At 45.6% G+C, this 275,948-nt stretch overlaps 2 protein-coding genes across 6 annotated transcripts; one reads left to right on the top strand and one right to left on the bottom strand.

The window, feature by feature from the left end:
- The first annotated feature begins 37,717 nt into the window (after positions 1-37,717).
- Positions 37,718-47,462, top strand: FSCN1 (fascin actin-bundling protein 1). Its single transcript, XM_059897739.1, has 5 exons — positions 37,718-38,651; positions 44,789-44,945; positions 45,041-45,162; positions 45,411-45,578; positions 46,040-47,462. Exons 1-5 carry the CDS (start codon positions 37,820-37,822, stop codon positions 46,240-46,242), a joined length of 1,482 nt encoding a protein of 493 aa, XP_059753722.1. The 5' UTR covers positions 37,718-37,819; the 3' UTR covers positions 46,243-47,462.
- A 13,565-nt stretch (positions 47,463-61,027) lies between these two features.
- RNF216 (ring finger protein 216) lies at positions 61,028-255,904 on the bottom strand. 5 transcript variants are annotated; one of them, XR_009497600.1, is made up of 22 exons: positions 255,778-255,904; positions 234,979-235,114; positions 222,923-223,056; positions 200,518-201,375; positions 199,480-199,556; positions 190,848-190,950; positions 189,053-189,217; positions 181,609-181,723; positions 177,847-177,986; positions 172,326-172,376; positions 170,585-170,722; positions 168,433-168,581; positions 167,843-167,921; positions 94,932-95,029; positions 82,343-82,565; positions 67,913-67,982; positions 65,393-67,163; positions 63,874-64,098; positions 63,637-63,788; positions 62,216-62,250; positions 61,600-61,690; positions 61,028-61,379 (listed from the first exon to the last, which is right to left on the bottom strand). XR_009497600.1 is itself a non-coding variant. In XM_059897049.1 (17 exons), the coding sequence occupies exons 2-17, from the start codon at positions 235,043-235,045 to the stop codon at positions 66,844-66,846; spliced, it is 2,616 nt and encodes an 871-aa protein (XP_059753032.1). In that variant the 5' UTR covers positions 235,046-235,114; positions 255,778-255,904; the 3' UTR covers positions 64,119-66,843. The 5 variants fall into 5 exon arrangements, 3 of the variants coding, with proteins under 3 accessions (XP_059753032.1, XP_059753031.1, XP_059753033.1); XR_009497599.1 differs by lacking the exon at positions 62,216-62,250 and having other exon boundaries at positions 61,029-61,379; XM_059897049.1 differs by lacking the exons at positions 61,028-61,379; positions 61,600-61,690; positions 62,216-62,250; positions 63,637-63,788; positions 63,874-64,098 and having other exon boundaries at positions 64,119-67,163; positions 200,518-201,204.
- Positions 255,905-275,948: the final 20,044 nt, after the last annotated feature.

Below are 275,948 nucleotides of genomic sequence, written 5' to 3'. Positions count from 1 at the left end.
AGCCAGACGTGCTTCCAGAGAAGAACAGCACCAGACAACACACTGAATAAAGCAGGTGTGATCCCTGAGACAGACCTCAAACAAGAGAGCAAAAGAGAACAAGTGCTGATGCCCAAGAAGGAAAGCAGCGGATTTTCTCGGGAAGGAGGGAGTCAGGGAAGGCCCTCTGAGGAGGTGCCCAGCCAGCTGAAGGGGGCCCCGGAGGCGGGAAGGATGGGCTGGGCCCTGTGTGCTCTCCTGGGCATCAGCCAGGGCCTTGGTCCCCATCCTGGCCCGGCCTCTAGCCAGAGTCTCTCCCAGGGCTGTCACTGGGCAGTCTCCAGCCCCTCAGCCTGCCCTGGGCCTCCCCTCCTCCCTGATAGAGTTATCCGCCCAAGGGGGATCCCTGCCCCGGAGAAACTGGGAACTTCCAACACTTCTTGGGAGTGTTTTTAAAAATCCTTAAAAACTACCCTCTCTCTTCCTGTCCCCCAGGGCACCCAGAGAAACGCCACCCTCCTGGGGAGTTCCCAGCCTCGCTTATTTGATTGAATTTTTGAGAAATAGACGTAAGTTTCCCTGGGCTTCCCCCGCTACACACACCCAGCTGAGCCCCTTCTGCCGATCCTGGACCCTTCTGCTGGGAGGGCTGGTTGTCCCCGTTCTCCAGATGGGAAACCGAGGTGACCCAGGCAGACACTGAGTGCTGAGAGGGAGAGGCCCCTTGGGGCCTGACAGCCGTTCAGGCAGACTGGGGGCATCTGGCCTCATGCCCCCCGCCCCAGTTGTGGTCCCAGGCGGCCTTTGAGGTCCACGCCTCACCTGGGCCCACCTCAGCCCACCGGGAGTGGGTGGTGACCTGGTGACTCGGAGCCCTCAGAGGCCAGGTTCCTCTGGTTCTCCAGACAGAGGCCCGAGAAGCTGGGGGACAGGTTGGGCCAAGTGGGGTGGGGTCAGCAGCGATTTCAAGTTCAGGCCAAGCAGGGTTCCGGAGCTCCTGGGCCTGACGCCCCAGAGTGTTGGCAAACACGCCCACGGGAATGGCACAGACAGGAGGCCACGGGGACCCTGCGCCTCAGGCCTCTGTCCCCAGGCTGTGGAAAGGGGCAGGGGGGCATCTGGCCCCAGGGGGACCAGGAGCAGTCAGTGACATGGGGTCTCCCATCCCAGGCACTCAGGGTCACTGGTGTGGGCTCAGCCCCTTCCTGGCAGGGTGGCCTTGTTCCTGCTCCCTTCCTGGCTGAGCCAGGGGCTCCGAAATGCCCTAGGAGCTGCGGGAGCTGAGGGAGCGGAGGTACTACAGCTCCCCAGCTGGAGGGGCCAGAGGAAGTGAAAGGGGAACAGGAAGGGGGAAGGGAGGTGTTGGGAAAGTGCAGGCGGGTGGGCGGGGCGGAGGTGACTCAGGAGCCTCAGGCTCAGCTACCTCAGGGCGAAGCCCGCATCTGCATCCACGAGAGGACAGGGAAGGCAGAGTCCCCAAGGGCCCGCGGGAAGCAGAGCCGAGACCCACCTGCGCACACGGAAAGCTCACCGCACCCCTGCCGGCCAAGCAGGAATCTCCCCATTTCTCAGAAGAGCCAACTGAGATCAGTGAGAGCGGAGAATCGATTACTGATTACCAGAACCCAGGAGTCTGGGCTGGAGCAGGGCGAAGGCCCACAGCCAGTCTCGAGGGGGCCCCCTGAGTCCCTGAGCCTCCAGGGGGCTGCTGTTCTCAGGTGGGCAACCCGAGGCTCAGGGTGGCCAGTGGGCAGCGCAGAGCGGGCTCCCTGCTTGGCCGTGGGGCGCACCTGGGGCCCCCCGTGGGGCCCTCCTGAGCTGGCGCTGGCTTCTCCAGCCTGGGGCCTGGGGCCCATCCAAGTGGAAACCCAATCAGCTGGGCCGCGCAGCCGCGTAACCAGGCTCCTCGGCCAGAAATCTCAGCCGCCGGCTGGGCTGGCCAGGAACCTGAGCCGGCCCGGTGGCCTGAGCTTCCTGATGTCTCCCCTACGCCCAGCCCTGTGCCAGCTGCCGGGGAGACAGGGGACCAGCTCCCCCCCTTGGCCTGCACTGTCTACTGGGACACAGGCCTGACCCCATGAGACTGGTTCTGTACGAGCCCAGAGAAGCCCCATCTCAGGCTTGGGTGTGATGGGTCAGGCGGGGAAGGGGTTTTCCCTGGCACAGCAGCCCCTATTGGGGACCGGGGGCAGTAACCAGGGTTCCCCCTCCCCAGAGGGGCCCTGCTCCCTCCATTTCCCAGGTCCCCAGTGAGTAATTTGGGCTGTCTGAGTCACCCGGGCTGCTGAGACCCCTAGCACTGGGGGCACACAGGTGCTCCTGAGAACACGTGTGCCCACACCTATGACCCAGAACACACGTAGTGGCCAGGCTGGCGCGTTGGTCCAGACCCAGGTAGGACTCAGCAATAAACCCACTGTGCACAGGGCCAGGGGGCTGCATGCTGTGCCCTCTTAGCTAAGCCAGAGTGAAGGGAGCCCCAGAGCAGCTGGGGACCCCAGGAAAGAACATGGCACCCTCTTCCCGCCGCGAGGCCCCACAGAATGGTCAGCTCGGCGTCCCGTCTTTTGGGGACCCTGGTCTTTCCTTTTCTGATCCACTTTCAGGCTCTGTGTTAAGTAGGACTCAGTTCTATCACTCAACCCTGGATGTCCTCGGAAAGGGACTCAGCATCTCTGAGCCCACCAGGGGCAGCAGGACCGAGTGTGGATCGTGCCATCTGGGTGGGCCTTCTGGACCTTTCAGGGGCTTGTCACAGACAGCCTGGAAGGTGGCCATCACCTGCCTACTTACCAAAGGGAAAACCAAGGCCCAGAGATGGGCAGAGTCTCACCCAGCATCACACAGCACATGGGGCAAGCCAGAGCCCAGGCCTGGAGGGCTGGGGCTTCGCATTTTGTGTGCTGCCAGGACGGCACGGAGGATGCTAAGATTTCTGCCGGGAGAACCAGGCTGGTCTGTCCAGGATGGGTGCAGGACCCCGCTCCCCTCGGCCGAGATGGCTCTGAACACAGCCTGAGCAGGCCGACCTGCTGGGACAGCCCAGAAGCCGTGCAGGACCTGCTCCTTCTGGCAGGAAGCACACACCGGCCTGGTGGTCCAGGTCTGGCCAAACGCAGCCCTGCTGACTTGCATCTGACCAGGATGAGGGCCTGGTCCCTCATCCCTCCCTGAGTCAGAAGGACTCCAGGTCCCTCAAAGGGCCTGGCTCAGGGGGCCTCCTGTCTGCCCCTACTTGCTCCCTCTCTGTGGGTGGGGGGACCCTGGAGGGCAGGGCCCAGGCTGGGTCATCCTGGTTCCCAGACACATAGGCAGGGGACTGCAGAAGTGGGTGGAAAGTTATGTGTCCAGCTCTGAAATCTCCGCTCTGGGGACACAGCTGAGCAGGTTGTGCGTTGGTGGCCTCGGCAAACTCACTCACCTACATCGCAGAGCTGTAGGGAGGGGACAGGTGAGCGAACAGACACATTGGAGCCGGGCCTGCTCGGAGCCAGTACAGGGTGGCCATTGCTGGCGACTTGGGCCAGGCGTGCCGTGTCTCTGTGACAGGAAGGCCGTGTACCACATCTGGTCCGTCCCAGGCTTACTGGGGGGCTACAGGAAGGGCGGGGGCTCCAGCAGGGGACGTGTGTGCACAGGTACAGCACTGTGCGTCTCCCTGGTCTCCGGGCCTGTCACACGCAGCGCAGGGCCCAAGAGGGGTGGGTTGCGGGGTGGAGGGAGCCTTCATCTCCTCCTGGATTATTCTTCCACCAGAGAATACCGGCGTAGCCTCTGGGCAAGAAAGAGAGGGGAAAGGCAGGGAGAGGAATGAGAAAAAGACCTGAAGGGGCATTTTATTTATTTTTATTTTTTTAGCCATGCCACAAGGCTTGTGGGATCTCAGTTCCCCAACTAGGGATTGAACCCAGGCCACGGCAGTGAAAGTGCAGGGTCCTAACCACTAGACCACCAGGGAATTCCCATGAAGGGGTATTTTAAACAAGAGGCCACCCAAATCTCCACATCGCCAGGAAAGATAAAAAGAGGCTCGACATCACGGGTCATCCGGGAAATGCAAATGCAAACCACAGTGAGATCCCACTTCACACGCAAGAACAGATTCTCTATGATCCTGTGTTCACAGAGTTCAAGGACAGGGGAGCGAATCTGTGTGCAGAAGTCAGGACAACGGTGCCCTTTGGGGAGGACCGACTGGAAAGGATGTGATGGAGGCTTCTGGGACCTGGACATGTCTCTTGATCTGGGTGCTGGGTACGTGTGAGTGTTCAGTTTGTGGCAATTCAAGTAGCTGCACAATGATAATGTGCGTACTTGCCTAGACGGCGGCTAGTTTGGGAGTGTGGCTGCCCGTCCCACCGCCCCCCACTCCCGCCAGCCTCACTCTACACTCCAGACAAGCTGGTCTCTAGCCCTTAGAGCACCAAATTCCCGCCTGCCTCAGGGCCTTTGCACTTGCTGTTATGTCTGTCTATAATGGACCCTTCTCCCCACACACATCCTTTCTGCTTCTTTAAGTTCTGCTTATCCTTCAGGGCTCGGTGTAAACATCACCTGGTCCAGGAAGCCCTCCGTGATCCCTAGACAAGGGCAGGGTTCTTGTGACTCTTGCACTTCTTTGTCATGCTCGTCACAGCCGATTATTGGATGTATCTGTGTTATCATAGGTTTATTCTCTCCCTCCATGCTGCACAGGCAGGGACCACATCTGTTTTGATCACTGTGGGATCCCCACCTCAGGGTGTATAGTCAGTACAGTTTTGGGCTTCTTTTTTTTTTCTTTCTTTGGGTCTTTGCTGCTGCGCGCGGGCATTCTCTAGTTGTGGCGAGCGGGGGCTACTCTTTGTTGCAGTGCACAGGCTTCTCACTGCGGGGGCTTCTCTTGTTGTGGCGTATGGGCTCTAGGTGCGTAGGCTTCAGTAGTTGCAGCACGCAGGCTCAGTAGTTGTGGCTCGCGGGCTCTAGAGCGCAGGCTCAGTAGTTGTGGCGCATGGGCCTAGTTGCTCCGCGGCTTGTGGGATCTTCCCGGACCAGGGCTCAAGCCCATGTCCCCTGCATTGGCAGCTGGATTCTTAACCACTGCGCCACCAGGGAAACCCCAGCTTTGGGCTTCTATCATCTGATGGAAGGGAGGGAGGGAGGGAGGGAGGGAGGGAGTGAGGGAGGAAGGGAGGAGGGGAAGATGGATGGATGGACCCAGTTCTCTACAGAAGGGACAGAGGTCACAGGAATGGATGTGCTGGCTCTCAAGGGTGTGAGCACCCTGTGCCAGGAGGGTGTGGGCACAGCCCTAGCAGGAATGATGTTCCAGGACTGCCAAAGCTGATGAGGAACAGGCCTGGGGAGGAAGGGGTTCGGCCAACTCAGGGCTCACACCTTCCAGCGGATGTTGACGGGAGGGGTGTATGGGAGGGTGGGTGTCACAGGAAGTCCTCAGGTCTCTGGGCTGCAGCTGACTCACCCAGTGTCTGATATCACTCACAGGTCAGACTCATCCTTGTTCTCCAGAAGTCCCCAGGGAAAACAACTGTTTGATATCCTGAACATGTGAGGAGCTGAACTGGAGGAAGAGCAACCCAGCCTGAGGATCAAGCAAGGCTTTCCACAGGAGGGGTCTTTTTGGCTGGGCTTTGAAGTATGAATAGGAGTTCACAAAGGAGACAATTTAGAGAGGGCTTGACAGAAGGTATGTTGGGAGAACTGCAAACATCTGATGTGGCTGGGAACTTTGGAAATTGAGTCCATAGAAACCTTAATGGGGAGATCTGGGCTCAACACCATTTTTGTTCTGGCCAACACTCAGTAGAGTACATGGAGGCCCCAGCTGAGAAAGACCCCAACTGGGTGAGCAGGATTGGGGTGGGCATGGGGTTGGTGGAGCCCTCTTAGCACAGCTCAGCGGGGGCTGTGAGTCCTTACCCCTTGGAAGGAATGTACTGGGCCTTGAATTCAGGTCCCATTGTACAGGTGGGGAGACTGAGGTAGGCAGGGTCAGAGCTAGGCTCGAATAGCTGGGTTAAGCTTGGGTTCTGGAGCCCAAAAGGGCAAGAAACAGGCCCTCCTGGAAGTTGGACACCCTGCAGACGCAAGTTTACGGGGCCAGCCTCTGGGGTCCAGCACTGGGGGTACCATGACACTCACCAAAGAACTGGTTGGAAACAAGGAACTAGAACTCTGCAACAGGTGACAGCTGCAGGGCCTCTGTGCTGCCCTCCCCCAAAGCTGTCAGGTGCCCCTTCCTCTCCTAGTCAGCCTCAACCTTGGCCCCGAGAAGGAAAGCGAGATGCAGGGCCACACAGCAAGAATGTAGCCTTGGAACTCAGCCAGGAGGTGGGAAAGTGCTTCCCAAGTCTGGAGATTTGCTGGCGCCCAGGATGCCTGGGGTGGGTGTGTTCTCAGAGGACTAGCGTGAACTCAGGAGCTGGGACTTTGTCCGCAGTGGTAATGGGGAGCTATAGAGGGTGGGGGAGTGGGAGAGGGGAGGGCCATGTCTGATGTTTCCGCAGATGGCTCTACATTATGAAAGGGCCCAGGAGGCTCCAAAACAAACTGTAGCCTCAGATTTCAGATTTCTGTCTGTCTCTGGCCAAGTAGAAGTTTGTATTAGAAATACTAGAGCTATACGAATAATTATAATAATAGTAATGAGAATAATAACCTATGTGTCTGTGATACTCTTTCATTTTTCTGATGTTCTATAATTTGATTTTGTCCCCATGGCGACCCCAAGAGGTAGGAAGGGCAGCTTTCATCGTGATGTTTTAAGTTGTGGGTAGCAAAGCTGACAGTCGAGGTTGGGGACCTGCCCGGGGTATGGGGAGCACGCAGCTCACTCACGTTCATGCAGGGCCACGCTTACCTGGATGAGGTGAGGTGGTGAGCCCCCGGCTGGGACCGACTGTCCCTACATGCCCAGATGCCCTTCATGAGCCTCTAGGAGGCAGGCCCTGTCCTGCTCACTCCCCATTAACTGCCCCATGAGGCAGGGGCCTTGATGTTTCCCCAAATCCAGGTGAAGCCCAGAGGGGTGAGGGGACATGCCCAAGGTCACACACAGCCAGGGAAAGATGGCAAGAGGGGGCATATCTGCCATCTCTGGGACTCTGGGCAAGTCACTTTACTTGCAAAGGGCCTCAGTTTTCTCACCTGTAAAATGGGGGTGAGGACTTCCCTGGTGGCACAGTGGTTAAGAATCCGCCTGCCAATGCAGGGGACACGGGTTCGAGCCCTGGTCCGGGAAGATCCCACATGCCGTGGAGCAGCTAAGCCAATGCACCACAACTCCAGAGCCTGTGCTCTAGAGCCTGCGAGCCACATCTACTGAGCCCTCATGCCACAACTACTGAAGCCCACGCGCCTAAAGTCTGTGCTCTGCAACAAGAGAAGCCACCACAGTGAGAAGCCCACGCACCGCAAAGAAGAGTAGCCCCTGCTTGCTGCAACTAGACAAAGCCCACGAGCAGCAACGAAGACCCAACACAGCCAAAAAATTAATTAATTAATTAATTATTTTTAAAAAGGGGTAAAAACCGTGTGGGGCTGCTGGAAGGATGAAACCAGAGTGTACGTCAAGGGGTCAAAAACATGCAGCTGGGGCTGCCCTGGAGGCTCAGTGGTTAAGAATCCGCCTGCCAATGCAGGGGACACAGGTTCGAGCCCTGGTCTGGGAAGATCCCACATGACTCAGAGCAACTAAGCTCGTGCGCCACAACTACTGAGCCTGCGCTCTAGAGCCCGTGAGCCACAACTACTGAGCCTGTGCGCCACAACTACTGAAGCCCGCGCACCTAGAGCCCGTGCTGCGCAACAAGAGAAGCCACTGCAATGAGAAGCCCACGCACCGCAATGAAGAGTAGCCCCCACTGGCCACAACTAGAGAAAGCCCGCACGCAGCAACGAAGACCCAACCCAGTCAAAAATAAATAAAGAAAATAAATTTTTTAAAAAAATTATTAAAAAAAAAAAAGTATCCACCTGCCAATGCAGGTGACACGGGTTCCAGCCCTGGTCCGGGAAGATCCCACATGCTGCAGAGCAACTAGGCCCATGCGCCGCAACTACTGAGCCTGCGCTCTAGAGCCCACGAGCCACAACTATTGAGCCCACGTGCCACAGCTACTGAAGCCTGTGCGCCTAGAGCCCGTGCTCTGCAACAAGAGAAGCCACCGCAATGAGAAACCTGTGCACCCCAACGAAGAGCAGCCCCTGCTCGCCACAGCTAGAGAAAGCCCACGCGCAGCAACGAAGACCCTATGCAGCCAAAAATTAATTAATTAATTTAAATAAACAAAAAATAAAAACCACCACGGAGCTGGACTTCCCTGGTAGTCTAGTGGTTAAGACTCCGCTCTCCCAAGGCAGGGGGCACGGGTTCGATCACTGGTCCGGGAAGATCCTGCATGCCATGTAAGCGCAGCAAAAAAACCCAAAAACAACACGGAGTTGCTGGGCTGTGGTTACTACCGCTCTTGTTCCCAGGGAAGAACCGGGGGCCCATGGCCTCTCTGTGGTACCTGCTCATGGTTGGTTTTGGGGGAGGGGGTGGGGGGGTGTAGGGAGGAGGAGAAAGGTGTTCATGTATCAGCTGATAAGCTAAGCTTCCTGGTTCTGCCCTAGCCCACTCCCAGGGTCCCTGTGAGCGGAGAGCAAAGGACAAAGTGCAGGGGCTGGAATCTGGCCTCTCCCTGTCATCCAGGGGCACTTGTAGGCATATCTAGACTTAATCATGACAGTCACCTTTCCCCAAGGGTGTATGGGGTGTGGTGCCAGCCTTCCAGCTCAGGAATCTGAAAATATACATGTACACCTCCGCCCACCTGTCCCTACCCTCCACTGAAATGTCACCCCAGGCCTGGGGGCAGGGGCAGGTATCCACTATGGGCCTAGAGACCTTAGGGGCCCCCACCCTTAGGAAGGGCGGTGCCAGGACTCCTGGCCAGGTCTTGCTGACCCTGGAGGAGGGAGGGGGTTGTAGAGCGTTTGCAGCGGGGCTGGACCAGGGTCTTCAGGCCCTGCGGCAGCCCCATCTTCTGCCGCTTAGCTCCTCGGGCCTGTGAACTCCCTCCAAGGCCTGGCGATTTCTGGGGGGGACTCAGGAGAATCTCTTCGGGCATAGCTGGTACAGCACTCCCCGTGTCCAGACCCTCTGGTCGGGGTTCATGAGGCCCCACAACAGAAGAGCAGAACCCTTGCAGCACCCTGAACCACGCCCTGCTGTCTCTGGGCCTCAGTGTGCCCACCTGCAAAATGGAGTCCACTGGCCTCAAACCAGCCTTGCAGGGTCCCAGCGGGACTCTGGACCACACGGATGGGGTGGAATACTGGGTTCCCAGAATCCCACAGCCCATCCCGGCCCTCGTCCCATAAAGTGGCCAGGGCTGGAGCTGGTGGCTGTTGAAGGTGGAGGAGAACTTTGTTGGGAGTCTGGACCGAGAGACACTGAGCTGCAGGACAGAGGCCCTGACTCTCCCAGGTCAGGGGAGCGGGGAGGGGGGTGTCTAAGTCAAATCACAGGGTGGGAGCCCATCTGGACACCTCAGGTAGGAACTGTCTGGGGTCCCAAGGTGAGCGTGCTCAGACCCATCCCCAGGCAGGTCGTAGGAGCCCAAGGCCAGGGCCAGGCTTGGCCGGCAGGGGTGCAGGCTCCGCCTCCCCTGGGCTCGGCCGCTGGGGGCCGGGGTGGGGTGTTTATTATCTGGCGTTCCCAGGCCCGCGCGGCTCACGTGGCCGTGGCTCGGGGCCTCCCGCGTCCCAGGGCCGCTCGGCGGGCTCGGAGATAAGCCTGGTGCTCCCAGAGCGTGTCCAGCGCGGGCCGGGCCGGAGCTCCAGGTCCCCACCCCGCCCCTCGGGCCGGCCCGGCCCACTTGGCCCAACTTCCTCTCCATAAAAGGCGAGGTTTGGGAGCGCCCGGGGAGGGGGCGCTGGCCTCACAGGCCCGACCGCCGCGGAGGTTTGCCTGGGCCGCCCCCCATGCCCCTCCCCGCAGGGAGCTGTCGCGGGCCTGAGCGCCCCGGGTTGGGAGGGGGGCACAGCCCAGCGCCCGGGTGTTCTAAATCCCTGCCTCTCTCCTCCTAGACCATCACCCCGAGCGCGCTCCCCCCTCCAAGCCGGACCCCCTGTACTCTCCGCATTTTGCGTTTGAACAAACTGAGGCCCACAGCGTGGCAGGGCCGGGGGCGGGGACTGGAGACCAGCAGGAAACCGCACACGTGCCCCGAGGGTCGCGGTGCAACTCAGCTCCGCACGGAAGCACGGGAATTCTATTCCGTGTGGGGCGTATGTGCATTCTGACGCCCCTAGGATTGGGGTACCCGCTCCCAGACATACTTATGTTAGGCCCCTCGCATTGCCACTTAGCTCCCTGACCTGGAGATCACAGCCTCAGTTTACCATCTGTTAAACCGGGAGATGATTTTCATCTCCCCGCAAACGTAAAGTACAACAGCCAGCCAGGGGCAGGTGAGGGGGAGGGACAAGGGGGAGCTGCTTCTCCCCTCCGGGGAGAGCCCTTGTCGGGCTGTGGTTCGCGGACCCAAACCCGCCCTCAAAGGACTGCTGTGAAGCCGAGAAATCTGGAGGCCGGGAGACAAACAGTGGGTGCTCAATAAATGCAGCTGCGCGCCCTCGGGAGTGTGTCATCTCTGTCCTGGCCCTGGGCTGGGAAGCAGGGCCTTTGGGTGTCATCGGGTGCCACCCTGCCGTGGTGCGATGTGACTTTGGCAGGGCTCCGCCCCTCACCGGACCTCAGTTTCCCTCTCGGTAAATCTGGGAGGCTGGGCCTGGCCAGCTGGGGGTAGGGGTGGGGTGGGGTGGGGGAGGTGGGAGGAGAGGATGGGCGGCCCTCGGGGAAGCGCCCGCAGCCCCCCGCCGCCGCCCGCCCCCTCGCAGTCGTGCCCTCAGCCCCTCGGCCGGGGGTGGGGGTGGCGGGGGGCGGGGGGGGCCCGGGCGGCCACGTCCGCTGCCGGCGAGTCCGCCATAAAAGGCAACCGGCGGTGGGGCGTGCTGCCAAACTTAGTCATCCGGCCCGCGGGCCGCCCGGCGCGGGCCGCCCGGCGCGCGCCGCGCTCAGCTTCCTCCCTGAACTTCCCGTGTGCCGAGGGGCCCGGGAGGGGTCCGAGGTGCGGCTGCGCCTTTCGAAACGTACGCGCTTCTCAAAAGGGCCGGCAGCGGCTGGGCTCTGGGGTGGGGCGCCCTCGGGGAGGCTGGGAGGCTTGGCCTGGGGGGGTCCCGGGCTGGGGACCCGCCGCGGACGCCACCGCCCCGCCCCCCGCCCGCGCCCCTACCCGCGCCCCCACCCAGGTCGGTCTGCGGCGCTTTAACCCCGGAGCTGCTGGACAGTCTGGCGCCGGGGCGGGCGGGCGCCTGGGCCCCGCAGGGTGACCTCCAGAAGATGCCTGCGAGGAAGGCCGAGGTCGCTGCCCAGATCAATCTAAGCGAAGCCCCGGGGAGCAAAGTGCAACTAGGCAGTCAGGTCGAGTTTGTAAAATGTAAAAACACTTTGTGAAACCACCAAATACCGGCCCTCAGGAGCAGGGATAGATAAGAGGGGTATGGGATGAAATACGTGCAAAGTCAGGAGTAAGTCGTCAGAAGCACCCACATGGAGCAGCCTCAGGCTGTCTGGTTCAGGTTCCCCTTACGGTCAAAGCTAACTAAGGGTCACAGCAGTCAGGATGGTGGTCATCCAAGGTGGGAGGTAGGCTATGGGGGGCGGCGCATGGGCAGCCATCCTGGGATGGAAAAGTTCTGTGTGCTAATTGGGTGGTGACCCCACTGCTGTACACTCAGGACCCAGCTGTACACCCAAGGCTGGTGACCTCTACTGTAGGTAAATTACACCCCAATACAGACTGTAAAAAGGAATGCGCACACAGGACACTCCCATTTATCGTTTAGGGACATGTAGGTAGGGACAAAGGCCATGGAAACAGCTGGGAAGGGGCCACCACAGCTTCAGGGTGGAGGTGGGAGGGGGCAGGAAGGGTGGGCATCCACTGATTCTGATATCCTCTATTTCTTTGAGAAAACAGAACTGAAGAAAATATGGTGAAATAATTACCGGATCTGGGGGTGCATCATATTCCTCTCTATACTTTTCTGTATATTCGAAATATTTCACGCTTTTCAAAAAGGAGGAGGAAAAAAAAAAAAGGAGGAGGAAAAGCGCAGAGCCGGTAGTTGGACATGGTGGTCAACCTCTTTGACACTGAGTTTCTTCTTCTGTACAGTGGGCCAATCAGTAATCCCTCTGGGGCAAGTATATTAGAACTATAAGAGGTGGGGCATGCAAAGTGCTGAACGTGAGCCCCAGGCACACAGTAGGTGCTCGACAAAGGGGGCAGGTGTGGGGCTCCCCCTTTCCTCAGCACCCTTGGGAGAAGGAAGGACTTGCTGGGGTGTGGGCCCAGGGTGGGAAGGTCTTTAGGCCATAGCTCCCTTAGGTTAACGGCCTGGCCTGGCCTGGCCTGGCTGGAAAGGCTTGTGTTTCTGACAAATGGGGCCAGCCAACCCCATGCCCTGCTGTCCTGTCCTGTCCTGACTGTCCTGTCCCTGGGGCGAGGGTCACTCCAGGTGAGGCTCAGGGCCAGCATACTCAGCAGGACACGGGCCTGCAGGTCCCCTGGCCTCAGATTCCAGGTGGCCGGGGCCACAGGCAGCCTCCGTGGCGGTGAGGACACACTGGATGGTGGGTGCCAGACGGTGAGTCCTGGAGCCCTGCCCTGGGAGCATGGCGCTAAGGGCCCCAGAGCGCTGTGGGCAAGCCTAGCCAGCAGGGAGGAAGGGGGTTGGGCGTGGGGGTCTAGAAAGGGCATTCGGGAAGGAACAGGGAAGAGAAAGCAAAAGGAGAGTCTGCCTTTCCTCCCATGACTTAGGGGCACCCACCGGTGGGCACTGCACCCGGGTGCTCCGATGGAAGCCACCATGACCCTGACGGGGAAGGAAGACCCCCAATGCAGTGAGGTTAAGTGACTAGGTCAAGGTGACCCAGCTGAGAAGGGCAAGTATGAGCAAGAGAGAATTGACAGAAGCGTGGCCAGGGGACGACAGAGTAGGTAGCGGGCATGAAGCAGCCCAAGTGAAGGGGAGGCCCTGGGAGTAGGAAGGAGGGGTGGGGGCCCAAGGAAGGGTGGTGGTGGGGCTGGTGGTGGGGGTGGGGGAGCAGAGAGAAGTAAGTAAATGACAACCAGCTGGGGCCGGCCGGAGGGCAGGAACCGCAGGAAGACACTGCTCTCGGGTGCCCTCTAGTGGGGACAGTTTCTTCCCTGGCCAGGTGGACCTGTGATGTCCCCACACGATGAATTAGGGGCTGGCTGGATTCTCCCTGTACGGCCCAGACCTCCATAGGCACCCCCTTCATGGCACCCCTTTCCCAACCCTCCCTCACCTCCGCAGGCCCTGCCTCCCCCAGGCCTTGCTGGACAAGAAGTGGCCATGGCAAAGTACCAGGCAAGAGGAGTGTCCTTAGCTGCCCCATGGCCCAGCCGTCATCCACCCACCAAACGCTCCAGCTGCAGCCTCCCAGCCACACTGTTGGGGCGGACATTTCTCTCCCCCTTTTCCGGATGAGGAAACTGAGGTCTAGAGGGTACCAGGCATGCCCACCTCTCATGCACACGAGTGCACGATGGAACTGGGCACCCTGAGTCTGCACACCTGGGTGGGTGCAGATGAAGCCGAGAATCTGGGTTTCTCAGCCTCCCTGGCTGGCAAAAGCAGCCCCTCCTGCAGCATCTGAGGAACCCAACCTTCCCTGGCTGGAAGGTGCTTTCACACCCTTACCTGAAGGGACCCTCTTACAGGCTTTAGCTCCACCATCGCTGTGGCCTTCAGCCCCAGAACTAGGGTCAGATTTCAGCATGCCTCAGGGGCTCAGGGGTCAAAGTTGACCCCGGAGGAAACAGCTTATACTCCAAGAGAGACAAATGTTGCTAATTTCCATCAACAGAAACCTGGGGCTCTATGGAGATGGACTCTACAGGTATTAGGCCTGTGGGGGTGACACTGGGGCACTGTGACACTGGATTGGGCTGGATTTACGGGCATGAATGTGCATCCCAGAGAGTCAGAATGTAATGTGTCAGCTGGTGCAGCTGAAAGGGCCTCCAACAATTTGCTTGGTCTGTTGTCTGAAAGTTGCATCCCATCAGTGGTCTACATTCAGTGAGGCAGATGTGCCAGAACTTCCCAGGCATAACTGAAGGAAGAATCAGAAGAGAGTGATTTGTCACGTGTGACCTGCATGTCTCTGAGAAATATAGCGGCGAGGCAGCGCCAGCATCCCCAGGCACCAGCGGCCATCCTCTGTGGGCTGGCGTGAGGGGGTGGTGCTGCACTGCCATGGGCTCCTGATCTCAGCGGGCTGATGGCACCCTGAACGGCAGAGGCTGAGCAGTGACCCTTAAGCGCTAGAGACAAGGTGAGCAAATTACACAGAGATGGAGCTATTTCCAGAAAGTTCTGGCCTGCAGGAATTTCTGATGGAGGCTAATGGATCGTGGTGTTCTTAGGAATGAAGTAGATGGGCCACATACTAACGTATCACTTGAGCTATAAAATTGGAAAACTCCAGGTCTGGTGGACAGAAATCCCACTGGAGTCCCCACAGTCTCGAGTTTCTAGGCTTGAGATATGTTATTTAATGCATTAATAAAGAAGTACTTTTATCAGTTACTGTATCACACATTTGTGCTTTCAACTTGTTGACAACTGCGATTGATAGTTTCCTTTCGTAATTCCTTTGTAATTCTATGCATTTTATTTTATGCACTTAAAGGCATGATTCTCATTGTCTGTGGACGGATGAATGCATAAACAAAACGGGTACATATATACAATGGAATATGATTTTGCCTTTTAGAGGGAAGGAAATTCTGACACATGGTACAAGGTGGATGAACCTTGAGGACATTATGCTAAGTGTGAATAGAACAGCCACAAAAAGACAAATACTGTATGATTCCACTGACATGAAACAGCTAACATAGTCAAACAGAAAGCGAAAGTAGAAGGGTGTTTACCAGGGTCTGGGGGCAGGGTGAAAAGGGGAATTTATTGGGTATAGAGTTTCAGGTTTGCAAAATGAAGAAGTTCTCAAGAGCTGTTTCACAATAGTGTTAATGTCTTAACTAAACTGTACAGTTAAAATGGGCTAAGAAGGCAAATTTTATGTATATTTTACCACAGCTTAAAAAATACAGGATGTAGGGACTTCCCTGGTGGCACAGTGGTTGGGAGTCCGCCTGCCAATGCAGGGGACATGGGTTTGATCCCTGGTCCGGGAAAATCCCACGTGCCGTGGAGCGACTGAGCCTGTGTGCCACAAATACCGAGCCCGTGAGCCACAATTACGTGTTGCAACTACTGAAGCCTGCGCACCTGGAGCCTGTGCTCCGCAACAGGAGAGGCCACAGCAGTGAGGAGCCCCCGCACCGCAATGAGGAGTGGCCCCCGCTCGCCTCAACTGGAGAAAGCCCACGCACAGCAACGAAGACCCAATGCAGCCAAAAATCAATCAATAAATAAATAAGAATTAAAAAAAAAATACAGGATGCAATACACACAACTGAAAGTCTTAAATTTTCTTTTCTTAAAAGCATGACTCTGGGACTTCCCTGGTGGTCCAGTGGTTAAGACTCCGCGCTACCAATGCAGGGGGCCCAGGTTCCATCCCGCATGCCGCAAAGAAGACCCCATGCAGGCAAATAAATAAATATTTTTTTAAATTAAAAAAAAAAAGCATGATTCTGAGAACGGTCGCCCTAAGTATCTTCAGATGCTAAACGCATCCACATGGGTCCACCCACAGCGCCCGAACTGTTAAGAGCCCCGGCGCCTCCTATTGGCCGAGACCAGCAGGAATTCCGGGTCGGCCAGGGATTCTGGGAATCGTAGTTTACAGCCCTCAGCCGGAGCCTCGCTGAGAAGGGTGGGCTTGGAGCTGGGAGACAATAGCTCCGAGACCGACATGCGGGATGGCGGGGGGTTCGCGGAATGCAAGCTCGGCGCACCCGTCCCCACGTTGCCCAGGGCAGCCTCTCACACGGTCAGACGAACACACACACCTGTCCACTTGCACCACGCAGCCACGCGCTCCCGGTTTACAGTTTGCACCTGCACATTTTTTCCAATACAAATGCCCACCCGAACATCTGCGGGTCAGGCTCGTAGATGCTCCCTCACTCTTCCCTGACACATCCCCACGGGAGCAGAGGCCTTGGCGGTGACCATGGGGAGGATGCACAGGCTACAGATGCCCTGGGGAAGTGTGTGCCAGGCTGAGGGCACAGACAGTGCAAAGGCCCTGAGGCGGGAGGCTGCGTGGCCACTTGGACTGGGGGGAGAACGGCAGGAGATGAGGTGGGGTTGGCCTCGTTGGCCACGTAGAGGCGTTTAAACAGGCTAGTGGCCGAGTCTCCCAGGTGAGCGCTGGGCCGCTGCCTAGAGAATTGAATGACGCTTATTGTTTTCACCGTGATTGCAGCTGCAGCCTCGGAAGTGACTCAGCGGAATTCCTGGGAGCTGGGTGTGGGCGGGAGGGATGCTCCAAATAGTCTGGGGAGGGGGCGTTGCCCGCGTAGAGGCCCCACCCCCAAGCTCTGGCTGACGGCGGGGCACACCCACCCTGGAATTCTGCCCCCTACCCTTGTTGGCTCCGGCAAGCACCAGCGGGAGCGGAGGAAAGCGGGGCGGCGGTGGGCGTACGGCCGGAGGATTCAGGGAGAGAGGGAGGGAGCGGGAAAGCTGGCGGGGGGCGGGGACTTCTCCCATCCTCCTGGAACCTCCATCCTTGAGCCCGGACTTGGGTGGGGGTGGGGCAGACTGGAAGGAACTGGGGTGCGGTGGAGGCTGGCTCTCTTTTCAGCCCCCGGGGGTGGCCCAGGCCTTCGGCCGGGTTCTGGGGAGCAAAGTTGGCCCAGTCCGGACTCCTGAGTGAGTCAGCCGGATCAGGGCCTCTCTGGGACTAACTTCTTCCTCTAAATAAAGGGAATCGTTCAATCAGCAGGCATTCAAGCTTAAAGTCGCTCGTGGCAGACTGGGCATTTCCGAGGGGGAGCCAGGGCAGGCTTGAGTTAAGAAGGTCTGAGCACTGGACTGGGGCTGTGGCGCAAATATTCTAAGAATGAGCCTCAGTTTTCCAATGCATAAAACGGGTGCAACAACCCCAAGAATGAGGCTTGCTGGAGTAAGCTGCGCGCGGTCCACCTAATTCAGGGCAAGAGCTTGCTCTGGCCTTGTACCCCGGGGTGGCTGGACTGAGAAGGCGAATTAATAAGTGTACTGCATGGCCCAGCTCCAACTTGCCCTCCTTAAGGAAGACGTCCCCCACTACCAAGACAAAATACACGGCCTGTTCCCTCCTCGGGGCCGGAGAAGGGAGGACCCCGCCCAGGATCCGGCAGCCCACAGGGACACCACTGCCCTTTCTACCGCCCGATCGGGCTGCGGGGCGCCTGGCGGCCTCCAGGTGGCGCTGGAGACGCGCCTGCCAAGCCAAGCTGGGAGGGGCTGGACTTGTCCTTGAGAAGGGCCTGCTCAGTAAGCCACCCCAGATCCACTGAGAAGCCCTTTGGACACCCCCGCCCCCAGCCAAAAGTACTGCATTCAAAAAATGCAAAATTAAGAGTCAATACATATATGTATTTATGTGGTCAAGTTATGACTGAACTCGCCTCATCTTTCTGAGTTGGGGGTCCAGAGCAGGGCCAGAGGTCTCTGTCCTGGCGCGGTGACAGGTGAGAAGTGGCTGGGGTGCTTATCAGAGCAGGGAGATTTAAATAGGGCCTTGAAAAGTGAGTAGAATGTGGAGCGGAGGGGAGAGGGAATTCTAGGCTGGAAGGTGGGACTGGTTCCAACATGTACAGAACAAAACAAGTTCATTTCTCGGGTAAGAGGGTGGAATTTGGCAAGTGGAGTAGATGGGGTGGGTGATGTCCTAGCCTCGTCCAGCTTGGGACTGGCCACAGTTTGTCTCAGGGTGGCTTCAGGGACATTGAAGGAGGTGATCCATCAGCATGGTGTCCTTGCTCCACTGGCATTTCACTCTGGCATGGACAGATACTGAGAGGTCACTGTGGGCTGTGCCTAGCCTGGGGACACAGTAGGCCTGCCTGTCTGCTTCCAACCTAACATCATCCAAAGCTCCCCAGGGCCCTTGAGACAAAATCTGGGGCCTCAGCTTGAACCTGCATGCCAGTGGCAGCTGGACATTCCCTGGCAGATGGAGATCAGGAACGGCATATGTGGGGCACTGGACTAGTGGCACCCTCCAAGCTTCTTAGGTCAGAAAGGCATAAATAAGGAGGTCTCGGCACAGGTGCTAAGGTGGGCCGGGCAGTGACGCTGGCCTGGGAGCAGTGGTGGGGGGTGAGCACTCGGGGAGAACCAGGCCTTGACCTCCCACCCCGCCCAGACTTGATCAAGGTTGGGAGATAGAAAGGCCCTGTGCTGGGAGGCAGGTGTCAAAGCATGATTTTTGAAAAGCTAAGATCATGACTCTCACATAATTAGAACATGAACATTTGTGAGAGATTTAGTTCAACTCATTAATTAATGAGGGAACAGTAAGGTGGTAAAATTCACACAAAGAGCATTTGTGGAACTGGGGTTTATATAGTCCATTAAAAAATGCTAGGATAAGATTCCTAAATTCGATTTCAAAAACTGCCAAAACCTGACTCATGTCCTTTGGGGCAACCAAGAGTTAACCTTTGGTGTTATCTTTCATCTCAGACACAAATCCACAAGTTAACCTGTAACTTCAAGTTTGAGCCCTTATTTATTTATTTTTTATTTTTATTTATTTATTTATTTATATTTTTGGCTGCATTGGGTCTTTGTTGCTGCGCGTGGGCTTTCTCTAGTTGCGGCGAGTGGGGGCTACTTTTCGTTGTGGTGCGCGGGCTTCTCATTGCAGTGGCTTCTCTTGTTGCAGAGCGTGGGCTCTAGATGCGGAGGCTTCAGTAGTTGTGGCACATGGGCTCAGTAGTTGTGGCTCGTGGGCACTAGAGCGCAGGCTCAGTAGTTGTGGCACATGGGCTTAGTTGCTCTGCGGCATGTGGGATCTTCCCGGACCAGGGCTCGAACCTGTGCCCCCTGCATTGGCAGGCAGATTCTTAACCACTGCGCCACCAAGGAAGCCCTTGCTGTTTACTTTTAAATAAAGGCTCAGGGCTTTCCGCGCACCTAGAGCTCATGCTCCGCAACAAGAGAAGCCACCGCGATGAGAGGCCCGCAAACCGCAACGAAGAGTAGCTCCTGCTCGCCGCAACTAGAGAAAGCCCGTGCGCAATGAAGACCCAACACAGCCAAAAATAAATAAATAAATAAATAAAATTTATATGTAAATAAAAAAGTACAGACTTCCCTGGTGGCGCAGTGGTTAAGAATCCGCCTGCCAATGCAAGGGACACCGATTCGATCCCTGGTCCTGGAAGATCCCACGAGCTGCGGAGCAGCTAAGCCCGTGCGCCACAACTACTGAGCCTGTGTTCTAGAGCCCACAAGCCACAACTACTGAGTCTGCACGCCACAACTACTGAAGCCCTCCTGCCACAACTACTGAACCTGCGCTCTAGAGCCTGCGAGCCACAACTCCTGAGCCTGCGTGCCGCAACTACTGAAGCCCATGTACCTAGAGCCCGTGCTCTGCAACAAGAGAAGCCACCGCAGTGAGAAGCCCGCGTGCCGCAATGAAGAGTAGCCCCCGCTCGCCACAACTAGAGAAAGCCCGCGCGCAGCAACAGACTCAATGCAGCCAAAAATAAATAAATAAAATAAATAAATTTATATATTAAAAAAAAAAAAGAAAGTAAATAGCAAGGGGGACTTCCCTGGCGGTCCAGTGGTAAAGAACCCGCCTTACAATGCAGGGGATGCCAGTTTCGATCCCTGGTCAGGGAACTAACTAAGCCCGTGCACCACAACTACTGAGCTCACACATCTCAACTAGAGCCTGCCTGCCGCAAACTACAGAGCCCAAGCGCTCTGGAACCCGCGCACCACAACTACAGAGCCCACACACCTTGGAGCTTGTCCACCACAACTAGAGAAAACCCACAGGCCACAACTAGAGAGAAGCCCGCGTGCCACAACTAAGACCTGATGCAGCCAAAAATAAATAAATGAATAATAAATAAATCTTAAGAAAAAGAAAAGTAAATAGCAAGGCAAACAGAAGTTTCCTAGAGAATTAGATAATCCTTAGGTGGGCTCCTTACACATAATGCAGTCCTTCTCTGGGCTTCATTTCTAGGTCTTCAGGTTGCAAGAAATGGAAAATACCAATGTATCTTGTCTAGAACAACAAATATTGGCTTCTGTAGCTGTCTAGAGGTAGTGGGATGTCAGGTATGGTATGATCAGGGCTCTGGCTCAATTTCTCTCTCTCTAAGCATTGTCTTCTCCATGGGTCAGCTCTGTGTACAGGGTGGCCAAATGCTTGCTGCAGGTCCAGGTGGCACATCCATAGGCCATAGTGACTTGGAGTAGAACAGCAGTGCTCTGGGCCAGGGTGCCAAGCATGCCCTGGGGTCTCTCCAGATTGGGCAGTTTAAGTCACAGGCCCATCCCTGGAGCAATGATGACCTGGATGGGGAGGTGACCCGGATGGGGAGGAGTAGGGGTTGGCCCAAGGCTCAGGAGTTGTGAGGAAGAGAAGAGAGTGGAATGAAAACCTGGACTGTCCCTAAAAAGAAGGGGAGGGATGGATGTGGGGAGGGAGCCCAGGGAAGAACAATGGAGGGGAAAGAGGAGATTGACAAGGAAATCCCTTAGGCGGGTTGCGGCTGGTGTAATCATCCAGGCTTGGGGCCTGTCTGGCTGGCAGCGGGTGCAGTAGCTCACGTGTGGAGGGTGGAAGGGGCTCTGGGTGAGGGTGCAGCTGGAGGACCTTGGTGAGGGGGCTTCAACCCCGGGACTCCGGAAACCACACCCAGAACGAAGCCACTCAGGCCCTACCAGAAGCCTCCAAGCTCCCCAAACCTCCTACTGCTCTAACTGCCGCCTCCGCCAGCAGGAAACCAGGGGGGGAGGGGAGGCTGCTCGCGGAAGGGGACGGGAAGGGCCGTCCCGGGACTCGGCCGGTGCGGGAAGTAATCGGGTAGCAGGAGTTGCAAAGGGAGGAGGGACCCGGAGGGCGCGGGATCCGCTGGGGCGGTCCGGGCGTGGCTCTGCAGGGCCTCGCGGACCCGGGGGCGCCCCCTTCCTAGCCGCGCCCAGAGTTAGGGGCTTCCCCATCGCAGGCGGGGCCACTGCTCGCCCTGATCCCACTGCTGGATCCCAGGCCCCTTCCCCCCGTGGCACCCCTCTCCCCTAGACCCTCCTTCTCCCCTGGGGCACCCGACGGCCTCTGCAGGACCCCAAAGGAACCTCAACTACAGCAGGTAGCAGAAGCCCCGCCCACTCTCCTACAGGCCCCGCCCACGTCCCGGCCACAGCCCCGCCACTGGCTTCTCAGAGCTGGGGCCTCCCCGGATTGGCCCATCTCCGCTAGACCGCGCCCTCCCGCCCGCACAAAGAAAGGGGCCCGCTCAGCCCACCTCCACCGCAGACCGCAAGGAATTTGGCGGGGCGGGGGCCGGGTCCCAACGCTGCAAGCCCCGTTCTCGCCCCGACCGAGGCGGCCCAGCTGAGTCACAGCCTGGGGGTTGTAATAGTAACTGCGGTCGAGGTTGTTGTGAGCCCCAGATGCGCTGACTCAGGCCTTGGGGGGTTCCGCTTTGGGAAAACCCGGGTCCCCCTACCCAGACCTCGCGCCCCGCCCCCCGGCTCCATTCCCACCTAGGAACTTACCCTCTAGGCCCCGTCTCTCTGTCACTCCGCTGTTTCCCCTCCCTGCCCTTCGTGCTGGGGTGGGGGTGGGTGGACTCACCGATTTCGAGTTACTTGATTATGAAGCTGTTACAGATGAGAAAACTGAGGCTCACAGAGGGTAGCTAGCCTGGGCCAAGTCACACCGCACTCAGGAGTAGCCGGAAAAAAACAATGAGGTGCGGGAGGAGGGGGGAGAGGGCTGTGGAAGGTGTGATCATCCGTGCCTCCTCCCCACCTTCCTACCTGCACACCTGAGACTCAGCAGCTAAGTCAGGGAAGGGTCTTCAGGGTGACAGAAGGGTGTGCCAGACAGCTGAGGCTGAGGGAGGGGATTTTATTTTATTTTATTTATTTACTTTTTATGGTCAGAACGTGAGCCATTTTAATGTAGTCAAGATTCTTTGTTCAGAATTGTCTTTATCAGTGATGTGCTTGATCCCAAACAACAGCACTATCCAACAGATACATAATGTAAGCCATAAATGCAGATCACATATTTAATTTTAAGGTTTCTTGTCTGGAGGAGGGGATTTTAGCAAGAAAACTTGGCAGTGGTGTCTAGAGAGCGTGTATAGGCTTTGTTCCCACCTCCACCTTCCAGGCAAGTTTTGCCTCCTTGAAACTTTCCTTATCTGTAAAATGGGTTGATAACAGCTGTGAGGATTAGATGAGACCCTGCCAGTGCCAGGCACACAGTAGGGGTAGACATGCAGCACTGTGAAGAGTGAGGGGCCAAAGTCCACAGAAACTCAGTGGGGGGGTCCTGGAAGGTGGCTGCCTCAGGCTCAAGGTTTCTGGTGGGGAGGAGCTGACGGGCCTGTGCATCTCCGGTTATGGGATGGCCGGAGCCACGAGGGCAAGCTGGGGTGAGTGTCCAGGCTGCCCCGGGAAGGGTGGGTGTGGGGGGGACATTCGGGCCATGCCTGGGCAGGGGCGGTGTGAAGCGGGGGACGGGGATGGAGCCTCCCAGTGCCCAGCAAGGACCAGCAAGGGGTGTGGGTGGGCTTGAGGACCTCACACTTCCCAGAAACACCTTAAACTGTTTCAAAGCTGATGGCACTTCTGAAGTTTTGGGAGAGGGTGGGCGGGTGGTGGGAACACTGGCCAGGACCCCTGGATTCAAGCTTGAGGTGTGTGGTATATCTCCAGGTGAGGGGTCAGGGCTGTCCCCTTGTCCTCAGCCAGTGAGTGGCCCTGCCCTCCTGGAGGAAGCCCCCTCCTGCTCTCTCCACTTCCCTGGCTCGTCGCTGGGGCCTCTCCATTCTTTCTCCTGAACATAAGAATCCAAACCCTCCTGCCACCTCCAGGGTCAATGCAGGGTACAGACACCACCCTCTGCCACCTGGCTTCATGTCCCCAAGCCGGCCACCCCACTCCTGCACACCCCCCATGGGAGCCCTCTCCACCCTGTGCCTGGAAGCCCACCTTGCTCTGCCCCAGCCAGTGGCTTTAGGACTCAGCTGTTCCAGAAGGGAAATGAAAGAAGGGGCAAAGGGGAGAGGAAGGAAGAGATCTTCTCTGTTTCTCCCTTTATCTTGAAAACATGCCAAGCATGCAGTTTTTAAGGAACGTAATTCCTTTCAGTTTAACGTGATGCAGGGTCCTCCCCACTCATCCTCGTGCTGTCCTGGGAGGGGGTCTGGGGCTTCCAGGGGCCGGTCCGGGTCAGAGACAGGTGGGGAAGCTGGAACGGGGTGGAGTGAGGGGGGTGGAGTGGGCGAGCCTGGGGGAGGGTGGGGCAGGGCAGGGGCCTCTGGGCCTTTCCTCTGCCCTTCCCTTCCTTCCAAGACAATGGGCTGCCAGCTGAGGGAGATAAGGGGCTGGGTGGGGGCCCAGTGGAATCACAGCCTCCGGCCGCTGCCTGGAGGAAGGGGGCTTCCCCAAGGATGGCCCCCCACAGCCTCCAGGGCCTCTGGTCCCCATTACTCTGCACCTTCGTGGAAGGGAGGACCGAAGGCTGTGCCCGGTCGGTTCACCAGGGCCCCCGTCCTGACTCCGGGACTCAGTCACTCAAGGACAACTTCTTCCTTCCTCCCTCCCTCCAACCCCCCCCCCCACCCCGCCTCTATTTCTCTCTCTCTCTTTCTTCAAATGCAAAGTGCACCTACCTTGAGTACAAGTCTGCGTCTGTTGAGACGTGTCCAGCCAGGATGTCAGCCTGTGGAGCCCAGGATGGGCCTGTGGTGGGAGTGGGCCAGGTGGGGCTTGGCGCAGTGGAGGTGGGCCAGTTGGCTTAGTTTGGAGGGAAAGGAGAACCTAAAAATTTCTCAGTAACTTTTATATTGATTACATATTGAAATGATCATATTTGGGGCATACTCATGGGTTAAATAAGATATATTATTAAAATTGGTTTCACTGGTTTATTTTTACCATGTTAATGAGGCTGCTGGAACATTTAAAGTTACATCTGTGGCTGATACCGAACATTTCCAGCTCCTAGAAGCCCCCTGGAGCCCCACCTGGCCAGCACCTCCCCGACTAGCTTTGACTGTTCTTGAACTTCCTAAAAGGAGTCACCCAGCAAGTGCTCCTTCCCGTCTGTGGGTCATCGTGGTGGTGGAGCTGCTGCACCCTCATGGGGAATTTAACAAGCCAGACTCTGGACGGAGCACAAAGATGCTGTGGCCACCACGACAGCCGGGTCCTTGCCTTGGAGCAGCCCACAAGTGGCGGGGCTCCCGGGGGCTGCAGAGGGAAAGGGGCACCTGAGCGAGGCCCACAGCTGAACTGGACTGGGTGGAACTGTGACCCCACCCCCCCAAATTCATTTCGCCTTGGAACCTCAGAATGTGACCTTAGCATAGGAAATAGGATCTTGGCAGGTGTCATTATTTAGGGATCTCGGATGAGAGCCTGGGTTGGGGGCGGCCCCTCCATCCATTGGCTGGTGTCTTTATAAGAGAAAGGAGAGGGAGATTGGGACCCAGAGAGACGCCAGGAAGGAGGTCTTGTGAAGGCAGAGGAGGAGATGGGGTGATTCGGCCACAAGCCAAGGAACACCCGGGGCCACCAGAGCCCGGAAGAGGCAGGAAGGAGCCTCCCCTGGAGCCTCTGGAGGGAGCACGGCCCTGCCGACACCTTGACTTCTGCCTTGTGGACTCCAGAGCTGTGAGAAAATAAATTCCTGTTGTTTTAAGCCAACTAGTGTATGGTAACTTGTTATGGCAGCCCCAGGAAACCCATCCACGGAGACTGTGGGGGGCCCTTGGAGCAGCACTCATCCGGGAACAGAGGGGAAACTGAGGCACTGGGGGCAAGCGAGTGAGGTCTCCTCACAGAGCACAGGTTTGGGACCCCTCCCGGACTAGCTGGGCATCCCTGAGCAAGTCACTGCACCTCTCTGAGCCCCACTGTCCTTCTCCTTGAAGAGACGCTGCTGAGAGTGGACGGAGACCCTCCTACCCAGGGCTGGGGGGCACGGCGGGTGGTAGGGAGGGGCCTCCGTCCCTCTGCCCCCAGAGGTGCTCTGAGCCTGGCTCCTCAGTGACACTCACCATCAGCTCCACCACCACTGTGCGCAGACCCTGGGGTGCCCGGAGACACTGGCTTCTAAGGCATTCCTGTTAGGGTTTTGCCTTGCACAGGTTTTATGAAAAAATCCGTAACTAGGCCAGAGACAAGGCAAGGGACACTGCAGCCCTCTGGCCACTGCATGATGCCTGCCAGGGCCCGGCCAGAGCTGCTGGGAGGGACGTGCACCCTGAGGGCACTTCCCAGCCTCCGCACCCCTGTCTTCCCCTCCGCTGCCTTCCTGCTGGTCACCGGCCTCATGGGGTGGCGGCTAGAGGGCAGTGGGAGTCTGGGGACGGCAGGGGGGAGGCAGAAGGAACCGTGGGGTCCCGGCCAGTGTGGAGAGGCTGGGGCTGGAGGAGGCCTTGATCTGAGCAGGCTGTGACCGTCCCCCAGGGGCCTGTCTGGTCCTGCTCATGCTGCCCCCTTCCAGCCCCTCAGACGGTGTCCAAGTTCTTCCCCCCAGAACAGAAACTGCTTTCTGAGCACATCCTCCGGGCCCTGCTTGGTCCTCGTGACCCTCTGGATGTGGGGCTCCGAGGCCCCCCGCTCCCCATCATGCTCACACCCTCCTGCACGCGGCACCTCCTCCCAGCTGTCTTCCCCAGGTGTCACCAGGAGCACGCCACACTCCCACTCCAACCTTCCATGGGTCCCCAGGACTCTCAGAATAAACCCTGAGCAAGACCTGCAGGCCTCGGCCTCTCTACCACCCTGTCTCCCCCCCGTGCACACCAGACCAAACCCCAGGTGGTCCCTGAACTCCTCCTCCCCTGCAGGCTCCCGGGGACACATATCTTTTTCAGGACATTTCCCCACAGCCCTCTGAGGTGGGCAGTATGGTACCCATTTCACAGAGGACAACACTGAGGCTCAAGAGAGAAAGGAAGCTAGAGGATGAGCAAGGGCCTGCACCCCGGTAGCTGCAGCTGCCCACAGCCCTGCTCGGAGACCGTTGCCCCGTCCGTGTGCCGACCTCTATTTCTTTGGCACCTTTGGTGAAAATCAAATGACTGGATAAGTCAATTGGGCTCAATCTTCTATTCCATTCATCTGCGTGTCGGTCCTGTTCCAGAACTTTGCCATCTTCCTTACTGTGGCGTCAGAGAAAGTCACAAGGTTAGGCAGCAGTAAGCTCTCTTTATTTTTTCCCCTCCCTCAACCCCCCGGCCACCACCATTCCACCTTCTGCCTCTCTGAGCGTGGCTCCTCCAGGGACCTCATATAAGCAGAATCCTACAGTATTTGTCCTTTTGTGTCTGGCTCATTTCACTGAGCATACTGTCCTCAAGGTCCATCCCCGTTGTAGCAGGTGTCAGAACTTCATTCCTTTTTAAGGCTAAATGACATTTCATTGTATGGATGGACCACATTTCGTTTATCTACTCAGCTGTCAATGGGACTTCCCTGGTGGTCCACTGGTTAAGACTCCACGCTTCCACTGCTGGGGGCACGGGTTCGATCCCTGGTCAGGGAACTAAGATCCCACAAGCCACTCAGCATGGCCAAAAAAAAAAAAAAAAAAAAAAAAAAAATGCTGTCAATGGTCACTTGGGTTCCTTCCACTTTTTGGCTACTGTGAATAAACAGTGTTGTGAACATGGGTGTGCAAATACCTGTTCAGGTCCCTACTTTCAGTTCTTCGGGGGCTTACACCCAGAAGTCAAATTGCTGGACCATATAGTCATTCTATGGGGCGTGGATTTGGGGAGAAGCACGTTGTCAGCTTGGCTAAGAGAAGTGAGGGAAGGTCTGCAGGAGGGCTCTGGGAAAGGTTTCTTCTATTTATAAAAACAGCCTTCCACAGAGAGCTGCTGGAGTTAGGGAGTCTGGAGTCTCTGAACTCGGATAAGAAAACAATCACATCCTGATCGTCACTGAGTTCAGCATTTCCCTCCTTTAGGATTGTGAACAGCAAACCCCAGACGGGCTTGTAGCTTTGCCACCAACACTGTCACCGAGGGTTTCAGAACATAGTACCTCTATTGCAGAAATTTCAGAATGTCGTTTGGACTCAAGTAATGGTAGTTCTTAAATCCACCACTAGGTATTATTTAATGTATTAAAAGAAAGCCCATATTAGCACATCACAAGTAAACAATAGGTTGACAATTTCAATGTAATTGGCTTCCTTTGTAATGCTACGTATTCTGTCTTATGCATTTAAAAACATGATACTGAGAAGGGGTTTGTCAAAAGCCTAGTTTAGATGATGCTGGGGAGATGTGATGTCTGGAACCCTGGTAGCCATTTTGTGACTCTGAGGGGCTCAGCCTGAGAGTAAAGCTGACTCATTAAGGATGGTAGAGAGAGGAGTAGGGGAAGTTCCAGGGTCCTTTCCCAGCTATTATCAGAATTACCCAACCCAGGAAACTCCCCTCTTCAGGGCTTCTTATTTCTTGCCATAACTACTGGACTTGTTATTGATATTTATCCAGTTGAGTCAAGTTTCTTTTTTTTTTTTTTTTTTTTTGGCCACCCTGCAAGGCTTGCAGGATCTCAGTTCCTCAACCAGGGACTGAACCTGGGCCATGGTAGTGAAAGCCCGGAACCTAACCACTAGGCCACCAGGGAACTCCCAGTTTTTTTGGTTGGTTGTTTGTGGTTTTTTTGCCGTGAAGATTTCATGACTGAAAGACAGTGTTTCCAAAGGGATCCACGAATGGCCTAGGGAAAGATGGGTGAGGACAGAATCCTGCTGGCCTGCATAGAGCCTTTGTGTGAATTAGAAAGAGGTGCTCGTCTGGGTGGCTAAAAAGTGCCCTGGCTGGAGGCTATGGCTTTTGGCAAGAATAAAAGCCTCTTTTCCTCCAGGCTGACACAGCCCCCAAGCTGGGGCACAGGGCTTGTCTAAGGGGGCTTGAGCTGGCTCTCCCCCTACCCCAGCTGTACACGGAGGCCCTGGGAGAAGACCCCAGGTTGAGGAGAGCAGGTGGGCTTCATGGAGGGGCTGGATATGCATCGGGTGGGGTAGAGAGGGGCTGGCAGGACCCCTGAGCCAGGCATGTAGTGAAAGGTTCCCCTTCCCCGTATGAGCATTTGGAATTCCCCAGACAGCGGGCGCTCCCGAAATGCCATGCAGACTCCACCCCAGGCTCTTTCGGGGAAGCAGCCAGAGTGCTGGTTGGAGGCCACGCGCCCACTTGTGGAACTGTTGGGGTCTGGAGTCTGGGAGGCTCCCCGCGCCGCGGAGGATTGAGCCAAGAAAGGCCTGGGCAGCAGGGAAGGTGAGGGAGGGTCTGGTGTCCAGGCCGCACCACCCCTCCTGCCTCTGGGTCCCTCTGTCTTGCTTGGGGCTGCCTGGCTGCTGGGTGGGCCTCAGGGGTGCATGTGTCAGGGGTTTGTGCAGGGCCTGACATGGGTGCTGCAGCTGTGGCACTGGAGTCGGGGGTGGGGAGACACAGCCCTGGCCGCCGGTGCGGGGGAGGGCAAAAGATGCAAGTCACCAACAACTGGCCGAGGCACTGGACGCTTGTTGTCACATCTGTCAACTCATGGGATAGCCCTCCGAGCGCCAAACTCTGCTCTAGCCTCCCAGGGCGGGGCGGGGTGGCGCGGGCTGCGGAAGCGCCCAGACCTGCGCTTCTTACACGTAAACGAAGCACAGTGAAGCAAAATGAAAAGTTCCTCAGTCACACAAGACACATTCCAAATGCTCCGCAGCCACAGGCGTGACCTGAGGCTCCCGTATCGGACAGAGCAGGTTCCAGAACGCTTCCATCACTGCACAAAGATGCCTGCCTTGACCCCTGGGACGCCCGGACCTGCGGGAACAGGGCCAGAGTTTCCCCCCCACACGCTGGGGGCCTCCCCAGAGGAGATGGGGGATGTTTGAGGCGGGTCTTTTGCATGAGCAGGGGTTTGCAGGTGGAGAACAGGGAGGGGAGGAGAGCGAGGCAGGAGAGATGGACGGAGGCTGGACCACCAAGGGCTCTGGGCACTGGGGAGCCGTGAGAGAGCTTTAAGCTGCGGGGCAGGCAGCGCCAGCTTTGCCGCGGAGGAGGCCGCCTGGCAGCCCCAGTGGATGAGTTGGGGCTAATGCAGGAGGCGGGCGAGGCTGCCGTCCCTGTGGAGGCGCTCGGCACTCTTTCCCCCCCCCGCCCAGGCATCAAAGTCAATCAGAGGGCTTCCCTGGTGGCGCAGTGGTTAAGAATCCGCCTGCCAATGCAGGGGAGACGAGTTCGAGCCCTGGTCCGGGAAGATCCCACATGCCGCGGAGCAACTAAGCCCGTGCGCCACAACTACTGAGCCTGCGCTCTAGAGCCCGCGTGCCACAACTACTGAGCCCGCGTGCCACAACTACTGAAGCCCGTGCTCCTAGAGCCCGTGCTCTGCAGCAAGAGAAGCCACTGCAATGAGAAGCCCGCGCACCGCAACAAAGAGTAGCCCCCGCTCGCCACAACTAGAGAAAGCCCGCGCACAGCAGCAAAGACCCAACGCAGCCAAAAATAAAAACAAATAAATAAATTAATTAAAAAAAGAAGTCAATCAGAATAGCGCTCAGAGCCCGCTGGGTGGGGGAAGAGCGGGCACCGTGTTCCTCGCAGGTGACCGTGACGCCCCTGGACTTGCGGGCGTTACGTAGCAAGGGTTCCGTGCAGGCTCCGGGAGGATGGATGAACACACCATTGGACAGACGGGGCCTGAGGCCTGAGGCCAGAGGCTGGCCTGTCCTGTGGAGGTTTCACGGGCACTGGTGGAGGGGCGGGGGGGGGAGCCCCGAAGGTCGGGCGCAGGCTCTCAGGAGTAGGAGCGGGGAGGCGGCCAGGTGGGGATTAGCTGAGGCCTGGCATGGCCAGAGGCCTCTCCATGGCCAGGAATCGGCCCTGCTCCTGGCAAGGACGTCTTGGCAGGAGAGGGCTTCTGCCCAGGGTGCTAATGCCCTCTTAATTAGCCAGGCACTTGCCAAGCAACTGCCGCCACAGCCTCACTTTACAAAACACACTCGGGCCTCAGAGCTGGTCCAGCACCGGCCATACTGTCAGGTGGATGGCCAGGTGCGGCCTCTGAGCTGCCCGCTGAGGCCAATCCAGGCCTTCCCCTCGGGGCTTCATGGTCCAGGATGACAGAAATAGAAATGCTTTGTAGGGACACGTTTTCGGTAACAGACATGGGGCAGGTCAGCCTCTGTACCTTTGCTCCAGCCAGCCTGGCTCTGCCCTGCTGAATTTCTATTCACCCAGCGTGGCCATCACTTCCTCCTGGGGGCCCTCCTGGACCTCACGGTTAACTCTGGGGTCTCCCCCACTGCCCAGGACAGCTCACTACGTGGGCCACGCTGTGGGCACCCACAGGTTTGCTTCCTGACTTAGAAGGGTTACACTTTAGGGGCAGGAGGGGGTGTCACAGATCTCTTGGCAAATCTGAGAAGAGCCACAGAGTGGGTCCCTGAGAACTGCATGTCCCCCCTAAAAGCTGGACCAGAGCCTCGCTGTTCTGTCCAGGCCACAGTTTCCCTACTTGTAACCTGGAGGCCCTGAACCCAGATTGGCAGAGATGTCTCTGGAGACGGGGTGATGGGGTGACAGCTGGTCCTGCCCTCCTTGGCTCTGACCCGACAGTGCTGGGGTGTGGCCCGTGGCCCTGGAAGGCACAGCTGTCCATCGGTACCTCCCACTTAGGGCACTAGTGAGGGGTGCGAGGGACGCAGGGATGCAGGGATGCAGGCCGTACCAGGCTGCCTCGAGGGGCCACAGGGGCAGAACAACAAAGACACCATTCACAGGCTCTGGGCCCTGAGGCCGGTCATCTATGGGGGCTGGGCCGTCGACATCTGTGCATCTGCAACGTGGATGGCCCTTCTGGCTCCTTACACACGCCTGGGACACACTTACCTCCTTTTGAGAGAAGGAAAAGTGAGGCTCAGAGAAGACAGGGAGCCCCCTGTTTATGGCTCTAAGTGATGCTGGCGGGAAACTCCCAGGATGTCACATCCTGTCCTTTTGCAAACGAGGAACTGAAGCTTCGAGGGGCCTCAAACCCTGGTCCCTGGACAACAGTCAAGACCAAGTGCAGGGCCCATGCCCTGAAAGCCGGCAGCCCTGGTCAGGTGTGACAGGAGGTTTCTAGCATCGAGATCCTGGCGGGCAAAGAGAGGGTGTGAGACTGCAAAGCTGGGGTGAAGGGGGAGCCCCAGGAAGGAGTGGGAGGTGCTGGGGGTGGGGCGGGGGACAACGGGAGACAGTCTAAGGCTTGATTTTGTCACTCCTAGCTGCGTGATTTGCTTATGTTCTTTTTTTCCCCAAGATTGATTGATTTTTTTAAAGTTGAGATAAAGTTCACATAACATACAATTTTAAAGCACACAGTTCTGTGGCATTTAGTATATACATTCACAATGTTGTGCAATCACCACCTCTACTTAGTTCTTTTTTTTTTAATTTTTAAAATTTTTTGGCTGTGCTGCGCAGCATGTCGGATCTTAGTTCCCCGACCAGGGATCGAACCCTCGCTCCGTGCACTGGAAGCGTGGAGTCTTAACCGCCGGACCGCCGGGGAAGTCCCTCTACTTAGTTCCGAAACACTGTCGTCCCCCCACCCCGCAAAGGAACTCCGTCCCCATTAGGCAGTCACTCCCCGTTCCCCGGGCCCCAGTCCCCGGCAGGCACCAATCTCCTTTCTGTTCGGTTTTCTTCGCTGCTCAGGCTGCTTCTCCTCATTCTCATTCGTGAGGTGGGGATGACACCCGGTTGCCGGAAAGTTAAAGCAGATAAAGCCCTCGGCACAGTGCCTGCAGCGCCTGGGATTGTGAGTGGTTTAATGCCCGCCTCCCGACCGGAGCCCAGCACCAGCGACCCCAGGAGTGGTGGGAGCTGGGGCCCGGGTCTCGGCGGCTGGGAGAAGTGGGGCTTGGGAAGATTTCCTCGAGGAGAAGCCATGGGGAGCCCAGAGGTGCCGGAGACCCTGGGCAGCGCAGCTTTGCCCCAGCCCAGGTGAGAGGGCTCAGCTCCGGGACAGGCACAGGTCAGGGCCTAGCTAGTCCAGGCAGGCATCTGCCCCTGGGATCAAGCCTGAAGCGTCAGGTCAACGTGACAGCCTGGTAGGAATCTGATGACCTTCCACATGCCAGAGAGAATGGGGTGGAAACAGCCCTGGGGATGGAGGGGGTGGGGGGCGTTCACTGGAACAAGTCATCAAGGGATGTAAGTTAAGATGCAGAGCAAAAAAAAAAAAAAAAAAAAAAAAAAAAAGCGGGGGCTTCCCTGGTGGCGCAGTGGTTGAGAGTCTGCCTGCCAATGCAGGGGACATGGGTTCGAGTCCTGGTCTGGGAAGATCCCACATGCCGCGGAGCAACTGGGCCCGTGAGCCACAACTACTGAGCCTGCGCGTCTGGAGCCTGTGCTCTGCATCAAGAGAGGCCGCAACAGTGAGAGGCCCGCGCACCGCGATGAAGAGTGGCCCCCGCTCGCAGCAACTAGAGAAAGCCCTAGCACAGAAACGAAGACCCAACATAGCAATCAATCAATCAATCAATAAATCTTAAAAAAAAAAAAGTACGTATTTAAAAAAAAAAAAAAAAAAAGCGAAATTAATAAAACCCTCAGAAATAAAGCTATGCACTTCTCTATCTAAATATCTATCAATATCTCCTACCTATCTATCATCTACCTATCACCTCTCCATCTCTACCTACATAATACATTTCTGAATAAAGGTACAGAGAGGGCTGGCAGGATGAGGTCCAAACACAACGCAACAGCACACACAGGACAGGACTAAGGCACAGGCGAAGATACAGGGTCAGAACGTCAGGGTTCATTATTGTTATGAACACGTTCAGGCAGACATAAAAAACACAGTATGTTGTGTCTTCTCGTGCCGTCACTGCTGGCACAATCATTACATCCTATCTATTCCCCACCACCACTCTTTTTTTGGGGGGGAAGGGAGGACTGGGATATTTTATTTTTTATTTTTATTCTTAGTGTGCTCGTCCAAAACTTTTTATTATGGAAATGTCCAAACATTTATTAAAGTAGAGAGACTTGGGAATCCCCTGGCGGTTCCGTGGTTAGGACTTTGCACTTTCACTGCCAAGGGCCCGGGTTTGATCCCTGGTCAGGGCCACGAGGTGTGACCAAAAAATAAAAATAGAGAGACTCACGGAAGGCAACCCCACCTACCCACCACCCTGTCTGGAATAGTTTAAGGCAAAACCCAGGCATCATGTCATTTCATAGGGAGCGTTTTTTCATGGCCTGAAGGATCTTAGTTCCCTGACCAGGGATCAAACCCGGGCCCTCAGCAGTGAAAGTGCCGAGTCCTGACCATTGGACCGCCAGGGAGGTTCCTTTAGGGAGTGTTTCTGACAGGTAAAGACATTCGTTTGTTGCTTTTACAAACACTGTACCATTATTATACCTACCTCTGTGCTGTCCACGAGGAACTCTGCATGTATTATTACTTCCATTTGACAGGTGAGGAAACTGAGGGTGAAGTAACCTATCGAAGGTCCCGTGGCAAGTATGTGTCAGAGCCGGGGGCCAAGTCAAGGCCTCCTGATTCCAGCTTCTGCTCCTTGGCTTTTGTGCTGGGATGCACCCCAGGATGTCATTTCAGGAAGCCCCTGCCCATCAGTGGTGGGTGGGCACAGGGAGTTCTCCAAGCCTGCTGGACAGGGGAGGAGTCTGAGTCTTTGTGGCTCAGAATCCTCACTCGGGGAACTGGGTTCAGGGCTAGCTGAGCAGCCCTTCCTGGTGGCCTCATTTTCCTTCCCAGACCAGGCAGGAGGGCGCCCGGCGGCCAGCCTGGGAGCGGCTCAGGCCTGGCCCCAGCCAAGCACCTCCGTTCTCCCCGTGCCATGCCCTTGTTCCGGGCAGCTCAGGTGGCGCCTGGGTTCCCGTGGGGCCCAGGGACACAACGTCCGTGTTCCTGTCCTTCCCCAGAGGGACCCAAGGTGGAGCCTGCAGACAGGACCGTGTGACTGCACTGGACACAGAAGTGCCCAGTGTAACTGAGACTCGGGGAAGGGAAGAGGCGGGAACATGGGTGCAGAGCGGGGAAGGAGTTTTGAAAATGCTCTTTTGCTAAACTGACCTAAGATTTTGTTCCTATATTGGCTTTTCAGCAATAATTAATCATAATAATAATTTTTAAAAAAGCTGAGATGCTTCCCTCTGCCCTTATCCAAAGATCTATGGTCATGAGACTCGGCCATCTCGTAGTTTTCCCTGTACACAGGAGACCCCTCTTTCCCAGCAGCTGCTGTGGGCCAGGACTCCCTCACCCCCCAATCTCCTCCCAAGCTAGAACAAGGCAAATACGTATCACCCATATTGGCTCTGGACAGAGGACAGAGTGAGCTCCCCATCACCAGAGACATTCAAGCCAAGACTGGACAGCCTTAATTTTTTACATGGTGCCTGCTGGGTAAAGAGAAACATGAAAACATGTTGGTTTGTGGTTGAGGGCATCACTCTTGGGTGGAGGTTCTGGCCAAAGCAGGGCGTCAATAGCAACAACCCAAATGTCCATCCATATGGCAGCAGTTAAATAAATGGCACATTCATCCAGTGGAATATTACACAGCTGTGAAAGAGAACAAGGAAGGCACTCACGTACTGAAGCAGAAACTGGGTTCAGATGCAAGTACGAAAGCAGGATTGAAAATACTGTTTAAAGATGTAGAGATTTACAAGAATACAGATGCAGGTTTGCTTGTCTTTGACGTTCAAGGAAAGGAAAACAGACTAACAGCAGTTATGGAGGTAGTGGGTGGGAATGGGGGGAGGGGGAGGACAAAAGCCTTTTTAGGGTTTGGGAGATTTGAACTGTGTGAATATATTGTTTGCTCAGAAAAAAAGTAAATATACTAATTTAGCTCCACACCTATTGAAACGAACCTCAGTTCTTCATATACTCACCCCTACACCGCCCCTTGCCCCCACTCCCAGGACTAACCTGATTTTCCCCAACATTTCAGGCTCTATGTTGTTCACTCGACCTGGACTGCCCTCGCCTGTAGGGAAATCCAAGATCCCCTTTCTATGTGCCCTCCCCCACACTGCTCCATTTGATTTTAATTTATTCAGCAAATCGGCCCAAGGCTCATGGTCCTGGCCGACTGATCCTAAAGCTTTGTACTTCACCATCGCTCTGACTACGGGACTAGGGTCCTGGGGATTCCTGGTGACCCTGGGGGCTGGAGGGAGTCTGGCCCGTCCCCAGGACAGTTCCCAGGACCAGCTGGCATTTATGAGCACTGACCACATGCCAGGCACTATTTTCTAGGTGCCTGATGTGTGGAGTCACCAACTTGTCTCCGTCTGCCCAAGACCTTCCTGGTTTGAAAACCGAGTGCCATGTCCCGGGAGCCCCCTCAGTCCCGTTCACAGCTCCTTCTGTCCTCTCAGCTTCTCTCCTGGGGCAGGTGCTATCATTATGCCCTTTTTAGAGATGGGAAAATCACGAACCAGGGATGTGCATTTGAGCCCAGGAAGCCCGATGCAGGAACCCAGGCTGCCACCATACCCAGCTGGGCTCGCCAGTCTTTCTATCTGTCAAAAGCATCACCCGGGAAGGCCTGGACCTGCTCCCACTCCTGGCTTGACTGAGAGGCAGGAGCCCCCAACCCCAGCCCCCTTCCTGGCCTCCAGGCTGCAAAGTTGTAGGAGCGGGAGTCGGGTCAGAATGGGGAGCTGCAGAGCCAGGAGGGAGGTGCCACCCAGCTGCCATCCCAGCAGGCACGTCTCAGCAGACTCCAGTCCTGCTGTCAGCATGGACCCCACCCCTAACCTTCAGTTATTCAGCTCCCTCTCCTCTGAGCCTTATTAGTTGGCCAGAGGGTTGGGGTCTCCCTTACTAGGGCTTCCTGGGGACTGGAACAGGTTCTGAGGGTGGCCAGGGACCACCCTCAGTGTCTGCTGAGCTCCATGCCCTCGGGGACTCTCAGACAACCCTGAGATGGGGGATTTGTATTTCTTCTACAAAAGGTGAAACAGGCTCAGCGAGGTTAAGTGACTTGCCTACAGTCACACAGCCAGCAAGACCCTGGGTTTCAAGCCTATTAGATGACCTCAAAAAGAGACACTTGATTTCTCATCTCTCCAGAGGTGAGCTTTGTGGGAGGGGATGCTGTGGGCAGTGCCTGCCTGGGGCTCAAGGACCTGCCAGTAAACCCATTTGACCCAAATGATGGGAAAGTAACACGAAATTATCCTGAAAGATAAAAATCCCTGGAGGAGGTTGCCTTGGGGGAGCCACAGGCACAGACCAACCAGCCCAGGAGCTAGTTCAGTGCCCTCTGCCTTTGGCCTCGAGACCTTGTGGGCAGCCTGTGGTCATGCTGGCATTCCAGGGGCCTGCTTGGCATGTGGGGAATGTCCCAGCAAAAGTCTTGGCCTTTGGAGATGCTCAGAAAAGGGAAGTGTTCCTCTACAGGGGTGGGGGTGGGCATCTGTAGGGAATATCCACGTTGACGGAGGAGGATGGAGAGCTGAGGTCCTAAAGGAGGAGGGCTGTAGCCAGTGTCGCCCCTTCCTGTGTGCCAGGCTCTGCGTCCAATGCAGTGGGGACCTGGAGGTGGGTATCAAGTGGGAGGCACGCTGGCCCCTGGGGCTGGAGACCTGGGTTCCGCCCCTCGGGCCTGTACTGCCTGAGCCGTAGCACGTCTCTGACCTGCTCGGTAAAAGGGCACACTGCTCACTCTATGCCTGGTGAACCTCACCAGAACCCTGTCGCTTCTGCATCCTCAGAGTGGACACACTGCCACTTGTCTCGGCCACTACCACGGAGACCTATTTGGGCCAGCCCGGCTGGGTGCCTGGGCCACAGGGAAGGGTCCGGGTGGCTTTCAGGGCAGTGTCCTGGGAGGGAAGCCTCGGGGAACCGCAGCCCCCGCTCTGGAGGCTGCAAGGCCTGGGTTGGGTGAGTTGGGGTCCGCAGGCCCCTCCCCAGCTCCTGGCCTGCCCCCCACTCTTCCGCCCACAGGCCCTTGGAGGGTCCCCTCTCAGTTCCTTCAAGGCCCTGCTCTAAAGCCACCTCCTCTGAGGAGCCCCCGGGCCGCTCCGCCTAGTACTGATGTGCTCTGTGGTCTTGCGGTCTCTACCACAACCTCAAACCTGGCTCGGCCTTCCTCCCGGCTGGGCTTGGGGTGCGGGGCCTCCGAGGGGTCCCGTGCTCTGGGTGAGTCCTCAGGCTGCGGCGCTGCGAGGGCGAGGCCTTGGCATTGGCGGGGAGGGGGCGGCGGCCCGAAGAGGGGGCACTGCAGAGGCCGGCCGAGCAGGGAAGGCGGCGAGCCCAGGCCCCACCCACGCCCCTCCGGGCCCCTGCGCGACTCAGTTCGCTCCCTGGGCCCCGGTGCCCCCTCCTCGGCGAGCCCCGGGGCGGGGCGGGGGCGGGACCTCGCGGCGCTGACGTCACCCCGCCTATAAAAGGGCTCGGGCTCGACGCGCCGGCTTTGTAAAGCGTTGCTGAGGGTGAGCGCACGGCCGCGGCAGCTGAACAAAGGAGCAGGGCGCCGCCGCGGGGACCCGCCACCAACCTCCCGGGCCGCGCCGGCCTCCCGCCCGCCGCCACCATGACCGCCAACGGCACGGCCGAGGCCCTGCAGATCCAGTTCGGTCTCATTAACTGCAGCAACAAGTACCTGACGGCCGAGACGTTCGGGTTCAAGGTGAATGCGTCGGCCAGCAGCCTGAAGAAGAAGCAGATCTGGACGCTGGAACAGCCGCCCGACGAGGCGGGCAGCGCAGCCGTGTGCCTGCGCAGCCACCTGGGCCGCTACCTGGCGGCGGACAAGGATGGCAACGTGACCTGCGAACACGAGGTGCCCAGTGCCGACTGCCGCTTTCTCATCGTGGCGCACGACGACGGCCGCTGGTCGCTGCAGTCCGAGGCGCACCGGCGCTACTTTGGCGGCACCGAGGACCGCCTGTCGTGCTTCGCTCAGACCGTGTCGCCGGCCGAGAAGTGGAGCGTGCACATCGCCATGCACCCCCAGGTCACCATCTACAGCCTGGCCCGCAAGCGCTACGCGCACCTGAGCGCGCGGCCGGCCGACGAGATCGCAGTGGACCGCGACGTGCCCTGGGGCGTCGACTCGCTCATCACGCTGGCCTTCCAGGACCAGCGCTACAGCTTGCAGACGGCCGACCACCGCTTCCTGCGCCACGACGGGCGCCTAGTGGCGCACCCCGAGCCCGCCACCGGCTACACGCTCGAGTTCCGCTCCGGCAAGGTGGCCTTCCGCGACTGCGAAGGCCGCTACCTGGCGCCGTCGGGGCCCAGCGGCACGCTCAAGGCGGGCAAGGCCACCAAGGTGGGCAAGGACGAGCTCTTCGCCCTGGAGCAGAGCTGCGCCCAGGTCGTGCTGCAGGCAGCCAACGAGAGGAACGTGTCCACGCGCCAGGGTGAGTGGGGACGCCGTCCCCCGCCTCTCTGGGCCATGCACAAAGCGAACCCCACCCCAGTCCCCGCAGCCTCCCGCCCTTTCTCGCCCGCGGCGCCGCTGCAATCCCGAGCGACGCCCGGTGCGCCCCCGCTGGGCGCGCGGGCCACCCCACCCCGCCGCGGGACCTGCGCTGCGATCCCCGGGAAGGGGCGAGGGGTGGGGCTTTGCCCATCCTTGGGTGCCGCTGCATAACCCCCACTCCGCCTTGAGATTGGGGCTCCTAGGCCGCGCTTAGACGCCGCCCCTTGTGCCACCCGCCGAACCCTCGGCCTGATCTGGGTCCTCCCTACGCGCGCAGATCCCTCCCTCGCATCCGCGGGCCTAGCCCTTGGGGAGGGGACGCCCCTCGCCTGTTTCCTCGTGCCCCTCCCCCCGTCAGTGGGCCTTTGGCTCCATGGCGGAGGCGAGGGGTCGCAACAGGCACGGGGCGCGCCCCCGCTCCCTGAAGGCCGCCTTTCGCGGGCGGGATGGAAGTAGCCTTTGATCTTCGCAGGCTGCGCTTCCACCTCCCCTCCCTCCGGGCCTTTCTCCACCTCCGCTGGCTGCTGGGAGGGGTTGGCCTCTGCTGGAAAGGGGGCGCCCAGAGTGTCTGCCCTTCCCCCCCCAGCCCCTCCTCCCGCGTCCGCCCTGCGCTCGAGGCCGCGGCCTTTGTGAGCAGGGGGGCGGGCTCGTCGACAGGGCCCTCCCTCGCCCCCTTTGTCCTGCTCCGTCTCTGCAGATGGGAAAACCAGATGCGGCCGGGCGGGGGAGGGAATCGACTTTCTGCGGGTCCCCCCCTGCTGAGGATCCCCCGCGCCGCCCCCAGGCCCAGTGCCCCGTCCGAAGCCGCCCCAGAAGGCGGCCTCCCTGCTCGCGCCCCGGCCCCGGGACGGCGTGGCGCGGATGGCAGCCCGCCAGGCACCCCGCCCTGCGCCCGCCGCGCGTCTCCTGGCCGGTACCCTCTGCTCTGCGGGAGACAGAGAGCGGTCTCAGCCTGAGCCCGGAGACCCCAGCCCGGCACCCTCGGGAAGCCCCCCTACCCTCGGTTGAACCCACCCCCAAGACTCCCGCCCGGAACAACTGGCTGCAACTCGATGCGTCCTCTCCCGGGGCCTCCCGCTGGCCTGGCCATTTCCTACCGGCCTGCGCGCCAGAAGTGAACCCTCCTCTTTCCCTTCTTAGATTCTCCCCCTAGGCGGCTTCTCTTCCTTCTGGCGCCCTCGCCCCTCCTTTGGGGGAACCTGTGGGTGTCTGGCTCCCCCAGCCGGGAAGTTGGACCCCAGCCTCTGGAGATAGCTGGATGGGAGCCGAGTCATTGCCCCGCCCCCCCCCCCCCCCTTCCTCCTGACGGCCACCCTCCTGACTCGGCTCTGCCAAGGAGGTTGCAGCCCCGTGGCAGTTTCGTACCCGAGTGTGCTGATTGAAGCGGGCGGTATTTCTTCCATCCTACAGATGGGCAGGTTTAGGCCCAGAGAGGAGAAGCCATGTGCCCAAGATCACACAGCAAGTAAGCAGCATGAAGAACTGGGTTTGACTCCAGAATGAGCTCTTATCTGGAGCCCCTGATGCCTCCCGGCCTCTGGGGCAGAGGCCCTCCCCTTTCCAGTCTCACACAGTACGAGGTGGGGCAGGACTCTCCACCTATTCAGCGAACACTGAGCCCCTACCAAGTGAGACATGCTGAGGCCTGAGTGGTGAGCACACGCGCATCTCCTGGATCCTTCCCTGCTGGGCCCAATGTTCTCGTTGGGACATGAGCAACATCCCAGAGGTGTCAAGCAAAGGTCTGGGGGTCCAGGAAGTACATGAGGGTCCCAGATTAGATGGGGGAGGTCCCTTTCTGAGGAGGACACTTGACCTGACCTGAGGATGAATAGAAGGTAGCATGTATCAGGTGTGTGGAACAGTGTTGCAGGTACAGGGCACAGCTTGTGCAAAGGCCCCGAGGCAGGAAGGAGCAGAAAGCCCAGTGTGGTTGTGAGGTTGGCGGGTGGGACTGGAACAGCCAGCAGGGCCACAGGACTTCGGTTGGGTGCTCATCAACGCAGGCATGCTCCGTGCTTGCTGGGCTGCATCCGGCACCTGCCCTGGGGAAGGTGTGGCAGGAACGGGTGGCCCTGGCCCTAGCCCTTGGTGCCAGAAAGGAGCAGAGAGATCCTGGGGGTGTTTTTGGCAGGCACTGGTGAGCCTGGGCAGGTGTCCTCACCTTTCTAGTAAAGCTCGCTGGTGGTGTCATGGTGTGATTCAAGCTGATGGGGCAGGAGGAGCCAGAAATTGCACCAGGAGAGCTGCTGGCTCATCTGTGCGTTTAAAGGGAAGGGAGCTTTGGGAGCAAAGACTAGAGCTACATGGGCCTCAGATTTTGGGGTCCTCATCTCGTTCTGATGTTGGCTGACCTCGGGTCTTCTTTGTGGGGCGGAGGATGACCAGAGGACCTGGAGCCGGCATGGGCTTGGGGGCTGTGTCTGCAGAGGCCATTTTGGACAGGCCTGCGTGGCAAGGAGGCTTCAGCTGTGCTTCCGACACATGTTGGGAAACGCCAGCCAGGAAGGAGGAGCATCCTGGGTTTAGCGGGCTGGGGGAAGTGAATCATCCCCGTAGGCCTGCACAGGCCGGGCCTGGTGGGGGTGGGGTGCTCCCTGCTGAAGCTGCGGCCTGCTCTCTGGCCTCAGTTTCCCCATTTGTAAAGGGCTCGCCCAGGGCTGCCCTGGGCACATTCTTTTCGGCCAGGCTGTATTTCTGGGAGGAGGCCGTCACAGCCTACATTAGAGGCAGGGTCGGCCACAGGGAGTGGGGGTCCCAAGAGCTGATGTGACAAGGCAGATGGCACATGTCTATCCCAGGTCCTGGGAAGTGCTGTGGCTGTGACCACACGGTGAGGACATGGCTTGGGCAGGGATGGAGGATGGCAGGGCCACTGAGTGAGCAGTACTCATGCTACTTCGGAGCCTCACCTGCCCTGGGCTCCAGCCAGACCCTGGGCAGAGCCTCACCCCATTTCCCACCTGGTCTCACAGCCTCTTTGCATCTGGCCAGCTGTGCCCTGGGGACTCCATGCTCAGGAAGTGCCCAATCCCAGCCGCTCGAAGGTGAGGCTGGCTGGCTGAGAAAGGGCTGGTCAGGCTGGGCTTTGCAGGATGTGTAAGAGTTCTCCTGATGAGGCAGAGCATTTCAGGCCCAGGGAACAGCTTGTGTAAGGACGAAGTAGGGATTTAAAGTGGTCAGGTAGTGGCAAGAGCTGACTGGGAAGAGGGGAGGTGAGGTGAGGCCACAGATGCTTCTGGGCCCCCTCCCTTAAACTGAATGGGGGTGGTGGCGAGTGCCTGATTTGAACAAGCCAGGGGAATATGCGGACTGCTAAGGCTGAGGGGGATGGGGACCATGGGGTGTGTTGGCAGGGAGGGGGTGCCCCCTCCAAGCCACTGTACAGGATGGCTCAGAGGCTGGAGGTGGGGAGAGCCACGATGGAGGGGGGACATGCGGGGGCCCGGTGTCTCAGTTGTGCTCTCTGGAGCGGGTCGGGGGGACATTGAGCCCCCGCATCTCCTGCCTCCTCAGGGCTCCTGTGGGCCTGTGACTCAGGTTTTCTGTGCTGCTGTTGATGAAAAGAAAAATCCCGAAGAAAACCCTGTTCCCATAGTAACCCAGCTCTAATTAGAGACTCCAAGGCCAAGTGGGGCCTTTCCCATCTGGGCAGGGCCTTGGAGCCAGGAGGGACCCCACTGGAATGGGGAGGGGATACTCTCCCCACCCCTTCCTATTGCGGGCGGAAGACCTGGTGTCTACTTGGCAATGGGCTGCTAAATCCTTTCCATCTCAGACCGGGCCCTTTTGACAGGCAGAGAGGGAAACTGAGGCTGGGCGGGGGAGGCACTCAAGGGCGCCTGGCCCTGGCTTTGCGTACCTTGCGGGCTGGCCTACGCCTGTTTATCAAACCAGTTCCAGGACTGGACCCACCCAGGCGGGAGGGGGTCTGAGTGGCTGAGCAGGTGGTGGTGGTCGTGTGGCCCTGGGGAGGTACCCGCCTCCCTTTGCATAGCCTCCCTTTGTTCCTCGAAATAACTCTGTGGAATTGCCGGGAGGAGTCAAGCCGAGTCAAGCCGGATGGTCCGCAGGAGCGCAGGGCTGGCTAAGCTCTCAGGAACCAAAGTCTCATTGAAAAGGAGCCCCTGCACTTGCTGTGTTTGTCCTCGGGCAGGCTGGCCAGCGCCTTGTTCACTGGCAAGGCTCTGTTATGTCAGGTAGGCTGGTCAGTGCTAGAGATCTGACTGCCATTTGGGGCCCTTCCCTGCCCGCTTTGCCCCTCTTTCTGGGAGCCCCTCTCTGTCTTTTCTGCTGCTGAGGTGTGCCCGGTGGGGCTTCTCCTCGTCAGTTCTTTCCTTCCCATCAGCCGGCCTGCCACGTGTTGGGTAGGTAGTGCCATGTGGCTGGGCAGGCTGGGGCTGGCAGCTCTGCAGCAGTGGGGTGGGGCAGGTCGGCTGGGCGAGGTCTGAGCAAGGATGGACCCCAGCCCCCCATTGTGCTCCTGGGTGTGGCCTTAGGATGGTCGTCCTCGGGGTGGCTCGGGCACCCAGAAGGCCCAGCCCCTGCTGATCCTCGCCCCGTGCTTCACTGGGGCGTGATGGTGGATCGAGCTCACCTCTACCCCCGGCTCCTCAGTAGTCAGCAGATCCCTGACACTGTGGCTGAGGGGACCCAGGGGGCCTGGAGGGTCAAGCCCAGGCGTTGTGAGGGTCTGCTTCAGAGTGACCCGTGGAGGTCCCATCCACCAGTCCACAGAGGGGAGGGAGGGTTGGGGGAGAGGGCATGGCAGGAGGCCTGAGTTTGCCCATCTCTCCTCCTGAGAGCCCTGGACCCCTAGCTTTCTCTCTGGGTGACCTTGGGCAAGGGCACCACCTCTCTGCCTCATTCTCCTTTGTGATGGGGTGGCGCTGACATGGGACACGAGACCTGGTTAGCATGGGGCTGACACCTTTCAGGCCCTCTGGGTGGTGGCTGGAGAACTAAGAATGGGTCCTGGGGGAGGGCCTGGGGGTGCTCAGACCCCAGGCTCTGCCACACGCCAGCCTCTGCCACCCGCCAGCCTCATCTCATCTAAAAGGACACCTGCCGCCCGCCACTGATCCCGGCTTCATAAAGGCCTCAAGGCCCAACTCACCCTGCTGCGGAGGCTCTTAGGATCCATGGTGCTTGGGGATGTGAACTTGTTGGGACCAAAGATCCCACTTCAGGTTTTACCTGGAGGAGTCCATACGGACGTGCAAAACGACATGGCTGCAGCTTGTGGGAGCAAAACGCCGAAGCCGCCCCCTTCACAGACGATTTAGGGACATGGAAATGTGTAAAGGTGTTAGGCAGATCATTTGCAAATCGAGGTCTGTAGCATGCGTGCACTTGAAGGTCAAGAAAATGCATATGTGAGTGCACGGGGAAAAGGCTAGGAGTGTGTGGTCACCTGCCGTTCACAGGGGCATTCTGGGGGTGTGGTGGGCATGGGGGGGTGTGTGAATTCGCTTTTATGAGTTTTCTAAATTCCCTGAAGGGAACGTGTGCTATGACTCTCTTGACTTTTACACGTATACAGAAGCAGGAAGGATATCATGAACTACCATATACTGATTCCCCCAGCTGCGATATTCTGCCACACTAGCTCCTTGTCCCTTTATTCATTGCTTCTGGTTGTACTTAATGCAAATCCCTGACATCAGGGCACTTCATCTCAAAATGTTTGCGTGTATCCCTAAAAAACAAGGCCATTTTCTTACCTAATGACAACATGATTAACAGTAATTAATCCATGCTCTCTAATCCTGGACCATGTTGAGAGTCTCCCAGTTGGTTCTACAATATCTTTTTGCATTTGGTTTGTTGGAAGGTATTACTTCTGTAATCAGAGAACGTGATGTGTAAATGGACCTAGCTGGCCTTGGCCCTTGACTTGTCCTGCCTGGGATCCTGGGTTCCGCCCTCTGATGTGAAGACCGAGGGGTCTGAGCCGCACTGTGGGGTCTCAGCAGCCCCCCGCTGTGCTGGTGTGTGCGGGCAGGGCTGAGGGTCAGCCAGCACTGGGGGGGGGGGCGTGGGGGTCCCTGTACTAGCTGGAGGCTCTCCCCGCAGGTATGGACCTGTCGGCCAATCAGGACGAAGAGACCGACCAAGAGACTTTCCAGCTGGAGATCGACCGCGAAACCAAAAAGTGCGCCTTCCGCACCCACTCGGGCAAGTACTGGACGCTGACGGCCACCGGGGGTGTGCAGTCCACTGCCTCCACCAAGTGAGTGCCCCACTGCCCGCCTGTCACTGCCCGCGCTCGCCCAGGCTGGCCTTCCTGTGGGGCGGCCTTGCCTGACCCTGTCCCGCCACCCCCAGGGATGCCAGCTGCTACTTTGACATTGAGTGGCGTGATCGGAGGATCATACTGCGCGCGTCCAATGGCAAGTTTGTGACGGCCAAGAAGAACGGCCAGCTGGCTGCCTCGGTGGAGACAGCAGGTAGCCACCTGGGGGCTTACCTCAAGCCCTTGTTCCCTGGAGGGTCTAACTGTATGCCGTGGTCACTTACGAGCCCCACCCGAAGCCTGCCCTGTGCTGGGCATCCTCCCAAACTGGCACCACCCTGCCTCACCCTAGGGCTGGAGTGCTGTGTGACCCCAGACTCCCGCTCTCCCTCTCTGAGCCACACCCTGGGTGTCGCACCCCCAACCCCATGAGGCTCACTTCTTTTCCACCTCCTGGGACAGGGGACTCGGAGCTCTTCCTCATGAAGCTGATCAACCGCCCCATCATCGTGTTCCGTGGGGAGCATGGCTTCATTGGCTGCCGCAAGGTCACGGGCACCCTGGACGCCAACCGCTCCAACTACGATGTCTTCCAGCTGGAGTTCAGAGACGGCGCCTACAACATCAAAGGCAGGTTCTCCTGTGGGCAGTGCCGGGTGGGGCCCGCTGGGCTCAGGGGGCCAGTGTTGGACACAGAGAGCAAACCCCTGCCCCACTTGAGCCTGGCTTTGGGGTTCGGCTTGGCCACCCTGTGATGTGGCTTGGGCCAGGCCCCATCTGGCCACCAGAGGCTCTAGGTTGGGGGGTAGCCCCTTCCCCTCTTGTCTGTACAGGAGGGAGATGTCCGGCCCACCCCAGATAGAGCTAGAGAGGGAGATGGGATTCTGGAAAGGCTGGGCAGGGGAGGGGTCACACACGAGTTATGGGACCAAAATTCTGGTGGGAGGCAGGGGAAGGGACTCCAGTCCAGCATGGGCCGGAGGCTTGGGTGGATGTAACAGACCCCACCCCCATTCTGGAAGCCGTGATTGGAGGGTGGGGAGCAGAGCCCAGGCAGGGCCTGACGGGGCCTCCCCTTGCCCCTGCTCCAGACTCCACAGGCAAGTACTGGATGGTGGGCAACGACTCCTCCGTCACCAGCAGCAGCGACAGCCCTGTGGACTTCTTCTTCGAGTTCTGTGACTACAACAAGGTGGCCATCAAGGTGGGCGGGCACTACCTGAAGGGGGACCACGCGGGGGTCCTGAAGGCCTGCGCTGACACCATCGACCCCACCACGCTGTGGGAGTACTAGGGCCCCGCCGCCGGCATCCCCCTCCCCACCCTGCCCAACCCGCCCTGCTAACTCTCTTCTCCAGGTGGGCTCTGCTGTGGGTGGCGAGCCCCTTGCCTTTCAAACTGGAAACCCAGAGCAAACGGTGCCCTCACCTGTTGTCCCATGTGGCCTCCCCTGGGCAGGTCAGAGGCTGTGACCTGGTCCTTGGAGGGATTTCACATCCCTCTGCCCTCTCTTCTCTGCCCTGGGCGAGGCTGGAACTTCTTTCTTCTGACCTCAGACAACTCTGAGCCTTATTTCCCCGAAGAGGCCGAGGAGGAGTGGGGGGCTGGGAGGCCTTCCCGAGCTCCTGGGAGCGGCGGGGTGTGTAACTGGAATCTCCTGTCCCCTCCTGAACCTCCCCCTCCCCCATTTCCCAGGAGCCAAGCTCTTGCCCCAGGCCTGTTAGTGGCCCCCCTGGGGCGCCGTCCCTGCGTGGTCGGGAGGACAGCTGGTGGACAGGACGGGGCTGGCTCCAGGCCCCTGTGAGTGGAGCAGGCCTGGTTTGATGGCCGCCCGGGCCTGGCCACTGCACACACATCCTGCTGTGGTCCGGGGGTCCTGCTCCTATCTCTTTTCTTTGACTCTGGCCTGACTGGAAGCAGAAAATGACCAAATCAGTAACTTTCTTTTTTCAGTGAAATGTTATTGCTGGAGGAGCCCCAGGCAAGCCTGGTTGTAGCCATGAGTGGTCTTCAGGGGGTCTTGGTGGGGGGGGGGGTGGTCTTGATACGGCATCTCCAGGCCTCAGTGCCCTCTGCCCACTAGTGGTGGGGTAGGCGGGGCGCCTCCCCGAATCCAGAACCTGCCTCCACCTTCCCAGGGGGCTCTCACCAGCCCCCTCCCTCCCATGTGCCTGGGCCCCAGGCCTGTGTCCCCACCTGGTGGTGCTGGGCTCACCGCCTCAGCCAGGGCCCCTGGTATGATCGGTGCTCCTCTTCTGACTGGACTCCCGGGTCTTGGCGGGATGAAGCTGGGCGTTGCCCTCAGCCGGGAGCCCCGTGGAAGCCCCTGGTCCCTGGCTCGTAGCCCCGCCCCTGCCACTCCCCTTCCCCTCTGGTCAGCATCCACCATGCATCTCACTCTGGGTGTCTTGGTCTTTTATTTTTTGTAAGTGTCATTTGTATAACTCTAAATGCCCATGATAGTAGCTTCAGACTGGAAAGAGCAAAATAAAGTTAACGCAAGTCTGCACCCCTGAGGTTGTGTGTGTGTGTGTGTGTGTTGGGGATGAAGGCAGGTGGGAGTGGTGGGCCTGGGAACCCTCCTGCTGCAGGTTTCGGAGTTAGAGGTCAGGCCCACACAAACCGGCAGAGCGAACTTCCTCCTGCCTTGGCAGGTATGCCTTGACTAGAGCTTGGAGGTACGGGGCCTGGGTGCCCCTTTTCCATACTGCAACGGGCCTTGTGTGCATCCATCCATACCCCAACACAGCAGGCTTGGGCCCCTTGGGACCTGGATGTGCTGTCTGGGAGCCCTCGGAGGACAGGCCCGGGTAGAGGTGGGCACAGGCCCTGGGAAAAGTCAGCTGGATGAGCTAAGCTTGGAGTCCAGGGTGGGTGCCTTCATCAGAACAGGACCCCTAGGCCCAGCTTGGGGAGGAAGGGAGGCACTTCTCTATTTGGCAGATAAGAAGCTGAGGAAGTTTCCAACCTCGAGGGGGGACCTGGGTCCTGAGCCCACCCTGCGGTCGTGGCCCCTGGCAGACCTCCAGGTGGCCAGCCCTGCAGGGACTCCGGAGAGGCAGGCGCTGGGTTGGGCCCTTCTGTGCAGTATCACGTTACCCAGAGCATAGCTGTTCCCATCTTACAGGGGAGGAGACTGAGGTTGAGTAGCAAGGCACAGCTTTGAGGGTGGAACGGGGCCCCCCATGGGCGTCCAATAAGTAGGCGGTGATTGAAGATGGACTTGGGCGTGTGGCCGTCTTGCGGGGGCAGCGGGACCAGCGGGACCAGCGGGACCAGAGGGGCCTGAGCTGTCAGCAGAAGCGCTGATTGGCTGCTGATGACGAAACTGGGATGCCTGCGCTCTGATTGGTGGTCCCTGGGGGCGGGAGCCTCGAGATTGACAAGCACAGATGGCGGCTACAAAGGGACTTTGGGCTCTCAGCGGGGTCCTGGCGGCCAACCCTCCACCACTGTTAAAGCCAGGCTGGAAGCCAGAAAAGTCTCAGTGACGTGGAAGGGAACAGATGAGTTCTCCGGAGCCAAGGTCCTCCAGACTGTAGGGATGGGGATGCACTGGAAGGGGCTCAGGGAGGGGTCCCCAGTTGGGCAGTTGAGCGAGGTTGAGCGACGTGGTTCCCTGCGGTGCCCGGGGTGGGGGCCTGCCCAGGAGCAGGAATGACCTGTCCTGGAATGATGCCAGGCACCCCTCCCCGCATCCTCCCAGCCAGGCCCAGGCACTGATTCTGAATTCCACGCGTTCTGCAAAAATGGGCGCAGAGCAAGTGGCTGCGCGTTACAGAGGCTGTTTGTTACCACCCCCCCCCCCCCCGCCAAAAAACCCCGCGAATGAGGCGCAAAGGCTGGTGGGGGAAGTGATCACACCTAGGGAGGAGGGGAACCTAACCCAATACTAGGGACAGGAAGGGCAACCAGGGCAAGGGAACCGCACAAGCAAAAGTCATGTGGGAGGAACCTTGGGGCGGCGCCTGGTTGGGTCCCGGATGAAGAGTGGATTTGAGTGAGGCCATTGTCTCCAGGCCCACGTGGAGGCGACAGGCATTACCGGAAGGCGGCAGACACTCCCGTGGGCGCAAATGGAGCACCGTGGGGACCCCCAGATTCACTCCTGCGCACGCACCGGGACTCCCCATGTCCTGGTCGAAAGGTGCCCCCCGTCAGAATTGGCTCTGGGGCCCCCAGGGCTCAGATTCCAGAGCAAAGGATGCAGTTCTTCCTCAGCGATTCCCAGTTCACAAGGGTCATTGCGTGACCCTGCACACACGCACACGGGCTTGTGTACATGCATGGGTGAGTGCACACAGGAACACATGCAGGCATGTACAGGAGCCCAGTGCACACACAACACACGTGCACATAGAGACATACGTGGACGCAGGCACAGGCACACGGACCAGCCCACAGGAACAAAGAGCTTACGGTTTGCTCACCAGCCTGCATTGACTCAGCCCCCAGGCTTCCAACCACTGTGCCTGGGGACTCCGTTCCCCTCAGTTTTCCCAGACCCTGACTGGCAGCTCCTCTCACCTCCAGCTGGGTCAGGGGCCAGTGGGCCCCACAGTTCTGAGGCTGGGTTCCCCCTAAGCCTGCCATGGAGGGCCAGCAAGAGTCCAGCCTCCCATTGCTCAGATGCGGACAGCAAGGCCTAGAGAAATGCCCAGTGAATCTGGGCAGCTGCAGCCAGTGCTCCGAGTTACTCGCTGGGGTTAATTGTGAGCCTAAAAGATCATGTCAGAAGGAAAAACATTCGATTAAACTTGTAAGGAAGAAAAAAGGAAGGAGAGGCAACCCTTCTTCCCTTCCGTGGGTCTTTCCCTGCTAGGGGCAGGACTGCCGGAGGCCGGGCAGCTGGGGGCAGCTGCGGTCCCCAGGATGTAGCCTGGCCAGACTAAACTGGGATCTCCACAGGTTGGTCCTTTAGGTCTGTCTTGGGGTGGGACCCCAAGCCCTGCTGGGGGCTCCAGCCCCAGGAGGACACAGGCGGGCCCCCCTGGTGGGGGGAAGCCTCTGAACTTGCCAGGTGCGTCTCCACAGGACACTTCAAGCCCCCTGCCCTCCCCAGCTCAGGCTCCTCCCCTGTTCATTTCTGGGGAGACCTCAGTGGAGGATACCCCAGACCTGGCTGGGCCCTGCTTCCTCCAGGGCCTCTGCCAGAATTGGGAAGGATGAGAGGTGACCTCCAGTGAACTTGGGGCTCATATCTCACACTGAAGTGTAAGGTAGGTGAGGCTACAAAGGGACCCCCGCCACTCTGGACTTCCTGGGGACCCTCTGGCCTCAGTTTCCCTCATTTGAGTGATGGACAGCTGGTCCCCTGGGCCGCAAGACTGTCTGATGGGGGAGGGGCTCTGAGACCTCTGGGGCAGCGAAAGGAGAAGGGAACAGATGGGGTCTCCCCAGGCAGAAGGAGGCCTGGAGAAGGGGCTCAGGCCTAGGAAGGGTGGGGCGGAGCTGAGCATTTGGCCTGAAGCCCCAGCCCTTTAGTGGGGCCCCTGAGCTTAACCAGGAGGAGGCTGGTTCTCCGTGAGGAGATGGGGGGAAGAGAAATTGCTCTCCTCTCCCCGCCCCCTCCCCCCAATCCAGGCCTGACCCCCAGAAGGGGAGGGGAAACCCACCTTCCACGAACCTGGAACTAACTGGGCAAGCTGCTCTGAAAGGTTTACTATTACCATCATTATTGTTACTTTAAGAATTAAGAGAGGGACTTCCCTGGTGGTACAGTGGTTAAGAATCCGCCTGCCAATGCAGGGGACACGGGTTCAAGCCCTGGTCCAGGAAGATCCCACATGCCGCAGAGCAACTAAGCCCGTGTGCCACAACTACTGAGCCTGCACTCTAGAGCCTGCGAGCCACAACTACTGAGCCCACGTGCCACAACTACTGAAGCCCTCGCGCCTAGAGCCTGTGCTCCGCAACAGAAGAAGCCACCACAATGGGAAGCCCGCGCACCGCAACGAAGAGTAGTCCAGGCTCACTGCAACTAGAGAAAGCCGGCGCACAGCAAAGAAGACCAAATGCAGCCAAAAATAAATAAATAAAATAAATAAATTTATTAAAGAAAAGAAAGAAGAGAATAGGGACTTCCCTGGTGGTCCAGCAGTTAAGACTCCTTACTCCCAATGCAGGGGCCGGGTTGGATCCCTGGTCAGGGAACTAGATCCTGCATGCCACAACTAAAGATCCCGTGTGCAGCAACTAAGACCCGGCGCAGCCAAATAAATAAATAAATAATTTTTAAAAAAGACGAGAATAAATACCTAGAGTATAAAGTCAAAGGGTGCCCCAGCCCCAGTCCTTCCCCCCAGAGGTAACACTGAAGTTACTTATACTCTTCCAGAAAATCTTATTTTTTATTTAAGGAATATAGCCCTTACTATGTGCCAGGTACAAAGCCCTTTATTACCTCATTTAGTCCTTATGATGGGCTGAATTGTGTCCCCACCAAATTCATATTCATATGATGAGGTCCTAACTCCCAGTACCTCAGAATGTGATTGTTTGTGGAGATCGGGTATTTAAAGAGGTGATTAAAATTAAATGAGGTCATTGGGGTGGGCCCTACTCCAATATGACTGGTATCCTTATAAGAGGAGGGGATTAGGGACTTCCCTGGTGGCGCAGGGGTTAAGAATCCGCCTGCCAATGCAGGGGACACGGGTTCGAGCCCTGGTCTGGGAAGATCGTACATGCCGCGGAGCATCTAAGCCTGTGCGCCGCAACTACAGAGCCTGCACTCTAGAGCCAGTGTGCCGCAACTACTGAGCCTGTGCCTGTGCTCCACAACAAGAGAAGCCACCGCAATGAGAAGACTGCGCACCGCAAGGAAAAGTAGCACCCACTGGCCGCAACGAGAGAAAAGTCTGCGCGTAGCAACGAAGACCCAACGCAGTCAAAAAAAAAAAAAAAAAAAGAGGAGAGGGGATTAGAACACAGACAGGCACAGAGGGATGACCATGTGAGGACAGAGGGAGAAAACAGCTGTCTGCAAGCCAAGGAGAGAGGCCCAGGAGACATCAACTCTGCTGATACCTTGATCTCAGACTTCTGGCTTCCAGAACTGTGAGCTAATATATGTTTTTGTTTAAGCCGCCCAGCCTGTGATACTTTGTAACGGTGGCCCCAGGAAATTAATACAGACCTTATAACGGCCCCGCGTGGTAGGGAGTGTTGTTATTCCACTTATTGGTGCAGAAATTGAGGCACAGAGAGGTTAAGTAACTTGCTCAAGGTCACACACCCAGTTCATGGTGCAACTGGAATTTTTATATAAAAACTTAACAGGTGGAAATGCAAATCAAAGTCAAAATGAGATACCACCTCACACCTGTCAGAATGGCTGTTCTCCAAATGACAACAAATAGCAAGTGTTGGAGAGAAATTTTAGAGAAAAGGGAAGCCTTGTGCACGGTTGGTGAGAATGTAAATTGGTGCAGCCACTATGGAAAACAGTATGGAGGGGCCTCAAAAAACTAAAAATAGAACTACCATATGATCCAGCAATCCCACTCCTGGGTATTTACCCAAAAAAACACTAATTCGAGGGGCTTCCCTGATGGTGCAGTGGTTGGGAATCAGCCTGCCAGTGCAGGGGTCACGGGTTCGAGCCCTGGTCCGGGAAGATTCCCACATGCCGCGGAACAACTGGGCCCGTGAGCCACAGCTACTGAGCCCACGTGCCACAACTACTGAAGCTCGCACGCCTAGAGCCCGTGCTCCGCACCAAGAGAGGCCACCGCAATGAGAGGCCAGCACACCACACCGAAGAGTAGCCCCCGCTCGCCACAACTAGAGAAAGCCCGCGTGCAGCAACGAAGACCCAACGCAACCAAAAATAAATAAATAAATTTATTTTTAAAAAACCCACTAATTTGAAAAGATACATGTACCTCAATGTTCATAGCGGCATTATTTATAATAGTCAAGATATAAAGACAACGTAAGTGCCCATCAATAGATGAATGGATAAAAATGGATAAAGAAGATGTGATACACACACACAATGGAATACTGCTCGGCCATAAGAAAGAATGAAATCTTGCCATTTGCGACAATGTGGCTGGGCCTAGAGGGTATTATGCTAAGTGAAATAAGTCAAAGACAAATACCATATGATTTCACTTATATATGGAATCTAAAAAAAAAAAACAAATGAGCAAACATAACAAAACAAACAGACTCAGACACAGGGAACAAACAGGTGGTTGCCAGAAGGGAAGGATTGGGGGGACGAGTGAAATAGGTGCAGGGGACTTAGAGGTACAAACTTCCAGTTACAAAATAAGTATCACCAGAATGAAATGTACCGCATAGGGAATATAGTCAATAATATTGTAATAACTTTGTATGGTGACAGATGGTAACTAGACTTGCGGTGATCATTTTGTAACGTATGTAGTACATTAGTGTAATGCATACTATGTATACGTATAATCTAGTGTACACTATGTTGTACACCTGAAACCAACATAACATTGTAAGTCAATTATGCTTCAATAAAAAAATCAACAAACATAACAGGACTTCCCTGGAGGTCCAGTGGTTAAGACTCCACGCTTCCACTGCAGGGGACGCGGGTTTAATCCCTGGTCGGGGAAGATCCCACATGCCGCAGAGCACGGCCAAAAAAAAAAAAAAAAAAAAAAAAAAATCAACAAACATGACAAGTATGTACAGGCACACAGGCACTCCAAGTCATCAGTTCTCCCAGAAACAGATGGATACAAGCGTTCAGGCCAAGTGGCTACTTCGGAGGTGACCCGAGGACAGGGAGAGGAGGGGAGAAGGAAGGCAGCGGCAGGGCAGCACCGTGGGCACCGGGCCCTGAACCCCTCTGGGTGGGTCAGGAGATCAGGACAACGCACTGCAGAGCCTTCCCTGACGAGCAGGGACGCAGGCCTGTCACCACCAAACCTCTCCATCATGGTGGGCTGCTTTCCAGAACGCCGAGCTGTCCTCTGGACTTCCCCTGTGTGGACAGGACGGATGCGTGCCTGCAGCTGGGGGGCTGCTGGGCGGGGGGCAGAGGGTGGCGCCGGGGCTCGAAGGCAGCACCTCTGCTGCAGAGGGGGAGCCGAGGGGATGTGTGAGGGGCACCGACATGGCTGCTACGGCCTATGTTGTCATACACTTATTATCATGACCCCTGTTGTATTTATTTTATTCCAATTAATTAATTAAATAACTTTTAATTGTGGTAAAATACACTAGCACAAAAGCTACCATCTTAACCATTTCTAATGGTTCAGTGGTGTTAGGAATATCCACATTGTTGTGCCATCATCAAATTGCCACCGTCATCTCCAGAACTCGTCATCTTGTAAAACTGATACTCTGTCCCCTTCCCCAGACCCTGGCACCCACCCTTATACTGTCTGTCTCTATGAATGTGATACTGTAGGGACCTCATCCAAGTGGAATCATACAGTCTTTTTCCTTTTGTGACTGGCTTATTTCACTCAGCATAATGGCCTCAAAGTTCATCCATGCTGTAGCATGTGCCAGAATTTCCTTCCTTTTTAAGGCTGAATACTATTCCATTGTATTGATATGCCACATCTGTCAGTGGACATTTTGGTTGCTTCCATCTATTGACTATTGTGAATAATGCTGCTATGAACATAGGTGTACAAGACCCTGCTTTCAATTCTTTTTTTTTCTTTTTGGCTGCACGGCATGGCATATGGGATCTTAGTTCCCCGACCAGGGATCGAACCTATGCCCCCTGCAGAGGAAGTGTGGATTCTTAACCACTGGACTACCAGGGAAGTCCCCCTGCTTTCATTTCTTTTGGGCATAGACCCAGAAGTGGAATTGCTGGTTCATGTGGCCATTCTAATTTTAAGGTTTTGAGGAACTGCCATAATGTTTTCCATAGTGGCTGCACCATTTTACATTCCCACCAATGGTGCACGAGGGTTTTATTTTATTTTGTTTATTTATTTATTTTTAAACACTATCATGTCCTTTATTTATTTATATTTATTTATTTATTTATTTATGGCTGTGTTGGGTCCTCGTTTCTGTGAGGGCTTTCTCTAGTTGCAGCAAGTGGGGGCCACTCCTCATCGCGGTGCGCGGGCCTCTCACTATCGTGGCCTCTCTTGTTGTGGAGTACAGGCTCCAGACGCGCAGGCTCAGCAGTTGTGGCTCACGGGCCTAGTTGCTCCGCGGCATGTGGGATCCTCCCAGACCAGGGCCCAAACCCGTGTCCCCTGCATTAGCAGGCAGACTCTCAACCACTGCGCCACCAGGGAAGCCCCTTATTTTATTTTTTGACACATGCAGCATCATATGTGTCCACTGCTCCGTCCCTTCACTTGTCACCTAACACATGCCAGTTTTCCTTATCTGCCCAGACAGATCTCATTCTGTCTTCTCACGCTCAGCCCTGTGACATCCTGTCTTATCTACCTCGTCCCCTGCTCATGGACATTCATATCCTTTCTCATCTGTCATGACTGGCACAAACACGGCTGAATGGAACAACGGTGGGTAGGAGCCTTTTTACAAATCTCTGGGGTAAATTCCTGGAAGGATTAAAATTCTTGGGTCACTTGACATTTTGATAGATGTAGTCTGATGGCCTCCCCAAAAGACCTTCCCCCCGGCCCCTGCCCAGCTGTGGGTGTTTCTTTACACTTTTCCCAGCGTGGATGGAATCGCTCTTGAAGCTTCTTGCCAAGCTGAGAGGTGAGAACCCGGGTCCTACTGTGTGCCATCAGCACTGCGCTCGGGTTAGTCTGCTAACCGGGAACACAGGGCATCTGGCCCAGGGGGCTCCTGCCTGCTGGGCTTCCTCCTTTCCCAAAGCACCACTGGCAGATTTCAGGGGTGTAAATAAAAGCCTCGTACATCTCTCAGGGTTCCAGATAAAGTCTCATCAAAGAGCTGGTAACCGGGACTTCCCTGGTGGTGCAGTGGTTAAGAATCCGCCTGCCAATGCAGGGGACACGGGTTCGAGCCTTGGTCCGGGAAGATCCCACATGCCACAGAGCAACTAAGCCCGTGCGCCACAACTACTGAGCCTGCTATCTACAGCCCGTGAGCCACAACTACCAAGCCCGTGTGCCACAACTACTGAAGCCTGCACGCCTAGAGCCAGTGCCCTGCAACAAGAGAAGTCACTAAATAAGAAGGCAGTGCACCACAACTAAGAGTAACTCCCGCTTGCTGCAACTAGAGAAAGCCCATGTGCAGCAACAAAGACCCAACACAGTCAAAAATAAAAATAAAATAAATAAATTTATAAAAAAAAAGAAAAGAAAAAGAGCTGGTAACCAAGGAGGCCCTGGGTCCCTGCAGCTCCAGCTCCAGACGTGCTCAAGGGGCCTCCAAGGTGTCTGATGGTCAGCCAGTCCCCTCACTCACCTGGGCCAAGGTCCTCCCCACAAAGGCTGTCCTCTTTGAGGGTGTAGGCTGTGCCCTGTCTGGCTCCCTTCCCCTTCTGTTTATTTTTTTCACTCTTTTTTTTTTTGTGTTTCTTTGTTTTGGATAGTTTCTATTGCTGTCTTCAAGTTCAGTAACCTATTTTTTTTTCTTTTTTCCCCTGTAGCATCTAATCTGTTATTAATTCCACCCACGGTATTTTTTTTTTAAATATAAAACATTGTATAGTTTCATCTTTAGAAGTTTAATTTGGGTGGGTTTCCCCCTACCCTTTTTTTTTTTTTTTTATCATGCTCATGTTTTCTTTTGCCTTCTTGAGGGAATCAATTTACATCTATTTATAATAGCTGTTTTTTTTTTTTTTTAATTAATTAATTTATTTTTTGGCTGTGTTGGGTCTTCGTTTCTGTGCGAGGGCTTTCTCTAGTTGCGGCGAGCGGGGGCCACTCTTCATTGCAGTGCACAGGCCTCTCACTGTCGTGGCCTCTCTTGTTGCGGAGCACAGGCCCCAGGCTCCAGACGCACAGGCTCAGTAGTTGTGGCTCACGGGCCTAGTTGCTCCGTGGCATGTGGGATCTTCCCAGACCAGGGCTCGAACCCGTGTCCCCTGCATTGGCAGGCGGACTCCCAACCACTGCGCCACCAGAGAAGCCCCTATAATAGCTGTTTTAATGTCCTTGTCTACTAACTGTATCTTCTTGTTTCTAGTGATTGATTTTCTTCCATCCTTAATATGGATTGTATTTTCCTGCTTCATTGCATGCCTTGTAATTTTTGATCAGATGACAGATATTTAGATTTTCATGTTGTTGTATGCTGGATTTCTTTTCTCTCTTTTAAAAAATATTTTAATTAATTAATTAATTAATTTTTGGCTGTGTCGGGTCTTAGTTGTGGCAGTTAGGCTTCTCTCTAGTTGTGGCATGTGGGCTACCTAGTTGTGGCATGCAGGCTCTCTAGTTGTGACGTGGGCTTAGTGGCCCTGTGGCATGTGGGATCTTAGTTCCCTGACCAGGGGTCGAACCTGCATCCCCTGCGTTGGAAGGCGGATTCTTAACCGCTGGACCACCAGGGAAGTCCGGATTTCTTTTCTTTTTTTGTGTTTCTTTTAATGTCTGTTAGCTTCATATGTTTTTGCTCTGGGATGAAGTTAAAGTACTTGGAACAGCTTGATCATTTGGAGGCTTGCTTTTAAGTTTGGGGCCAAAGCAGTCCTTCAGCCTTTCATGCCCACTATGGCGGCGACATCTTTCTGAGAATTCTAGCCCTGATCCATGCACTGAGATTCTTTGCTCTGCTGTGGGGAACATGAACTATTCCCAGTGCTGTGTGGCCTTTGTGGGTCGTTTAGTCTGCTTCTTTCTGCTGGTTATTTCCTGGCCTGGCACCGGGTCCTCACATGCATTAACTCGTCAGTTGTCAGCTGAAGACAGAGGAGGCCCCTCTGCAGATCCCTAGAGCAGCTCTCCCCTCTTTTCTGCTCTTTTGCTCTGTGGATTCTCGGTCTCACCAAATTCTCAACTCTCCTCAACTCTGGGAGTCCGCTGGTCTCCGCCAGGGTTTCCTGTTCCTGTGCTGCAGCCTGGACAAGTCTCCAGAAAGGAGGCTGGGAAATTGTAGAGTTCACTTCACTTGTTTCTCTTGTCTCAGGGGTCACTGACTTTGCTCCTGTTGTCCACTGTCTGAAGACTATTGTTTCATATATTTTGTCTGATTTTTTAGTTATTTAAGGGGGAAGGGTAAATCCAGTCATCCTTGTTACTCCACACGGCCAGAAGTGGTATTTCTCCCCTCCCTCCCTCCCCCTCCTTCCTTTTTCTTCTCCTTCTCCTTCTTTTTTTTAAATAACAGCTTTATTGTGTGATAATTCACATACCATAAATTCATCACCTCAAAATGAAAGACTGTAGGGACTTTCCTGGCGGTCCAGTGGTTAAGACTCCTCGCTCCAAATGCAGGGGGCACGCAGTCTTTTTTTCTTGGCACGCACTCTTTAGCTGTCATCCCCTATCCCTCCATGGCCCCCTCCAACCCTAAGCAACCACTAATCTTCTTTTTGTCTATATAGGTTTGCTGATTCATATAAATGGAATCACACAATCTGCAGCCTTTTGTGTTTGGCTTCCTTCACTTAGCGTAACGTTGTCTAGATTCATCCACATTGTTGGAGGTCTCAGGACTTCTTTCCTTTATGGCCAAATAATATCCCATTGTATGGATAGACCCCATTTTGTTTATCCATTCATCAGATGACGGACATTTGGATTGTTTCCACTTTTTGGCTATTTATGAATAACGCTAAATTATCATTGTATTAAACACATTCTAGGGAAACGTCTCTGTAGATTTACAACACCAGCTCTTGATATCTGCACCATCAGGACACCTGTAAAATCCCAGCCCATTAGAGTGGGGAGGGCTTTTCAGACTACCCAGCCAACCCCTCCACTTTACAGATGGGGGAATTGATGCTCCGGCTGGCAGGTGACTTGCCCACCACACCAGTAGTGGAAGGAACACTCACCCACATTTTCTGATTCTAAAAACAATGAAGGTAACATTTGTGTGGCTTCTGTGGGTCAGACTGCATCTTCACATACACTATCTCATTTGATGCCCTACATCTCCCTTCTGAGGTGGGTCTTTTTATCCTCATTTCACAGATTTCTTCTTCCAACAGTTATTGCCTGAGCATCCCAGACCCTGAACTGGTGCTGGAGATGTTGAGCTGGGCAGAATGGTGCTCCTGGGATTTCAGGGAGGCAGGCACCGTGGAAAACATTCCAAAGGTAGGGAATGAATCAAAGATGGTCAGTGCCTCATGAGGATAGAGGTCAGGGGACTGGGCTGTGTCTCAGAGGCAGGAAATGGCAGAGCTGGGTAGGAACGCCCAGCTTCAAGGTTGCTCTAGGCTTCCTTTTTGGCCTTACTCCCCATCAGAAGGGAGAGAAAGGCTATGTCTGTGGGGGAGGTGTCAGCTTCCCCGAGGTCTGAGGCTGTGAGCAGGCTTGGCCCCCAGGGTGCCTGGGACAGGGGCAGCCGGGCCTCCAGCAGGTCGCAGAGATGTGCCTCTGCCTGCAGAGTGCCCTTCCCTTGAGCTATGGGCATGTCTCCAACTTATAGAGACATTGACCCTTATAAGTCACGCGTTTCAGCATGTGAGGTGCAGCTGCCTTTGAAGACTGGGCAAGGACGCCTGGTGGAGGTGCATTCAGAGCCCTAACTCTGGGCTGTGTTCATTTTATTATCATAGCTTCGCTTTTGTTCCAATTTGGTTTTTCTTTGTTTTTATATCGTGTATTTTTGGTAAGTGGCCTTTAACACGATAGAAATGAGTAAAGAGGGGGGGGGGGAGAGAGAGAGACAAAGAGAGAGACAGAGAGGACCAGACTTGGGGCCAACAGAGAAAGGCGGGACAGAGCCACTTAAGAAGGCTGTGGCCACAGTCCCCCCCAGACGCCTCTTCCAGCTGTGAGAGGCGAGCCGCGCACAGGGGGCCGCAGGGCTTGGTTTGGGGCACGCTGGGCGCTGCGCGAGGTGGTTTGTGTGCGCTGGCCCCGGGGAGCCCTTGACAGCCCGCGCCCGTCGTGCTGGGGGGAAGCTCGGGCCGCGCGGGGCGAGGGGCCCTGGGAGGCCATCTCGGGGCTGCAGTCTCAGCCAAACCGCAGCAGGGCTCAAAGCTGCCCGCGGCGGTTTCTAGCCATTGCGCTCTCTTGCTCGGGGCGGGTTGGAACTGGTGGAGCAGCGGCGGGGGAGGGGGCCGCTGGCCCCGGGGCGGGAGGAGCTCGCTTGGGCCCTGGTGGGGGCTTGAAGGGGAGGGGAGGAGGGACAGCACCGGGTCTGCTACCCGACGCTCAGTAACCAGAGAGCCGGAGAGAGGGCTCGGCGGGGCAGGAGGCTCCTCCCCCTGTCGCCGCACCCCGTGGGTTTCCTCCCGCTTCCAGGCCGCCCCTCCGCCCGCCCGCTCTCTAAGCGAGCCCCTGAGGGCCCCGGCCTGGCCTGCTCGGCAGCCCCAGGCCTTCCGGACGCGTCTGCAGGAGCGCCTCCGCAGGCCTCCACGTGCCCCGGCCCGCGGCTCCGCCAGCGCAGAACAGGCTCTGAGCGCCGCCGGGGGTCCTGCTGTCTCTCAGCCCGTCCCCAGGCGCCAGGTCCCTTTGGACTCTCTCCTCCTTCCTCCCAGATGTGCTGCCGCCGGAACTGCTCCGGAGGCTCTCTGCAGGCCCAACACTGATGAGATGATTGAAAATGCAGATTCCCAGGAACCCCCGGAATCACGGGCCCAGGAACCTATTGACAAGCCCCAGGCGATGCAGAGGAGGAGCCAGGTTGGGCTCTTTCCGCACCCTCTTGGCTGGAGGCGCCTCCTCTCCGCCGCCTCCCCAGCCCACCTCCCCAGCCGACGGGAGGCTCCTGCTGCCGCTTCGGTTCCCGCGGTCTGCTGTTTTAGTGGCATGTTTTTCGTCACCACTGCTGGGAAGCCTGACAGCCCAAGACCACCCAGTTGAGTGGCGCCTTCCTGAGGCCCAGCCCAAGCCTGTACCATTTAGTGGCGCGTGCACAGGTGGCCACTGTGTTCAGGGCGTGGGGCATGGTCTCAGTGCCGCGAGGGTTTTATTTTTTATACAGCAGGTTCTTATTAGTCATCAATTTTATACACATCAGTGTACACATGTCAATCCCAATCGCCCAATTCATCACACCACCACCTCCACGCCCCCACCCCGCCGCTTTACCCCCTTGGCGTCCATACGTTTGTTCTCTACATCTGTGTCTTAATTTCTGCCCTGCAAACCAGTTCATCTGTACCATTTTTCTAGGTTCCACATATATGCGTTAATATACGATATTTGTTTTTCTCTTTCTGACTTACTTCACTCTGTATGACAGTCTCTAGATCCATCCACGTCTCAACAAATGCCGCGAGGGTTTTAACTGGCACCTTCTAAGGCAAAGCCAACCCAAGCCAGTGATCAGTTCTGCCAAAAGGATCAGTCCTTGCCAAAAATGTGCTGATGAAGGGAGAGGAACTGGTTCTCCAACATAATCCTAAGAGGGATGACACAGATGGGGATTTAGATGAGACCATTTCCCACCAGGGGTCATGGGAACAAAGGGCCAGCAGGCTGGGGAGGGTTGGCTGTGCACCAGCCTTCAGGAAAGAGATTTTAATAAGCCCAAAGAGAATGCTAACAGAGCCTGCAGCAAGAGGTTATAAAACAAGGAGCTAATTAAAAATCATGTTTCAGAAGCACTTGCTCATACATACCTTGTTACTGCTCAAGATAGACTGAAAATCCGCACATCTGGCTTACTGGTTTTGTGAAATACACCGTATATATCACAGAAAAAAAAATACACTGGAAGGAAACACATCAAAATATTATTAGTAGTTACCTCCGGGTAACAAAGCACTTCTTTTTCTTTATACTTTTCTGTGTTTTCAATTTTTTTTTCCATTTAAAAACATTTACAATTGGCAAATATATTTATTAAAAAAAGGCACTTTTTTAAGGATGGAAAAAATAAAAGTTTGGACATTACAATGACAAATGCTAAAAGCATAAAACCTAAAAGCAGTTTTACCTAAAGAAAGAGGTGAAAATACAAGTGATGCCTCCATGAGGTCCAATTACAGAGGGCATGTCTTAGGACAGCGGGGTGGACCATGGTCACAAAGATGTGCCAATGAGGGGCGAGAGCACAGCCAAAGGCTCTCACCTGTGGTGGGTTGACACAGCTTCACAGGAGAAGAATCTGGCAAAGCTACTGAAATATACCTGGAGCAAAGGGAACCCTCCTACACTGTTGGCAGGAATGTAAATTGGTGCAGCTACTATGGAAAACAGTATGGAGGTTCCTTAAAAAACTTAAAATAGAGTTACCATATGATCCAGCAATCCCAGTCCTGGTGTTAGATCTAGAAAAGGCAAAAACTCTAATTCGAAAAGATACATGCACCCCAACATTCTTAGCAGCATAATTTACAATAGCCAAGACATGGAAGCAACCTGAGCGTCCATTGACAGATGAATGGATAAGGAAGATGTGGCACATATATACAATGGATACTACTCAGCCATAAAAAAGAATGAAATAATGCCACTTGCAATAACATGGATGGACCTAGAGATTATCATACTAAGTGAAGTAAGTCAGACAAAGACAATCATATGATATCACTTATATGTGGAATCTAAAAAATAGTACAAATGAACTTATTTACGAAACAGAAACAGACTCACAGACACAGAAAACAAACTTATGGTTACCAAAGGGGAAGGCGGTGGGGGATAAATTGGGAGTATGGGATTAACAGATGCATGCAACCATATATAAAATAGATAAACAAGAAGGATTTACTGTATAGCACAGGGAACTATGTTCAATAGCTTGTAAAAAAAGTATAATGGAAAAAATTTAAAAAAATCTAGATATATATATGTATAACCAGATCATTTTGCTGTACACCTGAAACTAACACAATATTGTAAATCAACTATACTTCAAAAAAAAAAAAAAAAATACACACACACCCCATCCTTTGATTCACAACTCCACTGCTGGAAATTTCTGTTGCAACATCAAAGGGAATGTTCACTGAGGTGTTGTGTGTGGTGGCAAGACATCGCAAGTATCCAAATTTTCTTTAATGGGGCAATGGTTGGATCACTTGTGGCAAATATATACAAAGAAATATCATGGAAGGCATAAAAGGCACAAATTAGAGGTATATTGACCCACAGACCTGGAGGGCACTCCATGATTGCAAAGAGAAAAAAGTGAGTTTCAGCCAAAAGTACGAAACCACTTTTGTAACAACAAAGGCCCAGAGCCCTGATAAGCAGGTGCATGTGGAAATGTGCTGGACGGCGAGTGGGGTAAAGAGGGAGGAATGTGACTGTGGTTACTTGAATGGAGGATGGGAAAAAAAGATGGTAGCAGATTGCGGGAAAAAAACATTACTTATCTACTGATGGAAACTGTAGAATAGTCTATGATATTGCTGCAAATACGTAAATATGGAACATGTACAGGAACAAGAACTAGATGGCATGGGTATATTTAAAAATACACCGATTTAGAAGCTGGGAATGCAGGTAACTTTTGTCTTGGGTTTACTTCAGTACACCTTTTTCAGACGTGCAATTAAAAAAAAAAAAGATGTCACTCAGTACAAAGTTGCAAGTGGAGAAGAGGATAGCGTGTTTTCTCAACATCTGACCCCGAGTGCGCTGTGGTCCGCCGTGCTCAGGGTACCCTCCAGGCCTGGCAGGTGGCAGGAAGTGTGTGGAAGGGGGTGTACCTGCAGCTTCTCTGCCTAGGGGCTCCGTGTTCTCAGGACTGGCCTCCTGTCTGAATGAGGCTTCTCCCTTTTGCATCCATCTCCAGGGCCGAGTCAGTGGCTTGCTGCAGGGGCCTGGAAGAGGGGCTGACCATACTTTCCTGAAGGGGATTCTGTACTGAAAAACAAATAAAAAAACCCCTTTGTGCCCAACCCGACCTGGGCAGCCACCCAGGCAGGGTTAGCGTAATGGATCACCTGATCTTCCTCCTGAGCAGGCCCAGCCCCTCGGGGCTCCTTGGGGATCAGATCCTGCAGCTCTCCAGCAGCCTCCCGACCTCCGCTCTGGGTGAGCAGTGTTAAGTGAGGTGTTACCACTCCCCTGGAATCCGCTGGCTTTCAGTCTGAGCAGCCCCTGTACCTTTGTGGGGTTGTGGGGCCTGCCTGATCAGGCCGTGTGGAGAAACGAAACCAGAGAGCAGTCTGCACAAACATTTATTTACAAAAAACCAAGTTACATATGGTACAGGCTTTTTACACACAGTAGTTTAAACGATTTATTATTATTTTTTAACATCTTTATTGGTAAACAATAATTTTGTGTATCTTTACTACCAGAAGGTAAAGAACAGAATTTAATAAACTAATCGTTTTTGCTATTTTTATACAAAGTGACAGGTCATGCACATTTTTTTAAGTTTTAAAATCTTTTGCCAAGTGCAAATACTAGACTCCTCTCTCCAGTTTTAAGGCAAGAAGGGGACTCCTGCTGGGCGGTCTCTCGCTCCAGGGAGCAAGCAAGGCAGCCCAGAGGGGAAGGCGCCAGGCTGCCTCCAGGACTGCTCTGTCCCCCAGACGCGGGCTGATCTCGGGGGGTGTCCTGTCATTTGCATCTTGCAGCCACTGACTGGTTTGTCTGATGGTTACGGCGCCCTCTCTCCCCAACCCCATCACTAGTACAGACTGCTTCTCCAAGACACGAGGCACCTACAGGGTCATTTTGCAGACATGAGGGGCTCACGCTTGGGTCAGAACTTGAGGCAAAAGTGGCTGCGCTACACCTGCAGAGCTGCGAGCCACTCCACAGCCCGGCTCGAGGAGGAACGATAGAAATCAGGCGCCCTCGGCTCAGAAAGGCAGGAGTGGCTCCTAGCTGCCCCGTGTGGCTGAGAACAGCCAGAACTCATCTCAAAAGACAAGTCTTCAGTGTGGCCTTGGGGGAGTTACTCTGGTCTCCCTCCTGTGCGGCAACCTTTGGACCTTCGCATGCCAGGTCCTAGGGCAGCTGCTGGACCACAGTGTCAAGGGCATGCGACACCAGCCCAAAGTCTGTCCTTGCCGCTGCCCCAGGACCTCCGTGGAGCCACATACCCTGGGCTGCAGGGAAGAGGTGGAAGCTGGTTCCTTCGTTGGATGATGAATCGGGTCAGAGACCCAGAAGGTTCTGGGGGGCTGGGGTGAGCGCTGTCACCGGTGGGGCAGGTTGACAGCACCTGGGGTCACCCTCCCCATCCAGTGGGACATCTGCTGGCAGTTCACAGCCCTCAGAGACCCTCCCTTGGGGAAGCACGGGGAACATGCTTTAAAGGTACTTGAAGAAATGCTGTTGCTGTGCCCCAAGGGCAGGGGCCGGAAGCCCGGTGGGGAAGGGCTCCTGGCAGCAGAGACTCAGCGTAGCCTCTCTTCAGGCGCCCCCCACCCCAAGCCCTGGGGCCACCTATCCGCAAACCCCAAACCCAGAGGAAAGACAGCAATAACAGGCAACCTGGCACATCACCTCTCCATTTTAATCTCTGAAAAACATCTGAGAGGCTGATGGCAACGGGTGACCAGACGGTGATGCCTGGTCCCAGGTGTGTCCCCTCCTCTCTGAGGTCTGTGTGTGTGAACTTCTGGGAACCCCACAGCCATCAGAGCTTCAGCAAGAGGAACGGAGGCCAACACAGGACGCCAGGCACGTTCACTCCCCACTGAGGCCTCTGCGCTGCACACGGGCTGGAGCACGAAGAACTGCAGAGCAGGTGGCTGGGGCGAGGCTCAAACACCTGGCTGGGGCTGGACAGCAAAAGGCAACTGGGAACATGGCGGGGACTCCCAAGCAAACCCACAGCCGGACTCACCTGACCTCAGGAAAGGGTAGCTGCCGAGCGCAACCTGGGTCGTCTACCTGCTGGGGAAAGCCAGCGCCACCATACCTTAGGGGAGAATCTGTTCATTACCTGGGTGGTGGCAAACACGGCTCCCTGGGAAAGCCACCAGGCCTCTGTCACAGCCACTTCAAAAGGATCTTGTGGTTGGCAAAAATTTCAGGACCATCCCACCCTCATCAACTGCCAGGCACGGGGCAACAGATTTCTTTGACTTTCCAGAGACTGAGGGAGAGAAACTCTAGTAGGCCACAGAAAACTGGAAAAGTTCAAAGTGAGTAAACAGCAAATGTTTCTTTAGATAAACTACAAACATCCCACTGCATGAGATGGCTCTCTGTGGTCTCATCCGAGAGGACCAAGAGGGAGGGCGAGACCCTGGAACAATCACTGCGGTGGAGGCCTGGGGTTCTGCACTTGGACACGGTCCACAGCCTCCCCAACCTGAGAGGCGCTCCCAGGTCTGTGGACATCGCTCTGCCACTTAGACCAACCGGCTCAGGGCAGTGGGGTGCACCTCACTCTAGGTGGGCTTCAGAACGAGGTGGGTAGAAGAACCAGGCCTCCACGACATGGTCCCGAGCTCTCAGCTCTCTCGAAGCTGCACTACTTGTTACTTCACTTTGTTATGGATCACACTGCTATGGTAAGGAAGGCTTACGTGGTTTTTAACTGAGAGACTTCTGTTGTCTGCCAGGGGGAGGGGATGGAGGCAAACATTTCCCTTCATCTATTTCTGCAGGGACGTGAGTGACAGAGACGGGCTACCTTGTGGCCCAGGGCCACCACGTTGGCTGCTAGGACGGCAGAACTCTTCAGGAAGAGGGTTTTGCTGTCCCTTATCTCTGGCCCAATCCTGTTACGGGCACCCGGAGGGTACCAGCCTGCTGATCACCTTTCAAGGAGCAGTGGCCCTTCCCAGGAAGAAATCCAGCCTATCTATTCAACAGGCAAGTCCGCCGTCCCTACTTAGCAGGCACGCGCACAGCCATCAGCCTTGGGGGCGAAGGAGCATCTATCCAGCCTCCAGCCCGCACGGGATGCTTGGCCGGGCTCCCGGGAGGGGGGGGGGGCCTGGGTGTCAGAAGCGATGCCGCGGCTGGGGGCCAAAGTGCATAGGCAGGTTGTGCTCCAGCGGCACGTGGACGGGGGCGAAGTCGTAGTTGACTCGTACATTGGGCAGAGGGGGCACATAGGGCGCTGGGATGGGGCCCATGTTGAGGGGGAAGTTGTTGAACATGGGCCGGACGGGAGGCAGGGGGAAGGCTGGGTGCACAAAGGCGTAGGGGGGGATCTGTGGCTGGTGCAGGTTCTGTGGGACGGGCCTCGGCAGGGCTTCGATCCTCTGGACTTTCTCTGGAGGCTTCTCCAAGGGGGGCCCAATGCGTTTGAAGGTATTCTCTGAAAAGAAGACGGGATTTAGTAGAGAAAACAGTTAAATCCCACTGTGCTCGGATCTGGCCTGGAACCAGAACCGCATATCCTGATCCTGGTCCCAGGGGCCCTGAGCTGTAGGCTGACAGCCTGGAGCATGAGGCCAGACCAGGAGCCTCCAACTTTCAGCGTCATTCTTCCCTGTGGACACAGGAGGGGTGGCCAGGCCAGAATAAGGCCGATTAAAGCCCCAAACGTAGCATGCACGCATGGGTGCAACAGCCCCCTCACCAGCCATCACCGAGGACAAAACCATACTTCCCACCGAGTGTCACACTCCACAAGGATCACCTTGGAAGGGGGAAGACGGATCCAGCTCAGAACAGGTGGAGCTTCTGTGAGAGAATTTCCTTTAGAGGCAGGCCGTGGATGGCCACTTACAGAAACTCCATTTCATTCCTCTGTAACCTCACAGAGGCCTACTGTCTTTTTAAGTCTGCTTTGGCTTCTATTTGCTTCCTAAGCTCAAACTCACCCCTTGGGACCTCCTGGCCATCAAGGAGCTGCTGAAACTGTCTCTATGCTTTCAGGGCCTTTCCCAGAGGGAGCTGGATATATGGGTGGGGTCTATCAGCGGCCACCTGAGGGACAGCACTCCCTGGTGGTCCCTGGCTGGGTGGAATGCCAGGATCCCGATGCAAGCCAGCAGCGGGGTCCCCTCCTCCCCTGTGCACATGGAGTGAGTGAGCACAGGGCCTGTCTAGGGGAGCACTTGCCTCCATTCTTTCTTTTCTGTTCCTCTTCGGCCTCCTTCTGGATTTCCTCAATTAGCTTCTCATCATCTTCCTAGGAGAAAGGAAAGAAGATCAAGCTGGCTGGCTTGCTCTCAGCCAGCTCCATGCAGCGCTGAGGCCCTCCCGGGACGCCGGCTTGCTGCCAATCAGCAATGGGGCTAAGCCAGAAACCTGCTGCTGACCAGCGAGGTCGTGGGCTTGCATACCACCCATTCCCAGTTCCCCGGGAATCTTCTTCCTTTATCATTAGACGGTGTTCCCGTGAGGAAGCCCATCTGAAAGGCTGGGACCAAGGAGCGGGTCTGTGCACTGCACGTGGCTGTCTGGGGGCTGGGCTAAGAGAGCCTGCTCTGTTCACTCAGCTGTAAGGTAAGAACTTCCCACAGCTCGGAGCGGGCAGACTGATAACCCAAGGGTTTGGGATGGGGGTGAGTCTGGAGTGGGCAGGGCCTGAGGAGTTTCAGATCTTGAGTCTACAAACTCTGAGCACAGAAGCCGTCTCTGTAGAGCCCGCAAGTCTTGCCGGCTCCCCGAACTGAGCTGGACAAAAGACTATGCAGGCCTGCTGAGCCCTGAAGCTGGCCTTTAGCTCCTAGACAGTGGTGGGCTGTAGAAGGAGCAGCATGCCGCCAGCAGAACAGTGGCCTGGGCCACAAGGAAGGGCACAGCAGTTTAAGAACAACTCCCCTGCAGACCTCACCATCTCCCCTTCCCAAACTCAGGCTTGGTAGGCCTGCTTCGCTAATGGGCAATTCAGACTTGGATTATCCCAGCCTGGGGACAGGAGCCAAAGAGGCGCTCTGGGTACAGGCAGATGTGTGGGCTTCACCAGGGAAACTCTGGGGTGTGTGCCACATACAGTTCCCCCATCTCCACCTGCCCCAGGCACCGTGAACTGGGCTGCTGGCCCGGGACAGACAACCTGAACCATGCCTGTTCTGTGTAATGTGCTGGGGGTTCAACCCACTCCTCAGAGGCCCTGCAAAATGGCTGGGGACTGAAAGGACACTCGCTGGATTGAAACCACCACCAATACGGTGCATGTCTTTGCTGCCAGCGGCAGGGCTGCTGCTGGACCAGCACGGCCACGGAGGGCATGGGACTTAAGTCTACCCGTCACGAGCTGGGGCTCGACAAAGAGCAGAGTAGACACTGCAGCCACAACCTGAGCGTGGCAAGTGCACTGATCAAACCGAGAGACAGGCAGGCACGTTCTGTTTCCTGGGGTCTTGCAGTAGTTTCTCCAGGAGTTAAGGGCAGTCAGGCTGGGAAGAAGTAAGGAGAAGGGCAGTGGTGCCCAATGTGGGGCAGGGAAGCACGAGCCAAGTTTCAGGACTTCCAGAAGCCTGCTAGACACGTGTGTTGCCCCAGATGACGCATCAGGCAAGACCTCTCCACACGGCCAGTGTGGTCTGGGTTGGAATACTGTCAGTGATTAACTCTGGATTTTTCATGCTGATTGGATGCTCTTGACTGGCTGACGTCACCCATGGAACTTCTGGGACGTGAATGGAGGGCCACAGAAGGGAGCGCATGAGCTGGAAAGAACACCTGGAAAACCTTGGACCAGGGGAGAGCACAGAAGCCTCAGCGTGGAGCTGGGCAATGGGCAGTCTGCATGCAATGGGCAGTTACTAATGTCATAACCAAGATGGTAACTTGTGATTTCACAGACAGTTATGGCCCCTCCATGATTCTGGAGTCATGAGTGTCGCTCACTCAGTGTGTACTGGACACCTACTCTATAAAAACCCTAAGACAGGGCTTCCCTGGTGGTGCAGTGGTTGAGAATCTGCCTGCTAATGCAGGGGACACGGGTTCGCGCCCTGGTCTGGGAAGATCCCACATGCCGCGGAGCAACTAGGCCCGTGAGCCACAACTACTGAGCCTGTGCGTCTGGAGCCTGTGTTCCGCAACGAGAGAGGCCGCGACAGGGAGAGGCCCGCGCACCGCGATGAAGAGGGGCCCCGCTTGCCGCAACTACGGAAAGCCCTAGCACAGAAACGAAGACCCAACATAGCAATCAATCAATCAATCAATCAATAAATCTTTAAAAAAAAAAAAAAAAGACAAAACAAAACAAAAAAACCCTAAGACATGGTCATCCAGCCTCTTTGTGAACACTCCAAATGAGGAAACTTACTACTCTACACAGTAATCACTAAGCCAATCAACACTAAGGGCTCCAGTAATGCAGCAGGCTTTGGTGGAGGCAGTCTGAAGTTCTCCATGTGAATGTCAAGATAAATTCTACCACTATCTAGATTAGGAGCTGGCAAACATCTTCATTTTGGTGCCAGTGGCAAGTCTAGGAAAAAAGATTAAAAAAAAAAAAAAAAAAAAGAGTAATCTAGAAAAATGGAAAGTAGGAGAGTTGCTGCTCTGCACTGCTCACTGAGTGACGTGGGCAAATTCCTGAACATCTGAGTCTGGGTATCTCACCTGTAAAATGGGCTGTTGTAAGGATCGCATGAGCTCAACTGTGTAAAGGACCCAGCACAAAGCAAGTACTCCTTATTAAAGACAGGAAAGTTGTGAAAAATGGCAGGAATAAAGATTTCAGAAAGATGAAAAGTTTCAAGAAAAAGTGGTAAAGATTGGGAGATGCCCTAACATTTCTCTCAGTGGCTTCTTTACGGTATGAGTGAGGTTTCCTGCCTCTGGTCATTTATTAATTATAACTATTAGTACTACATCACCATCACCCTCACCCCACCCCCACTATCTCATCCCTCTTCTATCACATCACCTAAATGTGGTCACGCCCATCAGTACCCAGAGGGACACCTAAGGCCTCTGATGGCACAGGAAGGCACCTTAGAAACCAGCCATTCTAACTTCCTTCTACCACAGAAAGTAAGGTCCCAGATCAGGTAAGTTGTTCAAAGTTATGGTTAGTTGGCGGTGGACTAGGCAGTGTCACTCAAATACCTTTCCTGGAGAAAATCCACAGAAAACTACTTTGCAGGTTCCCTGTCCCCGTCGTTTGATTTGAAAACGTGGAGGGTATATGTATGCTTTCATTCAAGAATATGTATTGCGTGTCCAGTATGCATCAGGCACTGAACTGGATGTACAGCTAAGAATAAGGCAGACCTGGTCCCTTCCCTCATGGAGCTTCTATTTTTGTGCTGTGATCACAATTCCAGCTGGCATTCCACTTTGGAATTCTACATGGGCTTAAAGAGCAATTTCACAGCATTAAAGACTAACCCCTGACCCCCACCCCCTCTTTCCCCTCAAGACTGTCTTGTGACATTTCTGTCAGGATAAATGAAGAATGAGGGATACTTTCTGAGCAGAAGATTCCAGGTCTCTTATAGCACTGTTAAGGGTATGGATGAACAGGGCATCTGACCGATTTTTATCAATACTAAGTTTCCTGTGATAAATCCGAATGCTCCTGGTAAAAGTTCGCCCCTGAATAAATGCAATGTTAAGAATTCCCTTAGGTGGGTCTGAGGCACTTGCACAGGCAAGTGTGAGTTGAGCGTCCTGATACAGATCTGCCGGCTCTCTGGAGGACAGAGCAGCCAGGTCCACCAGCTGGCAGAAACTCCCAGGCCGTCACTGAGAGCTCTTCCGGGGTTGGGGGGCGGGAGAAGCCTTAGAGCCTTGAGTTCTTCACCTTTTGAAGAGAGCCACCTGGAGGCTCTTCCCTTCCTTCCTTTGCTCTGATCACTCTCCTGATTTGTTAAGTGGACTCAGGACTATTTGTCCTTAAGCTCTAGCTTTCCCTGTTTAGGCAGTGCTCTTACAGTCTAAATACAGTCTGTATTTCACAAGAAAATGTCAGCTCTCAACTATTTTGAGCAGTGATTGTTACCATAAAGAATGAGCGAATTGTTAGTTACACCTAGAATATGGGTTAAGCGTTTCAGATTTCAACTTTCTCCAACTGGTTGGAATCACAGGACACTATATTTCGAAACTAAGAACTAAAACACATTTTAATATATTTTTTTAAAGATAAAAATTACATTTTCAGCCAAATATGTTAGACTCTAAGGGGGAAGATTTTTTTCTTCATCTGGGGTAGAATTTCCTTCCATAAGCAGTTTCCCTTGAGTATTTAAAATTCCTCAAGTCAAGAGTGAAGGCATGGGCTTCCCTGGTGGTGCAGTGGTTGAGAATTCGCCTGCCAGTGCAGGGGACACGGGCTCGAGCCCTGGTCCGGGAAGATCCCACATGCCACGGAGCAACTAAGCCCCTGCGCCACAACTACTGAGCCTGCGTGCTACAACTACTGAAGCTTGAGCACCTAGAGCCCGTGCTCTGCAACAAGAGAAGCCACCACAATGAGAAGCCTGCACACCATAACGAAGAGTAGCCCCTGCTCACCGCAACTAGAGAAAGCCTGCGCACAGCAATGAAGACCCAATGCAGCCAAAAATAAATAAATAAAAAATAAAAATAAATAAAATTTTAAAAAAACTAAAAAAAAGTGAAGGCAGACTGAATTGTACACTTTAAAACTGGCAAATTTTACTTTACCACAATTTAAAAAGTTAATAATGTTAAAAAAAAAGAGTGAAGGTAGGTTTAGGGTTGATCTTGAGATGAAACATGAGGACTGGTCCCTCATCAGAACACTTCTTGGGTTGGGTAAGTGATACATGGGGATATTAAGGCTTTTCTAGAGGTGAGTTCCCTTGGGAAACATTCTAGGCATCCCAAGTGTCATCATTCATGGTGAATAAGGACACTTGGGAAAAAGTCTTGCCATTCTGCAAATCTAGGACACACCTAACCTGCTGGAAACAGGGAACAACAGGAGGAAAAAAGATGATGAGAGGGCCAGGGGTGTGTGGGCTGGATCACAGAATTAACTGTCCTCCAGCCCCCCTGCAGGGCCTGAGTCACTTACAGGAAATCCAGGCATGCTGGAGCGGCCCCCACCGCAGTGAATTTTATCTTAAAGCAGCACTGGCTTCCTAACAGGCAGGCAGCTGGTGTGATGGGAAGAACTCCAGCTTTGGGGTTCCACAGACCTTGGCTTGGGGACCCCTCTACCCAACACGACTTAACCTGGAGCCTAATCATTTCCAAAGCAGGTTTACTGTGAGAAGCAAATGATCTCACTTTTTATAAAGTGCCAAGCACAGTGGTAGTAATAATGGCTTACTGTGTGCCAGCTCCTATTCTAAGCACCTCACATAGATTTCATAACAACTCCAGGAGTTAGGTACTATTAATTAATACCCATATTACAAATGAGGAAACTGAGGTTTTTTAAAAATATTTTTTCTGATCAGGGATCGAACCCACGCCCCCTGCATTGGAAGCACGGAGTCTTAACCACTGGACTGCCAGGGAAGTCCCACACATAGTAAGGTTTGAATCCAGGCCTTCTCAAAGCCTGAGCTCTCAAGCACTTAAACCACTAGTTTCTGAATAGAAGCTTCTGGAACAGTATGACTGGAGGGGCCCAGAGTACTCTGCCTGCCCTGAGAATTGTCAGAGGTGACTATTTTTAGGCCCTGCTTTGTTCTAGAGTGTATCTTGCTCTCTTTGAAATATTAAGAGTTCCTTCTCTTTGGGATGTGCAGAACTCTGAAATCTCCTTTCTCCACTGAATAAAAGAAGGGAACAGGGCAAAATAAAACACCTCTACTCAAGGAGATGAACAGCCAGTACAGCAGAGAAGGGGACACTTCCCTGAAAAATTCCCATTTTCCTGGGGTCAGCTCACCCAGAAGTACATGTGCCACCACTTGAAACATCAGGTCTCTGACTGGCCTCCCCAGCACTTGGCCTTTGAGACAAAGCCAGCAGAACCTTCTCACCCAGAGTGGGAGCTGGGAGCTCGGGGAGAAACCAGAAACCTAAGGTGCAGGCCAGGCTCCATCACTGAGGCCACAGGACTTAACTGGCTCATGGTAACTGAGTCGCCTATCGCTCCTGACCTGGGCACTGTTCCAGGCCATCTCCAGATGTCCTTGCCTCGTTGACATGTTTTCTCATGAGGGTCACCAAGTTACTTGTATACCTTGGAGTCCTATGGAATTTTCTCCTTCTTCCACAAAAAGCCAGGGTTTTGATTCTCACACACATTAAAGCAATCTTGGGGAAAAGAGTTTAACAAAACACAAATAAAAAGGTAATTCCTGGGACTTCCCTAGTGGCGCAGTGGTTAAGAATCTGCCTGCCAATGCAGGGGACACGGGTTTGAGCCCTGGTCTGGGAAGATCCCACATGCTGCGAAGCAACTAAGCCCGTGCACCACAACTACTGAGCCTGTGCTCTAGAGCCCGCGAGCCACAACTACTGAAGCCCGCACGCCTAGAACCCGTGCTCCGCAACAAGAGAAGCCACCGCAATGAGAAGCCCGTGCATTGCAACGAAGAGTAGCCCCCGTTCGCCACAACTAGAGAAAGCCCCATGGGCAGCAACGAAGACCCAACGCAGCCAAAAATAAATAAATTCACAGGCCCTAGTGAATGTCCACCAAGGGCAACATGCCCACCCCAGCATTCCTCTCCTTGGCCTTTGGCTTGGGGTTTAAGATGGACCCAGTAGGCCTTTTCTGCCCTCTTTCTGGCCCCTCCTCATCTTGGTGAAAACCTTTAAACAGATCCACAGAATATGCATATAAGCAAGTCTCAGACTGAGCATAAGGAAACGCCAGGCTAGAGTAGAAGTGAACCCCACAGCACTTTCCATCACTACGCACGGCCACTCTGGGAGGGGAACCCACAGACCACCACTGAATGTAATGAGAACTGGGATGGGAACACGTGCAGCCCCCACAGTGGGCCAGTGCGCCCCAAATGCAGTGCTGAGGACAAAGGACCACAGCAGAGAGTGACACGGAGTCTCGCCGCCCAGCAGATCTGCAAGAATGCTTTATATAAAGAAACGAGGGGTTGCATCCTAACAGTGAGAGGATTTTATTTCCTTTCCCTGAATTCCTCTGAGCTCAGCAAGATACAGAAATGCTGGCCTAACACAGAAGACTCTGACACGCTTGCTTCACATGGAGGTGGGTAGGGAGTGAGGCACGGCAAGAGCATGAGGGGGATGGCAGGGGCCCGGCCTCTCCAAAACACCGACTCAGCACGCCAGCTGCCGGCAGGAAGTGAGGGAGAATAACCAGAGAGGTTTTAATGAAGAAAAACAACCCCAAACCCCAACTCCTTAAAACATGTCCCTCAACAATGAAGCCCCACAGCTCTGCCCATGGAGCAGGGTCTGGACGGAAGAAAAAGAAGGATGAGAAACTGCAAGTGGTTAAAGGGAAACAGAGAAGGTTTCCACCAATCAGATATTGACAACAATCGCCAGCCACAGGCTGAAGGTTCCTAAAATAAATGTTTGAGTACTTAGCACACGGCTTGTTCTTGAGAGGCTTTTAAACATCCTTTTGAGCCCGTTTTCTTCAACATTTCTGGACACCAGAGCTGGCCGCCTGCTTGCCTGCTGCCAGCCTCTGGTGATCATGAAGGGAGGGTGGTGACTTTTCTTCTTCATTTAACTTTTCCTCCCTGTAAAAAGGTGACTGAGAATTGCAAGTCAACTGCTGCTTCCCTCCTGCAATTTTGGGGGTGGGGCTGGGGCTGGGATCCAGGTCATGTATGGCCACAGCTGTTGTTAATAAACTTGCAATGATTTCATAAAAGGCTTCCAAAGAGCTGAGGATTTAGTTTCAAATTATTCCCAGATTGGCTGCAGATCGCCGAGCAACACCAGACCCTAACCCCCCAGCGCCAGCTGTCCCCCTGCAACAGGAAATTGGGGGGAGGAGGGTGCAGCACGGCCCGGAGTGGCACATGCTGTGCAGCTGGGGTCTGGAATGGCCGGGGAGGGGGTGCGGAGGAGGTCCGGATAATGTGCTGGGGAGGAGCAAAGACTGGACGGCTCTCTGCTGGCTTCTGCAACTATCTCCTCGGGTCACAGAGGCCTGGAACGCAAACACCTTTCTGTCTAGAGCTCCCCCCAGGGACCTGGAGGCAGCATGGGGTGTGGCCATGTTGTGACTCCTGTCAGGGTCAAGCACTCAGCCTGGGGGCCTGCTGGCATCTGCTGAACATGACACATGCCAACATGCCATGTTTACCGGACTGAGCCACACTGTGGCCCTCCTTGGTACAATCCTCTAGTGACATCTAAACCTGACTGGGGACACTGTCAAGGCCCCTTTCTACCATCTGCAGCTTGCTCAATGGGGAAGGGTCCAGCGAGGGCCAATCCCTTTACGGAGGTCTGCTTGATTCACTGGGTGCAGGGACCCTGCAGGCAGCTATCAGCAAGCTCCCGTACTTGCGACCTCTTGCTCCAGAGAGTGGAGACTTGGGGAGTGGAAGGAGCTAACAGCTGGCTGAAGACCTGGATTTGCAGCCTGGTTTTACCAAGTGACCTGAATCTTGTTTTCTTCATCTGCAGAATGTGAAAGTGGTCCCGCCTCCATGTTGTAACAGAAACAATGGTGTTTAAAACAGTGACTTGAAATAAAATGCTAAGGCCAACTGTGGAAGTTAAGTGATGGGGCAACATGGGTGTTCACTTTACCATCTTCTTCACAGAAGGTAAATTTTAAAAGTTAAGGAAAAAAAACTGAAACTGAAAATTAGTTACTGAGCTAAACTCTGGAGTATCTTTCTGAAGATACTCCCTAAAATGATCTCCACCTTTTCCTCCTCAACCCTGTCTGAAATACTTTTATTTCCTCTGCCTTTCCCAGGCCACTCAAACAAGGGTCTCAAAGGTGCCCAGCGCCCTCCGTGCCCCTGACCCATCAGGAAGACAGACACTGGTCCAGGCTGGGTGGTGCTGGAGCCAACTAAGGGGAGAAAGCAGAAAGCAGCTTTGTTTAAGATGCTGAGAGAACAGAAGACCTGAGATCAACACATGCCACGTTTTTTTTTTTTTTAATTTGGCATGCAGGATCTTAGTTCCCAGACCAGGGATTGAACCTGCGCCCTCAGCAGTGAAAGCGTGGAGCTCTAACCACTGGACCACCAGGGAATTCCTCATGCCACCTTTTACTGACCACAATCTTCTGCAAGTTTCTTCATTTGTAAAACTGGGATGATACACTGGCCTTAGAGGACTGTCAAAGAATTAAATATATTAACACATATTAATGTCAGGTTCAATCCACTGCAGCCTTGAGAAAAATAAATAATTCTCTTAACCAAATGGCTAGACTTATAATGGTGCCAAATTGTAAACTGGCTGTTAAAGCCCTAGGGTTTTATTTGCACTGAACATGCTTCAAATTCTTGTATTTAAAAAACAAAGAAGTTGTAGAAAACAATTCTGTGCAGTTTCTGGTAGCCAAAACCCAAGATAAATACCGACTTTGTTTTGTATTAAAGTGAAAATGCTCTTATGAATTTTGCCCCACTTCTAGAATCCGGACTGCCAGATGATTGCTCTGAACATGGCTTCTAACAGTAAGATGTAACTTGTTAACCCCCTTAAGTTACCACTCACGGACAAGAAAAAAGTCAGCACATATGGGTCCAGTAAAGTCCCGGGGTAACCATTTCCCCACTGCAAAATAATGTTTGTTCATTTATGTGTTGTGATTTGGCTGTGCATTCTGACCCCTAAGCTAGAAAACTGTGGTTTGTTGTGACTGGTTTGCTTCTGTTTTTCTTTTTTCCTTCTTAAAAAGACATCTTGTTTTTACAAGACTCTTGGTTGAATGTTTTGAGCTTATTTCTGACAACTAACAGATAACTGACAGTTTTCTAATATGCAGTTAGTTCAGCTCCCAAGCAATCTCTAGTCATTAAGGATGAAAACTCAACTTCTCTCCAAACCACGAAGGGATAACTCCCTCATGGACAAATGAGAGATTCTTCCTGGCCTTGCCGGTTAATTAAGCCAGAGAAAAGGCTGGATGACAGGGCATGCTTTGTTTCCCTGAACTTCTGAATGGCTTTGTGTTCCCAGAAGCCCCAACAGATGCTGGGTTGGAATTCAATCGGTCTCCTGGTGAGAATCAAGGAAACGGGGCTGATCCCGGTTTTGATGGGAACGGGACAAATGGAACAAAATCTCTGGCTGTGGCTACCAGAGGAAATCGGAGGGATTTGTATTTGCCTGACCTTCCTTTCGAACTTTATTTTGAGCAAACACAGAACCTTTCTCAGGGTAGAAGATGACAATTCAACATGAAAACGAGGGGCAGTCGTATGCTATGGCACCCAAACAAGGTAACAGAACACGAGAAACGTTTATAATCAATTCCATGTGTGGGAAGAAAAGGGAGGTGGCAGGAGAAGAACGAGAGAGAGCAGAAAGGAAAACGGGGCTGCGAAGAAGCCAGACTGCCTGCCGCACACCCTGCCGCACGTGGTAACTCCCACGCTGCTCTCTGCTTCTAGAGAGGAAAGCAGCCTGAGGAATGCTTCTTAGGAGCGCCGCTGAAGAAACAGACCCTATTTCTTCACCAAGTTCCTAGAGATGCGCAGGCCCCCAGTTTGCTGGCTGGATGGGACTGAGGAACCGAGTCAGTGGAACTGCCAGGGCCTGGGAAGTTTTGTCACAAAATGCAGCGTGGGTTACCTTGGAGAGCACTTCCCACTGTGGGCCACACCTCCCTCCACTCAACCAGCAACAGGATGACTGTTTATTCCAAAGTCGCCCCTTTCTTTCAATTATTTCCTCAGTGATAGGAGGGCAGGCTTGTTAAGGGTCTTACTGGGTCACGGAGCTGTGGAATAAGAGCAATTCCTGGGTCCCTCAGCCCAGTCTTCCACCCAGGAGGAGACTGCTCCTGACATGCAGATACCGGGTTTTCACAGAGGACTCAGTGCTTTACAAAACTGGGGGGAGTTCTGAGGATTAGGATTAGGCCACCAGCCTGGCCTGCTGTGGCTTTCAACAGGGGCCAGCCTGTTACCCTGACACCTTTTCTTACCAGGCATATTGGAGGTGTTCTATATGAGGGATAAAGACTTTTATCTTTGACTTATAAAGTTCTAGCTAGAACAGTGTTTTAGATTTGGATTAATGGTCAATCTTTAAAAATTGGAAGATTTCACATTAAAATACAGATTTCCAACCTCTCTGGAAAATCTGAAGCCATGGTAACTCTGAGCACAGTCCCATCTGGCAACAAACTATGGGGGCTTAGGCCAAGTCACTCGTGTACTCCGGGCCTGCAACAGCTCCCAGCACACTCAGTGAGACCCACGGCCCGCTTCTGTGCCCACCTCCCTCACCTTCCTCCCCTCGTTCACCACCTGCAGGCCACACCAGCCTTCTTTCTGTTCCACGAAGAGGCCAGATCTGTTTTATTTCTTTGGCTGCCTTGCTCCTCCTCTGCATGCAGGTTTCGCTGTAAACGCTGCCTCTCAGAGAGGCCTGCCGAGATGACTCCCCCCTCCGGCTCCCGTCATTCTCCACTGCATCGTTCCTACTGTTCCTACACAGTACCAACCTCATGAAGGATCTCTGTTTTAAACTTAATAGACTGTAAACTCCAAGAAAACTAGTCCTGGCAACACTGAATAGTTACAAACGAAAGAATGGATGAATCTATCATTTCTCCAGGGATTTGAATGAAATTTTTGTCACACATTAAATTCTTATGGGACTGTTCCTGGTCTCTATCTTGTCCCCTTGATCTATCTGTCTATTCTTGCATTAGACTACGTGATTTTGATTTGTGCAGCTTCACAGTAAAAATTAGTCTCACTTTCAAAATTACAGGTAATTTTTCAAGGAAAAAAAATAAATCCGACTGAATTTAAACGGGAATTGCAGTAAACTTGTAGATTACTTTGGACATAAGTAATCTCTCTGTAATACCAAGTCTCCCCTTTGAGGGACAAGGTGCTTCTCCACTATCCAGGTCATCCTCACTTGCCCCAGTGAAAGCTGACTTGTCAATGGCTATCCCCAGGCCTCTGCGGGCTATGGTGCAGCTTCCTTGCTAGCTCCAAGTTGGCAGGGTATCTATCCACTGTTATGTTCAATCGTTTTTTGGTAGAACAAGTCTTCTCACATACTACATTGCCATCCTTACAGAGCAACTTACAACTGACTAATAGTAATACTATCAAACTTAAAAATTATTGGGACTTCCCTGGTGGCGCAGTGGTTAAGAATCTGTCTGCCAACGCAAGGGACACGGGTTTGGGCCCTGGTCCGGAAGATCCCACATGCCGCGAAGCAACTAAGCCCGTGCACCAAAACTACTGAGCCTGTGCTCTAGAGCCTGCAACCCACAACTACTGAGCCCGCGTGCCAAGAGCCCGTGCTCCGCAACAAGAGAAGCCACCGCAATGAGAAGCCTGTGTACCGCAACGAAGAGTAGCCCCTGCTCGCTGCATCTAGAGATAGCTTGCGCGCAGCAATGAAGACGCAACAGAGCCAATAAATAAATAAATAAACAAATAAATGAAATTTATCGTTATTATATACATAAAAAAAAAGAACAAAGCATATTTCTCCACATGTTCAAGTCTCTTCATGTCCTTCAATACGGTTTTATAGTTTTCTTCATACTTCTTGTTAAAATTAATTTCCTGGGTATTTCACGATTTATATAGCTACTGTGAATGGCATTCTGTATATTTATTTTGTATCTAGCCATCTTTCACTGCTTCTGATGCCTTTTCAGTTGATTATTTTGTCTTTTCTCAGGTTTAAAACAGTAGGTTTGCCTTTTTTTTTTTTCTTTTTTTTTGGGGGCTGTGCTAGGTCTTCGTTGCTGCGCGCAGGCTTTCTCTAGCTGTGGTGAGCGGGGGCTACTCTTCGTTGCAGTGTGCGGGCTTCTCATTGCGGTGGCTTTTCTTGTTGCGGAGCATGGGCTCTAGGTGCGTGGGCTTCAGCAGTTGCAGCGTGTGGGCTCAGCAGCTGCGGCTCACGGGCTCTAGAGTGCAGGCTCAGTAGTTGTGGCACATGGGCTTAGTTGCTCCATGGCATGTGGGATCTTCCCAGACCAGGGATAGAACCTGTGTCTCCTGCACTGGCAGGCGGATTCTTAACCACTGCACCACCAGGGAAGTCCTGCTTTTCTTCTTTACATATAAAAGTGCTTAGAACTTTTTATTGGACACACAGTGGGTGTCCAATAAGCATTAGTGATTATCTTCTCCAATATCTATATTTTTCATCTTATTCTCTCAGCTAACTGCATTGACTAGCACAAATAATGGTGATAGTCTTATATATGACTTTTGGGGAATGCTTCTATGTATTTCACTATTAAACACATGCTGATGACTGTTTTGAAATATGGGGCTTATAAAACATATTAAGTATCCTTCTAATACTACTGTTAAAGCTTAAATCAAGAATGGATACAGTCATCCCTAGATATCCACAGGGCACTGGTTCCAGGACCCCCACGGACACCAAAACCAGTGTTGCTCAAGTCCCTTATATAAAATGGTGTAGTATTTGCATATAACCTATGCACATCCTCCCGTATACTTTAAATAATCTCTAGTTTACTTATAATACCTAATACAATGGAAATGCTATATAAATAGTTGCTGGTGTGTGGCAAATTCAAGTTTTGCTTTTTGGAACTTTCTGGAAATTTTTTTCCCTGAATATTTTCAATACATGGTTGGTTGAATCCACAGATGTAGAACCTGCAGATACAGAGGGCTGACTGTATTTGTCTTTTTTTTTTTTTCCCCCCCACAAACACTGTATTTTATTTTTACAAGAGATAAATAAACTGATACCAAGCATTGTACACGGATGACCACAACAAAAGCAACAATGACTGCAATTACCAAACATGAAACACCCTCATATTATGGCATAATATTGACATTCAGTCCAGTAATCCTCCACTGTAACAGCTCCTTTCCTTTGCAGTGAAAATTGATTTGTATATTTTTTGCCTCTGAGTCCTTGTGGGATTTTTTTTTTTTATTCCAACAGAAAGTCACAAAAATTATAAGCATCCTCATCAGTGTATTTGTCTTTACCATCTAAAGATATCATATGGTAAATTGTATTAATAGAGTTCTTAACACTGAACCATCCTTGCACATCTGGAACAATCTCACTTGGTCATGGTTTCTATTTGCTGTTATTTTATTTAGAGAATTTTAAACCGATATTCATAAGTGAGATAAATCTGTAGATTTCTTTTTCAGGGTTACCTCTGAGAGGTTTTGGTATCAGCATTATGCTGGCTTTATACAAATATATGTAAAACATTCCGTACTTTTCTATCCTCGGAAGTATTTCAAATGGCATAGAAAAATTTTATTCCCTAAAGGATTAAAAGAATTTGCTCATAAACTGTTGCGGAATGCTGCTTTCTGAGGAGTAGCTTTTTAGCTACTTTCTCAATTTTTGTGTGTGGTTATCTACGCAGTTCCCTATCTTTTTAGGATTCAGAATGTGTTATGTGTGTATAAAATCTCTTTTCGTCATATTACGTTATAGATACTTTTTCCCTACAAAGCAACATGTAGCCATGCATTCACTTACAGTGGGGTCGGTCCAGAGGGAGCATCTTGAACACTCCTGGCAAGGGGCTCCTGGGGAGCGAGGATGCTGGCAGAAGTGGTCATATCCATTAATAGGTACTCGACAGAGGTAGCACATTTGGGCACCGCAGCGGCAAGACATGCGGTTGCAGCCTTCTGATTTGATGAGGCCGGTCCCACACTTATGGCATTTCCTAATGCGGGCTGCAGTCATCTTTTCTTCACTAAAAAAAAGAAAACAGGATTGGAGATAGCACGGAAAATGAAAAAGAAAGAAAAATATTATGGCCCTTAAAGTCTTTCTTTCTTTCCACAGATAATGGTTGCTTGGCTCTTTTGGTGACATTCGAAGGGTGAAAAGAGCCTATGTTCTGGGCTTCTCTGGCGGTGCAGTGGCTGGGAATCCGCCTGCCAATACAGGGGACACGAGTTTGAGCCCTGGTCTGGGAAGATCCCACATGCTGCGGAGCAGCTAGGCCCGTGCGCAACAACAACTGAGCCTGTACTCTACAGCCCGTGAGCCACACCTACTGAGCCTGCACGCTGCAACTACTGAAGCTCGCGTGCCTGCAGCCCATGCTCCGTAACGAGAAAGGCCACTGCGATGAGAGGCCCACGCACTGCAACGAAGGGTGGCCCCCAATCGCCACAACTAGAGAGAGCCCTCGCACAGCAACGAAGACCCAACTCAGTCCAAAAAAAAAAGAAAAAAAAAAAGAAAAAGGAGCCTATGTTTTGGAATCTCAGAACTGGCTTCAGTTTTTCAGTTGTATGACCTTGGGTAAATTAAACTGCCTCGAGACACAGTTTCCTCATTTTTAAATTGGGAGAACCCAACTTTCTCATAGTGTTTTATTTATTTATTTATTTATTTATTTATTTTAACATCTCATAGTGTTTTGAGGATTACAGATAAGATACAGAGTACCCTGGGGCAAGTGCCTGGCACCCAGCATTTAGAAAATGATTATTCTATTTGTTATAGGAGTCCCTATAGGCTTAAAATGGAGAGAAAAAACTCAGTGTCTTCCTAATCAATGTTTTTTATATACACAAAGCTGGATAATGGAGAGCCGGTAAACCTTAGTTACATACACACCTTAGACTTTTAAATACATACTTGACATAGGGCTGGGGTAGACACAGTTGGGGGCGATCCAACAGCCACCCTATGACTTCTTCCTGTTGGCAGAGCTCACTCCTATGACAAACTGGCATGTTGGAATACTACCTTCCCAGACTCCCTTGCAGCTAGGGGATGGGCACACATATGACTCAATCCTGGCCAATGGGAAGCTTGTAGGGAGCCAACTTGTTTCCAGAAGCACTTTTACTGATATCTAGAGTCAAGATGACAGGTCTTGGCTTGTTTTCAACAGCTGGCACTGCTGAATTAGTTACTTCTAATGGTGCTGTTAATAACTCTGAAATAACACTTGCCACCTTTGCCTATAATTGCTTATGTGTCTGTCTTCCTCTGCTGTGTTGAGTTCCTTAAAGTATAAGGCAGAGGCTATGATCCTTGTACCCAGCTGGCGTGAAGAAGCATCATCTTGATGGGAAGGAGTCAAAAGGTATTCCTGCTGAGACCAAGAAGAGCATGAATGACCCTAAGCATGGATAGCCTTGAAGGACTCATCCTATTGCTCAAGAACTTCTCTCCTCTCTGAGTACAAACACAGTGTGCAACCAGGTAATTGCTTCAACGTGAAGAACGTAATAGTGTGGGGATGAGTTCTGATCTGCACTCTCCCTCCTAAAGCTGCGAGAATGCAGCCTTCTTCCTTCCACTGCTCCCAGTTTTTCTGCTAATAAGTAAGAGTAGCCAGATGAGCCTGTGGTCAGGCAAGTGTTTTTTGTTTTTTTTTTTTTTAAATATACATTTAGGACTTCCTTGGTGGCACAGTGGTTAAGAATCCGCCTGCCAACGCAGGGGACAAGGGTTCGAGCCCTGGTCTGGGAAGATCCCACATGCCGCAGAGCAACTAAGCCCGTGCACCACAACTAATGAGCCTGTGCTCTAGAGCCTGCGAGCCACAACTACTGAAGCCCTCACGCCTAGAGCCCGTGCTCTGCAACGAGGGAAGCCACTGCAATGAGAAGCCTGCACACCGCAATGAAGAGCAACCCCCGCTCGCCGTAACTAGAGAAAGCCTGCCCACAGCAACGAAAAACCAACACAGAAAAAAAAAAAACAAAGAAAAAAAAAAAACAAAGAAAAACCAACACAGCCAAAATAAATAAATAATAAAAGATATTAAAAAAATACACTTATTTATTTATTTTTGGCTGCATCAGGTCTTTGTTGCTGCGCACGGTCTTTCTCCAGTTGCAGTGTGTGGGCTTCTCGTGGTGGTGGCTTCTCTTGTCGTGGAGCATGGGCTCTAGGCACACGGGCTTCAGTAGTTGTGGCATGTGGGCTCAGTAGTTGTGGCTCACGGGCTCTAGAGTGCAGGCTTAGTAGTTGTGGCGCACAGGCTTAGCTGCTCCATGGCACGTGGGATCTTCCCGAACCAGGGCTCGAACCTGTGTCCCCTGCATTGGCAGGCGGATTCTTAACCACTGCGACACCAGGGAAGTCCAGGCAAGTGGTTTTAATTACTGATATTTAGAAGACTGTTGTAGAATGCTCCTCAGAAGCCAGATCATGTGTTTAAAAATAGAAAAATACATTAGGAAATTGGCTGCTATTAATTTCATTTAGGTCTAAGTTTTGAATGGCCCAAAATGAAGGGAGGCAGAACTTTGGCTTGAAAAGAATTTAAACCCAGTTCAAGTTACAGAAGAACAAATGAGTTCTAAGTTTTGCTGAACAGGAAACAAGGTCAAGGAGACAAAGTTTTAAAAAAGCAAATTTATTATTGTCAACACTGTACACATGTTCATGATTTCAGCAACTGTGAAGACAGTTCTCAATGTTCCATGTTAAGACTCACAGGTTCTGGGACTTCCCTGGTGGTCCAGTGGGTAAGACTCCATGTTCCCAATGCAGGGGGCCCAGGTTCAATCCCTGGTTGGGTAACTAGATCCCCTATGCATGCCACAACTAAGAGTTTGCATGCCGCAACTAAGAGTCTGCATGCCACAACTAAGAGTCTTCATGCTGCAACTAAGAAGCCCACATGCCACAACTAAAGATCCTGCATGCCGCAACTAAACGTGCCACAACGAAGATCCCATGTGCCACAACTGAGACCTGGTGCAGCCAAAATAAATAAATAAATAAATATTCAAAATTATTATTATTTAAAAATAAAGTTCTTGTCTTTTATTTTTTATTATTTTATTTATTTACCCCCCCCCCCTTTTTTCGGCTGCATTGGGTCTTAGTTGAGGCATATGGGATCTTTGTTGAGGCGTGCAGGATCTTTCATTACGGTGCGTGGTCTCTTCGTTGCAGTGCTCAGGGTCCTCTCTAGTTGTGGCGTGCAGGTTTTCTCTCTAGTTGTGGCGTGTGGGTTCCAGGGTGTGTGGGCTCCAGAGCGCGTGGGCTCTGCGGTTTATGGCACGCGGGCTCTCTCATTGAGGCGTGTGAGCTCAATAGTTGTGGCGTGCGGGCTTAGCTGCCCTGCAGCATGTGGGATCTTAGTTCCCCGACCAGGGATTGAACTCGCGTCCCCTGCATTGGAAGGCTGATTCTTTACCCCTGGACCACCAGGGAAGTCCCCAAAATTACTATTAAAAGAACAAACAAACAAGACTCACAAGGTTCTGATGAAAAGTTTCCAATCTGAAAAGCTGTAACCAAAACACAATTGCCATTTTCTATGGCACAAACTTTCAGTGCACACGCACCCTGGAGACTGAGGTGTGGCTTTAAGCCATTGCACTCTGCCTGGGGCTGGCTCACCGCTTCCCTGGGCAGCTGCTTAGGCTGTAGTGTGGGAGAGGAGTGGCTAAAGAGAACCAAGGTTACACAGTCCTTTCCAGGAAGAGGGTGCATTTGCTTGCTCTGTTCCACCAAGCTGTCAGTCGCCAATGTGAAATAATACTGGGTGTGGTGGGGGAGAAAAGGCACTTCTAAATGGATGGAGGAATATGAAGAACACATACAACTCAGCATGGTTATAATGTTCAAATAGCTACTCAACACTGCAGGATATCTATTCAAGTCCTTTGTTTTCGCAAAAGAACAGAACTAAATAGGGCCAGAATGGCCCTGTACCATAAAAGGACTGCTATTATGGGATGTGGTGACCACCTATCCAGTAACGTGAAAGTGCAAAATGGGACTGGGGAGAAATCATAGTTGATTTTTTTGGGAGGAGGGTGATTTGGCAAGTAGATTCTAAACTAGGCAGGAAGCAAACAGCTCTACGGGATGTGATCGTTTGCAGGAAAGGAAGAGAAGCCTGGGCTGCAGCTGTGTGGACTGACCTTGTGTTCAAACAGGAAGGCTCACTGCCCTCCTCTACATAACCAATCAAGATCCTACGATTCCATGATTATTTGTTCTCACCACTATTTAATTATGTTGGAAACTCCTTTTGGGAGCTGTCCTTATTTCTTGTAGCATACACTATTCAAAATCTTAAATGGCTTTTCTCTGTGAGCATGTGTATGCATTTTTTTGGTGATAATGTGCACATAAAATTTACCATTTTATCTATTTTAAAGTGTACAATTCAGGGACATTTAGTATATTCCCAATGTTGTGCATCCATCATCATTACCTAGTTCCAGAACATCTTCATCATCCCCAAAGGAAACTCTGTACCTATTAAGCACTCACTCTCCCCAATCCCATTTCCCCTGCAACTGCTCATCTGCTTTCTGTCTTTAACGGTTTTGTCTATTCTGTACATAGGCAAAGATCCATATGCCTATGAATACTTTATATAAATGGAATCATACAAGATGTGGCCTTTTGAAACTGGTTTCTTTCACTTAGCATGTTTTGATGGCTCATCCACAGTGTAGCCAAATATCTTCATTCCTTTTCCATGGCTGAATAATATTCCACTCTATGGGTATACTACACTCTGTTTACCATTCATCAGTTGGTGGACATTTGGGTTGTTTCCTCCGTTTGGCTATTGCAAACAGTGCTTCTAACGAACATTCTTGTACAAGTTTTGCTGGAATACCTGCCCCATCTTATACCACTTATTATGCTGTATCTTATGATTTAGCAGTAAACTGCTTATGATTTCCCTGTGTGTACCCTGTTGTTTCTTACTACTGACAGCTGGCAACTGGGGATTCCTTGGCTCTCTGGTCCATGGCTTTAGAGCTATATGGTGGGGAAAAGAAGTGGAAGCCCCTGGAGCACCCTCTGCCTACAAAAAGTGATACCAGATTCCTGTGAGCATCTTTGAGAGTGGCACCACCATCAAAGACTTCAAAGATGCAGGGGTGCTGATTCTCAATAAATCTCCTTTTACTTCTCTGTCTGGACTGTACAGAGGAATGGGTCTTGGAGAACACTGCATTACTATAAGCCTAATCAGGTCCTGACTCTAATTGCAGCTGCTGTTCCAGATGTCATTTCTTACCAGAGCAAATAAACATAACCTCTGGCAACTGGTATGCAGCCAATGATCTGGAAAATGCTTTTATTTTCTGACCAATAAGCCGAGAACACCAGAAGCAGTTGGCAAGGACCTTGATCATCTGTCAACCAACAGACAATCCACTGGACCACTATTCTAATGACATGCAAATAGAACCTAGTGAACAGGAAGTAGCAGGTACTTTACGATACATTAATATGGTGTATGTATGCCAGAAGGTGGGAGATAGATCTCTTGAAAACACAGAGATCTCTAATCTCTATGAATCTCTGGTGGTCTGGAGGTCACGTGTGTACATATCAGGCTATTCCTTCCAAAGCTACGCACACATTGCTGTCATCTTGTATCCCCTACCACAAAGAAAGAAGTCAGACATTTGGGAGGCCTTTCTGGATTTTGGAATTAACATATATCACATCTGGATACATGGTTCTGATCCATTTACTGCTGATACAAAAGGCCAGGTTTAAGTAGGGCCTAAACCAAGAGAAGCCTTACAGCTGCTATCGGACCCAGTGTTGTTCCCAGTGCCTATGGCAGACCAACATGCTGAACAGAGCTGGTAGCAGGAACTGACAGGAGAGTCAGAAAGGGGGCTGTGCTTCAAAAAGTAACCAACTCTGGGAATTCCCTGGTGGTCCAAAGGTTAGGATGTGGCACTTTCACTGTGGGGGCCCGGGTTCGATCCTTGGTTGGGGAACTAAGATCCTGAAATCTGTACAGCATGGCCAAAAAAAAAAAAAAAAGTAACCAAGTCTTCTCCTTCTGAGAAACATCTCTGGGTCTGTGACCGAGTCTTGGAGTAGTCTAAATGCCTGATCAAGAACCAGTTTATAGAGCTGGGCAATACTCCATCACCAACTGCAAGTAGAGTACATATGACCAGGCCTGAGCAGGCCCTGAATGCAAGAAGTTGTCTGTTTATGTGCTTTGTCACATTTATAAATCAGGGCTTCCTGCTTAAAAAAGAAAACAACAACAACAAAGAGCTAATACTTATTATAGACTTATCACGTGGCAAGAACCATTCTGGGTATTTTAATCTTCATAACAACCCTACAAGTAGGTATGATTATACTCTATACTTTACAGATAAGGAAATTTAGGCACAGAAAGATTAAAAAATTTGCCTAAGGTTCTTAAGTACAGCTATCCAGGGTGAGCACTCAATAAATCTGTACTGTCTTCATGAATAAGACATCCTTCTTCGAGGCAAAACAAAGGCTCAAACAGCAACAACAGAAATCATCTGTTCCTCCCAACTCAAACTAGATATGACATGTCCACAATAACAAGAACAGATTTTGGGGGAGCTGGCTCGTAAACTGGCTGAAAGACAATTCCAAATGAGAAGTTTAAAGTATTTTAGGCAATAGCACAACTGCTAGAATACTGCCAGACAAGATGATGACTTTGAAAAAAGAACATTTTTTGACATGTTCATCACTCAAGGCCATGCCACTGGTCAGGGTGGTGCTTACTCTAAAATATAAAGGCTGGCTGACAGGGGTAAGTCTGGAAGTGAGGAAGCAATACCACATTTTTCTAGTTGGCGTGGTATTTGTGATTACTATGTATGTGGCTGTATTAGTTTTCTTTTGTTTACTGTAACCTTAATCACACCTGCAAAGCCCTTTGCCATGTGAGATTAAAAACAAAACAAAACAAAACAAACCACAGGTTCTGGGGATTAGGACATGGATTATCTTTGGAGGCCATTTTCTCTTCTCTAACATAGTCTGCCCTCTGGCTTCCAAAGATTGATATCCATCCCACATGCAAACTACAGTCACCTCATCCCAAGGACCCCAAAGATCTCATCCAGTATAACATCAACTCAAATTTCAACATCTAAATTAGGTATAGATGAGACTCTGGGTATGATCCACTATGGGACACACTTCCTCTCCATTTGTGGGCCTGGGAAACTAAAGAAACAAATTATCTGCTCCTCAAATACAATGATGCGACAGGCCTAGGACAGCATTTACAGATATTCTGGTTCAAAGGGGGAGAAAATGGAAGGAAAAGAGGAGTCACCATTCCTAATAAATTTAGAAATCCAGCTGGGCAAACTCCCTTATATTTCAGCTCTGAGAACAATCCTCTGTGGCTCACAGCTCTGCTCATGGCTTGAAGAGGAATAATCTTTCCTTTTTCAAGAAAGGTAGCATAGGGGCTTCCCTGGTGGCGCAGTGGTTGAGAATCTGCCTGCCAATGCAGGGGACACGGGTTCGGGCCCTGGTCCGGGAAGATCCCACATGCCGCGGAGCAACTGGGCCCGTGAGCCACAACTACTGAGCCTGTGCGTCTGGAGCCTGTGCTCCGCAACGGGAAAGGCCGCAATAGTGAGAGGCCCGCACACCGCGATGAAGAGTGGCCCCACTTGCCGCAATTAGAGGAAGCCTTCGCACAGAAACGAAGACCCAACACAGCCAAAAATAAATAAATAAATAAATAATTAAAAAAAAAAAAAAAAAAAAAAAAAAAAAAGAAAGGTAGCATATGTTTGCAGCTGAGTAGTTTTTAATCAGCCTGTTTGCTGCTTATAGAATTTTGGGGGTCTGACAGACTTCTTTCATTTTGTACTGTCTCTTTCAGTCCAACCTGGCAGTGTTTCTACTGATATAAAATTCTCAAGAACCTTGTGGGTCTCCCATGTATGTCACAGGGATTCATTCCATTAAGACATGAAGCTCAGGGGTTTCCGTGGTGGCACAGTGGTTAAGAATCCGCCTGTCAATGCAAGGGACACAGGTTCGATCCCTGGTCCGGGAAGATCCCACATGCTGTGGTGCAACTAAGCCCATGCGCCACAACTACTGAGCCTGCACTCTAGAGCCCACGAGCCACAACTACCGAGGCCCTTGTGTCTAGAGCCCGTGCTCCACAACAAGAGAAGCCAATGCAGTAAGAAGCCCGCGCACTGAAACGAAGAGTTGCCCCTGCTCTCTGCAACTAGAGAAAGCCCGTGCACAGCAACGAAGACCCAAAGCAGCCAATAATAAATAAATAAATAAATAAATAAATTTATTAAAAAAAAAAAAAGACATGAAGCTCATTCACAGATATTTCCTTGATAATCCCATCTCTACTTCTGGCTTCTGCTTAGATGGCTGAGGGATCATACCCGAGTTTCCTAGAGGCTCCCTGGTTACACTGAGGGGATCTGTGAGTCACTCTCTCAGGCTCTTCAAAGAGCCTTTGTGTAACTGAACACTCTGACATTCTCAATGCAGCCTTGGTTTTTTTCTCTAGAGCATGCTTTTCCTGACAGTCAATCTCTTAATTTTAGGGTCTTTTATCATCTGGAGAGTATGAGAATTTCAGAAACAATCAAGCCTGTTCCTTTAAAAAAAAAAAATCTGTTTATTTATTTATTACTTGTTATTTTTGGCTGCGTTGGGTCTTTGTTGCTGTGCGCAGGCTTTCTCTAGTTGTGGCGAGCAGGGGCTACTCTTCGTTGCAATGCGTGGGCTTCCTATTGCGGTGGCTTCTCTTGTTGCAGAGCACGGGCTCCAGGCGTGCGGGCTTCAGTAGTTGCAGCACGCAGGCTCAGCAGTTGTGGCTCGTGGGCTCTAGAGTGCAGGCTCAGTAGTTGTGGCGCACGGGCTTAGTTGCTCCACGGCATGTGGGGTCTTCCTGGACCAGGGCTCGAACCCATGCCTCCTGCACTGGCAGGTGGATTCTTGACCACTGCGCCACCAGGGAAGCCCCGCCTGTTCCTTTTTGTTAACAGCTCTCCTCTCAGTCTATCTCTTTCCACTTGCATTTTCTAGTCTTCAATACTGTGCTTGGGGGACTTCCCTGGTGGTCCAGTGGTAAGACTCCGTGCTCCCAATGCAGGGGGCCTGGGTTCAATGCCTGGTTGGGGAACTAGATCCCGCATGCATGCTTCAACTAAGAGTCCGCATGCCGCAAATAAAGATCCTGCGTGCCAATACTAAGACCCAGCACAGCCAAAAAAAAAAAAAAAAAAAAAAAACTGTGCTTGGAAACTTCAGTTAAATGTCGTTTCACCATTTACAAGTTCTACTTTCTTTTTTTTTTTTAATTTTTATTTATTTATTTATTTATGGCTGTGTTGGGTCTTCGTTTCTGCGCGAGGGCTTTCTCCAGTTGCGGCAAATGGGGGCCACTCTTCATCGCAGTGCGCAGGCCTCCCATTATCGCGGCCTCTCCTGTTGCGGAGCACAGGCTCCAGACGCGCAGGCTCAGTAACTGTGGCTCACGGGCCTAGTTGCTCCGTGGCATGTGGGATCTTCCCAGACCAGGGCTCGAACCCGTGTGCCCTGCATTGGCAGGCAGATTCTCAACCACTGCGCCACCAGGGAAGCCCTTTTTTTTTTTTTTTTTTTTTTTTTTAATTTTTATTTCAAGTTCTACTTTCTTTATAACTGCTGGACACAAGTCAGCTAAGCTTTCTGCCATTATATAACAAGGATTCCCTTTCCTCCAGTTTTCAATAACATGTTCTCCATTTCCTTCTGAGTCCTCACCAGCACTGCTTTTCGTGTCCATATTTCTACTAACAGTCTGTTCATGGTGATTTAAGTGTTCTCTAAGGTAATTTAGGCTTTGCCCATAATGGTCCTCACTTACTTCTGAGCCCTCAATGGTGGTTTCTAATGTCTGTATTTCTACTCATGGTCTGTTCAAGGCAATCTATGTATTTTTCTATCATGCTTCTCAAAATTCTTCCAGTTTCTACCCATTGCCCAATTCCAAACCCATTTCTACATTTTAAGGTATCTGTTACAGCAGCATTCCACTTCTGGTTCCAAAATTTATTTTCTATTGCAGCTGTAACAAATTACCACAAACATATTAGCTAAATGTAACACACATTTATTATTTTATAGTTTTGTAGGTCCGAAGTCCAGCATGGATCTCACCAGACTAAAATCAAGGTGCTGGTGGGCTGTGTTACCTACTGGAGGTTCTAGGAGACAATCTGTTTGCTGCTCATCTGGGCTGTCAGAGGATTCAGTTCTTTGAGGTTGTAGGACTTGAAGTCCCCATTTTCTTGGTAGCTATAAACAGAAGGTTATTCTCTGCTTCTGGAAGCTCTCACATTCCTTGGCTCATGGCCTTCTTCCTCTATCTTCAAAGCCAGCAACAGGAAGTAAAATTCTTCTCGTGTCTCTCTGACTCTTTGTCCATCATTCCATCTTTGTCTGACCAGAGAAAAGCTCACTCTGCTTTTAAGGAGTCATGTGATTAGACTGGATTTACCTGGATAATTCAGGATAATCTTCCCTATTTCAAGTTCCATAACCTGAATCACATTTGGAAAGTCCCTACTGCCATGTAAGGAAATATATCCAAAGGTTTACAGGTTCCAGAGATTAGGACATAGGACATCTTTGGGGAACATTATTCTGCCTACCAAACCTGTGACAAAGAGCAAAGTCAGGGAGCCATTTGCCTAGGTTCAAATTCCTGCTACGCCAATTACTACCTGTGTGACCATGTTTACTTGGGCTCTCTGTGTGTCAGTTGTGTCATCTGTAAAATGAGGATAATAGTGCCTATCTGTGGTGGAGACTTGGAGACTGTTAACTGCCCCAAATAGCCATTTCCCACTTTATTATTTTTATTTTTTAATTTATTTATTTATTTTTGGCTGTGTTGGGTCTTAGTTTCTGTGCGAGGGCTCTCTCTAGTTGCGGCGAGCGGGGGCCACTCTTCATCGCGGTGCGCGGGCCTCTCACTATGGCGGCCTCTCTTGTTGCGGAGCACAGGCTCCAGACGCGCAGGCTCAGTAGTTGTGGCGCACGGGCCTAGTTGCTCTGCGGCATGTGGGATCTTCCCAGACCAGGGCTTGAACCCGTGTCCCCTGCATTGGCAGGCAGATTCTCAACCACCGCACCACCAGGGAAGCCCCCCACTTTATTTTCTTGGTCACAAAACCCACTCCTTACCCTTCAAATTTAAGCTGGACAAAAAACTGGCCAGCTACAGACTATATATGGTATCTGCCTTGGAGCCAGGTTGTGGCCATATGACTCAGTGTAGACCAACAGGGTATGAGCAGAAACAATATATATAATTTCTGCTTCACTTAAAACTTAAAAGCTGCCTGCCTGGCAATTTGTCTCTGTCTCTCTCCTTTTCTATGGGCTGGAGTGCAACTGTGGCTGCAACCTAGTCACAATTATGCAGATAAGAACACCGCCTTAGTGAAGCAATGAGGTCAAGAAACCTAGGTCTTTGAATGACCTCATGGGAAAGATCTGCCCCACCTGCTAGGCAGGGCTGGACTATTATATGAGAGAGAAATAGACTTCTGTATCATATAAATCAATGTATTTAATATCTGTAAAGTGCCCAAACACTTACGGGGTGCTATACAGTAATGTTCTTCTTACTGACTGCATTATTTTGCATTCTGGAGGCTGTAATTCTACTTAATGTCTCAGGCCATCAGTCTCCTATAGAAAACAGATAAGCAACAGTAGTGCAATGTGATTTAATTAAAATGTGTAATAAGGGACTCCCCTGGTGGCGCAGTGGATGAGAATCCGCCTGCCAATGCAGGGAACACGTGTTCAATCCCTGGCCCAGGAGGATCCTACATGCCGCGGAGCAACTAAGCCCGTGCGCCACAACTACTGAGCCTGTGCTCTAGAGCCCGTGAGCCACAACTACTGAAGCCCACAAGCCACAACTACTGAAGCCCGCGTGCCTAGAGCCTGTGCGCCTAGAGCCCGTGCTCGGTAACAGAAGCCATTGCAATGAGAAGCCCGTGCACCGCAACGAAGAGTAGCCCCCGCTTGCTGCAACTAGAGAAAAGCCTGCGCGCGGCAATGAAGACTCAACGCAGCCAAAAATAAAATAAGTTAATTAAAATGTGTAATAACCCATTGTATTTACATAGTAAAGAGAAGAGGAACCGAAAGTTACTGAATTCATTATGTGCCAGGCATTTACTATGTTACATTTGACCCAAGAAATAGTTGTAAGAGGCTGCAGAGATGAGGAAACAAGAGGCTCAGGGGTTAGGTCCCTTCCTTGAGATCACTAGCCTGGGGTAGCTTGAGAGCTTGTTTTTCCCACAATATTCACATTACTCACATAGATGTTCGGTACTTGATGTCATCTTTTTCAGCCAGTTCTTCACAAGTGAGACCGTTGTGCTCTTTCCAGAGTCCCTGACACTTCCTACAGGTTTCCTGGGGATAAAGGAGAGACACAAAGACAGCTCTTCGTGAGTAGACACCATATATGTTTCTGTTTAACAATCGGAGGGGAATGCGAAACAAGCTTCACTTGGCTTGAATTCTTTCAGAGGATCTCTCTCCCTTTCAGCAGGGATATTTCTAAGGACATCAATAGAAGATGTAACAATCATTATAAGAAAGCATGGGGAAATTTTTCTCTCCTTGGATGAAAAGAAAGTGTTGCTCCCAGCACCCAAGGTTTGTAAGGTTTTCTAAAATGCCAGGAGTCACCTGAAAAAACTACAGAAGATAAATTTATGTGATCTTGGTTTTTTAAAAATAAAATACTGTGAGCTGCTTGAGGTCTGGTTCTGCCCAGTGTTCCAGTGTTGGTCTGGCATAGACCACTTGTGTTGAATTGAAGTGAAGAACAGTCTAGATTAGGATCACTAGGGGTCCTTAAGGGAGACATTCCCTCAGTCATCCCTCACTCATAAACATGGATATCATCCTCCATAGCTTAACTTCATTTATAAACATAAATTCAAAAGAATTACTACTTTTTATTCTAGGACTCTTCACAGTTTATAAAATATTTTCACATGTGCCAGAAACCATCTCACATCAGTAACAGGAATTTAAAGAAACATTAATTAAATTTAATTTCCATAAATAGAAATCACAACCCTAATAAGTACAATGAAGGAAGAAACGGTGTTGTCAGCTTTGTTTGACCTGGGGTGACAGTGAAGGCTTGAGGAAGTGGAGCCTGAGATCAGAAAGATGAGTCAAAGAAAGCAAAAGGAGAATAGCATTCCAGACAGAGGAACAGTAAGAGAAAGACTCCGGCAGATGAAACTGGCCGAGTTTGGTTCCTGTAGCTGGACTGCAGGCAGTGAAAATAGGCCTGGTGAGGCCCATTGGAGCCAGTCCATGTGAGGCTTTGTAGGATGTGATTATCAGTTTGACCTTTATCCTAAGGGTGGTAGGGAGGCGTCAAAAGGTGTCAAGCATGGAAGTAACATGAGCAGGTTTGTGATTTTAAAAGATGATTCTGCGTGGAGAACAGAGTAGAGGGAGGAAGGAGTGGAAGTGTAAGACACTAGGAAGCTATTAAAGTCATTCAGGAGAGAGACTATGGAGGCCCCGGTCAGGTAGGTAAGGACATGAAGGAAAGTTGACTGATTTAAGAGAAATTTAGGAAGTAAAACTGGCTGGCTTGGTGACGGCCTGGCTCTGGGAATGAGGAGAGGGAGGTATCACCCTGATGCCTTGGTTTCTGGTTTGTGCAACCCAAGATAACAGCGACATGGATGGAGCTTGGGAACAGTGGAAAAGCCTGGCTTGGGAGGAGGGAGGGCAGGTGTTAAGATCCCGAGTTTTGATCTTGGCAGTAATGACACAGGAGGACCTGTGGGATACCCAGTGGAGATGTCAGGCAGGGAGTTGGGGGTACATGTTTAGCATCTGGAAGTACCTGGGGTAGAGCTCGCCAGGAGATGTGCTAGATTATATCTTCACATCAATTCTAGAAACATCTCCTACCTCTGTATTCTCCACTTACTACTGAACTTTCTCTAATATATACTGCTAAGATGACTCTAACAAGGTGCAGAGTAGTATACATAGTAAAGATGCTACCACTTCTACATCAAAAAAGGTGGTGGTGGGAGAATATAGTGATATATAAAGTCAACCTGAAAGGATACCCAAGAAATTGGTAGTATTGATTGTCCTGAGTGGATGGAAAGTGGGGTGAGACTTCTTACTGTAAGCTCTTTGTATCTTTTGTATCTTGTACTACCTAATTAAAATATAAAATTTTAAAAGAGAAAGAGAAATAAAATGGACTGCTTCAGGAACTGAGAACCTGAATAACTCTCATAAAAAGGCTTCAATCAATGGCATGAGGTGGGGTGGGGTTAGAGATGAGCTGATCAGAGACTCTCTACTAAATGCTGTTGCTTCCAAGGGATATGATGCTCTCTGGTCCACTACCTACATCTCTGTCAGTAAACAGAAGCTAAATCAGTACTGACTTCATTACTACACACCCAAACGTAAAGCAGCATAAAACCCAATTTTTTTTTAAAACCCATTTTTTAAAGACCTTGTGCCTGACTATTCTGGGAAACTGGAGGATAAACAACAGCTGGAGAATAGATGAGCTGGTATCTATATCCTAACCTTCAAAACAATACTAACCTGGCCACCCACCAGGAATAACATCTTGGAAACAATGCATGGCATTTAGAGAGTGCTTTCCAGCATTCCTGGTGATCCAGTTATTAATTCATGGGACCTTCTTCATAAGGGAAGAACCCATTTTCTAGGTGAGGCACAGGTCCATGACAGCAAGAGGACCTGGCCAAGCTGAGTCAGCTGTAAGGGGTCACCACGAAGCCACTGCTTACTTCCAATGTCACAGCGGCTCTCCTGTAGGTCCGTGTGTGGTTTTTCAGGCATGTACTTCTCATTGAAGGGCTGAGGGGTCCCAGAGAATAAAAATGAAATGTCTTTTGAAGAGACTAGCTAGTTAGACATTGAAACCCACAATTAAAAGAAGGCAAGCAAACAGCAGGCTGGGTGAATTTTACATTTGGACCTTTCTGTGTGTTGTTTCTTTACAATGTACCCTCTCTTCTAAACACAGCGTATAGTTTACTAAGCTGTAATTCTCTCCTCTCAAGTACAGCTAGGCTTTGTTCCTAAATGCAACAAATGCTTAAACAATAGCAGGCAGAAGAAATGTTCTTCAACGTTTCTAACACAAAGATAATCAATTCTTCAAAGTAAGGTTAATGAAAGTCCCAAGGACCATTTTGGAAGGCAGTACAACGTTGACAAGTAACTTCAAAACACGAAGGACATGCATATCCTGGCTGTCAAATCTAATTGGAGAGGCTTCCCATCGCCTGTGTGCGTTTTCAGATCAGGAGGAAACAGATGACTTCATCGTCGCCCCACATACAACAGAGAAGGCAGCCCCCTGCTTCCTGATGAGGAAGGCGTGCACCCACTGCTTCACTCAGCAGCTACCCGTCCGCGCTCCTCATGACATCAGAGAGATTTCTGGTTAAGTTTTATGTTGCCCTTTAGCGCTCAAGATGCATCAAGGTGTTTTGACTATTCATTAAGGTCTTAACTTTGCACTATAAAGAAAGTACTCGATAGCTTCTCTTCATCCATTTTCTGCTGCTTAAGTAATGTTTACTGGGTAAGGCAGAAGATCAAGTTTGGTTTCAGATGACCCTGTCAGGGAGCCGACATTTCTTCAAAGAAACAGCTTCCTCAGAGACTAGCAGACAGTGTCCCAGGTCATCATCTACACATAGCAGGGCTTCCTGCTGCTGGCAAAGAACCCGAGAGATGAGACCAAGGGTCCAAGTCACCAGACTCTGCACTCCTTGCTCGCCATCCCTCCAGGCCTGCCCTGAAGTTGCTTGGTTCCCTGTGCACCCTGCATCTTTCCTGCTTGACTTCCAGCCTTGTCTCAGAAGCGGAGCACAGTAGAAACTGCTCACTTATTTCTGAATGGTTCCTCCAGTGAAACTTCTAGACTCACTCTCCAGGAGAGAGAAGTCTGCTGGCCTAAGATATGGGGCATGGGGCTGTGGCCAATTCATATCGAATCTCTGAAATTCCAGCTCTCTGCTTTGCCATCTCAGGTACTCCAAAAATGGTGGGGCTGTAAATCCTCACACCTCTTAAGTAAAAGATGAGGCCCGGGCACCTGACCATTCACAAATGCTTAGCACACTCTAGAAGCCACAGGGCTTTGGGCATTCAGGCCACATGTGTCTTCCAGTCGTCAAAGTCACTGGTTCTCCCCACCTCAAGACCCAAATGACATACGGATGCTAGCCAAATCCAGAAAGAGTTCGATTTTAAGACAGGAAAACAGACAATGAGATGGATGCTGGAACCCTTGGGAATCAAGAAAGCTTGGCAAAGTCAAAGCTCAGGCAGAATCAGTGGGCTTTCCTTCCTTTCACTAAGGGAATTCGAGGATTTCTATTTTCTCTACGGCAAGGATGCCGAGGAAGTCAGATATGTGAGCAAACCAAGTAGAGCACAGTGGAGGTAAGTATAATAGTGTACACATGTACGTGCGCACGCGCACACACGAGCACACAAGAGACAGCAAAGGGGGTGGGGCTAAGTCAGACAAGGATTCTCTGAGGAGTTGGTGTCTTCATGGGACTGAATAAAACCAGTATCTGTGGGGACTTCCCTGGTGATCCAGTGGTAAAGAATCCGCCTTACAATGCAGGGGATGCAGGTTCGATCCCTGGTCAGCAAACTGAGATCCCAGATGCCGCGGGGCAACTAAGCCCGCGCGACACAACTGCTGAGCTTGTGCGCCTCAACTAGAGAGAAGCCTGCGCGCCGCAACGAAGAGCACGCACACCTCAACGAAGATCCCTCATGCTGCAACGAAGACCAGATGCAGCCAAAACAAACAAACAAAAATAAAAAAACAACAGTATCATGAGTGACGAGAACATCCAGGCAACCAATGAAGTACTCCTCCCATCTGGACTGACATCTCTCAGTGAAGTGCCTTTCCCAGCTACAACAGCCATTAAAGTATGTAAAATGTAGAACCAGGGAATTCTCTGGCGGGTGGTCCAGTGGTCAGGACTCTGTGCTTTCACTGCTGAGGGCGTGGGTTTAATCCCTGGTCCGGGAACTAAGTTCCCACAAGCCGCACGGCATGGCCAAAAAAAAAAGTAGAACCAGACTCTCAATCAAACATTTCAACAATGAAACATATTCAAAGTGTTAATATTTTAATGAACACAAAAGGTTTTCATATCGTTAAATAAAACTGTTTTGTTTTTTAAATAAAATTATTTAAAAGTATTTATTTCATCCTACCCTTTACAATTTTCTGTGTTTATGTATATTTTGCAATGTATGTTACAACAGTAGTACAGACACATAATTTATAAATAAATAAATACAAACTTTGGGGGGAATTCTGCTGTACACATTTTTTTCCAATACAGAGAGCAATCACAAAGTTGTGCCATCTACTACCCTAGATATCAGAAAGTCACGGAAGGGATCCAGACATGGCAGCAACCTGCCTGGGCTTGCGTTTCCAAATGCTTTGATGGACTGAAGAGGCTGAGACTAGAGGCAGGAAGACAGTTAAGCAGCAACTGAAGAGTCTGTGGGACTGGGCTGGGGAAAACATGGACTTGGATCAAGTGATGAAGGAGGAGCAGCAGATCTGAGTGAGGGTGGGGGGCAGAGATGAGAACATAAGTTTAATTTTAAACGAGCTTATTTATTCACTCTCAATATTGGCTGAATTTTTATCATTGGTTGAGGGCTGTATGAGATGCTGGGGATACAGCATTAAGCAAGTTAGACTCGGCGTCTAACTTCTTGGAGCTTATGTTCTGCTGAAGAAAACAGATATTAGACAAACAGGATATACAGCTACAACTGTGACAGGAACACTCAGAGGAGAAGCACTGGGTGCTGTAAAAGAGCAGAGTTAAATTAGCCCAGGGATCAGGAAAGCCTTTTTGAGGATGTGATGTTGAAGCTGAGCCCTGAGGGATGAGCAGAGTTAGCCAGATACGGGGGAAGGGTGTTCCAGGCAGAGGGGAGAGGATGTGTGAAGGCTTTGGCACAGGTGAGGGCCTGTCTCATTCAAGGAGCACAGAGGGAGTTGGTATTGGCTGGAGCCCAAGGGGGAGAGCTGAGAGTAGACAGTGGTCAATGCTGGTGCGGCCGCTGAGGCTGGAGGGAGGTGTTTGGAAAGCCAGGCTAAATGGGTGGGAAGTGCAATGATCTAATTCACATTTTCAAAAGATCACTCTGGCGGCTGATGGCTTGCTAGGTTGTAGGACCTTGCAGTGACCCCCTCACTGAACCAGGGCCTGGTAAATAACTTTTAGGGGAACAAGCCCTAGAGTCTGGATTCAGTTCTTGGCCAGACTTCCTTCACAGCCCTCCACAAATAAGGCCACAACCTCCCTCCTGAACCAAGCTGTGCCAATGCTGAGCCTGGCAGAGGTGAGGCTCACCTGTGACCAGCAAACGGCAACACACTTATCCTTTCTTCTTAGGAATAAGAGGACCACTTTTCCTACACGATTTCGGAAAGGGACTTCATTATTATTTTAAAAAGGAGATTGTTTTTTCAGTTTTGGCTGTTTAGATGAGTTTCTCATTGAAATGTCATCTATATGGTACGGAACATCTTTAACAAGAGTCTTGAACTCAGACATCTCACCCGAGACCCTGGCTCAAGGTTTCAGACCTATACACCTTCTGGTACAGGCTGTTTTACATACACATTTCACTTAGTCTTCACAGCAATTCTACAAGGGAAGTACTGGCCATTATCACCCCCTCCCCCCCTTTTTTTTTTAAGTAAATGAGAAAGGAAGGCTCAGAGAGGCAAATTAACTTGTTTAAGGTCACAGAGCTATGGACTCAAGTCTGCTCAAATCCATTTACACTTCCCACTCTATTCTCACTGCTTGCCAGCACGGTGTCTGTGAGCAAGAACAGGTCATTGTTTACTGGAAACCTGAGGGCACATTGTTTACTGGAAGCCCTGAGGTTACAATGGGCATCTTGTGTAAGGAGAGCACAGACGAAAGGTCAGTGAGGTCACGCAGAACCAAGCTTCAGGGTGGCACAGGTGGGGACACCGAGCTGCAGCTGTGCAGGATGCCTGCTTCCCCGCGTTTCCTGGAGAGCTGGGAATGACCCATTAAGAGGCAGCACGGACTAGGATTAAACACGAGGACACCTTTTCTTAATGATAACGATAGGAACCTGCTAATCACAAAGTAATCTCGGACCGGACACATGTGAGGAAGTAGCTGTTCCTGCCGCTTTCAGCCAGTTGCATGTCTGGCGGGGCACTGACGGAAGTGTGTTTTTAGATTCCCATTAGATGTACAAACGTGAGTATTCCACACCAGAACCAAGTATCAGTTACCTGGTCCTTCCCTCAACCAGCCCCTGGAACTTTACTTGTAAATACTGGCCACTCACTTCCCCAAAGGTGGCCAGGATTATGATACATGAAGACTTGCTAGTGACAATGCCTGAGACGATTACCATCACCAACGCTGGGGTTCAGAGCAGACAACTTCTGCACTGAAGGCAGTAGGGACACTTTCACTTTCCCTCCCTTGCCCCCTTCAACAAATACCTCCTGAGCGCTGCCATGAGGGCCAGGCGCTGTTCTCAGCAAACGAGCCGTGAACAAATGAAGTCCCTGCCCTCCTAGAGTCTACATTCTGGGAGTGTTGGAGTGGGTGGATCGCCAAATAGATAAATGTCGAGTCTGTAGGAAGACAAGGAGCACCCAGGGGAACCAAAGCAAGGTGAGGGGCAAAGAGGTGTGAAGGACAGCCTTGTGCAGAGGTGGCGTTTCAGCTCAAACCTGAAGGGTATCCGGTAGAGGAGCGGGAGCAGGATGGAGGACGGTGGAGTGAGCCAGCAGAGAAGGAGAGAAGCTCAGAGAAACAGCCGTCCCAGGTCCCACGTCTGCCCCGAGCCAGCACCCAAGGCCAGCACAGTTGGCCTCCTGCCAGTGCCACACACTCAACACCCTCAACCTCGCAAAGCTCTGCCTAGGTGTCCTTTCTCTGCTGGGAACACCTACTCATCAGCTCTCATTTCAAGTACCGGGGGCTCTGGAAAACCCAAATGACACGGGCAAAAGTTGGCACTCTTTCTCTGGACTCTTGGAGCTCTTGGCTCCAACTCTATTACAGTAGCACTTTTAATAGTGTCTTGTAATTATCTGGTTACATCACATCTCCAAGGAGCCAAGCACTCCTTGCAGGCACAGACTATGCCCTGCTGATCACTACAGACAGACTTGGAATGGAGGGTTCAATTCATCTATTCAAAAAACGTTATCCTTTGAGTGCCTGTTATGTGCCACATGGGGATACACTGGTGAGTAAGCCAGCAAAATTCCTGACTGAAAGGAGCTTACAATGTTCTACACTGTGTCTCAGCTATCTTTGGATTTCTAGGGCCTTACACTAGGTCTGACACAATCAAGGGGCTGAAGGTATGAAAAATTACAGAGAGATGAAGGCTGGCAAGACAAAGCACATTCCTCTCCATACAGAGTTACAAATACAACCCCACCCCTACTCCTGGGACTATTGCATTTTACATGGGAAAAAGGCATGAAACCTCTTAGTAAACTGATCCTTTTCCCAAAAGAACATTAGTTCCTCCCTATCATATCTTTTTCTTTATAGTTATACAAAATATAATGATGATTTTATGAGAAAATCAAGTTATATGTAAGACAATTTCAAGTTAATTCTATAGAGTTTATGCCTTAAAGATACGGGCTACGTCTTTTCTACTGTGGTTCCTTTCTTTCTTTCTTTTTTTTTTTTTCTAATTTTCAAAGTGAATCAGTTATACATATATGTATGTTCCCATCTCTCTTCCCTCTTGCATCTCCCTCCCTCCCACCCTCCCTATCCCACCCCTCTAGGTGGTCACAAAGCACGAGCTGATCTCCCTGTGCTATGCGGCTGCTTCCCACTAGCTATCTATTTTACATTTGGTAGTGTATATATGTCCATGACACTCTCTCACCCTGTCACATCTCACCCCTCCCCCTCCCCATATCCTCAAGTCCATTCTCTAGTAGGTCTGTGTCTTTATTCTCGTCTTGCCACTAGGTTCTTCATGACTTTTTTTTTTTTTTCCCTTAGATTCCATATATATGTGTTAGCATACTGTAATTGTTTTTCTCTTTCTGACTTACTTCACTCTGTATGACAGACTCTAACTCCATCCACCTCATTACAAATACCTCCATTTCATTTCTTTTTATGGCTGAGTAATATTCCATTGTATATATGTGCCACATCTTCTTTATCCGTTCATCCGATGATGGACACTTAGGTTGCTTCCATGTCCTGGCTATTGTAAATAGAGCTGCAATGAACATTTTGGTACATGACTCTTTTTGAATTATGGTTTTCTCAGGGTATATGCCCAGTAGTGGGATTGCTGGGTCGTATGGTAGTTCTATTTTTAGTTTTTAAAGGAACCTCCATACTGTTCTCCATAGTGGCTGTATCAATTTACATTCCCACCAACAGTGCAAGAGGGTTCCCTTTTCTCCACACCCTCTCCAGCATTTATTGTTTCTAGATTTTTTGATGATGGCCATTCTGACTGGTGTGAGATGATACCTCATTGTAGTTTTGATTTGCATTTCTCTAATGATTAATGATGTTGAGCATTCTTTCATGTGTCTGTTGGCCATCTGTATATCTTCTTTGGAGAAATGTCTATTTAGGTCTTCTGCCCATTTTTGGATTGGGTTGTTTGTTTTTTTGTTATTGAGCTGCATGAGCTGCTTGTAAATCTTGGAGATTAATCCTTTGTCAGTTGCTTCATTTGCAAATATTTTCTCCCATTCTGAGGGTTGTCTTTTCGTCTTGTTTATGGTTTCCTTTGCTGTGCAAAAGCTTTTAAGTTTCATTAGGTCCCATTTGTTTATTTGTGTTTTTATTTCCATTTCTCTAGGGGCTGGGTCAAAAAGGATCTTGCTGTGATGTATGTCATAGAGTGTTCTGCCTATGTTTTCCTCTAAGAGTTTGATAGTGTCTGGCCTTACATTTAGGTCTTTAATCCATTTTGAGTTTATTTTTGTGTATGGTGTCAGGGAGTGTTCTAATTTCATAATTTTATATGTATCTGTCCAATTTTCCCAGCACCACTTATTGAAGAGGCTGTCTTTTCTCCACTGTATATGCTTGCCTCCTTTATCAAAGATAAGGTGACCATATGTGCGTGGGTTTATCCCTGGGCTTTCTATCCTGTTCCATTGATCTATATTTCTGTTTTTGTGCCAGTACCAAACTGTCTTGATTACTGTAGCTTTGTAATTATAGTCTGAAATCAGGGAGCCTGATTCCTCCAGCTCCATTTTTCGTTCTCAAGATTGCTTTGGCTATTCGGGGTCTTTTGTGTCTCCATACAAATTGTGAAATTTTTTGTTCTAGTTCTGTGAAAAATGCCAGTGGTAGTTTGATAGGGATTGCATTGAGTCTGTAGATTGCTTTGGGTAGTAGAGTCATTTTCACAATGTTGATTCTTCCAATCCAAGAACATGGTATATCTCTCCATCTATTTGTATCATCTTTAATTTCTTCCATCAGTGTCCTATAATTTTCTGCATACAGGTCTTTTGTCTCCTTAGGTAGGTTTATTCCTAGATATTTTATTCTTTTTGTTGCAATGGTAAACGGGAGTGTTTTCTTAATTTCACTTTCAGATTTTTCATCATTAGTATATAGGAATGCAAGAGATTTCTGTGCATTAATTTTGTATCCTGCTACTTTACCAAATTCATTGATTAGCTCTAGTAGTTTACTGGTAGCATCTTTAGGATTCTCTATGTATAGTATCATGTCATCTGCAAACAGTGACAGCTTTACTTCTTCTTTTCCGATTTGGATTCCTTTTATTTCTTTTTCTTCTCTGATTGCTGTGGCTAACACTTCCAAAACTATGTTGAATAATAGTGGTGACAGTGGGCAACCTTGTCTTGTTCCTGATCTTAGTGGAAATGGTTTCAGTTTTTCACCATTGAGGACAATGTTGGCTGTGGGTTTGTCATACATGGCCTTTATTATGTTGAGGAAAGTTCCCTCTATGCCTACTTTCTGCAGGGCTTTTATCATAAATGGGTGTTGAATTTTGTCGAAAGCTTTCTCTGCATCTATTGAGATGATCATATGGTTTTTCTCCTTCAATTTGTTAATATGGTGTATCACGTTGATTGATTTGTGTATATTGAAGAATCCTTGCATTCCTGGAATAAACCCCACTTGATCATGGTGTATGATCCTTTTAATGTGCTGTTGGATTCTGTTTGCTAGTATTTTGTTGAGGATTTTTGCATCTATGTTCATCAGTGATATTGGCCTGTAGTTTTCTTTCTTTGTGACATCTTTGTCTGGTTTTGGTATCAGGATGATGGTGGCCTCGTAGAATGAGTTGGGGAGTGTTCCTCCCTCTGCAATATTTTGGAAGAGTTTGAGAAGGATAGGTGTTAGCTCTTCTCTAAATGTTTGATAGAATTCGCCTGTGAAGCCATCTGGTCCTGGGCTTTTGTTTGTTGGAAGATTTTTAATCACAGTTTCAATTTCAGTGCTTGTGATTGGTCTGTTTATATTTTCTATTTCTTCCTGGTTCAGTCTCGGTAGGTTGTGCATTTCTAAGAATCTGTCCATTTCTTCCAGGTTGTCCATTTTATTGGCATAGAGTTGCTTGTAGTAATCTCTCATGATCGTTTGTATTTCTGCAGTGTCAGTGGTTACTTCTCCTTTTTCATTTCTAATTCTATTGATTTGAGTCTTCTCCCTTTTTCTCTTGATGAGTCTGGCTAATGGTTTATCAATTTTGTTTATCTTCTCAAAGAACCAGCTTTTAGTTTCACTGATTTTTGCTATTGTTTCCTTCATTTCTTTTTCATTTATTTCTGATCTGATCTTTATGACTTCTTTCCTTCTGCTAGCTTTGGGGTTTTTTTGCTCTTCTTTCTCTAATTGCTTTAGGTGCAAGGTTAGGTTGTTTATTCGAGATGTTTCCTGTTTCTTGATGTAGGCTTGTATTGCTATAAAATTCCCTCTTAGAACTGCTTTTGCTGCATCCCATAGGTTTTGGGTCGTCGTGTCTCCATTGTCATTTGTTTCTAGGTATTTTTTGATTTCCCCTTTGATTTCTTCAGTGATCACTTCGTTATTAAGTAGTGTATTGTGTAGCCTCCATGTGTTTGTATTTTTTACAGATCTTTTCCTGTAATTGATATCTAGTCTCATAGCGCTGTGGTCGGAAAAGATACTTGATACGATTTCAATTTTCTTAAATTTACCAAGGCTTGATTTGTGACCCAAGATATGATCTATCCTGGAGAATGTTCCATGAGCACTTGAGAAAAATGTGTATTCTGTTGTTTTTGGGTGGAATGTCCTGTAAATATCAATTAAGTCCATCTTGTTTAATGTATCATTTAAAGCTTGTGTTTCCTTATTTATTTTCATTTTGGATGATCTGTCCATTGGTGAAAGTGGGGTGTTAAAGTCCCCTACTATGATTGTGTTACTGTCGATTTCCCCTCTTATGGCTGTTAGTATTTGCCTTATGTATTGAGGTGCTCCTATGTTGGGTGCATAAATATTTACAATTGTTATACCTTCCTCCTGGATCGATCCCTTGATCATTATATAGTGTCCTTCTTTGTCTCTTGTAATAGTCTTTATTTTAAAGTCTATTTTGTCTGATATGAGAATTGCTACTCCAGCTTTCTTCTGATTTCCATTTGCATGGAATATCTTTTTCCATCCCCTCACTTTCAGTCTGTATGCGTCTCTAGGTCTGAAGTGGGTCTCTTGTAGACAGCATATATATGGGTCTTGTTTTTGTATCCATTCAGCCAGTCTGTGTCTTTTGGTGGGAGCATTTAATCCATTTACATTCAAGGTAATTATCGATATGTATGTTCCTATTCCCATTTTCTTAAATATTTTGGGTTTGTTATTGTAGGTGTTTTCCTTCTCTTGTGTTTCTTGCCTAGAGAAGTTCCTTTAGCATTTGCTGTAAAGCTGGTTTGGTGGTGCTGAACTCTCTCAGCTTTTGCTTGTCTCTAAAGGTTTTAATTTCTCCATCAAATCTGAATGAGATCCTTGCTGGGTAGAGTAATCTTGGTTGTAGGTTTTTCTCCTTCATCACTTTAAGTATATCCTGCCACTCCCTTCTGGCTTGCAGAGTTTCTGCTGAAAGATCAGCTGTTAACCTTATGGGGATTCCCTTGTGTGTTATTTGTTGTTTTTCCCTTGCTGCTTTTAATATGTTTTCTTTATATTTAATTTTTGATAGTTTGATTAATATGTGTCTTGGCGTGTTTCTCCTTGGATTTCTCCTGTATGGGACTCTCTGTGCTTCCAGGACTTGATTAACTATTTCCTTTCCCATATTAGGGACGTTTTCAACTATAATCTCTTCAAATATTTTCTCAGTCCCTTTCTTTTTCGCTTCTTCTTCTGGGACCCCTATAATTCGAATGTTGGTGCGTTTAATGTTGTCCCAGAGGTCTCTGAGACTGTCCTCAGTTCTTTTCAGTCTTTTTTCTTTATTCTGTTCCGCAGCAGTGAATTCCACCATTCTGTCTTCCAGGTCACTTATCCGTTCTTCTGCCTCAGTTATTCTGCTATTGATCCCGTCTAGAGTATTTTTAATTTCATTTATTGTGTTTTTCATCATTGCTTGGTTCCTCTTTAGTTCTTCTACATCCTTGTTAAATGTTTCTTGCATTTCGTCTATTCTATTTCCAAGATTTTGGATCATCTTTACTATCATTATTCTGAATCCTTTTTCAGGTAGACTGCCTAGTTCCTCTTCATTTGTTAGGTCTGGTGTGTTTTGACCCTGCTCCTTCACCTGCTGTGTGGTTTTTTGTCTTCTCATTTTGCTTATCTTACTGTGTTTGGGGTCTCCTTTTCACAAGCTGCAGGTTCGTAGTTCCCGTTGTTTTTGGTATCTGTCCCCAGTGGCTAAGGTTCGTTCAGTGGGTTGTGTAGGCTTCCTGGTGGAAGGGACTAGTGCCTGTGTTCTGGTGGATGAGGTTGGATCTTGTCTTTCTGGTGGGCACGTCCACGTCTGTGGTGTGTTTTGGGGTGTCTGTGGCCTTATTATGATTTTAGGCAGCCTCTCTGCTAATGGGTGGGGCTGTGTTCCTGTCTTGCTAGTTGTTTGGCATAGGGTGTCCAGCACTGTAGCTTGCTGGTCGTTGAATGAAGCTGGGTCTTGATGTTGAGATGGAGATCTCTGAGAGATTTTCGCCGTTTGGTATTACGTGGAGCTGGAAGGTCTCTTGTGGACCAGTGTTCTGAAGTTGGCTCTCCCACCTCAGAGGCACAGCCCTGATGCCTGGCTGGAGCACGAAGAGCCTTTCATCCACACGGCTGGGCAAGTTCGGAAAACATGAAGGCTGCGGTTCGGAGTCCTGACCCTGTTCCTGAAAGAGTTGACATGCAAATCCAAAGAATCACAGAATTTCCTTCAAATTGGTGACCAGCCACAATATCATGCTCTGGTGACTCTTCAAAAAGCTCAATCTGGAGTGGGTGGCCTCTTTCTTCAGTCTCTCTTTGCCTTTTGGGTTTGGGGGCCAGTTTCAGACTTCACCCTGGGCACTCTAGAGGTTTCCAATCAACATGCAGGGAGAAGACGGGCTAGGAAGCGCTGAACATCAGGGCAGCTCAGAGAATCACACAACCAGCTGTGGTTCCTTTCTTTGCTCCCTAATCCCCTTCCCCAACCTAATGCATAAAACTTACAGATCAGTTATTAACAAGAAGCTAATGGCCAAATGCCTGCAGATGGTGCTTGAGAAAGCACCGCATATATTTCAAATAAGACATTCTTTGTTGATTTTCTCCTATAGCTCCAATATGTGGAAACTGATCTCTCTTCATTTCCAGTGAAAGGAGGTTCACCAACTATACTGCTTGTGAGAGCCTCTATTTTAGAGGGATTAAGACTCAAAAAATCACGGTCAAGACTTCCCTGGTGGCACAGTGGTTCAGAATCCGCCTGCCAATGCAGGGGACACGGGCTCGAGCCCTGGTCTGGGAAGATCCCCCATGCGGCGGAGCAACTAAGCCCATGCACCACAATTACTGAGCCCACACTCTAGAGCCCACGAGCCACACCTATTGAGCCTGTGTGCCACAACTACTGAAGCCTGTGCTCCACAACGAGAAGCCACCGCAGTGAGAAGCCCATGCACCACAACGAAGAGTAGCCCCCGCTCGCTGCAACTAGAGAAAGCCTGTGTGCAGCAACGAAGACCCAACGCAGCCATAAATAAATAAATAAATAAATAAATAAATAAATTTATAAATTAAAAAAAAATCACAGTCAGCCTGGCTCTTTCCTTCTCCCACCCAGGGGCTCTGGAAGGTCAGTTACCACCTGAGGTCAGATCACAGGTTCCTCCTGCCCACCCCTCACCCCAATAAGACAAGTCCAGTCTGCCTGGGCCCACTTTTCTGTTTTTTTAATCACTATTTTTTTTCGAATTTTATTTTATTTATTTTTAACACAGCAGGTTCTTATTAGTCATCCCTTTTATACATATTAGTGTATATATGTCAATCCCAATCTCCCAATTCATCACACCACCACTCCCATCACTTTCCCCCCTTGGTGTCCATATGTTTGTTCTCTACATCTGTGTCTCAGTTTCTGCCCTGCAAACTGCTTCATCTGTACCATTTTTCTAGGTTCCACATATATGTGTTAATAAACAATATTTGTTTTTCTCTTTCTGACTTACTTCACTCTGTATGACAGTCTCTAGATCCATCCACGTCTCTACAAATGACCCAATTTCGTTCCTTTTTATTGCTGAGTAATATTCCATCGTATATATGTACCACATCTTCTTTATCCATTCGTCTGTCGATGGGCATTTAGGTTGCTTCCATGACCTGGCTATTGTAAGTAGTGCTGCAATGAACACTGGGGTGCATGTGTCTTTTTGAATTATGGTTTTCTCTGGGTATATGATGCCTGGGCCCACTTTTCTTAAAGGACAAACAAAATTTGAACATTAATTCTTTAAATGATGTCTTGTAATTATTGGATTACATCACGCCTCTACAAGAAGCCAAGCTCTCCTTGCAGGAGATTTCTCTCTTTCCTTCAAAGTAAATAATCACTCTGAGGCAGAAGAACGTTTTGATTTCTGAATGTAGAAATTCAAATCTGGGTGTGACCAGGCAACAGCTCTGGGCAACATTACTGCGGAATGGGCTTCTTTGGGGAAGATTCCATACTGTTCTTATTTTTTGATGGTCACACACACACACTAAACTATGGAGATTTAAGAAAATGTGTGCACTGGATGCGCACCCTACCATTTCTATGCACAGAAGCACATTTTGAAAAAGAAATCTCCAAATCTTACTCCTGCAGAATAGAAAGAAGTCAAGCACTCCCTTCCTTTGGATCCACCAGGATTAGGTGACAAATCAGAATAGGTGGTTTATAAACTTGGTTTCTGTGCTAATGCTGCCCCCTAGGGATAGAAAGCTATAAAGGTACGGAGACTTAAGAGATTTACGCTGCCTGGGAAAAGGGTAATACTTGAGAAATACTGACTGGGAAAAGCCCATTACATCAGGGCCACAGCTGCCTGCTTTTTATTATACTATGGGGACCAGAACTTCTAAGATAAAAAGTGTGAGGTAAATGTTTCCTGAAATAAATGTAAGTTCAAATACTGATAATGTTCTCTAGAATGTCCGCTTAACAGAACCATTGGGACAATATAAGCAACACCCAGGGCAATGCCAGGAGGTGGACATTAATATAATCTGATTACTGCTCTGGGCACTGGGGAATAAAATGGACAAATACAAATCCCCTACCTTCCCAGAATTTACTGGGGTGGAGGGAAGGTCACACTATATGTCAAATAAGTAAAATACACAGTGAGATAAGATTATAGGTGCTTAGGAGAAAAACACAGGGAGGAAGAATGTTAGCGTTGGGTTGCAGAAAGGGAAATTGTTCATAATTTTAAAGTGGGTGGTTGGGGAAGGCCTCTCTGAGAAGGTGTATTTAAGCAAAGACTTAGGAAAGCAAGTAAGCTTTGTGATGTTTGGGGGAAAGAATTACAGGCCACGGAAACAGCAAGAAGGGAGGTGGAAAGGCCAGTAAGCTGTAAGGAGGGCAGGGTGTCTGGGGCCTGGGAGGTAATGATAAGGACTTTGGCTTGTACCCAGAGTAAACAGGTTAAAGAGGATTCCCTCTACAAGGACTTGAGTGAGTTAAGTCCCAAAGAACCCCCATCTGCTGGCTCCCCTTTCCTGGCGAGTTCTCAGGTCTCTGAGCCACACCTCCACCTGGGCCCTGGGCCTCTCCTGCCTTGTGCTGCGCTCACAGCCTTGAAAGGGCGAGAGGGCAGAGGTTGTGACTAAGCCCTGTCCAAAGGGGTTTGCTCACAGCGGACGCTCAACACAGTGCAAGTCTGTGGAACCAGCTACTTACAGCTATGATTTTTAAACACTACAAACCATTGGTGGGTTATGAAATCATTTCAGTAGATTATGATCAGAAAAAAAAAAGAAACTAGAACAGACAAGAAGATACTAGAGTGCATTCCACATGTCAGGCATTTGTTTTTTGTAAAACTATTGTTTTGGTTATACATATATGTGTTTATGTATGTGCTGGTTTTATGGTAAAATATATTCCTACTATAGGTCACAGTTAAAACAGTCTGAAAACCATCAACTTAGGATTCATTCATTCATTCAAGAACCAAAAAGTTTCTTTAAAGGATCAGAGAGGCTCTTTCTTCCAGGGACCAGCTGTGAGGAATTGAAAAATGGACCCGTCTCCAGTTTACCCTAGAGGTAATGCTTTTAGTGAGGAACAATGCATGAGAATCAGGTAGAACAACAGCCTTCAGGAGGGCTCAGGAGCAAAGCAATGTATTATGAAGTGGCGGATCTAATAATAGGTCACTTTGACTGTCAAAAATAAACATTGTTAGAACTTGGGCAGAAACAAGCCCACTGCTCACTCCAAGGGCTACTCCTGGGGGACTTCCCTGGTGGCACAGTGGTTAAGAACCCGCCTGACAATGCTGGGGGCAAAGGTTTGAGCCCTGGTCCGGGAAGATCCCACATGCCGCGGAGCAACTAAGCCCGTGTGCCACAACTACTGAGCCTGTGCTCTAGAGCCCGTGAGCCACAACTACTGAGCCCGCATGCCACAACTACTGAAGCCCGTGTGCCTAGAGCCCGTGCTCCGCAACAAGAGAAGCCACTGCAATGAGAAGCCTGGGCACTGCAATGAAGAGTAGCCCCCACTAGCCGCAACTAGAGAAAGCCCATGTGCAGCAATGAAGACCCAACGCAGCCAAATATAAATTAATTAATTAAAAAAAAAAAAAAAAAAAAGGGCTACTCCTGGGCTTCCTGGAGCTTCTGGGAATCCTGGCCTGGAAGGAAGAGCCGGCAAAGCCAGCTCTTCCCTGCTCTCACTCCACTGTCAACATGCCCTGGAAGGGAGGCTCCAGATTTCAGGAAAACCAAAAGATGTACCTCCCACAATATGCTTCGAGACCTCATCTATATTTTCATGGTGTTAGCTAGCTGGGCAGGGGTGTTGAGGGGCAGACAGACAATAAAGGCCACTCACAATCCAGAACTTGGAGAGAAGTGACCCTCTGCCTCAGTGTTAAACCGGGAAATGCTACGTATTTCTTGTGGGAGACAGACAAGTGGCAGAAGGGCTCAGGGAGCAAGTCTACAATTCAAACAGGAGAGGCACGGCCAAGGAGAAGAGTGCTACAGCCTAATGAACAGCTCTCACAACCTGAGAAACAGAAGGATATCACCTGAGTCACCTGAGGTTAGAAAGAGAAGAAATGAAGGATTTGTCAGCCTGACCCCACATGCTCTAAAGGAGAGGTAACTGCACCAGCCGCCTCAGGTATCTCTGGCCTTGTCACAGCCACCATCCTGCAGCCGTGACAAGTGGCCATGAGATGACTGGACCTGCCCCCTGCCTTGCGCTCCCTCTTAGATGTGCCTTTGGGGACAGAGAGCATGTGCTAGAAGGCCAACCTAAGTGTCTATGTGGCAGTTACATCTGGGACTCTAGTTGCATTCTGGTTTCTCTTTTAATCTTGTGTGGATTTGGCTTGGGCCAGTGTAAAATTCAGCTTCTGGGTCAGTAGTGTCAGACAAAACCCTTGACCCTGGCACTCACTTTCTGTGTGCACAAAAATCACTGGGGTTGCCAATAAAAGATGCAGATTCTAACGCTGTGGTGCTGGGCGGACCCAGGAACCTGCACATGGAGCAGCTTCTTGGGACACTGCTACAGCTGGCTTACAGATTATGCTTTGAGAAACCTTGCCCAGATCCCAGCACTGCCTCCTTACGAGGTCTGGCCTTGGTGGCTTTCCTCTAGGACAGTCATGACTACTCTTCAACGGTAAATAAATGGTAATTAATGTCCCTCACCTAATAGGCTGCCCAGTTTCCTGGGCATTCCTGAGTACACAGCATGCACACTTTTGTTGTTTTTTTCTTCTTTGACAAAATTAGAAAAAAAGGTCTTTTGAACATACTGTCCATGTGTATTTTAGCCTGGTCTGATGATGCACTGAGAGCCAGAAAAGTAGAGAAACCAGGCCCCGCCACACAGGCCTCTGAGAAGGAGTGGAGACCACCTTAGTTAGCAGTCCTCCCCCGTGGCAGGTCCGGCAACAGGCTGGGAGATTTATGCAGCTGGGGTTCCAATAGGCTGCCCAGGTAGAGGAGGAGCGATGAGGTCTGAGCACAGGAGGAAGGAGGAAGCAGAGACGTCAATCACAGGTAGTTCAGTGGAAGTGCTGATTCTAAGGTGGAGTGCAGTTTCAGGGGGCATTCTGTACAGCTGTCAGTGGTACCTGCACCCAGCGTCAGGACTTAGGGTTCACAATACCCCTTGGTGGACGTTGGATAGGACAGCTCACGGAGGTCTCTGACCTAGGCTTTCCACCTTATGAGCAAAGGTTTCCAAAGAGGGAGACCCTGTAGGCCACTCACGGTGGCCTGTTTCCGCAGGAGGCAGCCTGGCTGCTCGCCGAGCCTGTACCTCCACCCCTTCCCGCCCCCACAGATGGGTTTATGCCCTAGCAGAAGAGCCCAAGAGGTGAATATAGTCATAATAAGATGAGAAAACATCCCCAAAGAGGTCCGGACTAACAGTTGTGCTGCACAGGTCAGTAAGGCTCTCTGGGACAGGGAAGGCATTACTAGAAATTTTCTCAAATGTTAAAGCTAATAAAAGAAAATGTAGGCAAATATCTGTGTGTTCTTTAGTTAGGAAAGGATTTCTTAAACAATTCCCCAAAGCACCCACTACAAAGGCGAAACAACTGAACTGAGTAGTTTTATCCTAAGGAGGACACCATAGATCAGGGTTAACAGATGTGTGACTGACTAGGAGAAGATATCTGAAACACTTAAAACTGAAACAAGATTAATATCTAGAATGTACAGGGAACTGGCAAAAATAGGGAAGCAAAAAAAAAAAAAAAAAAAGAAATCTGATAGAAAAATGGGTTAAAGATATGAGAGGGGAGATGTGCAACTTCAAAAGTTACCAAAGACAAATGGCCAACAGACACATGAAAAGATGCTCAACGTCGCCAATTATTAGAGAAATGCAGATCAAAACTACCATGAGGTACCACCTCACACCAGTCAGAATGACCATCATCAAAAAGTCTATAAATAAACTTTGGAGAGGGTGTAGAGAAAAGGAAACCCTCCTACACTGTTGGTGGGATGGTAAATTGGTGCAGTCACTAAGTAGAACAGGATGGAGGTTTCTTAAAAAACTAAAAATAGAGTTTCCATATGATCCACCAATGCTACTCCTGGGCATATATCCAGAAAAGACAAAAACTCTTATTTGAAAGGATACCCGCATCCCAATGTTCACAGCAGCACTATTTACAATAGCCAAGACACAGAAGCAACCTAAATGTTCACTGACAGATGAATGGATAAAGAAGATGTGGTGTATATATACAATGGAATACTACTCAGCCATAAAAAAGAATGAAATAATGCCATTTGCAGCAACACGGATGGACCTAGAGACTACCATACTAAGTGAAGTTAAGTCAGACAGAGAAAGACAAATATTATATGATGTTGCTTTTACGTGGAATCTAAAAAAAATGATACAGATGAACTTATTTACCAAACACAAATAGACTCACAGACATAGAAAACAAACTTATGGTTACCAAAGGGGGAAGGAGGTAGGAGGGATAAATTTGGAATTTGGGATTAACAGACACACACTACTATACATAAAACAGATAAACAATAAGGACCTACTGTATAGCACAGGAAACTATATTCAATATCTTATAATAACATATAATGGAAAAGAATCTGAAGAAGAATACACACACACACAACTGAATCACTTTGTTATACACCTGAAACATTATAAATCAACTATACTTCCATAAAAAAAATTAAAAAATAGTTACCAGAAAAATGTGTATGAAAACACTTTATACTAAACAGACTGGCAACAATCAGAAAGTCAATCCACGTGAGGTGCTCGTGAGGCTGTGTGTCAAAGGGAACCGCTGAGTACAGCTGGAGAGTGTCAACTGCCTGGCCACCTCCACCTAGGGTTGCTTCCCCAGGCCCATAAGGATGCATTCAGGGGTCTAGGATGGCAGAGAGGTGCTACGGTACACAGGAGAATGGATAACAAGATGCTATGCAGGCAAGGAGAAACATTCACAAAAAGCAATGCAGAAAAGACCTCAGAAACAGTATGAAAAAAAGAACAGAATGAGATTTACAGCACGTTATCATTTATGTAAATGAAAATCATACAGGCACAGAACTCTATTTTCTCAAGATACACACATATCCAAGGACATATACTGAGTATTTAAAATGGATGTCTAAGGGGGAGGAGATAGGAGTAGGGATTGGAGATGGAGAAAACCCAGTAAAACAAGAGGGGTCTTCTGCAGCTGGTTCTGATGGTGCGCCTGTAGGTGGAGAGTGTGACTGATTCAGATTTGTGGACTTGGGGGGTTCCAGTCCTCACCCCAAGACTAAAACACACCATTCATACACCCTGGGCTCAAACTGCTATTACTGCCCCCACCCACCCTAGGATTTAAAAACAGCTGTAGAAGGACTGGATTAATCTTCGTATTTGCAAATCAAAAAGCAAAGCACGATGATCAGGGTGTAAGCACTGGGTGTGGGTGTATTCTGGGGTGTATCTTTCACTAATACTTTTATTTTGGTTAGGTCTGGGGATTTATTTCATTGACTTGGTCTAAATATGACTGAGTTTTAGAATACAGTAGAAAAAACCTTGAATAAAAAATCAAAATAATAAGAATAGCACATACTCAGAAAGATGGGTCCTGATAAGTGTAAGAGGACCCTGTAGAATCTGTGATCCTAGGGTACATGTGGTTCTGTATTTCTTGGACCGCTTTACAGACACCAGGACTTTTCACTTGGGATAAAATTCTTAGAGTGAAGTGGACACAATTCAATCTTTTCTTGGTGACTCACAGTTATGGTCTCGGTGTATGCCAGCCACTCTGAGCCATAAGGAGTCTACCAAGTCTGTCCCTACCCAGCATGTCCCCGGGCTGCTGGGCCTTTGGAGTCCTCATGTTTGTTTCGGATAGACAGTTTTTTCCTTGCTTTCAGGCGGCCCTTTTTTGCTGCTGTTTCTATGACTGCCCAACACGCTCCTTCTTTCTCCCCATCTATTGTTAAGGAGCTGAAAACTAGATAACTAAGTGTTCTAGAACTGGATCTCAAATAAAAATAGACTGATCTGAGGGCAAATCTCTAGGCTCACCTTGGAGGACAGAGCATCACGGACTGTGATGTTAACTATTTTGGATGCTTCAAAGGCTTTTCTGATTAGCTCCTGCCACTATTTCAGTGCGGAAGATGAAAAAAGGCAGCTGTGGAAAATTCTTCTCAAAAATGGCAATGACTACAAAATCTGCCCTGGCTTGACCTTACAGCCCTTTCCCAGCCAGATTATCTTCGCCTGCTGGGTCAACACTGTACGGGGAGTGGTACTCTCTGCCTCAGCAGACAAGTCCGAGGGGGCTGTGGGGGTACTAGGTCAATCCCCTGACTCTGTGTTCAGTTTCCCTGAGGGTGGAGCTTCCAGCCTATGCAGAGCGCCATGCAGACCAACAACAGGCTTTAGATACTAGGGTGGAGGAGACAGGTGCCATGTCTTCTCGTTTTACTAGACGACAAGCCTCTCTGACGAGGACATATTCAGTCGGTTCTCATTAATGGGCTTTCTCACGAAATGCAACCCATGAGGTTAGTGCAGTTGGAGACCAGGTATGTTACTGCCTTTTTCGATCTGGTGCCCAGGTCTCATCAGACTCATCTTAATTTTTTAGGATTCATGGTTTATGAGATGTTGTCAGTGTACTTTTATGAAACCCTTGTCAAGAGAACAAGACTTGAAAAGGAAGATATCACAGAGACATAGTATCTGGAACTGTAATAGCAAATGCCATGTTTAATAATGGGATTAATCAAGTGGAGCCTGGATTTATCTGTATTCCCTCATTTGATGAACTAGAAAATGGGGACATCATTGTAATCATGTTTGTTTTCTCCCCAGGACTCAAGGAGAAGGGAGTTCTTTTTGAAGAAAACATGACAGATTTAGATTTTATGTGGTGGCTTTGGGGAACTGTTCGGCTGTGTGGTTTGAACTTGTTAGGCTAGGAGCTCAGGGAGGGGTGGGGCTGGAGTCCAGATGTATGAGGCTCTGGCACGCAGAAGGCATCTAAGACAGCTTGGATGAGGTCACCCAGGGCGAGTGGGGACAAACGCAAAGGGGCACAGGTCAGAGCCCCAGGGTGCTCCAGGGGGGGCACGCAGGGCAGAGAGGGAGGGACAGGAAGCGTCTGAGCGGCGGGGGGTCATCAAGGCACTAGATTAGGGTTCTAAGACGGAAAGGTGACAAATGACAGAGAGCGGGTAAAATTGCTACGCCTTAGGGACTGGCAATCTCTCTTTTGGGCTACTTAATAACATCACACCCCTCTCTCTCTGCCTGAGTATGGAGGCACATCCTACTTGCATTTCTCTCTGGGGATGTCTTTCACAGTTCACTACAGAATTTCTGGCATTTTGTAGTCCTACAGTGATAGGAATCCAAAGCCCTGCTAGTGTCAGGCTTCCTGGAACCAAGAATTGGCTCAACTTTGAGCCCATTCAGCCACTAGATAACACTCAGATAATTCTTGGCTGAAAGTTTGTTAATTATTGATGGGTTAGAATTGCATCATTCATGTAACATAAGATCACAAGTTGGTAGCAACTTCCTGAACTACAAACTTCAGCTTTAATGTACAGAAACAGGAACTCCTAGGTGGATATCCAGTTGGAGTGTACCAATACCATCTTTCCACCTTAGCTGGGCTTAAGGCAAGGTGTTCAGGCCTCAGAGCGCACGCAGAGCAAGAACAGATCCTCTGCAGAGTTGTTACAACCGGTAGTTACAGTTCATATGACCATTTCTGATACCGAAACTGGTAATGATTTCTAGAAAACTTGAGAGGAGAACAGGTTCCTGAAGGAGCGGTAGGGGCTGTGGTAGGAAATAGCCAATGAGAGCATTAAAGCAGGACAGGGAGGAAAACAATTCTTCTCATTATTTCCCTTCAGTGGCTGCCTTTTCCCCGCACTCCTGTGACAGGCCCTACTTGTCTGCCTTTTTCTGTCTTCTCGCTCGCCTCCCTGTTGACCCCTCAATCCCACTCTTTCTCCAATGACGTTCATTTCCCCTTTCAGAAATGGACTTTCATAAGGAAGTAGAGGTCACATGTGAGCCTTTCCCTTGCGGAGTCTGCTGTCCTGTTCCCTTGAACGTGGCCCGCACTCACTCTTTTTTGGACCCCTCAGGACAACGCAATATCTCTAGTTTCCTTTTTCTTCCTCTTCCCTGAGACAGACACACAGACTTGCTCTGTTCCAAGGATTTTATGGCTCACCATGCTGGGTGGACAGATTGGAGAAAAAAATGACATACAGGAAGTTAGTTTTCAGAAACTCCCTTAAAAAAAAAAAAGTACTGGTTTCTGGGATGTGGTTTCAGGTACACTTCTGTGCTGGTAATTGGTAAATCCCATTGGATTTCCTTCCACTTTTATTTTTAAAGCTCACATGCCCTCCCCAACTGCTGACCCAACCCAATGAAAGGAATAAAGACAACACAATGTAGCAGAAGGCTTGGAGAATAAGAGGAAGTATTTGCTGCTATTTGCTGCTATGGGCAGTCTCTTCTCAAAGAGTTACCACTTTCAGATCTCCCTGTAGTAGTATAAGCATTAAATGAGAAGAGGTGTCACCTCTGGTAGGGTGCCTGGCACGCAGAGGCTCTCCTTTTTTTTTTTTTTTTAACATCTTTATTGGAGTATAAATGCTTTACAATGTTGTGTTAGTTTCTGCTGTACAACAAAGTGAATCAGCTGTACGTATACATATATCCCCATATCCCTTCCCTCTTTAGCCTCTCTCCCACCCTCCCTATCCCACCCCTCTAGGTCATCACAAAGCATCAAGTTGATCTCCCTGTTCCATTCAGCAGCTTCCCACTAGCCATCCACTTTACATTTGGTAGTGTATATATGTCAGTGTTACTCACTTCATCCCAGTGCCCTCAAGTCCAGTCTGTACGTCTGCATCTTTATTCCTGCCGTGCCACTAGGTTCATCAGTACCGCTTTTAAAAATTCCATATATGTGCATTAGCATACGGTATTTGTTTTTCTCTTTCTGACTTACTTCACCCTGCATGACAGATTCTAGGTCCATCCACCTCACTACAAATAACTCAATTTCGTTCCTTTTTATGGCTGAGTAATAGTCCATTGTATATATGTGCCACATCTTCTTTGTCCATTCATCTGTCGATGGACAGTAGGTTGCTTCCATGTCCTGGCTATTGTAAATAGAGCTGCAATGAACATTGCGGTACATGTCTCTTTTTGAATTATGGTTTTCTCAGGGTATATGCCCAGTAGTGGGACTGCTATGTCATATGGCAGTTCTATTTTTAGTTTTTTAAAGAACCTCCATACTGTTCTCCATAGTGGCTGTATCAATTTACATTCCCACCAACAGTGCAGGAGGGTTCCCTTTTCTCCACGCCCTCTCCAGCATTTATTGTTTCTAGATTTTTTGATGATGGCCATTCTGACCAGTGTGAGGTGATACCTCATTGTGGTTTCGATTTGCATTTCTCTAATGATTAGTGATGTTGAGCATCTTTTCATGTATTTGTTGGCCATCTGTATGTCTTCTCTGGAGAAATGCCTATTTAGGTCTTCCGCCCATTTCTGGATTGGGTTATTTGCTTTTGTGACACTGAGCTGCATGAGCTGCTTGTAAATCTTGGAGATTAATCCTTTGTCAGTTGCTTCATTTGCAAATATTTTCTCCCATTCTGAGGGTTGTCTTTTCGTCTTGTTTATGATTTCCTTTGCTGTGCAAAGGCTTTTAAGTTTCATTAGGTCCCATTTGTTTATTTTTGTTTTTACTTCCCTTACTCTAGGAGGTGCGTCAAAAAGAATCTTGCTGTGGTTAATGTCATAGAGCGTTCTGCCTATGTTTTCCTCTAACAGTTTTTGTTTTTTTTGTTTTTTTTTTAAAAATTAATTTTATTTATTTATTTATTTGGCTGTGTTGGGTCTTTGTTGCTGTGCACGGGCTTTCTCTAACTGTGTGGCGAGCGGGGACTACTCTTCGTTGTGGTGTGGTGGCTTCTCTTCTCGTGGAGCATGGGCTCTAGGCATGCGGGCTTCAGTAGTTGTGGCTCGCGGGCTTCAGAGCACAGGCTCAGTAGTTGTGGCACACGGGCTTAGTTGCTCCGCGGCATGTGGGATCTTCCCGGACCAGGGCTCGAACCCATGTCCCCTGCATTGGCAGGCGGATTCTCAACCACTGCGCCACCAGGGAAGCCTCCTCTAACAGTTTTATAGTGTCTGGCCTTACATTTAGGTCTTTAATCCATTGAGTTTATTTTTGTGTATGGTGTTAGGGTGTGTTCTAATTTCATTCTTTTACATGTATCTATCCATTTTTCCCAGCACCACTTATTGAAGAGGTTGTCTTTTCTTCATTGTATATTCTTGAGAGGCTCTCCTTTTGAATGCTGACCTCACTAGCAGGGACTCAGCTTCTCTGCTGCTCCTCTCACCCCCTGCCATTTGTGTTTCTAACTCCCCAGCAATTAGAGAGAGCACCAGCAACAGCCTGATGTTCCTCACGGCTTGTTTTCTACATTTGCACACAGTGCAGTGTGGGTATGTCTGTCTTTTCTTTTTCTTTTGCTCATAAGGTTTGCAGGGCAGATTCTATGCTGATATCATCCACTTAAAATATCGACTAAGTGCCCACCGGGGGCCAAGCAGACTGCCGGGTATTGTCAGCAGTGCTTGAAATGATCAAACTATGTGCTCTCTTTATGCTTCACATATTGGCAATGCTTTGAACAGAGGGCCTAATCCTTCCACCGTGGACCCTGGCAATGCTCTGCCTGGGTTACGCCTGACCACAAAGCTCTTTTCTTCAGAGTTCAGGGCCTTCCTTCCTCACTGTCCGGGGAGTGGACGGCCATTTATAAACATCTCATCTGCCCACAGGCACACGGTCAGCTCCTGGAAAAGGGATGGCAATCAAGGGGATCACATACTCGCAAAGGTTTTTAGAATGATTTTCCTCCAAAGAACCCAGAATTCTCCCAAATTCTGTACATCTCAAGGAGACAGAATCCTCACTGTCTTCCCAGAAAGGAAAGAGCAAACAATGGTAAAAAATTGAAAGGGTGCAGTCACTTCTGATCTTTACTGGTACTTTCACATTCCCTCCTTCTGTTCTGCTATCAGTGGGAGGTACAATCAGGGCTGTTTAATTCTTATGAAGCAGGTTAAGAAAACCAAGAGTGACATGGATTGCTGATGTGTTGCCAATGACAGTCCCTTTCCTTTGGTGTTGGAAGGAACGTTCTCTCCTCGAACTTAGCTGGAGGTAGAGTTACACCCGCTTCACAAGCAGGCTTGCAGGGAGGGAGCAGCTGCCTAGCTAGTAGTTTTTCATATTCTCATTAACAAACAAACAAACAAACAAACCCCCTCCTCAGAGTAAACAGCAATGGTGAGCTTTCAATCTTTCCCTCCTTGCTCCTTAAGTGTGACAAAAAGAAAAGCCTCTCTTGGGCTCAAGCAATATGACTGAATAGAAGGGTCAGAAAAGGGAGGAAAAAATGTCAACTTGACACAAGGGCATGATAAAAAATGCAAGTGGAAGAATCCCAACTCGAAAGGCACAGAAACATGAACACAGAGACCTGTCTCGATACAGAAACGCTTCGTGCTGTCACCCTCCTAATGCCTCACTCCCTCCATGCTCCCACTTCACATGCTTTGGCAACTCCAGTTATGCTGTAAGTTTTCATATATTTTTGTTATAGGAAACAGTAAAACACTATGTATTTGGTTAGTACGCTATCCATCTGATGTCTTCAGATACTATCATCCTTACACCCCTACTGAACTCACATGCCCACATGGCTCTTTATCCAATTTTTTTTCCTTCCTTTTTTCCTTCCCTCCCTCCCTCCCTTTCTTTCTTTATGCAGGCTGTGCCGGGTCTTAGTTGCGGCACATGGGATCTTTTAGTTGCGGCATGCAGACTCTTAGTTGTGGCACACGTGCAGGATCTAGTTCTCCGACGAGGGATCAAACCCGGGTCCCCTGCATTGGGAGTGCGGAGTCTTACCCACTGGACCACCAGGGAAGTCACTCTTTATCCAACTGAAAACCAGTCCTTTCCCTTAGGAATACGAGCAGTTTAATCAACGATTTTTAGTTCTGTGGGACATAATAGTATAAAGAACATCAGAGAACATTCAGAGGATGGTTACCTAGTTACTTGCTCCTCAAAGGATGAGCAGCACTGTCTTTCCCTGGGAGCTTGTTAGAGATGCAGAATATCAGGCTCCACTCTAGACTTACTAAGCAGATTTGCATTTTGACAAGATCACTGAGTGACTCTAATACACAGTAAAGTTTGAGAAGCCCTGGCCTCTTCTTACACAGGTCTTGGTTTTGCTGATCTTTTTGATACCTCTATTCAGACAAGAAGAAAATCAGGTAAATATGGGTTCTTTAGCAGATCAGTTTTCACTACTGGCAATTTTTAAGTAAGTTGACTATACTCATTCTCCATTCTTTTCAGCATGGCTAAGGGGACTGGCAGAGTTCACTCAATGCTCATGAAATCATCCCTCCATCTTGCTTCAAGGGAAAGGCCATCAACATATTTAACAGTAGGGGACAAAGAGGTATGAGAGAGTGAGGTGACAGGAGGGGGCAATAGTGAAATCTACAATTCTTTATGCTTGTAAATCAAGGTCTAAAATTTATTATCAAATTTGCCAAATATTGTTGTTGAAAACGAGATGGTGAACAATGCATTTTGGAAAGCACCTTGCAAACAAACAATGCCGGCACAGGGTCTTCAAGACTGTATAGAAACCATCTGCACTGAGCACATACTCGCCTGCCCGTAAAGGCTGCTTGCTGATGCAGGGAAGGACCCAGCTATGCGGGGAGGCAGGGCTTGCCTGATGCCACGTCGAGGAAGCTGCCAAGAAGAGACATTCAGAACCAGGCGAGAGTGCTGAGCTGATTGCTGATGAAGACAAATGGTCTTTTATTTTCTTGTTTGCTTATTCTTGGACTTAAATTTTCAGTACAGTTAGTCACTCAAGTATAAAACAAACCTTAGTATACCACTATCTCAAACACTATCAGAAAGTGTTTGATCAGAGAGAAACTAATCAATGGTGCATCCTCACCATTTGACCCCAAAGTATGCTCAACCACCACCCACTAATGCTTAACCACTTTTTCATTAGTTTTCTTCATGTTCAAAAACCCAAAGGTGACCTTTGGAAGCAAAAGTGCAACTAAGGTGTTGTAAATGGGTCTCGTAACACAGTATGTTGCAAATGTGACTTCCCTCTCATCTTTTTTAAGCTGTCTTTCAGCCTTTATCCGTGGCCCCAATTCTCAGTTCCAGTTATATGGTGTACCGAGGGGGAACTTGTAGTGTTTGGCCATGTAAGGAGCCTGTCCACAGCCTTCCTTGAAGGCAAGATAAGCCCAGCCCAGGAAGGTAGAGCTGAAGGTCTACTCAATAGGAACCATGTCACTCACGCCCCCCTTCCATGCCCCCTCCCCTAGAAGGGCCTACAGTGATTTTGTGGAACCTGGCTTTGCAGAGAGCTGCCAGAGTGGAAGCCTGCTCTGGTGTTGCCAGTATCTTTGTTTTTCATTCTTAATTCCTTCCTTATAGCAACAACTCAAAACAACAGATGGACAATAGGACAAAACTTCACCAGAAGCCATTTGCCTTTTGTCAGGTGCCCCAAGCTCTGCTCCACTTGGGCTCAGCAGCAATTGCCCTATGTGCCTGGATAAAGGCTGGACAACCTGGAAATACATGGGGACACATCTGCTAAAGCTCTAATAGATTTGTCTCTGGCTCAGTTGTAAGCTCAATTATAACCATTCCTGATTTATGTGGCTTTCTCACCTGAAGCAGGCTACAAAAGACACTGGTTTTTTTTGGCGGCCATTATGGACTGAATTGTGCTCCCTCCTAAATTCAGATGTTGAAGTCCTAACCCCCAGTAGCTCAGAATGTGAATCTGTTTAGAAACAGGGCCTTTAAAGGGGTCATTAGGTTGAAATGAGGCTCTTAGGGTAGACCCTAAGCCAACCTGACTGGTGTCCTTATAGAAGAAGGGTATTTGGACACATAGAGAGACACCAGAGATTTGCGTTCACAGTGGAAAGGCCCTGTGAGGACACAGTGAGGAGGTGGCCATCTGCAAGCCAAGGAGAGAGGCCTAAGAAGAAATCAAACTTGCCAACACCTTGATCTTGGACTTCCAGCCTCCAGAACTGTGAGAAAGTAAATGTCTGTTGTTTAAGCTGCCAATCTGTGGTATTCTGTTATGGCGGCTCTAGCAAATTAATAGGGTGGTCTTCAGTGGTGATCAAACACTAGATGGTGGTGGATCCAGAGAGGTCCTGACTCTCTGTGCACACACTGCTGCCCTTTGACCTTCTTCATTCATGCTGAGACTCTAAGTCATGATTTTTGGGGGACAGACAGGAACAGGCTGTGGAGACTGTGACTAAGTCCCCAAAAACCGAGAGTGCCACTGATCTATTTTCCATTCAGATGAACACGTGGCTTCCTGGAAGTGGGGCCTCTAAGTACATGTTGACTTTGGGGGAATAATAATAATTTTTTTTTGGCTGTGCTGCGTGGCTTGCCGGATTCTCAGTTCCCTGACCAGGGATTGAACCCAGGCCCCTGCAGTGAAAGCGCCAAGTCCCAACCACTGGACCAGGGAATTCCCAATAATCCTGTAGTTATACCAGTTACTTCTACCTTTATTAATGGTAATCCTCAGAATATACCACCCCCCTCAACACAATGTGGTGCTTAGAGCATGAAGAGATAGTTTATGCTACTGACCAATTTCAACAGGAATCGGACTCAATATATCTTCTGGGAATAAAAAGAGGTTTCCAGAATTCACAAAATACATGTTGAATTAAATTTGCATCCATCTCCCTGCATTCTCTTGCCAGTACACGACAACAAATAGTTATGATACTAAAGTGTGATTAAATCTATTTCAACAAATATTTATCAAGCAAGTTAGACACTGTATTAGGAAGTGGAAATAAAACCATGAACAAGACTCTGTCTCTGACTTTCAGGAGGAGATTACAGCAGATCACGAACTGCAAACTCAAAACGCCCATATGGGTGGCAGGTAATGCAAGCTGCCAGAAAATAACAACCAATCGTGGTGACCAATAGCTGCCAATCAAAAGTGAGATTCAGTTTGCCTAAGCTTTAAATTTAAGAGAAGCCAGAAATCTGAAATTTTACATAAAATCTGATTTCATATATTGGTAGCTAACTAAAGAAATAGTTTATAATGTTGGTGAGGACTAAATGAAAATGGCTATGAGCTGCATCAGGGGTGTGTGTGTGTGCAAGCGCGCGCGTGCGCTGGGAGTAGGGTTTTCTGCACTTTACAGACCAGATTTAGGACCGGGCACAGCTGGGGGATGCACACTAGCACCAAGGAAACGTTCACAACCTTGGCTCTAGGTTTAGGCTTGTTTGTTCATCCAGCTACTGAACTGCTGCCACTCACCAGCTGGTCCCGCTGTCTCCATCCTGCCCCCACTCTTTTTACAAAGGTATATGTGGTTTTCCTTAACCATCAAGAGACTGTTCCCTCTCCATCTTTCTCCCCAGGCCCCCACACCCCCCCAAGACAAGAACAAGAGTTCATGGTTACTGCTGCTCGGAAAAGGCCTCTTTGAAAAGAGCTGTCTTCTCATAAAGCAGAGATCATCAGGGAGTGGTGGTGTCTACTCCTCATGACTAACTCACTTGTTCATCCAAACAAATGCTTATGCCAGGTCCTGAGTAGGTGCCGGCTAAGAGGTGGATCCTACAGTGTTTCTGTTCAGGTATTGGCTAGTGTAGAGTGGGACCAGAGAAGAAGGGTCACATGGTGTTCTAGGTGTCAGGGAAGGGGTGGGGCCTGGGAAGGCTGCACAAAGGAGAGGGTCTGGCTGAGGTTCAAAGGTTCAGGAAGAGTCACCCAGGAGAGGGTGGAGGGTGTAACAAGTACAAAGAGCAGAGATGTGAGAGAGCTGGTCTAGTGAGGAAACTCAAGTCGTGTGGGGCTGGAACATGATGCTGGGAAAAGGAAGATGTGCAGGAGAGGAGTCTGGTGAGGCCAACTAGATCCCGGGCCAGATGTGTAAGGCCTCCTAAGGTGCATTCTAAGAGCCATGGGGGCTATGGAGGGTCTTAAACAGGAGACAACACGGCCAAGTTTGTTCTGTAGGAAGATCACTCCAGTGCAGGTATGGAGCATGAAACTGGAAGTGGAAGCCTTGTGAGGAGGCTGTTGAGATCTGGGCGAGCAGCGCAGGGTAGAGGAGAGACTTGGAGAGAACTTGGTGACAGGTTGCAAGGAGAGGTGGGAAAGTGGAGAAGGGAGCTGCAGAGAGTGGGGAGAGTTGGAGGTCTAGGATGGAAGGTGAGAAGCTGAGGCACTTTGTGCTTGAGGTTCTCTCTCTGGATTCTATTGCTTGACCTCTGGGGATCCCTTGGTCAGAAAATCTACAGGAGTGCTGAGATTTCCTAAGCCTTAGCCTAAGAAGCTGCAATTTATAGGTTTGTTGTTCTGTCTTTACAAGAGACATGGGGTGGTATCTATCAGCCTCTCTACCCACTCTCATGGTGGGACGGGGACACGCATGCACAGTGTGGGTATCCGCTCTGCACCAACTGGACTCCCTGAGACCAGTTTACTGAACAATCTGATGCTGAGACAGATGTATTCTCTCCAACACCAAACCCCACCTGTGGGCAGTACTGCATCTGGCACCAGCCCTACCTGAGAGGGGAAAGCAGGTTAAATAGTCAGTGGTTACTGAGATTCTTCTGTGGAGCCCCGAAGTATAAAACAGGGCCACTGCCTGCCTACCTACCTACCTACCCATCTACTTACCTGCCTATTTATCTATTTAATTACTGTGGAAAGGATCCACAGAGCACTGTGGACTGGAGAGGGCTCTGTGGAGACTGCAGGACAAGAGGTAAAGAGAATGGTCCAGGTGAAGGCACGTGTACGAGCAGAGGCAGGCACGTGGAGGACCTGGTCTGGTCTGCGAGAAATCAGGAGGAAGTGGCCAGATTTCCTTCTTTTGAAAGAGTGTCAAAGGCCTGGGCTCTAGAAGCCACTGCAGGTTCTAATTGGGTGATGTGAAGGAACAGCAAGGCTGACAACATTATAGGGCAGACTGGAGGGAGGAAAAGAGAGTCAGGAGACGGAGTGCAGGAGGCCACAGCTACAGTCCAGAGTGAAAGTCCGACCAGGTGAAATGGGGAGATAAGAGATTCTGAAGAAATTCTTCCATATGGCTAGATTTAGACAAAAAAACCCAAACAACCCTAAGTCATCACAGGCTATGAGAAAAATCTGCCAGTCAAGGAATCCTTGGGAAGACTGTTCAAAGAAATGCTGACACCCACTTGTAGGAGCACAAAGAAGGGAGCCTTTAAAGCAATGTGGATGTAAAACGGTTAATGTTTGAATATGTTAGCTTCATACGTAACAGAGCAGAACTCCCGCAATTTAATTGAAAGGTTAAAATTTGATTTTAAAATAATAGCATGGAAAGAAGAAGTATCAACTCTCGAAGACTTAGATATGGCATCGTTTATTAAATACCTGCTATATACTACTTACTGTACTGGGTGCTTCACACCCATCATCTTGTCAATCCCTAACCCCCTGCACTGAGGCAAGTGAGTCAGACAAGAATCTAAGGCTCCTGCAAGGGAAGTGACTTTTCTGGGCTGTATCTCCGTGGATGGAGGAGAGAGGCAGGACCACACAGATCATGAAGCTCATAGCACCACCTCTATCTGAAAGAAATTCCTTTTTCCCCAGCTTCATACCTTAAAAATTTATGCAAATTTTAACACAAAACGAAGCTGACAGTAAAAGTGTTGACAGCAGGTGCAAAAAAATGAGTACAACTCTGAAACGAGGTAAGCCCTGTCAGAACCGCTGCTGGGGAAATCTCCCAGCAGCACTTGCAGCAGAGCCAGTGAGCTGCTTCCTTGCAGCCTCTGTCCACATGGCATTTCTGCATGGAACAAAGCGGTGCAGTCTGCTCCAGACCTACTGCTTCGGTCTTGTCTGCCTGTCTGCATGGCTACCACAGCTTCAATGGCACTCTTGGAACACAAACAGCACCCCAGACACCCTGAGAGGGCACAAAAGGGGGACAGGTGCACAATTAGAAAGAGTAGGCTTGTGCTGGAAAAAGCCAGTCTAATCTAAGTCCTTATTCTTGCAGAAGAATGGCACTTCAGGCCTAACAACTGGTAAAGAAATAAAGGACTCACAAACAGTACAATAAGAGAACCATGACAGACAGAAAGGCCACTGGCCTTCCTTGGGCCTCAGGTTCAAAGTACTTCCCCTCCAGCCATTGTCCCCTGCTGTTATTTCAAGGCTGACCTTGGGCCTATGACCAGGTGTGCATCCAGCTGGGGTGCTGCAAAATGGGACCAGTGAATGCCGGAAATACTCTCATCCAAGGTCCATGTTTCCAGTGGGTAGGGGTTACTGTTTCTTAAAGACAAAGCCAAACAAAAGCAAACCAAAACAAACCAGATTCTGTTCTGTTCTATGACCTTCCTAAGAAAACCTAACTAGTGGCCCAGTTTAAGTAAAATACTGGTATAAAACACACACACACACACACACACACACACACACACACGAGTGGGGCCTGCCCACCCAACAGTTTCAGGGTACTCTGATGTAACTTCTAAGGCGTGGGAAGCTGAAAATGATTTTATTTTGTATTAGCATTATTTCTAAACTGTCAAGGTGTTCACTTCAGGGCAAACACATATTACGTAGAGACTGCTGAACACGCATTTCCACGCGTCAATCAAGGAGTCACCAAGGATTCCCCTGCCCTCTGAACACTATGTGCTCTTACTGTATGTGCAGCACAGGCAATGAATGCCTCCTACGTTCACTAAAGGTGAGCATGAGATAAATTTTACTGCTAGTGATATAACTGCATTCTTTTGGCTTTCTTGCCATTTTTCTAAGCTTTCCACTATAAAGGAGAAAAAAAGGGACATCCATGGGGAAAAAAGGGAATGAAATATAAGATCCAGGCCACAATTTAAAGGCCCATATACAGGGAATTCCCTGATGGCCCAGTGGTTAGGACTCCTCACTCTCACTGCCAAAGGCCCCGGGTTCGATCCCTAGTCAGGGAACTAAGATCTCGCATGCCGTGTGGCTTGGCCAAAAAAAACCATAAAAAAAAATAAAATAAAAACAAAGGTCCATATACCGTTTTTGGTAGACTCTAACAACAACAAGTACTTATAAAGGCATCGTTCCAAGCGCTTGTCACTTCACCTACAATCAGGATCCTCAGATTAGAAAGAAATTACTAATAACCAGTCTGGAATCTGGCCATTCAATTGCTAATACTGAGGCTTAAGAGCCAAACAGCTTAATCCTCTTCCGGGTGTGTCTGTCATTACTTCACTCTGCATTTGCTGTCCACAATCCTGGAAGCCTTGCACAGGACTTCCCAGGAAAGAGTCTGCCCAGGGAGGGGATTATACATGCAGAGGCCATTCGGGTTACTGAAGCAGAACCCAATAAAAACCAGAGCAAGGGGATACTGGGGTGTGAAGGAGTTAGATAAATAGTTTCTTGTTCACCTCCCGGTTCCTGCAGAGCCAATGGGTTCCTCTTTTACATACAGTGGCATACCACACAATCCTCTGCCCCACCCTCAAAGCAAGACTACACATATTCCCAACTACTAGGCCACCAGATTTTGCAACTGTACTTCTGTAATTAACTGTGATTTCTATCTTCCACCTAGTCCCTATCTTGATATCAAAGGTGGTGGAGCTTTCTCCCAAGTTCAGAGATGGGCACTCCAGTTTGGGCTTGCCTGACTGCACGCCCACTGAAGCCAAAGAAGGCTGGCCATGGCCTCCCTGAGAGGGCCAGAATCTGCGCTTATTTGTGAGGCTCTGGGGCCCTCTGCTGACTGCATGCTGTAACTGTCAGTTCCTCACTAGACCAGTAAGAAAATGGTCCTCAGAAACCTTCCCATCTCACTGTCATCTACAAGGCTTTCAATTTACTGAAAACACCCACATGCAGAGAAATACGCAATGCAGCTTTACGTCATCTGAGCTCATGCAACGTAAATATTTATTTTTTTAAAGAATTTCACTTTATTTATTTATTTTTGGCTGTGTTGGGTCTTCGTTTCTGTGCAAGGGCTTTCTCTAGTTGCGGCAAGCGGGGGCCACTCTTCATCGCGGTGCGCAGGCCTCTCACTATCGCAGCCTCTCGTTGCGGAGCACAGGCTCCAGACACGCAAGATCAGTAGTTGTGGCTCACGGGCCTAGTTGCTCCGCGGCATGTGGGATCTTCCCAGACCAGGGCTCGAACCCGTGTCCCCTGCAGTGGCAGGCAGATTCTTAACCACTGCGCCACCAGGGAAGCCCCAACGTAAATATTTTTATCCACATTTAATAAACAGGATCTACAGAACATTAAGCCTTGTGCCCAGTCTCAGGACGGGAACTAACATGGTCAAGATCTGCCCAAGATATCCTCTGACCAGCATCGCAGCCTCACCAAGTATGTACAGTTAATCTCATTCTACAGATGAGCAAAGTGAGATTCAGACAGATTAAGGCAACTTGGGCTCCCCACACAACCTGGTGGTCAGGAGACTGGCTCTGGGCAGATCTGGGTGGTCTGCCTCGGCCACTCACTGAATGGTGACCGTGGGCTAGTAGCTCATCTCCCAGCTTTAGTTTCCTTGTCTATGAAGGAGAGATAACAGAGTTACAGGACTGAATGAGACGCTGCACTTCTAGTACCCACAGGGTGGCGGCACCCAGCAGTAGACTAATAGACGTTTTAGCTGCTGCTCTGCCATCGCTATCATCACAGCCTGGGCCTCCAGGCCTCCTGCCTGCCAAGCATAGCTGCAGGAAAACCCTGCCCCATGGGGGTCTAGAGCAATAAGATGAGTCGGAGGGGCCCCCTCATACAGAAGGTGGCAGAGCCTATTTTTGGACAGCAGGTTACCAAGTGAGAGCTGGTTTCTCTCACTTAAAAGGCAAAGGGAAATCGAGAGAACAGACAGAGCAACGAGCGCATTAAAGAACCGAAACCCAGGTCCGCAGACACTGCTGAGGAAACTGAGGATGCCGCAGGTGAGCGGAGGATGAGCACCTGGAAACAACGTGGGCAGTACGGTTGGCTTCCAGTTACTTTCCAATAACCCTGACCACACAGGGATTGGAACAACCCTGGGAAGAGCAACAGGGAAATTTATGGGAGCCACAAGTATAGAATATTGAAAAGACTGAGTAAAGTTGCCAAATCTAAGAGTAGGAGAAATGAGATACACAGTGGGATGAATAATAATAACAGCTAACATTCACTGAGTGCCCATGGACTAAACATCTTACTTACATTAAGTCATTCAATCCTTATAGCCAATCTCTTAGGAGGGGGCTATTCTCCTATTTTCACAGTAGGGGAAACTGAGACAGAGGGTGAAGTGGGCTGTGTAAGGCCACATGACTAGGTGGTGGAGGGGCTGGGATTTGCATGCAGGCAGTGGCAGTGCTGTTCCAGCCAGCCCCAGTGAAGAGCGCTGGACTAACAGCCTGCTTTGCCACCGTCTAGTGACTCTGGGCAAATTCTTTAGCCCCAGAACGGTGCAGCACAGAGAAAATACTATATAAACAAATGGTGTATTTATGGATACACTAAAGAGATGTATTTGGTGGAACAGACTGTTAGGAAGCCAGAACTTGGGCGAGGCCTCCCAGTATTGGGAGAGCTGACCGGAGAGCCCCTTGACAGTTCTCCTTGCCTCCTGTTCCTGGGAGTTGAAGTCTTCACCAGATGTGCAGTTATTTGATAAGGCCTTAGCTCCAGGCGCTATGGCAACAGACCACAAAATCAAACCACTGAAATCAAGCAAGTGAAAGAACATTCCTGTTGTGGAATCTGCCAGTGGAATGTGCGGTTGCAGGATACAATTTAAAAAAAAAGAAAAGGAAAAAAAGCCACCAGGAGAATGAGAGTATTAGTGTGAGTGTGTGCATTTTAAACAACTGGTCTTACAGAAACAGGAACAGAAGTGTCTTTAGAATTGCCCTTGGTGAGATAGAACCTGAGCAGCTAGACCATCACACTGATAAAGAGCCAGCCCTCCCAACACACTTGGGTCAATAAAGCCAGAACCCCCACTGTCCACACAGCATGTTGGCCCACTCACACCCACCTTTCCGCTGAGCTGCCAGAGCCCCAGGGCAGGGAGCACGCTGGCTCCGCCGTCTCTCTAAGGAAGAAAGCAGCAGCGCTAACTGCACTGCACTGCCTGTGTGTCGCTGAGCTGCATCCTTACGCTGTCTTCCGACTGCCCTCCCTGCCTTCAATCTCTTCTCACTTTCAGTCCTTTTTTCAAACTGCTGCCAGAATAATCTTCTGAAAACCTTTACTTGATCATATCATCCCCTTTCCCACCCTGGATGGACCTGCTATTGCTAACAAGAAGACGCCCACACTCTTCCCACAAGGACTGTCCCTTCACCAAATGGCTCATCACCAGCCACCACCCCACCCCTCCCTCAGAAACACACCTTAAATATGCTGTGTCCCCTTCTGGGAGGCCTCTCCCCACTCCTCTGCCCTAGCTACCCAGCAGCCTTCCAGGTCCAATCCTAAAGTCACTTCTATAATGTTTCCTCAACTCTCCCAGGCAAAACCAGTAGTCCCCTCTCACCCACTGCCTCCCCAGCTGACAGGCCAGGCTCTGAGGGTCTCCCGCGCAGGCAGGATCGCCAGGCTCTGAGGCTCTCCCACGCAGGCAGGCTCGGTGGTGCCCGGCTGGCTCTACTCTGGCTCTGACGGCTTCCCTAAGTGGTCGGCCTGCATATCCGACTGGCTCTTCAACATTTCCACTTGGAGGTCTAAAAGGCATCACAGACACGTCTGAAACACAAAGTTTGATCCCCTCACCTCCCCACAAAGCTGTTCTTAGTCTCCTCTGTATCACTAAGGGACACCACCACCCACTAGCTGCGCAAGCAAAAACCCTGGATTCCTCCTTTTTCTTCACCCCCCCACACTCATCCCACCAGCCAGTCCTCTCAGCTCTACCTCAAACCCACCCACTCTCGTGTTTCCAGAAGCCTAAATCCAGAATCACTGCTAGCCTGGACCCTGTAGTTGTGGAAGAACCAGAATCTAAACGAAAAATAAATAAATAAATAAATTTAAAAAAAAAAGGATGCTACAAAGGTGACCAAAGGTGACAAACTCCCTGAGCCAACAGCAACCATGACGGAACACGTGTGCCCACTCTCACAATGACGGCTTCACAGGCACGTCCGTTGTTTGTTTGTATGTATGTATGCATGCATGTATTTATTTATTTATGGCTGCGTTGGGTCTTCGTTGCTGCGTGCGGGCTTTCTCTAATTGCGGCGAGTGGGGGCTACTCTTCTTCGCAGTGCGCGGGCTTCTCATTGTAGTGGCTTCTCTTGTTGCGGAGCAGGGGCTCTAGGCTTCAGTAGTTGTGGCACGCGGGCTCAGTAGTCGCTCGCAGGCTTAGTTGCTCCGTGGCATGTGGGATCTTCCCGGACCAGGGCTTGAACCTGTGTCCCCTGCATCGGCAGGTGGATTCTTAACCACTGTGCCACCAGGGAAGCCCCCATCGGTTCGTTTTGGTTCTTCTCATGCTGTTTCTTTACCCCAGCAGCTTCTCTCCTCACGGCAGGGACGATCAAGAAACGCCTGCACTAAAATGCAAGCACAACTGTCCACTCAGAGAAGGACAACTGAGACCAGAGTGGGTGTCACGCTGCCAGGACAAACCCTGTACCGATGTGCTGGCCTATACTTGCTTTTGCTCAAATCTGGACTCCGAAAATTCCTGTTTTGTCTTGAAATCCTGCGGAATCACCTCAGAGGCTACTGCACAAAGCAGCCCTTCAAAGGTGTCAGTGCCTCTCTGAAGGGCAGCCAGGCGGCATGTGTCACCGTTCAGCCTGGGGCAGCCAGCCTCTGTGCTGAAGAACAGACAACATTTTTCCTTTTAAAATAAGCAGCATGCACTGGAGGAAAGATAACCATATACAATCCTGGAAAGAAATCTGGAACTATGTCTTAAGAGTCTTAAGAAAATTGATTCTCTTGGGCCCAAGTGTCCTACTCTAGAGATCTATCCTCATGAATAATTCTAAAAAAGAGAAGGCTTTACATACAGGGCCGTGCACTGCATTGTTTGCAGCAACAAAAGCGGAAAGCCTCCTGCATTTCCAATTCAGGGGTGCATGTGAATAAGCTGAAGCACATCTGACTGATGGAATGGCAGCCACCCATGGCACATGTTTACACATGGTTAGAGAATGCAAAAAGTGCTTACATCATGTTAAGTAAAAAAGCAAGGCACAGCAGTGTACATATGGAATGACTACAGTCATATGGCAAAAAGTAAATGCCAGCCCGCAAGCTAAAGGTGCAGCACCACATGGCAGAGCAGAGGATCAGAGGAATCTGTGTGACCCTGAGAAAGTCCTGGCCTCTCTGCTTCCGCAGAAAACGGGGAACAAAAAACGGGGAAACAAAAACAAAACAAAAACGGGGAAAACAAGTACCTGGCAGGATTTCTGTAAACATAAATGAGAAATGTGAGTGCTCAATAACCGACAGCTGCTGTTCTTACGTAGCAACAAGAGAGCCTGGTGGTGCTGCCACACTCCTCATCACACCCTGAGCAGGTACCACATTATCCCCACTCTCCCTGTGAAGACTCCAAGGTCACAGGCACTCAGGCACTGTGATCTTAACTGCTTCACTAGAACTTTCTAAACAGACATTCGAGCCTCAGTCCTGGCTCTGCCATTTGCAGGTGTGCACTTAACCCCTGAGCCTCAGTGTCCCCATCTGGTAAACTGGGGATGATGATGACGCCTTTCAGGGTTACTCTGAGGACTAGTAAGAGTTTTCAGAGTGCTTAGCACAGCAGTAGATAATCAATGAGCGATACAGTTATTATTGGGGGAAGTGGGTGGCAATCGTATTAGTGTCTTGGGATAGAATCTGTACAAAGCTCATGATTAGCCGAGCAGAGTTCATAGCCTAATTACTCTGGCCATTACCACAGAGACAAGTGAGAGACAGGATTTTCTAACTTAATTCCGGATGGGGACAGGGGTAGTTTTTGTTCAAAGAAAAATTGCAGGGCTTCCCTGGTGGCGCAGCGGTTAAGAATCCGCCTGCCAATGCAGGGGACATGGGTTTGAGCCCTAGTCCGGGAAGATCCCACATGCCGCGGAGCAACTAAGCCTATGTGCCACAACTACTGAGCCTGCGCTCTAGAGCCCGTGAGCCACAACTACTGAGCCCGCGTGCCACAACTACTGAAGCCCGTGCGCCTAGAGCCTGTGCTCCACAACAAGAGAAGCCACTGCAACGAGAAGCCCGCACACCACAACGAAGGGCAGCTCTCCACTCACCACAACTAGAGTAAGCCCGCGTACAGCAACGAAGACCCAATGCAGCCAAAGATAAATAAATAAATTAAAAAAAAAATTGCAACACTATGATATGACAAGTGACATATGGTGAGAAGGCTGCCACGGCTGAGTTAAGACCTAGATAAAAGTAGACAGTGATGTGTGAAGAACAAGTGGGCAGAGAAGCAGTTCAGCCTGGCCAGTGTTTGGCTCTGATTTGTGATGGCCAAACATGTGTTTCCATTAGCTGGGCTTTCTAAATGGGAGTCTGCATTAAAAAAAAAAATCCTGAGGGACTTCCCTGGTGGCACAGTGGTTAAGACTCTGCGTTCCCAATGCGGGGGCGCCCGGGTTCGATTCCTGGTCGGGGAACTGGATCCCACGTGCATGCTACAGCTGGGAGTTTGCATGAAGCAACTAAGGAGATCACGTGGAGCAACAAAGGAGGCCTTGAACTGCAACTAAGGAGCCCACCTGCCGCAACCAAGTCCCAACGCAACCAAATAAACTAAAAAAAAAAAAAATCCTGAGGTTGAAACTACTGCCAGACTTTGTTATCCCTGACCTGTTTGTGCAGGAAGCACCAGCCACCACTCCTGTTGTACAATGCTCCCTGGGGTTTCTGGAAATTCCAGCTTGGCTTATGTCAGTGGCAGCGAAGATCACCCCGAGCAGTCGTGTAGCGTCCCCAGTTGCCCTCAGGCCCGGGTGCCTGTGCCCCGCCTGTGGAGCAGAGGGGGAGAAAGGGGGCTCTATTGATTTCTTAACAGCTATTCCAATGGGCTCCCAAGCAGCATCTGTCCAAAAGGCACCTCACAAATAGGAAGGAAAAACGAAGCTTTTACTTTTGCACGGTTCCCTCCTTTAGCAAATCAAATGGTGTGCCTCATTTTTTTTTTTTTGAGGTGGCTAAAGAAGTCAATGAGGGCTTCCCTGGTGGCGCAGTGGTTGAGAATCTGACTGCCAATGCAGGGGACACGGGTTCGAGCCCTGGTCTGGGAAGATCCCACATGCCGCGGAGCAACTGGGCCCGTGCACCACAACTACTGAGCCTGCGCGTCTGGAGCCTGTGCTCCGCGACAAGAGAGGCCGCGATAGTGAGAGGCCCGCGCACCGTGATGAAGAGTGGCCCCCACTTGCCGCAACTAGAGAAGGCCCTCGCACAGAAGCGAAGACCCAACACAGCCATAAATAAATAAATAAATAAATAATTTTAAAGAAGTCAATGAAACACCTTGCCTAGCTCCCCTAAGAAGGAAAAGTGGGCTCCTGCTGGGGCCGTCTGCACTGCCCCCCACCCACAGGCCCCGCACCCGTTCCTGCTGAGGCGCGTGTGGACGAGGCTGCCGGGGACTGCTGAGGGGAGCCCCACGCCGGGCGAAGCCAGCTTCTGCTGGCCAGACCTCTGTCTCCCCTCCACCCGTGCCACTGGCTGCTCATGCCACACTCTGCTTCCTACAGGGAGCAAGACCACAGCAGAAAGAGGGGCGGGCCTTCGTTCACTGGGCTCGGACTGCAGGAACCAGGGAAGCACCCTGATTGTCACCCACTGCAAATGTGTGGACACGGGGTGGCTCCCCTGGCGGAGGTGGCCTGAGCTGAAAAGGAATACAGTGAACTTGAACAGCCACCCCTCGTCTGTGCCCCACAGGCTCCCTGACCTCCTCCGCCTTCAGAACTAGATGCAACTAATGTTACGAGAGGGGGACTCCCACTGGCCCCTGTCTGGGGTCTGGGCTCTTTTGTGGGCCTGGGCCTACTCCTCCCCTCCCCATAGGCCACCAAGGTTGAAGGACCCAGGGTGCAAGGGAGGACTTTTTTAAGTCTGGGAGAGCAGGGCCGCATAAACTGTTCTGTTACTGTATTTTACTGAACACTAAGGAATGTACACTAAACATTACTACTTTGAAAATACAGCCAGCTACAAGATGAACTCCACAGAGGCGAATTCTATTACCTTTCCTCTTTCCACCCAAAACCAAAAGGACAAAGTGACGAGCTGAAAATGAGAGGGAAGGGTATGCAGTGGGAGGGAAATAAATAGCCAAAAGCTGAACCTGACAGAAGTCATGGTTTAGCCACTCTTCTCTCACAGTTGCATCCAAATGGCAAGTCACCAAGGCTGCAAACATCTATCTCAGGAGTAATTAAATCAAATTAATCTCAGGAAAAGAGCTTTAAATGTGCAAAGCCCCATTAATCCTCATGCCTTGTAATTAAATACGTATGTTAAGAAGGCTTGGACAAAAGCAAAACATTTTCAAATGTGAATTCTTTACATTCATAGCATTATAATGCATTCTAAGTACTAATCTTGTAGAAAACTATGTAAAAAATTTAGTGAAGCACACACTGTAAAAACATGGCAGAAAGAATGCAGATACAATCTCAGTCCATACTGAGCTTTAGAAAAATGTGCCTTGATAAACATCTTCACTTTTAAGGCTCCACATAAGTTATCCAATGATAATCTCCACTTAGTTTTTTAACTCTCCCTGATCCTTGCCCCTCTGGATCCTGAGGGGGCAGCCCTCGAACGCATCTTGGAAAAGTTCTTTGCTTCTGCTCTCCTGGGATCTTCTACTTTATTTCCTTGTTCGTGTCAATCTTCCAGGGTTAACCTTCTCTTTGAAAATCAACCATGAAAGAGACTGGTCACCCCAACATACTGTGTGTCTTGAAGGGAAGGTATCCAATCTTCCATTTCTAAAAAAGTGTGTACTTCTCAAAAATCTCAAGAACACTACTGCTGCCACGTGATCTCTGAACAGCTCTTGACTCTTTGTCAAAGTGCTCTCACCTCACAGAACCTCATTTGCTTCTCACAACCACCCTGAGAGGAGGTGGAATAGGAATTACAGGTCCATCTTTCTGATGAAGAGAGTCAGAGTAAATGACTTGCTGACAGTCACACAGTAAGCAGTTTACAGTCTGAATGTTATCAGTTCTCTGATTAAGTGCTACTGGTCAGAACCATTGGTGCCTCCAGGAAAGGCTGTCACCATGTAGACCAAATCATCTACAAAAGGCTCCCATGATTTGTCTAAATTGCTTGGTTCTGTTGGAACTGCAGTTATCAATTATTTCTTAAAAAACACTGTGAGTTGGAGTTATGGACTGAATGTTTGTGTCCTTGGATAACTCATACATTGAAATCCTAACCCCCAATGTGATGGTATTAGGAGGCAGGGCCTTTGAAGGCCACGAGGGTGGAGTGTTCATGAATGGGATTCATTGTAAGCAGAGACAGGAGAACCTGTTCCTTCTGCTCTTTGTCATGTGATGATATATAGGGAAGATGTCCATCTGCAAACCAGGAAGAGGGCCCTCACCAGAACTCAATCTGCCGGCACCTTGATCTTAGACTTCCCAGCCTCCAGAACTGTGAGAAGTAATGTTGGTTGTTTAAGCCACCCAGTCGATGGTAATTTGTTATAGCAGCCTGAGCTAAGATGGCTGAGTTTGGAAAACTTATCAACAAAGTTTTCAAAGACAGGGATATCTGTGGTAAAGGAATTTTACCTACAGAAGATCTTAAAAGACAAAAGCAGAAGCCCTGCTTATTCCAACTGGATTCATTACCATGGTCAACTGAATATATCTGTCAGGAATACCAGGTTCCAAATCAAAACCTCGAAATTAAGGGAAGAGGGAGAGTTTTCAGAAACCAAAGAAAGAGTATACTCGTATCTAATTTTTGGACAAAGATATTGTGGAAGGATTGTCACGCTGACACCAGTGGATCTAAATGACATTTTAAAGTTTCTTCTAGGTCCAAAAGTCTGTGTGAAGCTCCTCTGCCCCTTGAAAGATTCTAAGGTAAGTAGATCTCATTCCAGAGGAGGAACCCAAGTGATCCAGCAGTATCATTTCAGAGAAGACTGAAGTAGAGAAACCAAATGCCTCAAATGAGGAGGAATCAAGAAGAGTAAAAACCTCGTCTTTTGTTTATTTCCCAAGTCCGAGGGGAGGGAGAAGATAAATGGACCTACCCACATTTTCAAGGACTTAAAGATTACAGGTGCTGTCTCAGAATTTTACTAATATCCCTTCCTTCAATCTTCAGATAGCCCAGAGAGAATGTCATAATATCCATTTCACATATGAGGAAACCATGTTACTAAGAAATTGAAGGACTTGCCTAGTTTACGTACGTTATGCCCAGGATTCTCAAACTCACACTACAATTAACTTCCTATCATACTCTTTCCCCTGTTTTCTAGCAGGAAAAAACAGCTGTTCTGACAATTTTACTTATGTTTGATAAAAGGTCCTGGCTGTTGGAAATGAAACTAAAGAGATGACTAGAGCAGTAAATAAATATCAGAGAACAGATCTTTGTTCAATGAACAAAGTCTTTGTGTTCTGTGTATTGATTCTGTTCCCTGAGAAAACTTAAAACATTTATTTTATTTAATTTATTTACTTTATTTTATTTTTGGCCGCACCGGTGGCATGCGGGATATCTTAGTTCCCCGACCAGGGATCGAACCCGTGCCCCCTGCATTGGGAGCGTGGAGTCTTAATCACCGGACCGCAGGGAAGTCCCCAAAACATTTAATGTCAAAAGTTTTTGCCTAGTGAATTTCACTTACTTCTGACACAGCTCTAGGTCTAACAGACGGAGGGAGCACTTCAATTCAATTGAAGAAAATGGAACTTTACTGTCTACATTGTCTGAAGCTCTGCCAAGCTTTCCTGGAAGAGTCACGAGAGTATTCTTAACAGAAGACATTCCTGCCTCCAGTCCTGGATTCCTACAGCTGGCCAGTGAGGACACCAGGCTTTCATTTTGCTGTTAAAAGCACAGAATTGTGTAAAACCGAGATAATTCTGGCAATGATTATCCTCTTTCAATTATTTTTATATTGAGAGAAAAAGTAGAGTAAAAAGCTATGAAAAGTATAAGCAGACGGTAAATGAAGTAGGGTGAAAACTACTTAATATGACACATTCACATACTCAGAAACTATGAAGAAAGAGAAGGAGGAGCTACCGACTCGTTCATTCCAAACAGACTGAACGTCAGGGGAAAAAGTGGTCAGCTGAAGCTCAGAATTCTATGCTGGGGTAGTTTTTGTTTTTTAAATCTCTGTGGACACCGGTCAAAGAAAAAAAGACACATGTACATGCTGAGAAATACAAAAAGGCATAATGAGTGAAAGCCTGTGTTTCATTCCAGAAAAAAAGCTCACACTGCACCCATTTTACCTTGCTTTTTGCACTTGACAGTGCACTTCTTGGAGAGATTTCCCGATCAGTACTTATAGGTCTTTCTTATATATGTATATATTTTGGCACGGGTTATGAAAAATTTTTCTGGTGACTCTAGCAGTGGGCCAATTCTCAATTTATCTATCTTACATTCTGATCAACAAAAGAGTTGTTGGGCTTCCCTGGTGGCGCAGTGGTTGAGAATCTGCCTGCCAATGCAGGGGACACGGGTTCGAGCCCTGGTCTGGGAAGATCCCACATGCCATGGAGCAACTGGGCCCGTGAGCCACAACTACTGAGCCTGTGCATTTGGAGCCTGTGCTCCGCAACAAGAGAGGCCGCGATAGTGAGAGGCCCGTGCACCGCAATGAAGGGTGGCCCCCGCTCGCCGCAACTAGAGAAAGCCCTCGCACAGAAACGAAGACCCAACACAGCTAAAAATAAATAAATAAATATTAAAAAAAAAAGATATCCATGGGCCTAAGGGTCCATAAATGGATTAAAAAAACAAACAAACAAACAAAAAAAAACAAAAGAGTTGTTTTTTTAAAAAATTTATTTATTTTTATTTATTTTATTTTTGGTTGCCTTGGGTCTTCGTTGCTGCGCACGGGCTTTCTCTAGTTGCGGCGAGCAGGGCTACTCTTTGCTGTGGTGCGCGGGCTTCTCATTGCAGTGATTTCTCTTGCTGCGGGGCACAGGCTCTAGGCATGCGGGCTTCAGTAGTTGCGGTGCATGGGTTTCAGTAGTTGTGGCTCGCAGGCTCTAGAGCGCAGGCTCAGTACTTGTGGTGCACGGGCTTAGTTGCTCCACGGCATGTGGGATCTTCCCAGACCAGGGCTTGAACCCGTGTCCCCTGCATTGGCAGGCGGATTCTTAACCACTGCGCCACCAGGGAAGCCAGAAAGGGTTGCTTTTGATAAAGTATGACTCAGGCTCCTAAATGAAGATAACAGTCAACATTACTATGCAGACAGCTGTTTTTTAATCATCTTTTTTTTTTTTTGCTGCGCTGTGCGGCTTGCAGGATCTTAGTTCCCTGACCAGGAATTGAACCCAGGCCCCGGCAGTGAAAGTGCTGAGTCCTAACCACTGGATGGCCAGGGAATTCCCAGATCACTGCTTTTTAAAGTAAAAATTTAAGAGATTCTGAATTCAAATGTTGACGGAGTGAGAGAACAGAAAAACAAACAAATGAAAACATTCAAAGAATTGGATTAAGGAAACAACCTTTCTTCCTTAAGTGGATCTGCCGTGGCTCCATCCCTCATGTCAAGACCTTAAGACAAAGTAAGTGCCTGGGATGTAGCACCACCACCAGGGCCACTCATGCCACTGGGAGAGCCGGGGGCGTGGAACTGGAAGGAGTGCCTGCCCTCCCATGCGGCCTGCTTCAGCATCTTGCTGGTGTGTGAGATGTGGGAAAAGCGACAGGATTTACTTTCAGTTTTGAGAGCCATGACTCATTCTGCCTACATTCTCTCAATTCTGGCCATATTTTTAGTATTAAAAAAGAAAAAGAAAAGAGAGGCAGATCATGAATCAGGGAACATAGAAGCCCACATCCTTTCAGTTCTACCGTCAAACGATTAATAACTCCTCACTTTTGTGAAGCTGTTTTCTTTCCAAGAAAAATATAAGCTTTGTGTCCTCTCAAAATGGTTTTTCCTGCTTTTCAACAATTAAAAAACATTATTTCAAAGTAGTTTTCCTTTTCTCCTGGACTCAGGGTTGTAATTGCATGATAGCACATTTGAGTAAAATAATTTAGAAATGAAGCGTTCAAGAAAATGATACGTGAGGGGGCAGGTAACCCACGTTTGCAGAGTTCAACTGTCTTACAGTTTACTCATACCTTTTAAGTCCCTTTCTACTTCCTCTTACTCTAGAAGACATGGTCAGTGTTCCTCAGAAGCTGGGCAGGCTTTTGATTAGGGATCAGTTTGCTAAGGTTCCCCAGGTGACATTAAAAGCGGCTCCAGCGGCATGAAATTCTCCTCTCCCTGAAGCAACAACGGGAGGTGGTGCTGTCCTCACCTCTCACAGAAACCACTACACCAGCTCACAGGGGCCGTCAACCAAACACGCCCTCGCATAAGCAGGGCTCTGTTCCACAGGGAAGAAGGGGGCCTGCTGGCCCTGCCCTCTGGCAACGCTCTGCCGCCCAGTCTTTTGTACCTTAGGTAAGTGCACGTGCTCGTTCTGCCAAGCTCACTTCTCCCAACACCACCGACGTGTCACATTCGTGCAAAGCTGGGATCTGGGGGCTGGAGGGAGACTTAACTCAGGTAGGCAGACTCAGACCTGGAGGTGAAGGGCTGATGCCAGCACTCAGCACATGGCCAAGCGAGGGCGGAAGCCGGTTCCCCGCAGTCTCCCTGCAACGCCTCTCCTGCCACTTTAACACAGTCCTGTCCGGCTCATACCGCCAGCGCACAAAGAGCTCGCTTTCAAAGGGGTTGTTCTGCCATAAGAGTTTTGGATGTTTCAAAGTTCCGAGAGAAACTCACCCTCTTCTCTAACCCTGTGCACAGACAGTGAGACGGGGGTGACCGATGTGATGTGAAGAGCACCTCCCCTCCCACCAACAGGGTCTGTGCTGGGTCAGCTTATGGTGAAGATCCACCTCTACCCTCAACAAACAGCACAGACACCAAGCAATTTTGCCTGACAGCAGTATTTTATTGTTATGACACTGTCTTGTGACCCACTTTACTCCCTACTCCTTACTTCTCCGTTATAAGCAGTAATTAGTAATGTCAGTGTTCTGGCTGGATTGCTCCAGGCCCATTAATAATGCAAGGGCAGGAACAGGATGAATGCATAAATGTGCAACAGAGGTTTCAAGGTTAAAAGCAGTAATGGGGAGAGCTGGGGGGAGGCAGGCGGTGTTGGCAGAAGAGGAAAGCGTGTGTGTGTGTGTGGTGCGTGTGTATGGTGTGTGTGAGAGAGAGAGAGAGAGAGAGAGAGAGAGAGAGAGAGAGAAGCAGGGAGGGTGTGGGGGAGAGAGGTGATGCGGAGTTAGTTTTTTTTTTTTTTTTTTGGAGTTAGTTTTAAATTTATTTTTTAAAACGTCCAGCTTCCCTTTAGGGGCAGTAGTATGTACAGCGAAGCACTTCTCAGTGTCCTTCATCAAGCTGAGTATAGTTTCTCCTCTCCTCTGGAGTGGACACATGCCTCTGGCCACCTGGTGGGGAGGGTGTCAGTGCTAAGTCTCAGGCACTGAAGAGTTACCAGTGTATGAAATTGAGGTCAGAGGAAACTATGCCAGCATCTTTCAAACACCTTTCCGGTGTTTTAAATGACTTCTCTTATAAAAGGCAATGCCTGCTTGTTCAGCAAAACTGGTACCTTCCCACTTAAGCTTTTACAGGAAAGTCAAGACAAGTGATGCAGAACAGGTCCTGGTCTGGCAGCCAGGTACTCCTTCAGTGCAAGAGACAGAAGACGATGTTGTTGCAACTGCTTCCCCATCTCTGCAAATCTCCATCCCACCGTGTTTCCAAGGGGGGATTTCAAAAGGTACGATATCCAACATTCCTACACAGATCTTTGTATTAGAACCAAATGACAGCAAACAAGCCTGCAAATTAGGCGTGGGAGAGGATTAGCATGGCTATCTGAAAAACATTTGCTTAGGAGATGGGGGAGGGGGCCCTGAAGCAAGGTGGACAGCCATTTGTGACTCCTGAGCTGTTTATAGCTACATTACCTTCTAAGCAGACACAACCTTTCACTTGTCCCTCACCTACCAAAAGTGAACTGCTTTACATACTAGGAAAGTAACAACTTTCTCTGCTGGTTTCACAACCAAAACCAGACATTTTAAAAGCTGGTGATAGCAATGCTTGGGTGAATCAGAACCCATCCTTACTTGTTAGTCAGAAATAAGTCTCTGTGGGAAAAGGAAGCAGTTGGAATCAGCCTTGAATCATAGTTACTGAAAGCTGTATCTATTCCCACGGGGCTCTGACTTCTGCGCCAAGGTTTTCTCACTGGCAGCATACGGTCCTGTGTGCTAGAGATGGGGCTCCTGCAGAAAGGCCAGTGAGAAGAAAGGCAGAGCTGCCAGAGTTCCAGCTCTTTCCACTGGCCACAAAATTGCATCACGTCACCTACAACCTGAGGCAAAGCACTCCTTTTGAGGGTGGCAAAGTCAGCCCTCACAGGGATCCAGGAGAAAGGTCTATGGGTTTGAAAATATACAAGCATGTTTTAAAAATCACATGTCTATCATTCAAGTTCCCTAAAAACAAATAAAATAAAATCCTTTTGTTTTAAAAGTTCAGAGATGACTGGGTTGATGAGAACGGGTGCAGTTATCTTTTAGTTGGAAAAGTAGTACAGGCACAGTACTCCCCCTCTCCCACCCTGCCCTCAGAGTAAGCCTCCCCCAAAGCAATGCCCTGTAACCAATTTCTTATTTATCCTTCCACACAGATTTTATTCACATGTTGGCACCCACCTCCTCCTCCTCCCATGTGAGACCCAGATATAAGCATACAATACCCACTGTTCTACACCTTGTTTTTATTTTATTTTTTTACTTAATACATCTTGGTGATAGCTCCAGATTGGCACAACTGGACCCACGTCGTTCTCTTTAATGCTACGGTGTACTGGTTCACAAGTCAAATCTGGTCTGTTGCCTCTTTTTGTAAATATAATCTTAACTGGATCACAGCCACGTTCATTTGTTCACATATTGTCTACGGTTGCTTGCAAGCTACAAAGGCAAAGTTGAGCAGCTCTGACAGACTTATATGGTCCAAAAAAGCCTAAAATATTTATTTACTATCTTGCCCTTTACAAAAAAAGTTTGCCAACCCCTGGTGTATGCCAGTGTATGAATGTCCATATGTAATCTGTTCCCTGTTGAACATTCAAGTGGAAAATGGGTATCCTTAAGAATAAAATTAAACTGTAAACGTTGAGAGGCACTAAGAAGGATGAGGAGGAAAGAGCAGGAACTAGCTGGAAGAAGCTGGCATGAAGAAGCAGGAGTAAGGAGGGAACTGCAGGGCAAGCCACAGCCTCCCAAAGCGTTACTTCCTTTTTTTAGAGGAAGTAAGAGGCAAACTGTAGGTCTTTTGATAAAAGGAAATTCCCCTGTGCTGTATCAAAGCTACTCCCTGTGTTTGTGTTTTTCTAAGTTAGGCAAGGCTGCCTGAAGCATACTCTGACCAAATTAGGAAGCAAGCAGGCTGATGTCTCTAAGCTGGTCACCACGTGGCCAGGACGCCCAGGCATGCATACACAGTGATGGATGGGGAAGGAGAGACTCAATGCAAGAAAGAAATGCTATTTGCTTGAGAAATTAGCCTTATAAAAATTACACTTAATAAGAATTAGTAATTGTTCTTGAAGACGAAATTCATTTCCTGCTTCTGACAAAAAAACCCAGGGCTTCCAAGGTTTCTACAAGGGAAGAATGTGGGAGGTGCGCAGTGGAGATGAATTCTTTGGGGCATTTTTCTGTTTACTCCAAGGGCAGTGAAGATCTTGCGAAGTACCAAGGAAAAACATACCAATTAGCTCTCTGATAGATTAATAAGATATTCAGTTTTACAGTACTGAGAAAAAAAGAACTTAGAAAGGTCATACTAAAATAGAATTGTATAAATTTCTATTTGAAGACTGACTACTCAACTGCTTTATCTGCCGCAAGGATAACATTTTAAACTAGTCTTACACTTTCCAACAAGGTTGAGGTATGCGATACTGAATCAATCATTCACACTGAGCTTGTTTCTGCCATCTCTACGCAGTGATATTCTTTTTCAGGAATGACTTCTGAGTTAACTTTTGATTCTGAGCCAATGAGCTCAGAATCTACTCTGACCACCAGCACTATCTGGGTAATAAAATTTAACCTTGAAAATCCTTGCTTTCCTCCCAAATTTCCAGATCAGCAAGATTCTTGGACATGATTTTTATTCCCTTAGGAATGTGCTCAGTTCAGTTCCCGTATTCGCTTAGAAATCAGACATGCAGTTAGAGCTAAGGTAAGTTTAAATGACAAAGCAAATCCCAGTTCTTCTTTATAGGAAAATCTTCAAGGGAGCCAGGCAAAAAGATGTGGGCACTGTTCTTGGCTCAACCTGAGAACCTGCTCTCTCCAGCGCAGCAGCCGCTCCCCACAGAGAAGGCAGAGGCCCAGAGCAGCAATCTGCACGGGTGGCCACGGACTGGCGTGGGGCTCCTGTTGAAACAGCGTTTTCTGTGCTGTAGCTCAATTTGTGTTGAGTTGGTATCCTGGTTCCTTTGCCAGGCTGCATGCGGCAGGAAATGCGCAGCCCCTAGCTCCAAAGTGCTCTATGTGTTGTCAAAATTGCTAAGTGTTTGCTTTCTACCTATTCCTTTATTGACTTTGCACATTTATTTACAATCACCTAAAGGACCCATGAATTTTACAGGTAACACTATAAAGAACAGCTATTTTTTGAAACCCTGGTTGAACCCATCAATTAAGAACTGTATTTCTATTAGTCAAGACTTCTGTGACTCACCTTTAACTGAGTCAAACTGTACACTAATGGACCACTGAGGACATACACAGGTTAGAGAGCTATCCCTGAACCCGAAGTTCATGTATAACCAAAAGACGAAAGTGTGATAGTTTCCTCAAGCTGCGTGAACCTGGCACTTAACCCCTTTCTTCGTCTGCACAGTGAAGATGTATGGGCTGTACGAGTCCCCTCTACTCCCTTTATAAATCCAGCGCCTACAATTACAAATGGAGAGAACCAAATGCCAGTAACATAGAACCACCTGGGCAGGCTCAGTGCAGCTCCCCCTAACAGGGTCTGAACTACACACTTGTGTCCCACTAGACGAGCGTGAGCTGTCGACGGTGCCCAGGCAGATGGGGGGCCTTCCTTGCCCTGCTTTCCCCAACTGAGGCTGCCGCTCGGCGGCCTGGCCAAAGCAGCGACGTGGGCTCGGCCAACGTGCTGCTGTACCTACTGCGACGCGTCCCTCTCCCCAGCCTGTCTTCTGCTTTCTTACTGCAGTGCAGAAGGCACCACGGCTCTACACAAGCTTTGTTGCCCTTTTATGGTAGAAAAATGAATTGCCTGCCCAGCAGTGGAGCGGAGAGAGATGACAGAACGGAAAGTTGTCATTTGTTGTGGTTTTGGCAGCAAGAGAGTGTTCTCCCCTCAGCCACCCTTGGATGGACAGTGCACGCCAGGCATTCAGAGAGGGAAAAGCAAAAGCCCAGCCAAACTGCTCCCCGATGCATTCTTCCTTCGCCTGGGCGGTAAAGGGATGTGTTTATTTATGAACGGTATCAAGCCTCATTCTTGTGAAAATGTACCTTTTACAAAACAAGCCATAAAAAGGCTGTTTGTGTTCTGCTGAAAGATTTAAGCAGAGGTGTCTCAGAAAACATGGTTCCAATCAGATCGCATCCGAGGAACAGACTTCACTTCCTTGCGTAATGAGGATGTAGGACTGGAGCTGGGCAGGGAGGTGACCTCACTCTGAAGGAGGGGTTGTGGCTTTTACTGCAGCCCAGCGCAACCTTGGTCCCTGCCTCCCATATGGCTCAGAGGGACAGGAGAGTAGCCACAAACCCCAGATAAATGCAACTCCTGGGAAAACACAGCAATATCCAAGTCCCTGTGGTAATAAACAGCAGTTGGTACCACAAGGCCTTAAACGGTTTGCACTTCTGTCAGGAGGCCCACAGAAAAAAAAGCAGGCCTCCCAGCAGCTGGGAAAGCATGCTGTTAAAAGGAAAATTTAGCAAATCTCTGTATGCACATCAGAGTTAGGGAAATTAAGCCATCTGAGTGAGAATTTAAACTTAATCCAACAAGCTTTCGGCTGGAAAACAAGCCTTTTAAAATGTCTGGGGAAAAAACTCTGATGGTTACGTGGTTTTTTCCATGTTTAAAAAGCACCCAAGGACTAAAAAAAACAAACATGCTGGTACGGAACTGTACCAAAGCAGCAGCTACTAAAGGATGTGTCCAATGTCTCGTTTTTGGGCTCCCTCCACACAACACTCCCTATACCCACAGGGGCTGTGCTCCGGGACAGCCCTGCAGGAGGAAGGAGCCTCCTGGACACCCGTGCCCAGGCTGTGTCCACCACTGGCCCTGGGCTGGCGCCTCCACCATTGCTCCTGATGGCTGCCGCCCCTCCGCTGCAGCCCCCAATCAGCCCTCAGAAGACTGTGTTTCTTCAGGCCAATCCAACCCCATCAAGGCCTTCTGGAGAAGGAAAAAAATCACAGCAAGTACTTGAGGCACTACATAAATGGGCTTTGGGACCGGAGGGTTTGTTAACCGAGGACCACGGGAGCACTGTGTGATCCTAGGTCTTGTGGCACCAGATCCGTTACGGTAACTAAACTGACAAGACTTCCCAGCTCCCCTAACATTCTGTATCTCATCTCTCCCCAACTCCCACTCCTCTTTCATGGCTCTACAAGGTCCACCCTCCTTGCACTTTGATCACATTGTCCCAACATCAGGCCTGCAAATAGCTCCCTGGAGTGTCCAGAATTAGATCCACTGTCCTTACTCTGCTTTGCAAAGCCCTCTTCAATCTGGGCTCTGTTTATCTTCCTAGCGCCATTTTCTCCTGCTCTGTCACACTTGTCTACTGGCTGACCACTCATGCAGTTTTGCTCGTGTCAGAGTACCAGTCGCCCATCTCCACCCGTGAGGTCCCAGTCAGGCCAAGACCCTGCTCTTTCAGGGAGTATTTCCTGAGCGCTCTTCTGACTCCCTAGAGCAGTCACCATCACCTTCTCACTACTGAACTGTCTTCACAGGAGTTGGCCTCCTGTCGAGGCCAACCGAGACCTTAGGTTAGGGCTGTGGCTGCCCCTTTTGCATTTCTTCAGGCACGGCAGCGCTCAGTAAGTATCTGAATGACCAAGATTCCGACCAAGCAGTGATGTCCCGCCTGTCTTGGCACAAGTCTAGGCTGAGGGAGCAGCTCACAAACGTGTTCAGAGAAGAAGGAAGTAACATCAGGGAGGATAAGGGGCAAGACCCTCGTTGGCTGCTTCTGCATGATGGCTGGACAAAGGTTTTTAGGCAGGACTGAGTCCAGAGCTCTAGAGAGGGAAGGACCTGCACGGCAGGCAGAGCCATGGAACGAAGGGTTTAGGGCCAAGGGTGCCGCCTGGAGAAAAGATCCAAGCCAGGAGAGATAAAGTCAGGTCAGAGCGGGCGCTGGCCTAGGGGGAGAAAAGAAGGGTTTTAAGGGAGGCAAGAGGGCCTTGGAGGAAAGAGGGCTGTGGTCACAGGACAGGGAGCAACAGAGATTTTTAGCAGCAAAATGTGACAGAAGAGGGGAGAGGAAGGCAAAAGGACAAGCCGCTGTCAAAGACAAGAGAAGAAAAAAATTGCGATCTGTTTCACTCTCTTTGGGCTAGAATCTGGATCAGCTTCTAGGGAGCTTTTGAAACTTAAAATGCTTTCCATATATATGCTTCTGATGGGAAATAAAACTGAAAAGTGCTTTTATGAGGCTTTAGGGATTTGATCTGAGAAATTCTCTTAGTCTACTTCTCTTTGAAAACCAAATGCCAATGCCAGTTTGAAAGCCCTCAGTATTCTAGAAATCAGAGACTCTGGACTGGAAGGACACTCAAAAGGTCATCTGGTCTCCCTCCCGGCCTCGGGGCTAGACCGCACGTTGCCAGTCTTCCTAGAGGAAGGAGAATCTGTCGAGGGCTGTACGTGAGCCTCTGCGCAGGGCCCCAGGCTCCTGGAACCTGTTTCACTGGTTACATTATAGTCTAGCGATCCATCTTGGATTCCTGACGGGCAGTTGAAGTCTGTTTTCTCAGGGAAGCTGGAAAACATCAGGTCACCACCACTTGTATGGAAGAATCTTGTACCCACAGAGAAACTACACACATGCAGCCTTCCCTTCTCCAGGATGACTAGCCCTTTAATCTTCTCACAAATAGCTGCTGACATTTTCCTGTTATGTTACAAATTTTCCTCATCTCTTAAAAAAGTGACTACACCATGAAAAAGAATATTTGAGTGAAGGGTCTTGCCAGTTTCCAAGAGTGAGGTGCCCTCAAAGTAGTAAAGCAAAGTAGGTCAGAGCATAGACATAGAAAAGTCAAACACATCTAGACTTCTGTTTTGTAAATTAACTTATTATGAAAAAATTTAAATATATGCAAAAGTAGGTAATATAATGAACCCCATGTACCCATCACTCATGTTTAATAATTATCAGCTCAGAGCCAATGCTGGCTTCTCTAAACCCTATCTGCTCTCCCATCCTCCCTCTTCCAGTATAATTTCGAAGCAAATCCCAGACTACACATCATTACATTTGTAAGCATTTCAGTTTGTATCTCCAAAAGACAAGGACCCTTAAAAAACCAACGATCATACCAAAATCACACCTAAAAACACACAAATAATGATAAGTAAGAAAACCTTGGATTTGATTCAGGGTTGTCACCCTGATGTTGTCACCTGCTAGCTGCGTGACTTTGAGTGGACAAGGAGTAGAAAGCCCCTAAAAGCCGGCAAGAGCGCTGCTGGCAGGTACTGTGACTTCCGCCGGGTGTAACTATGATGCTAAACTCCCACCTCAAGGAACCCTGACTAGATTGGCTCTGACTTTCTGGCAGAGCAGCACACTAGCTTTTGGTCGTGCTCCTCAAGCCAACCTCAGCGGACTGCACTTGGTTTCTCAGCACTGCTCTGAGTTACCAAGGTGATTCCGAGTCCATCTTCTCACGGGACATTAGCATGTAATGCAGACGCAGAGCACAAAAGCTGCCATTTGGCTTCAAATGAGACGGCAAGGCTGACTCCTTCACCTGTTATACTGGAGACGAAGGGCAGTGGGTGCTGTGGGTCTGGGTGGTCGGTCCCACTTGGAGCGGTACACTGGCCACAGACACAGACACTCGTTTCTAACCGTGGCCTGGGAGAAGGCCATGTGGCCTCTGGGAACTACAGAGATGACAGAGGCCCTTCTCATTCTCTGTTTGTCTCCAAGTCAGGGAGGACACTGAGGAGTAAAAGACCATTTACATTTCTCAGCTACCACACAGCAATCGGAAAATGACCTTGAATTCAACAGGAAAATGACCTTGAATTCAACAGTAAACACAAGAAATTCCATCCAGCGGCAGCTTTAGCCTAGGCTTCACTCTGATTTTGCCTGAACATTCCTCTCTGCTACCGCTTCCCTTGCCTGCATTCCTCCTCCCTGACACAGACACCCAGGGGGATACAGGGTGTTTTCGTGCTTGTGCTATTACCATAGCAACAATTTTTCTTCTACCTGGAAGGCTGGAAGCCCTGCAGTGCTCTGTGCTGAGAATGCAAAGAGGGGACACTATTGCTTTGCTCTCCAACATACATGCACCACACGCACACACACACACACATGCACGCACACACAACACAACAGTCCTTCCTCAAGGACATCACGATGAGGATCGCTAAAACAAATTAAGATGCTGACACCTAGTAACACAATTAGTGAAAGACAAAAAGGAGGCAAATGACTCTATAAAAAGATATTCTGTAGATTATCAAGTCTTGAGGGATTTTTAATGTGAGATTTCTAAAGATTTTGAATCAAAATGCATCTCTCCTTTGATGAGGCCACAGGCACAGAAAAATGCATTATTTTAGCAAAATGTCTAAAGGCACTCAACAAGTAATATGTGGTTTCCAGAAAGAGAGGCACTCAAAGCTTCTGATCCGGGCTTCCCTGGTGGCGCAGTGGTTGAGAATCTGCCTGCTAATGCAGGGGACACGGGTTCAAGCCCTGGTCTGGGAAGATCCCACATGCCGCGGAGCAACTAGGCCCGTGAGCCACAACTACTGAGCCTGTGCGTCTGGAGCCTGTGCTCCGCAACAAGAGAGGCCGCGATAGTGAGAGGCCCGCGCACCGCAATGAAGAGTGGCCCCCCCCCACTTGCCGCAACTAAAGAAAGCCCTCGCACAGAAACGAAGACCCAACACAGTTATAAAAAGAAAATAAATAAATAAATAAATAAATAAATAAATAAATAAAGGGGAAAAGATGGTTCAATTAAAAAAAAAAAAAAAAGCTTCTGATCCCCGTACGGTTTGTGAACAGGGTTAGGCTGCTATGAGTCTGATAAGCAATGGCTAATGGTGGCCATAAAAACCATGAAAAAGGGTGAGAGTTCCTATTTTAATAAAGTGCCCATACAAACCTGTTAATCCACAGAATCTTTTTCTTTAAGCACCACAGACAGTATATTTTAGTAGAGACCAAAACAACAAAAGACAGACAAGGAGGTGTGTCCCTTTGCTAAGAGGACAGCAAAAAGCGAGCAGCCCCAACCTCCAGGGCTGCCTGCTGCACTGCACGTGTGGGTGATGGTCAAGACTCCAAGGTCAGCACCCTGCTAGGAAGACAATTACCAACGAATCATGGAGACGAACCAAAGATTTTTAAAAATATTCCCTTTGTGACTAATTCTGAGTTCTCCAGCAAAATGTACTATCAGTTTTGTTTCTAGGTCCTTCCTACACTCATCTCTTTGAATATCATTCCCTGAGATGCCAATCCTTCTGGATAGGGGTTAAAAAAAAAAAATCAAGGAGGAACCTGAAAGGAGGGGACACAGCAGTGGTGCAGACCAAGCAACTGAGACATGGAGAGCAAACCCACGAGCAGCTTGCTTTAAGACACAGCTCTCCCCAGGGCAGAACGGGGCTCTCTCTCAACTTGACCACTGTGGGCTGAACTGAGAGTGGTTATTTCTGACAGAACATACTGGTCAGCAAAACATTTAGCTTCAAAAATCTATCCCCTTTCCATTGTGGCATGCTAATAAGAAATGAAATTTTTTCAGTACATGATTTGAAAAATTAAGATAAGTGAGGAGTCCTCTTTTGGTCCTCTGATGGGACGTCACATCTGCCCACTTTAGGGGAACTCTGTGCTCTTGTGGTAAAAGATTTTACAAACCTGGGAGAGGTTCCTCCTTTCTAGGAATTCCTGTCCTCACCTGAGCCTGCACCGCACCTGTACACACTGTCAGCATCAGTCTCTGCCTTCCTTGTACGGACAGCAGCTGTTTGCTGACCGAGGAAGTGTTGGGCAGTGGGGTAAGCACTTCAGCTACATCATGGCATTTAACGCCCCCCTCCAACCCCCCTGGTGTAGATTTACTGAGATAAAACTGACAAGCCATTTACTTTTCACAAAAGCTCCACGACATAGGTGTAATTGTTCTCCTTTTATAGATAAAGAAAATATGGCTCAGGGAGATGACGTTTTTACCCTAGGTCACAAAGCCAAGAAGAGGAAGAGCTGGAATTAAAGCATGAGCAGGTTTAACAACAAAATCCCGGTCTTATCCACTATGCCAGACTGTCTCCTTAGCTGCATCATAAGCAACAGTATGGATTTCTTTGATATTTACAGCCTCATGGCACCCAGCACAGGGCTGGACCCAGAGCAGTGCATCCATGAATATTTCTCATGTAACTGTATTCAAAAAGAACTCTCAAAACAGAGAACTTACTAATAAAGCCCAGCAAAAAAAGTACTTGTCCCAAGCAATGCTGACACAGGAGAAAGGCAAAGCCTCTTCATTCTACAGAGAACAGGAAGTTCTGTGATTTGTCTCCTAGAAGGTGACAACATTTTAACCCTTTAAAGCAGCTTCATTAAGAAGCATCAGAATGTTCTCTGGGGGCAAGACAGAGCAATGCCCATTTCCTGAGGGTGAGGGAAGTCGGCAAAAACCCGAGGCCCAGGCTGCTGCTCTGCCCTCAGGCCCCAAGTCCATACTGACAGCTGTGTCTGGACCACCTTGGCTCTGAAATGCACTCCACCATCTGTTGAAAAGTTAGCAGTCAACCTCTGAGAGTTTCAAGGGGAGAAATCTGAGGGGCTGTGCCAGCCCCCAAGAGGAAGCAGGCATAGCGGCACTGCTTGTGCCCGCTTACCAGTCCCCTAAGCTTGGAGATATCATGGGTTCAGTTCCAGATCATGGCAAAAGCAAATATGCTGTAAAGGGAGTCACATGAATTTTTTGATTTCTCAGTGCATATAAAAGTTATGCTGACACTATACTGTACAATGTACTATTAAGTGTACAATGGCATTATGTCTACAAAATGTATATACCTTAATTAAAAACTACTTTATTGGTGAAGAACGCTAACCATCACCTGAGCCTTCAGCGAGTCATAATCTTTTTGCAATAGTAACGTCAAAGATCACTGATCACCATAACAAATATAATAATAATGAAACAGTTTGAAACATTGCAAGAATTACCAAAATGTGCCACAGAGACACAAAGTGAGCAAATGCTGTTGGAAAAACAGCAACAACAGACTTGCTCAATGCAGGGTAGACATAAACCTTCCATTTGTATAAAAAAAAAAAAAAAGATGCAGTGTCTGTGAAGTGCAATAAAATGAGGTATGCCTGTACAAAAATAAAAACTATTTCTGTACAGTTGAGGGGAAGCAAAAATAAATGTTTTATTCATACTGGCATTTCAGTTTAATGCATGCATATTTTTACCTGTCCCTATTTTGGGTGGATATCTATCTCCCTTTTAAGTAACGACTGCAAACAACAGCAAAGATGGTATTTATTTGACTTTTATTAGGGAAGGCAGGGTGGGAAGAGGTAAGCAATAATTGCCTTTCGTTGCTTTTATTCTTCTTGGAAACACACAAACACACACCCCTAACTGGAAGACCTAGCTTCTCAAACACAGTGTTTGATGTGTTAAGATGTCAAGTAAGGAAGTGTGTTTAGTTATCAACCAAAATCTTTCAAGGATTGAGAAGCCTATGATGAACAGACTCACTACGCTGTTTACTATGGGGAATTTTAAAAAGTGGAAAAAAAATATTAAGACAAAAACAGTTAAATCCTGAAACCTCGCTGCTACAGTGCCAGCTCTACTCAGTGCTTGTTGGGAGGACGGCTCACAGAGATGGCCTTTGGGATCCACTCTGGACTGTTTGGGGGAGGTAGGGAGGCCCCCCTTTGGGTTCTCAGCTCCACCATTTTACCTCAGTGTCCACTTCATAGGGTGGCTATGGGGACCTACAGGAGCCTAGGGCCCTGCAAGGCACCCTTCCTGACACACCTGCACGCCACTGCAGCCTGAGGTCTTAAGCTGTTCAGCCAGAGCCCTCGGGCTCGGAAGGAAGTGACTCACCTTGAGAGAAGCAGGGGCAGCTGAATGCCTGAGAAGGAATTCCCACACCACCCCACTTCTTTTCTGGACTTGCATTATGCAGCATGGACTTCCACGCCAGTAAAGGAGCCCTCATTTGGGGACTTAAAAATCCTTTGTTACCCAGACATTTGGTTCTTCTCAATGTTACTTCCGGAATAAAGATCCTCCCTGATAAGAAAACAAGAGGCTCAAGCTTCATTCATATCTAGATAAATGTAAAGGCCTGTGCTCAGCACACGAGTCAGCTGACTGGCTGGGCCTCAAATTATAGTGCTGCTAATAAGTGCCAACCGTCCACTGTCACAGCTGGAGCTGCCCTGGCACTGACAGCTGGTCCAGGCTCATTTACATTCTCTTCACACAGCCATTGAGCTACTTTAGGTGGCTGCAGATGCCTGTTTTTTAGCAACAAACTGGTTCACTGCAGATGTGAATTTTGGTTATATTTTACTACTGCAGAGTCAATAACACTGAATGCTACCAAGGATAGGATGGTGCCTGGGAAGCGTGAAAAAAGATGAGTAGAGAAGAAAGCTAGCAGGTGGGAAAGATACATAAAAACAAATATAAGTGACACTGGGAAAAGATGAGTGGTTACACAGTCACTTCACATTCTCCACTAAAAGACACCAAACTAGGCATTCTTCACAGTTACTCTGATTAAAGTCTTACCACCCGATGGTTTCCCTAATAGCACGTGCTTCGTGAGTATTCTTAAAGCTCCACCTTGTGGTCCTGGTTACCTTTCGGGAAAGCTCTACTTACATATCTCTGAGTTTATGGAGCAAATTTATGGTTCTGGACAGTTAGAAAGAGACCCAACAGGGAAACTTCTGACCCTAAAAAATATTCCAGAAGTATCACTTTCAAATCTCTTTTTAATCTAACATCCTGCAGTCCCACACCAAACCCATCCAATCCACTCCTAAAAGTGGCACATTGAAAACAAACTGATGAATCCTTTATCTGAGAGCACACAGGACGCCGAGGGCCTTGACAAAGGCATTTCATCATATCAATGTAACAAAGACTCTCCCCCCATTTCATCGAAGATACAGTGTCTTACTAACTCTTCAGGGATTTCAGGGGAATGATTCCAGGCATTCAAGCCCGTCTCCAGATAATGCATTAATATAAATGCCTCATCTCAGAGTGACAAGTTCCCGGAAATCTAACTGGAGTTTAGATTACTGGCAGTGACACTGCAATAAGGAAGCAGAAGCCCTTAGTCTCACAAGGGCCCAAATTAGCTTGTGGCTCATTTCTTGAAGATGAGGAATCCTCAAGGATTAACAGTTGGTTTAGCCACGTAGCTGAAGAGAAAGAACGTCGTAAGGAGAATGTGTACAAGTGAAAAAGGTAAAAGCGTATGTCCTAACAACAATGACTCTTTGATGTTAAATTCTGAATGCAAAGAGTGGTTTGCTTTGGTACTAAACCTAAAAGAATTCTGTCAATTCTGTTTACAGGACAGTGTTTTGCTGACACACATGCTTTTGAAATGCCCAAGAGAAAACCTTTCTTCATAGAGTGTTAGTGCCACCTTGTGGCGAATCTTTCCATAGCTCCTAATAAGGATCAAACGTTTTACTTTTCAGTTCTCCCTTCTTTTCAAAGGACAGCTGGGAACTTCTCAGTAACCGTTAACCAGCTGTCACTGCCTCAGGTCCCATGAGACAGTTTTCCCTTTATTTCTCACAGTGGTCCAAACACTGCAGATCTTACCCTAATGGTAGAAAGCAAGTCTAGAACACGAATGCTACTGTCCGCAAGTGAGGGTCAGGTTCTGAAGCACACTGTGATCGATAACACTTTATGATGCATTCTCTTCACTGTAAACACTACTAAGGGACATAAAAAAATGTGAATCACTGGAAAGACTTATTTTGAACTTTGATAGCAGTACTCAACATTTTAAAGGTAATACTTTCCTTATAAACTCACCTATAAATTTGATGAGACTCTAATGCAAATGCTACCAGCGACCTTAGGTGCCAGCATTCTCTAACTCCTGTGACCTAACTCCTAGAGGGCCTCACCCCAGCCCCCCTGAGCTCCCTGCATTCTGCCCTCTGCCTTCCCCCAGGACTCCCGCCTTTCAATGCGTCTTATTCCTGACTCCAAAATCTTTCTGCAGCCCATATCTCTCCTGTGTTCCTGACCCTAGTCATGTCCCAAATAATTACCGAGCACCTGATATGTGCCAGGCACTGGGGAAAAATACGCTTACTGAATCCCTCCACCCTCAAAACTCAACATGTGCAAAACAGAGTTGATCTTCTCTCCTGGAACGTTTTTCTATTCTATTTCCAATTTTGTGTGAATAGCATCATCACCCACTTAGTGGCTCAAACCAGAAAAGTGAGTCATCTGGGCTTCTCCCCACCCCACAGTCAAATATCTCTTTCTAATCCTATCTCCCTACTATCTTTCCTTTTCTCCACCCCTATTGTCAGTTGTGGTTCTCATGATCTGTACCAGTCAGAATGTGCTCGGTTATGCTGTTGGAACAAACTCAAATTTCAGTAGCTCAAAACAAACTTATTTCTACATGTCTATCTTGGCAGAAGGAAAAGACACAGTGAACCATATCCTCTCTTTTTAAAATTGTGGTAAGAAACACATAACACGAAATCTGCCCTATTAACGCATTTTAAGTGTACAGTTCAGTACTGTTACCTATGGGTGCACTGCTGCGCAGCAGAGCTCTGGAACTTCTGCATCCTGTGTGACTGAAATTCTATACCCATTGCACAGCAACTCCCCAGGTCCCCTCCCCTGGCAACCACAATTCTACTTTCCGCTTCTATGACTCTGACTACTTTAGATATGCCTTGTCAGTGGAATCATACTGTATTCGTCTTTTTGTGACTGGCTTATCTCACTTAGTATAATGTCCTCAAGGTTGATCCACGTCGTAGAATCTCCTTCTTTTTAAATACTGAATAATATTCCATTATATGGATGGACCATATTTTCTTTATCTACTGGATATTTAGGCTGTTTCCATATCTTGATTATAAATAATAATGCAATGAACATGGTAGCACAAATATTTCTTCAAGATCCTGTCTTCAATTCCTTTGGATAAAAATCCAGAAGTGGGATTGCTAGATTGTATAGTAGTTTTATTTTTAATTTTTTGAGGACACTTCATACCATTTTCCATAGCAGCTGTACCATTTTACGTTCCCACCAACATCCTGTAATGGTTTCAATTTCTCCATATCCTTGCTGACACTTGTTATTTTTTGCTTTTTTTTTTGATACTGGCCACCCTAATAGACATGAGGTGATACCTCACTGTGGTTTTGATTTGCATTTCCCTGATGATTAGTTATATAGTATAGCACCTTTTCATATACCTGTTAGCCATTTGTATGTCTTCTTCACAGAAATGCCTAGTCAGGACCTTTGCCCATATTTGTTTTTTGTGTTGTTGTTGTTTGTTACTGAGTTGCAGAAATTCCTTATATATTATGGATATTAATGCCTTATCAGATAAATAGGTTGCAAATACTTTCTCCCATTCCAAAGGCTGCCTTTTAACTCTGTTGATTGTTTCCTTTGTTGCCCAGAAGCTTTTTAGTTTGATGCATTCCTATTTGTCTATTTTTGTTTTTGTTGTCTGTGCTTTTAGTGTCAGATTCAGGAAATTACTGCCAAGACTAATGTTAGGAAACTTTCCCCCTATGTTTTCTTTTAGGAATTTTATAAGTTTCAGGTCATTTGTTTAAGTCTTTAATCCATTTTGAGTTGATTTTTGTACATGGTATAAGATAATGGCTAATTTCATTTTTTTTACATGTGGTTATCCAGTTTTCCCAGCAACATTTGTTGAAGAGACTATCCTATTGTGTAGTCCTGGCACCCTTGACTATATATGCATGGATTTATTTCTGGGCTCTCTATTCTGTTCCACTGGTCTCTATGCCTGTCTTTATGCCAGTAACATACTGTTTGGACCACTGTGGCTTTGTAACATGCTTTGAAGTGTGGAAGTGTGAGGCCTCCATCTTTGTTCTTCTTTCTCGAGACTGTTTTGGCTACTGGGGTTCCATATGAATTTTAGGATTGTTTTTTCTGTTTCTGTAAAAAATGCCACTGGGATTTTCATAGTGAATGTACTGAATCTGTAGATGGCTTTGGATAGTATGACATTTTAATAACCAATCCACGCACATGGATGTCTTTCCACTTATTTGTATCTCCTTTAATTTCCTTCAACAGTGTTTTGCGGTTTTCAGTGCATAAGTCTTTCACCTCCTTGGTTAAGTTTATTCCTAAGTACTTTATTCTTTTTGATTCTATTATAAATGGAACTGTTTTCTTAATTTCCTTTTTGCATTGTTTGCTGTTAACATATAAAAACTCAACTGATTTCTGTATGTTGATTTTGTATCCTGCAACCTTGCTGAATTTGTTAGTTCTAACAGGTTTTTTTAAAAAAATAATTTATTTAATTTATTTATTTTTGGCTGCGTTGGGTCTTCATTGTTGCGCACGGGCTTTTCCTAGTTGCGGCGAGCAGAGAATACTCTTCGTTGCAGTGCGTGGGCTTCTCATTGCAGTGGCTTCTCCTGTTGCGGAGCACAGGCTCTAGGAGTGCGGGCCTCAGTAGTTCTGGCTCGCGGGCTCTAGAGCGCAGGCTCAGCAGTTGTGGCACACGGGCTTAGTTGCTCCGCGATAATGTGGGATCTTCCCGGACCAGGGAGCGAACCCGTGACCCCTACAATGGCAGGAGGATTCTTAACCACTGCTCCACCAGGCAAGTCCCTTTTACGATTTGAATGCCTTTTATTTCTTTTTCTCGCTTATTGCTCCAGCTAGGACTTCCAGTACTAATGTTGAACAGAAGTGGCAAAAGTGATCCTTGCCTTTTTCCTGATCTTAGTGGAGAAGTTTTAGTTTTTCACCAATGGCTGTAGGCTTTTCATACATGGCCTTTATTATGTTGAGGTAATTTCCTTCTACTCCTAGTTTGTTGAGTGTTTTTTATTATGAAAGGGTGTCGAATTTTGTCAAATGATTTTTCTGCATCAACTGAGATGATATAATTATCCTTCCGTTAATGTGGTCTATCACACTGATTGATTTTTGTAGAACCATCCTTCATTCCAGGGATAAATCCCATTTGGTCATGGTGTATAATCCTTTTAATGGGCTGTTGAATTTGGTTTGCTAGTGTTTTGTTTAGGAGTTTTGCATCTACATTTGTCAGGAACGTTGGCCTGTAGTTCTCTTGTGGTATCTCTGTCTGGCATTGGTAGCAGGGTAATGCTGGCCTTATAAAATGTATACTTGAGAAGAATGTATATTCTGCTCCTGTTGGGGGGAATGTTTTGTATGTCTGTTAGGTCCATTTGGTTTACAGTGTTGCTCAAGTCCTTTGTTTCTTTACTGATTCTTTGTCTGCTTGTTCTATGATTGAAAATGGAGTAGTGAAATCTACAACTATTACTGAATTGCCTATTTCTCCCTTCAGATATGTCAGTGTTTGTTTCGTATGTTTGGGTGCTATGACAATGGATGCATATACATTTATCCCTGTTATATCTTCCTGGTTAATTGATCCTTTCACCATTACATAATGTCCTTCTCTCTTATGACAGTTCTGACTTACAGACTATTTTGTATGACATAAGAATGGCCACCCTGGCTCTCTTTTGGTTATCATTTGCATGAAATACCTTTATCCATCCTTTTGTTTCCAATGTGTGCCATTAAATTTCTTTTTTAAAATACAATTCAATTATTTAATTAATTATTTTTTGGCTGTGTTGGGTCCTTGCTCACGGGTGGGCCCTCCCCAGCTGCGTAAGCAGGGGCCTCTCCCCACCACGGTGCACGTGCCTCTCACCACGGTGGCCTCTCCGCTGTGGAGCATGGGGTCCAGGCGAGTGGGCCCCAGCAGCTGTGGCGCGTGGGCTCAGGAGCCGTGGCTTGTGGGTTCCAGAGCGCAAGCTCAGCAGCCATGGCGCACAGGCCCAGCTGCTCTGCGGCATGTGGGGTCTTCCCGGATGAGGGATCGAACCCACGTCACCTGCACTGGCAGGCGTACCCTCAACCACTGAACCACCAGGGAAGTCCGCCATTAAATTTCAAGTGAGTCTTTTGTAGACAGTATATAGTTGGATTAAAAGAAAAAAAAAAAAAAAAATCCAACGCTTCCCTGGTGGCGCAGTGGTTAGGAATCTGCCTGCCAGTGCAGGTGACACAGGTTTGAGCCCTGGTCCGGGAAGATCCCACATGCCGCAGAGCAACTAAGCTCATGTGCCACAACTACTGAAGCCCGTGTGCCTAGAGCCCGTGCTCCACAACAAGAGAAGCCACCTCAATGAGAAGCCCGCGCACCACAACGAAGAGCAGCCCCCGCTCGTCACAACTAGAGAAAGCCAGCACGCAGCAACGAAGACCCAATGCAGCCAAAAATAAATAAATTTAAAAAATAAAAAATAAAAAATCCACTCAGTCACTCTGTGTCCTTTGGTTGGAAATTTTAATCCATTTACATTTAAAGTAATTAATGACAGGGAAGAACTTACTACTGTAATTTTGTTGTTCTCTGTCTTGTAGCTTTTTGGTCTCTTTTCCTCTTTTGCTGTCTTCCTCTGTGTTTCGTTGAATTTCTCGTAGTGACACGCTTTGACTCCTTTCTTTGTGTATATCTATAATAATCTATTTTCAGCTGATAACAACTGTGATCACATACAAAAACTCTACTCTCTTACCTCCCTTCCATTTCATGTTGTTGATGTTACAAATTATGTCTTTTTATATTGTGTATCCATAAACATATTTTATATATTTTCCATAATTTTAAGTTCTATACCAGAGTTAAAAGTGATTATATATACACACGTTACAGTATTCTGTTTGTCTACATACCCACCTTTACCATTGAGCTTTATACTTTCATGTGCTTTTGTGTTTCTATCTAGCATCCTTTCATTTCAACTCAAATGACTTCCTTTAGCATTTCTTGTAGGGCAGGTCTAGTGGTGATGAACCCCCTAAGCTTTTGTTTATCTGCGAATGTCTTAATTCCTCCCTCAGTTATGCCAGATACAGTAGTCTTGACGGGCAGGGTTTTTTCTTTTACTTTTTTAGCACTATGAACATATCATCTTACTCTCTTCTGTCCTGTAAGGTTTCTGCTGAGATATGCTCTGAGAATCTTTTTTTTAAAAATAAATTTATTTATTTTATTTATTTATTTTTGGTTGCATTGGGTCTGCGCGCGGGCTTTCTCTAGTTGCGGCGAGCGGGGGTTACTCTTTGTTGCAGTACGTGGGCTTCTCTTGTTGCGGAGCATGGGCTCTAGGCACGCGGGCTTCAGCAGTTGTGGCTTGCAGGCTCTAGAGCGCAGACTCAGTAGTTGTGGCGCACGGGCTTAGTTGCTCCATGGCATGTGGGATCTTCCCGGGTCAGGGCTCGAACCCATGTCCCCTGCATTGGCAGGCAGGTTCTTAACCACTGCGCCACCAGGGAAGCCCTCCTCTGAGAATCTTATGGGAGACTCACTGTACATGACAAGTTGCTTTTCCCTTGCTGTTTAAAAAATTCTCTTTGTCTCTGACTTTTGACCATTTGATTATAAAATGTCTGGGTCCATCCTAATTGAGCATCTTCATGATGATTATTTGGATTCTTTGTCAAGTAATTCACATACCTCCATTTCTTTAGGGATAGTTTCTGAATATTTATTTTGTTCCTTTGGTTAGACCATGGTTCTTCTTGTGCCTTGTTACTTTGTCAGGATCTATACATTTGAAAAACAGCCAACTCTCCCAGTCTTTAGACTGGCCCTGTACAGGGAAAAACCTTTACCAATCAGTTGGGCTATAAATTATGGAGGACTCTCAAACCTCTTCTGTGGATGCACCTTCTCTGGACCTATGTGTGTAAATTCCCAATTCAGAGAGGTTTTGCTGCCTTTTTTTTTTTCAGGAGCTTGTAATCTCTTGCTCTCTCTGGTGTCCATCTACAGTACTGCATGTTCTCTGGAGGGGCTGTAAGATGCCCAGCTTTTTTGTTCTCAGTAGACCTCAAGCATCTAGAGTATGGTGGGTCTTACCAATGCTCTGAGTTGGGCAAGAGAGAAACCAGTCCCTTGAAGAGCTCCACCCTCCCCCCAAAAGCTAGAACATTGGGTATATGTCTCACTCTTCCTTTCTCCTTGAGGGAAAAGCCACAGAGATGTAATGGCCTCTGTCTGCTATACTGTGGGTCCTTTGTAGCAGCAGCAAGTCTCTCAGCTCTCTTTTCCTCAGAAGCTTCCAGGCATCTAGAGTATGCAGGGTCCTGTCAGTGCTGAGTCAAGTGAGACAGAAACCAGCCCCTTGGGCAGTACCCCAAAAAGCTGGGACACTGGACGCACACTCCAACTCTTCCCCTCCCTAACCAGAAGCTGGGAATTGGGGGTTTTCTCTTGCTCTTTCCACACTAAGCCAAGGAAAGGGGCAAAGATGAGTGAGCGTATGCTAGTCCAAACCACTGCCTTTGTTCTTGATGATCTGAAACCTGGTGCTCCCTCCTGTCGGTGCTCAGATTTAGGAAAGACATAAGCCCGCCCCTTGGGTAAGCCCTCTGAGAAGTCTGAATGTTAGATGTATGTTCTAGTCTGCTCTTTGCCTCCCCAAGGAGAAGAGAGGAGTTAGGTGTTTCCTCCCATGAGTGCTACGTGTGCTGGGGGACGGGCTCTGGGGAGTGAGCTCCACTAATTTTCCTACAGGCCTCAATGCAGCTAACTGCCCTGTATGGAGTGCAGGAGCCTCGTAACTGGTTTCTAGATTTCTCACAAAGGAAACTGGTCCATGTATTGTTGAATCAGTGTTTCTGTGGGGGAAGGAGAATTTGGGGCTACCTATTCCACCACCTTGCTGACATCACCCCTAAGCATTTATTTTATCACTTTTTTTGCAAGTGACCTCTCACCCATACTCACATTTCACTGGCCAAAAGAAGCTACACAGCCCCCTCCAAGTTCAGCAGGGCGAGTATATTCCTCCCACAGAGAGGAAGCAGAATATCTGGGTTTTCTGCCTAGCATCTTAAGAGCCTCTAGGAGGCTTTTACTGATATCCCAGGCTGGATATTCTCAAAATACTCACGGGATGCTGTTTTAGACTCGTAAGTACTACCCTGAGACATAACTGTCTCTGGCATTCCAAATCATATATGAGCACTTTCATTGGCAAGGTCTAATTTGGAATCTTACCAGGAAATATAATTCCTAGCTCAAACTAGCAATTCCTGGAGACTCCAGAGGGGGGTGACAGTGATGTGCATCTCTCACCTTGATTACTCAACAGCCAAACAGATCTCCCTGCCTTTTCACTCCCCTATCCTCCTGCCTCAGAATGGTGCTGAAGGCCTGCATGGCCCTGGCCCCTCCCAGCTCGTAAGCCTTTCTCTTCACACTCCCAGTACCAGTGAGTGTCCAGGATACTACTGCTCCTTGGACCTACAACATTCCACACCTTCACTTTCACTTTACTCCCACCCTTTTCTTCCCTTGGCTACCTCCCTTGCTCTCTGTATCTTAGTTCAGGCACTGCCTTCCCAGGCATTCTAGAGCTGAACACACTGGAAGCACACAGGACAGTCAGTGAGTCTGCTTTCTTAGCTCCAAGATTCCAGAGACTACTGAAACATTTGTTATAGCAACAGCCTGGGGTGGGGACAAATTACTAATGGATACATCAATTCTAAGAAAATATCCAGATTTTACACAGAAATGTTAATGTTGAAAACAAAATCAGTAAGGTTTTAGTCTATCAGTGTAGTTTCTTCTTCCTTTTCCAATATCTACTTTCATTTCTTCACTCCCCAAAAGGCGGAGATATTATAATATTCAACTCTGATCATTCTATTTTAGGAAAACAGCTTAAAACACACTTGTGTCTATGTGGATGCCAATATTATATTCCTTAAAAACTCTTAAGTGTCTTTTAAATGGTTGACCAATATCAAGACATTCTTAGTTCACGGAATAGGAGTCTAAAGGGAAGAAAGATTTTCAGCAGCAAGGCGACTAGACAGCTTTGGTCTCACCTGACACAATCAGTCCTTATGTGAACAGCTGAGTGAATCATCTACCGCATGTGACAGAGATGCCACCATGATGCCCAATTCTTTAATCAAAGAAACACCACTTGGACTTTGCAAGTGGCAGGAAGTGTGTGCACGCTCATGTGCGCACACAGAAAAGAAGTATTTGAGCACAAGAGGGTGGTGAAAGAGCAAGCAAGAAAAATACTGGCACAGTGGAAGAAACACAGAACCCTTCACATTTTACACTGCAGTATCTGCCCTTTAGGAAGATGGCATAAAACAGGGATCCAGAGCTATGTGATTAAAATTCCGTAGTGGCCCCTATCTCTGCAACGAAGTCAACTGCCATTCACAAAGAACCAATCTTCACTTGCTTTCATGAAAAGGAGAGCACTCAAATCCTCCTCATGGGTCAGCATGCAGATAACCAGCACGTACCTGTGCCACAAAGGCAGTCCATAATACCATAGTTCAACTATGAATCTAGAAAAAATATTTGCCTCCCTACCTTTCGGCAGCGAGGATTGGGACAACTGAACCTCTTCACATCACTGTCCAACAGAGCAGGAAAGCTGCAGGAGGGGCACCTAGAATCAAAACAGCAGAAGGAATATTATTCAGAATATTAAAGCCTGATTTGTTCCATGTGATTATTCAAACTAAGATGGAGTTTTCAGCTGGACAGCCACACCTCCTTTTGCTCCTTAACTTTTCATTAAAACATGGACTGAGGCTCTGCTTTGTGCGGGCTCTCACCAGGAAACGCAGGTGCCATTCTGGGTCCTGCCTCAGTGCAAACCACTCAATATTTAACATACCTTTCTGAGAACTCCTTACACATGTCATCTTTCCTCTAACCCAACGCACAAGGACTGTACCTATAAGCCAGATGATTAAGAGGTGCCAAGGAATGTAGGTAAAAATATGAACTGCAAATTTTTCTATCAATACAATTATTCTCTTATTTAAAAGCAAGAAATGCCAGAAAACCTGGAGCTAGAGCTCTGTTACAGAATTTTCATCACCAATGAAAGGGCCCAGGCAGTCTTCCTAACAAGGAATGAGTTGACAGGTGACACTCTGACTCTGAGGACTCACCTGACAAGCTCATCAGCGTAGGCTGCAGCAACTTCTTCTTCTGCTTTTCGCTCATAGTATTTATACAGGATGGTCTGGGGAAGCACCTTCTCCAGTTCACTGGTTGGGAATGAACATGTGCAGCTGCCTTCCATGCAGCTGAGCTCTGACTAGAATGATACGGTCAGGAGGCAAAGGGAAAAAAAAAATTTAACCAAGTTTTCAGAAACACAAAAAAAACCTCAGTGGTTAAATGCATCTTTCAATGGGAAGCAAATAAATCGTGGTTTGGAACACAGACTCTGAGATGGTAAAGGTCCCCTCTTCTGTCCCCTCTTCTCTGAGAAACCACACTCAAAACAAGAAAACCATGAAACAAAAATACGAAGTCCATCTTTGATTCTACCAGAGGACGTCTATCAGCCTAAACCACAATATATGAAGATGGGAAGTAAATGAGGAAGGATAAATCGCTTAGCAGATTAGAGGAGGAAAGTCACAGCTCAGTGTCTGAAAAGCAGATACTCATGATAAGCAAGTTGATTCCCTCTACAGTCTGTGGAAAAGCTGGAGTTCCGAACTTCTTGAAAGGCAGAGATGAGTGGTAGGAGGGGAGGGGATTGACAAAATGCTATTGCACACTTAATAGGCTACAGTATAGTGTAAACATAACTTTTCTATGCACTGGGAAATCAAAAAGTTGTGTGACTCATTTTATTGTGATATTTGTTTTACTGCAGTGGCCTGGAACCGAACTTGCAATATCTTTAAACTATGCCTATATTCTGCTAATCACAACCACTCTGCTCAATAACTGCTCTTTAGGGGACTTCCCTGGTGGCGCAGTGGTTAAGAATCCACCTGCCAATGCAGGGGACACAGGTTTGAGCCCTGGTCCAGGAAGATCCCACATGCCGTGGAACTAAGCTCGTGCGCCACAACTACTGAGCCAGCGCACTAGAGCCCGCGAGCCACAACTACTGAGCCCGCGTGCCACAACTACTGAAGCCTGCACGCCTACAGCCCATGCTGTGTAACAAGAGAAGTCACCACAATGAGAAGCCCACGCACTGCAACGAAGAGTAGCCCCCACTCGCTGCAACTGGAGAAAGCCCGCCGCAGCAACGAAGACCCAACGCGGCCAAAAATAAATAAATAAATACATTTATAAACAAAAAACAAAAAAACCCCTGCTGGGCTTCCCTGGTGGCGCAGTGGTTGAGAATCTGCCTGCCAATGCAGGGGACACGGGTTCAAGCCCTGGTCTGGGAAGATCCCACATGCCGCGGAGCAACTGGGCCCCTGAGCCACAATTACTGAGCCTGCGCGTCTGGAGCCTGTGCTCCGCAACAAGAAAGGCCGCGATAGTGACAGGCCCACGCACCGCGATGAAGAGTGGCCCCTGCTTGCCCCAACTAGAGAAAGCCCTCTCACAGAAACGAAGACCCAACACAGCCATAAAATAAACAAAAACAAAAAAAAAACACAACAGGAAACAGAATAAACTCATGGAGCTTACATTCTAGTTGGAAAAGAAAGACATTACACAAAATAATAATAAAAAAAAAACCCTGCTACTCAGTCCTTGACTAAATTACAACTGATTTTAGAATAATTGATGTCAAGTGGTTTGATTATTGGTGAGGCATTTATGAAAAGCAATTTTGGTTTTTAAGTGTTCATTAAGACAAAACAAAACTCCTTTCCATATTGTATGTTGGTGTCAAGAGAAACTGACTTTGGACAGAGAAATATAATCTTGTATAAAATATTATTCATTTTAATACAACTATATAAAATGTTTTAAAAATTTTGTTAAAAAAATACTAATTTGCAGCCTCATATATTCAAACAGCCTGCAAGATTCTCTTTTTGAGTTCATCCTTCATTTTAATTTCAAACAGAAGATGACTGAAGAAGCTGGTGCTCCAGTGAGCTGGGTATGAGAGCATGGAAGAATTAAACCATTCCCTGAAAAGAAATCTGCTGTGCTTCAAATCAACATAATCACACAAATCAAAGGCTGTCTAGGAATCACACACATTAGCATGTCTTAGCAGAGCTCCACATCACCTCAGAAAAGGCACTTCCATGAGGTATTTACACTTGTCTATAAATGTGGTGTCCTCAAACTCTGTATTTCCGATGTATGGACACACTGTACGGTTCTTACCTTTCCAGATCCAAAGACTGCCTCTTGGGCATATCTGATGAGACACTCTTTGCAGAACAAGTGAGCATCTGCACACTGCGTCAGTTCCTCAAATGGAAATTCCCCGTAGCAGCAGCGGCACTCAATCAACTGGCCATCCTGCAAGCCACCAGAAGCGCACATGAAATTCCCTACACTCAAGTAGGGGGGCAGCCATGTTTCATATTCCCCCACCCCCGAACACATTCTGAGGTGAAAAGCAATCCGTAGAAGCCATAAAACAATCGTGAGCTGTTTTCGCTGTATACATCTAGCTTACGATGCTAGTACAAATATTAATACGTAGCTAAAGACAGTGAGATTTTCATGGTTTTTTTTGGGTATTTTTTGGTATCATCCTTTGTATAAAGTTATCATATTCATGAATTCCATGGTACCAGCAGAACAGTAACATCTATAATCAGATGTTAACATAACAGTCAGGGACAAGTGGCATGAGGGATATTATTTAAAAAGTTTCGGGCTTCCCTGGTGGCGCAGTGGTTAAGAATCCGCCTGCTTGGGCTTCCCTGGTGGCGCAGTGGTTGAGAGTCGGCCTGCCAATGCAGGGGACACGGGTTCGAGCCCTGGTCTGGGAGGATCCCACATGCCACAGAGCGACTAGGCCCGTGAGCCACAATTGCTGAGCCTGCACGTCTGGAGCCTGTGCTCCGCAACGGAAGAGGCCACAACGGTTTGAGAGGTCCGCGCACCGCGATGAAGAGTGGCCCCCGCTTGCCGCAACTAGAGAAAGCCCTCGCACAGAAACGAAGACCCAACACAGCCATAAATTAATTAATTAATTAATTTAAAAAAAAAAAAAAAAAAAAAGAATCCGCCTGCTAGTGCAGAGGACACGGGTTCGAGCCCTGGTCCAGGAAGATCCCACATGCCACGGAGCAACTAAGCTCGTGCACCACAACTACTGAGCCTGCGCTCTGAGCCTGTGAGCCACAACTACTGAGCCCGTGCACCACAACTACTGAAGCCCGCACGCCTAGAGCCTGTGCTTTGCAACAAGAGAAGTCACCATGATGAGAAGCCCATGCACCACAATGAAGAGTAGCCCCTGCTCGCTGCAAGTAGAGAAAGCCTGTGCGCAGCAATGAAGACCCAACGCAGCCAAAAATAAATTAAAAAAAAAAAAAAAAAGTTGGATTTTGCTCCTTATCATAAGACAAGAGTGCGATGGGGTCACGACTCAGCCCAAGCTTTATCTTAAGTGACTACTGAAGCTATATAAAGCAGCATCTCAAGTACTGCGAGTACCAGGAAACTTACACTTTTTATTAAGGGCAGTGATTGATCCAGTCACTAGTCCATTTCTACCATGTTAGAAAAGGCCACTACATGAGGATGGCTGACATCATACAAAAGCCATCTGGTCCTGAGGTTAGACACATCTCTTCCTTCTAACTCTATAAGTGATACGTGAATTCTAAAGTTTGCTCTAAGAGTCTATCCAATGGATTCCAGGCAATGTTTTTTAAGAGGCACTACTCTAACAATATTATCTTCCCTCCAAATCTGATCCAATTTGGAAGCAAGAGTGACTATAATGGTTTAAATACCTGACTGTAACTTAGCTGAAGCTCAGACTCAGCAGATCAACAGCAAAGGTTATACAGGAACCAATATGTCATCAAAATGCTCAGGAAATGTGAGAAGAGAAAACAGCTAATGAAAATACCCAGAATAAATTGATTGGTGAGATTTTAACTACCTTTTGATACTGTTCTTCATTCATCTGCAGGGCAAGCAAAAAGTCTTCATGCTGAGGAACAAAAAACCATACACGCAGATGCAAATTTAGTCAAGATGCCACAAACCATTAAGCACTTACTTTCATAAACATAAAAAAACCCTATTACTAATAGTCATCTCTTCAGTTACATAGTTTAGTAGTTTAAAAAGTTCCCTGAGAGTAAATTTACAATGCATCAGAACACTACACATGAAAAAGGAAACCATATAAGTACTAGAATATATGGGGAAAACTTCCTTAAATCTGACTCAAAATATAGAAGGAATAAAAGACTGACATAAAACACTTATGAAGAGTACAGAATAGCATAAGCAAACAAAAAAAAAACTGAATGGGTAAAAACCAAGCTTGACAACATACTTTGTTGGTGAGGTTAGCGGGAAACAGGCACTCTTGTACATTACTGGTGGGAATGCAAAACAGTACCACCACTATGGAAGGGAATTTGGCACCATATAACAGTTACGTAAGTATTTACACTCCAATTCATCAATTGCACTTGTAGGAATCTATTCCAAAGTTACCCTGGGGCAGAAATATGAAATGATGTATGCACAAAGTTATTTATCATGGCACTATTTATAATAGCAAAAAACTGGAAACAACCCTGAATGTCCCTCAATAGGGGAATAACTGAATCAACTCTGGTACTGCAGACAATGGGACACTAGACAGTTTTAAAAAGGAAAGAGAAAAATCTCCATGGATTGCCGTGGAGTCATCGCCAAGAAGCACAGTTAAGTGAAAAAGGCAAGGGTAGAACAGTGTGTACCTTTTAATAAGAAAGGTTTAAAAAAATAAATATATATATACATATATGCTTTTACATAAAATAAGACAAACCAAAAACTATTAGTAATGGTTATGTATAGAGGGAGTTAGAGGACATGGGGAGGACAGACAGGACAGAGGCTAGATCTCTCTGAATGTTGTTTTATAGTTTTGACTTTAAAAATACTTTACATAACTGAACAACAGAATTAAATGAAAAAGAAATTAAAAACCAATTCCTTAAAACTTAAACAGAAACAAATAAACTTCTTTGCTTACCAAGTTAATGGCATAACCACACTTATTTCAAGTAACTTTATAATATTTTAATTTCAAATTCCTAATCTAAGTTATAAATAAATCCTAGACCGTATTTAGCAATATTATTGGTAATAATACTGGGTTGTTATTTGGGATCTACTAAGTATACAACATAGGATAAAGGAAATAAGCCATTATGGTAATGTAATTAAGAGCCAAGATTTTCAGCATAGGAGAAAAGAAATGCTTACATAAAATGAAAGAAGTAAAAAAAAAAACCTCAGTATGAATTTCCACTAAAAGAAAATATGACACCTTGGAAAAGTTGGTGATTCCAGGTCCAGGTTAGGAAAAGCAGAAGTTGAACCTGGGTCACCAGGTATGCCAGAAAACAAGGATACTGTCAAAGACGACTAGGTCCAGGACAGCGGAACTAACTTGAAGGTGACGCCACTAGCCAAAGAAGGGACAATTTGGACATCAAAAAGATGACCACAACCATCTTGCCAATACTTCAACACTTCTCTGATGAGACTGGCAGTGATATTAGCAAATGTGGTGTTTTGATACTATACTGTGAAATGTGCCAACATCTGGAAGGTCTACATAACTCAGTGAATCGGTGTTTATGATAAAATATGCATGGGTGAAAGATCTATTCGAACTGCAAGCTACACTAACAGATTTTAATGTAACAGATACAGTCACAGGTAACTCTATGACGGATGGATCAAGATGACAATTCTCCAAAATTCCAATTTTTGTTTGAGATCCAGAATTTTATCATTGGACATAAATAATCACTTCATTCATTTTTGAGAAAATTCCTGCTAAATACCTAATTTTGAATAATCATAGTTTTTCTGTCAGTCATTTTTTCAAGTAAAAATGGTGGGTTTTTTTGGGGGGGGGTAGGGAGAAGAGCCTAATTCAGCAGCTTGCAATTCGATGTCACAAATGTTTCTCCTTGAGAAAACCATCACAGTCAGTATGCAGCAAAAGCACTTAATGCATACATTCGGCCCTCCATATATGCAGGTTCTGCATCCACAGATTCAACAACCTCAAATCAAAAATATCTGGGGGAAAAAAAATTCTAGAAAGTTCCAAAAAGAAAAACTTGAATTTACAGTCTGCTGCCAATTATTTACAGAGCATTTACATTGTATTAAGTGTTGTAAGTAATCTGGAGATGATTTAAAGTATCCGGGAGGATGTGTGTAGGTTATATGCAAATACTATGCCATTTTATACAAAGGACTTGAGCATCTATAGATTTTGTTATCTGTGGTGGGGGTCCTGGAACCAACCCCCTATGGATACGGAGGGACAACTGTACTTCCCATTTTGTCATACAGAGTATTGAAAAGATGTTTTCAAGGGTTAAAATTTCATAAAGTAATAATTTCTACTGCTTCATCAAAGCATCAAATACATTTTTAGACGACATGGGCTTTTTTTGTTGTTTTTTTAAATGTGAGTGCATGGTGGTGAAGAAAGTAATGATTTCCAGTAGAGTTTGGTGCCACTGGCTTGATTCATGCTAAGGCACCATTACTTTTGTTCCTCAGTACAAATTCAACAATGTGAAAAAGGTAAATATCGTCTTATCATGATAAGAGATCTGACGTCACAGACATCCTAAAGAGTCTTGGGAAACCCAGGGGCCCATGGGGCAAATTTGAGAGTTGCTGGTCTAGAAAACACATATAGGCACACTTCATTTTACTGCACTTTGCAGATAGTGCCTTTTTTTTTTTTTTTGAAACAAACTGAAGGTTTGTGGCAACCCTGCATCAAGCAAGTCTGTCAGTGCCATTTTTCCAACAGCATTTGCTTACTTCACGTCTCTGGTCACATTTTGGCAATTCTCACAATATTTCAAACTTTTTCATTATTATTATTACTGTATTTGTTATGGTGATCAGTGATCTTTGATGTTACCACTGCAATTGTTTTGGGGTGCCATGAACTGCACCCATATAAGACAATGAACTTAATTGATAAATGTCATGTGTGTTCGGACTGTTCCACTGACTGGCCATTCCCCACCCTTCTCCCTCTTCTCCCGCCTCCCTATTCCTTGAGACACAACAATACTGAAATTAGACTAATTAATAACCCTACAATGGCCTCTAAGCATTCAAATGAAAGGAAGAGTGGCCCACCTCACTTTAAGTCAAAAGCTAGAAACAATTTAAGCTTAGTGAGGAAGACATGTCAAAAGTCGAGACAGGCCAAAAGCTAGGCCTCTTGCACCAAACAGTTGGCCAAGTTGTGAATGCAAAGGAAAAATTTTTGAAGGAAATTAAACGTGCTACTCCAATGAACACACAATGATAAGAAAGTGAAACAGCCTTGCTGCTGATATGGAGAAAGATTCAGTGGTCTGGACAGAAGATCAAACCAGCCACAGTATTTCCTTAAGCCAAAGCCTAATCCAAAGCAAGGCCCTAACTCTCTTCAATTCTATGAAGGCTGAGAAAGGTGAGGAAACTACAGAAGTCTGAAGCTAGCCGAGGTTGATTCCTGAGGTTTAAGGAAAGAAGCCATTTCCATAACATAAAAGTGCAAGGTGAAGCAGCAGATGCTGACATAGAAGCTGCAGCAAGTTATCCAGAAGATCTAGCTAAGATAATTAATGAAAGGTGGCCACACTAAACAACACATTTTCAAATGTAGACAAAACAGCCTTATATTGAAAGAAGATGCCATCTAGGACTTTCACTGCTAGAGAGGAGAAGTCAATGCCTGGCTTCAAAGGACAGGCTGACTCTCTTGTTAGGGGTTAATGCACCTGATGACTTGAAGCTGAAGCCAGTGCTCCTTTTACCATTCCAAAAATCCTAGGGCCCTTAAGGATTAGGCTAAATCTACTCTGCCTGTGCTCTATAAATGGAATAACAAAGCCTGGACAACAGCATATCTGTTTATAACATGGTTTACTGAATATTTTAAGCTCGTTGTTGAGAACTACTGCTCAGAAAAAGATTCCTTTCAAAATATTCCTTTACTGCTCACTGAAATGCTGCTGGTCACCTAAGAGCTCTAACGGAGATGAACGAGATTAATGTTTTCATGCCTGCTAACAAAACATTCGTTCTGCAGCCCATGGATCAAGGAGTAATTTTTGACTTTCAAGACTTATTATTTAAGAAGTACATTTTGTAAGGCTTATAGCTGCCATAGTGATTCCTCTGATGGATCTGGGGCAAAGTCAACTGAAAACTTCTAGAAAGGATTCACCATTCTACATGCAAAGAGGAACATTCATAATTTACGGGAAGATGTCAAAATATCAACACTAACAGGAGTTTGGAAGAAGCTGATCCCAATACGTGTGGATGACTTCAATGGAGAAATTAATTGCAGATGTGGCAGAAACAGCAAGAGACCTAGAATTAGAACTGAATTGCTGCAATCTCATAATAAAGCCTTAACGGGCAAGGAGTTGTTTTTTATTGATAAGCAAAGAAAGTGGTTTCTTGAGATGGAAACTACTGGTGAAGATACTATGAAGATTGTTGAAATGACAACAAAGGATTTAGAAAATCACATAAACTTGGTTGATAAGGCAGCAGCAGCAGGATTTGAGGGGACTGACTCCAATTTTGAAAGAAGTTCTACTGTGGGTAAAATGCTATCAAACAGCACTGCATGCTACAGAGAAATCATTCATGAAAGCAAGAATCGATTGATTCAGCAAACTTCATTATTGTCACATTTAAGAAATCTGGACAGCCACCCCAGCCTTCAGCAGGCACCACTCTGATCAGTCAGCAGCCACCAACAACACTGAGGCAACACCCCTCACCAGCAAAAAGACTATGACTCGCTGAAAGCACAGATGATGGTTAGCATTTGTTAGCAATAAAAGTATTTCTTAATTAAGGCATGTACATTGTTTTTTTTAGACATAATGCTATTGCACACTTACTAGACTACAGTGTAGTGTAAACATAACTTTTCTATGCACTGGGAAACCAAAAAATTCGTATGACTAGCTTTACTGCAATATTCACTTTATTGCGGTGGTCTGGAACTGAACCCGCAATATCTGCGAGGTCTGTTTGTATTAAATAACAATATATGTATATTCCAGTTGACTTGCACACGTGATAGTATATTTGGAAGAATTAAAGAGCTAAATGGAATCTCTCTCTGTTCTTTCCTCCATTTCCTCTAATTTCCACCATTAGAGGGTGAAGGAGGTGAAACAGATGTGTTCACTAAGCTCCAATTAAAATTCTCTAACATAAATCAGATTTATGAAACTGTGAACTTCAGTCAGTATCATTACAAAATCTAGTTTTGTTTTCCTTTTAAGTTTTACAGTTTATTCAAATGAATCACTTGAAAGAAAAGGCAAATCTTATAAGACAGTTTTATACTACACCCTAACAGCAAACCAGAATCCCAGAAACACATTCCAAGCACATCTTCCTACCTCTGCCATCTCTTTGATTTTCTGCTCATAGAACTCCTGCTCTTGCTGCACAGCTGGAAGGAGAGCACGCCGGTCATAAGACCTACAATGTCGCCGCTTATTTTCCAGAAAGAACATCCTCTTCTCTATTGTTTTGTCACCTAGAAGATAAACGACGATGCAGAATCACGCACACGACTGTTCTGCCAGGAATCCAGGCAGCCATCCCAGTCCTCTGCGGCCTGGTCCTACAGAGGACGTTTAGTGACTTTCCCATAACATATTCTCTTTGGGAAAACTGGGCTCCTTACCATTCCCTAACATTCCACGCACTTCCCGACTTTCTTCCTCTCCACCCCTCCCTCGCTCCTGCTTATTATAATCCAACTGGAAGGTCTCTCCTAGCCTGTCAGTACTGCACTGTGTGAATATACCACAATTTATTGTGCATTCACTACTGAGGACAGGCAGGTTTACAGTTTTGGGTTATTATGACCAGGGCTCCTATACATATGCTTGCAACTCAGCTGAGTATACGTGAAGGAGTAGAATTGCTGGATCAGCTTAGAAAACAGTGCCAGTTTTCCAAAGTGTCTGTTCCAATTTACATTCTCCCCCCACCAGCAATGTATGTGAGTTTCAATCACTCCACATTGTCCTCAACACCTGATGACATCAGTTTTTAATTTCAGCCATTCTGGTAGATGCACATGTGTTACATGTATATTTAAAAATTTTTTTTTATTTTGAAAATTTCAAAGACAGAAAAGAGCAGTACCTAGATTTACAATAAATAACACTTAGAATAAAAGCTAACAAAATGACAAATGTCAAATCTTGCAGTTGGTCTGATTTAGGTTTCGTATTTCTTTGGTTGATTTGGTAATGTACATTTTCTAGAAAACTGTCTATTCCATCCAGATTTTCTATTTACTCAAAAAACCTTTTTGATAATCTCTTTTGATTTTATCAATATTTACTATACACTGATACGTTTTATTTTTCCTCTCTTTTCTCTTGTTCACTCTCACTAGTTTTTAAAAATTAATATTTTTTTTCAGTGATTATTTAGAAAACCAGTTTTTGGTTCTCTATTCTGTTCCATCTATCTGTCTATATTTCTGCCAAGCCCACCTGGTTTTCTTTTTAAAGAGTATTTATTTAATTTATTTATTTAATTTTATTTTTTGGCTGCGTTGGGTCTTAGTTGCAGCACATGGGATCTTCGTTGCGGCATGCAGGATCTTTCGTTACAGCGCTCGTACTTAGCTGCCCTGTGGCATGTGGGATCTTAGTTCCCCGAGCAGGGATTGAACCCGTGTTCCCTGCATTGGAAGGTGGATTTTTAACCACTGGACCACCAGGGAAGTCCCAAGACCACCTGGTCTTAATCACTGTAGCTATGTAGTAAGTCTTGAAATCCAGTAGACTGATTTCTCCCACTTTATTCTTCTTTTTAAAAATCACTGGGACTTCCCTGGTGGCGGAGTGGTTAAGAATCTGCCTGCCAATGCAGGGGACATGGGTTCGAGCCCTGGTCCGGGAAGATCCCACATGCTGCGGAGCAAATAACCCGTGTGCCACACTACTGGGCCTGTGCTCTAGAGCCCTCAAGCCAAAACTACTGATAAATAAATTTATTAAAAAAAAGAAATCATTTTAGCTATTCTAGTACCCTGCCTTTCCGTATAAATTTTAGGATAATTTTAGGATACCTTGCCTGTATCTACAAAAAAATCTTGCTGGGGTTTTGACAGAAATTACATTAAGCATGGTACCAATTTGGGGAGGATTTACATCTTCACTGAGTCTTCCAATCCATGAACATAGTACGTTTCTCCATTTATTTATATTTTCTTTGATTTCTTTCTTCAGTGTTTTGTAGTTTTCATCCTAAGTCCTGTACATGTATTAAATTCATATCTAAGTATTTAAATTTTTTCAGAGCAACTTTACTTTTTAAATTAATTATTTATTTATTTATGGCTGTGTTGGGTCTTCGTTGCTGCGTGCCGGCTTTCTCTAGCTGCAGTGAGTGGGGGCTACTCCTTGTTGCGGTGCGTGGACTTCTCATTGCGGTGGCTTCTCTTGTTGCGGAGCACCGACTCTAGGTATGCGGGCTTCAGCAGTTGTGGCAGGTGGGCTCAGCAGTTGTGGCTCATGGGCTCTAGAGCGCAGGCTCAGTAGTTGTGACGCACCAGTTTAGTAGCTCCGTGGCATGCAGGATCTTCCCGGACCAGGGATCAAAACCCGTGTCCCCTGCATTGGCAGACGCTTCTTAACCACTGTGCCACCAGGGAAGTCCCAGGAAGGTACATTTTTGGCTTGATATAAAGGAAGAACTTTCTAACAGACATAGCTGGCCAACAAGGGAGTAGATCATCTTGTGAAGTGATACTTTCTTTTCTCTCCCACTGAAAGTCAGAAACAAATACTGAATGACTATGTATTAGGGATGCCTAGTCTAAACTGTGGATAAATTCAGCTGAATGAAAAACTACCTATACACTGTCCCCACTTTCATTCTGCCACAAACCTGTGAGAATGTCATGTCAGGAGAGCAGTGCTTCACAGAGTAGCTTGGCGACCTTATAAGTCAGAGCCTAGGACGTTTTCTTTTAGACCCCGAAGAGTTCAAAAATTCAATACTTTCCAACTCTATAACTATCTCATGGATTTTTCATTTAGTCACACCTGAAGTCAAGTCATGAAATTAATTACAGATGTAACGGAAAGACACATAGGAGAAAAGAAAAGGGAAATATTCTCATTTATGACATAATCTACAGGAAAAGTTGAAGTGGACTCTTTTCTTAGACACAAGCAACTAAGATCAAATTTGTTGCAAAATTCAGCAAGTTTACCTTGGCGGGGGGTGGGGAGTTAGACCTGAAGTAACCTCTTTGAAAGAGCTTTCAGCAGTTACTTCATCAATATGAATAACAGAATTTTAAATAAACAGCTTAAGTGGCAGTCTAAAAGCTGTTTGGTTTTTTTCTGTGTAGAAGCCACTCTCTCAGGTGTGTAAGTGACTCCTCTGCAGTAAGCAATCAATCACTGGTCTAGCTTTTACTATGTAGTGATAAGGTTAATTCTTGTCAAACCTTCAAGACCTCTTTTCCCCCCAAGTTGAAGAATGTCCCCAAACACTTTTCCACATGTGAATCTAACACTACACACAATTTTCCTGTCATGGTGTATCCTAAACAGAAAGATGACAAACGCAGCCACTTTCTAAAAACACCGATGTGCCATCAAAGCAGTCATGTCAGACTTCCCTGGTGGCACAGTGGTTAAGAATCTAGCTGCCAACGTAGGGGACACAGGTTCGAGCCCTGGTCCAGGAAGATCCCACATGCCGCGGAGCAACTAAGCCCGCGCACCACAACTACTCAGCCTGTGCTCAAGCCTGCAAGCCACAACTACTGAGCCCACGTGCTGCAACTATTGAAGCCCAGGCTCCTAGAGCCCATGCTCCCCAACAAGAGAAGCCACTGCAATGAGAAGCCCACGCACCACAATGAAGAGGAGCCCCTGCTCACCACAACTAGAGAAAGCCCGCGCACAGCAACGAAGACGCAACGCAGCCAATAAATAAATAAATATAAATAGATAAATAAATTAAAAAAAAAAAAGAAAAACAAAAGCAGTCACGTCAGTGACACTCCTCAGACTGCGGTAACAGGGCATCTCCAAGCAGCCACACCACGACTCCCCTTCCGGGCTGTGCGGGAGCAGACTGCTCTGCAAACACCGTCAGCAACACTCCCATCTGGCCATTACCTTGTTCAAATTTGAAATCTATGTACGAATACTGATTCATTTCTTTTCTCTTTTTTCTTTTTCCACTGGTTTCTGGCGACAGCTCCTGCCATTTTTTAATGGCATCAGAAAAGGCCTAAAAATTGAGAAAGGGAAAGGTTACCGCTGTAAATGGGACAAAAAAAGTACATGAAACATCGGCAATCCCCAAATCTCGTTGTGACTCACAGTTTCAGCCATTTTCCCTACATGGCTTACCAGAAAAGGCAGCAGCAAAATAAACAGGTAGCATTTCTTTATTTTCATTTTCCCTTTCAACAACTGCTATAATGGTAGAACCAAAATGCTTACTGATAAAGGTACACAAGAAAATAGAAACTACTGAAGCTGTCCTTAAATAAGCACAGGTTAAATCACATAACAAATGGGTACAAGTTATATTTTACAGGCAGCATCTTACATGGTGTTTCCCTGGTCAACACTCCCTCCTCCACTTCCCCCACATTCTCGTTGCTTTCACCCACATCCCCACTTTGTACTGAACACTGGAGTGCAAAATTCTTATGCCAGTGATAATCCCTTTTCTTTCATTCCTTTAGCTTCTCCCCCTTTTTATTTTTTATTTTATTTTATTATTTTTTTATTTTTTAACATCTTTATTGGAGTATCTCCCCCTTTTTAGATCTTTCCAATAGGCATTTAAAGGTGCTCAAGTCTCTGCCATCTTAAAAAAAAAGAAAACCTTCCATTCCCTGACCTCCTTCCTCTTCCAGCTACCAGCCCTTTTCTTCTTCCTCTTCTTTGTAGCCAAACTTATCAAAAGAGCCATCTGTGTATCATTCCATCACCTCGCCTCCCACAAGTGGCCAACTCCCTCTAATCTGGCCTCTACCCCACCTTTCCACTTGCTAATCTTCCTAACACGGGGCTAACTCCTCAACTCACTGGATCTCGCAGCAGCACTAACAATGCTGCCTGCTCCACTCTCCTGACTTCCTCCTCCCTTGCTGCCTGCTGCTCTACCTAGTTTTTCCATGTTGGGAGTCCTCAAGGCAGCCTTGGCTCTCTTCTCACCCGACAGTATCTCTAGGTACACCTCATCCAGGCTGGTACGGTCACCTTCCATATGCTGACGACTCTCAAAATCCCTTCTCCAGTTCATATTTCCCACCTTTTCTGTCCATCCAGCCAACCAATGAATTGCTTTTACTTGGATGTCTCACAGGCCCCACCCAGCATGCTGGCAGTTCAGCATTTCCCAGACAGAATTCATGATTTCTAAGGATCACCCTTGCATCTTAATCTACCTCCTACCTCCCTTCCTTTTCAAAGCTCCTAAGTTTGGGAATCAGAAGGGAATTACCATTCGTTGTGCGCGCCTCCTATAAGCTAAGCACTACATGTGGCCCTTTCAAGTCCTTACTTATTTAATTCTCACAACAATCCTCTGAGGGAGGTATTATTTATTTTATAGTAGAGGGAAGCAAGGCTTAAGAGAAAGGAACTTGCCCCCAGTCAAACCTTAATTAAAGCTAGTATAGGAAGTCAGGCCAGTCTCGGAACTAAAGCTCCTCTCTTTGACATCACCTTGCCCTCAGATTTCAGTGAAACCCCATCAAGAGCTGGCCAACAGCAAGATTCATCTTGCTACCTCTCTATATCCCGGATCAACGTCCTCTACAGCTGCAGTGCCTCCTTCCTTGCTTTCTGTTTCTTCTTTCTGTCCCACTACCCAAGGCGTTCCCCACAAATCCTTAGGCACCAATCTTAAAGTCACATGTTTGTACTCAGCTGCAAAACTACTAATCTATACCAAGTTTTATCTACAGGTAAAAACCCACCCTTGAACCAGGGCTATGTGCAAAAACCCAGGAAAGGAGGCAGGATAAGTTATTATGATTTGCATTTTAAAAATGAGGTAATTAAACGGCAGATGTCATTTATCAGCAACTGATTACTGGAATGTGAACTCAGAGCTCATAACTGGTAGGTAGTCTACTGGGTTTTCAACCACACTACACTGTCATCAAACACAGAGGCTTCTGGGACTTCCCTGGCGGTCCGGTGGTTAAGACTCCACGCTTCCAATGCAGGGGGCCCGGGTTCAATCCTTGGTCAGGGAACTAGATCCCGCATGCCGCAACTAAAAGATCCCACATGCCACAACTAAGACCTGGTGCAGCCAAATAAATAAATATTAAACAAACAAACAAACAAAAAACATAGAGGCTCCTGACTGGAAGAACTGAGGTCATTACCTTGGTCCCATTTAAATACTGTTTCTAGTTAGCAGGAAAAAAAAAATCCATATATATGAACACAAACTCATACCTGTCAGGAAGCTGTACCTTAAAACAAAATGTTGCGTAAAAATTAAAGGCACCTCCAAAATCTTACCTTAATAGTTATATTAACATTCATTACTTATCTTTTTTTTGTTTTTTCTGGTCGCGCCTCTCAGCTTGTGGGATCTCAGTTCCCCGACCAGGGACCGAACCTGGGCCACGGCAGTGAAAGCGCTGAGTCCTAACCACTAGACCACCAGGTAACTCCCTACTTAACCTACTGACTAAAGGTCCAGTAGACAAATAAAATTAGAGAATCAGAATTCCTTCCTTTCGAGACCTGCTAGTTATAATTTACACCTACACAACCAAAAGGCATCACAGTTACTTTTTCTTACCTTTTAGCCTTTCACATATTAGTCCTCTAGTGAAAGCATCTTTAAGACCCTGTTCAAATGACATCTTCATTTCTTTCCTAGTGCCCTCATGCACCTTTATTCACTCTCTTTTATAATACTCATCACATTGCTTTAGCCTTTTTTTAAACTTTAATCTCCTCAAACAGACTGAAAACTCTTTGGAAAGAAGCTAATTTGTATTCTACGCACATCAGTGTCCTCAGGGTCTAGTCAGTAACTACCATGAAGTAAGTACCCCAAAAACCTACCCGGAAGAACACAAAACAGATAATGAAGAAATAATTTAAAAAATTTTCCTTTTGTTGTTTCTGGCACTTTTCCCTCCAGGCTGCTCACACTCACAAATCAAATACCCACTCAAAGTATTCGTTTTGAGAATCAAGGATACAGTCTGGTAAGATTTTTGGGACATCTCTGACAACAGCCAAACTTCTTTTAAGGGATGACCTAAAAACACGACAATCATCATGTGATGATGCAAAAGCTGAGAAGTAGACAGAGACTCCTCTGTGGAGCCTGGTGGAAAGGTCAGGTTCAGAGATAGGGATATGTTACCTGCATGGAGACAGAGATGACCATTCTAGTACACAGAGGGAGAAATCTAGGAAGCCTGGGTAGTCAAGACCCTGAGAACGACCACCTCAGAGAACAGAAGTCAAGGGGGGTTAAAAAAGATGGCCCTGTCCACTAGCATTAAGCTCCATGAAGGAAGGGAACCTGTATATTCACTGTGACATTACCAATGTGTGACCCATGGCAGGCATTCAACAAACTGCCTGAAAGAAAGAAGTAGTCACATCTGGGGAAGAATTATTGAGAAGAATTAGGAGGGGAAATAATTTTCAATCCAGTGGAACCATCAGTCAAGCATGAGTGTGTAAAGGAAGACACAGAAAGTTGTCAGGATCTAGAATACAGAAAATTAATCTTTGTCAAAAGGCAAAGGGAATTCCCAAGATAAAAGCTATGCAGCAGGCGTGAAGAACAATCCGAACAGACTGGAGTCTACCAGCAGATGAATGGATAAAGAAGGTGTGGAATATATATACAATGGAATACTACTCAGCCATAAAAAAGAATGAAATGTTGCCATATGCAACAACATGGATGGGCTTAGAGGGCATTATGCTAAGTGAGATAAGTCAGACAGAGAAAGACAAATAGTGCATGATATCACTTACACGTAGAATCTAAAAAATACAACTAGTGAATATAACAAAAAAGAAACAGACTCACATATACAGAGAGCTAGTGGTTACCAGTGGGGAGAGGGAAGGGGAGAAGAGAAATATAGGGATGGGGAATTAAGAAGTACAAACTATTAGGTATAAAATAAACTAAAAAGGATATATTGTACAACACAGGGAATATAGCCAGTATTTTATAATAAATATAAATGGAGTATAACCTTTAAAAATTGTGAATCACTATACTGTACACCTGTAACTTATGTAATATTGTACAGCAAGTACACTTTAATTGAAAAAAAGAAAAAAAAAGAACAGACTGGAAGAGGAAGGAGGGGAGGGCTCTGGGTAAAAAAAAAAAAAAAAAAAAAAAGAGAATTGACAGGTTTGACAAAAAACAAAACTAGAGTAAGAACAACTTTCAAGTTGTTGGGTGTGGAAAGATTTACCCAGAGTCAAAAACCTGGACAGCCAGGGAAGTCCCTGATTTTTTAAACTATGGAAATTAATTAGTTTGATAAAAATAAACATTCATTTTAAGAAGTAGTTCCCGTTGTGAATTTTAAGGATGACCAGTTCTCTCCAGTTAAGAAGTTATTCATTGAAAACACTTAGTGCTGATAGCATTTCTGTCCCTACAGAACTTTACAACCAGAAGAAACATTACTGCAGCTGCACTGGGGTCTCCAAGAAGCTTACCCACAGGATACACCCATAAAAAGAGTGGAGCTAAAATATCCACAAGTGCATACACATGCGGGTAGAGTCTTCCTGCACTCTGGGCCTCCATACCACAGGCTGGGAACAAACCAGAGTGGGCCCTGCTGGTCACAGGCCTCTCCAGCATGAATTCAGCACTGCAAACCTAAGGAGGCCGAACCACACAAGGCTCTTGTGCTCTTGTACTACACTAAGGACCAACTCTGAAGATAGCACTGAGTAACTGTTAAGTAAAAAGGTTTGAAAATTATTCTGTAGCACACAGAGAGAAGTGTGAAGGGATGGGAACCTGTTACTGAAACTTGATATATGTGAGGCACTGTGTTATAGGCCTGCTATATATTATCTCATCTAATTCTCACATTACCCATCTAAGACATCCACTATTCACTAACAGAAAACTGAAGTGCTGCAAGTTTAAGACACTTGCTCAAAGTCACACACCAACAAGTGGCAGAAGTAGAATTAAAATTCAAGAGAGAGAGAAAAAAAACCAAACCTAAGTTTGATCAAGATTCTAGATGTAACCATCAATTTATACAAAACTGAGGGGACAGAGGAATCATTTAATTACAATGCAGGGGTGCAGTCAGCAAAATCTAGACTGTGAAAACCTGTAAGATAAAACAACCCAGTTTTTCCCAACAAATAGGCAGTAAGGAAAAATAAAGGGGGAAGAGAGAGAGAGAGCTTACAGATTTTTAAAAAGAGATTTAAGAACTTATCAATCAACTGCAATAAACAGATTTTACTTGGAACTCTATGACCAAACAAGCTAAAGATTTCTGACATATTCAGAGAAATCTGAATGCTGACTGGGTATCTGATGACGTTAATTTTTAAGCTGCGATAATGGTATTTTGGTTGTGTTTTAAAAATTATTTTGTCTTTGTATCTATCTTTTAAAGATAAATACTGAAATACCTATGGATGAAAAAAATGAAATGAAGCTTGGAATTTACTTCACAACAGTCTGGGAGGGAGAAGTGGGTAGGGGTGGAAATACAATACAACAAGACTGGCCAGGAGCTGGTAATTGCTGAAGCTGATAATTGCTGAAGCTGAGTGACAGTAAGCAGGGGCTTGTTACAACACCATCTTTACTTCTATATGTGTTTGATGTTTATAGTAAAAAGTGAAAAAAAGAGAAATCCATGGAGAATTGACTCTGTCTTCAGTCAGCATACCTTCCCAAAGCTATCACCATGTTTGGGGAGTGGCGCAGGGAAGACATGCTATTGCTGAAACTAGGAAGCATCTCCGGGTGTGTTTTCTACATCCCTGTCCACGTTGAGTGTAACTTCCTACAAGGCAGAAGTCTTGTGCACCATGTCCACACAGCAGGGAGACTTTCTGATTGAGCACATCAGATTTTAGCTTCTGTCAAACATTATTTCTCCTTAAACACCTTACATTCATTCAAACAGTCCAACCCACTTCTTTTCAAAATCCTGCAAATTTTTAAATTACCCACCAAAACAAGCAGACACCATAAAAATATAAAGGGCCAGAAAAACGAGGAAAAGGATAAGGAAGGTATGAACAAGAACTGAGCCACAAAGCCCTACAACCTCCCACCCACATAACTAGTAGGCCTTCAGTGGGGAGAAGCATGTGCGAGTACAGTTACTCTTACTGATCTCAGGATGGCGGCAGGGACGTTACCGATGAGGACCAGCCCACACCCAGACCACAGGGGCTGTCTCCTGCTGCTGCCCTCTTCCTTCTCATCTAGGCTCCCTGGGAGCTCGGAAAAGGTGTGAGGCACCAAAGCGTCAGTAAAGACGCCAGGCAGGGCCTAAAGATGAAAGAGCCCATTCTTTCTCAAGGTCATTATTTTGGGGGGGTAAGCTCATTCATTTTTCAATGACAGTACAGACATTCCCTCTTTAGCATGGGGAATGAGACTCAGAAACAGAAGGCACTATCCCTGTGTTGCCTTCAGAGTAATTTTACCTAAAATGAACCTACAATTAGGAGTTTGTTGACAGCTGCCTAGATGTTATCAATCTAAAGGTGGAAGGGGCCTACACTCAGCAAATTCACCGATGTTCACCTTCTTTCAGGTTAAGACCCAGTGGGTGTTTTAACCATTAAAGTTAACTCCACATTTGCTTGTCTTCTGGAAAGAAAAGCACACTGTCTGCTGAGAATCACCAGAACTTCAGCAGGAGAAATGGATTTAAAGGCAGGAGAAAGAAGAGGAACGAGTCAAGGACCTGCTGGTGCTCACTCTTCCATCCTGTCTGACTGCCATGAAACGGGCACTGTACAATGGACTTCACTAAATGAAGCATGTCTGCTACCCACTGGTGACCAGCACCCTTCCAAGCCCTGCAACAGAGGCCCTCACATGGAATCTTATTTAGGGCCCAGAGTCAAAAAACAAAACCTTGAGAGCTTTCAGTAGCTGCCCACTCTCTTCTGAGGCAAACCACCACTCCCTGGGCAGAGCTGGGTTCCTGGGCCTTTTACAGACTCTACATGTAACTGCTAACTGAGCCATCTGGGGGAGGACTGTGGTGGCCAGCTCCAAGTCAGAAAGCAAATGAGGGAGGAGTAGCACTGAAGTGCATCTTTTACACTCTAGTCATCCGCATTCCATGAGAAAATTCATTACCCTCCATGTCTTTATGGTCAAACCAGAACTTCCCTGCTTCTAACATGTATTTCTTTTCATTCAGTTCTTCCTGATCAGCAAATACCTTTGTCTGTTTATCTTCACCCTGACAAACTCCTTAGCTCTTTACCATCATAAACCATCCCAATTTCCACAAGCTGAACTCTTCATTCTGTTATCACGGGAAGTAGCAGTCAAGAGGTGTGACCCCACCAGGAAGACTAAGTAGAGCACCTTTCGGGTGATTGCATAGTGTCCTTTGAGCTCATGCAGGGCCCACTTGATGTCCTGACTGCTGAGCATTTTGAAGTCGGCCATCAGGAGGTCAGCAGCTTGGATGAAGCAGCGCTGGTCAAGAGGAGCCAATTTAGAATAGTCAAAAAAGTCTATTTTAGGCAACTGGAACGAGAGAGAGGCACAACATTAGAGGCCAGACGGTGCACTTCCTATGAGGGGGAAATCATTTGAAGAATTATTTACTACAGAATAGAATAATCTGACTTGTACTCATAATTACTCTAAAGGAGGATACCAACCCTGAATAGAGATGAAGAAATGATAGTTCACAGAGGTTAAACAGGCTGCCTGGAGTCTGAAGACTAGTTTTACTAGTTGGAACTATGAAAAAGTATAGTTGGGGATTTGAACCCAATTTTTTAGCCATTTTCTTTTCACAAAATGTTTAGAAAAATGAATTTTTTTCCAGCTACAAAATACAGGCATACTTCAGGGAAACTGTGGGTTTGGTTCCAGACCACTGCAATAAAGTTAGTATCACAATAAAACGAGTCACACAAATTTTTTGGTTTCCCAATGCAAAAAAAGTTAAAGTTATGTTTACACCATACTGTAGTCTAGTAAGTGTGCAACAGCATATGTACAAAAAAAAGGTACATGTTGCATTAATAATTTATTGCTAAAAAATGTTAACCATCATCTGAGCTTTCAGCAAGTCAATCTTTTTGCAACAGTAACATCAAAGGTCACTGATCACAGATCACCATGACAAATATAATAATAAAGTCAGAAATATTGTGAGAATTACCAAAATGTGACATAGAGACACGAGGTGAACAAATGCTGTTGAAAAAATGGCACCGACAGATTTGCTCAAGGCAGGATTGCCACAAACCTTCAATTTGTAAAAAAAATTGTAACATCTGAAAAGCACAATAAAGTAAAGAGCAATAAAATGAGTAATACCCATACATAAAAGAAAGAGTCAAAAAGAATTTGTGGTAAGTAGAAGGATGGTACAACAGATCCCAGTGAAGCAGTTCTGAACTAGACTTTCCTTCAACCGCTTAACACACTAAGTGCTAGTCTGGATCACAAATGAAGACAATGATTAAGATTTTTAAAAACCAAACTGTTTATATCTTGATATAGGATTTGGTTACACAGGTGTATGTACTGTATATAAATCTTATACAAAGAGAAAAACTGTAAACAGACATTAAACTTTAGGCAATAATCTGCATGCTAAAGTATTTACGGGGCAGTTTATTGATGTTTTTGCAATTTACTTTGAAGTGCATTATAATGAAATCAAATATGACAGGAATGAGCTGATGGACACGGGGATGGACATATGACAAAATGGACATAGTAAAATGTTAACTTTTAATAGTCCTGCTGGTGGGTATATAGGAAATCAATGGAAAAGTCTTTTGACTTTACTGTATGTTTGAAAATTTCATAATAAAATGTTAAAAAAAACCCTAAAATGATACAAATAGTCCGGTCCAATTCTTGTTTATCTTAGGAACTTCCTTTGTAGGATTAAAGATATGGAGGATTTGTTTAATTCTTTGTGGAGAAGGAAAGACAGAGTTACAATGAAAGAAGTCAAATACAGAATTCAAAGTGACTCAGATGGAGAAACCCCACTAAAATGTATATTCTGAAATCCTCTTTTCCTGGAGAGTCTTAAAAAAATATGTCTTGACAAAGCAGTTTATTCTCTTAAAAATGATGAAAAGGGCAGAGCATTTCCAAGTAGACACTGCAAAACAAGAGCACAACTTGCCTTTATCTCATCTTGGCTGGCAAGCAGGCTGCTATTGGGATTGATAAGGACTCTATCTTCTCTCTTTGGATAATCTGGATTTTCCAGAAGAAAATTACAAAGTCTGCAAAAATAAATGATGTTATTTTCATACTGCTTCCAAATCCCACACCTGCCCATTGATTCAAACGTAATGTGTGAAAATAAAGTTTCTAGACACACATTATAATTGACCTATCAGGGAATTAAAATGTTTGCAGATCAGAAAAACAAAACAAATAAATAGACAAAAGACAGTTACACTGAATCTCTATTTTTACTTGCTAATTTAAAAAGTAATATACATACTGATAAATATAAACTCTGAAGTTTTTCTATTAGTTGGGTATCAATATAATGAAGTCACTGACATTCTTACTGGTTGAACTGTATAGGGAAAAGTTTGTATTTACATTCAAAATTAAAAATAGTTTTCTAAGAGTTAATAAATATAAATGGAACATAAAAGACCTTCTACTAATTCATTAATACTTTTTTTAACCCTACGGTAATAAATCCCCATGACAATCTGAGGGATGCTCAGTTTACTGTAAGGCTGGAGGAACAGACCATGTTTGCTTAAGAACAGACTCTCTTCATACCAAACTCACAACTTTGTCTTTTTATCACTACTATGAAATCCTTCAAAAGTAAGGATATAGAGAATAAGATAACATGAGAGATGTATCACCACCCAGATTTACAAATGTTAACTAACAAGGCCCTTCACCCTATAACAACCAAAGAAGGCAACGAACTGTACTCCTGGGATGATTCCACAGAAACAAGTACAGCCTGGCGGTATGCAGCACGAGCCACTTCAGTAGCAAGAAAGCTTCCCAGTCACAGGGCAACCGGGGCTTCCCCTCTCCTCTACCTTCCTTCCCTTGCTCCTGCAGATTCTGAAGATGACTCCACTGCCTCGAAGGTGCCCCACCATGATTCTCACTCAACTCCCTTCTCCCCAGGTCTCTCCTGTCCAGTGTGAGGAGGGCAGCCTCTAATTAAGACAGGTCTAGCAGGAAGAAGACAGAGAAAAAGTGCTCACCTCCAGCTCCTCTTCTCACCAAGGGCCAGTGTTTGGGGACTAAAAACTAGGGAGGCATGCTTCTTTTGCAGTCCCCCTCAGGACCCTCAGCACTGGCCGGAATACAAAGCCCGACTGCAAAGCCCCCTCTTCCTCCTACTCCAGGACCGGTCAGCACACCTCAACACCTTTTTCTTCATCATCACTTCCAGGAGTCCCATGCTTCTTATCGTTAAGCTCTCCTCTTCCTATCACCACGCCCAGTCTCTGGAACACAATGCCAGAGGCCCAGAGAGGGAAAAACCCCTTTCCCATATTACAGTAGTAGCAAGGGGAGACACCCCTAGTCAAGAATTCTGAGCACATTTCCCATTAAAAGCATTGTCATTGATGGTGACTCTGTTCCAGTACAAACTGATGAGCACCACAGGTTATTCAGATATCTGAAGGCTAACCTGAGAATTAGTCACTGTTAAGAACCCAGTATTCGTGGAGAAAGGCATGAAGTTCCAAACAACCCCTTTAACATGCGCAACTGGACGTACTACAAACCAGATGTGGAACAGCTCCTCCATTCCAATCTTACCTGTTTGTAACATTCTGATAAGTGTGGCTACCACAGGCCAACAGACTGCCCCAAAACCAGGAATTTGGGGAAAGATAAAAAGGTCAAATATAAAGAATCTTCTTTAATAGAACAGCCATGCATGAGTGAAGCCAGAGGTCTCCTAAGTGGGATGCATGGAAGATGACCTGCTAGGGTGTTGGAAGAAAGTAGTAAAACTTCTGTTTCTAGTTTTTAAAATCTCATCCTTTAAAATGTTCCATTTTTATGCACTTTCTAAAGTGCATGCTATAGAATAGTAGGTATAATTTCTGAATCACCCCCCACCCCCGCATTTTAGAGGTTCTTCTCTTAGCAATTCATTTTATATTTTCAACACTATTAAAAACTTCACATATCGAAATGCTGCAAGATGTGGAATTCCACATGGCAGATATCAGAGGCTCTCACTTTGAACTGTCAAAATTCATTTCCATTTTAATATCTTCTCTACCCTCACCAACACAACTTTCCTGGAATTAAATGACATTCAGTGGCACAGATAATTAAGAACAAAGTTTCCCTTCTACAGATATAAGCTACAACCAAATAAATTAATATTTACAGCCTGGGGCAAACGCAGGGGGACGCCTGTCAGAACTCAAATCTGCCCACCTATTGGTATTATTTCATGCTTGATCTGACCTGACAAGCTAAAGGGTTTCGAGAAAGCACTCCCACTAAACAGGCCAGGCTAATATTCCAAGCTTTTATTCTTTAATAGTTGTTGCTGCCTCGATCCAATTTAAGTTGCATCACATGTGAGTGAAAAGTCTTAGTTAAAGCGTCAAAGAGTAGGTTACCATCACAGCAGGTTCTCTGGTGAACAGGCCCCTCCTGCTAAAATGACCAGCTGGTTACATCTAAAGGTGACTTAAAGACTGCACACAAAGTGACTGAGAGTCAGCCCCACAAAATACCAGCTTGCTCAACTCTGCTTTGGGCCTCCTTTCGGCCCTACATTAACAACATTCAACTTAGTTGTGAGAATTAACAACTTAGTCTCAACAGCCCAGGGACGAAAGGAAAGCAGTGTCAGGAAAATCATACTGTAAGTTTCAAAAGATTCAATACAGTTATTGAACATTCCCTTTCCTTTGGAATTCACAAGAATTTATGTTTAAGGATGAATATTTGCTTTTAAGTGATGCGAAAAGCACAGTCAGTAAGCCCCTAGAAAAAAGGACATGTATGAGACTCAGGAGGTAGGAGAACAGAACTGTCACGGAATCTGTCAATTTAATCACACTTTACCGATATTACATAGAAGACTAATTTTGCAGATATTTAAAAAATAATATATTCATCCGTAGAATGAGAGGGAAGCATTATAGTATACTAAATTTCTAAAGGATTACTTTAATATTTACTATAAGTTATTCAAAATACTACTTGGTATTTCCTATTCAAATCAGTATTCTGTTACTAAATGTGCTAGGTATATACTTTATCATTTATAGTTTCTAAGATGAACAAACATTATGCTTCATAATCAGGAAAATATTAACAAAAAAAGGAATTCAATGAGACAAGAGAAGGAGTAAACAATTCACATAGGAGGGAAATACAATTAGTAAACAAATATATGAAAAATGGTACACAGCTAATTATCAAAGAAATGCAACTAAAATACTAATTACTTTATGCCTAGTTAAAATAAGACCACTACTTAATATTGTTGAGGAATGATTAAACCAATTCATATACATCTCTAACAGCAACATAAACTGGCACAACTCCACAGTAAAGCTATTTGTTAGTTTGTTTGTTTTTGCTGCGCTACTTGACTTGTGAGATCTTAGTTCCCCAACCAGGGATTGAACCCAGGCCCTCCGCAGTGAAAGCGCAGAGGCCTAACCACTGGACTGCCAGGGAATTCCCTGGAAAGCTATTTGGAAAATATGTTTCAAGGATCATGAATCTGTTTATAATCCCTGATCCCAAATCTTAACTTTTAGGGTTTCAGCATACAGTGTATAACAAAAAAAAGGAAAAGTACTACATGGAATAACGCAGAATAATGTTTATCGGAACACTAGTGAAACTACGAACAGCAAAAATATTTAACAAAGGGGAAAATTCAATAGAATAATTTTTATTAAAAGTAATAACTAATAACATCATAAAAAATGGAAAATATTTTTTTACTTAACATTATTTCATAAAAAAGATATCCAAAATTGTATTTACCCTCCAAAAAAAATTATGTTTTCATTCCAAGAACTAAAAAGGTACGTTAAAAAAAAATCAGTTTGGACTTCCCTGGTGGCGCAGTGGTTAAGAAGCCGCCTGCCAATGCAGGGACACGAGTTTGAGACCTGGTCTGGGAAGATCCCACATGCTGCAGAGCAACTAAGCTCGTGTGCCACAACTACTGAGCCTGCGCTCTAGAGCCCTCGAGCTACAACTACTGAGCCTGTGTGCCACAACTACTGAAGCCCGCGCACCTAGAGCCCGTGCTCCACAACAAGAGAAGCCACCACAATGAAAAGCCCGCACACCGCAAGGAAGAGCAGCCCCGACTCACCACAACTAGAGAAAGCCCGCGCGCAGCAACGAAGACCCAACACAGCCAAAAATCAATCAATCAATCAATCAGTTGTTTTTTAGTTGAGTGGAAGTCTAGGAAATCTTTTCCATTGTAAAAATGTAGTTATTTCTGCTCAATTTTGCTATGAATTTAAAATTGTTCTAAAATTAAAGTTTATTAATTAAAAATAATGCAGTTGTCATCATGTTGTTTACAAACTCAAAAAGAAAATATTTTAAAAGCTTAGAATAAAACAGCACCTTCACTTCTAGTAATGGCAGACCAATACTCCCAAAGATGAGAAACAAGACCAAAATTTAAAAATAAAATTAAAAAATTTCTACTTGAAGGTATCACTAGCCAACAGGGTGGTAAAGAAGGCCAAGTCTGGTTAAGACTAGGGGCTTGGGAGGCATGTACAAGTATGCTCACAGCTGCATTATTTGCGACAGCCAAAAAGTGACAACAACCCAAATGTCCATCAAAAGTAGAGGGAAAAATTTAATTACAGCATTTTCATACAAGTGGAATACTACTTAGCAACAAAAATGCATGAACTATAGTTATACACAGCATGAAAGAATCTCACAAACATAATGTTGAAAGAAGCCAGTCATGAGAGAATACAGACTACATGAAATCTTCATACAGCATTCAAAGATGGCAGCAATGCTCTATTTTTTGAAGATTTCTGGGTGGTGGTTACATGAATGTTTGATTTGTGATAAATTATTAAGCTGTGCATCTTTATTTTGTGCATTTTTCTGTATGTGTATTATAGTCCAAAAATCAAAAAAATTAAGTTATACACAATCCAGAATATGGAGGAAAGGCTTGAGAAGAATGAATGGCGTGTAAAATAACAAAATGGCTTCCCCTTCCAGGAGTATGGAAGATTAAGTTACCAATTAAGTACACAGGCAGTCTCCAATTGAAAACTGCTGAATGAAATATTAAAATAAAACTTTTAAAGTACACCAATATGTTTAAGTTAGTAAGGAGTTTTCAGGAGTCCAAACCTAAGTGAAACTGACACCCCTAAGAAATAAGCTAAACACAGAAGCTAGTTTTTCTGAGGGCATTTGTTGATCCTAATAAACATGAGCCCTTAGTTTTCACAGGGCATACAGGATAAGAGACAAAGCTCAGAGACCACATGGAAAAGCATGCCTTAACACTGGATGCTGAGTGGATGGATGGGAAAACAAAACTCCCCCTGAGAATTTGTGAAGATTACCCAGTCCTCATCCAGGACTAAAGTCTTACTACCCAGGTAAGATAAAACTTCCAGACAACAACCTAAAGTAGTATTAGACTGACATTGCCCTGAGGTACATGACAAGTTAAAGCAAATCCTCCCTGAAGGAACCGTTTCTATCAAGACCTCAAGTAATGCGCTCACAGTCAAAATCTACAAAATAACGCAAGGAAACAGGACACCATGAGGCCAGGAGAAACAACAGAATGAGATTCACAAGAACTTCATGTGTCAGAATGATCACACCCAGAACACAAAGAAGTTATGTTTATTGTGTTTAAAGACCTAAAATGATTAAAAATACAAACAAAAAATAAAACACTAGAAGAATGGCCTGAAGAATGAAAGAATAAAAATACTAGAAATGAAAAACATATAGAAACTGAAATTAAAAACATAACGGATGGACTTACTAGCAGATTATACCCCACTGAAAAGACAATTGGTGAGCTGGAGGTTAGATCTGAAAAATCATGTGGCGTGCATCTCAGAAACAAAGAGATGGTGTTAAGAGCCATCATGGACAGGGGTTAGAAGAAAAGTGTTACAGAAGAGGGGAAAAAGAGAACAGGGCAAAAGAATTATTTAATGAGATTGTGGCTACAAAATTTCCAGACCTGACCAACATCATCAATCTACAGCCCAGTACAGTCTATATTCTAACTGTATTGCCTTAGTGAAATATACATAAGTGCAAAAATAACTACAAAACATTGTTTACTTCACTCAGTAGAGGTATTAGTACTAGTAACATCGGTACTATAATGTTAACATTATTTTATGTATATTTTAGGATAAAGAAAATAAATATATTAATGTTATTAGAAATTAAGTTTTTAGTGGAAGAAAAAAACAACACATAAATGTAAAATTCAGAAAGATGGAGAAAAAAATTTTAATGTTAAATTTGAATGGGAAATTTTGAATATAAATTCATGATTTAAAAAAAACTTATTTTCTTGGTTTGTCCCTTGAAAAGGTCCTAGAAGTAATGACAGGCTAGTAGGTATGATGAGCAAGTTTAGCCCCAAGATGTTAGTTTATAAATAACAAAAAAAATCCTCATTCTAAGAAACCTGGGTTTCTTGAGGGAAATGACAGATTCCAGGTTTTGGGCAGAGAAGTTGAAGGTAAGCCTGGGGTAACTTGGCCTATTAGAAAGCCAGGATGTGCTCAAAGACTAATGGAGTCATGCTAAAAAGACACAGGTGCATCTTAAGAGGCTCCTACTGGTCAAATTTAGGATAATTCAGTTTCAAAAAGAAAAAAATTATAACTGATTATTAAGCACCACTTATACAAAACCTTTATGTCTACAGAGATTTAAAAAAGAGCACAGGGCTTCCCTGGTGGCTCAATGGTTAAGAATCCGCCTGCCAATGCAGGGGACACGGGTTTGAGCCCTGATCCGGGAAGATCCCACATGCTGCGGAGCAACTAAACCCGTGCGCCACAACTACTGAGGCTGCTCTCTAGAGCCCACGAGCCTCAACTACTGAAGCCCACACACCTAGAACTTGTGCTCTGTAATAAGAGAAGCCACCGCAATGAGAAGCCCGCGCACCGCAACGAAGAGTAGCCCTTGCTCACATCAACCAGAGAAAGCCCGCGCGCAGCAACGAAGACCCAACTCAGCCAAAAAAAAAAAAAAAAAAAAAAAAAGAACACAAGAAAAAAAAGGCAAAATCTTCCTTACAGCAGAATGTCAGATAATAATCTAGGTGGTGGATACAGGGTGTTCACTTTATAGTCTTTCAACTTTTTATGTTCAAAAATTACAGGTGGAGGGCTTCCCTGGTGGCGCAGTGGTTGAGAATCTGCCTGCCAGTGCAGGGGACAAGGGTTCGAGCCCTGGTCTGGGAGGATCCTGCATGCCGCGGAGCGACTGGGCCCATGAGCCACAACTGCTGAGCCTGAGCGTCTGGAGCCTCTGCTCTGCAACAAGAGAGGCCGCGATGGTGAGAGGCCCACACACCGCGATGAAGAGTGGCCCCCACTCGCCGCAACTGGAGAAAGCCCTCACACAGAAACGAAGACCCAACACAGCCAAAAATAAAAATAATAAATAAATAATAAATAAAAAACTTAAAAAAAAATTACAGGGGGAAAAAATCAGTAACATTAAAAAAAAAAGTAAGTGGCAGACTGTTCTAAATTAAAAAGCTAAAAAGATAAACAAATACATTTGAAACCTTGATTCCATCTTGGTTTAAAAAACTGGTAACAGTGCCTGCCTCTGGACGGAGGGGGAGAGATAGGGCTGCCAATGGCACCAACAGTGCCTTTGTATGAATTAGAAAAAAGTACCTCCTCTGGGCTGCTGACCTCAGAAAGAGGGCCCTTCCCTCTTGGTCAAGGCAGCCAGCTCCCACTCGCACCCTTGCTGAGTTCTACAGTACAGAATATAATCTTTGAGGACAGAGGTTTAGTATCCACCTTTAATTACAATAATCTGTATTAATTAGCAAAAAATCTGATCAAGTTCAATACCTATTGCTCTTTACAAATTTACAACTGTTCCACCTCTGCATACTAGAAGGAGGTGAAAGAGTATAAGAGGAAAGAGACTTATTTTTCATTTTGTATTCTTTGGGACACTTTTATTTTTTAAAAAACATATTTATCATCTTTATAATGAAAACTAAAAAAAACACTTCCATACCTTTCTCCAAATGGGCAGAGGGGCTACAGAATACTTCGTTACAAATATAGGGAAGAATATGTCTTTAACATCCTGACCAAAACATGGGTAGTATCAATGCTAAGAATTAACTAAACATTTTAATTCTGTAACCATGCATGATTCTACACAAGATCCAGAAAACAGTCTGTATACGACTAAAATTAGAACTCTTCTAATAGGATGATTCAAAAAGACATAATGCTAACTGAAGTAAGCCAGCCACAAAAGGACAAATATTGTGTGATTCCACTTACATGAGGTCTCTAGAGGAGCCAAATTCATAGAGACAGAAAGTAAAACAGTGGTTGGCACACGCTCGGGAGAGGGAGTGGGGACAGGTTCAGTTCGAGAAGATGAAAAAGTTCTGGAGATGGATGGTGGTGATGGTTGTGCAAAGATGTAAATATACTTAATGCCACTGAACTGTACACTTACAAATGGTTAAAATGTTTTATGTATATTTTACCACAATAAAAAAAAAAGAAAGAAAAAACGCATGGTGGTATACTTACACATTCAAATCAAAGTAATTTTTCAAATGAATTATTTCCTCAATATACCCATGTGCTACATCTGGAAATCTTACTTCCTAGAAGGGAATAAAAAACATTATTTATATTTCATTCCCTGGAATGGTTTCAAATTGCAATAAAAACCAGATGGCAAAAAGTACATAAAATGACTAAAGACTAGAAAAGGACTGTAAAGCAGTTTTGTGTCTGGCTTAAACCTTCACACAAGGTGCCCAGATTTATCTGTCTACATAGAATATGGAATTTAGAAAGGTACGTAGAGATCACCTGGTCCTCTGCCCCCATTCTGCATATCTATTCTATAGTCTTTCAATAAATATTGAACATCTCCGCCCAAGCAAAGGAAGTCTAAAGACGAATAAAACACTTTCTAGTGTATACCCTCAAGAAGCACACAATCTAGTAGACCAGATGAAAAAACCTGGGGGAAGAAGGGTTAAAAGACTGTTCCAAGGCAAACAGCAGCCCACAGAGCCCTGCATGACTTTCTAGGTCAGTGCTATCTAACAGAACTTGGTACAAAGATGGAAATGTTCTATTCTGTGCTTTCCAACACGGTAGCTGTTCAGCCCCATGTGGCTATTGAGCACTTAAAATATGACTGGTGCCACCAGAAATGAAATTTAAATTTTATTTAATTGTAAGACATTTAAATTTAAACAGCCAAATGAAGCTACTGTATTGGACAGTGTAGCTCTAGGTAATCTTATAAACCTGCTTTAAGGGTTTGAAGTTGGAGTTAACTCAATTCCTTTTTAAAAACCGCGGGGACTGCTCATATGACAGCATAAGGGCAACCATGATCTGCAGCTAGAATCCCAGAGGGCTTGCTGAGGGTTTAAGCATACATTCAGGAATCCTGATTCAATTTTCAAATCTTCAGTTTCTCTCCTTCTAGTCTACAAATCTAGGAGATTCAGAAAATGAAGTCCACACACACAAATAATACTTTTGCAATAAAAGGAAATTCAGTATACTTAGTGTGTATAATTATTTACATATCAAAATAAAACTTACTGTTTCTTTCACTAATAGTGCAATGAGTTCTTGGTCTACGTCAGGAGCTTCTTGCCCCCAAAGGTTTTCCAAATTGGGCTCCTGAGATCCTTGCAGTGGAAAGGCCGGACCTGGCTCTTCATCATCTATTGCTAACTGTTGGTCTTCAAGCTCTCCCAGAGGATGGGCAGGCTGAGGAGAAGAAGGGCCTGGAATCCCATCCTGCTGGGGTTCTGCTCTTGGAAAAGCCGGTCTTGGAAAAGCTGACCCTGAGGGTTCATGCTGATACAACAGTGGGCCCAGTTCTACTTCAGGCTGCCGCTCCTGAGGCACAACCTGGTTTGTTATCTCACGGGGCTGTTGGTTCAGAGACTGGAAGTAAGGATGGTCTAACCAGCAGTCTTCTTCGATGGCCTGGTCATCTAGGATATTAGCTGATTCTCCGAGGTTTGATAAAAGCTCTGTCTCTGAGTCTTCAGATGACTGGTTCTGAGTGTCCAAAGGATCACTTTCTGGAAAAAGAAGGCTACCTTCTTTCAGGATAATGATTTTCTGCTCTGCTCTGTGGTTGACAATGTCATTTGTTGCTTGGTTATGACTTGGTCCAGGCTTGGGTTCTCTTTCTGTTTGTCCACTTGGCTTAATGAATTCAGAAACTCCAGGAGGCCCAAGATCTAGAAATTCACCGTAGTTATCCTCAGAATTATCCTGTGCCCCAGAACCAAACAATGAGCTGTTACACACAGAAAAAAAGCCGTTCTTATCTGATTCAAAGGCTGCTCTAGACTTTTTAGGCCTTTCTTCTCCCCATCTTTTGAGATCTTGCCACTGGGCAGCTGGTTTGATGAGATTGGGTCGTGATGTCTGAGGTTTATTTGTCTAAGAAAAAATGAAATTTTAATAATAATTCAATTTTTTTCCTGTGTCTATACCTCCCTATGTACTTATATTGAGCTTCTGAGGTAGGACAGGAAAGAAACAAAAACAAAAGCACCCTCCCCCATGAGACCTATTCTTCACATTTATCTTAACACTGAAATTTGGTCACACTATAGTAACTGTAAGAATCAGAGCAGCCATTCATTGATTGACGCATGACTTATAGTTTGAATTATAATTTCACATGAGACCAGTAAAACAAAAATAACTGCATAGTAGAGAAAATAATGAAAGAATGACAACACAGTAGAGGAATGAGAAATGTTCAACAGACACACGAAAAGCAGCTAAATCTCATTAGTAATTCAGCAAAATGCAAATTAAAACAAGGTACCCCCTCCCAAGACTGGCAAACAATTTTTAGTTAGATAACTTTTTAGTTAGCATTGGTACACATGTGGGAAAACTCTCATACTATCATTCGTTGCTTGTGAATTTAGGAAAGCAATTTGGTATTACTTATTTTTTTTAAAATGTATATTCTTATGATTTGTCAATATTGTTTTTCAATATCTATTCTATAAACCCTTACGTATCCAAAGGAGGCATATTCACTGCCACACTGCTTGCAACATAAAAAGAAAAACACTGGAGACACTGTGAAGTTTGTTCCTAAGTGAATAGTTAAGTAAACTATTATTTATCTGCTCTACAAAATACTCTCCAACTCTCCACCCCTCCAAGAGGTAGCTCTATATGTAATGAAATGGAAACGTCACCAATAAACGTTATTACGTGAAGAAAAGTTACAAAACAATTCATACACAGACTGATTCTATTCTTTAAAAAAATCAAAACACAGACATAGACATACCATTTCTAAAAGCATACACACACACACACACACACACACGCGAATACATATGAATTCAAAGAAAAAGATCTGGAAGGACACATGCCAAACTAGTGACAACAGTTCCTCTGGGAAACCTCTGGGGCAGAAGGGGCTGGTGAAGACAGACTTCAGTTTTATCTGTATTGTTTCAATTTCTATAGAGAACACAATCATATGTTATTTATAAATTTAAAAAGTGGAATGCCCAATTTTAAGGTAGCAGAATAAAGATGTCTCTGATCCTTCTCTTCTCTGAAATCACCCCAATCCAGAGAGGAGAATGAGACACAGAACTGAAAATCTTTGATAAAACCAGCAGACATCTGTGATCGCAAATCACAATATATATGAGAAGGAGCTGGTAAATGTAGTGAGGAAAGTCTAACCAGATTTTAGGAAAGGCAGAGAAAGCTTCAGAAAGGCTGAGTTTTCCAAAGTAGGTGGTGTGGCCTGGCGGGCAAAATCAACTCCTTGCTTGGAAGAATGGGAACCTCCACTCCATTTGGCAGCAAGGATGTTCTGAGGAGGTTAGACTGAATGAAGACACACGTCTCTGCTGGAGGTAGGCTGTCAGTGAGGCAGGAGGGAGAGAACTTTGAACTGGGCTGCTCTGAAACTGGCAGTATCTGCCAGGCAGTAAGAAAGAAAGAAGCATACGTGCATGTAAGCACACCTCCCCCACCCACCGCCACCCCAATGTCCTCTGTCATAGGAAGAATTCCTGCTAGCCAAGAATAGTGCCTGCACCTTTCCCCAACATAAATGCCTGCAAAGAGCTGGTCCAGGAAAACTTCAAATGCATTCAAAGTTGAGTAGTGATAAAGAACAACCAGTACAGAAACTATATTAAGATACCTAACTATTGAAAAAAGAAGTGGTAGATGAGCAACACATATGATAAAATCAGTACTACACAGTGAATGAAATGAGAAAAGAGAGAAGCAAGAACACAAAGAAGTAATGAAACAATTAGCTATTCAATATAAATGTTCTAAATCATGGTTTTGTAGAAATAAGGTAACCATCAAATGTTGGGAGGGGAAATGGAGAAGCTGAGGGTCAAAAGATACACTTAAAGCTAATAAATCAACATATAAGGACATATATAACGACAGCAGTTGAAAGTATAAAAGTACTAGAAGAACTAAAAACAAACAAAAAAACCTAAGGATAAAAACCTTTCAAATTATCAGCAAGGACACATGCCCCCAATATAAATAAAATAAAACCTCAAAAATGCAGGGAATATAGTGAAAGATCATTTTTAAAAGCAATAAAAATATAAAGCATATTAAACACTATGAGAGAACTAATAAAAACAAAGTATAATGGTCACATTAATAAATATAAATTAGATCAATTCACCTATTTAATTTAAAAGTCTCTTTAAATAGAACCACTAGGCAAAACCCAACTATATAATCAACTACAGGCATACCTCAGAGATACTGCAGGTTTGGTTCCAGACCACTGCAATAAAGCGAGTATCCCAATAAAGCAAGTCTCATGAAGTTTTTGGTCTCCCAGTGCATAGAAAAGTTATGTTTACACTATACCATAGTCTATTAAGTGTGCAATGGCATTATGGTTAAAAAAAAATGTACATATTTAATTTTTTAAAATGCTATTGGAAAAATGGTGCCAAAAGACTTGCTCAATGCAAGGTTGCTACAAACCTGCAATTTGTTAAAAAAAAAAACAAAACAGCAATATCTGCAAAGCACAGTAAAAAGAGACATGCCTGTATACAATCAAGAGTTACTAGACCACTGTGATTCATAAAGCACATGGACAAAGACACCAAAGTGGATTTCTGATTCTAGTAATGGCATGCTAGATCATTCAGATCAACCCTTCTACTGAGTAAAAGCAGAAACCCTGGTCAAAATATCAAAGCAAAACCAAAACATCTACTTGAAGGCCTCAGGACCCAGGAGGAAGAAATCCAACAAAATAAGCTACTTTTCTTCTACAGATGCATTTGCCAATCCCAGACCTGGATGAAGAATGAGAAGACTGAACAAAACCTTTGGTATCTTTTTTGAGGAGCTAAGTGCACAAAATCGGAATTCAGAACTCACCATGGGGAGGAGTTCTGGTAAATCTCAAGCTCTAGGGTCATTCCTTGAAGGGTACACCACTGAAGTTAGGGTAAACTGGAAATATGCTCGACCTCCCAGAAGCTGAATCCTAGTTTCAATAGTTTAAATCTCTGGATCTGAGTTTCCTGGTCTCCCAAACCTTCTTTGAGAAACAAATATAGGCCTTCTTTGAAGAAAGATAACATCACCTAGAACCTCAAAATTTTCATATATAGTGATACTACTACTCAACAAAAAATAACCAGGCATATAAGAAGTTGATGCAACATAATAGAAAACCAAAACCAAGAGAAGTAATAGACAACAGAAACAAATCTACAGTGATTTCAAATAGTGAAGCTATCAGACATGGATTCTAAAATAACATGCTTAGCATGTTTAAGGAAATAAAAGACTAGATTGAAAGTTTCACCAGAGAACTAGAAACTGTTACAAAGAAAGAAAAAAAATAAAGTATCAAAAGGAAATTCCAGAATGTAAAAATACAGTAACTGAGATCAGGAATCAATGGATCAGTGCACAGCATTTTAAATAAACACAGTTGAAAAGAAAAATTAGTGAACGGAAAGACAGGTCAGAAGAAAATAGCCAGAATAATGCATAGAGACACAAAATGATTGAAAATTAGATAAGAGAATAGGAGACATATAATACAGTGAAAAGGTTTTACCCAACTATGTAACTAAAGTTCTAGAAAAAGAGAGAGATAAGAAGCAATATCTGAAGATAAAATACAAAATTCAAGCAGAACAGCAGCTTGATTTCATTTCTGAAGATCTAAGCTGGATAATTAAAAAAAAATCCAAACAGAGACCTAGATACAGCAATAGGAAGACTGCAGAAATCAAATACAAAGATAAAAATTTAAAGCAGCAGCACACACTGCTTTCAAAAGGAAAAAATAAGACTGACTGACTTTTCAACAGAAAAATGGAAGCCAGATGGATAAACAACAAGGTCCCACTGAATAGCACAGAGAACTATATCAATATCCTATGATAAACCATAATGGAAAAGAATATAAAAAATATATATATGTATAACTGAATCACTTTGCTGTATAGCAGTAATTAACACAACATTGTAAATCAACTATATTTCAATTAAATAAATAAATCAAAGAAAAAGAAAAATGGAAGCAAAAAATACTGGAATAGTATCTTCCTTGTGTTAAAAGAAAATAACTGCCACATTGAATTCTATACTCAATGAAAATATCAGACTTACTATAAAGAAAATCCTAAAGAGTGTTCTTTAGGTAGAGTAAAAATAATCTCTGTTTTAAGGCCAGAGATGCAGAAAGGAATGAAGACCAACATAAAAAGATAAGTATCTGGAGAAGGTAAAGTGATTACTGATTGTTTAAAACAATGTATACAGGGGCTTCCCTGGTGGCACAGTGGTTAAGAATCCACCTGCCAATGCAGGGGACACGGGTTCGAGCCCTGGTCCGGGAAGATCCCACATGCCACAGAGCAACTAAGCCCGTGCGCCACAACTTCTGAGCCTGCGCTCTAGAGCCCGTGAGCCACAACTACTGAGCCTGTGTGCCACAACTACTGAGCCTGCACTCTAGAGCCCGTGCTCCGCAACAAGAGAAGCCACTGCAATGAAAAGCCCGCGCACCGCAACGAAAAGGAGCTCCCGCTCTCCGCAATTAGAGAAAGCCAGCGCACAGCAATGAAGACCCAATGCAGCCAAAAATAAATAAATAAAATAAATTTTAAAAAATGTATACAGAATTAAAATATATTAAAAAACCCAGTATTTAAGTTGGGAGGTGAACAAATAGAGTTAAAGTGTTTTAAAGTCTTTACAATCCTCAGAAAAAGTTTAAAACACTAATAAACATTAGTGCTGAGGCCTCTATGATGTGAGGAAGCCTGAACTAGCCTTTAAAATAGACCATATGGGGGGACTTCCCTGGCGGTCTAGTGGTTAGGACTTCGCACTTCCACTGTAGGAGTCGCGGGTTCGATCCCTAGTCGGGGAACTAAGATCCCGCAGGCCACACGGTGTGGCCAAAAAAAAAAAAGGTTAAAATAGGTCATATGTAGTATTAGACATGATACCAAAACAAGTGACAAAGGAAAAAGATAAACTGAACTTCAAAGTTTAAAACTTTTGGGCTTAAAGGATACTATCAAAAAAGTAAAAAGACAATTCACAAAACTAGAAAAAGTATCCACAAATCAAGACATCTGATAAGGTACAGTATTCAGAATATATAAAGATTCAATAATAAGACAACACACTTTAAAAATGAGCAAAGGGGGACTTCCCTGGTGGCACAGTGTTTAAGAATCCGCCAGCCAATGCAGGGGACAGGGGTTCGAGCTCTGGTCCAGGAAAATCCCATATGCCACAGAATAACTAAGCCCATGTGTCACAACTACTGAACCTGTGTTCTAAAGCCTGCGAGCCACAACTACTGAGCCCACGTGCCACAACTACTGAAGCCCGCACGCCTAGAGCCCATGCTCCGCAACAAGAGAAGCCACCGCAATGAGAATCCCGCGCACGGCAACGAAGAGTAGCCCCCGCACGATGCAAGTAGAGAAAGCCAGAGCACAGCAACGAAGACCCAATGCAACAAAAAATAAAACTAAAAAAGAAAAACAAAACAAAAAAAACAAACCAGCAAAGGATCTGCATAGACATTTCTCCAAAGATATACAAATGGCCAGTAAGCACATGAAAAGAGGCCAACATCATTAGCCATCGGGAAATGCAAATCAAAATCATAATGAGATACTGCTTCACAACCATGAAGTTGGCTATAATAAAAAAGATAGACAGCAATTATTGGTGAGAATATGGAGAAGTTGGAACACTCACACTGCTGGTAAGAATGTAAAATGGTGCTACTACTATGGAAAACAGTCTGGGAGAGTAAAATACAGAGTTACCTTGTGATCCAGCAATTCCATTCCTAGGTATATACCTGCTATGGTCTATACTCCCTCTGCCTCCAAATTCATATGTTGAAATCCTAATCACCAAAGGTAATGGCAGCAGTAGGGGGAGTCTTTGGGAGGTGCTAAGTCATGAGGGTAGAACCCTCATGAATGGGATTAGTGCCTTTATAGAAGAGGCTCCAGGGAGATTCCTAGCTCCTTCCACCATGTGAGGACACAGTGAGAAAGTGTCAGCTATGAACCAGGAAGAGGACCTTTACACGATCATGCTGGAGTCTTGATCTTGAACTTCCCAGCCTGCAGAAGTGTGAGCAATAAATTTCTGTTGTAAGCTACCCAGTCTGTGGTATTTTGTTATAGCAGCCCAAATGGACTAAGACAATACTCAAGAGAAACGAAAACATACGTCCACAGAAAAACTTCTACATGAATGTTCATAGCAGCATTATTCATTATTCATAATCACAAAAAAGTGGAAGCAACTCAAATGTCCATCAATTGATGAAAGGCTAAACAAGATGTGGTATATCCACACAATGGAATATTATTCAGCAATAGAAAGGAGTGAAGTACCGATTCATCCTACATCACAGATGACCTTGAAAACGTTATGATAAATGAAAGAAGTTGGTCACAAAGGACCAAATAGTATATGATTCTGTTCATATAAAATGTCTAGAATAGGCAAATCTATAGAGTCAGAAGTGGTTAGTAGTTCTTAGGACTGGGTGGAAGAGAAGAAGGGAGGAGGGAAGATAATGGTTAGCTCATCAAATCAAGAAAAAAGGCTAAAAAAACACAACTACACTAAAATAGAAAAGGAAAATGGAGGAACCATAGGTTCAGAGTAAGTAGAAAGAACAGGCTATTTTGTTTAACTCTATTAAATACATTAAAAAACGCTGAAGAAATAAATGACTTTCTAGAAAAATATCAGGGACCAAAACAGATACTGAAAGCAACAGAAATCTAGACATGTCGATCACCAAAGAAGTTGAAACAGTTTCAAAGAACCGTCCTCCATGAAAAGAAATAGCCCAGATGCCTTTAGAGTAAGTTCTACCAAATCTTTAAAGAACAGGTAACTCCAACATTATTTAAAATATTTTATCAGAGCACAGAAAAAGAAAGAAAACTTCTAGACTCTTCATGAAGTCAGAATAATGTTTATAAAAAATTTGTCAAGGACAGCCCAGGCACACACACACCCCTACGGGCCAATCTCACTCGTGAGATCTATGGAGAAAACCCTAAATAAAATCTTAGCAAATAGAATCTAACAGCACATTACCATCATATTGTAATACCATTACCAAGCAAAGTCTGTCCAGAGACAAAATAATTTACCACATTAACAGATTTTTAAAAAATCACATAATAATCTCCACAGATGCTGAGATTGAATTTGATAGAATTCTACATTTACTCATTAATAAAAACTTGAAATAAAGTAGATAGCTACTTCCTTAACATAATTTAAAAATGGTATCTCAAGCAAAAAGTCACCATCACACTTAAGAAGAAATATTAAAAGTATTCCCATTTATGTTAGTGGCTATTTTTCTTATTTCTATTACCGCTATTACTTAAAAATTTTGAGGAATTATCACAATATAATTAGACAAGTATAAAAACTGGAAAGGAAGAAACTGTAAGTATCATTATTTACAGATGGACCAGATACCATTCCTTGGGTCAACTGAAAAATGACTACAGACAATAAAAACAAGCTGACTGATTATGAAATTAATATAAAAACCAACAGACTTTTAAATTAAAAAAAACAAAGGTTAAAAAGGTACACAGAAGAAAAGATGCCATTTGCAAAAGCAAGAGAAAAGATAAAATAACCAGGAACAAACTTAAAAATGTTTAAGATCGAACCGGGCAGGAGCTGCCAGCAGCCGGAGCAGCGCCGCCGGGAGCCGCTAGCCGCGAGCCCCAGCTGCCCCGCGCCCGCTCCAAATCTTGCTGGGTCTCCGTTCCGCCGCCAGCAACTGCAAGGAGGCATCATGTAGCAGCAGCCGCAAACCCACCTCGGATTTGCAACTCTTTTTTTTTTTTTTTTGGGTGGGGTGGGGGGCGCGGCAAAATTCTATCTCCGCCCACGCTTTCTTGCCTATTCCCATTTGCAAGCTGCATCTGCCTCTAAGAAATTGAGGGGTTCAGGGTAGGGTGGGGAGCTGTAAATCAGACTTGGACCTGCAGCACCCCCGCACCTAGAAGGCCACCATGACTGAGGAGAGCTCTGAGGTGCCCAGGGAGTTGATAGCATAAAGGATGTTATTGGCAGAAAGATAAAGACTGCATTGAAGAAGAAAGTAAAGTTGGAAGTGAAGGGAGACAAAGTTGACAACAAAGTGCTGTCTGAGCCGTGTGGATGAAAGGCTCTTGGTGCTCCAGCCAGGCATCAGGGCTGTGCCTCTGAGGTGGGAGAGCCAACTTCAGGACACTGGTCCACAAGAGACCTCCCAGCTCCACGTAATACCAAATGGCGAAAATCTCTCAGAGATCTCCATCTCAACATCAAGACCCAGCTTCACTCAACGACCAGCAAGCTACAGTGCTGGACACCCTATGCCAAACAACTAGCAAGACAGGAACACAGCCCCATCCATTAGCAGAGAGGCTGCCTAAAAACATAATAAGGCCACAGACACCCCAAAACACACCACCAGACGTGGACATGCCCACCAGAAAGACAAGATCCAACCTCATCCACCAGAACACAGGCACTAGTCCCCTCCACCGGGAAGCCTACACAACCCACTGAACGAACCTTAGCCACTGGGGACAGATACCAAAAACAACGGGAACTACGAACCTGCAGCCTGTGAAAAGGAGACCCCAAACACAGTAAGATAAGCAAAATGAGAAGACAAAAAACCACACAGCAGGTGAAGGAGCAGGGTCAAAACACACCAGACCTAACAAATGAAGAGGAAATAGGCAGTCTACCTGAAAAAGAATTCAGAATAATGATAGTAAAGATGATCCAAAATCTTGGAAATAGAATAGACAAAATGCAAGAAACATTTAACAAGGATGTAGAAGAACTAAAGAGGAACCAAGCAATGATAAAAAACACAATAAATGAAATTAAAAATACTCTAGACGGGATCAATCGCAGAATAACTGAGGCAGAAGAACGGATAAGTGACCTGGAAGACAGAATGGTGGAATTCACTGCTGCGGAACAGAATAAAGAAAAAAGAATGAAAAGAACTGAGGACAGTCTCAGAGACCTCTGGGACAACATTAAACGCACCAACATTCGAATTATAGGGGTCCCAGAAGAAGAAGAGAAAAAGAAAGGGACTGAGAAAATATTTGAAGAGATTATAGTTGAAAACTTCCCTAATATGGGAAAGGAAATAGTCAAGTCCGGGAAGCACAGAGAGTCCCATACAGGAGAAATCCAAGGAGAAACACGCCAAGACACATATTAATCAAACTATCAAAAATTAAATATAAAGAAAACATATTAAAAGCAGCAAGGGAAAAACAACAAATAACACACAAGGGAATCCCCATAAGGTTAACAGCTGATCTTTCAGCAGAAACTCTGCAAGCCAGAAGGGAGTGGCAGGATATACTTAAAGTGATGAAGGAGAAAAACCTACAACCAAGATTACTCTACCCAGCAAGGATCTCATTCAGATTTGATGGAGAAATTAAAACCTTTAGAGACAAGCAAAAGCTGAGAGAGTTCAGCACCACCAAACCAGCTTTACAACAAATGCTAAAGGAACTTCTCTAGGCAAGAAACACAAGAGAAGGAAAACACCTACAATAACAAACCCAAAATATTTAAGAAAATGGGAATAGGAACATACATATCGATAATTACCTTAAATGTAAATGGATTAAATGCTCCCACCAAAAGACACAGACTGGCTGAATGGATACAAAAACAAGACCCATATATATGCTGTCTACAAGAGACCCACTTCAGACCTAGAGACACTTACAGACTGAAAGTGAGGGGATGGAAAAAGATATTCCATGCAAATGGAAATCAGAAGAAAGCTGGAGTAGCAATTCTCATATCAGACAAAATAGACTTTAAAATAAAGACTATTACAAGAGACAAAGAAGGACACTATATAATGATCAAGGGATCGATCCAGGAGGAAGGTATAACAATTGTAAATATTTATGCACCCAACATAGGAGCACCTCAATACATAAGGCAAATACTAACAGCCATAAGAGGGGAAATCGACAGCAACACAATCATAGTAGGGGACCTTAACACCCCACTTTCACCAATGGACAGATCATCCAAAATGAAAATAAATAAAGAAACACAAGCTTTAAATGATACATTAAACAAGATGGACTTAATTGATATTTATAGGACATTCCACCCAAAAACAACAGAATACACATTTTTCTCAAGTGCTCATGGAACATTCTCCAGGATAGATCATATCTTGGGTCACAAATCAAGCCTTGGTAAATTTAAGAAAATTGAAATCGTATCAAGTATCTTTTCCGACCACAACGCTATGAGACTAGATATCAATTACAGGAAAAGATCTGTAAAAAATACAAACACATGGAGGCTACACAATACACTACTTAATAACGAAGTGATCACTGAAGAAATCAAAGGGGAAATCAAAAAATACCTAGAAACAAATGACAATGGAGACACGACGACCCAAAACCTATGGGATGCAGCAAAAGCAGTGCTAAGAGGGAAGTTTATAGCAATACAAGCCTACATCAAGAAACAGGAAACATCTCGAATAAACAACCTAACCTTGCACCTAAAGCAATTAGAGAAAGAAGAGCAAAAAAACCCCAAAGCTAGCAGAAGGAAAGAAATCATAAAGATCGGGAGGAGATTAACCAAGATGGCGGAGTAGAAGGACGTGCTGTCACTCCCTCTTGCGAGAGCACCAGAATCACAACTGACTGCTGGACCATCATTGACAGGAAGACCCTGGACTTCACCAAGGAGGATACCCCACGTCCAAGGACAGAGGAGAAGCCACAGTGAGACGGTAGGAGGGGCGCAAGCAGAGTAAAATCAAACCCCGTAACTGCTGCGTGGGTGACTCACAGACTGGCGAACACTTATACCACAGAAGTCCACCCACTGGAGTAAAGGTTCTGAGCCCCACGTCAGGCTTCCCAACCTGGGGGTCAGGCAACGGGAGGAGGAATTCCTAGAGAATCAGACTTTGAAGCCTAGTGGGAATTGGATTGCAGGACTTTGACGGGACTGGGGGAAACAGAGATCCCACTCTTGGAGGGCACACACAAAGTAATGTGTGCATCAGGACCCAGGGGAAGGAGCAGTGAGCCTGGGGGAGACTGAACCAGACCTACCTGCTGGTGTTGGGGGGTCTCCTGCAGAGGCGAGTGGTGGCTCTGTTTCACCGTGGGGATAAGGACACTGGCAGCAGAGGTTCTGGGAAGTTCTCCTTGGCGTGAGCCCTCCCAGAGTCTGCCATTAACCCCACCAAAGAGCACGGGTAGGCTCCAGTGTTGGGTTGCCTCAGGCAAAACAGCCAACAGGGAGGGAACCCAGCCCCACCCATCAACAGTCAAGTGGATTAAGGTTTTACTGAGCTCTGACCGCCACAGCAACAGGGAGGGAACCCAGCCCCACCCATCAACAGTCAAGTGGATTAAGGTTTTACTGAGCTCTGACCGCCACAGCAACAGTCAGCTCTACCCACCACCAGAGCCTCCCATCAAGCCTCTTAGATAGCCTCAACCACCAGAGGGCAGACAACAGAAGCAAGAAAAACTATAATCCTGCAGCCTGTGGACCAAAAACCACAGTTACAGAAAGATAGAGAAGATGAAAAGGCAGAGGGCTATGTACCAGATGAAGGAACAAGAAAAATCCCCAGAAAAACAACTAAATGAAGTGGAGATAGGCAACCTTCCAGAAAAAGAATTCAGAATAATGATAGTGAAGATGATCCAGGACCTCGGAATAAGAATGGAGGCAAAGATTGAGAAGATGCAAGAAATGATTAACAAAGACCTAGAAGAATTAAAGAACAAACAAACAGAGATGACCAATACAATAACTGAAATGAAAACTACACTAGAAGGAATCAATAGCAGAATAACTGAGGCAGAAGAACGGATAAGTGACCTGGAAGACAGAATGATGGAATTCACTGCTGCGGAACAGACTAAAGAAAAAAGAATGAAAAGAAATGAAGACAGCCTAAGAGACCTCTGGGATAACATTAAACGCAACAACATTCGCATTATAGGGGTCCCAGAAGGAGAAGAGAGAGAGAAAGGACCAGAGAAAATATTTGAAGAGATTATAGTCGAAAACTTCCCTAACATGGGAAAGGAAATAGCCACCCAAGTCCAGGAAGCGCAGAGAGTCCCATACAGGATAAACCCAAGGAGAAACACGCCGAGACACATAGTAATCAAAGTGGCAAAAATTAAAGACAAAGAAAAGTTATTGAAAGCAGCAAGGGAAAAACGACAAATAACATACAAGGGAACTCCCATAAGGTTAACAGCTGATTTCTCAGCAGAAACTCTGCAAGCCAGAAGGGAGTGGCATGATATACTTAAAGTGATGAAAGGGAAGAACCTACAACCAAGATTACTCTACCCGGCAAGGATCTCATTTAGATTTGATGGAGAAATCAAAAGCTTTACAGACAAGCAAAAGCTAAGAGAATTCAGCACCACCAAACCAGCTCTACAACAAATGCTAAAGGAACTTCTCTAAGTGGGAAACACAAGAGAAGAAAAGGACCTACAAAAACAAACACAAAACAATTAAGAAAATGGTCATAGGAACATACATATCGATAATTACCTTAAACGTGAATGGATTAAATGCCCCAACCAAAAGACATAGACTGGCTGAATGGATACAAAAACAAGACCCATATATATGCTGTCTACAAGAGACCCACTTTAGACCTAGGGACACATACAGACTGAAAGTGAGGGGATGGAAAAAGATATTCCATGCAAATGGAAATCAAAAGAAAGCTGGAGTAGCTATACTCATATCAGATAAAATAGACTTTAAATTAAAGAATGTTACAAGAGACAAGGAAGGACACTACATAATGATCCAGGGATCAATCCAAGAAGAAGATATAACAATTATAAATATATATGCACCCAACATAGGAGCACCTCAATACATAAGGCAACTGCTAACAGCTATAAAAGAGGAAATCGACAGTAACACAATAATAGTGGGGGACTTTAACACCTCACTTACACCAATGGACAGATCATCCAAAATGAAAATAAATAAGGAAACAGAAGCTTTAAATGACACAATAGACCAGATAGATTTAATTGATATATATCGGACATTCCATCCAAAAACAGCAGATTACACGTTCTTCTCAAGTGCGCACGGAACATTCTCCAAGATAGATCACATCTTGGGTCACAAATCAAGCCTCAGTAAATTTAAGAAAATTGAAATCATATCAAGCATCTTTTCTGACCACAACGCTATGAGATTAGAAATGAATTACAGGGAAAAAAACGTAAAAAGGACAAACACATGGAGGCTAAACAATACGTTACTAAATAACCAAGAGATCACTGAAGAAATCAAAGAGGAAATCAAAAAATACCTAGAGACAAATGACAATGAAAACACGACGACCCAAAACTTATGGGATGCAGCAAAAGCAGTTCTAAGAGGGAAGTTTATAGCTATACAAGCCTACCTAAAGAAACAAGAAAAAGCTCAAGTAAACAATCTAACCTTACACTTAAAGAAACTAGAGAAAGAAGAACAAACAAAACCCAAAGTTAGCAGAAGGAAAGAAATCATAAAGATCAGAGCAGAAATAAATGAAATAGAAACAAAGAAAACAATAGCAAAGATCAATAAAACTAAAAGTTGGTTCTTTGAGAAGATAAACAAAATTGATAAACCATTAGCCAGACTCATCAAGAAAAAGAGGGAGAGGACTCAAATCAATAAAATCAGAAATGAAAAAGGAGAAGTTACAACAGACACTGCAGAAATACAAAGCATCCTAAGAGACTACTACAAGCAACTTTATGCCAATAAAATGGACAACCTGGAAGAAATGGACAAATTCTTAGAAAGGTATAACCTTCCAAGACTGAACCAGGAAGAAATAGAAAATATGAACAGACCAATCACAAGTAATGAAATTGAAACTGTGATTAAAAATCTTCCAACAAACAAAAGTCCAGGACCAGATGGCTTCACAGGTGAATTCTATCAAACATTTAGAGAAGGGCTAACACCCATCCTTCTCAAACTCTTCCAAAAAATTGCAGAGGAAGGAACACTCCCAAACTCATTCTATGAGGCCACCATCACCCTGATACCAAAACCAGACAAAGACACTACCAAAAAAGAAAATTACAGACCAATATCACTGATGAATATAGATGCAAAAATCCTCAACAAAATACTAGCAAACAGAATCCAACAACACATTAAAAGGATCATACACCACGATCAAGTGGGATTTATCCCAGGGATGCAAGGATTCTTCAATATACGCAAATCAATCAATGTGATACACCATATTAACAAATTGAAGAATAAAAACCATATGATCATCTCAATAGATGCAGAAAAAGCTTTTGACAAAATTCAACACCCATTTCTGATAAAAACTCTCCAGAAAGTGGGCATAGAGGGAACCTACCTCAACATAATAAAGGCCATATATGACAAACCCACAGCAAACATCATTCTCAATGGTGAAAAACTGAAAGCATTTCCTCTAAGATCAGGAACGAGACAAGGATGTCCACTCTCACCACTATTATTCAACATAGTTTTGGAAGTCCTAGCCACGGCAATCAGAGAAGAAAAAGAAATAAAAGGAATACAAATTGGAAAAGAAGAAGTAAAACTGTCACTGTTTGCGGATGACATGATACTATACATAGAGAATCCTAAAACTGCCACCAGAAAACTGCTAGAGCTAATTAATGAATATGGTAAAGTTGCAGGATACAAAATTAATGCACAGAAATCTCTTGCATTCCTATACACTAATGATGAAAAATCTGAAAGAGAAATTATGGAAACACTCCCATTTACCATTGCAACAAAAAGAATAAAATACCTAGGAATAAACCTACCTAGGGAGACAAAAGACCTGTATGCAGAAAACTATAAGACACTGATGAAAGAAATTAAAGATGATACCAACAGATGGAGAGATATACCATGTTCTTGGATTGGAAGAATCAACATTGTGAAAATGAGTATACTACCCAAAGCAATCTACAGATTCAATGCAATCCCTATCAAATTACCAATGGCATTTTTTACGGAGCTAGAACAAATCATCTTAAAATTTGTATGGAGACACAAAAGACCCCGAATAGGCAAAGCAGTCTTGAGGCAAAAAAATGGAGCTGGAGGAATCAGACTCCCTGACTTCAGACTATACTACAAAGCTACAGTAATCAAGACAATATGGTACTGGCACAAAAACAGAAACATAGATCAATGGAACAAGATAGAAAGCCCAGAGATTAACCCACGCACCTATGGTCAACTAATCTATGACAAAGGAGGCAAAGATATACAATGGAGAAAAGACAGTCTCTTCAATAAGTGGTGCTGGGAAAACTGGACAGCTACATGTAAAAGAATGAAATTAGAATACTCCCTAACACCATACACAAAAATAAACTCAAAATGGATTAGAGACCTAAATATAAGAGTGGACACTATAAAACTCTTAGAGGAAAACATAGGAAGAACACTCTTTGACATAAATCACAGCAAGATCTTTTTTGATCCACCTCCTAGAGTAATGGAAATAAAAACAAAAATAAACAAATGGGACCTAATGAAACTTCAAAGCTTTTGCACAGCAAAGGAAACCATAAACAAGACGAAAAGACAACCCTCAGAATGGGAGAAAATATTTGCAAATGAATCAACGGACAAAGGATTAATCTCCAAAATATATAAACAGCTCATTCAGCTCAATATCAAAGAAACAAACACCCCAATCCAAAAATGGGCAGAAGACCTAAATAGACATTTCTCCAAAGAAGACATACAGATGGCCACGAAGCACATGAAAAGATGCTCAACATCACTAATTATTAGAGAAATGCAAATCAAAACTACAATGAGGTATCACCTCACTCCTGTTAGAATGGGCATCATCAGAAAATCTACAAACAACAAATGCTGGAGAGGGTGTGGTGAAAAGGGAACCCTCTTGCACTGTTGGTGGGAATGTAAATTGATACAGCCACTATGGAGAACAATATGGAGGTTCCTTAAAAAACTAAAAATAGAATTACCATATGACCCAGCAATCCCACTACTGGGCATATACCCAGAGAAAACCGTAATTCAAAAAGACACATGCACCCGAATGTTCATTGCAGCACTATTTACAATAGCCAGGTCATGGAAGCAACCTAAATGCCCATCAACAGACGAATGGATAAAGAAGATGTGGTACATATATACAATGGAATATTACTCAGCCATAAAAAGGAACGAAATTGAGTCATTTGTTGAGACGTGGATGGATCTAGAGACTGTCATACAGAGTGAAGTAAGTCAGAAAGAGAAAAACAAATATCGTATATTAATGCATGTATGCGGAACCTAGAAAAATGGTACAGATGAGCCAGTTTGCAGGGCAGAAGTTGAGACACAGATGTAGAGAATGGACATATGGACACCAAGGGGGGAAAACTGCGGTGGGGTGGGGATGGTGGGGTGCTGAATTGGGCGATTGGGATTGACATGTATACACTGATGTGTATAAAACTGATGCCTAATAAGAACCTGCAGTATAAAAAAACAAACAAAACAACTAATACTAAACTTTCATTGGGTTATTTGTATGGAAACATGTTAATATAAATGTTTCAGACATTACATGAAATTTCTAAAAATCTTATATTTGTATTTGTATGGAAATATGTATGGAAATATGTTAATATAAATGTTTCAGACATTACATGAAATTTCTAAAAATCATATTTGTATTTGTATGGAAATATGTATGGAAATATGTTAATATAAATGTTTCAGACATTACATGAAATTTCTAAAAATCTTATATTTGTACTTGTATGGAAATATGTATGGAAATATGTTAATATAAATGTTTTAGACATTACATGAAATTTCTAAAAATCTTATATGTTCTGGTATAATGTTATAAGTAATAATCCTATTTATTACTTTAAAATGTATATCTCAGAAATAACTAATTTTCTTGTCAACTGCATTATTATGAACTGTCATCAAATCTTTAACCGTGGTCATTTTTAAGTCTTTTGTCATTTACAGACAGTTCTGGGTGTACTCTGATGATTTTGCAAATATGTTCCTATAAAAGGGTTTCATCTTCAAGAAATACATGGAAAAGACTCTGACAAGTACAGGTTTCTGGTAACGGACTGTACTGCTGAACTGAATGAATAAGCATTTTCAGAACTCTAATGAAAAACTGATGAACTCATAAAAGTGCTAACAAAAGATCAAGATGAAAAAAAAAAATTAATTACATGGGACTGAGTGAACTGATGAGGATGAGTATAATTTTTGTGACTTTCTGTCTGAATTTAAAAAAAAAAAAAAAAAATTCCACAAGGACTCAGAGGCAAAGAATATACAAATCAATTTTCACTGCAAAGTAAAGGAGCTGTTACAGTGGAGGATTACTGGACTGAATGTCAATACTATGACATAGTATGAGTGTGTTTCATGTTTGGTAATTGCAATCATTGTTGCTTTTGTTGTGGTCATCCATGTACAATGCTTGGTGTCAGTCGATTTATCTCTTGTAAAAATAAAATACAGTGTGTGTGTGTGTGTGAAAAAAAAAAAAAAAAAAAAAAAGAAATCATAAAGATCAGATCAGAAATAAATGAAAAAGAAATGAAGGAAACAATAGCAAAACTCAATGAAACTAAAAGCTGGTTCTTCGAGAAGATAAACAAAATCGATAAACCATTAGCCAGACTCATCAAGAGAAAAAGGGAGAAGACTCAAATCAATAGAATTAGAAATGAAAAAGGAGAAGTAACCACTGACACTGCAGAAATACAAACGATCATGAGAGATTACTACAAGCAACTCTATGCCAAAAAAATGGACAACCTGGAAGAAATGGACAGATTCTTAGAAATGCACAACCTACCGAGACTGAACCAGGAAGAAATAGAAAATATGAACAGACCAATCACAAGCACTGAAATTGAAACTGTGATTAAAAATCTTCCAACAAACAAAAGCCCAGGACCAGATGGCTTCACAGGCGAATTCTATCAAACATTTAGAGAAGAGCTAACACCTATCCTTCTCAAACTCTTCCAAAATATTGCAGAGGGAGGAACACTCCCCAACTCATTCTACGAGGCCACCATCATCCTGATACCAAAACCAGACAAAGATGTCACAAAGAAAGAAAACTACAGGCCAATATCACTGATGAACATAGATGCAAAAATCCTCAACAAAATACTAGCAAACAGAATCCAACAGCACATTAAAAGGATCATACACCATGATCAAGTGGGGTTTATCCCAGGAATGCAAGGATTCTTCAATATATGCAAATCAATCAACGTGATACATCATATTAACAAATTGAAGGAGAAAAACCATATGATCATATCAATAGATGCAGAGAAAGCTTTCGACAAAATTCAACACCCATTTATGATAAAAGCCCTGCAGAAAGTAGGCATAGAGGGAACTTTCCTCAACATAATAAAGGCCATGTATGACAAACCCACAGCCAACATTGTCCTCAATGGTGAAAAACTGAAACCATTTCCACTAAGATCAGGAACAAGACAAGGTTGCCCACTGTCACCACTATTATTCAACATAGTTTTGGAAGTGTTAGCCACAGCAATCAGAGAAGAAAAAGAAATAAAAGGAATCCAAATCAGAAAAGAAGAAGTAAAGCTGTCACTGTTTGCAGATGACATGATACTATACATAGAGAATCCTAAAACTGCTACCAGAAAACTACTAGAGCTAATCAATGAATTTGGTAAAGTTGCAGGATACAAAATTAATGCACAGAAATCTCCTGCATTCCTATATACTAATGATGAAAAATCTGAAAGTGAAATTAAGAAAACACTCCCATTTACCATTGCAACAAAAAGAACAAAATACCTAGGAATAAACCTACCTAAGGAGACAAAAGACCTGTATGCAGAAAATTATAGGACACTGATGAAAGAAATTAAAGATGATACAAATAGATGGAAAGATATACCATGTTCTTGGATTGGAAGAATCAACATTGTGAAAATGACTCTACTATCCAAAGCAATCTACAGATTCAATGCAATCCCTATCAAACTACCACTGGCATTTTTCACAGAACTAGAACAAAAAATTTCACAATTTGTATGGAGACACAAAAGACCCCGAATAGCCAAAGCAATCTTGAGAACGAAAAATGGAGCTGGAGGAATCAGCCTCCCTGACTTCAGACTATATTACAAAGCTACAGTAATCAAGACAGTTTGGTACTGGCACAAAAACAGAAATATAGATCAATGGAACAGGATAGAAAGCCCAGAGATAAACCCACGTACATATGGTCACCTTATCTTTGATAAAGGAGGCAAGCATATACAGTGGAGAAAAGACAGCCTCTTCAATGAGTGGTGCTGGGAAAATTGGACAGCTACATGTAAAAGTATGAAATTAGAACACTCCCTGACACCATACACAAAAATAAACTCAAAATGGATTAAAGACCTAAGTGTAAAGCCAGACACTATCAAACTCTTAGAGGAAAACATAGGCAGAACACTCTATGACATACATCACAGCAAGATTCTTTTTGACCCACCTCCTAGAGAAATGGAAATAAAAACACAAATAAACAAATGGGACCTAATGAAACTTAAAAGCTTTTGCACAGCAAAGGAAACCATAAACAAGACAAAAAGACAACCCTCAGAATGGGAGAAAATATTTGCAAATGAAGCAACCGACAAAGGATTAATCTCCAAGATTTACAAGCAGCTCATGCAGCTCAATAACAAAAAAACAAACAACCCAATCCAAAAATGGGCAGAAGACCTAAATAGACATTTCTCCAAAGAAGATATACAGATGGCCAACAGACACATGAAAGAATGCTCAACATCATTAATCATTAGAGAAATGCAAATCAAAACTACAATGAGGTATCATCTCACACCGGTCAGAATGGCCATCATCAAAAAATCTACAAACAATAAATGCTGGAGAGGGTGTGGAGAAAAGGGAACCCTCCTCCTGCACTGTTGCTGGGAACGTACATTGATACAGCCACTATGGAGAACAGTATGGAGGTTCCTTAAAAAACTAAAAATAGAACTACCATACGACCCAGCAATCCCACTACTGGGCATATACCCTGAGAAAACCATAATTCAAAAAGAGTCATGTACCAAAATGTTCATTGCAGCTCTATTTACAATAACCAGGACATGGAAGCAACCTAACTGTCCATCATCGGATGAATGGATAAAGAAGATGTGGCACATATATACAATGGAATATTACTCAGCCATAAAAAGAAATGAAATGGAGGTATTTGTAATGAGGTGGATGGAGTTAGAGTCTGTCATACAGAGTGAAGTAAGTCAGAAAGAGAAAAACAAATACAGTATGCTAACACATATATACGGAATCTAAGGGGAAAAAAAAAAAAAAAAGCCATGAAGAACCTAGTGGCAAGACGGGAATAAAGACACAGACCTACTAGAGAATGGACTTGAGGATATGGGGAGGGGGTGGGGTGAGATGTGACAGGGTAAGAGAGGGTCATGGACATATATACACTACCAAATGTAAAATAGATAGCTAGTGGGAAGCAGCCACATAGCACAGGGAGATCAGCTCGGTGCTTTGTGACCGCCTGGGGGGGTGGGATGGGGAGGGTGGGAGGGAGGGAGATGCGGGAGGGAGGAGATATGGGAACGTGTGTATATGTGTAGCTGATTCACTTTGTTATAAAGCAGAAACTAACACACCATTGTGAAGCAATTATACTTCAATAAAGATGTTTAAAAAAAAAAAGTTTAAGATCTATAGTAAGAAAAATTCAAAATGCTCTGGCTGAGGAATATAAAAGAAGGTTAGACTGAAAGACAAAACTTGTTCTTAGTTAGAAAGGGTCAATATTATAAAAATTGTTCTATAACAATAAAATATGTTTTAAATTAAACAAACTATCTACCTATCTTTTGAAATTAGAAAAGCTGATCTTAAAATTTGCATTAAAATATAAGCACAAAATATCCTGGATGAGTCTGAAAAATGTAGAGTAATAAGGGGAGATGGGCACTACCTGATATTAAGATACATTATAAGGACATAGTAATTACAACACTGTGGACTAGTACATAAAGAGTCAAAGCAATAGTGCAGAAGTTAAGTTCAGAAATAGACCAAAACATATGGTTTCTGACGTCTAAGCTAAGGGGACATCAGGCAGGGTATAAAAGAGGCTGTTCTCAGAAATGTAGAACAAGTGCAAACAAGTAGTGCTACAAGTGTAGCACAAGAGGTGCTCTCAGCTGTTCTACAAGGCCGCTACCCACTACTGAGTGGCTGAAGAATCAGATTATTAACTTGCAATATGCCTCATCACGGTAAGTTTTAGAAAACTCACTTCCGCCAGGATGACATCATCATCCAGGTCCTCTTCATCATGCTGCTGAGGAGCTGGGGTGACCAGCATTGGAACCCCTTCCTCATCAGAGGAGTCAGATATGGTGATGGGTCCATCTCTGAGACTGATCCAGTCTAAAAGTAGGCAGAGAACACTGTTAGGAGGAGGTGGGCATAATCACATTGTTCTTTAATTCAACTTTAGCATGAAAAGGGTCAAGCCTAAAGCCAAGTTTACAGCTATTGGAGTGTTAACTTATCTCCTCAAGCAGCACATGCACCCAAGCATTAAAATGAGCCATTTTTCCATGCTGATCTTTGCCAATAATTCATTTTGGGAATTACCAGAGAAAACCTGACAATTATTGTGCTCAAGATTATCAACTTTTTCTTATAATAGACTGGAGGAATCTGTTGATAAAATCTTGACTGCTCATTTCTTAAAAGTGAAATCATGGCCTCCCATCTCACCTCTATTCTTCCAAAGGAATACAAAACACTGCTTTATTCAAACTGATAGGTCTGAAAAAACTTTCACTCAGAAACAGTAAAATTTTCACTTAATATTTAAAATATTAAAATTTGCTCACCTTAGACACAAACCTTAAGTATCACTTACGCAAACATATTTCAGTGTTTTAGTCAAACACCCATTTATCATCTATGACAATAAGCACTTTAACTTTCCTGTTTCCTTTTAAATATAACTACAGTTAAACTAACCATCTATTGATAGATGTAATAATTCTGTTAAAGGTCTCCAAGTCCTTTTATTCATTTGAAGACAAAGCACGTTTGATATGAATTACTGGATAACACAAATTAATAATTCCTCCATTAAAACTCTAATATTTTTCTCAAGGTTAATGCCTCATGTATTTTTATGTTACCTAACAATTTGAAAATCAATATAAAACCAATTATCTCATTTCATTCCTGTAACAGGGCTGTGGTAATGCCAAGATAGTAGTTTAAAACAGGTACATCCATGGGATCTAAGGTCAGACTGCCTGGATTCCAGTCTCAGCTCTACCACATACTAGCTATACGATGCCATTATTTACTTCTTTAGGCATCCACTTCCTCAACATTAAAGAAAGGCTAACAACACTGCCTACTTCAAATAGCTGTATTACCTAAAATGCTTGTTTATTATAGTACTTGACACACAGTGAAGTTGCCTGATTTTAAGTCCAATGCTACCTACACAGAAACAACCAACTGAACTGAGGGCCTGCGGAAGTACATTATAGAGGATTTCTCTTAAACTTGCATAATGAATCCAAGTGATTATCACCATCACCTGCTGAAACCCTACTAAAATGATAGTAAAGGAACTTTTAAAAAGTATAACCTCGTAAGTACACAAAGAAGAGAAAAGGAGATAATAGCCAGCAAGAGATTTAAACAAAATTCTGGAAAACAGCAGATTTACACATGGCAAGAGCTCTAGAAGAGTGGATAAGGCTCAAACCCACAGCCTGCAGCAGGGGCGGCCAATCAGAGGTGGCATAATTCATGTTGCAGAATCGTAGATTTCCCTGAATAACTGTTCTCAATTACTGTATGCCTTTGGTCATTTCCAGTCTTTAAATGGTTATTTTAGACAATTCTGTCTAATTTTACCATTGATTTTGGGGAGAAGATTTGCCAAGCTTCTCACTCAGCCATTCCAGAAGACCCACACTGTGGAGGTCCATTCTGAAGAGCCACTGAGGCAGAGAGTCACTAGACACCAGGCCAAGAGAGGAAAGGGGTGTCACTGGAACAGCCATAATGAGTAAGACCCTGGCTGCCTTCTGCCGCTTGGCTCCCTGAATGCTGGCAAACAGTCTTAGATTCCACATTCAAGACACTGTAGATTCCTCTCTGGAAGAACTGGCCCAAGAAAAAGACACAGACAACAACCGTGGGGCACCCAGCGAAAAAGCTGGTTTTAAACCTTTCACCTTACAGTGAAGCCCAACGGTTGACAAGATACTCCCCAATATACCACAAATAAACACATTAGCTTTTAAAAATATACTTTAAAATTTTAAAGTATAACAGAGCAAAGGCTATGAATTAACACAAAAGGCCCATACCCGTATGACCATCACAAAGGTTCGTAAATACATTTCTTGCACGTTAGTAGCCTAAACTACTCACATTAGTTCCTGAAAATACATTCTTTCGATTCTGGCTTCCTTGCAAATAACATGTCTGAGATATATCCGTGTTGTTGCATGTTACAGTATGTAGTTTTCTTTGCTGTATGTAATTTACTATATGAATATATCATAAGTTACTTATTCTTCTGTTGACAGACATTTGGGTTGGTTCCAGTCTTGCCTGTTTTCGATAATGCTGTTATGAATGTTCTTGTATATGTATCTTGATAGACTCATTTCAGTTGGGTACATTCTAAGAGAAGTGCTGAGCCACAGGGAAAACGTATGTTCAATTTTAGTGGACAATGCCAACTAACTTTCCAAATTGTCTGTGCCGATTTACACTCCCACCAGCAGTGCAGGAACTTGAAACTTGTTTTGTGGCTCAAAATGTCAATTTTGGTAAACACATTGGGTGCAACATTCAATATATGCTTGTTTGCTTATTTATTTATTTAAAACATCTTTATTGGAGTATAATTGCTTTACAATGGTGTGTTAGTTTCTGCCCTATAACAAAGTGAATCAGCTATACATATACATATATCCCCATCTCTCCTCCCTCCCACCCTCCCCATCCCACCCTTCTAGGTGGTCACAAAGCACCAAGCTGATCTCCCTGTGCTATGCAGCTGCTTCCCACTAGCTATCTATTTTACATTTGGTAGTATATATTAGTCCATGCCACTCTCTCACTTCGTCCCAGCTTACCCTTCCCCCTCCCCATGTCCTCACGTCCATTCTCTACATCTGCATCTTTATTCCTGTCCTGCCCCTAGGTTCTTCATAACCATTTTTTTTTTTAGATTGCATATATACGTGTTAGCATACAGTATTTGTTTTTCTCTTTCTGACTTACTTCACTCTGTATGACAGACTCTAGGTCCATCCACCTCACTACAAATAACTCAATTTCATTTCTTTTTATGGCTGAGTAATATTACATTGTATATATTTGCCACATCTTTATCCATTCATCTGTCAATGGACACTTAAGTTGCTTCCATGTCCTGGCTATTGTAAATAGAGCTGCAATGAATATTGTGGTACATGACTCTTTTTGAATTATGGTTTTCTCAGGGTATATGCCCAGTAGTGGGATTGCTGGGTCGTATGGTAGCTCTCTTTTTAGTTTTTTAAGGAACCTCCATACTGTTCTCCATAGTGGCTGTATCATTTTACATTCCCACCAACAGTGCAAGAGGGTTCCCTCTTCTCCACACCCTCTCCAGCATTTATTGTTCGTGGATTTTTTGAGGATGGCCATTCTGACTGGTGTGAAGTGACACCTCATTGTAGTTTTGATTTGCATTTCTCTGATGATTAGTGATGTTGAGCATTCTCTCATGTGTTTGTTGGCTATCTGTATATCTTCTTTGGAGAAATGTCTATTTAGGTCTTCTGCCTATTTTTGGATTGGGTTGTTTGTTTTTTTGATATTGAGCTGCGTGAGCCGCTTGTAAATTTTGGAGATTAATCCTTTGTTAGTTGCTTCATTTGCAAATATTTTCTCCCATTCTGAGGGTTGTCTTTTCGTCTTGTTTATGGTTTCCTTTGCTGTGCAAAAGCTTTTAAGTTTCATTAGGTCCCATTTGTTTATTTGTGTTTTTATTTCCATTTCTCTAAGAGGTGGGTCAAAAAGGATCTTGCTGTGATTTATGTCATAGAGTGTTCTGCCTATGTTTTCCTCTAAGAGCTTTATAGTGTCTGGCCTTACATTTAAGTCTTTAATCCATTTTGAGTTTATTTTTGTGCATGGTGTTAGGGAGTGTTCTAATTTCATTCTTTTACATGTAGCTGTCCAGTTTTCCCAGCACCACTTATTGAAGAGGCTGTCTTTGTTCCACTGTATATTCTTGCCTCCTTTATCAAAAATAAGGTGACCATATGTGTGTGGGTTTATCTATGGGCTTTCTATCCTGTTCCATTGATCTGTATTTCTGTTTTTGTGCCAGTACCATACTGTCTTGATTACTGCAGCTTTGTAGTATAGTCTGAAGTCAGGGAGCCTGATACCTCCAGCTCTGTTTTTCTTTCTCAAGATTGCTTTGGCTATTTGGGGTCTTTTGTGTTTCTATACAAATTTTAAGATTTTTTGTTCTAGTTCTGTGAAAAATGCCACTGGTAGTTTGATAGAGATTGCATTGAATCTGTATATTGCTTTGGGTAGTATAGTCATTTTCACAATGTTGTTTCTTCCAATCCAAGAACATGGTATATCTCTCCATGTGTTTGTAGCATCTTTAATTTCTTTCATCAGTGTCTTATAGTTTTCTGCATACAGGTCTTTTGTCTCCTTAGGTAGGTTTATTCCTAGGTATTTTATTCTTTTGGTTGCAATGGTAAATGGGAGTGTTTCCTTAATTTCTCTTTCAGATTTTTCATCATTAGTGTATAGGAATGCAAGAAATTTCTGTGCATTAATTTTGTATCCTGCTACTTTACCAAATTCATTGATTAGCTCTAGTAGTTTTCTGGTAGCATCTTTAGGATTCTCTATGTATAGTATCATGTCATCTGCAAACAGTGACAGCTTTACTTCTTCTTTTCCGATTTGGATTCCTTTTATTTCTTTTTCTTCTTTGATTGCTGTGGCTAAAACTTCCAAAACTATGTTGAATAACAGTGGTGAGAGTGGGTAACCTTGTTTTGTTCCTGATATTAGTGGAAATGGTTTCAGTTTTTCACCACTGAGAACAAGGTTGGCTGTGGGACTGTCACATATGGCCTTTATTATGTTGAGGTAAGTTCCCTCTATGCTTACTTTCTGGAGGGTTTTTATCATAAATGGGTGTTGAATTTTGTTGAAAGCTTTTTCTGCATCTATTGAGATGATCGTATGGTTTTTATCCTTCAATTTGTTAACATGGTGTATCACATTGATTGATTTGCATATATTGAACAATCCTTGCATTCCTGGGATAAACCCCACTTGACCATGGTGTATGATCCTTTTAATGTGTTGTTGGATTGTTTGCTAGTATTTTGTTGAGGATTTTTGCATCTATGTTCATCAGTGATATTGGCCTGTAGTTTTCTTTCTTTGTGACACCTTTGTCTGGTTTTGGTATCAGGGTGATGGTGGCCTCTTAGAATGAGTTTGGGAGTGTTCCTCCCTCTGCTATATTTTGGAAGAGTTTGAGAAGGATAGGTGTTAGCTCTTCTCTAAATGTTTGATAGAATTCGCCTGTGAAGCCATCTGGTCCTGGGCTTTTGTTTTTTGGAAGATTTTTAATCACAGTCTCAATTTCAGTGATTGTGATTAGTCTGTTTATATTTTCTATCTCTTCCTGGTTCAGTCTCAGAAGGTTGTGCTCTTCTAAGAATTTGTCCAGTTCTTCCAGTTTGTCCATTTTATTGGCATATAGCTGCTTGTAGTAATCTCTCATGATCCTTTGTATTTCTGCAGTGTCAGTTGTTACTTCTCCTTTTTCATTTCTAACGCTATTGATTTTGAGTCTTCTCCCTTTTTTGCTTGATGAGTCTGGCTAATGGTTTATCAATTTTGTTTATCTTCTCAAAGAACCAGATTTTAGTTTTATTGATCTTTGCTATCGTTTCCTTCATTTCTTTTTCATTTATTTCTGATCTGATCTTTATGATTTCTTTCCTTCTGCTAACTTTGGGGTTTTTTTCTTCTTCTTTCTCTAATTGCTTTAGGTGTAAGGTTAGGTTGTTTATTTGAGATGTTTCTTGTTTCTTGAGGTAGGACTGTATTGCTATAAGCTTCCCTCTTAGAACTGCTTTTGCTGCATCCCATAGGTTTTGGGTCATCGTGTTCTCATTGCCATTTCTTTCTAGGTATTTTCTGATTTCTTCTTTGATTTCTTCAGTGATCTCTTGGTTATTAAGTAGTGTACTGTTTAGCCTCCATGTATTTGTATTTTTTGCAGATTTTTTCCTGTAATTGATATCTAGTCTCATAGCATTGTGATCGGAAAAGATACTTGATATGAAATCAATTTTCTTAAATTTACCAAGGCTTGATTTGTGACCCAAGATATGATCTATCCTGGAGAATGTTCCATAAACACTTGAGAAGAAAGTGTATTCTGTTGTTTTTGGATGGAATGTCCTATTAATATCAATTAAGTCCATCTTGTTTAATGTGTCATTTAAAGCTTGTTCCTTATTTATTTTCATTTTGGATGATCTGTCCATTAGTGAAAGTGGGGTGTTAAAGTCCCCTACTATGATTGTGTTACTGTCGATTTCCCCTTTTATGGCTGTTAGCATCTGCCTTATGTATTGAGGTGCTCCTATGTTGGGTGCATAGATATCTACAATTGTTATATCTTCCTTCTTGGTTTGATCCCTTGATCATTATGTAGTGTCCTTCTCTGTCTCTTGTAATAGTCTTTAAAGTCTATTTTGTCTGATATGAGAACTGCTACTCCAGCTTTCTTTTGATTTCCATTTGCATGGAATATCTTTTTCCATCCCCTCACTTTCAGTCTGTATGTGTCCCTAGGTCTGAAGTGGGTCTCTTGTAGACAGCATATATACGGGTCTTGTTTTTGTATCCATTCAGCCAGTCTATGTCTTTTGGTTGGAGCATTTAATCCATTTACATTTAAGGTAATTATCGATATCTATGTTCTTATTACCATTTCCTTGATTGTTCTGGGTTTGTTATTGTAGGTCTTTTCCTTCTCTTGTGTTTCCTGCCTAGAGAAGTTCCTTTAACATTTATTGTACAGCTGGTTTGGTGGTGCTGAATTCTCTTAGCTTTTGCTTGTCCGTAAAGGTTTTAATTTCTCCATCGAATCTGAATGAGATCCTTGCTGGGTAATCTTGGTTGTAGGTTTTTCCCTTTCATCACTTTAAATATGTCCTGCCACTCCCTTCTGGCTTGCAGAGTTTCTGCTGAAAGATCAGCTGTTAACCTGACAAGGGGATCAGCTGTTAACATACAAGGGATTCCCTTGTATATTATTTGTTGTTTTTCCGTTGCTGCTTTTAATACTTTTTCTTTGTATTTAATTTTTTATAGTTTGATTAATATGTGTCTTGGAGTGTTTCTCCTTGGATTTATCTTGTATGGGACTCTCTGCACTTCCTGAATGTGATTAACTCTTTCCTTTCCCATATTAGGGAAGTTTTCAACTATTATCTCTACAAATATTTTCTCAGTCCCTTTCTTTTTCTCTTTTCTGGGACCCCTATAATTCAAATGCTGGTGTGTTTAATGTTGTCCCAGAGGTCTCTGAGACTGTCCTCAGTTCTTTTCATTCTTTTTTCTTTATTCTGCTCTGCAGTAGTTATTTCCACTATTTTATCTTCCAGGTCACTTATTCGTTCTTCTGCCTCAGTTATTTTGCTACTGACTCCTTCTAGAGAATTTTTAATTTCATTTATTGTGTTGTTCATCATTGTTTGTTTGCTCTTTAGTTCTTCTAGGTCCTTGTTAAATGTTTCTTGTATTTTCTCCATTCTATTTCCAAGATTTTGGATCATCTTCACTCTCATTATTCTGAATTCTTTTTCAGGTAGACTGCCTATTTCCTCTTCATTTGTTTGGTCTGGTGGGTTTTTACCTTGCTCTTTCATCTGCTGTGTGTTTCTCTCTCTTCTCATTTTGCTTAACTTACTGTGTTTGGGGTCTCCTTTTCGCAGGCTGCAGGTTTGTAGTTCTCGCTGTTTTTGGTGTCTGCTCCCAGTGGCTAAGGTTGGTTCGGTGGGTTGTGTACGCTTCCTGGTGGAGGGGACTGGTGCCTGTGTTCTGGAGAAAGAGGCTAGATCTTGTCTTTCTGGTGGGCAGGACCGCATCCGATGGTGTGTTTTGGGGTGTCTGTGACCTTATTATGATTTTAGGCAGCCTCTCTGTTAATGGGTGGGGTTGTGTTCCTGTCTTGCTAGTTGTTTGGCATAGGGCGTCCAGCACTGTAGCTTGCTGGTCGTTGAGTGGAGCTGGGTCTTGGCATTGAGATGGAGATTTCTGGGAGAGCTTTTGCTGTTTAGTATTACATGGAGCCAGGAGGTCTCTGGTGGACCAACGTCCTGAACTTGGCTCTCCCACCTCAGAGACACAGGCCTGACACCCAGCCAGAGCACCAAGACCCTGTGAGCCACATGGCTCAGAAGAAAAGGGAGAAAAAAAGAAAGAAAGAAAAAATAAATAAAATAAAATAATTATTAAAATAAAAAATAAATAATTATTAAAAATAAAAAAATTAAAAGTTAAAAAAAAAAAAAACAGACAGAACCCTAAGACAGTTGGTAAAAGCAAAGCTATACAGACAAAATCACACAAAGAAGCATACACATACAAACTTACAAAAAGAGAAAAAGGAGTAAAATATATGTATTGTTGCTCCCAAAGTCCACCGCCTCAATTTTGGGATAAGGGTGTCTATTCAGGCATTCCACAGATGCAGGGTACATCAAGTTGAGTGTGGCAATATAATCCGCTGCTCCTGAGGCTGCTGGGAGAGATTTCCCTTTCTTTTCTTTGTTCGCACAGCTCCTGGGGTTCAGCTTTGGATTTGGGCCTGCCTCTGCGTGTAGGTCACCTGAGGGTGTCTGTTCTTCGCTCAGACGGGACAGGGTTAAAGTAGCAGCTGCTTCGGGGGCTCTGGCTCACTCAGGCCGGGGGGAGGGAGGGGTACAGAATGTGGGGTGAGCCTGCGGTGGCAGAGGCTGGTGTGACGTTTCAACAGTCTGAGGTGTGCCGTGTGTTCTCCCGGGCAAGTTGTCCCTGGATCACGGGACCCTGGTAGTGGCGGGCTGCACAGTCTCCCGGGAGGGGAGGTGTGGACAGTGACCTGTGCTTGTACACAGGCTTCTTGGTGTCTGTAACAGCAGCCTTAGCGTCTCATGCCCGTCTCTGGGGTCTGCGCTGATAGCCACAGCTCGCGCCTGTCTCTGGAGCTCGTTTAGGTGGTGATCTGAATCCCCTCTCCTTGCGCACCCCGAAACAATGGTCTCTCGCCTCTTAGGCAGGTCCAGACTTTTTCCCGGACTCCCTCCCAGCTAGCTGTGGCACACTAGCCCCCTTCAGGCTGTGTTCATGCAGTTGACCCCAGTCCTCTCCCTGGGATCTGACGTCCGGAGCCTGAGCCTCAGCTCCCAGCCCCCGCCCACCCCAGCGGGTGTGCAGACAAGCCTCTCAGGCTGGTGAGTGCTGGTCGGCACCCATCCTCTGTGCGGAATCTCTCCACTTTGCCCTCTGCACCCCTGTTGCTGTGCTCTCCTCTGTGGCTCTGAAGCTTCCACCCCCCCCCCCACAACGCCCCGTCTCCACCAGTGAAGGGGCTTCCTAGTGTGAGAAAACTTTTCCTCCTTCACAGCTCCCTCCCAGTGGTGCAGGTCCCGTCCCTATTCTTTTGTCTGTTTTTCCTTTTTTCTTTTGTCCTACCCAGGTACGTGGGGAGTTTCTTGCCTCTTGGGAAGTCTGAGGTGTTCTGCCAGCGTTCAGTAGGTGTTCTGTAGAAGTTGTTGCACATGTAGATGTAGTTTTGATGTATTTGTGGGGAGGAAGACGATCTCCACGTCTCACTCCTCTGCCATCTTGAAGGTCTCTCTGTACTCACACTCTGGGTGTATGACTGTTGTCTCCTTTTCTTCACATCCCAGGGCTCTTTGCTCAAAAAAGGGGACCAGATTCAGCTTAGAGACAGCAACACCTGGTGTGCGGCCTGGAGGGCAGACAGGGTTTCAGCCGCCGGGATCTGTCCCGAGTACAGTGGCAATCCCATCATATATGTTTATTATGTCAAGTTTGTTGATCGTGTTCTTCCAGTGTTCCATATTCATACAAATGTTTCTGTGTGCTTGGTCTCTCTCAGTTATAGAAAGAAACATGTTAAAATCTCCCATTTTGATTGTAGATTTGTCCAACTCCCCTTTTAGTTCTGTCAATTTTTTCTTTGTATATTTTGATACCATATTACTACTCTATAGAGATTAGAATTGTTCGATCTTCCCAGACTCTATCTTTCCCAGAATTCTTTATCTTTATTAACACTTCTGGCTGGATTGTCTACTTTATCTGATAATATACAGACTTAACAGCTCTGTTTTGAGGACTACTACTTGTATAATGTATCCTTTTTTTATTGTTGCACTTTTAATCTTTTTTAATTTTACCTTTACTTATTTACTTTTATAATTTTATTTATTTATTTATTTATTTATTTATGGCTGTGTTGGGTCTTCGTTTCTGTGCAAGGGCTTTCTCTAGTTGCGGCAAGTGGGGGCCACTCTTCATCGTGGTGCGGAGGCCTCTCACTATCGCGGTCTCTCTTGTTGTGGAGCACAGGCTCCAGATGCACAGGCTCAGCAATTGTGGCTCACGGGCCTAGTCGCTCCGCGGCATGTGGGATCTTCCCAGACCAGGGCTCGAACCCGTGTCCCCTGCATTGGCAGGCAGATTCTCAACCACTGCGCCACCAGGGAAGCCCTATTTTACCTTTATTTTTAAGGCTATCTTCACTGGGTATAGAATTCTAGGTGAATACTATTCAGTAATTAAAAGGGATTGAATTACTGATACATGCAACAACATGGATGAATCAAAAAAATTATGCTGTGCAGAAAAATTCAGGACAAACAGTAAATACTGTATGATTCCATTTATATGAAACTGTATAGTGACAAAAAGCAAATCAGTGGTTTCCTTAGTTCAGGAGTGGGGTGAGGACTACCTGCAAAGGGGCATATAGGAATCTTTCTGGATATGTTCTACATCATGATTGAGGTGGTGGTTATATGGGTATATTCATTTTTCAAAACTCACTTAACTATACACTTAAAATGTGTATAGTTCCTCACACATTCCTCACGACAAAATTCCTCACGATGGGTGCAAAATACACAAAACGTGTCCAACAGAAAAATATACCTCTAAAGCCGATGATTTCCCAGAAGAAATTAGTTGCTCTTAAAGAAACTTTGTTGAAGTATATTTAAGACCCAGTTAAAAAAACAATCACAATATTAATTTGATATACATGTTCAGAAAATTTGGAAATGATCATACGTACAAATTACAGGTAGGATTTAAAGCTTCCTAAATCACAATAAATTATGGCTACAGTCACTACCAAGTTAGAATACACATTAATAAAATCCTAAAAAATTCAGTATTTCTTTTGTTTTCATAATTTGCATAGCTTAAACAAATTTGTTTTTCTCAATTTATTTCCTTAATAAAATTTGCTCAATTTTAAATGATCTGAAAGCCATATATATATAATTTACCTTCTGCTGGAAAAAAAAAAAAAACTTCTTCATAAGCACAAAATATTATCAACGGGAAAACACACAAGAAATGGTATAACTTTTTCCATGGAATTTATACTTATGATCTTTTCCTACTCATCAGCATAACGTTTTTCCTTTTAGTCTAGATGTAACTGTGAATTACGATCTGATAAGAAATTTCATGTGCATTTAAGAATCTTAGAGAAATGTAGGCTCCCTTCCCTTTATGAATCAATGAATTTCCCCCAATTTTAAACTGTAAAGTCAAAGAATACACGTCCTAAAATTCCTTGTAAGGCTAAACCAGAATCTTCTGGCAAAAATGAAATTAAGTATTGTATGAGGGACCAGAAGTGCTTAGCAGCAGATTCAGTACTTTCAGAATGTATAGGTCTGGAGGAGCACTCCTCTGCAGTCACCATTCCTTCAAAAACTGAGGAACTACCACAGTTCCCATACTCCTACCCCTTAAGATCTAATCTACTTGTGATAGAAGATTCTTAAACTTCATTCATGCCAGCAGGAATCACCATTTGACACAAAATTCTAGTCTGACGAGTCCGTTTAAACCTGATGTCCTGAGATCTAAAAACGAAACGTCTCTGGGTTTTACATGGTGCAGAACAGATTCATTTCAAAGACAATATAACTGTAACACTAAGGGAAAAAGCAATGATGAAAGAGAGAAAGTGAGAACACTTACCTCGTCCCCGGTGGCAGTGGAAGTTGTTCAAGTGAATTACCTCTTCATTGTTGTTTCCCTCTGCCATTTTCCAATGCAGACATACACCTATGTGCTTGCTAATATCTAAACATGGTGACTACCTGTTCCAAAGAGTCTGAAAAAGAAAAAAAAAGAAAATTAAGAATAAGGGAATATCAAAACTCTTCCCACATACCTGGTCAAGGTAGCATTCTAAGCTTATCGTGAAAACACCACTAAAAAGAAAAATAGGGGCTTCCCTGGTGGCACAGTGGTTAAGAATCTGCCTGCCAATGCAGGGGACGTGGCTTCAAGTCCTGGTCTGGGAAGATCTCACATGCTGTGGAGCAACTAAGCCCGTGTGCCACAACAACTGAGCCTGTGCTCTAGGGCCCGCGTGCCACAATTACTGAAGCCTGCGTGCCTAGAGACCACGCTCCACAACAAGAGAAGCTCCCCGCTTGCCACAACTAGAGAAAACCCGTGCGCAGCAATGAAGACCCAATGAGCCAAAAAATAAATAAATAAAATAAATTAAAAAGGAAGAAAAAGAAAAATAAGGGGACTTCCCCGGTGGCACACTGGTTAAGACTCCGCACTCCCAATGCAGGGGGCCCAGGTTCGATCCCTGGCCAGGGAACTAGATCCCACATGCATGCGGCGACTAAGAGTTTGTGTGCCACAACTAAGGAGCTCGTGTGCCGCAACTAAAGAGCAGGCAAGCGGCAACTAAGGAGCCGGCGAGCTGCAACTAAGGAGCCCACCTGCTGCAACCAAGACCCAGCACAACAACAACAAAATAATAAAAAATAAATAAATAAAAAGAAAAAAGAATAACTAAAAAGCTAACAGGATGGGACTTCCCTGGTGGCACAGTGGTTATTAAGAATCTGCCTGCCAATGCAGGGGAGCATTGGTTCGAGCCCTGGTCTGGGAAGATCCCACATGCCATGGAGCAACTAAGCCTGTGCACCACAACTACTGAGCCTGTGCTCTAGAGCCCGCGAGCCACAGCTATTGAGGCTGCGTGCTGCAACCACTGAAGCCCACGCACCTAGAGCCTGTGCTTCGCAACAAGAGAAGCCACCACAATGAGAAGCACGCGCACTGCAACGAAGAGTAGTCCCTGCTTGCCACAACTAGAGAAAGCCCACACACAACAATGAAGACCTCGTGCAGTCAAAAAAATAAAGTAAAATAAAGACGTGTATCTATAGCAGCTTATATAAAATAAATAAACAAATAAATAAAAACCTAACAGAAGAGAAAAAATGGAAATAAAAAAAACTATTACTGCAAAAGAACATACAAAACATCAGCAAAGGATCAAAGAACAGATGGGACGTATATTTTAAAAAAGTAAAATTAAACCGGAAAAATTAAACAAAATAAGGAACTAAAAAACATTTTTCAAGAAGTAAAATCAGGGCTTCCCTGGTGGCGCAGTGGTTAAGAACCTGCCTGCCAATGCAGGGGACTCAGGTTCGAGCCCTGGTCCGGGAACATCCCACATGCCGGGCAGCAACTAAGCCCACGTGCGCAACTACTGAAGACCGTGTGCCTATAGCCTGTGCTCCACAACGAGAGAGGCCACCGCAGCGAGAGGCCTGTGCACTGCAATGAAGAGTAGCCCCACTCACCACACCTAGAGAAAGCCCTCATACAGCAATGAAGACCCAAAGCAGCCATAAATAAATAAATAAATTTATATATATATAAAAAAAAGGAAAATTAAAAACTCAATTACAGCAACCTATGGAATAGGTGAAAATATCTGCAAATCATAACCCCTAATACGGTGCTAAAACCCAGAATATATAAAGAACTCACAGAGATCAATGGCAAAAAAACCAAATAATCCAATTTTAAAAAATGGGCAAAGGACCTAAATAGACATTTTCCCAAATAAGATATTCAAATGGCCAACAGGTATATTAAAAGGTGCTTAACAGCACTAAACATGGGGGAAATGCAAATCAAAATCACCTCTGCCTGTCAGAATGGCTATCATTCATTCAAAAATTCATTGTTATGAGCGATAACAATGCTAGCAGGATGTGGAAAAAGGGAACCTTTGTACACTGTTGGTGGGATTATAAGTTGGAACAGCCACTAAGGAAAACAATATGGAGGTGCCTCAAAAATTTTAAAATAGAACTACGACATGATCCAGCAATTCCACTTCTGGGTATATATCTGAAGGAAACGAAATATCTCGATACTTTGAAGATATCTGCACTGCCATGTTCACTGCATCACTATTTATAATAGCCAAAACATGAAAGCAACCTAAGTGTCCACTGACAGATGAATGGGTAAAGAAAATGGAATACTATTCAACTACAAAAAAGAAGGAAATCCTGACATCTGAGACAACATGGATTGACCCTGAGAGCATCATACTAGGTGAAATAAGTCTGATAGAGAAAGACAAATTCTGTATGATCTCACTTACATGTGGAATCTAAAAACAAACAAAAAACCCAAAACTATTAAAAAAAAACTCAGAAAAAGAGATCAGATTTGTGTTTACAAGAGGTGGGGGAATTGGATGAAGGTGGTCAAAAGGTAAAACTTCCAGGTATAAGATAAACAAGTACTGGGGATGTAATGTACAGCATGGGAACTAAGGCTAACACTGCTGTCTGGTACATTTGAAAGTTGCTAAAAAGGTAAACCCTAAAAGTTCTCATCATAGGAAGAAAAAATTTTTTTCTTTTTTCTTTTGGTATCTATATGGATGGATATTAACTAAACTTATTGCGGTAATCATTTCACAGTGTATGTCAGTCAAGTCTTTATGCTGTACAACTTTAAATAATTCAACTGTATCAGAAATTATATTACATAAACAGACTACTGCAATTAAAAGGCAAAGATTATCAGAATGGATAAATAAAACCCAACTAAGAGTGTTTTACAAGATAAACACTGTAAGTACAAGAAAACTGAAATATTTAAAGTAAAAGAATAGAAAGCAAACATCAAACATAAACAACTCATCTAATAAGTTCTTAATTTCAGACACTGTAGTTTTTAGTTATAAAATGTCCATCTGAGGAAATGCAGATGGCCAACAAGCACATGAAAAGATGTTCAACATCGCTAATCATCAGGGAAATACAAATCAAAACCACAAAGAGATATCAACTCACATCTGTCAGAATGGCCATCATTAAAAAGAACACAAATAACAAATGTTGGAGAGGATGGGGAGAAAAGGGAACCCTTGTACACTGTTGGTGGGAATATAAACTGGAGCAGCCACTATGGAAAACAGCATGGAGGTTTCTCAAAAAACTAAAAATAGAACTACCATATGACCTAGCAATTCCACTCTTGGGTATTTATCTGAAAAAAACAAAAACACTGATTCGAAAAGATACATGCACCCCAATGTTCATCGCAGCATTATTTACAATTGCCAAAATATTGAAGCAACTTAAGTGTCCATCAAAAGATGAATGGATAAAGAAGATGTGGTATATTTATACAGTGAAATACTACTCAGCCATAAAAAAAAAAAGAACACAGGGCTTCCCTGGTGGCGCAGTGGTTGAGAATCGGCCTGCTAATGCAGGGGACACGGGTTCGAGCCCTGGTCTGGGAGGATCCCACATGCCGTGGAGCAACTAGGCCCTTGAGCCACAACTGCTGAGCCTGCACGTCTGGAGCCTGTGCTCCGCAACAAGAGAGGCCACGATAGTGAGAGGCCCGCGCACCGCGATGAAGAGTGGCCCCCGCTTGCCGCAGCTAGAGAAAGCCCTCGCACAGAAACGAAGACCCAACACAGCCAAATAAATAAATAAATAAATAAATAATAATTAAAAAAAAAAAAAAAAGAACACAGTTTTGCCATTTGCAGCAACACGAATGGACTTGGAAGACATTATGCTAAGTGAAATAAGACAGAGAAAAACAAATACTGTAAAGTATTACTTGTATGTGGAATCTAAAAAATACATCAAGCTATTGAATGTAACAAAAAAGTAGGAGTCTCACACATATAGAGAACAAAGCAGTGTAACAGGAAAGGGGGGAGGGGCAATAATATAGGGGTAGGGAGAAATAAAGGTACAAAATATTAGGTATAAAATAAGCTACAGGGCTTCCCTGGTGGCGCAGTGATTGAGAATCTGCCTGCCAATGCAGGGGACATAGGTTCGAGCCCTGGTCTGGGAAGATCCCACATGCCGCGGAGCGACTAGGCCCGTGAGCCACAATCGCTGAGCCTGCGCATCTGGAGTCTGTGCTCCGCAACAAGAGAGGCTGCGATAGTGAGAGGCCCGCGCACCGCGATGAAGAGTGGTCCCCACTTGCCGCAACTAGAAAAAGCCCTCACACGGAAACGAAGACCCAACAGAGCCATAAATGGATAAATAAATAAAATTAAAAAAATAAATAAATAAAAAATAAAATAAAATAAGCTACAAGGATATACCGATTGTACAACACGGGGAATATAGCCAATGTTTCATAATAACTATAAATGGAATATAACCTTTTAAAATTGCAAATCACTGTATTGTACACCTATAACATATAATATTGTACAGCAACTATATGTCAATAAAAAAGTCTATTTGAATTTTAAAAATAAATTCTAGTTCTCTGTTGAAATTCTCTTTTTAACTATTTTATCCCCCTGCTCTTCACAAAACCCACAAAAAACTGCATGAGTGTACTAATATCAGACAAAATGGATATTACAAGTATTATTACAGACAAGTAGGGAGATTTCATCCAGATAAGGTCAACTCACAGAAGATATAACAACATTAAACCTGTATGAACTTAATAACACAGTTTCAAAATATATATGGCTTAAATGGACAGATCTTAAAGAAACAAGACAAATCCACACCTACAGCTGGACAGAAGACTTGAACAGCACTATCAAACAGCTGACTTAACTGACATTTATAGATCACTCCACCTAACTACTGCAGAATACACATTTTCAAATGCACCAGGAACATTTACTGAACAGACTACATGCTGAGCCATAAAGCTAGCCTCAACAAATTTGCTGGGCTTGAAATCATACAGCACGTGTTGTATGACAACAATCAGTAAAAGAAAAATAAATTGGAAATTACTAAGTATTAGAAATAAAGCAACCTAAACAACCCATGGGTTAAAAAAGAAATTACATTGAAAATTAGAAACTATTTTAACTGAACTGAAAGGTAATAAAAACAAAACACATTAAAATTTGTGGGATGGAATTAAAGCAGTGCTGAGAGGATAATTTACAGGTCCAAATGCATACTTTAGAGAAGAAAAAACAACCCAAAAATCATTGATTTAAGCTTTGATCTCAAGAAGTTAGAAAAAGAGCAGTAAATTAAACCCAGAAAAAGTAGACAGAAGAAACTTATAAGAGCAGAAATTCAAACAGATTATAAACATAAAACTGAGAAAAATCAAAGCAAAAAGGTTTCTCTAAAAACATTAATAACATACAAAAAAACTAAAAAGATTAATAAGATTGATAAACCTTTATCAAGAATGATTAAGGAAAAAAGGGAGAGAACACAAATTACCACCATCTGGAGTATTAAAGAAGACATCACTACTGACTCCACAATATAAAAAATACCATGAATAACTTTATACCACTTAATTTGAAATTTTAATTGAAATAAACTCCTTGAGACACAATTTACCACAACTGAACAAAAAAAAATTAAATTTCAATAGATCTCTATCAAATAAAGAAATGGAATAAGTAATTAATAACCTTCCCACAAAGAATACAGCAAGCCCAGTAAAGTTTCCTAAACATTTGAGGAAGAAATGTAACTAGTATTACAAAAACTCAGAGAACAGAAAAAGAGCAAACATTATTTCTGAAATCATTTTACGAGGCTACCACAATTTTTATACTGAATGATGATGAGAACATTACTAGAAAGACTAGAATCTCTCATGAACACAAATGAAAAATCCTAACCAAAGCAATGCAACGTTCATTACTAGAATAAAGGAAAACTACATAGTCACTGCAATTGAAAAAAAAAAGTGTTCAAAATTAACACCTATTCATGACTAAAATCTCTCAGCAAATTGGTACTGGAAGTGAATTTCCTTCATCTAATTAAAGCCATTTCAAAAACACTAGAGCAATCCTCACACCGAAGAGTGAAACACTGAAAAGCTTTCTCTCTGAAACTGAGGAGAGTTTTCACCATTTTTTTGTCAGCACTGTATTGGAGGCTGTAGCAAGCAGTCAGGCAATAAAAAGAAATAAAATATCAGGTTGAAAGGAAGAAATAAAAGTGGCATTATTTGCAGATAAGATTGTGGTACTGATGCAAAGACACAAAAATAGAACAGAGGGTTCAGAAACAGAGCCACATACACCTGGTCACCCACATAAAAACAAAGGTGTTACTGAAATGCAGTGGGAAGAATGGCCTTTTCAATAAACATTGCTGGGCCAAGTGGATATCTATATGGGAAGAAAATGAGCCTTGATACATTCCTTATACCACCCATCAACATCAATTCCAGATAGATTACATGAAAGAGAAAACAATAAAGATACTAGAAGATTACAAGAGAACAAAATTATGTATATCTGTATGTGTAACTGTACACAGAGATACCACTGGAATAAGTGAATGAATGAATAACAAAATCTCTAGATACAAGGCCAATATACAAAAAATGAACTAGTATGAAACAATTAGAAAAAAAGACATTTTAGAAGAGTAGCATCAAAAACAATCAAATAACAAGGGATAAACACATGAAAAATGTGTAAGACCTCTACACAGAAAACTGTGAAACATCACTGAGAGAAATTAAAGAAGAGTAAATAAATGGAGAGACATACCACATTTGTGGGTTGGAAAACTCCAGTTTGTAAAGATGTCAATTCTCCCCAAATTGGTCTACAAGTTTAAGACAGCCTTAGTCAGATTTTAAAAATGGATATGTACTAGATGATTTTAAAACTTACAGAAAAATGTAAAGAGCCAAGAATAAGTAAAGCATTCATAAACAAAAACAAAACATGGAGAATTTATACTACTGGATATTAAGTCTTATTATTATAAAGCTACAGTAATTAAGACAATGTGGTATTGGCAAAAGAAGAGAAAAATAGACCTATGGAACAGAGTCCACAGATTCATTCACATATGGACGACTGATTTATGACAAAAGCAGCACTGCAGAGCAGTGGAAAAACATGATTTTTAAACTATATGACACTGTACTGGAAAACTATATTTTGGGAAGATAGGAAAGATCAAAGAACTAGACCTCTTCTTCATGCCTCAGATGAAAACAATTTTAGGTAACTCTTGATTTAAATGGTAAGGTGAAATAATAAAGTTTCTGGAAGATAACATAAGAAAATACCTTCACAAATCGGAGCTGGAAAAGATATCTTAAACAGGAAATAAAAAGGGCTGTCCACCAAAGAAAAGACTGAAGTATTGTACATTAAGACAAAAAACTTCTGTTCACCAAAGAAATTATTAAGAGTGAAAAGGCAAGCCACTGGGAAAAGAAATTTGCAATACATATAACAAAGACTCCTATCCAGAAAATATAAAGAACTCCTACATGTTAACTGAAAATAGAGAAAAAAAAAAAAGAAGAATCAGACAACTTAAAAGAAAAATGGGGGCTTCCTTGGTGGTGCAGTGGTTAGGAATCCGCCTGCCAGTGCGAGAGACACGGGTTCAAGCCCTGGTCCGGGAGGATCCCACATGCCGCGGAGCAACTAGTCTCGTGCACCACAACTACTAAGCCTGCACTCTAGAGCCTGTGAGCCACAACTATTGAAGCCCGTGCGCCTAGAGCCCGTGCTCGGCAACAAGAGAAGCCACCGCAATGAGAAGCCTGCGCACCACAATGAAGAGTAGCCCCCACTCGCTGCAACTAGAGAAAGCCCGTGCGCAGCAGTAAAGACCCAAAGCAGCCAAATATAAATTAAATAAATAAATAAATAAATAAATAAATTCTGGGAAGATGGCAGTAATGGTGGCACCATAGCTTTTAAATCTCCCCAAATTTTCAGGGCTTCCCTGGTGGCGCAGTGGTTGAGAATCCGCCTGCTAATGCAGGGGACACGGGTTCGAGCCCTGGTCTGGGAAGATCCCACATGCCACGGAGCAGCTGGGCCCGTGAGCCACAACTACTGAGCCTGCGCGTCTGGAGCCTGTGCCCCGCGACGGGAGGGGCCGCGATAGTGAAAGGCCCGCGCACCGCGATGAAGAGCGGTCCCCGCACCGCGATGAAGAGTGGCCCCCACTTGCCTCAACTAGAGAAAGCCCTTGCATGAACCGAAGACCCAACACAGCCAAAAATAAAATAAATAAATAAATCTCCCCAAATTTTCAAATAAAAACAGAAAAAAATTCCATGGTTACAAGAATTCCAGTTTACAAAAAAAACAAGACAAAACAAAGGAGTCTCCACAAACTCCAAAGTGCAAGCACATGAGGACAAACCACCAAGAGCCACACAATTTCTGAAGCATCACTGGTGCCTCAGAAAGCACAGGGTACCATTCAAACCTGAGAAGAGTATCAATATATAACCCCAAATAACCGACAGGAATTCAATGCAAAGCACGCAGGCCAATCTGAGAAAGGAGCTAATACTACGAAGCAGTTTTGCTCAATTCAATAGTGGGTAAGTGCAAGGAGGCCCTGACCCTGTAAGATCTGAAAAAGATATAGCAGTCTAGGACCCATGAAGTTTTGAAACTCATCAACCAGGGCTCCCTGGCAGGACACAGCCCTATGAGAAGAAAATGCTGGGAACAGTTAAACTGAGTAAGATAGAAACAAAGGAAAGAGAAATTAGGTCTAAATAAACATAGAGAACAGAATCAAGAAGTCTTAAAAAGCAAGCTGCCATATTTTGAACACTGTATGAAGAGGGAGCTCTGTGAAGTTAGAAAAAGTTATCCTAAACTACATCTCCTGAAAGTCCAAGAAAGCATCCGTCAACAGAGGAATGGATAAAGAAGACGTAGTACATATATACAAAGGACTATTACTCAGCCATAAAAAAGAACAAAATAATGCCATTTGCAGCAACATGGATGGACCCAGAGACTGTCTTTTGAGGGAAGTCAGACAGAGAAAAACAAATATCATATGATATTGCTTATATGTGGAATCTAAAAAAGGGTACAAATGAACTTATCTACAAAGCAGAAACAGAGCTGCAGATGTAGAAAACAGACCTATGGTTACCAGGGTGTAAGGGGCGTGGGGAGGAATAAATTGGAAGACAGGGATTGACATACACACACTACTATATATAAAATAGGTAACTAATAAAGACCTACTGTATAGCACAGGGAACTCTACTCAGCACTCTGTAATGGCCTATACGGGAAAAGAATCTAAAAGAGTGGATACATGTATATGTATAACTGAATCACTATGCTGTACACCTGAAACTAACACAACATTGTAAATCAACTATACTCTAATAAAAAATTTTTAAAAAGTCCAAAAAAGCTAATTTCAGTAAAAATTAACAAAGAAAAGAACTGATGTCAAATCTCATACAAAGGTGTAAGAAAAACAAGAAGCAAAACATCCCTATAAACAATAACAACATGCCAGAAAGATGTAACAACCTAAGGGACACTAAGAAAATAATATAAGACATAAAATAACATAAATCAGAACTAGAAAAACTCAGAAATGAAGTGATATCTCAGGAAAGAAAAAGAAATTAAATAAAGTGTTTTAGGAATGCAGACTAAATTAGAAGAAACACAAGTGTTAATAAACACAACACATACTGCTTTAGGAGAACTGAAAGGTGAAAGGAAAATTTTAAATAGAAAAATGAAGAGATAAAGGAGCTCTTGAATAAACTGAAAGGGAAGAAAACACAAAAAATTGTGACTGAAAAAAAAAAAACTTTCCTAAAGTAAAAATGTTAAAGCTACATTTCAAAAGAGCACAGTACATACCTAAGGAAAGCAACCCAGAATGACAACCATCAAGACACATTCTAGTAAAATTACTGGACTTTAAAGAAAGAAAGAAAAAAATCCTTTAGCATCTGGGCTTGAGAATTATAACAGAAAAAATTAAGATTATTAACAGATTTTTACAGTGATGCTTTAAGACACCTGAAAACAGATTAAGATACTTTAAAAAAAAATGTGAGCCACAGATTTTATATCCAGCAAAACTTATTTTAAGGAAAAAGTGCACAAACTTAACAATGTACAAGAACTTCCTACAAGATTTTCCTGAGGAATCAACAGAAAAGCAAGCTTCAGGCAACCAAAATGACTAGAGAGACACTGACACAAAGACTAGTGGTAAACATGAAATACATAATTACTTGCAGTACTAAGATTAAATTATAACTAAGATTGAATGATACAGTACAATTATAAAAATTATGGAAGACAGAAGCATATGAAAGATTTTAAAGTTGTTTAATCATGTGGGTGCTGACATTCTGAGACTTTCATTTTGACACTTTTGGGTGTGTTAAAACAAAGTTATAGCATATTCTAATTCTATCAATCCCTGTGTCCTTAAGAATCAAGATTCTTAGTGTGGAAAAAAGGAATTATAATATAGAAGCAATAAAGTAAGTTAAGTAAAACCACTATAGTCCTAAATTTGAATTATAAATATTAGTATAAACTTGTAAAATATATTACTTCCATCCAAAAAAAAAAAAAGTTTTCAAACAAGACCTGCTTGTAGCAATGAACATCCATAGTGCCCAGATTATTTGAAATACTATTTCTCATTGAAAGAGATAAAGGCTTTTGGGACAAATTACTAATTCCAAGTCTGGGGCAGGAATCATACAAAATGAACATGGAACATCTTGTCATATCACATATCAAGGAAGCTATCAAAGACTACTTATCAAAGACTGAATCCTGTCAGAATAAATTCCTGAAGAGGCTTCCACTGGCAAAAGATGGAACATTTTGAACTTCAGTAAAGATAATAATTGATATGGTACAAACATCTTAGGAAAATGTATAAATGAAAGTGTTCATAATTTTTTTAAAAGGTCATTTTCAAAAGATGATAGTCAACCAATACATTATCTTTAAAACTGGTAAAACAAAGGCAAAGAATCAGGCATTTTCCTGCCTTTTCTATATAAACTATATCACTGGATAACCAAATAGTAGATGCGGAAATCATTTCTTTATAAAATTATTCTAGTATTAATTTAAAAATTCAATTAAAATATCACCATTTTACAATCCTCAGTAATTTACTGGGCCTTGGAATTCCCTGGCATTCCAGTGGTTAGGACTTGGCACTTTCATTCCGGTGGCCCAGGTTCAATCCCTGGTCGGGGAACTAAGATCCCACAAGTGAAAAAAAAAAAAAAATTACTGGACCTAGACATTGAATATCATTGACTGCTAACATCATAGAGACAGTAAGACATAACTGCCTGCTGAGGAAAGAACACTATCTACTGTCTTGACAGAGACAATCAGATCTGGACACAGCCTAATTTTTAGAATAGAGGCTACCTGAAAAATGAAATTTTTGAATTACACCGTTAATTATGCCATCTAGATCAGGTATTCTCAATGGGGGCAATTCTGCAAGGGGGTAAAAAGATCTTATATATTACAATGGTTTGTCATCCTCCCAAATTCAATTCCACCCAACAAAATCTTATTCTTTAGTATTTAATGGGGGAGAATCAGAAAAAAATGTCTCAAAAGGCTCTCCAGGGAGGAATGATTTTTTTTTTAAGCCTGACAAACACCTATCTAGGCTCTGGGAAACTAACAGGTCAAATGATTCAGGTTCAACTACAGATAAATTATAAGGAAAAAGAAAAGGAATGGAAGAGGAACCCTAATAGGGATGCACTCAGGTGAAAACACCATAAAGAAATACAAGAAAATGATCCGACTAATGGTTAATTTCAGGGGGAAGGAATGAATTATGCTCAGGACAGCATGCATAGAGGAGGCTTGGGGATGATCTACTTCTTGACCTAAGTAGTACATATAATCACCTTATAATAATTCATTAAGCCATACATGTTTTATATATTGTTTTTTTTGTAAAAGGCAAAAAACTCCCATGAGATACTGCATACCCATAAGGATTGCTAGAAGCCTGAAAATTGATGACCAAGTGTTGCTGAGGATTTGGAGCAATGGGGACTTTCAAGTACTATTGGTAGGAGAGGAAATTGGTACCACAACTGTGCAAAAAAGAATCCTTGATACTTTATCATTTATAGTGGAAAATATAAATCCTGGAAGACTCAACAATTCACTGTAAAATCTGTACTACAGAAATGTACGCTTATACGCACCAGGTCTATGCACAAGAATGTTTACAGCAGCACTATTCCTAACAGCCAAAAACTGAAAAGGACTCATATCAATGATGGAATGCACAAATACACTGAAGTATGCTCATACAATTGAAACATACACAGCATCAAGAATCAAGCCATTACAGTCACACACAATATGAATGGATCTTAAAACATAATGGGGGCTTCCCTGGTGGCGCAGTGGTTGAGAATCCGCCTGCCAATGCAGGGGACACGGGTTCGAGCCCTGGTCCGGGAAGATCCCACATGCCACGGAGCAACTAGGCCCGTGAGCCACAACTACTGAGCCTGCGCGTCTGGAGCCTGTGCTCCGCAACAAGAGAGGCCACGATAGTGAGAGGCCCGCGCACCGCGATGAAGAGTGGCCCCCACTTGCCGCAACTAGAGAAAGCCCTCGCACAGAAACGAAGACCCAACACAGCCAAAAATAAATAAAATTAAAAAAAACAAAAAAACAAAAAAAAGAACCGTGTGCTCTGACATATCTCAAAATGGTTCCTTTAAAAAACAAAACAAGGGGCTTCCCTGGTGGCGCAGTGGTTGAGAATCTGCCTGCCAATGCAGGGGACACGGGTTCGAGCCCTGGCCTGGGAGGATCCCACGTGCCGCGGAGCGGCTGGGCCCGTGAGCCACAATTGCTGAGCCTGCGCGTCTGGAGCCTGTGCTCCGCAACAAGAGAGGCCGCGATAGTGAGAGGCCTGCGCTCACCGCGATGAAGAGTGGCCCCTGCTCGCCGCAACTGGAGAAAGCCCTCGCACAGAAACGAAGACCCAACACAGCCATAAATAAATAAATAAAATTAAAAACAAAACAAAACAAAACAAAACAAAACAAAAAAACCCCATAATGGATGGGTGAAGGAATTCAGACATAAAAGAATATATACTGAATGCCTCCATTTAGATAAAGTTTAGGCATAGGCCTAAACTTAGCTGTTTGGGGTGAAATTTCTTTGTGTGTGTGTTGTATTTAACAATGGAAAACTTAGAGGGAAAAAAGTCACCCTAAGGGGAAAAAAGAGTGGTTGCCTCTGTGAAACAGTATTTGGGGGTCAAGAGGAGAGGATTATTGCTTTTATTTCTTTCTGTAGTTTGATTTTGGAACCATTTTCTTGCTTTACTCTGACAGACATCACAAGAATGAAAATCAATAAGTAAGAACCAATGGGGGACAATTATAACTGCTACAGTGGCTTTTCAGTTCCAAGATCCTATCTGTAACCTACCCATTCAAGGTTTTTCTTCCTAAGAAAATCTCAATTTTCTTTGCCTTCCTGTGAGAAATCATGTACTTCAGAGGAGGTGGGCCCCAGACCCTGGCTTATTATATGATGTCTATAAAGAGATAATCAAATGATGTCATCATTTTTCCAAATTAAGATACTATAAAATTTTATATCAAAACTATGTTTAAGTATTACAACATAACTTTCTGGTATGTATAACTGAACAAAAGTATCTCAATGTTTAAAAATTAAAAATCCAAGCATAAGTTTAAGTATCTTACTTGAAATAACAATAATGATGTTATTGATATTTATAAATAGCACGGTATAATGGAAAGAGCTCTGGTATCAAATTTCAACTGCACCTATTCAAGTACTTTTCTTTCAAATACAATTTTTTTTAAAAATGTTTATTTATTTAATTGGCTGTGCCGGGTCTTAGTTGCGGCACGCAGGATCTAGTTCCCTGACCAGGGATCAAACCTGGGCCCCCTGCAATGGGAGCACGGAGACTTAGCCACTGGACCACCAGGGAAGTCCCATCAAATACAATTTTTAAAAAGCATTTTGGGACTTCCCTGGTGGCGCAGTGGTTAGGAACCCGCCTGCCAATGCAGGGGACATGGGTTCGAGCCCTGGTCCGGGAGGATCCCACATGCCACGGAGCAACCAAGCCCGTGCGCCACAACTACTGAGCCTGTGCTCTAGGACCCGTGAGCCACAACTACTGAGCCCACGTGCCGCAACTACTGAAGCCTGGGCGCCTAGAGCCTATGCTCTGCAACAAGAGAAGCCCCTGATCGCTGCAACTAGAGAAAGCCCCCGCGCAGCAATGAAGACCCAACGAACGCAGCCAAAAATTAATTAATTTAAAAAAAAAAGCATTTTGAACACTTAATTCCAATAACCAAGCTTATTTCTTCTTTTACCATAACTAGGTTCCTTCAATTTTACACTGGAAATCAAAGGAAAATGTGATTTATTTTATATCTAATTTAGTTAGACTGTCAAGCTTGTAGTTAAGCAGATTACTAGTGATGCTTTAAAAGCAAGATTCCTCATGAATGGCAAGTACAGTGGCCCCAAGCTGCAGTGAAAAAAGAAGTCTGATGATGAAATTTCTACTCCTGACTAGCTTCTCTGTAAAGGTCATTTAACTCCCTGACATTCAGTCCTCTCATCTGGGCTCAGAGCAGACTGCCTAAGTATGAACCATGGTTTCACCAATTAGTGAATCAGTGACTATGCATAAACTGCTTAATCTCTTGAGCCTAATTCCTTTATTTGTAAAATGACAATACAGTTGTTTTGTCATTTGTTTTAAAATGACAGTTTAAAACAGTTGTTTTAAAATTAATTGAGTTAAACATATATAAAGTGTTTAGCATAATGACTGGCAAATAGCAAGTGTCACATTATGACTATTATTATTACCTGTGAAATGGAAACAGCAGATGCACAGTGTTTATTAATAATATGTTGATAATACAACCAAACGGGGGGAGGGGGGTGGAGAGAGACCTTTATTCTCCTCTTCCAAGGTACTTTTCATTAGTATTACAACTATTCACAGTAAAACTTCTACTTCCTTCTATAAGAAACTTCGTTTTCCCTTTGGAAGTGGCCAGAAGCTATGTATGTCTTTTAGCTTATTGATCAGACACCAAAGTGGAGTTCAGAAATAGGAAATGCCACCCAAAAAAGAATATTTCAGTTCTTACCTCTTGCTTTTAATTATACAAATAATCATTTACACATTTATGATTATACTCTATAGTCAAATATACCAATTAATGCTTCCAAATTAGAACCTAAAATTAGGAGATATTTCATCACTTCATTACTAGTGGAGAATCTTATGTAGTAATACTATAAGAATTTAAGAAAATTGGATGACCATTCTTCTATGTTCTCTTCCACCTCCCACAACTGTCCTAATGATCTTTTTTTTTATCCCCTTCACTTCCTTGTATGAATGAATCAACACATGATGAGAAGGAGTTCGCATTTTGTTTTCTCCATATGCCCTTGACTATGTCTTACTCATAACTGTACTTCCAGAGTCTCACAGTTGTTGAATGAATGAGTGGCTCCAAAAACATACTCTTCTGCCAGAGACTGGAGCTCTTCATCATAGCCATATACAACCAGAGTCAAGGAACATGGCTTATATGACAACAATAAGTTTATCATGATTTTCTTCAGTTATAAAGTATTACACCATTATAGAAAATTTGGAGAACAAAGGAACAAAATTTGGAGAACAAAGTCGGGAAAAGATGGGAATCACCCATGGTTCTCTCACACAATTTTATTATTTCCGAAATTGCATCTTTGCTTCCTTGTGACCAGGGTCCTTGGCTCTGTCTCTAACAAATCATTTTCTTCTCAATTCTTCTATTCATGTCACTTCTCCACTTTTCCTTCCAGATGCTCCTAATACAATACTGTATGATCCTGGGGTTTTGTGGTGTTCCTGTTTTCCAGAGTAATCTCCAAAAATATGCCCATCACTTATGCAACACTGATTTTGGGGTAATAAAGGATGTTTCAAATTTAGTGGGTTAACTCTTTGAATGTTCTAGGGAAAGGTGGGCAAAGAAGAGCCAGGACAGGCTGAGAGAAGCTGACATGCCCATGTCATATCAGCACCCACAAAACCTCTTCCTAGCATATTTTTTTAAGTGTCTATAAATGATTATTGTTTTTAATTCAAATACTCGTTTCTCGTCTTAACATTTGGCTAGCCATTCTTTGTAATCCTGTACTAATATGTAATCAATATTAAATTAACACAGAAAAGTTAATAATGGTTATTTCTAAGTAATAGGTATACATTTTTTGCTTCCTTATATTTTTATATACTAAATTGGTATTATTTACATTAACATTTAAAATTAAAATAACATTAAAAGAGTTTGGCAAATGTTTATTGCAGGCTCACCACATGGTATAAAAGAACTTGTGTTATGCATCATGGGGAACACAAAGAAAATCCAACATGGATCTTGCCTCAAAGAACTTCCATCAGTGAGAGAAAATATGCACACAATTAAGTATACTACAAAGTATAAACCCATTAGTGCAATACAGAGACTATTCCAGTTGAGAGAGGGCAAGTAGTCAGGGTAGGCTTAGTGGAGACAGCAATATTTAAGCTAAACTTAATGCTCTGCCAGTTCCAGGCTTAGTTTTAAGAGAACAGCACTTCCATCTAGGGCTCTTGAAACCCATAGTCACCATGTAAGAAGTCTGACTACCCTGACAGAGAGGCCACATGGAAAGCCCTGACACTACATGAAGAGGGAAAGGGCAGCTGAACCCAGTCTTCCAGCAGTCTCAGACAAGGCGTATGAATAAAGAAGCCATTCTGGAAGTATATCCTCCAGTCCCAGCCACCTTGGCTGACAGCATGTGGGGGGTGGGGGGAAAGGCCCAGGTGAGCCCTTCCCAATTTCTTGACTCAAAAAACTGCCAACAAATAAAACCGTTATACTAACTCACCAGGCTTGGAGGTGGTTTGCTAACAGGTAAGTGAAGCAGAGCTCTAAGTTTATTTTCTGACCAATGGGAAGCAATGCAAAGAGTTGTGCTTTAGGAAAATCAACCTAGCTGCAATGTGTAATCTAGTGGCAGGAAACCCAGGAAGCAAGAGCCAGTGAAGTCTGAACTACAGGTAACAGTAAGCAGAGGGAGAAAAAGATACAAGATACTGACCACAGAGGTTAGATTCAATGGGATTTTTGTATGTAATTGGCCATGAAGGGCATGAGGAAACAAGTAGTCAAAGCGGACCTCGATGTTGAGATCAGGTGACTGGAGAATGGTGATATTATTAAGAAAGAACAAGGAAGCTGATGAGTTCAGAATAAGAAAATGCAATGCATATTAATTTCAATACATAAACAAAATGAAAAAACTAAGGCAAAATAGCATCCATAATTACAGATAATATGCAAACAATTAGTCTGGAGTTTAAGCAGTTTAAAAGAGCTCTAAAAATCCTGCTATCAGTATCTTTCTACAATACAAAAGGTTTTAAACCAAAAATTATTCAAAATTTTCAGTGGGGAAGCTACAGAGTTTAATATATAACATTGAGATTTTTCCTCAACTGTCAACTGAAAATTGGTTCAGAAACTGGGATGTGGAAGCAACCTAAGTGTCCATCAACACATAAACGGATAAAGGAGATATGGCACATATATACAATGGAATATTACTTAGCCATAAAAGGAAACGAAATTGAGTTATTTGTAATGACGTGGATGGATCTAGAGTCTGTCATACAGAGTGAAGTAAGTCAGAAAAAGAAAAACAAATACCATATGCTAACACATATATATGGAATCTAAAAAAAAAAAAAGGTTCTGATGAACCTAGGGGCAGGACAGGAATAAAGACACAGACATAGAGAATGGACTTGAGGACATGGGGAGGGGGAAGGGTAAGCTGAGACCAAGTGAGAGAGTGGCATGAACATATATACACTACCAAACATAAAATAGATAGCTAGTGGGAAGCAGCTGCATCGCACAGGGAGATCAGCTCAGGGCTTTGTGACCACCTAGGGGGTGGGATAGGGAGGGTGGGAGGGAGACGAAAGAGGGAGGAGATATGGGGATATATGTATACATACAGCTGATTCACTTTGTTATACAGCAGAAACTAATACAACATTGTAAAGCAACTACACTCCAATAAAGATGTTAAAAAAAAATAAAGAAAAGAAAAAGAAACTGGGATGAATGAGCCAGCATATCCTCATCCACAAAGGGGAGAAATCAATGTTTTCAATGATATTTTTACAGTTGATACTGTGAACTCGTGATATCCTGTGAACTCGTGATATCCTGTCCCTTCTATCCCAATACTGTCTACAGCTTACACTCTATGATAAATTTTCATATAGCATTGAGTTTTTTTTTTTTTTTAAAAACACAGATCTCATCATGTTAGAACCAAAATCCTTACCATGGCCTGTGAAACACTGCCTCATATGGCCCTTGCTGACATAGCTAGCCCCACCTCATACCTCTTCCCCCTATTCACTAATCTGCAGAGACCATGGTTTAGATCCTTCAACATTCCATGCTTCTGCCTTCCACTTCAGGCTCTTCTCTCTGGCTGGGTTACTACTCTTCTTCACTGCCTCTCTTTGACCAAATTAACTGTATTCATCCTTCAGTTCCTCATCTTAAATGTCACCTCCTCAGAGAAAAACCTTTCTGGACTAACCCCAGTGTTTGTTCACACACCTCTCACTCCTTCAAAGCACTCACCACAATGATAATCTACAATTTAGGAAGCTATGATTAATATCTATCTCCTCTGCTAAAAAACGTTCATTCCCATAGCCTCAGGACATAGCACACAGCCTGGCAAAAGTAAATACTCCAGAAGAACTTCTTGAACAAACAAGAAGTTCACAGATATAGCAGGATAATTAGGAGCATGAACTCTGGAGCCAAACTGGGTTCAAGTCCCAGCTCTGACCCTTACAAGCTTTGCAACTAGGTAAGTTATTTTTCAGCACCTCCCTTCCTTCCTCTTTAAAATAAGAATAATGACAAAATCCACAGCACTGAGGAGTCAAAGAGTTAATATATGGAAAATCCTTAGAACAGTACCTGGCTAAAGACAGATGTCTGTAAAGATCTTAACCATAGCCTAGAATATAGTGAACCTTCATTAAACAGGAGCTATCAGAATTAGCAAACACAGGCTCTCTCATCTATCCTGTTTCATAAACTTTGTCTCCCAGACTCACATCTCAACTTCCTTTATTAGACTTCTCCAAAGGGGCTGCAAGGCTTCTCTTTTATTAGCTGCGGCCTGCCTTCAGGAGAAAAATCTAAAGCCTTTATTTAAGTTTACAGGGAGGTCCAAAATCTGGCCCCAGGCTCTCCAAATATTTCCTTAAATTCAACCACTCCCTACCCCCCAGCCGCAATAAATTACTTCTACAAAACACCAACGAAGCAAGGCCATTTCTTAGCCGTCTTCCAGCAGGCCAGCATACTAAAGTCTGCCCAGCCCTCTCTCAGCAGGGTAAGTCATCTTCTCTTTGCATCAAAAAGCCTAGGACAGGGACTTCCCTGGTGGCGCAGGGGTTAAGAATCCACCTGCCAATGCAAGGGGACACGGGTTTGAGCCCTGGTCCGGGAAGATCCCACATGCCGCGGAGCAACTAAGCCCGCGCGCCACAACTACTGAGCCTGTGCTCTAGAGCCTGCGAGCCACAACTACTGAGCCCGCGCACCTGGAGCCCGTGCTCCGCAACACGAGAAGCCACCGCAATGAGAAGCCCGCGCACCGCAACAAAGAGTAGCCCCCGCTCGCCGCGACTAGAGAAAGCCCCTGCGCAGCCAAAAATAAGTAAATAAATAAAAATAAAAAAATAAAAAAGCCTGGGACAACCCTACCCAGGCGCTTATCACGACGCATCCGAGTTCTTTACAGAGCCCTCGGCTCGCTGATGTCGGAACCCTGCCCAGCGGACATCACCGGGACCCTGCAGGCACTCAGTGAGCTTGGTCACGGGACTGAAGCGGCCTGAAGTTTTCGACAACCGTCCCACACGGTATTCGGGCCACATCTCACGCGGGAAGATCGGCCTCGTTCGCCGCTCCGGGCACATTTGTCGGGTTCGCGTTCCCCGCGCTGCCCAGGGTTCTGACACACTCGGGGAGGCCTCACGAGGGCTGGGCAGCAGTGGCCGCCTTTTCGGGAAGACGCCCCTCCAGAGCCGAGTCGGGAGGGTTTGGGACCGCGGCCCGTCAGCCCCCCGCCACCCCCTGCCCTGACCAGGGCGTCGGAGTGCAAACTCACGGCGTGTCGCCCCCCCGCGCGCCCCCGGCCGCGCTCTGCTCCACGGCCACCGCCTCCCGTGAGGCGCCGCCGAGGAAACTCGGTCTTTCGGCGCTACCGGCCCGCGAAACTTCCCGAAGTGGCGGGAGCGGCTGAGGGTCCGCCGACCGCCCGCGCCTCTATCGCTCCCTCTCGGCCACTAGCCCCGCTGCTCCGGCCGCTCGGCGCTAGGCGGCGCCCCGCGCGGTCCCGGGCTCGCTCGTGTCGGGGCCGCGGCTGAGCCCGGCCAGCGCCCCCAGCCGCCCCTCACAAACGAGCCCCCGCCCCCATCCCCACCCCCACCCGCGGGCTCAATGGAGGCGCCGGGCGGAGACGCCACTAGCCTCACAGAGCCTGCCGAGCAGCTGGCGCGCCCCGCGGCCGACACTTACTCGCCACTCAACTCGCCGGCTCTCGAGACGGGCTTGGCGACTTCTGTCGCCGCAGCTTCTAATCAGCAGGAGCGGCCGCGACAGCTTCGTGGCCGCAGCCGAGGCAGCCGCTGCGCTCCTTCCGGCCCTTCCGCGGCGTCACCTCGCGCCTGCGCACAGCGCCCCCTCCCGACTAATGACAGGAAGAACCATAGAGGCACGCCGGGTGATAGGGAGGAGGGGTCTGGGGAGTAACACCATAGAGAGGGACGCCTGTCCGCTCCTCCATCCCGCCTCACGGCCCGCTGAGTCTTGACTCCCCCACTAGGCGGGAGGAGGAAAGAAACAGAGAGCCTCTCAACCCCGTGAGGAGGTGTCGCTGTCTCCCTGGAGTTTTCAACTCCAGGGCGTGAAGCGTGAAGCGGGCAGCCGTGGAAATCTCCTGGATATGCATTTATTTGCATCCGTTGCCTTTGGCAAGTCATTCATGCAACACATTTTCGGAGGGCTTCCTGTATGCTAGGCACTGTTCTAGGAATTGGAGCCAAAACGGTATAGACTGTCCCTGTTCTCATGAAGCTTATGTTTTATTGGGAAGTCAATGACTGGTGAACTAATTAACCAACTAAAATACTGGCCTAGACAGGAAGTGTTCTGCAAACACACACACACACACACACACACACACAGAGAGATGAAAAATAAAACAGAGAAAGGGATAGAGTGATGGGGATAATAGTGTGGTCTAAATGAAGTGAGGGAGTGAGCCGTGGTTACCACCCGGCGGAAGAGCACTTCAAGCAGACGGTATAGAAAGGCCAAAAGCCCTGAGATGGTTAGAAAAACAGCGTTATGCTGTGTGGCTGCATGACAGTGCAGTGAGTGAGACGGAGAGTGGTAGGGAATGGGCTTGGCAAGCTGGTTGGGAGCCAAATCGTAGGTCTTAAATTGAATTTGGATTTTATTCTAAGTGTGATGGGAAGCTACTGGAGAACTGGGAACAGGGACGTGAGTTGATTTGCTTGTGTTTTCCGAGACCAGAATCAGGAAAGCCAGTTAGGAAGTTATTGCAGGATTCTAAATGATAAGAGATCGTGGCTTGGACCAGTACAGTCAGGGAGGAGGTGATGAGAAATGGTCGGAGTAGGGATTTTTTTAAAAGGTAAAACAGAGAGATTTGCAGATGGATTGGATGTGGGGTGAGAGAGAATGAAAGGAGTTGAGGATAACTAACTACAAGATTTTTGGCTTGTGCAGTTGGGTGAATGGTGGTGCCATTCACAAATATGGGTAAAATCAGGAGGAATAGATTTTGGTTAGAGTGAGGAGAAGTGAACATGTTTTGCACATGTTACATTGCAAACTAGACCTTCAAGTAGACATATCAATATGCAGTTAGATCCTTTGTTTCTCGATGACTGAGAAACAAAGGATTCTTGGTTAATCTGAAGACTTCATTTGGGAACCAAAAATCTTTTAACAAATAATCTCTCGGACCGTGAGCCACACATTTCCCCGAAAAGTATGCATTTTTCCCAGCGTAATTTTGTTGGGAGTTATATTATTGAGGAATGAACTAAGATGAATATGTGGAACTGTAATTTAATGGCATAGAAATCTGAAGACCTGCAGGAGATTTAAAAATTCCAACCCTTGTTATAACTTTTTAAAAGACTATGAAATTATCAAAACACACGAATCAAGTTTTTTTTAATTAATTAATTAATTTGGCTGCGCTGGGTCTTAGTTGTGACATGCGAACTCTCACTTGCTGCATGCATGTGGGATCTAGTTCCCTGACCAGGGAATGAATCCAGGCCCCCTGCATTGGGAGCACGGAGTCTCAACCACCGCACCACCAGGTAAGTCTCTGAATCAAGTTTTCTTTTTTTTTTTTTTAAATGGGAGTTATTTATTTATTTATGGCTGTGTTGGGTCTTCGTTTCTGTGCGAGGGCTTTCTCTAGTTGCGGCAAGGGGGGGCCACTCTTCATCATGGTGCGCGGGCCTCTCACTATCGCGGCCTCTCTTGTTGGCGGAGCACAGGCTCCAGACGCGCAGGCTCAGTAGTTGCGGCTCACGGGCCTAGTTGCTCCGTGGCATGTGGGATCTTCCCAGACCAGGGCTCGAACCTGTGTCCCCTGCATTGGCAGGCAGATTCTCAACCACTGCGCCACCAGGGAAGCCCTGAATCAAGTTTTAATATGCTATATGATAGGTGGATGAGGCTTTTTTTTTTTTGGAAACTTAAAAATATTTATTAATTCATTTATAATAACAATAATCAACCTATCACATGTCACCATAAATCACGTTTTTAACAGAAAATATCTATATTTTCCAAAACAAGAGAAAATATGAGAAGAGTGACATTGTTTTACATTAAGTTCTTTTTACATAAATTTACATCACAGTTTTTTTTTAATTCAAGCAGAAAGTCACAAAAATTATAATCATCCTCATCAGTTCACTCAGTCCCATGTAATTAATTTTTTTTTCATCTTGATCTTTTGTTAGCACTTTTGTGAATTCATCAGTTTTCCATTAGAGTTCTGAAAATGCTTATTCATTCAGCTCAGCAGTATAGTCAGTTACCAGAAACCTGTACTTGTCAGAGTCTTTTCCATGAATTCCTTGAAGATGAAACCCTTTTATAGGAACATTTTTGCAAAAGCATCAGAGTACACCCAGAACTGTCTGTAAGTGACAAAAGACTTAAAAATGACCACAGTTAAAGATTTGATGAAAGTTCATAATAATGCAATTGACAAGGAAATTTAGTTATTTCTGAGATATACATTTTAAAGTAATAACTAGAATTATGACTTATAACATTATACCAGAACATTTTAAGATTTTTAGGAATTTCATGTAATGTCTGAAACATTTATATTAACATATTTCCATACAAATAACCCAAAGAAAGTTTAGTATTAGTTTTTCTTTTTTTTTTGAATTTTTGAATTTTATTTTATTTATTTTTTTATACAGCAGGTTCTAATTAGTCATCAATTTTATACACATCAGTGTATACATGTCAATCTCAATCGCCCAATTCAGCACACCATCATCCCCACCCCCCCGCGGCTTTCCCCCCTTGGTGTACATACGTTTGTTCTCTACATCTGTGTTTCAACTTCTGCCCTGCAAACCTGTTCATCTGCACCATTTTTCTAGGTTCCACATACATGTGTTAATATACGATATTTGTTTTTCTCTTTCTGACTTACTTCACTCTGTATGACAGTCTCTAGATCCATCCACGTCTCAACAAATGACTCAATTTCATTTCTTTTTATGGCTGAGTAATATTCCATTGTATATATGTACCACTTCTTCTTTATCCATTCATCTGTCGGTGGGCATTTAGGTTGCTTCCATGAGCGGGCTATTGTAAATAGTGCTGCAATGAACACTGGGGTGCATGTGTCTTTTTGAATTATGGATTTCTCTGGGTATATGCCCGGTGGTGGGATTGCTGGATCATATGGTAATTCTATTTTTAGTTTTTTAAGGAACCTCCATACTGTTCTCCATAGTGGCTGTATCAATTTACATTCCCACCAACAGTGCAAGAGGGTTCCCTTTTCTCCACACCCTCTCCAGCATTTGTTGTTTGTAGATTTTCTGATGATGCCCATTCTAACTGGTGTGAGGTGATACCTCATGGTAGTTTTGATTTGCATTTCTCTAATAATTAGTGATGTTGAGCAGCTTTTTATGTGCTTCTTGGCCATCTGTATGTCTTCTTTGGAGAAATGTCTATTTAGGTCTTCTGCCCATTTTTGGATTGGGTTGTTTGTTTCTTTAATATTGAGCCGCATGAGCTGTTTATATATTTTGGAGATTAATCCTTTGTCCGTTGATTTGTTTGCAAATATTTTCTCCCATTCTGAGGGTTGTCTTTTCCTCTTGTTTATGGTTTCCTTTGCTGTGCAAAAGCTTTTAAGTTTCATTAGGTCCCATTTGTTTATTTTTGTTTTTATTTTCATTACTCTAGGAGGTGGGTCAAAAAAGATCTTGCTGTGGTTTATGTCAAAGAGTGTTCTTCCTATGTTTTCCTCAAAGAGTTTTATAGTGTCCAGTCTTACATTTAGGTCTCGAATCCATTTTGAGTTTATTTTTGTGTATGGTGTTAGGGAGTGTTCTAATTTCATTCTTTTACATGTAGCTGTCCAGTTTTCCCAGCACCACTTATTGAAGAGACTGTCTTTTCTCTATTGTATATCCTTGCCTCCTTTGTCATAGATTAGTTGACCATAGGTGTGTGGGTTTATCTCTGGGCTTTCTATCCTGTTCCATTGATCTATGTTTCTGTTTTTGTGCCAGTACCATATTGTCTGGATTACTGTAGCTTTGTAGTATAGTCTGAAGTCAGGGAGTCTGATTCCTCCTGCTCCATTTTTTTCTCTCAAGACTGCTTTGGCTATTCGGGGTCTTTTGTGTCTCCATACAAATTTTAAGATTTTTCGTTCTAATTCCGTAAAAAATGCCATTGGTAGTTTGATAGGGATTGCATTGAACCTGTAGATTGCTTTCGGTAGTATAGTCATTTTCACAACATTGATTCTTCCAATCCAAGAACATGGTATATCCCTCCATCTGTTGGTATCATCTTTAATTTCTTTCATCAGTGTCTTATAGTTTTCTGCATACAGGTCTTTTGTCTCCCTAGGTAGGTTTATTCCTAGGTATTTTATCCTTTTTCTTGCAATGGTAAATGGGAGTGTTTCCTTAATTTCTCTTTCAGATTTTTCATCATTAGCGTATAGGAATGCAAGAGATTTCTGTGCATTAATTTTGTATCCTGCAACTTTACCAAATTCATTGATTAGCTCTAGTAGTTTTCTGGTGGCATTTTTAGGATTCTCTATGTATAGTATCATGTCATCTGCAAACAGTGACAGTTTTACTTCTTTTCCAGTTTGTATTCCTTTAATTTCTTTTTCTTCTCTGCCATGGCTAGGACTTCCAAAACTATGTTGAATAATAGTGGTGAGAGTGGACATCCTTGTCTTGTTCCTGATCTTACAGGAAATGCTTTCAGTTTTTCACCATTGAGAATGATGTTTGCTGTGGGTTTGTCGTATATGGCCTTTATTATGTTGAGGTAGGTTCCCTCTGTGCCCACTTTCTGGAGAGTTTTTATCATAAATGGGTGTTGAATTTTGTCAAAAGCTTTTTCTGCATCTATTGAGATGATCATATGGTTTTTATTCTTCAGTTTGTTAATGTGGTGTATCACATTGATTGATTTGCGTATATTGAAGAATCCTTGCATCCCTGGGATAAATCCCACTTAATCATGGTGCATGATCCTTTTAATGTGTTGTTGGATTCTGTTTGCTAGTATTTTGTTGAGGATTTTTGCATCTATATTCATCAGTGATATTGGTCTGTAATTTTCTTTTTTTGTAGTATCTTTGTCTGGTTTTGGTATCAGGGCGATGGTGGCCTCATAGAATGAGTTTGGGAGTGTTCCTTCCTCTGCAATTTTTTGGAAGAGTTTGAGAAGGATGGGTGTTAGCTCTTCTCTAAATGTTCGATAGAATTCACCTGTGAAGCCATCTGGTCCTGGACTTTTGTTTGTTGGAAGATTTTTAATCACAGTGTCAATTTCATTACTTGTGATTGGTCTGTTCATATTTTCTATTTCTTCCTGGTTCTGTCTTGGAAGATTATACCTTTCTAAGAAGTTGTCCATTTCTTCCAGGTTGTCCATTTTGTTGGCATAGAGTTGCTTGTAGTAGTCTCTTAGGGTGCTTTGTATTTCTGCGGTGTCTGTTGTAACTTCTCCTTTTTCATTTTTAATTTTATTGATTTGAGTCCTCTCCCTCTTTTTCTTGATGAGTCTGGCTAATGGTGTATCAATTTTGTTTATTTTCTCAAAGAACCAGCTTTTAGTTTTATTGATCTTTGCTATTGTTTTCTTTGTTTCTATTTCATTTATTTCTGCTCTGATCTTTTTGATTTCTTTCCTTCTGCTAACTTTGGGTTTTGTTTATTCTTCTTTCTCTAGTTCCTTTAGGTGTAAGGTTAGATTGTTTATTTGAGATTTTTCTTGTTTCTTGAGGTAGGCTTGTATAGCTATAAACTTCCCTCTTAGAACTGCTTTTGCTGCATCCCATAGGTTTTGGACCGTCATGTTTTCATTGTCATTGTCTCTAGGTATTTTTTGATTTCCTCTTTGATTTCTTCAGTGAACTCTTGGTTATTTAGTAACGTATTGTTTAGCCTCCATGTGTTTGTGTTTTTTACGTTCTTTTCCCTGTAATTCATTTCTAATCTCATAGCGTTGTGGTCAGAAAAGATACTTGATATGATTTCAATTTTCTTAAATTTACTAAGGCTTGATTTGTGACCCAAGATGTGATCTATCCTGGAGAATATTCCATGCGCACTTGAGAAGAAAGTGTAATCTGCTGTTTTTGAATGGAATGTCCTATAAATATCAATTAAATCTATCTGGTCTATTGTGTCATTTAAAGCTTCTGTTTCCTTATTTATTTTCGTTTTGGATGATCTGTCCATTGGTGTAAGTGAGGTGTTAAAATCCCCCACTATTATTGTGTTACTGTCGATTTCCTCTTTTATAGCTGTTAGCAGTTGCCTTATGTATTGAGGTGCTCCTATGTTGGGTACATATATATTTATAATTGCTATATCTTCTTCTTGGTTTGATCCCTTCATCGTTATGTAGTGTCCTTCCTTGTCTCTTGTAACATTCTTTATTTTAAAGTCTATTTTATCTGATATGAGTATTGCTACTCCAGCTTTCTTTTGATTTCCATTTGCATGGAATATCTTTTTCCATCCCCTCACTTTCAGTCTGTATGTGTCCCTAGGTCTGAAGTGGGTCTCTTGTAGACAGCATATATATGGGTCTTGTTTTTGTATCCATTCAGCAAGCCTGTGTCTTTTGGTTGGAGCATTTAATCCATTCACGTTTAAGGTAATTATCGATATGTATGTTCCTATGACCATTTTCTTAACTGTTTTGGGTTTGTTTTTGTAGGTCCTTTTCTTCTATTGTGTTGCCCACTTAGAGAAGTTCCTTTAGCATTTGTTGTAGAGCTGGTTTGGTGGTGCTGAATTCTCTTAGCTTTTGCTTGTCTGTAAAGCTTTTGATTTCTCCATCAAATCTGAATGAGATCCTTGCCAGGTAGAGTAATCTTGGTTGTAGGTTCTTCCCTTTCATCCCTTTAAGTATATCATGCCACTCCCTTCTGGCTTGTAGAGTTTCTGCTGAGAAATCAGCTGTTAACCTTATGGGAGTTCCCTTGTATGTTATTTGTTGTTTTTCCCTTGCTGCTTTCAATAATTTTTCTTTGTCTTTAATTTTTGCCAATTTGATGACTATGTGTCTCGGCGTGTTTTGCCTTAGGTTTATCCTGTGTGGGACTCGCTGCACTTCCTGGACTTGGGTGGCTATTTCCTTTCCCATGTTAGGGAAGTTTTCGACTATAATCTCTTCAAATATTTTCTCTGGTCCTCTCTCTCTCTCTTCTCCTTCTGGGACCCCTATAATGCGAATGTTGTTGTGTTTAATGTTGTCCCAGAGGTCTCTTAGGCTGTCTTCATTTCTTTTCATTCTTTTTTCTTTATTCTATTCCGCAGCAGTGAATTCCACCATTCTGTCTTCCAGGTCACTTATCTGTTCTTCTGCCTCAGTTATTCTGCCATTGATTCCTTCTAGTGTAGTTTTCATTTCAGTTTTTGTATTGTTCATCTCTGTTTGTTTGTTCTTTAATTCTTCTAGGTCTTTGTTAAACATTTCTTGCATCTTCTCGATCTTTGCCTCCATTCTTTTTCCAAGGTCCTGGATCATCTTCACTATGATTATTCGGAATTCTTTTTCTGGAAGGTTGCCTATCTCCACTTCATTTAGTTGTTTTTCTGGGATTTTATCTTGTTCCTTCATCTGGTACATAGCCCTCTGCCTTTTCATCTTGTCTATCTTTCTGTGAATGTGGTTTTTGTTCCACAGGCTGCAGGATTGTAGTCGAGGCTGTCTGTTGTACCATTTCTTTTTTTGAATTCTCAGGCATGGTTTGGCAGTACAAAAACTGTGTAACATTAACAAATTCAATAAAAATTAATATGTGGAAAAAATAGGCAATTTAGATTTATGAGTGTAGCTTCAGAAAGACAGAACTCAGAGGCTGGGGTTTTTTTTTTTTTTAATAAATTTATTTATTTATTTATTTATTTATTTTTGGCTCTGTTGGGTCTTCATTGCTGCATGCGGGCTTTCTATATTTGCAGCGAGTGGGGGCTACTCTTTGTTGTAGTGCGCAGGCTTCTCATTGGGGTGGCTTCTCTTATTGTGGAGCATGGGCTCTAGGCATGCGGACTTCAGTAGATGCAGCATGCAAGCTCAGTAGTTGTGGTTCACAGGCTCTAGAGCACAGGCTCAGTAGTTGTGGCGCACGGGCTTAGATGCTCTGTGGCATGTGGGATCTTCCCGGACCAGGGCTCGAACCTGTGTCCCCTGCATTGGCAGGTGGATTCTTAACTCTGGGCCACCAGAGAAGTCCTGAGGCTGGGGATTTAAACTGGGATTCACTAAGACATATATAATATATAAAGCCTCAGGACTGGCCATACTTATACCTAGGGAATGATTGTAGATAGAGAAGAGAGGACAGCTGAAGGAGGCCAGGGTCACTTGAGCATTTAGGATCTAGAGGAGGATGCTGAGAAGGAAAGGGCAGTGAAGGAGGAGGAAACCCAGAAGAGTGTGGTATCCCAAGGTCAAGGAAATAAAATGTCCTGAGGAGAAGGGAGTTATCGGTAGTGCCAAATGCTGCTCAGAGACTCAATACAATGGAACTCAGCCTCAGTGAAATCAGAAGGAAGACCGTTAGCTGAGAGTGAGGTCACGGATAGGATCTTGGAGGTTTGTGAAGGAAAAAGAGTGGAGAGTGAAATGACGAGCAGAATGCAGAGGCTTGCTGGTCTGGAGTTCTGGGATCATAAATTTAAAATGAGGCCATGTAGGGCTTCCCTGGTGGTGCAGTGGTTAAGAATCCACTTGCCAATGCAGGGGACACAGGTTCGAGCCCTGGTCTGGGAAGATCCCACATGCCTCGGAGCAACTAAGCCTGTGCACCACAACTACTGAGCCTGCGCTCTAGAGCCTGCAAACCACAACTACTGAGCCCGAGTGCCACAACTACTGAAGCCCATGCACCTAGAGCCCGTGCTCCGCAACAGGAGAAGCCACCCAATGAGAAGCCCGCGCACCACAGCGAAGAGTAGCCCCCGCTCACTGCAACTAGAGAAAAGCCCACGTGCAGCAACAAAGACCCAACGCAGCCAAAAATAAAAATAAATAAATAAATTTATTTTTTTTAAATAAAGAATAAACAAAATTCATTAAAAAAAAATGAGGCCATGTAGCAAGGATGTGGGTCTTTCTCCAGCCACTTGCTTAGATGCAGGGGAAAGAAAGAAGCTAGAGACATAGGAGGGTATCGAAGAGAGGGATGCTTGAAGGTGAGGTCTTGGAAATGGTGCAGTTGTTGGTAATGATGAAGCCTAGGGTGTGACTATGAGAGTGGGTGACTGAGGTAGAGAGAAAGTCTCGATCATTGAAGGGGAAGAATCAGGAATCTAAGAGGCCTGCGAGTGGATAGATTATTTAAAAGGATGTCAGAAATAGCAGGGGAAGAGCATAGAATAAGACAGGTCCTAAAATCATCACGGAATAAACCAGGTCCTAAAATCGTCAATGAATAAGAAGGTATGACCAGCTGGCCAGCAGATAGCAGGAAAGAGGGTGGTATCATTTGATGGCACATGCTTCCAAAGATTCAGTTAATTGTCATTGTTGTTTTTTTTAATTTAATGATACTGCTCCATCTTATTGAGATGCCACAGATGAGCCCATACCAGCCCTCTCATTGAACCACAAAGCAGCAGAGCTGAAAAGAGAACAGCCTTTCCCAAATCTCAGACATCTGAGCAGTACTACCACAATATTTGCCTAATCTACTTGCTCATTAGTAATATTGTTCTTTAGACTGATTCATTTTTGTTAAAATATATTTAAGATGGATTGGGAGTTTGGGATTAGGTGATGCAAACTATTATATATAGAATGGATAAACAACAAGGTCCTACTGTATAGCACAGGGAACTATATTCAATATCCTGTGATAAATCATAATGGAAAAGAGTATGAAAAATAATATACATATATATATAACTGAATCACTTTTCTGTACAGTAGAAATTAACACATTGTATTTTTTAAATTTATTTTTATTTTTTGGCGATGCCACGCTGTATGTGGGATCTTAGTTCCCTGGCCAGGGATCGAACCAGCACCCCCTGCATTGGAAGGGTGGAGTCTTAACCACTGGACCGCCAGGGAAGTCCCAACACAACATTGTAAATCAACTATTCTTTAATAAAATAAATTTTTTAAATATACATTTATTTAAAAAGCAAACAGACTCACAGATATAGAAAACAAATTTATGGTTACCAAAGGGGAAAGGGGGAGGGGGAGGGGTAAATTAGGAGTTTGGGATTAGCAGATACAAACTACTGTGCAGCTCAGGGATCTATATTCAGTATCTTATAATAAACTATAATGGAAAAGAATCTGACGGATAAAACTGAATCACTTTGCTGTACACCAGAAACTAACACAACATTATAAGTCAACTACACTTCAATAAAAAATAAATAAAAAGGAAACTTGATTTCACTATATAAATTAAAAATGTCTCACTTTCCATAAGCAGAAAGTAACCATAAAATAGATGCCATGTTCCTAGAGATTATCATACTAAGTGAAGTAAGTCAGACAGAGAAAGACAAATATCATGTATCACTCATATGTGGAATCTAATTTAAAAAATACAAATGAGCTTATTTACAACACAAAAGCAGACTTATTGATATCAAAAACAAACTTATGGTTACCAAAGGGGAAACATGGGGGGAAGAGATAAATCAGGAGCTTGGGCTGAACATACCCACACTACTATATATAAGATAGATAACCAACAAGGACCTACTGTAAAGCACAGGGAACTCTACCCAATATCCTGTGATAACCTATATGAGAAAAGAATCTAAAAAAGAATTAACATATGTATATATATAACTGAATCACTTTGCTGTAGAACAGAGACTAACACAACATTGTAAATCAACTATACTTCAATGAAATTTTTTTTAAAAGTGTCATAAAAACCCATAAAGAACAGATATGAAGTCTTTCAGTGTTCAGCTGAGGAGATGAGCTTTGTGTTAATGCGGGGCACTTTAAATCGAAGTGACTTATCCCCATCACCATGTAAGCTACCTCCTACACATTTCCAGTTCCTGCAGCAGTTACTCCTACTGAAGCTGCCATTTATCAGCCCTCTGTGCTTGTGAACCCACGAGCACCGCAGCCATCCCCGGCATACTACCCAGTGGGCATTCAGGTCTTTGTGAACTACACAGCTTACTATCCCACTGTTTGAAAGATGTCTGGTGATCCTGAAACCGTCAGAAATAAGACAATTTCTAGCAACTTCAGGGAAAGTTTGTCTATACTCGGGTTGCAGTATTTTCAGCAAACATGATTGGACAGTGGGCCTGTGCCCTATATTTTGGTGGAGTGAAAAATTTGAGCTTTGGGCAGACAGCATCTTAAGGCAGCAAGTATAAAGAACTATTTTTCTGAACTTAAGGGCCAGTTATCACCAACTTTCACACAAAATGGTTTTTGTTTCTTACTTTTATTTTTCCTACTGCAGTTAAAGGTCCGTTGCTGGTCAGTGAAGAGGGAATGTTTGACTCTGAATTCAAGGTGTTAATCCAAGTAATGTAAAGTCAACAAAAACAGCAGCCATGTAAATCTGCATGGCATTGCAGCCAAACTAAGGACATTATGAGTAACTCAAAGAAACACATGCATTCATACAGATGGCCAGTAGGCACATGAAAAGATGCTCAACATTGCTAATTATTACAGAAATGCAAATCAGAACTACAATGAGGTAACACCTCACGCCAGTCAGAATGGCCATCATCCAAAAATCTACAAACAATAAATGCTGGAGAGGGTGTGGAGTAAAAGGAACCCTCTTGCACTGTTGGTGGGAATGTAAATTGATACAGCCACTATGGAGAACAGTAAAAAACTTAAAAAACTAAAAATAAAACTTTTTTTTTGCTTTTAATGTTAACCAGTACCAAGAATCAGAAAGGGAAAAAGATACCTACTACAGACAAAATTATTTTCAAGTGATGGTTTGCTCTTTTCCTGGGAAGAAGCATGGAAATTCCTTCTACGGAAATTCCTATCAACCGTACTGGCTGTACTTCCACGCAATAGGGCAGAAGGTGTGAAACACGCACCAGCTTACTCTGAACCTTCCAGAGAGCTGTATAATTCATACACCTCTGTGAGTCATCACAGCACTGTTCCCTTGATTTCATTTTCTGGTTACAATTAGTTTAATGTGCCTGCGACCTATAAAATCATTTATAATAGCAGAGGACTGTGTTTTCATAATTTGTGCGTCATCACTTTGTTCCCGAGAGCTGTAAGTATTGCCATCAGCTTTATCGAGATGAGGCTGTACTAGTCTGGCCATGGAGGAAATTATTCTTGAACTCTGTCTGCTTTCAGAAGTAGTAATTTCCTGCCATTCTGGCCCATTGCTTAAAAAAAAAAATCAATGTTGTTGCAGTATAATTTGTATTCAACACAATGCACCCAGTATAGGGGTATATTTCCATGAGTTTTGACAGATTTATATGCCCATGTAACTACCACCATAATCAAGATAGAGATTATTTCCGTCACTCCAAAATATTCCCCGTGCTCCTTCCCCGTCAATCCACCACCCCCATCCCTGGAGCTAGGCAGCCACTTATCTGCTTTCTGTCACTTTAGATTAGAATTGCTTTTTCTGTAGTTTCAGATAAATGAGATCATAAAGCATGTACTCTTGTGTCTGGTTCCTTTAGTTCAACATATGTTCATTTTCTTGGTTATTTTTATTATGGTAAAATACATATAAAATAAAATTTACCATCTTAACCATTTTTAAGTATACACTGCAGTGGTATTAAATACATTCATAATGTTGTGCAACCACCATCACCATCCATCTCTATAGCTCTTCATTTTGTAAAACCAAAATTCTATACCCATTAAACAATAACTCCCAATTCCCCATTCCCCCCAGCCCCTGGCAACCACCATTCTACCTTCTGTCTCTAGGATTTTCACTACTCTAAGTACCTCATGTATGTGTGATCATGCAGTATTTGTCTGTTTGTGACTGACTTATTTCACTTAGCATGGTGTCCTCAAGTTTTATCCATGTTGTAGCATGTGTCAGAATCTTCTTCCTTTTAAAGGCTGAATAATATTCCATTGTGTGTATTATCACTTTTTCTTTTTAATAAATTTATTTTATTTTTATTTATTTTTGGCTGCGTTGGGTCTTTGTTGCTGCACGCGGGCTCTCTCCAGTTGCAGCGAGCGGGCTCTAGGCGCGTGGGCTTCAGCACTTATGGCTCACAGGTTCCAGAGCGCAGGCCCAGCAGCCGTGGCGCACGGGCCCAGCTGCTCCATGGCATGTGGGATCCTCCCACACCAGGGCTCGAACCCATGTCCCCTGCATTGGCAGGCAGACTCTGAACCTCTGCGCCACCAGGGAAGCCCTATTATCACGTTTTGTTTATCCATTCATCTGTCAATGGACACAGGTTACTTCCATGTTTTAGCTATTGTGAATAATGCTGCTACGAACATGGGTGTACAGATATAATATTTCTTCAAGATGCTGCTTTCAATTCTTTTGGGTACATACTACTCAGAAGTGGAATTGCTGGATCATACGGTAATTCTATTTTTCATTTTTGAGGAACCATCATACTGTTTTCCACCATCTGACATTCCCATCAACTGTGCACAAGTGTTCCAGTTTTTCTACATCTTTGCCAATACTTGTTATTTACTGTTTTTTTTTTTTAACATTACCCATCCTAATGGGAGTGAGGTGGTATCTCATCGTAGTTTTTTTTTTTTTAATAAATGTATTTACTTTATTTTTGGCTGTGTTGGGTCTTCATTGCCACGTGTGGGCTTTTCTCTGGTTGTGGCGAGTGGGGGCTACTCTTCGCTGCGGTGCACAGGCTTCTCATTTCGGTGGCTTCTCTTGTTGTGGAGCACGGGCTCTAGGCGCGTGGGCTTCAGTAGTTGTGGCACACGGGCTCAGTAGTTGTGGCTCGCGGGCTCTAGAGCGCATCTCCTAGAGCAGGCTCTCCATGCTCCTCAGCATATGGAAGCTTCCCGGACCAGGGCTCAAACCCATGTCCCCTGCATTGGCAGGCAGATTCTTAACCACTGGGCCACCAGGGAAACCCCAGTGTCATAAAGATTTTGCTGTGTTTTCTTCTAAGAGTTTTATAGTTTTAGATCTTACATTTAGGTTCATTTTTGTATATGGAGTTAGATAAGGGTCCAACTTCATTTTTTGCATGTGGATATCCACTTTTCCCAGCACCATTTGTCAAAAAGACTGTCCTTTCCCTCATTAAATGGTTTCGGTGTCCTTGTCAAAATTCATTGGACCAAGTATTTGAGGGTTTATTTCTGGACTCTTTTTTTCTATTCCATGTCTGTCTTTATGCCAGTACCATACTATTTTGAGTCCTGTAACTTTGTAGTAAGTTTTGAAATTAGGAAGTATGACCCTTCTAGCTTTGTTTTTGTTTCTCAAGATTACTTTGGCTATTCGGGGTTCTTTGAGATTCCATATGAATTTTAGGATGGCTTTTTTCTGTCTGTAAAAAACATCATTGGGGGACTTCCCTGGTGGCCCAGTGGGTAAGACCCTGCGCTCCCAATGCATGACCTGGGTTCAATCCCTGGTCAGGGAACTCCATCCCACATGCTTGCCACAACTAAGAGTTCGCACACTGCAACTAAGAGCCCACATGCCGCAACGAAGATCCCGTGTGCCACAACTAAGACCCAGCACAGCCAAAATAAATAATAAATATATATAAAAAATCATTGGGGTTTTGATAGGGATTGCATTGAATTTGTAGATTGCTTTGGGTAGTATTGACAGCTTAACAATACCCTTTTCCAATCCATGAACGTGGAATATGTTTCCACTGATTTATATCTTCTTTCAGAAGCATTTTGTAGTTTTCATTGTACAAGTCTTTCTCAGCATATGCTTTTCAGTTTCCTCTATGTTGTTTATGTGTGTTAAAGGTTTATTCCTTCTTATTGCTACATGGTATTCCATTGCATGGATATATCATAATTTGTTTATTCACTCACCAGTTGATGGACACTGAGTTGTTTCCAGTTTGGGGCTATGATGAATAAAGCTGCTATGAACATTAAAGTACACGTTTTTGGGTGGATATGTGTTTTCATTTCTCTAGGGGTGGAATTGCTATGTCATGTATTAAATGTCAAACTATTTTTCAAAGGAATTGTACCATTTTACTTTCCCACTGGCAATGAATGGGAGTCTCACCAGGTGCTCCCCCTTCTCATCAACAACCTTTTGAATTTTAGCCATTGTAATGGATGTATAGTGGTATATTGGTGTGGTTTTAATTTTCATTTCCCTGATGGCAAATTATGTTCAGCATCTACTCTTGTGCCTGGTAGCCTTTTTATATCTTCTTTTGTTCAATTTTTGTTCAATTTTTTTGCCCATTATTTAAGTTGAGTGGTTCATCTTCTTACAATTGAGTTGTAAGAGTTCTTTTTACATTTTAAAAAAATTTTTATTTATTTATTATTTAGTTATTTATTTTTGGCTGCATTGGGTCTTCTTTGCTGTGTGCGGGCTTTCTCTAGTTGCAGTGAGCGGGGGCTACTCTTTGTTGCGGTGCGTGGGCTTCTCATTGCGGTGGCTTCTCTTGTTGTGGAGAACGAGCTCTAGGAACACGGGCTTCAGCAGTTGCAGCACGCGGGCTCAGTAGTTGTGGCTCATGGGCTCTAGAGTGCAGGCTCAGTAGTTGTGGCACGTGGGCTTAGTTGCTCTGCGGCATGTGGGATCATCCCGGACCAGGGCTCGAACCCGTGTCCCCTGCATTGGCAGATGGATTCTTAACCACTGTGCCACCAGGGAAGCCCTCTTTTTACATTTTTGATGTAAGTCCTTAGTACTGTGCATATTTTCTTTCAAATCTCTTACCTCTTTGTTCTCTCTTAACTTTTTGTTCTCTTGATGCTCTTTTGAAGAGCAGAAATTTTTAGTTTTGATATATTTCTTAAAATTTCCATTCAACTTAAATATTTTGTTACTTCTCTTGTGATCTCTTTGTTGACTCATGGATTATTTAGAATTGTGTTTTAAATTTACTATTTGGGGGAGTTTTCTAGATATCTTTCTCTAATTGATTTCTAATTTAATTTTTTGTGGCTAGAGAGCATATTCTGTATGCTGTCAACTTGAGAAAATTTATCAAGACTTGTTATATGGCCAATGATAGGGTCTATTTTAGTGAATCCATGTACATTTGGAAAGAATGTGTATTCTTTTGTTCTTCAGTGGAGTGTTCTGGTCATGTCAACAGGGTCAGCATTAAAATCTGCATCCTTACTGAGTTTCTGTCTCTTTGTTCTTGCAGTTAGGGAGAGGGGAAGTCTTGAAATCTCCAACTAAAACTTTGGGTTTGTTGACAGCATATGTTGGGTCTTGCCTTTTTATCCAACCTCACAATCTCTGTCTTTTAATTCAAGTGTTTAAACCATTTTGATTTAATATAATTATTTATATGATTGGGTCTAAATCTACTGTCTTGTATTCTTGCTAATAGACCCTCTTATTCTTTGTTCCCTTTCCCTCTTTTTCTGCCTTCTTTTGGATGTAACTGAGTAATTTTGAGATTTCCATTTTATCTCTACTGTTGGCTTATCAGCTATTCCTCTCTGTATTAATATTTTAATTATCTCATTAAGGTTTATAACATGTATACTTACCTTATCACAGCCCATCTTCTAATAATGTTGTACCCTTATAATCATATACTTCCATCCCCCACCCCCATCTTTTATGCTTTTACTTCCACATATAATTTGAACGTCAATTCTACTCTTTCCAAAATCATGCCCTACAATTTCTGGCTGACTGAGTTTCCTTGAGTTCTGATCTTTATCTCCTGCACTCAATAAGGGTCCTGGGCTCTGATTAGGTCTCCCCTCCTTGTGCCTATGGTCCGGAAATTGCTTCTGGGCAGAAGCTGGGGTAGTTATAGGGCTCATTTCCTTTGTTATCCATCTCTCAGGCATCCAGTCCTGTGCTTCATGCTGTCAAATGTCTGGAAACTGCTGTTTCATATATATATGTGTTCAGTTTTCTAGTTTTTTACTGTGGGAGGATGACTCTGGTTCTTGTTACTCACCAACATAGGAGGTGGAAGGCTCAGCACTACTTACTTGAATCTTCTCCTGATTGATAATGTTTTTGAAATTATGGATTTTTTATGGTCCTTATATTATTTATATTCATTTAAAAATAAGTAACTATTAACATGCAAACATGTGTCAATTAAAATAATTTTGCTTAGCACCAGTGGTATATGTACCTGCTTTGGAAAACCCTGAGCCAGTCTAATCTCAAAGTGTTATAATAGGTGGAAAACAGAGGGTGAGTGTCATGCCCAATGTCACACAGACTGTTAATTTCAGATTCTGATCTAAAACTCAGGAGGGAGACTTCCCTGGTGGCACAGTGGTTAAGAATCCGCCTGCCAATGCAGGGGACACGGGTTCGAGCCCTGGTCCTGGAAGATCCCACATGCCATGGAGTAACTAAGCCCGTGTGCCATGACTACTGAGCCTGCGCTGTAGAGTTTGTGAACCACAACTACTGAGCCCGTGCGCCTAGAGCCCATGCTCTGCAACAAGAGAAGCCACCACAATGAGAAGCCCGCTTACCGCAACGAAGAGTAGCCCCCGCTCGCAGCAACTAGAGAAAGCCCGCATGCAGCAACGAAGACCCAAAGCAGCCAAAAAAATAATAATAAATAAATAATTTTTTAAAAAATCCAAAAAACTCAGGAGGTTTTTCAATTTCTAGATAATTTCTACTGTACACCCCACCCCCATTGCGTTTTTTCTGCTTTCTCTAGCTCTTTCCACATCCAGATTTGAAAAGGAAGCTTCTAGGGGAAGAATCAGATTCTACAAACATGTACTGAGTACCTACTCTTTGCTTAGTCATCATTCAGTCATCATATCAAATGTTATTTTTCTCATGAAAACTTTTTCTGACAATTAAGGCTAAATCAGTTTCCCCTTTGAAACATTCCTTCATAGCCCATTTACAATTTGTAGTTATGTATGTATTAGTGTGATTATTTGATTAATGTTTTCTTCTCTACTGTGGTCACTGTATAAGGACAGGGGGGCCGGGTCTGTTTTTTTTTTTCTCTTTTTAAACTTTTATTATTATTTTTAAAATATTTTATTTATTTATTTATTTTTGGCTGCTTGGGTCTTAGTTGCAGCATGTGGGCTCTCTAGCTGAGGCGCATGAGCTCAGTAGTTGCAGGCTCAGTAGTTGCAGCACGGGCTTAGCTGCCCCGCAGCATATGGGATCTTAGTTCCCCCACCAGGGATCGAACCCACGTCCCCTGCATTGGAAGGTGGATTCTTAACCACTGGACCACCAGGGAAGTCCTTTCTTTTCTTTCTTTTTTTTTTTTGCTCACCACTCCTCCTCTAGCGCTCAATGCCTAGACTGTAGAAGGCACTCCATAAATACTTGTTGAACAAATATAGTAAAAAAGAACATCAATAAAGAAGCTGTAAACCACTCAAAGACTCAAAGAAGTGCCTGTATAAGATCTGATCCAGACTTCCTGGTTGGGCTCCAGAAAGCAAAAGAGCTGGAGAGCATGTCCCCAGATTGGTTGAAGTGGCCCCACTATGTGGGGTTTTGTCCTGTAGGCCCCTCCGGTGGAGATGTTGCCAGCTGCCTTTCAGTCTCCACCTTGGAAGAATGCCAGGGCATCCTCAAGGACCCCTAATTAGCCAACATCACCAGGGTACCTGAGCTTCAATATTGACCTGAGGACTTCCCTGGTGGTCCAGTGGTTAAGACTCTGTGCTTCCAAAGCTGTGGGCGCGGGTTTGATCCCTGGTCGGGGAACTAAGATCCCACATGCTGCTGCATGGCAAGGCCAAATATATATATATATATATATATATATATATATACACACACATACTTGAGATCCAACCATCACAGATGACCCATCAGAAATCTAAACTTGTGAGTATCATGGGACTCAAGATGAGGGGGAAAAAAGATTAAGAACAAAAGAAGCAATCTTTACACATACTGCTAACCAGCAGATGGAGGCGCAGTCTCATCAAAGAAGGGCCACAGGGCTTGGCATCCTGGTAGCAATCCTGGGAATTTTTCTGCTCATCTGCTGTTGGTATTGTAGAAGATGTAGTGGATAAAGGACCTTGAAGGACAAAAGCCTTCTTGCTGGTACTCAAAGTACCTTGACAGGAAGAAGCCCACATGATGGGCTTGCCCACCAGGACAGCAAACTCCCTTTTCAAGAGAACAATTGTACTCCTTTGATTCCCAATGATCTACCTGCCCATGGGAAACTCTGAAGAACAGTTGCCATCACCTTATTCACCTTTAGAGCCAACAAGTCACCTCAGAGGTGCTGACATGATTTCCTTCATGCTTTTGCTTGAATTTAACACAGGTGTCTAATGTTCTTGATTAGCCTTTAAAAAGGAGGAACAATGTACATCATCTCTAATAATAAACTTAGTGTCAGATTCTTAGTAGGGTGATGTTATAGGCAGAGCTGTGTTCCCCAAATATCCATATGTTGAAATCTTAATCCTCAGTACCTCAGAATGTGACAGTATTTGGAGATAGGGTCTTTAAAGAAGTAATTAAATTAAAATGAGGTCATTCAGGTGGGCCACAGTCCAATATGACTGAAGAGGAGATTAGAACACAGAGGGAATTGGGTATCTCCCTTCCTCCATGTAGAAGGCTAGAGCCAGCTGGAGCTGGTATTTCTCCTTCCCCAGGTCACTTAGACCCTGATAAAACCCCAGCCAGTTAGGCTCTGGTTAAGCAGTTTCTCCTGAGAGCAGGTCTTGTTAAGAAGAAAGGAACTGTCTGGTGTCTTTTAAAAGGGTTACTTTTCCTCTCCCCCTGCAGG

The sequence above is a fragment of the Balaenoptera ricei genome, chromosome 15, assembly GCF_028023285.1.
Source record: "Balaenoptera ricei isolate mBalRic1 chromosome 15, mBalRic1.hap2, whole genome shotgun sequence".
In the NCBI taxonomy this organism is placed as follows: Eukaryota; Metazoa; Chordata; class Mammalia; order Artiodactyla; family Balaenopteridae; genus Balaenoptera; species Balaenoptera ricei.
This window is presented reverse-complemented; position numbering and strand designations above follow the sequence as displayed.

Excerpts from the sequence above, each read along its gene's own strand:
- FSCN1 (XM_059897739.1), top strand. The coding sequence starts at position 37,820 with ATGACCGCCAACGGCACGGCCGAGGCCCTGCAGATCCAGTTCGGTCTC. Across the intron at positions 38,652-44,788 it reads GAACGTGTCCACGCGCCAGG|GTATGGACCTGTCGGCCAAT; the intron begins GTGAGTGGGGAC and ends CTCTCCCCGCAG. Across the intron at positions 45,163-45,410 it reads TGCCTCGGTGGAGACAGCAG|GGGACTCGGAGCTCTTCCTC; the intron begins GTAGCCACCTGG and ends CTCCTGGGACAG.
- RNF216 (XM_059897048.1), bottom strand. The coding sequence starts at position 235,045 with ATGGCAGAGGGAAACAACAATGAAGAGGTAATTCACTTGAACAACTTC. Across the intron at positions 168,582-170,584 it reads CAGTCTTTGGATCTGGAAAG|TCAGAGCTCAGCTGCATGGA; the intron begins GTAAGAACCGTA and ends GTATCATTCTAG. Across the intron at positions 67,164-67,912 it reads ACAGAAAAGAAAGAATGGAG|AGAATACCTTCAAACGCATT; the intron begins GCAAGTGCTCCC and ends TCTTCTTTTCAG.